Source organism: Pteronotus mesoamericanus, unplaced genomic scaffold (genome assembly GCF_021234165.1).
Source record: "Pteronotus mesoamericanus isolate MK-2021 breed Mesoamerican mustached bat unplaced genomic scaffold, CSHL_Meso_final contig_657, whole genome shotgun sequence".
Taxonomy (NCBI): Eukaryota; Metazoa; Chordata; class Mammalia; order Chiroptera; family Mormoopidae; genus Pteronotus; species Pteronotus mesoamericanus.
The window spans coordinates 6,262,488-6,529,653 of record NW_026555229.1 but is presented as its reverse complement, the minus strand read 5'-3'; the positions used below and the strand labels follow the sequence as shown (position 1 = coordinate 6,529,653).

The window sequence follows — 267,166 nt, the reverse complement described above, 5'->3', positions numbered from 1 at the left end:
CAGATACGTGATTCCTCATCATTTAAGACAATTTGCTTCCCAGCCTTCTCATCCTCGTTGCTTCCTCCCTATCCCCAAAGGTGAACACATTGAGTGTTCTGTAATGAATGTTTAGGGATACATCATTTCTATTGCTCAAATAAATTCATTTTTAAGTAATTAATTCAAATGGATTATTCCTGCTTTAGGAGCCCATGATTAATGAGTTAGCTTCCTGCTCATTGCAAGCAGTCAGACCTAATTCAAAGGCTTTTTTCTGTTTCTTCATTTAGAACAATGTCTTCTCTCTCTCTCTCTCTCTCTCAAAAGGTTCAAAGTAATAGGTAGATTTTCTCAGAATTAGGGCTCAATGATAATTAAGTCTCAGACTGAACTTCCATCTAGCCTTGTATAAAGAACAAGGTTAATTTCTTCCTTCCAATTTTTTTGTTATAATTCTGTATTCTGCGTTTAAAAAAAAATCCCCACCTGAGGACGTGTTTTTTTAATTGATTTTGGAGAGGGGAAGTGAAAGAGAGAGAGAGAGAGAGAAACATCGATGTGATAGAGAAACATCAACATTTGCCTCCCATACCTGGGGGATGACACACCAACCCTGAGCCACCTGGCCAGGGCAATTTTTACTTTTAATAACTGCATTATAGCCCACCAAACTGGCATAGCTTATTTTTAAAAAGATTTTATTTATTTATTTTTAGTGAGAGGGGAAGGGAGGGAGAAAGAGAGGGAGAGAAACATGGATCAACAGTTACCTTTTGCATGCCCCCAACCAGGGGCCTGGCCTGTCAGCTGAGGCATGTGCCCCGACCAGGAAATAAACCTGCAACCTTTCTGTCTCCAGGCCGGTGCTCAGTCCACTGAGCCACATCAGCCAGGGCAAAAAAAATATTTAGCTTTTAAGGAGTCCCATCCATCATTTCAGTTCATGCTCTGGAGCCCAGGGGAAACACTAAGGAAACCAGGAAATTACGTCTACGACCCAAAGACTGGAGAGAACTATACACAGCATATAATCAAATACAGACTGTTAGTTCTGTAGCCATAAAAAAAAAGGAGAGAGGGAGAGCTGGCTAGTGTGTTCCAGGGTAGCTTCCTGGAGGAAGCAGGATTTGAGCAGGTCAGAGGGAGATTTAGGGTTTGAATGAACCATCGGTAGGGGAGTGAACAGCATGAGCAAGCAAAAGTGGTAAGAGAAATTTAAGAACACAGAAAGACCGGCCCTTCTGGAATGGGGAATGTCAGATAAGAAGGAAAAGCCCCTGGAGGTCGGAACCTTGGGTTTCCCTCTCTTTCCCAGGAGGTGCCTGATTTTCCCCAATCAACCCCCACGAGCACCCTGGAGAGACGCAAACACGTTTCTGGGCTACCACCAGGGGGCAGTATGACCCAACAGCTTGGAGCTTCTTGATTCATTTAACTTTTTTTTTAAGGTCTTATTTTGTGCCAGAGGCTGAGCTAGGAACTTAAAAGTACCTATCCACCCACCTAAGAGTCTAACGTTTGTGGAGGGCTTTGCATGAAGGTTGCAATGCACTTTTCCCTCGGTGATCTCTTTTAATATTAACCGCAACCCTGTATGGTCTCCGTTTGTTAGTCTTACTACCACGGAGGAACTGACGTTGAGGGTTTTAGGTGAATCCCTGAAGTTCAAATGGACTATGAGAGAATCTTAATTGAACCCAGGGCTACACTCGCCATTCCGTGCCCTCCACTACAACCTACAGAAGAACATTAGCACAATAATGAGTTATGTTAATAATTGTTTAAAGCCAATGGCAGAATTTCAGTTTGAGAAGATGAAAAAGGCCTAGAGATGGACGTTGGTTGTGGCTGCACAGCCATGTGAATGTGCTTCATGTGGCTGAACTGTATGCTTAAAAATGGTTAAAATGGTAAATTCTGTTATGTTTGTGCTACCACAATTTAAAAATGATAACTACTACTTGAAGGATAAAAGGCAGAATCGGATTAGAATATTTCTGCATTAGCTGTCAAACAATAATTTAAAATGAGTGTTCTTCTAATTAATAGTCATTGATGGCTACTGTATTTTTCTGTGTATAATATACACCCGTGTTTTTGGCCCAAACTTTCAGGGAAAAAAATCTTTTCTTTTAATTTTTTAATTAAATTTTTTATTGATATATATTTAGAAACAAAACCGATTATCATATTCCAGGGTATTATTTTGCATACAGATATCATTATTGCTTTCTAGAGGTAACACTTTTAATGCATAAGCATAAATAAAAAAATCAAAAACATGTATATAGATACAGAATTAGTACTACCCATGTATAACATGCATCCTTATTTTTCCCTTAAAAATTTGGGCAAAAAGCACACATTACACACAGCAAAATATGGGTAATAGTTTTATTTAGTTTGATGACAATGACAAGTAAAGAATGTATATTTAATTGAAATGCCATAATAATTGGGATATTAGAATATCTTCAAAATAAGTGCCAGCTTACAGAGATCAGAAGACACTGTTTTAAGGGTGTTAGCAAGCATGTTCACTTTTTAAAAAGTATATAGGAAAATTAAAAACAGCTTTCATAAAATGAAAAAATACAACATAAAAATGGCAACTACTATATAACATTCATTAATAAGAGTAGTTAATGTTCGATATTAGTAGTCATCTTTTAAAGGCACTTATGAAGTTATTAATCATTTAGTTTAATTCTCAAAACCACCAATTAAGTACTGTTATTCCCATTTAACAGATAATTTCATCACTTGGTCTGTCCTTATTACCACTTACCCCGCCCCCCCAACAACTCTAGTATAGGCTGTGATAAGCACCTTACTGATGCTTCCTTGACCAGCCTGCGAAGTGTGATGTTGCGGAAAGACCATGGTCTTTGGATCTGACTGACCTAAAACTTCCTGGCCATGGAGCTGATACGGGCTCTGCTGCTTTACCAGCTGAATGTTTTTGGGATATTTACTTAATCTCTCTGTGCCTCAGTTTTTTCATTTGTAAAATAAAAGATAATAATAGTACCTACTTCATAGGGATGTTGGATTGAGCAAATAAAATAATGTAAATAAAATGTTTAGTATAGTGCTGCAACATAGTAAGTACTTGAAAGTGATGGCTGTTATTATTTGCACATAATAGAATGCTCAGAAAATAATAAATAAATGGATCAGTGTGTCTTAAGAGTACTTGAATTAGCTCCTGGCTCCCCTGGGAGCTTTGGAGGAAGGAGTCACACAGCAGAGGGTATTTGGCCCAATCAGCTTAGCTCATGGAATGATAGGACTGGATAAAGTTCTTTGAGTCCAGCTCTATCATTTTACAGAGAAGTTGAAACCCAAGAAAGGGAGTAGGTCATCCGTTCCTGCCAATCAACCAGGAAGTTACCCTGAGAAGCCATCTGGTGTAGTGAAAGCCTTTTCCTGGGGGTGGAGTGTGGGTGGCAGTGAGTCAGGCCTGGGTGGCCTTAGATCTGTTCTGAGAGGTGCTCACCCCTGCCCTTTTTTTGAGGAGTGGCCAAAAGGATCACAAAACTGGAAACTTAACAGTTTACCCTAGCCTCTTGGGTGGGGAGTAAGGAGAGGCGAGGGAGGAGCCCTGAGCATCCAGCCCTAGCACACCTTTGATTAATATTTATTCCCTTTCCTTTCTTGGCCTGGAAACCAAGGGGAAGTGAAGCAACAGCTTATGAGGCAAGATCCCAGAGACTCAGAGAAACTTGTTCCTGTGAAAGATGACTCATCATATGCCTCAGAACCACAGGGAGTGTTCCCCAACTTGGATTCTGCATAGGCCCATGCCACTTGGTGGGCCACTGTGGCTGATACCCTGGCAGCGCCCAGCTAATGAGGGTGGACTAGTATCAGGGTCCTTGTGGTTTGATCTCCTAATAATGCACTTCCCCCTGAAGAGACCCCTTCCTCATGGCTTGCCTGGATGTAGTGACCCTTCTTCACTCCAGACTCTTGACAATACTACCTCCAGACAGGCTTTCTAAAACAGATGTCACCAGGGCACTCCGAGAGAGTACTTCACTGCCTATACACCAAGCTCCAGACTCCTTAGCACAACGTGGTCCTGACCAAAACTTCTGCCTCATCCCAAAGCCTTCTCCTTTTTCCCATTGTGTGCCCTGTGCTCTAGCTCAGAACTTCTCAGTATGGTTTATGGACCACCTTCTTTGGAATCATTGACGACACTTGTTTTAAAATGCAGATTCTTGAACCTACTAAATCAGTTGCTCCTGGGGCATGGAATCTGCATTTTATTGATACTGAGGCTGAATCTTGTGTCAACAACTATTTAAAAACCACTACTCTGCTGCCCTCACTGGTGTGGCCCAGTGGACTGGGCGTTGTGCTGCAAATTGAAAGGTCTCTGGTTTGATTCCTAGTCAGGGCACATGCCTGGGTTGTGGGCCAGGTCCCCAGTTGAGGGTATGTGAGAAGCAACCAATCTGTTTCTTTTGCACATCGCCATTTCTCCCCTTCTCCCTCCCTCCCCCGCTCTCTAAAAATAAATAAATAAAATCTTAAAAACTACTGCTCTGACAAACCAGATGATTAAGTTTCCTGACTGTCTCAGAGCGCTCAGTGACCTTTCTCATGCTGTTCTCCTTTCTAGAATGCCCTTCCCACATTTCCCAATACTGTAAGGTTCATCGCACGTATTAGCTCCTGTGTGCTGCTTCCCTCAAATTTAGGTTCCTTTTTTTGTGTGCACACAATCTCACTGCACTGTCTACCTGCCTCTGCTCTACAACTTTCCTATTGTGTCAGGATTGATTCCTGTACTTGTTAGTAAGCTCAGTAAAAGCCATAGGTAACTCCTTTTTGAATCCCCTGGACCTAGCAAAGTACATGGCAAAAAGAAGGCATGTTTGCTGAATGACTGAAAGACCAGGCCTCAGTCTAACTCAGAAACATAGATTTCATACGTTTTGTAGCTGACAGAGCCAGGATTTATAGCAGGTTTTGCTTCACAGTTTCAGTCTGTTAACTTGGTCTAAATGTTTGGTCTACCCTTGAAGAAGCTATGGATTTATATTTTGGCAATTGGTATTTAGATTAGCCATGAGTTAAGATTTAGAAATGTTATATCAAATCCCAAAATGTGGCTCTGTTAGGAGCTGCTTTTTCTTCTTCTCTTTGAGTGCAGAACCACCAGACCTTTTTTGTCCACCTCATATCTGTTCTTGAGGATCATCCATCTCATAATCCTTGGTCTTTTAACCCTAGTGACATAACTGCCATCTCAGCCAGACACACCCTGAACCTTGTTATGACTAATTCAGCTGGAAATTCCAACAAATCAGTCTCTGGCTAGAATTTCCTTGCCTTCAGCCTGTCTACTTCCACACCCAGTTCCCCTGCCCTCTGACATCATGGCTCCCTGGAACTCTTTTCTAAGCCCCAGGCCTTGAGCTGCCTCCTTTCTTCTTCCTCTTCCACAGGAAGATGCCCCGCCTCCTCTCTGGGTCAGTCCCTCACCTGGGAACTAGACTCCGTCTCTCCTAAACCCTGGGCACCATCGGAGGATTAAAAACCCTCTGCACCATCGCTGTCACCGTTTCCTATATCTTCAGTCTTTCCTCTGGCTTTACCTACCCCACACAAACACTGTCAGATTCCTCTCCCCTTTATGGCTACCTTCCTCTATCTATTAGCCAATTAAGGTTCTGGGACTAATGGATGTCAAGTCCTTCGGCCATTTTCGAATCAGATTGTTTGTCTTTTTGTTGTCAACTTGTAGGAGTTCTTTCTATATTCTAGATAGCAAATCTTTATCGGAAATATGATTTGCAAATATTTTCTGCTATTTTGTAGGTTGCCCTTTTATTCTGTTAATAGTGTACTGCCATGCACAAAAGTTTTTAATTTTTATGTAGTCCATTCTATCTTTTCTATTGTTTGTGCTTTTGGTGTCCTGTCTTTCAATAAGCTTTCAAACCCAAAAATTTATATCCTTTCACCCTCTGGTTTTAATCTTCTGATGGTTTCTTTTTCAAATTCCTTAATGACCTAGTCTCTGTACTTCTTCAATCTCACCTTTTGCTCATAACTCCACCCAAATGCACTTATCAAGTCCTGCATTACTGCATAGCTTGAGCATTCACCCTGTTCTCTGACATCACCATGTCTTTACACTTGCTAGCCCCATTTCCTTACCCTCTTTGCTTTTCACTAAATGCTCTTCCATTCATCTCTCTCTCTCTCTTTTAAAGAGAGAGAGAGAGACATCGATGTGTGAGAGCTACATCAATTGGTTGCCTCTCACTCACCCCACACTGGGAACCTGGCCCGCAACCCAGGCATGTGCCGTCACCTGGAATCAAGCTGGCAACCCTTGATCCACTGAGCCACACCAGCCAGGGCTCATTCATTTCTTAAGACTTCTTTGAGTACCTTTTCCTCTGGGAAGATTTCTTTGACTTTTCCTAGTGTTAGATGCCTTCCTTGGTCTTCCGTTTTTAGTTTTACAATAACACTTATTAGACTGTGTTTTAATTATTTCCTGTTTCCTGTCCCTCCAAATAGACTATGGATTCCATAAAGGCAGGGACCCTGTCCCTATCTTGTCATCTGCATGCTGCTCAAACTTGGTTCAACAGCTGAACTGGGATCTCTGACACTGTTTAGTTGCTTTGACCTTGAGCAAACTAGTTAAATTCTGTGGATCTCAGTTTTCTCATGTGATTATTGTGATGACTAATTGAGATTAGGTTTTTAGAGTGCTTGGTACTTACTTTAGCCCAAAGTAAATGCTTAATAAAAATTAACTGTTATTATCATCAACTGGTTGAGTTGGTATCTCAAACTCTAATCACTTGTATAATTTTGGACAAAATTCTTAAACTCCCAGGGCCTCAGGTTTTCCTTCTGTAAAATGAGGTGTTTTTCTTGGATCATCTATAATAGTGGTTCTCAAACTAGGCTGCACATAGCAAGCATCTAAGGAGCTTTAAAAATTCTGGTATCTATCAGAGAACATTTTGATGTTTGCCATATGGGAGGTGAATTGGGGAGATGGGTGAAAAAGAGGAAGTTATTAAGATGTACAAATTGCCAGTTATAAAAAGCCATGAGGATATAAAGTACAGCATAGGTAATATAGTCGATAGTACTGTAATAGCTATGTATGGTGTTAGATGGGTACTACTAGACACTGGTGTGATCACTTCATAAATTATATAAATGTCTAATCACTATGTTATACCCCTAAAATTAATATAAAATCAACTGTAATTGGAAAAATTTTAAAAATACTGATATCTAGGTCCATCCCCCAAGATTAGGCATGAGGTATAGCTGGGCATGGGTATTTTTTAAAAGCTCCCTTGGTGATTCTAATGTTCTGCCAGAATTGAGAACCACTGTTCTAAAGTTTCTTCCAGATATAACACACTGGAAAGTTGAGCTGCCAGGATTCCCTGGAGGCTGGGGAATGGAATGTCTCCCATCATTCTTCATTGTCATCTTTTGTTAGTTTAGCAGGAAGCATTATCAAAGAGACTCACTAAGCTAGGATTTCAAGAGCATTTGTAGATTCCTGAATATTTAATACTTATAAGCGCCCTCCATCCTGGAGAGACCTGGAGGACCCAAGAAATAGAAAATATTGTCTCTTCCCTACCCCCACTGCTCTAACCCAAGGCCTAGGAATCTATCCTGGAATGTTATGCTGTGGACTGCTGGTCAGGCTAAAGAGACGGTGGAGGTATTACTGGTAGAAACTGGGTCCTTATGGTGTCACAAGAAAAGAATTTCGGGGACCATGAATGGGAGGGTGAGGTATGGTGGTAAGATTTATTGAAGCTGGAGCAAACACAAAGGACTGTCCCTGGTTCAGCTCTGTCCCACTGTGGAAGGAGTCCAGCCTTGCCTTCATCAAGCCCGGAAGAAAGGCCAGTGTCCATAAATTCTGTTCCATTGGTTTAGTCCATGCCAAAGCTTAGTCCATTTCAGCCTCTGTTCCCAGCTGCGCTTCGGTTGGTACTGCATCACTGTAGCCCAAGCTCATGCCTAGAGCCTATGCTCGGAGCTGGTGCTTGGAGTCCACATAGCTGCTGGGCCCTCATGGCATCTATGGAGAGAGAATGCACAAGCATGAGTGCACAAATGAACACATGTTACTGAGTGAGTGGGCCAGTGAGCAAGAGAGAGCTTGCCTTTGTTAGGCCAATTATATGATCTCAGGCTTGGAAAGGAGTCTTTCCAGGCAGTCTTTCAAACTAACAAATCAATTTTCCACTCCTTCATGGGTTTGTGCTGAGCCCTCCCCTTAAACGATTCATTTCCTACATCTTTTGTGGTTCTGTGTCCCTTACCCAATCTGATCCTTTTCCCAGGCTAGGTATTTCTCCTTTGTGGTTACCATCTTGGCTCCCGCTGCACCTCATGTCAGATGCACCTTCTACTGTGCATGTGCTTACCTGCCCAGCTCCATCATGGCTTGTACTGTGCATCTATCCAGCAGAGGAATTGTCCCCCCCACCCCATCTCCCTCAATTATCTGGTACGAGGCCAGCAGTTCCCCAGGAAGATTCTCCCTGTCTACTCAAGGATTACTCAAGGATTGCCTGTGGATTAATTTCTGAGGGCAGAGGACGTGGCAGTCTCCTAAGGAGTCTGTTGATGCTGTAACTTCTTAGTGAAGCAGGTTCAATGTCCTGTTCAGCTTCCTAGTAAATTTGACCTAATATCTATTTCTTTTTGCTCCTTTCCTTTATTAATAACTAGCTAACTACCTATGCTAACAGAGGAAAGAATCCTTGGTATAAACTTCTTAGGGAAACTTGGGACTAGGAGAAAGTAGTGGCTGAGAGTTACAAATAATCATTTATTTATAGTACTTTAACACCAAATTCACAGCCATTACTTATTTGATTCCCATATCAGCCTTGAGAAGTACAGATCAGGTACTTGCCTCCATTTTGCAGAGGAGAAAAACAAGCCACTGAATGGTTAAGGACCAAACCAAAAACTACACCAGGGGTTAGCAGCAGGGTCAGCACAATAGCCGCTGTGTCCTGACTCCCCCTCCTGGCCTCTCTCACAGTGTCTGGAAAGGAAAACTCTACAAACTATGTTTGAGATAATAGAAAACATATATGCATATGTTGGTTGCCCTCCCTGGTTCCTGGCACAGAGCTCCATAACCCTTGTAATTCCTAGGTGATAGGAGTATCTTTTGTTCCAATGAGGTGGCTCCTGGTGTGCTCCTGGATGAGGGCTTGTTACAGGAAAGATCAAGCCATGATTAGAAGTTTGGAAATTTCAATCCTGCCCTTCATTTCCTTAAGCAGGGAGAAGGGCTGGAAATAGAGTTAATGATCATCTCTACATGATAAAGCCCCCCCCAAATCCAAAAAATGTGGAGTTCAGGGAGCTTCCAGATTGTTGGACGCATCGCATCCACATATTGGAAGGGAGAAGCACCTTCCTCCATGGGGACAGAAGACCCTGGGCTCAGGGCGCCCCCACACCTTGCCTTGTATAACACAGTGATTACTCTTCAGCTGGCCATTCATCCCTATCCTTTAACACACTGGCAAACATGTGTCCCTGAGTTCTGTGAGCTGTTCTAGCAAATAATTGAATCCAAGGAGGGAAGGTCACGGGAACCTCCAATTTGTAGCCAAATTGGACCGAAGTTTTGGGTAACCTGGGGACCTACTTCTTGTGATTGGCATCTGAGGTGAGGGGCATTCCTGTGGGACTGAGCCTTTAACCTGGGGGTTCTGACGCTATCTCTAGGTAGGTAGTGTCAGAATTGAATTAAATTGTAAGATGCCTCACAGGTATCACAGAGAATTGCTTGATGTGGGGAGCCTACCCCCCAATATATGGTGTCAGATTGTTGTGAGCGTGGCAGTGGTGTGAGAGTAAAGAAAGACAGGAGGAGGACTGGAAAGTTTTTGTAAAACCTCCAGGTAGCTCAGAGTCCTTGTGTCCTTAATATTGGAGCCAAGGTCCTAAATGACCCCATCAGATGCAACGGGGAGCAACTGAAATGATTCCTCCCAATTCCCCTGCGGTCTCTCCACCTCTGAACATAGCAGTAGTCTCTGAGATCATTAACAAATGCCTTCCGTTTTGCCAGGTGTGGGGTGTTTAGTACTAGCGTTGAGGCTTGGACATCCAGAGAGGTGTTGAGTTGTTGTATCTAGTGTGTCCAGGAACACTCAGAGGGCCATACAGCATAATGTTAACTGAATGCTGGGTCATACATGAAATGGAAAAACCAGAAAAGGGTGTGATTTTTTACTAAGCTCAATTTAATGTAAAGCCCTGTCCTTTATTCTGAGAATATGTCCTTACTTTTCTGGTGTTAAAATTGCCTTTCATGAAATGCTAATGACAGTAGATGGTAGTTTATTTTAACATCCTGAATGGCATGGTTAAAAGATGACCACCCTACGTGAATCCCCAGGATTACTTTTGAAATGTTACTGATCCAAGGAATCCCAAGAATACTCATCATTTTGGAGAGCCATGTGACCCCAACTCCTGAGGGGTATGGGAGACCACAGAGAGAGCGTAACTTTGAGAATGGTGGTAAAACATCAAATAGTAAAAGAATTAAAATGCCTGTAGTTGGGCCTTGCCACCCATAAATTCATGTAGAAAAAAACAATGCTATTGCTGCTTGGGTTTTATTTAATAAACATTTATATAGTGCTTACTATATGCCCAGCCCTGTCTCAAATGCTGTAAAAATATGATCTCATTTAATCTTCATCAAGCCTACAAGGTAGCTGCTATTACCTTCACCTTCATTTTAAAGATGAGGAAACTAAGACATGAGCGTATTTGAGAGACTTACCCAAGGTCACAGCTGGTTAGCAGCAGGACCTGAAGTTGAAGCCAGGGAGCCTGGCTCTGGAGTCCCTGCTCTTAATCCCTACACCATGCTGTCTGGTTAGAAGGAATTTAAGACTTTCGTAGCATGTAATGATCTATTTTCAGCCTCTGATGCCATAGACAGAAGCTGCCTATGAACTAAGCTGCCTGATCTGTATTGAGCTGCTGTCAATGATCTCTTCTGAGCCCTTCCCACCACACTGCTGGGAGAGTCAGAGTAGGCAGCTGGCCCTTGGCAGAGCCTGCAAAGCAACAGCGGCAAAAGCAATGAACTTTGGATAAGGTCAGCAAGCCCTTGTAGCATGGAACCTGAGTCTGTGTAAAGGCCTTCTGAGAGGTCCTGTAGAGCCTACGTTGGTAGTTTTCAAACATTTTTTTAAAGCAACCTAACCCTTTTTCAAACATAGGCATGGGCGGTTAATGCACACACACACACGCGCGCCTATGTGGGATCCCTTCTTAAAACAGCTACAACTGGAGGTGTGTTGAAGCAGAAGTGAGATCCAGCTGACCTTACCCTCATTTCTCATGCACTAATGAGGAACACAATTTGAAAACCATTGCTCCAGACCAGGGTTTCCTGGAGCATGTCCTACAAAATACTAGTCTCATAAGATACTTAATAGGAAAAAAAAAAGCTTCCTTTTTTCATACATTTGGTCAAATACATTTGGCAAAGTCTGGATGTTCTATGTTTGCTTTGAGATTTACAGTTACTTATTAGCAGATGAGGAGTCAGGAGTCCTGGAAGGGGGTGATAGCACTCTTAATCCACAATTTCCCTTAAAAACATGGATGAATTATGTTGTACTCACACGACGTAATACTATAGAGCAATGCAAACAGACAAACGATTGCCACATATGGAGGCATCTTTCAAATATAATGTTAGGTGAAAGAAGCCTGTCACAACTGCATGCGTATAGTATGAATCCATTTACATAAAGTTCAAAAACAGGCAAAAAATACACACATATGGGTTTATAAGTCAGGGGAATCATTGTCCATGGGAAGTGAAGCAGGGGAGTATGAGGTGAATTTTAAACTTTCTGATGGTATTTTATACCTGGATTTGAGTGGTGATCACATGTTGTGTTCACTCTGTGAAAATGATGTGTGCATTTTTCTGCATATATACACATATGTTATCCTTCCTCTAAGAAAAAAATGGGAAAACAAACAAAGCACACCAACATTGAAGGGACCAAAAAATAAAGATACATGAATTTGGCTCTTCAAAATATAATCTGTCCTTTAAAAAAACTTTTTTTAAGATTCTGCAGATTTTCTGAACCAGTTTACCTGGTTCAAAGACAAGGCTCCTGGAATTATGGAGGTCAGAAGTCTGAAATGGGTTTCCGTGGGTTAAAAACCCTGTGTCACAGGGTTGTGTGCCCGTGTTCCTTCTGGAGGCTCTAGGGGAGAGAATCCATGTTCTTGCCTTTTCCAGCTTCTGGAGTCTGCAGGTGTTCTTCGGCTCATGGCCCCTTCCATCCTAATAGCTGGCAATGATCATCCAGACTTTCTCATAGATCGATACTCACACTGATTCTTGTCCTTCCCTCTTTTACATCTAAAGACCCTTGTGTTGCATTGGAATCATCTGGAAAGTCCAGAATACCCTCCCCATATAAGGCCAACTGATTCACAAACGTCATCCATCTGCTACCTTGATTCTCTTGGCCTTGTCACTGTAACACAGTCCCAGGTTCCAGGGATTAGGCCGTTATTCTGTTTACTATACCTGCTAAGGAATTAGATGCAGATCCTTGTACTTAACCTAGTCTCTCTCCTGTTATTGTGGAATTTCTTTCAGATAGTATCTATCTGACCAAAAAATTAGTTGAAAAGGACTCTTTTTGGGTTTGCTGCAAGTAAAAGTAATACACTGAACATATCTATCACTCAAATGAGAGAAGATTTATCTATTTTTAACTCAATAGGACACTTATTACAAGAGTTCCGTAGGTGCCAGGTCAGGAAGGACCCCAGTTTGCGGTAGGCTTGGAAAACTGGCTGGGTCTCGGGGACTGCACCCTGTTCGCATCAAGGAAGTGCAGTCGCCGAGGGCTAGTACCTGAGATCTGAAGTGGAGCCAAGAATGGGGATTAAGAAACTGGCATTCTGAACGTGAGGTGACGTAGGAGTTTATAGTCCCTGATTCAGTTGCCATGAATCAGTTTCTTTGTTTGCGTCAATTGTAGTTTCTGCAGTATCAGAAGGCTATTGTTCACAGTGGAACCTTGGGCTAGCAAACAAGGAAGAGACCCAAAATGTCAGTTGTTGCCTGGGCAGCAGGCAGCAGGAGGTGGTTCAGATTGGCTGCTGCCATGGCAACATTGATTACTGTCACAAGCAGGCGTGAGGTAGGTAGTTAGCACCATCAGAAAACACATGGACCACCTGCATCAGAATTAGATGGGAAGTTTGTTTAAATTTCAAATTTTCAGGCCACATGGCCAGAGACTGGGATAGGCTCTGGAATTTGCCTTTTATATAGCTCCCCAGGCAACTTTTATTCCTGGTACACTTTGAGAACCACTGATTGAAGAAAATAATACATTACTGTTACAAATCCCTATGCAAACCCCTGCTGTATATCCTTGGGTGAGGCCACACCCCTGTGGTCTGAGAAACAGGGCCACTTTCGTGCTTGCAAAGGCCCAATCTCAAAAAGACAAGGTGGATGTTCAGTATCATTGGGAAGGACTAGGGTGGGGCCCAAGCAGGGGTCAGCATGAACCAGGCCTGGAGAGGATGGCTAAGATGCAGGACGAAGCCTCTGATACTATTGAGAGGTATTATTCTCTCTCTAGGAAGGCACACTGCACAAAGCACACCACCAAAGATCCAGGCTTCCTGCTGTTTGTTTATGAGGATCATGGCCGTCCGTCATGAGTTACTGTTGCTGATGAGAGTGTATTCTTATCCCTTACACGAATTAAGAACGAGTGCATTACTGGACGTGTGAAATTCAAAGTGTGGTTTTTGTATTTCTTTAGCACATACTTGTAACTCCAATTCTGGGCAGATTCTGGTTTGCTGGTTGTGAAAACTCTTGACTGCCTACGTAGGATCCCCTCCTCCCTGTCAAAAATCCCCGTTTTGCTCAGATATCCTCTCGATCCCCCAGTGACAAAATATGATTAATCAGTGTATGTTCCTTCCTTGGCAATGCTTATTGGTCCAGAGGTTCTGCCTGTGTCCTAATTCATTCCAGTTGTGTCGAAGGGGAGGACTTAGAGTTGGTGGCAGAGGAGAGGTGTCTCAGTCTTTTGTTGACATGAGCAGGGAAACTTGTAGTCACTCTACAAGCACGAGTGGAAACTGCTTTAGGGCGAAGGCCACCCTGCAGGAGGCAGGGCAGAAAGGCAAGACGTGTTTCTTATAGCAGTGTTAATTATGGAGTCAGATACCCTGGAGTCTGCCATACCTCTGGGTTTCCTTTTTGTTTAAGCCTGTTTTAACTCCTTTTCCTGTTACTTATGGTCATACATTTCCTAGTGTCTACAGTCACTGGTTTGCTTTGCATATTCTGATTTATGCATTTTATATGTAAAATGTAAAAAAGTGCAAAAGAGAAGAGACGAGACTGTGGGCTGTAAACTGAGCTGTACTTACCAAAGAACTGGCTTTTTGAATAGATAAGTAAATGCCTTCTCTCATTCTACCTTAGTATGCCTTAGTTTTTGGTGTGGGTGCTGCTTAACCCATATGTGTGAAAAGTGGGCTGTACTTCTCTGTCAGGGGGACTGTCTGTTCTGGTGTCACAGTGAAGAAGTGTTCCATTTTAAGGCCAATAACATCACTTGTTTAGATGGACATTTAGAGACCAAGGCTGGAACGGTTGGTGATGTATCAGATATACCTGGAAACAAATTGTGCTAGTGCCTTACTCAGATTCTGCTCCAAGAGACTGCTGTTGACTTCACAAGGCAGAGCACAGGGATATAAAAATGACAGCCCTGGCGTGCGTCCTGTTTATATTTAAAAATCACAATAATAATAATTTAATCAAACTTACAGTGTTGTAAAAGGCATTAAAATAAAACCCACTCACAATTTCACCACACATTCATTTAGTTATTAATTTATTTAAAAATATGTGTTGAATCCTTAACGTACCGGACCCTGGGCTAGGTGCTGTATCCCCTCTCAGTGGACAAGGCAGACACTGTCCCTCTCCTCCTAGTGCTTACAGCCTCGTGAGAAGGCAAACATTGAAGACATGGCCACACAAATACTTATTTAATGGCAGCTGTGTAAGTAGAGGGACGGGAAGGGAAGGAAGAGGGCAGCGTGAAAGTCAATATGGGGCTAGAGGGCTTAGGGAAGGCCTCTGTGAGTAACATTTGAGCAAGGCCCACAGGAAGAATAAAGTTCAAAAGAGGAAAAAAATGAACTTTTCAGGCAAAGGAAACAGTGCATGCAGGGGCACAGAGACCAGAAATGGTCCTATTTATGTATTTTATTCCCGTTTTTAAAAGGTTTTTGAATTTTTTTACTGTGATAAAATATACATAACATAAAATTTGCCATTTTAACCATTTTTCAAGTGTACAATTTAGTGGCACAACATTCACCTTGTTGTGCAACCACCCCCACTCTCCGTTTTCAAAACTTTTTCATCACCCCAAGCAGAAACTCTGTACCCATTAGGCAATAACTCCTCATCCTTCTCTCCCCCCTGCTTCTGGCAGCCTCTAATCCACTTTCTGTCTCTATGAATTTGCCTGATCTAGATATTTCATGTAAGTGGAATCATATATTTGTCCTTTTGTGTCTGGCTTATTTTACTTAGCATAATGTTTTTGAGGCTCATCCATGTATCAGGTATGTAGCAAGTACCAGAACTTCTTATTTTTATGAGTGAATAAGATTTCATTGTCTGCGTGTATGTGTGTATTTTGTTTATCCTTCATGTGTCGATGAATGTTTGGGTTGCTGCCACCTTTTTTTGTGAGTAATACTACTATGATGGCATACAACATGGCATCTGTCTGAGTCTGTGTTCTCAGTAATTTTGGGTATATTACACAGAAGTGGAATTGCTGGATCATATGGTGACTCTCTGTTTAGCTTTTAAAAAAATATTTAGTTTTAGAGAGAGGAGAAGGGAAGGAGAAAGAGAGGGAAACATCGATATGTGAGAGAAACATTGGCTGGTTGCCTCTCACACGCACCTAACTGGGGATCTGGCCCACAACCCAGGCATGTGCCTTGACTGGGAATCAAACCCATGATATTTTGGTTTGCAGGCCGGTGCTCCATCTACTGAGCCACACACCAGCTGAGGCTGTGTTTAGCTTTTTGAGGAACCACCAAACTGTTTTCTACAGAGGCTACACTTTTTGACATTTCCACCAGCAATGCAGTGTGGGTCCAATTGCTCTACATCCTTGCCAACACTTCTTTTGTTGTTGTAATTATAGCTATCCTAGCGGGTAGGAAGTAGTATCTCTAAGTATTTGATTCCGACTCTACTGTCTCTTCAGGAATCCATCTCTCCTGAAACTCTGAACCTCTTTGGGGTTATTAATCTGACATACCTTCATGTTTTACCCATGTCTGATTTCTGAAATAGATGTTCAGCCACTCTGGAGTAAAGTGTAGCAGGGGGATCAATTGGGATCTCCAGTGTCTTTCACCTGGTGGGTGTTCCATAAATAAAACAATTCTAGTAAATGTTGCAGATTTCATCTCTCTCACGTTGTAAAACCTCAGTGGAAGTTTCTAGCAGGCACCTACGAAATTTTTGCTTCATTCAAATGAATTAACTTTCATGACCATATGAGGCAATCGATTGGTTGGTTACATTCCATTCATTTAAAATGCAGACCCGATCCCTGCTCCTCCTCTGCATTAAGCCCTCAGTTACTCTCCCTGGCACTTAAGGTAAGGCTCCAGATCATTTATATGGACAACGGCGCCCTGTGGGGTGAGGTCTATCTGCCTTCTTCCAGGACCATTTTTGGTCACTTTCTCCCTTTCTCTCTAGGCTTCTGAATCCTCCATAGATACACAAGGCTCATCCCTACTTTAGGGCCTTTGTACCTTCTGGTCCCCATTTCAGGAATTCCCCACTCCTCCAGGCAAACCCCTTTCTCACTTTTTACTTAAGCCCCACTCATCCTTCAGGTTTTGGCTGAAATGTTACTTCTTCAGGGAGATGTCTCCTGACCCTCTCCCTATCCCAGAACCTAACTCTCATAGCACCTTTTACTTTTCCTGAATAGCACTCACCCAAATTGTAATAAAAGAATTGCTTGTTTATTTATTTAAAGCCCATCTTCCCAAGCAGTCAGAACCCTCCAGGAGGGCAGAAATTCATATCTCTGTTGATCAGTGTTAGGCACATGGCAGGAGCTCAATGTGTATTTTTGAAGAGACATTGGTGATCCTAGGTATATTATGTATATCTCTTCTCTCAGGATGGATTAGGTATTTCTTATCTAGACTAAGTTGCACAGTGTCTGTACTGGCACTTATCACAGTGAGGGCTGACCCTATGCTATTAGAGAAAGAAGGCTAAAAAGAGGAGAACTCTGAGCTGATTGGAAGGAACTAAGTAAGACCAAATACTTTCTGGCAGAAAGGTTTTTGGGCAGCAGGAGGCTGTTTCTAGGCCCCAGGCCAGGGTGTTGAGCAATGTTTGCATTTCTATGAGAGCTTCTGCCAAGAAGCAGAAAACTGATGAGTGACCTGTAAGTGTAGCTCACATTCTGGGTGACTCAGAGTTTATGGTATTCGGGGGAAAATAGTGTTGAATAGAGGAAGACAGCCATGCGGGTGCTTGGGCAGGAAGTTTGGTGAGAGGTCTTCTTGAAGGCCACAGTAGGATGGCTTCCCTTGCCAAGCACTACCCAGGCCCTTCAGGCAGTGTTAAGTTACAGACCCCGGGCAAGCTGCTTGTGGCTCCTCATTGCTTCCGCAGGGTCCCCAGCCCTCTTTTAGCGGGTTGTTTCATAGCAACTATGGCTTGTTTTACTTCTTCAAAGTCATGAAGCCAAATGGCCTATCCTTTTGCTTTCTTTTGCACTTTCAAAAATTAATTTTTGGTTACAAAAGCAATACATAAATACATTTATCCTCTAAAACAGCGGTTCCCAACCTTTTTGGCACCAGGGACCGGTTTCCTGAAAGGGGTGCGTGTCTGGGTTAGACGTGGAGCGGGGGTTGGGTGGAGGGAACCAGGAGGCGGAGCTCAGGTGAGCTTCCTGCCATGTTCAAGCATGCGCATTCCAGTCCACTCTCCTTGGCTACCAGGTTATGCCAATGTTGTGCAAACCGTTTTTGGTATATTAACTATGGCTGGACTTTTTCTGGACAGACCTCATAAGCAACATAGACAATCTTGGAAATTATGGAAAAACATAAATAAAAACCACCTCAAGTCTTGTCACTGAAAGAAAATCCCTATTAGCATAACACAGTCTCTTTCTGGTCTTTCGTGTGTGTGCATGTACATATTTTTGCCCAGTTGAGATCACATTGTGTACACACACACATATAATTTGCTCAGTGCCATGGTCTTTAGACACAAACTCTGACCTTTTCCAAATGCACTTTGGTTGTGGTGGTTTTAGACTAATTTCCAACTCCTATTCCTTTTTTCCACATATCCTGAAAAATCTAGTAGGTGGGAGGTCCAAGGTCTGTCCTCAGCTGACCTGTACTGAAGTTGGCTCAGAAACACAAGAGGGTAGTAATGCTCCAGCAGAGCACCTAATAAAAAATACTGGTTTTAGTTGACTGCAAGCTCAGTTAGTCAATAGCAGGTGCCAAGAACTTTATTGTGTGAATGCAAAGCAGTAAGTCCTACAAAGAGAAAGTTACAGTCTTTCCTCAATCTGATGGTGCCATGCACTTTTGGTTGTTTTGGGTGACATATGCTAAAAGAGCCACAATCAGACTGACTAGGTGCATGAGGAGTATGAGGGTAAAAACCTATAAAACCCAGTCAAAGGAGGAACAGTGGAAGGAATGGGAGATACTGGTTTGGAGTAGGTCAAGAGAGAGATTAGATCTGTTTTTTTCTCTGAGGTTCCAAATGATATGACTTGGGTCAGAGGGTGGACGTTTCAGAAACACTTTCAAACTGGTCAGAACTGCTGGGATCAAGGGATGCATTGCTCTGGAAAGAGTGGGCTTTGCGTCTTCTTGCAGAAGCAAATTGGTGGTGGTTGGTGGGGACGTCCATAAACATTTCTTGAGTGCTATGTGCCAGGATTGTGCTGAGGACCTTCCATTATCCTTTTTGTTGATAATTTTTAAAAATTCTCAGTTACAGTTTACATGCAATATTGTCTTAGTTTCAGGTGTAGAGCATAGTGATTAGACATTTATATAACTTATGATCACCCTAATATGTCTACTACCCATCTTACACTGTACATAGTTATTAAAATATAGACTATATTCCCTATTCTGTACTTTTTTTCCCTATCCTGTTTTTATAACTGCCAATTTGTCCTTCTTAATCCCTTCCCCTTTTTCACCTATTTCTCCCCTACCTCTCTCCTATCTGTCAAGCATCAAAGTCTTTGTATCTATGAGTTTGTTTCTGTTTTTTTTGCTAGTTTATTTTTTTTTAGATTCCACGAATAAGTGAAATCATATGGCATTTATCTTTCTCTGTCTGACTTATTTCACTTAGCATAATACCCTCTAGGCCCAACCCTATCGTCACAAATTTCATTTTTTTTAATGGTTGAGTAATATTCCTTGTATGTATATGTACCACATCTTTATCCTTTTGTCTCTTCATAGACACTTAGGTTGCTTCCATATCTCACAATGAACATAGTGGTGCATATGTCTTTTCAAGTTAGCGTTCTGTGTTTTTTTGGATCAGTACCCAGAAGTGGAATTTCTGGGTCATGTGGTAATTCTATTTTTAATTTTTTTAGGAATTTCCATACCGTTTTCCATAGTGGATGCATCAATTTACAATCTCATCAACAGTGCATGAGGGTTCCCTTTTCTCCACATCCTCACCAGCACTTCTTGCTTGTTTTATTTTTATTTATTTTCCCATCACCATTTATCCTCCCCATACTCTCTTCCACCTCCACCCACCCGCTTCCCCGCCAAATTTGCCACACTGTTGTTTGTTGACTTATTGATGATAGCCATCCTGACATTCTGGCAGGTGTGAGGTGATTCCTCATTATGGTTTTAATTTGCATTTCCCTGATGATTAGTGGTGTTGTACCTGTATGGTCAATTAATCTGAGAAAGAAGGCAAGAATGTACCATGGGGTAAAGACAGTCTCTTCAATACAGGGTGTTGGGAAAACAGGACAAATGGAAAAGAATGAAACCAGACAACTTTTTTATACCGTAAACAAGAATAAACTCAAAACGGATTGGCTTAAATGTTAACACCTGAAACCATAAAATTCCTGGAAGAAAACAGAAGCAGTAAACTCTCTGATATTGCTGTTAGTAACTTATTTATTTATTTTTTTTGGATATGTCTCTTTGGGCAAGAGAAACAAAAGAAAAACTAAACAAATGGGACTACAATTGAACTAAAGAGTTTTTGCACAGCAAAGGAAATCATCGGCAAAGTGAAAAGACAACCTACTGAAAGAAGATATCACAACGATACATCCAATAAGGGATTAGTATTCAAAATATATAAAGAACTCATACAACTTCAACACCAAAACAACAACAACAACACACACACCCCACCCCGAAAAAAAACAACCCCAAACAATGCGATTACAAAAATGAGCAGAGGACCTGAACAGACATTTCTCCAAAGAGAACATACAGATGGCCAACAGACACGTGAAAAGATGCTCAACTTCCCTCTGTTATTTCATTCCGCCAACACCCTATGATGCATTGTTATCTATGCCTGTATTGCAGATGAGAGAATGCTGGGTATTGTGAGGTCAGGTAACTCTCCCAGTGTGCCAAACAATTTGTTAAGCGGTGGAACTTCTATTACAATTTTGACACTCCAAAGTGGGTACTTCTGGTCATCAGTGGGATTCAGGCCTGATATGGGGCTTTGGACTCGAGGGACCTTGAAGTCTGCCGGACTAGAAGATTCTGTGACTGGGAAAAATGATGTGCCCTCCCCCCACTAAAGGAAAGGCTCAGAGAGTACGCCGAGAGGCAGCAGAAACGGGCGAGGTAGTCTGGCGCCCTCCCGAGGGACCCCCGGCGAAGGCCAAGGGATATAGACATAAAGGACATGTAAGGGTTGTCAGTGTGCGTCACCCCATAGCTGGGTAACTACGGCTGTGCTCTTGTTTGAGGAACCGCAGACCCGATAGAGGAACCGAGCCACAGGTCCGCATCGCCGCTTCCCTCGGGCCGCGCCTCTAGGGAGCGTCGCTGCAGCCTGGTTCTGCGGCGGAGCCGGGTGTCGGAACAGCGCGCCGGTCCCTGGTTGGCGCGAGCTGGGGGCGGGGCCGAGACGGCGAGTGTGAGGAGGGTGCGCGCTGAGGCGGCTGCGGCAGTTGCGCGCTAGGATTGCTGCCGTGCGGTGGGGACGGTGAGTACGGCGACTTCGGCTGGCGGGAGGGGAAGGAGGGGTCTAGCGAGCGAGCCTGAGAGGAAGGAGGGTGCGAGGCCGTGCGCGCTACTCGAGGCGGGGGCCGCCCCCTACCCCTATTCCCTGCACCCCTCAGGCCCCTCTCTCACGCCCGGCGGGCCCCGCGACTCTGCACCCGCGTCTTCGCACGCCCTGCAGCCCCGGGTCGCCCCTGCCTCTGGGCAGCCCCTTCCTGCTTGCCGCGGCGACGCCCCTAGCCTCACGTCACGCTCGCGCCATTGTTTCTCCGCTCGGCTGGCTCGGACCCGCCTTCGCTCTGGTTCGCGGCCCTCCGCCGCCTCGAAACCAACCTCTCTGCGTTCTTTCCTCCTCCCACCCCCAGCATTTTTCTCACGGTGGTGGCAGCCCCCATCCTGCCTCAGGGAAACGCCCCTTTACTCAGGTCTGCCTATTTTTTCTGAGTGACGCCGGCTCTTCTCTCGTCCGCGCCCGAGGCCAGCTTTTCCGCCCATCTTAACCAACTTCCCACCGTGGCGCGTTCCGGGTCGACCCGGGAAGCTAGCGGCCGCTGTGGTAGGATGCAAGGCTGACGGTGTTTTGTAAGAACCACAAGAAGTTGATAGCCCGCACGCCAGTTTTGTCGTTGCAGCACTTCCTGGAAAGCTCACATCGAATGGCAGGCCGCCATAAAAACATTTCCAAATGGTTCCCAAGTCAGGAGTCAGCTGTTCAGTGGCGGTCTGTTCCTCTCCCTTTCCTGGGACCCCTGAAACCAGAGAGCCGGGAGTGAGCTGCAGATTTGAGGCCTCAGCCATTAGGTGTAAGCACGTTTTGGGGGTTTGACTCCAGTAGGCCTCAAGCTTTTAGAAGCAGTAGGTAGAGCTGGTATCAAGTTTATATTTTTCTCCGTGCTTTCGTCTTTTGGGCCGTTGTGTTTGAGAGTTGTAAAATAACAGTGCTCCGCAATGACTAGTCACCGTGTCGGGGGAGGGGGCGGGGTGTGTGTGTGTGTGTGTGTGTGTGTGTGTGTGTGTGTTTCTTGGTGCGGACAGGTTTTTTTCATGATTATCTGTACACTTTTCATTTTGTCTCTCGAGGCAGCGAATGCAAACGCTGCTGTCTGTAATGTGAAAGAGTATTGAAACAGTGCCAATTACGTGGCGACTTAATGTTGTTCAGGTCTTTTAAATATTTACCACGACACTTCAACCATAATTAGATTTCTCCTGATGAAGACATCCAGGCCTGAAGAGGTTTAGTTAAAGAAGACAGAGCTAGTTAGCAATTAAAATCAACTCCGCATGCTGGGCTGGTGGTAACACACGCAGGCTTTATCTCTGAAATGCATTTCTATTGCAATATAAGCCACTACATTTCAGCAGTAGAGGGTTCTGTGTTACCCTCAGTAATCCAGAATTTAGATTTTAGAATTTAGTAATCAACTAATCTGCAAAGTAAGAGGGCTGAAGGAGATGTTCTGCAAGGTTTCATTCAGTTCTAAAATTTGATTCTATTGTATGAAAATTTACAATCAGCTGCAAGTTCCCAAAAATTTATAATTGTAGAAAGATTTATATAGATAGAATTCACTTACAGTACCTGGCAGCCTACTGTAGTGACATCAGGTGTATATGCCTAAGGAAAGCCAAATTACAGTGGAATGTTAAGAGGAGGGATAATTTATTCATCTGCCTCTGTTATTTCTACTGTTTCATGGGGGAAAGAAAGCACACAGAATATATTTTTTTAATGTGTCTTTTTGTTGCTTAACTCTCTTACCAAAAAGCTTAATTCAGTGAAATACTAAAAAAACCAACTTTATCACATTTGTAATTATGCTCTTTTCCAGTTGAGATCCAGTGTCCTAGCCCCCCACTCCTTATCTCCCCAGCTTCACAGCCACTGAAAAGCTAAATTTATTTTGAAATATGAAATTCCAAACCTACAGAAAATAGCGTAACGACTGTCTAATTATAGACCATCATATTTAGTTCGTGTGTTCCCCCTCATTTTCTAATTGTGCTCTCTTTTCATTATACAGGGTCTGGCACAAATAACACCCCCTTTTTAATTACATACCCTTTTATTAGAAAATCATAAGTATGTAATTCTGTAATGTAATAATATCACTCAGGCACACCATGTGACCTTTTAAAGGTGAAATGTTCAAATTACTGGCCATCTCATGCAAAACATTCGCTTTACCCTACCAACCACACTCAAACAAGCCTTCTGCCAGACTCTGTATTTTTTGAAGGGATAAAATTACAGATATAGTTGTGGCCTGTGTGAATCTTTGCTGTCCTATTCCACTCTCTTGCCCTCTCCCACCGGTAAACACTCATAGAATTCAGTAATTATTATTCCCATAATGTGTATGTATCCACAGAAGTGCATATATTCTTATTTAATATATATGTGATTCTTCAACTTTTTTGTTCAACACTTAAAAAATTTATTAAACTTATTGGGGTGACATTAGTTAATAAGATCATATAGGTTTCAAGTGTACCTTTCTGTGACACGAGATCTGTATATTCTACTGTGTGCCTGCCCACCACCTAAAGTCAAACCATCTTCTGTCGCCATATATTGGGTCCATTCCACCCCCCCCCAACCCCTTCCCTTTGGCAACTACCCTGTCTGTGTCCACAAGTTTCAGTTTTATACCCCACATATGAGTGAAATCATACGGTTCTTAGCTTTTTCTGACTGATTTATTTCATTTAGCGTAATATTCTTAAGGGGCATCCATGTTGTCGCAAATGGCAGTATTTTGTCTTTTATGGGTAGTATTACATTGTGTATAGGTACCACATCTTCCTTATCCAATCCTCTATCAAACATTTGGGTTGTGTCCATGTCGTGGCCACAGTGAATAATTCTGCAATGAACCTAGGGGGTGTATATATTTTTGTGAATGTATATTTTCGAGTTATTTGGGTAGATACCCAGGAGAGACATTGCTGGGTCATATGGTAACTCTTCTTTCTTTTTTGAGGAATCTCAGACTGTTTTCCACAGTGACTGTACCAGTCTACATTCCCACCAGCAGTGAATGAGTGTTCCCTTTTCTCCATAGTCTCTTCAAACTTAATACTTATCTTGTTGATAATAACAACATTGTTTTTTGATATATATCCATGTTGATAGATGTATCTTTATGGATGTTCAGGTATTTCTGATTTTTTTGCTGTTAATGCTGTAATACACATTCTTGGATGTGTCATCTTGTTTACATGTGAGAGAGAATTCTAAACCTAGGGAATTCTTAGGTATAGGGTAAAAGGATCTTCAACTTTATTACATAATGCCAAATTATTTTCCAAAGTACTAAATACAAAATTTCCAGGATAGTAGGTTGTGGGAGTTCCCATTTTTTAAAAAAGATTATTTTTTGAGAGAGGGGAAGGGAAGGAGAGAAACATCGATGTGAGAGAGAAACATTAATTGATTGCCTCTTGAACCTGCCCTTGTCTGACCAGGGACTGAACCCGAAACCCAGGCATGTGCCCTGACCGAGAATTGAACTGGAGACCTTTTGCTTTGTGGGATGACACCCAACCAGCTGAACTATACCAGTCAAGGCATAAGAGTTCCCGTTTTGCTATATCTTTACAAACATTGATATTGTCAGACTTTTAATTTTTAGAGCAAAATTAAATTTCATTTTAATTTGCTTTTCCCTGATTATAAGTGACATTAAACTTCTTTACATTCATATATTGTAAAGTTTCTTTTTCTGCAAATTGTTATTTATATCTTTCATTCTCTTTTCTGCTGTCTTGTTTGCTTTTCTGTCTTTGGTTTGTAGCTCTCTCTTTTTTTAAACATTGCAGTTTTGTGTGCTTTTGTTTTTTAAGATTTTAATTTTAGTCAGGGGAAAGGAGAGAAAGGGAAACATCAGTGTGTGGTTGCCTCTCACGCGCCCCCTACTGGGGACCTGGCCTGCAGCCCAGGCATGTGCCCTGACTGGAAAGTGAACTGGTGACCCTTTGGTTCAGCTCTCAATCCGCAGAGCCACCCCAGCCAGGGCTGTAGCTCTGTTTATACTTTATATTGATCCTCTCTCAGTTGTGGTGTTGCAGATATCTTCTCACTGTATAGTTCCTCTTTACTTTCTGTTGTGCAGAGGTTTTACATTTTAAAAAATATTTTATTTATTTTTTAGAGAGAGGGTAAGGAAGGGAGAAAGAGGGGGAGACAAACCTCTTTATGTGAGAGAAACACCTATCGGTTGACTCTCACACTCCCGCCACTGGGGACCTGGCCTGTAACCCAGGCATGTGCCCTTACTGGGAATCAAACCAGTGACCTTTTGGGTCACAGGCTGGTGCTCAATCCACTGAGCCACACCAGCCAGGGCAGGTGTTAAATTTTTACTTCTGCTTTTTATTTGAAAACTTTTAGTCCTGCAGAAATAAGAATTCATAGTTGAATATCCTAAGAACAATGATGTACTACAGACTGCAGTACAATTACCACATTTAACATGAATAATAATTTAGCATTGTTATCTAATATCCAGTGTATATTGAAAATTTCTCAGTGGTCCCCATAATGACCTTAATTAGCGTCTAGCGTCCCTGGTCCAGGATCTAGTCATCGATCATGAATTGCATTTAGTTGCCATGTCCCTTTAGTTACTTTCAATGCACAAAAAGTCTCCAACTTTTTGTTTACATAATATGACTATATTTGAAGACTACAGGCTAGTTGTTTTGTAGAATGTCCCTCAATTTGGATTTGTCTGGTCATTTCCTCATTCTCCCCCCCCCCAACCCCCGCCCCGGACATTTTCATTTGCTTTTTTAGTGAGAGAGAGAAACACTGGTGCGAGAAAGGCAACAATTGGTTGCCTTCCTACGCACCCAGAGTGGGATCTGCACTGGGACCAGGGGTAACCCGCGCCCTGATGGTCCTGCAAACTAGGCATGTGCCCTGACCTGAAATCGAACCTGCAAACTTTTGCTTGTGGGATGACACTCCAACCAGTGAGCCACACTGGCCAGGACTCCTCAGGGTTTGATTCAGATGAAGTGTTCTGGCAGGAATAAGCTTTACGTTTTAACAGTCATATTTGTCCCCCTTTACAGTTTGTGCTACAAAGCCTTCCCTACCTTGGTGTCATAAGGCTGTTAGTCTCTATTTTCTTCTAAAAGATAAATGGTTTTGTTTTACATATGTAGGTTTATATATGGTGTTATTATTTCTTAGCCTACCTTTAATATGGTGTTCATTTAACATTTGTGTTATACATCCTTTTTCTGTCATTGTTTTTGTCCTAAAATTATTCTCTATAAATTCATAAGGACAGGACAGCTTATGTTAGGTTCTAAATTTGGGCCAGAACAGTAGAAAGTAAACATTTAGACTTATCTATTACAGTCTAAATGTTTTACATTACAGATTTCCATTACTTTACAGTTTTTTTCCCTAAAGCAATTTGCTTGTGAGGATGACTATTACACATATTTTTCTAGTTATCCGGGGAAAACATTTGGCAAACTTTTTAAACTAGTCACATTGAGATCTAGGTAGACACGTGTATCTCAAGTTTATGTCTTAGAGCTGCTAAGTAAGCTGGCTAAAAGTATATAGGTTGAAACAGCTCAAACACTCTGTGTCAAAATTGTAAGAATTTTGTCCTGGCCTGGTGGCTCAGTTGGTTGGCTTATCATCCCCCACACCAAAAGGCTGAGGTTTTGATCCCTCTTTGGGGTATGTATGGGAGGCAATCTGTTGATGTTTTTGTTTCACATCCATGTTTGTCTGTCTCTCTCTCTCTCAGAAGTCATTGAGGATGTTCTCAGGTGAAGATTTGAAAAAATTGTAAGAATTTTAGGGTATATCTATGAGTTTAACTGGTATCATGTTATAAATAAGACCGAGTTGTAACTTGGAGAGTAAACATTCACAAGTCTGAAGTCAGTAAATGCCATACTTTTAGCCTTAACTTATTTACTTCTGTAGTAGATTTTATGAGATAATTTTATGTGGAACTAAGAGTTTTTAGGGGGAAAAATTCTGCCTACAGGTAATAGATTAGATTTAAGATATTTAGATAGACATGAAAAAAAAATGTGTGAAATTGTATAGCCCTTGACATCTAATGAAGTACTCTGAAGTTTTGACTCTGGAAATAGAAAGCTGCTGTAACATTCCTTCAGACATCGAGTTCTGCATTGTGCAGATGCTGCAGGTATTAAACACCATGGGTTTTTGCATTGTAAATAATTTATTAAGGACTGTGTGTCAGCCACCATTCTTAGCACCTCACAGTTACTAATGTACTAAATCTAACCATTTTGGAGTGGAAGAAACTAGAGCTCATTAGTGCTGGAGCCAGGTTTGAACCCACACATTGTGGGTCTAGAATCTGCACACTTCACCACAAGTATAATTCTATTACCTCTGTCAAATTATGTAACTTGCCTATGCTGTTTCCTACTTTGTATAATGAAGGTAGTACCTAATTCGTACTGTTGCTGTGAGAATATGTGTAGTGCTTAGAGTAAGACATTAAAAAGAGTGACCATTCTATAATAAATGTTAGCTTTTATTATGTTAGCATTATTAAGGCACTGAACACATGCATATCTCTGAGTTTTTACCAAATAGATGGACTAAGCCATTTATATACAAAAAGGTGGAAATACAGTGGTGATTATTTCTGCCTTTCTGATTTTTCTCTCTTTATTTTGTAAGAGGAAAGATAACAGCTAAAATTGGAATGGTGAGTAGGAGCTTATTTGAAACTCATAAAAAATGAGTTAAAAAAATAATAAAGCAGAATTTTTTTACCTACTTATTTTAAAAAAAATTCCTCACCCAAGGATATGTTTATTCATTTTGGGATGGGAGAGGGAGGGGGGTAGAGAGAGAGGTGGGGGAGGGAAAGGAGAAGGAAGAGGGGAGACAGGACCAAGGGTCGGGGGGAGACAGACAGACATCAATCAGTTGCCTCCTGTAAACACCTCACAGTCTAGGTATGTGCCCTGATTAGGGGACTCAAACCTGCAACCGTTTTTGGTGTACAGGATGATGCTCCAACCAACTGAGCCACCTGGCCAGGGCTTTACATACTTTTTAAAAGAATATTCAAGAATCATTACTAAAGACACAAAGTATGTATTGGCTGATTATAGAAACTGGCGCTGTTACCTTTATGCTTTTGAAAGACCTTAGTTATTTATAGCTATGTTTTGAAAAAATAGATGGCATACTATATATCCTCAAGCCCAGTCTTCTAAAATGTTTTCTTTACACGCTCTCTTACTCCTTTGTGTCAGTAAGCATTCACTGAAGGTCTGGTATTGCTCAAAACATTCAGTCAGATGCAGCCTTAATATTGCTGATACAGAATAAGTAGCATTCTGTGTGGTATGGCAGAGATAATGGAATTCTAGGAATAACAGCAGAAGAATATTTAGGAGAACATAACAAGTTCAGGTCTTTTTTGTATAATTTTGAAACTTTAGGAACATAGAAATAAACTTACATATTCTATTTACAGTTTCACATTAGAAATTGGAATATGTTGTTGCTTGAATAAGAAAAGCAAATTGTCAAGGCAACAGGTACTGCATCTCAGTTGACAAGATCTCTTCTCAGTTTTATTTTCCATCAGCGAACAAGGGACTTTTGTCCTGAGGCCTCATGTCCTAACATTAGCAACATAGTGCATTAATCAAGCCAAGAATCTTAAGCATTTCTGAACCAAGAGTAAGATTTCATAAAGATTCATTTAGAGCATTAAAAGGAACTTGTACGATATTCTTGCATTTTCAGGTTTACATAGAATTAGCTTCTGAAAGGCAAAGAGCTCAAGTTTAAAGGTTTAAGAGTTCATTTATTTCTGCCTGTGTGTATCAGACTGTTCAAGGAACTGGAGATTTAGAAGCAAACTCAGTAAATCTCACCCTCAGGGAGCTTCCATTTTAGAGAAAGGGATTGACAGGACACAAACTGTCAAATATGTTTATGTCTGGAGGTATTAATGTGCAAAAAAGAAAAAGCAAGGTAAGAAAATAGCAAGTGATATGTGTAGATAGTTAAGTGCAGTTCTATTTGAATTTGTTAGCTGTCTGCATCACTTGGTATGCAAACTGAAGTTGGCCTTTGATGGGAATGTAGTACAATCTGGGACAAATGATGCAAAGAACTCTGAATGAGAATACCGAAATGAAAAATGAACTAAACCTCTTTGTCATGAACTATTTAAAACTACTACTTGCTCATGTGTCAAGGACTAAGGTTATCAAGGGCTGTGTGTAAAATGTGCCTACTTAGTATGATACCAGGTATGCAGATGGAGGATATAGCTTTAATTTTTCTTCTGTAAAGTATTTTAATATGTGTAATATACAATTAAGATTGTATTTACGAGGACTAAAGTAAATTTCAGGTTGGTGAGAAGTTTGAAGAAACCATACAACATTATCCTTTCCATTTAAGTTTTGGAGCAGTGCTCTGTGTTCTTAGAATGAGAATGGTTGATTATAAAACTTATAAACACCAAGCTTTATATATATTTTTTAAAGATTTTATTTATTTTTAGGGGGGGAGGGAGAAAGAGAGGGAGAGGAACTTCAATGTGCGGTTGCCTTTCATGTGCCGCCCCCCGCCCGCCCCGCCCCCCCCAGCCCAGGCACATGCCCTGACTGGAATCGAACCAAGGAACCTTCGGTTAGCAGGCCGGCACTCAGTCCACTGATCCATGCCAGCCAGGGCCCAAGGTTTATATTTGAAACACAAAATAAATTACAATGAAGTTTAGTAAAACACTGAGTGTTCATATTTACTTACTGTTATCATCACTTTATTATCTATATGGACAGACTTACTGAATTGAATTGAAAAATGAATGTTTGGTAGGACCTCCCCATCACCAAAGGGATTGAGAAAATCAGATCAGTAGTCTTCCAGGGTGAAGAAAACATAACTTTTCTATTTTCAGCTTATTCTTTAAAAATTTATGTTTAATAATGTGCATACTATATTGGAGGTACATACTCAAAAGTTTGCTCAACAGGATGTTACTGAAAAATATTTATCTAAAACACAGTGTCATGATTATGCCAAAATATATTCTGTCTAAGTTATAGAGCAGGGGATATTTCACAATACTAATTAAATATGTTTGGGTCACTAAAAAAAGAAAAAGAAAAATGAATATATGATTCAAACTGCCATGTGTGTTCAACACTTTGCCAAATAGACCTTTGCTACAAGTGAATTATTGACATGTCCAGAAACAGACATTTAAAGTGGCTTTGTTGACATGTCCAGAAACAGACATTTAAAGTGGCTTTGCTAACCAGGCTGCAGGTTGGTAACCAGGATTACCCTAGTTTCAGTTACTCTTTGCTTCCTGTTTTCAGCAGTTGCCTGGAGCTGTTGGAGCAGCTGGTTTCCCTTTGAGGGTGAGGGTGATGTTACTGGTGAAGGGAACTGTGTATTTCTTGCCCATGAATTATTTTTAAAGTATGAGACTACGATATTTTAAATGCTTAAAGAATTCATTTTGGTTGTTCCTCTCGTACTTTGCATGCTGAATATTTTATATTGAAATAGAATTATGTAACTGTACCACTGTTTGATAGGAATTACAATTTTAGACCTGTTTATTTAGTATTAGTTGTTGCTGTACCCTATTGAAAAAACTACTCTTCAACTTGACACTGTGAACAGGTGACAAATGAAATAAGTGTTTACCTACTTTTTGGAACATATTTTTTGGGGGGGGGCCAGGTGATAAAGAATCATTATCTTTAATTTTATTGTCACTATGCAATATAGTTAAGCATTAGGTAGACTATCTCTGGATAGAGTTCAAAAGTCTGTCATAGTAATGCTGAGATGTATTAGATAATATCATAGGAAAACTGTAATATGAAGAACTGTTTGAAGATAATGTTTTAACAAAATCTCACCCTTTACCTTCACATAACTGTATAGACTTCATGGCAGATTTTATTATTACTACTATTTTTTCTTCAAACACATTTGTTTTCCTTTTTCTGCCACCACTTTCCCCTGCCCCATCCACCTAAAAATAGAGGGCCTCCCACCCTCTGTTTTTAAAATTGTATTTATTATTTATTTTTAGAAAGAGGGGAAGGAAGGGAGAACGAGAGGAAGAGAAACATTGATGTGCGAGAGAAACATACATTGGTTGCCTCTCACACACCCCCAACAGGGGACTGGGCCCACAACCCAGGCATGTGCCCTGACTGGTAACCAGCAATCTTTCTGTTCGCAGGCAGAGCCACACAACAGCCAGAGCAACTTCGTGACAGATTTTACCTCATGTTAGGATAAGATGGTTATTATGTTTATATTTTCAGTTGAATAAAGTTTTGTGTGACCTTTGCTGAAACTATAGGTTGAATTTTTAAAATAAGATGTATTTTGTTTAATCCATGAGTAACCCAAGAAAGTGCTTTGCTTTTTTTCAAGTAATTTGAAGGAAAAAAAATATATGGAGAAAATCATTTCTTAGTGTAATTATTAGCTCTAATGTGTTAGGAAAGAGAAAAATATCCTAACATTTAAAAAATATTTCTAAAAAATTTTTAAAAGATTTTATTTATTTATTTTTAGAGAGATGGGAAGGGAGGGAGAAAGAAAGGGAGAGAAACATCTCTGTGTAAGAGAAACATTGATCAGTTGCCTCTCACACTCCCCCATCTCGGCACCTGTCCTGCAACCTAGACATGTACCCTGACCGGGAATCAAACTGGTGACTCTTCAGTTCGCAGGCTGTCACTCAGCCCACTGAGCCACACCAGCCACAGCTGACTTTAAAAAAATTGTTTTATTGAGGTATAAATACATGCAACAATCTGCACATGTTTAGAGTGTACAGTAAGTTTTGTCTTACGTATACACCTGTGAAACAATCACAGTAATCAGTATAATGAACATATTACCACCCCCTTTCCCCGCCCCAAAGTGTCCTTGGACCTCTTCCCATTCTCACTCTTCCACCTAGGCAACCACTGACCTGTTTTCTGTTACTATAGATTAGTTTGCATTTTCTAGAATTTTATGTAAATGGAATCATATAGTATGTACTCTTTTTTTGTCTGACTGCTTTCACTCAGCATAATTTTGATATTTATTTAGGTTGTATACCAGTAGTTCATTCCTTTTTATTGCATAGTAGTATTCTATTGTATGAATTACCACAACTTATCCATTAACTTGTTCATAGACATTTGGGTTGTTGGCAGTTTCTGGCTATTACAAAACTGCTAATGATATTTTGTGTACAAATCTTTGTATAAATATATGCTTTCATTATCTTGGATAATTACTTAGGAATAGAAAGGTTGAGATGTAGATATATGAGATCTGTCCAACCATTTTTTTAAAAGATTTTTATTTATTTTTAGGCAGAGGGGAAGGGAGGGAGAAAGAGAGGGAGAGAAGCATCGATTGGCTGCCTCTCACACGCCCCCATCTCAGGAAGGCCCACAACCCAGACATGTGCCCCGAGCAGGAATCCAATTGGTGACCTTTCCATTCGCAGGTGGGCACGCAACCCACTGATCCACACCAGCTAGGGCCAGCCTTTTTAATTTTAAACATTCTAATAGGCATGTAAGTGGAATCTCATTGTTGTAATTTGCATTGCCTTAGTTATAAATTATTTTGAGCGGCATTCCATATCCTTATTTGCTATCTAAATATCTTTTTTGATGAAGCATTTGTTGAACTCTTTTGTCTATGTTTTAATAATTGGATGTTTGTCTTACTGTATTGCATTTTGAGAGCACTTTATATATTCTGGATATAAGTTCTTTTATCAGATGTGTGATTTGTAAATATTTTCCTTCAGCTTCTCTCCTCTTTCTTATGGGAGAGACAGAAAACATTTTAATGGAAAGACAACATGAAAATACAATTTTGTTTTGTTTCCTTCCTAAGGGAATAAAATATTTTAAATATTTTATATCAGTCATATTTATATAGATCATAATAGACAAAACAGATTAACATGACTTGTAATGCCAATCTCGTGGTAAGTTTATTTATTGCTTTATTTTATGTATCATTTCCTCACTTTTACTCAGGCCTCTGAACAAATACTACCTCCTCATAGAGGCTTTCCAAGGTTTTCCTATTTACAATATGACCATTATTCTTTATTTCCTCATCTTATTATTTGACTTATACCATAAACCACTTATTACTAAATGACACAATATTATACATTCAATATTTGGTTACCCTCTGGCTCCTCCATTAAAGTGTAAGCTCCATGAGACTGAGAACTTGTCTCCTTTGGTGTAGCTTGTCTTTTGCTTCTCTTAATAGTGTCTTTTGAAGAGCAGAAGTTTTAGATTTTGATGAAGTCTAATTTATCAACTTTTTAAAAATTAATTATATTTTTGGTGTTGCACTAGGAATTTTGACTAACTCAGAGCTCAAAGATTTTTTTCCTGTATTAGGTCTGTGATCCATTTTGAATTAACTTTTGTATTTGCTGAGATGCGCCTGATTGTACTGGCTAGAATAGATCCTCCAGTACAATACTGAGTAGAAGTAGTAAGAGTGTACATCTCTTTTTTCCTGAACTTAGTGCGGGGAACATTGTAAGTTTGTGGTAGATGTGCTTTATTGTGCTAAGGAAGTTCCCTTTTTTCCTAGTTTGCTGAGAATTCTTATCAGGGAAGCATGTTGTATTTTGTTTCATAATTTTTCTTTGTCTACTGAGATGATCATGCAGTTTTTCTCATTTAGTCTGTTACTGTAGTGCATTACATTGACTGGTTTAGAATTTTAAATCATCCCCGTATTCTTGGGATTGACTCCACTTGGTCATGATATATTTTATTCTTTTAATATATTCTTGGATTTGATTTTTATCTCTTTGTGGTCAGTAATAATGTCCCTGCTTTCATCTGATTCTAGTTATTTGCCTAATTGTTTATTTCCTAGTCAATCTATTTAAGGTTTGTCAATGCTGGTCAGTTCAAATAACAGACTTTTGTTTTCATTGATTCTATTTTTAATTCTCTTTCTGCTTTATTATTTGTCATCTTTATTATTAACTTTCTTCTGCTGGGTTTGGGTTTAGTTTGCTCATTTTTTTTAAATTTAATTTTATTTTTTTGCTATTCTAGTTCCTCAATGTGTAAAGCTTAGGTTATTGATTTGAAATTTTTTTCAATGAAGGCATTTTACAGCTATAAATTTTCCTGTGGGTACTGCCTTCACTGCATCTCGTTAGTTTTGGTATGTTGTATTTCTGTTTTAATTTGTCTTTAACTTTTCTAGTTTTTATTGTGATTTCTTTTTTGACCCATTAAAGAGTGTTAAACTCCACATATGTGTCAGTTTTATAGTTTTCCTTATGTTACTCATTTCTAGCTTCATTCCATTGTGGAGGAGAACTTTGTATAGGTCAGTTTTTTGAACATTTATTGTTTAAAGACTTGCTTTTTGGTTGAACACAGTGTTATCCTGTATAATATTCCGTGTGTACTTGAGAAGAATGTGTATTCTGTTATTGAGTGGAGCAGTCTATTAGTGTCAGGTTTAGTAAGTTTATGGTGTTCAGGCCCTCTATATCCTTATCAGTGTTCACTCTTCAATGTTCTAGACATTATTGGAAGTGAAATATTGAAGTCTCCAACTATTATGGTAGAATTATTTATGTCAGTATCTGCTTTATACATTTTGGGGTTCTGTAGTGGGGTGCATATATGTTTACAATTGCTATGTATTCTTTGCAAATTCACCCTTTTGTCAATATATGATGCATTCTCTTGTCTCATAAAATTTTGGACTTAAGAGTCAGTTTTGTCTGAGAGTAATATAACCACCTTAGCTCTATTTGATGATTATTTGCATCCTTCCAATTTCACTTTCAGTTTGTGTCTTTGCATCTAAAATGAGCCTCTTATGTACAGTATTTATAGCTAGAGTATTTTTTTTAGTTATTTCAGTCAACTGCCTTTTTTTAAAAAAATTGATGGGAGTATTTAAACCACTTACATTCAAAGTAATCACTGATAAGGAAGTCTTTATTTTTGCCATTTTGCTGTTTGTTTACTGTATGACTTTTTTTTTCTTTGGTCTCTCATAAGGCGGTTCCACTTTTAATTTTTTAAAAAAGATCATATATTTTTAGAGAGAGGGGAAGGTAGGGAGAAAGAGAGAAAGAAAAACATTGATGGGTTGCCTCTTGCATGTCCCCAACCAGGAACCTGGCCTGCAACCCAGGCATGTGCCGTTAGTGGGAATCAAACCAGCAACCTTTTGGTTTGCGGGACGATGCCCACCCTGTTGAGCCACACCAGTCAGGGCTTAATTTTTTGAGGTAACTCTGTACTGCTTTCCACAGTGGCTGCACCAATCTGCATTCCCACCAACAGTGCAGAAAGGTTCCCCTTTCTCCCCATCCTCCCCAGCAATTGCTCTTTGTTATTTATTGATGATAGTCATTCTGACAGGTGTGAGGTGATAATCTCATTGTGGTTTTAATTTGCATTTTTCTGATGATTAGTGATGTTTAGCATTTTTTCCTGTCTGCTGGCCATCTGTATGTCCTCTTTGGAGAAACATCTATTTCAGTTCTTTGGCCCATTTTTTAATTGGATTGTTTGATTTTTTTTTTTTTTTGGTGTTGTTTTACAAGTTTTTCAAATAAAACTTGGGTTTTACCTCCTTATCAAATGTATCATTGGCAAATATGTTCTATCATTCAGTAGGTTATCTTTTAATTTTGTTGGCGAATATGTTCATTTAGTAGGTAATCTTTTAATTTTGTTAATGGTTTCCTTTCCTATGCAAAAACTTTTTGGTTTTATGTAGTCCCATTTGTGTATTTTTTGTTTTGTTTCCCTTGCCTGGGGAGATGTATCAGAAAACATACTGCCATAAGCAATGTCTGAGATTTTACTGCCTGTCAAAATAATTTTTTTAAAAAGATTTTTATTTATTTATTTTTAGAGAGAGGGCAAGGGAGGCAGAGAGAGAGGGAGAGAAACATTGATATGCAAGAGAAGCATTGTTGCCTCTGGCACGCTCCCAGCTGGGGACCTGGTCTGCAATCCAGGCATGTGCTCTGAATGGGAATCAACCAGCAACCTTTGATTTTGCAGGATGATACCCAACCCACTGAGGTACACCAGACAAGGCTCAAAGTAATTTCTAATATCTCCTTTGATTTATTATTTGACCAGTGGTATATATAGAAGTGTGTTGTTTAATTTTCAGATACTTTGGGATTTTCCACATTTCTTTCTATTATAATTTAATTTCATTGTGGCCAGTGGACATAATTGATAAGATTTGACTTTTAAAAAAATTTGTTGAGATTTGTTATGGCTCAAAATATGATTTGGCAGGGGGTGGTAAATGTTCTTTGTGCACTTGAATATATATTCTGTAGTTGTTGGGTAGACTATTTTGTAAATGTTAATTGGGTCAAGTTTGATGATAGTTTTCAAGTCTTTTCTACCCTTAATTGATATTCTCTCTACTTATTTTGTTAGTTTTGAGAGATTATTGAAATCTCCAGCTATAATTGTGGACTTGTAACTTTTCCTTGTAGTTCTGTCAGTTTTTGCTTTGTGAATTTTGAAGCCCTGCTATTAGATGTGTGTAAGCATTGTTAGTATGTGTTCTTGATAAGTTGACCTGTTTAACATTAAGAAATGAGCCTCCTTACCCCTGGTAATATTCTGAAGTATACTTTGACTAATATCGATATAACCATTCCAGCTTTTTGATTGGAGTGCATAGGTATTTTAAACTTAATGTGGTTTTTAAAATATGGTTGAGTAAAATTACTTTACCTTGCTATTTTTCCCTGTTTATCCTATTCTTTATTTCCTTTTCCTCTTTTTATCTCTTATTTTGGGGATTCTTTTTTCTTTCCAGTTTATTTTTTTGTTGTTGCCTTATTAGCTGTATAGTTTGGTGTTATTTTTTTTTTTATTGTTTTATGGTATATGATATGCATCTTTACCTTGTTGCAGTCAGCTTTCAAGTGACATATTGTTTCATGTATAGTATAAAAATCTTACAATACTGTATTTCTGTTTTGCAGCTACATACTTTTGGTCTATTGCTGTCATGCCTTTTACTTCTACGTGTTTTATAAACCTCATGGTACATGGTTATTACTTTTGTTCCAAGCAGTTATCTTTTAAAAAGACTAAGTAGGAAAAAATTTCTAATATTTGTTCATTCCTTTATGTATATTGATTTCCATCTGGTATTATTTTATTCTTACCAGAGGGACTTCCCTTAAAACTTCTTTTTGTTTACTATTGAGGATTTCTTTCAGCTTTTGGATGTCTGAAAAAGTCTTTATTTTAATTCCTGAAAGGTATTTTTGCCAGGTAAAGAATTCTAAGTGGACAGTTTTTTTTTCTTTTAGTATTTTAAATATGTTTGTCTACTTTCCTCTGGTTTCACTGCCTCAAATGAGAAATAATGCTTTTTTATTCCCTATGTAATGTGTCTTTCTGGCTTCTATTTAAGTTGGAAATTCAGATTTTATTTAATTTTTCTTGAGTATTTGATTATTTTCTCCTTTAAACAATGTTTTTAATTTTTCAGTTACACTTGATAGTCAATATTATATTAGCTTTAGATGTATAGCATAGTTGGTTAGGCATTACATAATTTTCAGAGTGATCACCTCAGTAAGTCTTCTTGCACCCGCCTGACATCATGGATATTTATTACAATATTATTCACTATAATCCCTAATCTGTACTTTACATCCCCATAACTATTTTGTAACTGTGTGCCAATTTGTACTTCTTAATCCCCTCACATTTTTCACCCAGCCTTTCAACCACCCTCCCATCTGGCAACCATCAGTTTGCTCTCTGCATCTGTGAGTTTGCTTCTGTCTTGCTTGTTTATTGTTTTTTAGATTCCACATATAAGTGAAATAATATAGTATTTGTCATTCTCTATGTGACCTGTTTTACTTAGCACAATACCTTTGGTCCATCCATGTTGTCACAAATGGTAAGATTTCATTCTTTTTTTTTATGGCCAAGTAATATTCCATTACACACACACACACACCCCCACACACGTCCACATATGTACTATTTACTTATCCATTTGTTTTTTTCATTGTAACATTGAATCCATTTACATTTAAAGTAATTGATAGTTGTGTAGTTATTGCCATTTGATTGTTTTCTGATTGTTTTTGTAGTTCTTTTCTATTCCTTATTACTGCCCTCTTCTCTTGTATGTTGATAACTTTCTGTAGTGTTGTAGTTGGATTTATTTCTCTTTATTGTATATCTCTTGTACATATTTGCTTCGTGGGTATTATGTGCTTTATATAAACCGGGCAATGTTTAGAGCAGTCCGTTGTAAGTTGATGGTTGCTTAAGCTCAAGTACATTTTACTTTATTAATTTTTTAAAGATTTTATTCATTTTTAAGAGTGGGGAAGGAAGGGAGAAAGAAAGGGAGAGAAATACCGATGTGTGAGAAATTTATTTATTTTTTAGAGAGGGGAAGGGAGGGAGAAAGAAATATTGATGTGCTATAGAAACATTAATTGGTTTCGTCTTAGACTCCCCAATACGGGAACCAGGCCCCCAACCTAGACATGTGCCCCAACTGGGAATTGAACTGGCAAGCCACTGAGCAATGCTAGTCAGGGCTGGTACACATTTTAAAATCATTGCCATTTTTACACCGCCTTTTACTTTTATGTTTTTTTCATTATTATTATTTTTTATTTTTTTATCCTCATTGGAGGACATGATTTCAGAGAGAGGGGAACAGAAGGAGAGAAACACCAATATGAGAGAGAAACACCGATCACTTGCCTCTCATTTACACCCTGGCTGGGGACTGAACCTGCAACTGAGGCATGTACCCTGACTGGGAATCAAACCTGCAGCCTTCCAGCTTATGGGATGATGCTCCAACCCACTGAGCCATACTGGCCAGGGCAATTTTTGTCATTTTTTTTTTTCCCTTCGTGTGTGTGTGTGTGTGTGTGTGTGTGTATCCCTTAATTTTTGTTGTAAATTATACATGATTTTCCTACTTTGGGCTTTTAGCTTTTTGTACTAGTTTTGGTTCTAAAATAGTTGTACTTCTTTTGTTGATCCACTGCTTTTATTATGTGTTTGCCTATATCTGTGAGATTTTTTTTTTTAACTATATTTTCTTACTCATAGTATTGATTTTTTTTCTTTCTCTTAAAGAAGTTCCTTAACATTTTTGGTAATACTGGTTTGGTGGTAATCAGCTCCTTCAGCTTTTTCTTGTCTGGGAAGCTCTCTGTCTCTAAATGATAGCCTTGCTGTGTAGAGTAATGTTGATTGTAGGTCCTTGCTTGTCATCACTTCTGTGCCAATCCCTTCAGGCCTGTGATGTTTCTGTTGAGAAATCAGCTAACAGTTTTATGGGAGCTCCCTTGTAGGTAAATGCTTTTCTCTTGCTGCTTTTAAGATTCTCGCTTTGTCTTTAACTTTTGGCATTTAAATGATGTGTCTTGATGTAGCCTTTTGGGGTTCATCTTGTTTGGGACTGCACTTTCTAGAGTTGTATGTCCTTTGCTAGGTTAGGGAAGTTTTCAGTCATTGTTTCTTCAAATAGTTATTTAATTCCGTGCTGTCTTCTTCTGGTACCCATTGTTATGGTTGATGTCCCAGAGGTCCCTTAAACTATCCTCATTTTTTGGATTCTTTTTCTCTTTTTGCTATTATGATTGGGTGTTCTTTGCTACCCTGTCTTCCAAATCACTGATGGGATTCTTTGCTGCTGCTGCTTATCTGCTATTGAGTCTATGTAATGTATTCTTCATTTCAGTTATTGTATTCTCCGTTTCTGACTAGTTCTTTTTATTTTTTATCTCCTTTTTTATGTTTTTTATCTTTTTGTTGAGCTGCTTCCTGAGATAATCTGCTCTTCTCCTAACTTCATTGAGCAGCTTTATGACCTGTTTTTGAACTCTGCATCTGGTGGATTGCTTGTCTCTATTATGTTTAGTTGTTTTTCTGGAGATTTGTCCTGTTCTTTCATATGGGACATGTTTCTTTGTCTCCTCATTTTGGCAGCCTCCTTGTGTTTGTTTCTATGTATTAGATAATTTGCTTTATCTCCCAATCTTGGCAGAGTGACCCTAGGTAGTAGTTGTCCTGTGGGGCTCATGGTGCGGTTTCCCTGTTGATCTAACCTGGATGCTCCAGAGGTGTCTCTTGTGTGAGTTGTTTTTACCCTCCTATTGCAATTGAATCTTGGTTGCTGTTGGCACATCAGTGGGTGGGATTGACCCTCAGGCTGACTGGCTGTAAGGACTGGCCCTGACAGCAGCGGAGAAGCTGTTGTGCAGGGTCTGACCTCATGGAGTGGGATTTGATTTAGCAGGACTCTGGTGCCTACCAAAATCCACCCCTTTGGGTGTTTTTGCAGCGGTAATTTAATGGGAACTCTCTGTGGTCTGAAGTTGGCTACCAGGTGTGGTGGTTCTGGGGTCTCTTGGGAGGGGCTGTGGTGTAGGTCAGGATCAGCCACTGCCTGTGTCCAGCCCAGGGGCACCTAGTTGTAGTTGAAAAGTGAGCTATGGTTGGTAGATGGCTGTGCTGGGCTTGGAGGCTACTTGGAGTGGTTATGCTTTGAATTGAGTCTGGCCGCCACTAGTGCAGGAGGACTACTTTGCAAGAAATACAAGGCACACAGACCAACTGCTGCTTGTTTGTGGTTTGTGGACATTGGACGGATTCTACTCTGTAGTGCAGGCCCGGGCTGGTTGCTTGTGTGGATTAGCTTCTCAGTGGTTCAGTCAGGGCATGCGAATTGTTTGGGCTGGGTCTCAGAATCACCAGGGTGGGGAGAGAGCCCTGTTAGCCAGGTTAATGGAGACTCAGATTTGGTGTCCACTTGGGTCTTGAGGCTTTGTTTGGGAGGGCTCAACAAAGGAACAATGATGGCACTTGCTGGCATTTTAGTCTGGGAGAGGGTTGTCCCTTCAGGGCAGAGAGTTGTTCCTGCAGCCCTTGCCTTGAAATCAGACAATTTAGCTCTTCTCCATATGTCTCTAGCACTGTTCCTACTTGGTGCTTAGAGTGAGTGTTTGTAAGTAAATCTGTGCTCTTGCCTTTTAAGATGACATCTGGGTCTGCAGCTGCCCTCCATCTCCCCAGGACTGAGTCCCTGTTGATTTTCACAGACAGCTATTGTGGGGACTCCTCTCCCTGTATGGGGCTGGGACCTGCAAAGTCAAGATATCCCTTCTGATTCACCCCCGCATGTGGATGTGGAACCAGCCCATTTGGCATCTCAAGCCCTCCTACCAGTGTTGAGGTGGCTTCTTCTTTATGTCCTTAGTTATAGGAGTTCTGTTCAGCGAGGCCGGTGGTTCTCATGGGTGATTGTTCTAATCTTGTTGTCATTTTGATGTGGTTGTGGGAGGAGGCAAGCATAGCATTCACCTACTATGCCATCTTGATTAGAAGTCCCTGACTTCTTCCTCCTTTGTAAGAATTTACCTTTCCTATGATTTTTTTAAAACAAAATTTACTTGGGTAACATTGATTAATAATATTATGGAAATTTCAGGTGTACAGTTTTTTAATGACATCTGTATACTCTATTGTGTGTCCAGCTGCTTTTTAATGCTTTCTCTTTATCACTCTTTTTAAGGAATTTGAATTTTGAGTGTGTTGGGAGAAAGCCCCAAAAGTCTAAATTCAGGATCAGTTAAAAAGAGCTGACATGTAGCCTTATTCAAATTCATAAGAGCTTTAAAAGGAGAAATTTACTGTATTTTGCTGTGTATAATGCACCCATATTTTTTGCCCAAACTTTCAGGGAAAAGAATCTTTTGTTTTAATCTTTTAATTCAATTATTTATTTTTTTGTATTTAGGTACTTGTTTTTTGTATTATAACGGAATTTTAGCAATTATTTTTGAACAATACAAGAAATTTTATGTAACAAATAATTACAAACTACAAGAGCAGTAGATACAAGGTATGTGAGGTACTATCCATGTATAATGTGCATACTTATTTTTCCCTCAAAAATTTGGGCAAAACAGTGCACATACACAGCAAAATATGGTACATACAAGGGCAGAGTGGCTGCTTGCACCCAATAGTGGCTGGCTGGGAAGAAATCCACTCCCCTCTCGGGCAAGGGTCTTTTTTTTTTTTTTAATAGGGGGTTAATAGTAAAACCATATAGTGAGTAGTCACGTAGACCACTAGAATGAATAGTGCATTTCTAAGTTAATAAGTAACATTAGGCAGTTATCCACACTCTATACATTCATTAACCTCTTTCCTGGGGGGCATGATGTTCGGTTGGCATTCCTGCTTTCTGGGTAGTCAGCCAAGCCTGAGTCTACAGAGAGTTAAACAGTCCCAGAGGTCAAATGGAATCCAACATCCCATGCGCCTTTACTGCTGGAGCCATATTGTATGTCTCACTTACCCTACAATGTGCCTTGGTGTAATTCTCTTGTTTCTTGTGCTGGAGTTTGCTGAGTTTTCTTGGACCTGTGGATTTATAGTTTTCATTAGATTTGGTTATTTTTTACCCACTATTTCTTTAAATTTTTTTTGTCTTCTTTTCTCTTCCTTTATGGCCTCCAATTACATGTATATTAAGCTGCTTAAAACCATTGTATCGCTTACCGATGATCTGTTAATTTCTTTTAATCTTTTTTCTATTTTAGTTTCAATAGTTTCTATTGCTTTGCTTTCAAGTTCACTGATCTCTAATGTTTAATCTGCCCTTGATTCTATCTAAAGTATTTTTCTTCAGATATTGTGTTTATCATTTCTAGATGTTGGAATTGGGTCTCTTTTTTTTTATTTTTCATGTTTGTACTTAACATTTTCAGTCTTCATATTATTTGAATTAATATTTTATGTTATTCAATTATAATAACTGAGTATTCTATCATTTGTGTCACATATGGGTTTATTTCTCATTGTGGATCACATTTTCTCTTTCTTTGAATGCTGCCAATTTTATAAATTTTACCTTCTTGGATCCTAAATATTTTTGTGTTTATGCGAATCTTCTTGAGCTGTTTTCTGTCATGGTAAGTTACTTGGAAGCAGTTTGATCCTTTTGGGTCTTTTAACCTTTGATAGGCAGGACTAGAACAGTGTTTTAGTCTAGATAATTTTGCCCTACTATAGTTTCAAAACCATTCCAACTACTTAATACTGTATAAATAGTTCTTGGGTGATTGGACAGAAACTATACCAAGCCTGTGTGAGCTTCAGAGATTGTTCCCTTTAAACCTTTGGCTGGTTTTCCTTCAGGCCTCAGTTGGTTTCCTTACCACATGTGTACTAATCAATATGCAAATAAGATTAGAGAGTTTACCCTTTGCAGATCTTCTAATTTTTATTTGTTTTATTTTTTTAAAGGCTCTATTCTTAGAGAGGAGAGAGAGGGAGGAAGGGAGAGGAACATTGATGTGAGAGAAACATTGACTGGTTGCCTCTTATGTGCTCTCAACTGGGGACCAGCCAGTAACCCTGACCAGTAATCGAACCAACGAGCTTTTAGTTCATAGGCTGACGCTCAGTCTACTGAGCCACACCACCTAGAGCAGATCTCCTGTTTTTTAAAAACAAAAAGTAAGAGGTCTACTTCTGTGATACTGTTGGAGATTTTTGAAAATTTGAATGTGCCTAAGGCGTTAACAATAAATAACCAAATTTTATTTTCTGTGCATTATTTTATTTACTATAATTTCTGTAGAACTCAGGTTAGAGTCTTCCTTTAATGGCATGATTATTATGGGATCTCATTATTTGTCATAGAATACAAATTTCACTTCTGAGTCTTATTTAAACTTCTGTAAGAGAATAGTCCTGGTTCACTCTCCCACCCACACCATAAATGAAAAAAAATCATTAAACTGCTGACTTCCGGCCAAGATGGAGGCATAGGTAGATACACTTTGCCTCCTCGTACAACCAGAAGAAGGACAACAGCAAATATAAAAATAAAACCCAATCAGAACTGCCAGAAAATGGAACTGTATGGAAGTCTGACACCCCAAGAGTTAAAGAAGAAACATTCATCCAGACTGGTAGAAGGGGCAGGGACAGGCAGCTGGGGCGAAGAGGACGCAAGGCAAGGTAGTGGCTGAAGGACCAGGCTAGGCAGTGGGCCAGGGTTCCAGCGCGGGGAAAGGAAGGCCTCAAACCCTCTGGCTGTAAAAATCTGTGGGGGACGTGGCAGCAGGAGAAGCTCATTGCCACGAGAAAAGTTCGTTGGAGAGACCCATAGGGTCCTAGAACGTACACAAACCCACCCACCCAGGAATCGGCACCAAAAGGGCCCAATCTGCTTGTGGGTAGCGGGACAAGTGACTGAAAGCTGGCCAAGAGCCGAGCAAGCAGCATTCATTGTTCCCTCTGACCCCTCCCCCCACACGCAGCACCACAATGTAGCGACATGGGTTGCCCAGCCCTGACAAAAACCTAAGGCTCTGCCCCTTCCAATGTAACAGGTGTGCCGAGACAAAGAAATATGGCCCAAATGAAAGAACAGATCAAAACTCCCCCCAAAACACAATAAGCGATTAAGAGATAGCCAACCTATCAGATCCAGAGTTCAAAACACTGGTAATCGGGATGCTCACAGAAATGGTTGAGTATGGTTGCAAAATGGAGGAAAAAGTGAAGGCTATGCAAAGTGAAATAAAAATACACAGGGAACCAACAGGGAAGGAAACCGGGACTCAAATCAACGATTCGGAGCAGAAGGAAGAGATAAACATTCAATCAGAACAGAATGAAGAAACAAGAATTCAAAAAGGTGAGAAGAGGCTTAGGATCCTCCAGGACAACTTTAAACGTTCCAACATCTGAATCACAGGGTTGCCAGAAGGAGAGGAGGAAGAGCAAGAAATTGAAAACTTCTTTGAAAAAATGATGAAGGAGACTGTCCCCAATCTGGCCAAGGAAACAGACTTCCAGGAAGTCCAGGAGGCTCAGGGAGTCCCAAAGAAGTTGGACCCAAGGAAGCACACACCAAGACACGGCATAACTACATTACCCAAGATTAAAGATAAGGAGAGAATCTTAAAAACAGCAAGAGAAAAGCAGACAGTCACCTACAAAGGAGTTCCCACAAGACTATCAGTTGATTTCTCAAAAGAAATCTTGCAGGCAAGAAGGGGCTGGCAAGAAGTATTCAAAGTTATGAAAGGCAAGGACCTGCACCCAAGATTACTCTATCCAGCAAAACTGTCATTTAGAATGGAAGGGCAGAAAAAGTGCTTCCCAGATAAGGTCAAGTTAAAGGAGTTCATCATCACCACGCCCTTATTATATGAAATAATAAAGGGACTTCTCTAAGAAGAAGATCAAAAACTATGAACTGTAAAGTGACAGACTCACAACAATCAATAACTGAACCTAAAAACAAAAACAAAAACATAAACTAAGCAAACAACTAGAACAGGAATAGAATCGCAGCAATGGAGATCACATGGAGGATTAATAGTGGGGAGAGGTGTGGTGAGAATGGGGAAAGAGGTACAGCGAATAAGAAACATAAATGGTAGGTACAAAATAGACAGCAGGAGGTTGAGAATAGTATAGGAAATGGAGAAGCCAAAGAACTTATATGTGTGACCCATGGATATGAACTAAGGTAGGGTGGTAATGCTGGTGGGTAAGATGTAAGTGGAAGGGAATAAAAGGGAGAAAAAAAATGGGACAATTATAATAGCATAATCAATAAAATAAATCATTGAAGTTCAGTTGTAACACTCTGCTTTAAAAAGTTCTCCTTTTTTGGTTGACAGAATAGTCTAGATTTGCTACATGAATTTTTTTTTAAATAAAAGACCTTCAGTGTATTTAGATTAATTTTTAATAATCTAGCAAATAACTTCTCAAGGTAATTTTATTGTTGAATGAGATTTCACCTAGGCTCTTTTGTAAGTACCAGTGCTTTTATTCTGTAAACACTGTTTGGAAAATCTGAATCACTTACAAAATACTACAGTATATGAGTATATCCAAAAGAATTGAAAACTGATATTCAAGCAAATACATTATATATACATGCTCATAGCAGCTCTATTTATAATAGCCAAAAAGATGGAAATAGTCCAAATGTCCATTAACAGAAGAATGGATAAACAAATTGTGGTATATATAGAAGAATATTTATTCAGTCATAAAAAGGAATGAAATTGAGACATAGTACAATGTGGATGACACTTGAAAATATATAAAGTGGAAGAAGGTTGATACAAAAGGTTACATGTTGTTTGATTCTATTTATGTGAAATTTCCAGAATAGATAAATCCATAGAGGCAGAATCCAGAATGGTGGTTGCCAGGGGCTGGGGGTTAGGGGAAATTAGAAGAAACTTCTTAATAGGTAAGGGGTTTTACTTTGTAGTGATGGAACTATTTTGGAAGTTGATAGAGGTGGTAGTTGCAAAACATAATATACTAAATGCCCGTGACTTACTTTCAAATAATTAATTTTCTTATAAGAATTTTGCCTCAATAAATTATTTCAAAAGCTACAAAGGTGGTTTATTTAAAAATTGACTTAATGTCATAAATGGTTAGCATTTTCAAAATTGGAAAAAAATTAGATTGTAGATGTTTTTACATCCATTGGTATTTTAACTTTTCTCAATTATAGGTAACATTCAATAGTCTGTTAGTTTCAGGTGTATTGCATTGTGGTTAGACATTTGTAACTTACAGAGTGATTCTCCTGGATAAGCTAGTGTCCACCTGGCACCATATATAGTTATTACAATATTATTGACTGTATATTCCCTGTGTCATACTTTACATCCTCATAACTGTTTTATAATTGTTCATTTGTCCTGCTTAATCCCTTCCTCATTTTCAGCTGCTCCCTAACCCTCCTTCCATCTGGCAACTTGGTATCTATGAGTCTGTTTTGACACACATTGGTACTTTAATAAAATGTTTTGAATTTTTATCTTTAAAAGGATATTTTTCATCCTTATTTAAAACTATTTACAGATGAAAATCTAAAAAAATAGAAATGAAACCTAGAACAGTGTCTAGTGTTAAAAGTATTTAAGGTAGACATTTAGCTGCTCATCTCATTTAGATGTTTGCTAATGAGATAAAATGTTTTAGTTTATTTCTTCTAGTCCATAATCTTTTATACCAGGAAAAATAATTTTTATATAAAAATACAAAAGTATGATAAAATTAAAAATCAACACAATTCATTACTTACCACTGATTGAGCTTATATGTTGATCAGGATTTAAAAATTGTTTATACATTTTGAAACATGTTAACTGAAAATTATATATTTCCATAAATCTGTAGTCTCAGTCCCTTTTCTAGAATTTAGGATTATAGTTATGTTTTATAATTTTGAAATGATGTATATGATCTTTCTGGATAGAAATTATATGAAACAATTTCCTAAATTTCTATAGTTTAGATGTGTCAGTATATTTTTTAGTATATTTACCACATTCAGTATTTAAATAGATAATTATATCAGGCATTTGCAAGTTAGTGTTTTTCTAATTTTTCAAAAAGTCAATTATTAACATACAGGTACCAGTATTAAGCTATTAAATTACAGTAGTGATTTTCTTTTCTAGATTTCAGCATACAATTAAAATGACAACCTCCTGGAGTGATCGGTTACAGAATGCAGCAGATCTGCCTGCTAACATGGATAAACAGGCCCTGAAAAAATATCGGCGAGAAGCCTATCATCGGTAAGTAATTTGTATTCAAAAACAACTATATAAAGTGAGCACATACTATTGTCATTTTACAGATGATGAAATTAATGTACAGACAAGTTAGGTAATTTAGATTATATAGCAAGTTTATGGTTCAAATCTAGTCCAGAGTCTACCAGAGGTATCCTTAATAGCAGAGAGTCTTCAGCTGCTAGCTAGAAAATCACACCCTAATAAGAATGAAATTCTTATGCCTTAAACTTATGAGTAAGGAGAATAACAATTTGGGGTGACGCCTGAATCCTCACTGCTAATGTGAGACAGATTTTTGAGCAGGTAAAGGTTGCCCCTAAGGTGACTCGCCTACTTTGCGGGATGCCTGGGAGTTGCCATCTGCCCGTCCCCTTATGCTTAAAAAGCAGACAGGAAAGGAAAAAAAAAAAAAAGAATGAAATTCTTAATTGACATTTACCACAAACTAATTATAATTTTTAAGTAGATTTTTACAATTGTGTCTGCTAGCTACTGTGTGTTAGATTGAGTGTGGGTAATTCTGGGTATTAGTGGTGTTTTCTTATATTAAGACTTTAAACATTTTCCCAAATTATTTTTCCTTTAGATGTTGAAAATATATTTTTGATTTATTTACCACTTTTAATAGATTCAATTAAATAGCTGCTTCTACCTAAATCTTAACTAGCTTAGATACTTGGAAGTAGGTACTGCATTTAAGAATCATTTGTTTTTAGATAGAAATTACAAGTTTATACTTTCTGTGAAATTATAGGGTAGAAAGATCTGGGTCCTACTAGAACTACGTCTGCTTCCCATTTTAAGGAAACCAGGAATAAGTAGAAATGCTTGGTGTATTGGTAGTGCTAAAAAGTTGTATGAGAACTCCAGGAAGTCTGCAACAACTCATGATTACTTAATCTGTTTTGGGGCTAGACTCAGGGATGTCCGGCCTTTTGGTGTCTCTGCGCCACACTCAAAGAAGAAGAGTTGTCTTGGGCCACACATAAGATACATTGCAACACGTAATCACAAAAAAATCTCATAGTATTTTAAGGAAATTTTGCAATTTTGTGTTGGGCTGCATTCACAGCCATCCTGGACTGCATGCGGCCCTTGGGCCACAGGTTGGACACCCCTGGGAGGAAAGAGGAAATACTATTTTTAAAATCTTGCTAGAAAGATGTCTAATGTATTATACAGGTGACTTAAAATAATTCTGACCAAAAAATAATTCTGATTCTGTTCTTTGGTGCGTACAAAGCTACGTCAGAATTAGGTAACGTTTTAGTATTTCAGAAGAATTAATATTTTGAAGAGAGTAATTATTTGTTATCAAATGATTGTGAAAGTTAATTATTGTATTAATAGTTGGCATTTAAAGTAGATTGGTGACATTTACTTGATGGTAGGTCATTTACTATGTGGCTTTTTAAAAATTTTACTTACCAAACTATTAATGTTTACATTATAAAAAATGTAATATAAGAACAAATATTGCAAGTACTACTTACACTGCATAATAATCTTTGAAAACTTACGTCAAGAGATAGTTCAAGATGAAAAATTAAAAACCAACTTGCAAAAGTAGAAAGCTTTGTATTTAAATCAATTAATTTGCGATATATAAAAATTTTTATCACTTTTCATGGTAACCTTCCTACTAACCTGTGTCACATTCTTGGGAGGATGCAAATGGTAAACTCTGAACCTCCCAAAATGAGCTGATTTTTGTACTCTTGAATTTAGAACATGTGTATTTTTTTTTTCCAAATTTCAAATAATCTTTTCTGCTTTTCTCTTTTGCTTGTTATGTTCTTTGGGAATGCTCATAACTTCTACATTCTTGATTTGGTTTGGTTAAAGGGATTTTATGTTTTCTTACCATTCAAAACAATCTCAAGTATTTGCTGAATGGGTTGAACAACAGCTTCATGTAGTGGAAGTCATCATTTTTCATCAGCTTCATCCAACGAATATTTATACTTCACATACTCCTGGAGCTCAAGAATGTGACCTAAATTAAACATGTGTGTTGACAGCAAATCTCTGTCTTGACAAGGTAGAAGCTCCAGACGATCCTGCTATCGGCAGTGTACTCCTTTATTTTCTTTTATGGCTCCCAGTTTTCTGTTTTATTCACTTAATGGTGCAGATACACCAAGAGAAAGAAAAATAAGCTGTATTTATCCTAGTAGTATGCTTCAAGGAACCAGAAGATTTAATTTATATTGAGTTTTTGTACATAATTTTAATCAAGATCTAGGAAATGCACACAACTGATTTAACCTACTTTAAAAATGTAAATGTGTAAGTCAGATATAAATACACTAGATTATAACACTGTCTCTGAAATTAGTTCTAAACAATGTAAGAGAAGTAAACAACTGGAGTCAGAGTAAGAAGAGTTGGGTTCAAGTTAAGATATTTTAATCCTGGGGAGGCCATTTTGCCACTCTGAGTGGTGGTTTCTTCATCTGTAAACAGTTGGGATTAAATAGAAAGATCTCTAAGGTTTCTTCCAACTTTAAAAACTCTTTGCTCAATAAATGTTTCTTGCTTTGAACTTAGTAATTGCTTACTTGGGAGCTTATGATATGTTAGAGTCTTTTTAAATTTTTATTTATTGATTGTAGAGAGAGGCAAAGAGAGAGGAAGAGAGAGAGAGAGAGAGAGATTTGTTATTCCACTTAGTTATACATTCATTGGTTAGTTCTTGTATGTCCCTGGACTGGGGAGTTGACCTGCAACCTTGGCATATTAGGATGATGCTCTAACCAACTGAGCTAGCTTGCCAGGGCACATGTTAGAGTCTTTAATCAACTCATCTGCAAGGATTTACTGAACTAACTCCTAGTCACTGGCCCAGCAGGTCATGATTTCAACCCTCATGACAATTCTCTAGGGTATGTTTATTCAAAGGAAGTAGGGTATTTCATAACAAATTGATCTAATGCTATCAAATAGAAACATCTGCTGACTATAGCATTTCTAGATGTTTATGCTGCTGTTTTTCCTTAAACTCTGAAAAGGTAGAAACATTTCAGGTTCCCATCAAAGTGAAGACTCAAAATCAGTCAGTGGTGCCAATGATTCTCTGCAATGTGTGAGACATGTTGTTGGATATGCATGGGAATTAAAGTGTAAAATAGTATTCATAAGTGTCTATATAAATAAAACATATAACATGCATTTGGAACAGATTTATATGGATAGAGGTGTTTTATACTTTCTGTTTAATTATTTGCTTTGTCTTTATGCTACAAGGTATACATTTGGTTATGATGTAACATTAGTGGAAAAAAGGGTTAGAATTATGCAATGAAGAGAGATCATCTGGTAAACATCAGGTGTTCTAATTGTTTTTAATGTCATAGCCTGAGTGTACTTCTGACTCATTTGGAATGATATTTCCTGGAAGGTTTTAGACAGGTTCAACACCCAACATTCTTCATATAGTTAATGCAGTCTGAAAAAAATAGAAACAGCATCTTCTTGGGTTTGAATTTTTAGGTCATTGAAAACTTTTCTTTTTTTATAGTAGTAAAGTATACACAGCATAAAATTTACCATCTTCACCATTTTTAAGTGATTGGATCACCAATCACTTAAAATGTACATCCACATTGTGCATCCTTGTAACTTTTTTCATTTTGTAAAATTGGAACTTTATACCTATAAAACAATAACTCCCCTTTCTCCCCTCCTTCTGCCCCTGGCAGACACCCACCATTAGACTTTGTCTTTATGCTTTTGATCATTCAAAGTACTTCATATAAGTGGAATCATACAGTGTTTGTTTTTTTTGTGACTGGCTTATTTCACTGACTTATTTTATTGTTCTCAAGTTTCATTCTTTGTAGCATATTACAAAATTTCATTTTAATATAAAAATGGGTTTTTGAACTCTTAGGTATTTGCTTTTGTTAATTAAAAATTTTAAATAGAAACCACTTACAAGACATTTATTTGAATTTTCTAGTTAAGTCAATTTGTAGAGTATTCTGTTTCCAGGGCTTTTTATTAAAGACATTTATTGGAGATAATAATTTATCACTGGCTCATTTAGGTAGACTCTTACAAACATTTATCATAAACTATACATTGTATGTGATGCCTTAGAATTCACTTTTAGAAGCTAAATATTTTGAGTTAAGTAAATAAACATCTAACTTCCAGCTTTTTTCTTGCTTAATATTAGTTTTCTAAATTTCAATATAGAAAGTTTGGTCATGTGTCATAATTAAGAAACTAGCCTTCAAAATGTATGACTGTCTTCCATTTTCTTATTATGGTTGTTGAGTCTTCTAGGCTGGTTACTCATCAGGCCAAACCCTTCATTGAAATATGTTTTGCTATATGGTCAGAGGATAGGCTGAGCTACTCAGATCTTACAGTGGCTTGAATAGGAGAGATTAGACCTCTTAAACAGTTCCTTGTTTAACACCTACATTCTAACAGTGATCAGTACAGATCAGAATTTTTATCTACCAAATCCAAGAATGGAACAATTTCATTTTTCATCTGCTTTCCACGTTAACTGTGTCCACGATGCTGAAGTCAGGTATTTGGTTTTACCCTTTTAAAGTTTCGATGATTCCCATATAGAAGAATTTCTATAAGTGAGTTTGCTCTTTCTTTGTGAAAACAGTTTATGAATTCAGAAGTGGGTTTTTAAAATGATGTTGAACTGAAATTTGATAGTAATTTGGCTTGTGAATTTTTGCTTTATTAGTCTTTTGCCTTATTTTAAAAGAAATTGCAATCACTTTATATTTAAGGTTCTTTGTATATTTAAGAAACAAGGCTCCTGTATATTTATTTATCTGAAATCATTTTTAATTGAAATTTAGGTCTCCAAAGCCATGCCATCTTTATCTACACCTGTTGATCTATAGTTTCTTCTCCAATAAAAATAAATTATTGTATATGCTTAAGGAATAGAAAGGAATTTGTATAGTAGTATAAAAATTATTTTGTAGAACCTGTAGCTTGACACACTAGTAGAACTAGAAATATTGATGATTTTTTTTTCTTCTTTATTTTTTCCAAATACATTTGTCTCTGCCTACCCCCCATCACAATGATTTTTTTAACCTCAAATTAAAAGCAGGCATTAGGTTTTATGCAGACAGGGACTGCTAGTTTGATTAATTTTATTTTTCTCTTAACCACTTACAGATGTCACATGAATATCATTTAGCTTTTTAGTTGTGTTATTCACCAAGTTTAATTAACCTATTTTTTAGTATGAGTACAAATATTCAAATGGGTAAGTTGTTAAAATTTCAATAGACATTTTATAAATTCAGAATCACACAGGAAATATAGGTTCTCAGGAAAGCCAAAGAGCCATCTCTCTCTCTCTCTCTCTCTCTCTCTCTCTCTCTCTCTCTCTCTCTCTCACACACACACACACACACACACACACACACTTTAATTTATTTTTACAGAGAAGAGAAAGGAGGGAGAGAAACATCCATTGGTTGCCTCTTACACACCCCCAACTGGGGACCTGACCCGCAAACTAGGCATGTCCTTTGACTGGGAATCAAACCCGCAGCCTTTCAGTTTGTGAGACAACACCCAACCCACTGAGCCACACTCGTCAGGGCAGGAGGCTTGTTTCTTAAATGATGTACAGATGGCATGTATTTTGTCAGAATAAGAGAGAGGTAGAGTATTAGAACTCTGTTAAAAATTTTTTGTTAGTATAGTATTCTGATGTTTTGATTAGTATTTCATATATTTTTATTTTTTATATATTTTATTGATTATGCTATTACAGTTGTCACATTTTTTTCTTCCCTTTATTCCCCTCCTTCCACCAGCATTGCCCCCTACCTCCTCACCCCCTTAGTTCATGTCCATGGGTCGTACATATAAGTTCTCAGGCTTCTCTATTTCCTATGCTATCCTTAACCTCTCCCTATTTTGTACCTACTATTTATGCTTCTTATTCCCTGTACCTTTTTCCCCATTCTCCCCTTTCCCCCTTTCCTCTGATCTCCATTTCTGCGATTCTATTCCTGTTCTAGTTGTTTGCTTAGTTTATGTTTTTGTTTTTGTTTTTAGGTTCAGTTATTGATTGTTGTGAGTCTGTCACTTTACAGTTCATAGTTTTTGATCTTCTTCTTAGAGAAGTCCCTTTATTATTTCATATAATAAGGGCGTGGTGATGATGAACTCCTTTAACTTGACCTTATCTGGGAAGCACTTTTTCTGCCCTTCCATTCTAAATGACAGTTTTGCTGGATAGAGTAATCTTGGGTGCAGGTCCTTGCCTTTCATAACTTTGAATACTTCTTGCCAGCCCCTTCTTGCCTGCAAGATTTCTTTTGAGAAATCAACTGATAGTCTTGTGGGAACTCCTTTGTAGGTGACTGTCTGCTTTTCTCTTGCTGTTTTTAAGATTCTCTCCTTATCTTTAATCTTGGGTAATGTAGTTATGCCGTGTCTTGGTGTGTGCTTCCTTGGGTCCAACTTCTTTGGGACTCCCTGAGCCTCCTGGACTTCCTGGAAGTCTGTTTCCTTGGCCAGATTGGGGACAGTCTCCTTCATCATTTTTTCAAAGAAGTTTTCAATTTCTTGCTCTTCCTCCTCTCCTTCTGGCAACCCTGTGATTCAGATGTTGGAACGTTTAAAGTTGTCCTGGAGGATCCTAAGCCTCTTCTCACCTTTTTGAATTCTTGTTTCTTCATTCTGTTCTGATTGAATGTTTATCTCTTCCTTCTGCTCCGAATCGTTGATTTGAGTCCCGGTTTCCTTCCCTGTTGGTTCCCTGTGTATTTTTATTTCCCTTTGCATAGCCTTCACTTTTTCCTCCATTTTGCAACCATACTCAACCATTTCTGTGAGCATCCCGATTACCAGTGTTTTGAACTCTGGATCTGATAGGTTGGCTATCTCTTAATCGCTTATTGTGTTTTTGGGGGAGTTTTGATCTGTTCTTTCATTTGGGCCATATTTCTTTGTCTCGGCACACCTGTTACGTTGGAAGGGGCAGAGCCTTAGGTTTTTGTCAGGGCTGGGCAACCCATGTCGCTACATTGTGGTGCTGCGTGTGGGGGAGGGGTCAGAGGGAACAATGAATGCTGCTTGCTCGGCTCTTGGCCAGCTTTCAGTCACTTGTCCCGCTACCCACAAGCAGATTGGGCCCTTTTGGTGCCGATTCCTGGGTGGGTGGGTTTGTGTACGTTCTAGGACCCTATGGGTCTCTCCAACGAACTTTTCTCGTGGCAATGAGCTTCTCCTGCTGCCACGTCCCCCACAGATTTTTACAGCCAGAGGGTTTGAGGCCTTCCTTTCCCCGCGCTGGAACCCTGGCCCACTGCCTAGCCTGGTCCTTCAGCCACTACCTTGCCTTGCGTCCTCTTCACCCCAGCTGCCTGTCCCTGCCCCTTCTACCAGTCTGGATGAATGTTTCTTCTTTAACTCTTGGGGTGTCAGACTTCCATACAGTTCCATTTTCTGGCAGTTCTGATTGGGTTTTATTTTTATATTTGCTGTTGTCCTTCTTCTGGTTGTACGAGGAGGCAAAGTGTATCTACCTATGCCTCCATCTTTGCTGGAAGCCACTCAGTGTTTCATATTTCTAGGGCAGTGATTTTCAACCTCTTTCATCTCTTGGCACATATAAACTAATTACTAAAATTTTGTAGCACACCAAAAAGTATATATTTTTGCTGATCTGACAAAAAAAATAGGTATAATTTTTATTTAGTCACATCGGATGGCTATTGTTGCATTTGCAGTTGTCATTTTTTTGACAGTCTAAGGGAAAAGCAGTCTGGCATTGCATGTTCTAAAAATTCTTGCAGCATGCTGGTTGAAAATCACTATTCTAGGGAGTGACAAGATGAGGATTCAATGACCAGTAAGTTTTTTTTAGGCTGTTTATTTCATCCAGAACATCTATGGAATACTATATAGTAATAAAAAGAAATGAACTATTGATACAGAAAGGCTTGATATATCTCAAGAAAATTATATTGAATTATAAATCCAATCTCAAAAGGTTATATACTGTATGATTTCATGTTATAACATTCTTGAAATGACAAAATTTCAAGAAGATTGAGAACAGAGTTGTGATTGCCAGTGATGAGGGATTGCACCACTTTATAGAATACAGATTCTCTAAACTTTGTTGTTCAAAAGAAGATACTGGATTCTAAAAAATTATGAATTTGTTTCTGTCACCATTCCCTCTATATTTTTTTCCAAAAAACAGTATACCTAGAAGTAAAATGAAAAGGAAGAGCAGTGATGGCGGTAGGGGTGGTGGCAGCAGTGGTGGCAGTAAGGAAGAAAGAGAGTAAAAGATAACTGGTCTTTGATTTAATGAAATCCTATAATAAACAGGCTGAGGAAATGTTCTTCATAGTTGGATGGCATATCTCACCTTCAGGGACTCTTGTGTATGGCTTCTTTTATTCATACTAATACCTGAGTGATAGATATATTCATTCATGTTTTTGTGTGTATCAGTGATTTGGTTTTTCAGTTACTCTGTGGCATTCCATTGTATCAGTCTACCACAGTTTTATTGCTCTTCTGTTGATGAACCTTTGGGCTTTTTATAAGTTTTAGCTATTAAGTATAAAGCTATTACAGACTGAGAAAATATTTGTAGATTCCACATCTGGTAAAGGACTTGTATCTAGAATTTATAAAGAACTTCTAAAATTTAACAATATGAAAACAACTCAATGAAGAAATAAACAAAAGACTGACATGTTACTACAGAGGACATATGTGTGGCATAAAAGCACATGTTTAATGTCATTAGCCATTAGGGAATGCAAATTAAAACCACAGTGTATATTCCTATATCATGGCTATAGTAGAAGAAATACTGACAATACCAAGTGTTACCACTTGAAGCAACTAAAACTCTTTTACATTTCTGGTAAAAGGCAAAATAGTATAGCCACTCTGTGGAACAGTTTGGTAGTTTCTTATAATGTTAGAGACATTTACCATATGACTTAGAAGTCTTGCTCCTAGATATGTACTCTAGAGAAATGAAAACGTATGGTTGCACAAAAAACAGGACTTGAATAATGTTTATAGTATTTTTACTTAAAATTGCCTCAAGTTAGAAATGACCCAAATATTCTTCAATAGTGAATACATAAACAAGATATAGTACCTCTATACAATGAAACATAACCCAGGCAAAAGTAACTGTTGAGATACACAGCAACTTGGATGACTTTCAAAGACATAATGCTGATTTAGAGAAGCCAGTCTCAAAGGGTTTCATGCTGTATGATTCTACTTATATGACATTCACAAAGACAAACTTATGGTAATGGAGAACAAATCAGTGGGTCCTATGAGTTATCAGAGTAGGGGAAATGTGACTATGAAAGGAGAGTAGTATAGTTTTTTGGGGGGATGGAACTGTTCTGATTCCTGATTGTGGTAGTGAATAAATTAATCTGTAAGTGTGTTTAAATCCATAATCATGTACACCCCAAGGTTTAGTTTTCCTTTAAAATAAAAATAGTGCTGCCATAAACATTTTTGAACATATTTTTTTGGTGGATATATGTACTCAATTTTCTTGGTTTCTACCTAAGAGTATAATTGCTGGGCCTTAGAGTAAGCATGTTTAGCTTTAGTATTGTAGATACTGCAAAATCGTTTTCCAGGTGGTTGCTCTGATTTGCAGTTCTGTCTGCAATGTATTAAAGCAATATAATACTTTAATATTAGTATCTTTTGAATTACATGTTTAGTTTAAAAGTTATTCTGGTGAATACATAATGGCTTTTAATTTTGATTTTAATTTGTATTTTTCTGATGAATAATTAGGTTGAACACCTCTTTATATATTAACTAACCATACATATTTTAAATTTTATTTTATTGTTTATGCTATTATAGTTGTCCCTAAATTTTCCCTCTTTGTTTCATTCCACCCAGCCCCTCTCTCTAAACTCCCTCAGACCATTCCCACACTATTATCCATGTTCATGAGTCCTACATATATGTTCTTTGGCTATTCTGTTCCCTATGCTGTACTTTACATTCCCATGGCTATTTTGTAACTACCAATTTGTACTTCTTAATATCTTCACCATTTTCACCCATCCCCTTGACCACCCACCCCCCTCTTTGGCAACCATCAAAACATTCTCTCTGTCTCTGATTCTGTTTCTGTCCTGCTTGTTTATATTGTTTTGTTTTTTTTAGATTCAATTGATGATAGATACATATGTATTGACATTTTATTGTTCATGTTTTTTATCTTTTTTTTAAAGATTTTATTTATTTATTTCTAGAGAGGGTAAGGGAGGGAGAAAGAGACAGAGAGAAATATCAATATGTGGCTGCTGCTTGCACTCCCCTTACTGGGGACCTGGACCCCAGCCTGACCGAGACAAGTGTTCTAGACTGGGAATCATACCAGCAACCTTTTGGTCACAGGCCCGCACTCAATCCACTGAGCCACACCAGCCAAGGCTATCTTCTTCATAAAGAAGACTCTTTAACATTTCATATAATACTGGTTTGGTGACGATGAACTCCTTTAACTTTCTTGTGTCCAGAAAGTTCTTTATCTGTCCTCTCATTCTAAATGATAGTTTTGCTGGGTAAAGTAACCTTGGTTGTAGGTCCTTGCTTTTCATCTCTTTGAATGTTTTGCAGATCCCTTCTAGCCTGCAAAGTTTCTTTTGAGAAATCAGCTGACAGTGTTATGGGGGCTCCTTTGTAGATAACTAACTGCTTTTCTGTTGCTGCTTTTCAGACTCTCTTTGCATTTAACCTTTGGCATTTTAATTATGATGTGTCTTGGAGTGGGCCTCTTGGGGTCCATTTTGTTTGAAACTCTCTGTGCTTCCTGGACTTGCATGTCTATTTCCTCTACCAAATTAGAAAATTTTTCTTTCATTATTTTTTCAAAAGGATTTCAAATTTCATGTTCTTTCTCTTCTCCTTCTGGCACTCCTATGAAGCAAACATTGGTATACCTAAGGTTGTCAAGAGGCTGTTTTCACTATCCTCATTTTTTTGGATTCTTTTGTCTTCTTGTTCTGATGGGCTGTTCTTTTGCTTCCTTATATTCCAGACTGCTGATATAATTCTCGGCGTTATCTATTCTGTTGTTGATGCCCTGTAAATTGTTATTTATTTCAATTAGTGTATCCTTCGTTTTTGCATGGATCTATTTTATGCTGTTAAGTCCTCACTAAGTTCCTTGAGCATCCTTATAATCAGAGTCTTGAACTCTGCATCTGATAGATTGTTTATCCTCATTTTGTTTAGTTCTTTTTCTGGAGATTTGGTCTGTCCTTTTATTTGAGCTATGTTTCTTTGCCTCCTCATTTTGTCAGCCTCCCTGTGTTTTTTATGTATTAGGTAGAGCTACTGAGTCTCCCAGGCTTGATAGAATGGCTCAATATAGTAGGTATTCTGTAGGGTCCAGTGGCACAGCATGCCCTATTACTCAGGTTGGATACTCAAGGTGCGCTCACTGTGTGGGCTGTATATACCCTCCTCTTGTAGTTGAGCGTTGATTGCTGTTGGTTCATCCAGCGTCGGCCACTGCCTGTGTTCTGTCCAGAGTCACATAGCATTAGCTGCAAAAGGGTCTGCAGGTGGCTGGTACTTGTGCTGGGCTTGGAGGTGCCCAGGAGAGGCCAGGCTGTGAGCCAAGGCCTTCTGCTACTAGTGCTGGGCCTTGGGCAACTTAATGAGAGGTACAGGGCTTGCTGAAATCAGATGCTGCTTGTTTGAGAGAATTTAGAAAAATCTGAAGCATGGGTGGTCCTGAAAGTTGGATGGAGCAAGGCCTCAGGGAATCACCAGGGTGGGGAAGACAGTGTGAGGCAGGTTGATGGAGTGTCAGATACTGCGCCTGCCTGCTGTTTCTGTGGGGGAGGATCTCAGAAAAGGAACAGTGGCCCCTGCCAGCCCATCTGTCTGGAAGAAAGCTGCCCCCTGCTCTTGCCCTGATGCTGGACAATTCATTTCCTCCCGCTATGTCTCAGATGCTTTTCAGTCTGCTGCCCTGGCACTGGAGTTCCAAGGGAATGAGTCATAGTAGGTCTGTTTGCTGGCCCTATAAGAAGAACTGCATGGAACTCCAGAAGTTTCTGTCTTCCACAGCCTCAATCCCCACTGGTGTTTGAAGCCAGAAGTTACGGAGATTTTGGCACTGGAACCTGGGGCTGGGGGACCTGGTGTGGGATCGGGACCACTCACTCCTGAGATATCCCTACCAATTTTTATCCACCACACATGCATGTAGGGCCAGCCTGTTCAGTGTTTCTGCCCCTCCTACCACTCTCAATGTAGTTTCTTTAATTCCATAGTTGTAGGTTTACCATTCTGTTCAATTTCTGATGGTCCTGAATGATGGTTGTTAGATAGTTTAGTTGTAATTTTGATGTGGTTGTGTGAGGAGGCGAGCCATGTTTGCCTATGCTGCCAACTTTACTGGAAGTCTAACTAGGCATTTAGATATTTTCTTCTGTGATTTTCCAGTTGGGTTGTCTTTTTTTAAAAATTGATTTGTCTGTCTTTATATATGTTCTTTTATTTTTGAATTTTATTTTGTTTTTAAATCCTCCCCTGAGGATATGTTTATTGATTTTAGAGGGAGGGAGAGAGAGACACACACATCGATGTGAGAAACATTGGCCGGTTGCCTCCTGTATGCACCTAGACCAGGCATTGAACCTACAGCCTATTTGGTGTATAGGATAATGTGCCAACCGATTGATCCACCCAGCCATTGCTTTTGTAAAAAACATTTTTAGTCCTGGCTGGTGTGGCTCAGTGGATTGAGTGCTGGCCTGCGAACCAAAGGGTAGTCCCTTTGATTCCCAGTCAGGGCACATGCCTGCTTTCCAGGCCAGATCTCCAGTAGAGGGCGCATGAGAGGCAAATGCACATTGATGTTTCTCTTTTCCTTCCTGCCTTCCCCTCTCTCTAAAAATAAATAAATAAAATATTTAAAAAAATTTTTTATAGCAATGTAATCTACTTAACATAAAATATACTAAAAACCATTTAGTGGTGTTTTGTATATTGACAGAGTTGTATATCTAATTCCAGAATATTTTCATCACCTGCTGAAGAAACTCCAAACCCACTAGCAATCACTCTCCATTCTCTTCCTCCCAATCCCTGGCAACCACTAATTTACCTTCTGCCTTTATGGAATTGCCTGTTCTGGACATTAACATAGTGTGTATTTTTGTATCTGGCTTCTGTCACTTAGCATAATGTTTTCAAGGTTCATCTATATTTTTAATCTTACTTCCAATTGTTCCCTTTTCTTTTCTTTTTTTTTCTTTTTTTTCTTTTTTTGGCTGCTCCCATTCCATGTGAAAACCCTGGCTCCCAATAACATCAACATAATTACTCATTTGCTCAATCTGATAATACATCTAATATAGTTTCAGAATTGATTGATCCATACCATGACAAACCTAAAAAATTTCATGATTTGTTTGTAATATTTATATTCTTTTATCCTGTGCTACCAATGACTAAAGGTATATAGTCAAATACTGTTGTTTTAGGTGCTTGGTTTAGTTAATTCTTGTTATTTTTCTATACAGTATTGTTAGGGTATTCATATGCAGCGTGATTATGTTCATTTGATTGCATTCAGCTAAGTGTTTTTTTTCCCATTCTTATTGACTTAATTGTTTAACATAATATATAACATTATTCCATAATAAAGTTATATAGCACTATTATTATATATTATATGTATTAGTAATTTGCTTTCATAGCATTATTTTGATAGCATTATTATTATATACTATGCTGTTTTGATACCATTATTATTTGATACATGTATTGGTAATTTGCTTTAAGAAGTCAAAACCATGCACAAGGTGTATGAGGTATATGACTCACTCATATTTCCCCCAGAATTGGTAGATGATAAACTTTGGATTTCTCTTTATTTATCTTGCTTTGGATTTGGGGGTTCTTGATTCTGTGCTCATCTTTAATTGGTTTTGTAAATTCTCAGTCATTATCTTTCATATATTTTTCCTGCTCTATTCTCTTCTTTCCTTCTGAACTCTTAACAAGCATATGTTAGGCTTAGTACTGTGTCATCTCTTTTCTTGTTCTTTCTTTTGTATTTTCCATCTTTTTTCTCTCTACCTAAATTTTAAAAGGTTTTTCCTGACCTACTACCAAGTCACTAATTCTCTTTTTAGTTGGTTCTGACCTGAATCTATTCATCACATCTTTAATTTTGGTTTTTTAGAATTTTTTAGTTTCAGAATTCCATTTGGAAGTCTTTTTTTCAAGTATATTGTGTCTCTTTTTATAGTTTGCGTATATTAAACATGTGCTTTTTTTTTTGTTTAATTTTTATGAGGGTTTATTGGAGCCAAATATATGACATGCTGGAAAGCAAGATCTCAAATGCCCCAAATATTTAATTTTTTGAAATGTCAGGAATTTCTTTATTATTACTTATTAAGTACTAGCTTAATATAGCAGACAATTTCAGATCATACCTTTGACAACTCATTCTTCTCTTTTGCATACAAATTCTTGATAGTTTTTCAAGTAAAGACTTTTTTCTTTCTTCTGTATAAAATTTTATGAAATACAGAGAAGTAACTGTATACATCTGTGAAATGCTGCCCTCAGCTATGGAAACTGTCTGCCTGGCTCCCTTTACTGTCCAGGTCCTGAAAGACTCTTGTTCATGAATGGTCTCTTCACGGAGCAAGTCTTCCACTTGCTGGGTTTATTGTTCTGAGTGAGGGTCAAAAACTTCCTCATAGTCTCAGTCTAGTCTTGCCTTAGCTGTTGTAAATAGATCCTCATTATTTCACCTCCCTGTTTGTTTGCTGGTTTGGCATAAATTGTATTAAGTGGATAATCAGGCTCTCCAGGAATGGTAAAATTAGGGATACCCAAGATATGCACTTCTCCCTTACTTTGGCTTTTGGAATTGCATTTTTGGAGCTTCTTTAGACACTCAATGTAGTTATATATATCAGGATCCTATCAGCTTCATTCTTAATTTCATAGTGAAGAAGATATTGGCCTTGAAGTAATAGGTGGCTTCTTTTACAATATCTGTATTTTTTATTTTCCTAGGAGTGGGTCCTTTGAATTGACTTTTGATATGCAACAGTGCTAGGTTTCCAAGGAGGCTGGTGTCAGAGTCCATGAGAGAAAAGTGGTAAACAGGCATCTTGGTAGTTTCTTTGAGTTTCAGTTCGTATGACAAGAATAGGGTTAGACTATGGCACTTCGGGTGTGGTGGCTCAGGCATGTGTGGTAGGCAGATCTAAATATTAGTTAATGAGCTTTGGTTTAAGAATCAAAAGACATGAAATACATTTCTCGCTGTATTTTCAGCCACCTCCTTTTCAAAGCTTTTAAAAAGAGAACTTTATTGTTACTACATTCATTGGGAAGTTAAACCATTTCTGAATATAACTACCATAGCCCCAAGAAGTGGAGAGTAATTCAAGAAGCGGAGAGAAATACAGTCATTGATCCCAAATTTTAATTTTTAAAAAAGTGTTTAAGGAGAATCAAGATGGCGGAGGAGTGAGTGGAAGTCACACTGACCTCCTCCCAGGACCAATCTGGAATTACAATTAAATTGTGGAGAAATCACCTGGAACAAACAACTGAACAATAGTGAGGGAGGAGCCTTATAACCTCAGACAGAAAAACTAGCTTTAGCACAACCTACCTGGTAAGGAGTGTAGTAGAGACTTGAGAAGGAGGGCAGGGTGCCCACAGGCGGCAGCACCAGGATATTGAAACGGCCAGTTGGATGGATCCCCCTGAGAAGAGTGGGGTCTAAACCATAAGTGGGAATCTCCAGTCCACAGCACCAGAGCCCAAAAAGTATACCGATAACAGCCAGTTGTGAAAAGTGGCAGGGTTGCTCTCTGCCAGAGACAGGTGGCTGAAGATGCAAAGAGCCATTTAAGGGGCCAACACATAAATTTTTATCTGCAGCCGCTTACTCTGGGTTTCAGCAAAGGATGGGGCAAAGTGGGCTAGAGACGACTGAGGAGAGACTGGGGAAGGAGGCTTTGAGGAGAGAACGGAGAGAGTAGCTGGCAGGGTCCAGTGCTGACTCATTTCCCATGCGGCAGCAGCCATCTGGCTCAGGCGACCACACCCTTGAGCAGCAGCAGCAGCAGCAGTGTGAGAGGACCCAATAACCCCACCCCCAGGAGGGACTCTGCCCTGCCCTGTGGTGTGTCTAAGCTGGCCTACAGAGTGTAGAGTGACTAGATTAACAGCAGAAGGAGACAGCCACAGACAGTAGAATCCTGGAAGTCTAAAACAGATTGCCCAGGGTCACACAGGGTTAACATTTGACATCATCAGAGGCAGATCCAGAGAGGAAAAAAAACAACGGTCTCCTATCATAGAAGTTAACACCACAAAGTCAGGAAATCAAGACAGATCAATTTAAGAAGCAGAAGCAAAAGAGAAGAGTCTCAAAAAATAATGAGAAGACAAAGAGACACCCCCTAGTTGAAGGGAAAGGAGGAATCCTCACAAAGAGAACTAAGTGAAATAGAGTCAAGTAAACTATCAGATACTGAGTTCAAAATAATGGTTCTAAGGAAGCTCAATGAGCTCAGTGAGCTCAGAGAAAACTACAAAAAACTTCAGGGAAACTACAAGGAACTTACTGTAAACTATATTGGCATGAAAAAGGACATAGAAATTATCAATAAGAGACGAGAAAATGAAGAATACAATTTCTGAATTGAAGAACACAGTAGAAGGTATCAAAAGCAGGCGAGATGAAGCAGAGGATTGAATCAGCGAGCTGGAGGATTAGGTAGAAAAAAAGTTCCCAGAAAGAGCAAAAAAATGAAAGAAGACTCAAAAAGAATGAAGAGGTGTTGAGGGAAATGTAGGACAACCTAAAATGTAATAATATCTACATAATAGGGATACCAGAAGAAGAAAAGGAGGAGCAAGGGATAGAGAACCTGTTTGAAAAAATAATGATGGAAAACTTCCCTAATTGGAGGAGAGGAAAAGTCACGCAAGTCTAGGAAGCACAGAGGAATCAAATGAGTCCCACTCCGAGACACGTCATAATTAAAATGGCAAATATCAAAGACAAAGACAGAATTCTAAAGGCAGCAAGGGAGAAAGAGGTAGTAACATATAAGGGAACCCCTATACGGCTAGCAGCTGACTTCTCAACAGAAACACTACAAGCCAGAAGGGAATGGCAAGAAATACTCCAAGTCATGAAAAGCAAAGGCCTGCAACCAAGACTGCTCTACCCAGCAAAGCTCTCAATTAAAATGGAAGGCGAAATAAGGAGTTTCCCAGACAAAAGAAGGCTAAAAGAATACCCCTCCACCAAACCAGCATTGCAAAATATGCTAAAGGGACTGCTTGAAGAAGATGAAGAAAAAGAGCCTTCAAATGCCCAGTTCCTTTCACAGTCACCAATACTTGATATTACCAGTATTTTTAATACTTAATCTGATTGTGACAATAATGTGTTATTTTAATTGTTATTTTATTATTTGTTGAAACTAAACCTATTTTTGTATGTTTCTTGCCTATTTCTATTATTTTTAAAAAGCTTTAAATGACTTTGGTATTCTTTATCCATTTTTTTGGATAAAGAGTTTGTAGAATCCCCAAATGTTTGTAGAATCCCCCTCCCAAGAAAAAAAACAAAACTATTAACCCTTTTACAGATGTGTTACAAATACTTTCTTATTCTATTACTTGTCCTTTAACTGTTTTTATATGTATATTACTATATAGTCTTAAATGTTTAATATGGTCATATTGTCAATATCTTACTTTATAGCTTCTGAGTTTGAATATCTTACTTCAGGGTAGGAAAAATATTATTTTGTATTTTCTCCTAAAACTCTTTAGATTTTGCATATTGATTTTTAACTCACCTGAATATTTTTTGTATAATGTGTGAAATAAGGCTATGTATTTGTTTTATTTCAAGTAATAGTGGTCCATGCACCTTCTTTGTTGAATAAGCCTTATCTTCCCCATTGATTTGAAATACCAATTTAATCATATATTACATTGTTAGATATATACATTTGTTTCTACAATGCTCATTTTATTTCATTGGCCTTCTTGATTATTTCTGTGCTGGTGTCATGATGTTTTTATTGCTGAGACTTTATAATAGATTTAAATTTTTTACTATTTTATAATGGATCTTGGCATTTTAAACAAACAAACAAATAAAATCTACTTTAAAAAAAAAAGAAAGAAAGAAAGAAGGAACTCCTGCCTTTTGCAACAACATGGATGGAACTGGAGAATATTATGCTAAGTGAAATAAGCCCGTCTGTGAAAGACTAATAACCATATGATCTCACCTATAAGTGGAATCTATTCAACAAAATAAACTAACGAACAAAATAATCCACAGGCAAGGAAACATGGAGCAGACTGAAAGTGACCAGAGGGGATGGGGAAGGAGGACAATGGTGGAAAGAAGGAGAAGGAACTAGACAAAGAACATGAATGAAGGACATGGACAACAGAGTGGGAATTGACTGTGGGAGAGGGGGATGGGGTGGGATGGGTGGAGGAGGGCAAAGGGGGAAAAACTGAGACAACTGTAATAGAATAAACATGATTTAAAAATTATTTAACTTTATTAGGTAGTATATGAGTGAACTTTTATTGTATAACATTCAGGAATACAGAAATATATAAAGTTGAATGTGAAAGTTCTCCTTCATTTTCCCTTTGACCTCCCCATTCTTTCTCTTAGGGTAAACACCATCAGTAGTTTGAAGATCATTCTTAGTCTCTTTTTAGTACATTTAAACATACAAGCATATGTGCACACTTTAATATGAACCTCCTAATCATTTCTACATTTTAATCTTTTCATTCCTGATAGTACTGCTAGTCCAGGCTCTGGTTATCACTGTCCTTGGTTACCACAATAACCCCCGTTAGGTCTCCCTGCCTTTAGCTGTGTCCTCTTCAAAACCTTATATTTTTAAAGATTTTATTTATTTATTTTTAGAGAGGAAGGGAGGGAGAAAGAGAGGGAAAGAAACATCAGTGTGTTGTTGCCTCTCTCATGACCCCAACTGGGGACCTGGTGTGTAGCCCAGGCATGTGCCCTGACTGGGAATCAAACCAGCGACCTTTTGGTTCTCAGGCCGGCACTCAGTCCACTGAGCCACACCAGCCAGAGCCAAATCTATTTTTAAATCAGGTTATAACCCTGCTTAAAACCTTCAGTGCCATTTCATCCAGGATGCTATAGGATACAATTTAAGCCCCTTAACATAGCATATAAGCCTGTAAGACTAATTCTTTCCTTTCTGCTTTCATCTTGATCAGCTTCCTTCCTCAAACTCTGTATTCCCTCAATGCTGAACTTTAGTTTTTTTCCCACATGTTGTAATGTCTGTGTCACTTGGCTTTTTAAAAAAATCCTCAGTCAAGGATATGTTTTGATTTTAGAAAGAAAGAGAAGGAGGGGTAGAGAGAGAGACAGGCAGGCAGAGACAAAGAGAGAAACATCAGTGGAGAGAGAGAAACGTTAATCAGTTGCCTCCCGTATGTGCCCAGACTGGGGATTGAATCTGCAACCTAGGTATGTGCCTTGACTGGGAATCGAACCCGCTGCCTTTTGGTGTATGGGACAACGCTCCGACCAGCTGGCCAGGGCTGTGTCACTTTGCTTTATGTCCATAGTTTCTCTTCTCTTGAAATGTTCTCCATTCCTTCCTTTCCTCTTAGACTGGTTAGCATGTACAAATCCTTTTACTGTGGTGATTAAGAGCCTGGACCCTAGGGTTAGCATTTTGGATTATTACATTTAATTTCTTTAGAATCACAGTATTTAACTTCTGTAAACTTTTGTCATATATGAAATTGGAATAATTTCTACCTCAGAGTTATTTGAGGATTAAATGAGATAATAGATATATAAAGTACTAGCACATTGTCAGTTTAAAAAGAAAAAAAAAACAACTTGGCATCTTGTCTTTCAGTAAGACTCAACCAAGAAACTATAGATGTACCTCTCTATTGTGCACACCTCTAGTACCATAATTACTTACTGTGTTTAAACTGTTTGTGAATGGGCCTCTTTGATCAGACTTCGAACTCCTTAAAATCAAGGACTGCTATGTTTGTCTTTGTACTACTGGTACCAGGCACATAGAGAGATTTATTAAATTTTTTAAAAATATATTTATTTAGCTTTAGAGAGAGGAGAGAAGGAAAGTAGAAAGAGAGAGAGGGAAACATTGATGTAAGAGAGTAACATCAATTCGTTGCCCCCAACTGGGGACCTGGCCTGTAACCCAGGTATGTGCTCTGATTTGGAATCGAACCAGCAACCTTTCACTTTGTGGGATAATGCAACCCACTGAGCTACACCAGTCAAGGAAAGATTTAGTAAATATTTCTTGAACATATGAACAGAGTTTGAAAGAGCTATTCATTTTCAGACAATGCATTATCTTTTGCACAGGAATTTCTTATCAATATATGTATGTATCCTCTGTTCAGTTGAGAATTTTTGCCTTCCTTTCTTTTTGCAAATAATAAAGTCTTAAAATAGTAATTACATGTATGTATTTTCATCACATTTAGCTGTGATGCACAAGGTAAAAATCAACCTATTTCATATGCTTGTATTATAGAATTTGGTTTAAAGATTGTCAGTGAAAGGCCTTCATATTTATGGACTATATGAGTATTGGATTTTTAAAAAGTATTTTCCAAGAGCTATATTGATAAGGTAATGTTTGACGGTCCAATTACTTTCCCTGTACCCCCACCCTCTAAGTTACAATAGTTCTTTGAGTGCTTACATATGACAGACAACAACCCTACCAAATGTTATATATGTTCTATAGATAAACAGTCTCAGGCTTATGTTAAGTAATATATTCACGCTCCCAAAGCCAAAATGTAGAGGAGCTGGGATTTAGCTATAGTTGTTCAGTGCTCATTCTCTTTCCATTACACATACTGTTTTTCCAAATAAACTGAAAATAATTTTAGTTTGAGTTCTTAGGGTTTTTTTTTCTTTATTCCTCATCCAAGGATATGTTTATTGATTTTAGAGAGGGGTGGGGTGAGAGAGAGAGAGAGACAGACAGACAGACAGACATTGATGGGTTGCCTCTTGTACCAACCCTGATGGGGCATTGGAAGCCGCAACCTAGGTATGTGCCCTGACCTGGAATGAAACTTGCAGCCTTTTGGTATGAGATGATGCTCCAACCAAATGAACCACCTGGGCAGGGCAAGTTTATAGTTTTTAATAGTGCTTTTAGTTTCTTGATGACTAAACATTTTAATAACTCATGGAAACCTTTATGGTAAGATATTTAGGTAATATTTAAAGAGGTAAAGTTTTGCCCTGACCAGAATGGCTCAATTGGCTGGGTATCATTTTGTAAAGCAAAAGGTCTCTGGTTCGATTCCCAGTCAGGTCACGTGCCTGGGTTGTGGGTTTGGTCCTCTGTCGGGATATGTACAACGGGTCACCAATCAGAGTTTCTCTCTCACATTGATGTTTCTCTCCCTCTCTTTCTCCCTCCCTTCCTCTTCTCTAAAAATAAATAAAATCCTTTAAAAAAACACATAAAGGTTTTTTTAAATTTCAAGTTTTAATTCAAGTAGTATTTCTTTAAGGTATGTACATTTTATTTTTAATTTGAACCACCACTAGGAGGATTTATTTGTCATCTCAGTGTTCTTAGACTTTAGCACACTTGTTTATTCCTTTCCCTGTTACATAATCCCTGTGCATTATATTGGTCCGGTGGCAGGAATGTTGCAGATGTTTTTCTTTCAAACCTCAATTTGCTCTGAGGTTTAGGATTAACCTTTAGAATGTCCTGGATTTATGCCCCATGTGCCAAAGATCTGTAGATTTCTTTTTTACATGAGCAGAAATTTTCAGGCGATTGAGTAACAGATGTTTTCCTTAAAAGCAGTTAATGATCAGAAAACAAAGACCAATGTGGAAATACTTTAGGTTCCTCCTGTAATATGATCTGCACATATTTTCTTTTCTTGTAGTTCAATTCATATTGGAAGGGGGGAAATAACTGATAATTAAAACATTATATATCCTGTTGATTGTTTTTCCCCCCAGAGTAAACTGAAAATGATTTGGACTGACTACGGCCACTCCATCCAGTGAAACTCACATTGTTTGCGTACTGTTGGCAGGTCTCACTAGGGGGTAAATTTGCTTTTTCTGTGTGTTTGCCAGTAGTGATTCCAGTCTTTTTACCGGAACTTGCCACTTGGATTTTCTCCTTCCTAAACTGGCCAGTCTTAAACAGTTCAGACCATTAGTTATTTTTCATGCTCTCCAATTTGTTTTCTGTTATTCTTAGGTTTTAAAGTATTTAATAAGCTGAGGATATTGGTCACTGAGATATTGCCTGGTTAGGGTTCGGCATTGTGCCCGAGTTTGTTGGGCCTTGCATGGCCTGAGTTCTCTGTGCTTGAACAAATGAGCTACAGTTCTCAAGAGATCAGTGAAGCTTGTTTGTTGATCCTGTATTCCCATCCAGAGGAAGTAGATCTTTGAGAATGTCTAAGGAAGGGTAAGTGAGTTTATTATTCTTTTTCCCCTCATTTTTCTCAACAAAGAGGTGTTCCTAGTCCTCTGAGTAAATTGGAAGATTAATAAGCAGTGCTACCAGTCAGAGTGGAGGTAGAGGGAGAGATTGACAGAAATTTAGCTGAAAGCTTACATTGTTAGTATTTTACAGGCAATTTACTGTAAAGTTACTATTGCTATTTTGAAAAACAGCATTGAGGATGGATAATCTTAATAGGAATTTAGTGAGTTTAAACATCCTGTTTACTCTGTGGTAAAATCATTTGTTTTTTTGGTAGAAAGTATTTATGAAGATTGGAAGCAGTCAGTGGTGTCTTACCAAAGAGTTTTACAAAGAAATGAGTGAAGTTAAAAAATTCAAAGGCATTTTAAAATAAATTACACCTTTAGAAAATGGGGGGGGGGGGGGGGGGAGAAAGGAAATGGTATGAAAGCTCCAGTGAAAACAGCCTGGGATTTTGTTTCCTTCTGGCCATGGTAGGCAAAAAATAAATATTTTTGAATCTACTGTTCCTCTTTACTTCGTAAAATAGTTCTGTTACTATTATTACTTTTTACTGTTTTAATATCTTTCATGCTTCAGAATTGGAATTGTTACTGATTTTCTTTTGGAATAGATGACATGTAAGTTAATATCTGCATACTGTTGATTATCTCATTTTTAGCCTTCAAGCATAACTAGACCTCTAGACCTTTAGAGGCATTTCTTGTGATTAAATAAGACATAGATCACTCCAAAACAGTCTTTAAAAATTCAGTAAATTTTTGATTTTGTTGGAGCTCTTAATATTTTCTCATTATTTGTTCTGTTAAAAATTTTGAAGTAGTTTCAGAGCATTACGCTGATAATTTATTTTAATCTAATTATATATTAATTATGAGCAAAATAAAATTGACCTGCTTTACTGCTTTTTTTAAACCTAATTATTGGATTAAAAAAAAACTGGTACAAATCTGCAGTTGTTAAACAATTTTTATGATAAATGTTATGGATGCTGGTATATTTGTTAGTCTTGTAAATGGCTGTTTACAAAGCTAGTTTATAGATTTAAGAACTATTTCTAGGTGCATTCAAAATTCTTGGGAAGTAATTAGTACTAATTTTTCCCCTATAGTAAAGCATATGTTAGAATTGGAGATACAACCCCCCTCCTAGAAGGACACTGTAAGGGCTGATATATTCTTTTAGGTTTATTTCTAGGGGTCCCTAGGGCAATTCCTTTGCTATCTGAATAGGTAATGAACCAAGTGCATTTGAAATGCATGGATCATATAAATGAAATGAGTTGGCTTCTATTAGCCTTTGTTATCTTTAGAAATAAGTGGATACATTTTGTATCTTGGGATGAAAAGAATTCTTATATTTATAAATTCTGCATATATGATATTTTGACATGTAATACAGTCTGTCACTTGATGCCTATGAAATATTTCCCTAATATTGATAGGAAAAGATTGTTAAAAGAGTTAAGTCACCAAAAATTATACTTGAGCCTTATTTAAATGTATGGTAATTGAGACAGTGTGGTATTAGTATAAGGATAGACTTACGTAGATTATGAAACCTAATAGGGAGTTTGTAGATCCACACATACTGATTTTCAGCAAGGAGGCCAAAGTAATTTCATAGAGAAACAATATAAACCTTGAACCATATAAAAATAATGCTTAATGGAGTATAGACTTCAATATAAAAGTTAAAAGTAATGTGTAGGCAGAAATCTTTGTGCCTTTGAATTAGGTAAAAATTTATTGGATAAAACACATAAAAACATGAAAGACAAAATTGATAAATTGGGCTTGATTAAAAATTAAAAGTAAACTGGTTTTTGAAGAACACTATTAATAAAACTGGGAGAAAATATTCTTAATACATATATACCTAATAAAAGACTTATATTAAAAATATATTAAGAATTTTTACAATACAACAATAAAGCAAACAACCCTGTTTAAAAATGGGCAAAAGATTTGAATAGATACCTCAGATGCAGAAAAGGTATGGCCAATGAGCACTTGAAATGATGCTCTACATCATTAATCACTAGGGAAACATATATTTAAACCTCAGTGAGATAACCACTGCACTTGCTAGAGTGACTAAATTAACTAACTAGAACAGGGATTTTCAGCCTTTTTCATCTCGTGGCACACATAAATTAATTACTAAAATTCTGCAGCACACCAAAAACCATATTTTTTTCCAATCTGACAAAAAATAGGTATAATTTTGATTCAGTCACACTGGACGTCTATTGTGTTGGCTGTTGTAATTTTTAAATTTGACAGTCTAAGGGAAAAGAGGTCAGTGCCTCTGACTAAATAGTATTGCATGTTTTAAAAATTCTTGTGGCACACTGGTTGAAAATGCTGAACTAGAATGATTAAAATGAAAACCACTGATCACGTGGAGCAACTGGAACTCTCATGCATTGCTGATGAGAATGCAAAATAGAAAACAGTTTTTAAAAGTTTTACCTTAAGACCTAGCAATTTCATTTTTAGGTATTTATCCAAGAGAAATGAAAGCATGTGTCTATACAGGTTTGTCCATGACTGTTCGTTGCAGCATTATTTATAATAGTCAATTATTTATAGTAGACAATCCAAAATACCCATTAACTGAATGGATAAACAAATTGTAGTATATCCATACAGTGGAATACCACTTAGGTATAAACGAACTAATTGTGGTACATGTAACAACAGGAATGAATCTCAGAAATACTGTGCTAAAAAAGGTGCAAACATCAACTACAATGCTATTTGATTTCATTTATAAGAAACCTGTAGGGAACTTCTGGTCAAGATGGCAGTGTAGGCAGACATGGCTCGCCTCTTTGCACAACCACATCACAATTACAGCTAAAATACAGAACCACCATCACTCAGAGCCATCAATAATCGAGTTGAATGGAAGTCTGACAACAACGGAATTAAAGAAACCACAGCCATCCAGATTGATAGGAGGGGTTCAGACTCAGAACAGGCTGGTCTCTCACCCATGGGTGGTGGATAAAAATGTGGAAGGGATTTCTAAGGAGTGAGGAGTCCCAGCCCTACACCAGTCCCTCCAACACAGGGTTCCAGTTCAAGGAAGATAAGTCCCTACAACCTCTGGCTGCAAAAACCAGCAGGGTTGAGTTGGTAGAAGAAACTGCTGGAGCCCCAAGCAGTTTCTTAAAGAACCCACACATGGAATCACCTATTCAGGCTTACTCCCTCTGAATTCCAGCACCAGGGTAGCAGCTTGAAAGGCACCAGTGGCATAAAAGGAGGAACTGTATTGTCTGGCATCAAAGTGAGAAGAGGTCATTGTCCCTATGTTAAACCCTCCCCGCACAGAGCTGGCAAGCTGGTGTCCTATCTGAGACTCCCATCAACCTGGCTAACACTGTTTGACCTGCCTTGGAGATCTCCAGAGATTCTGCCCCACCCAATTTACAGGCCCACCCGAGCTCCTTTTCCCTGTGAATAGCTAGTCTTGGCTCATACTTCACAACTTCCTAAATCCTCTCAAAGAAGCAGCAGTTCACCTCAGTGAGTCCCAGGCCCAGCACTAGCAGCAGCCATCTTAGATTGCTTTATAGCTCAGGCAAGGTGGCCCTGGGCAAAACACAAGTGGGGGCTGACCTTGACCTGCACCATCCAAGAAACCACAGGGCTAGCACACTCAGTGGACAGGTACAGACCATGTAGGAGCACCATCACCCTGCCCCTGCACGGCTGATTCTCCATGGGGGGTAGAAGTTGGTAGTCAGTGGCCACAGCCAGTTCTTGCAGCTGACTGCCTGGGTAAATCCCTTCCATACGTCTACCAACAGCAGCCAAGGCTCAACTTCAAGAGGAGGGTGTACTTAGCCCACACAAAGAGTGCACCTCAAGTACCCAGCTTGGGTGATAGGGGAGGCTGTGCCACTGGATCGTACAGGACACCTACTACATTAGGCCACACTACCAAGACAGAGAGTCAAAGCAGCTCTACCTAATACATAGAAACAAACACAGGGAGGCAGTCAAAGTGAGGAGGCAGAGAAACATGGCTCAAATGAAAGGATAGAGCAAAAATCCAGAAAAAGAATTAAACAAAGTGGAGATAAGCAATCTATCAGATGCAGAATTTGAACCACTGGTTATAAGGATGCTCAGGGAACTTAGTGAGGACCTTAACAGCATAAAACAGATCCAGTCAGAAACAAAGGATACACTAATTGAAATAAGAACAATTTACAGGGAAACAACAGTAGAGTGGCTGAAGCCAAGAATCAAATCAATGATTTGGAACATAAGGAAGCAAAAAACAACAAATCAGAGTAACAAGAAGAAAAAATAATCCAAAAAAAAAAATGAGGTTAGTATAAGTAGCTTCTGGGGCAACTTCAAGAGATCCAACATTCATATCATAGGGGTTCCAGAAGGAAAAGAGAAAGAACAAGAAATTGGAAATCTATTTGAAAAAATAATGAAAGAAAATGTCTCTGATTTGATTAATGAAATAGACATGCAAGTCCAGGAAGCACAGAGTCTCAAACAAGATGGACCCAAAGAGGCCCACTCCAAGACACATCATAACTAAAATGCCAGAGGTTACAGATAAAGAGAGAATCTTAAAAGCAGCAAGAGAAAAGAAATTAGTTACTTACAGGGGAGTTCTCATAAGACAGTCAGCTGATTTCTCAAACTTTGTAGGCTAGAAGGGATGTGCAAAACATTCAAAGAGATGAAAAGCAAGGACCTACAATCAAGGTTATTCTACCCAGCAAACCTATCATTTAGACTCGGAGGACAGATAAAGAACTTTCCAGACAAGAAAAAACTAAAGGAGTTCTTCATCACTAAACCATTATGATATGAAATGTAAAAGGGACTTATTTAAGAAAAAGATCAAAACTGAACAATAAAATGTCAATAGATACATATCTACCAACAGTTGAATCTAAAAAACAAACTAAGCAAACAAGAACAGAGACAGAATAATGGATATGGAGAGCATTTTGATGGTTGCGAGATGGAAGGTGGGGGAGTGTAGAGGAGTGGGCGAAAAGGTGACGAGATTAAGAAGTACAAATAGGTAGTTACAGAATAGCCGTGGGGATGTAAAGTACAGTGTAGGAAATGGAGTAGCCAAAAAACTTATAGGCATGACCCATGGGTCTGAGCAATCATGTGGGGATTGCCTGAGGGTGTGGGGTGTGCTTGGTGGAGGGGAGTAAAGAGGGAAGAATTGGGACAACTGCAATAGCATAATCAATTAAATATAATTTTTAAAAAAGCACAGGCTGATATTATTGTGGCATAAATGTGTTGTTCTTGATGTTCCTTAGAGAAAATATTAAATCAGTTTAATAAGCAGTTACTGACTGGGATTTATGAAAACAAACACTAATGCTACTAAAATACTTGCTTTTATAATCTAGTCAAAATTTCTTGCCATGTCTACATATCCATAGTATTTGAACTTCCAATTTTTAGGACTCCATGTCATAAATTAGAAAGTTCTTACCTGTATTTTTTAGATCTAAGCATATTTTTTACTGAAGGATAGAGACACAAAGGCAGACTATCTTGCCATTGAGTTTTTAAAATAACAGCTTAATTGAGATATACTTTACGTACCACTCAATTCACCTTTTTTTAAAGTGTACATTTTAGTGGTTTTAATATATTTAGAACATTTTGATTACCCCCCAAAATGCCCCATTTCCTCCTCTTCAAAACCTCTGGCAACCACTAACATAGTAATTTTTTATTAAAAACATTTTTAGTGTAAGATTAATTTTTAGCAAATACTGTGTTTGCTTTTTACAAGGCCCTGTGCTAGGTATTGAATTAGATCTTTTTGAAATCTTTGGATGTTCTAAATGAAAGTTACTGTGGGCACATATGTTTCTATCTCTTTTTTACTTTTTTTCCTAAATTAGTTTTCTGATTTTTGTTTCTCATCATTTTTCTATTTTCTTTCAGGAAAACCTCTAATTTATTCTCTGGGCCAGTGATTTTCAACCTTTTTCATCTCATGGTCTGCATAAAATAATTACTAAAATTCTGTAGCACATCAAAAAATGTATTTTTTGTTGATCTGACCAAAAAAACCGGTAAAATTTTGATTCATTCACACTGGATGGCTATTGTTGTATTGGATGTTGTAATTTTTTAATTTGACAGTCTAAGGGAAAAGAGGTCAGTGCCTCTGACTAAATAGGTATTAAATGTTTTGAAAATTCTTGAGGCAAACATTGAAAGTTGCTGCTCTTGGCTGATCTATATTTTTTATAATTTTGTATACTTTAATAATAACTTTCATTCTCTTAAAATAGCTTTATGATCACTGATACTTTGTTCTAATGAATGGAAAAGGGAAGCATTAAGCCAGTTTTGTGCAGTGCAGGGCCTCAAAGTTTATAATACAGTAAAGAATATAACTACATACATATTTAATGTATGACAAAATGTAGTAAATGCCAAAATAAAGGATTTTGCATATTCAGACCTCTTACATAGATCACTACTTTGTAGAATTTAATTGTTGGTGAAATATCTTTAATTAAATAGAAAAGTAATCTGAAACCCAGAGACATCACTATCACATAGTTCTGTGGCACAGCCAGAGCAGTTTTTTGAAGAAATCACTTGAGATTGCTGGGTTTTGAAAAATAAGAACTGAGAAAGACATTTCAGGCATAAGGAATAGCATAAACAAAGCGTCAGTGTACCTTTAGGAAATAGCATGTAGTTCATTTTGAATATTAGAGCAAAAGGTGCATGATGTGGAGATTGTGAGATAAAACTGATTTTGGAAAGATGGTGAAAGGCTTTGAAGTCCTTAAAGATATAAAAGTTTGTAACTTATTAGTAGGATACGTACCGAGAGATGCCTGGTGTTTATTAAGTAGGAGAGCAGCATGAATGGAACTGTGCTTTAGGACAGCGGTTCTCAAACTATGGTGGAAGACCAGATTTTAAAAAAAAATTCCAATTTGTTTCAAATAAGTACACTTATAAAATGTAATAACAATGAAATACTAGAAAATGAAGAGACAAAATGTACATCTACATTTTTTGTTACACATTTAACAAACAAAATTTTTTGGTCAAATTGTTAAAAAGTTTTTAAATACTTGCAGTTTTTATATGTATGAGGTCATGGATTAGTAACAGCTGTTCACAGACCAGGGTTGGCCAGTGGACCATGCTTGGAATATTGCTACTTCAAAGCAACTAATTTGGCATTCAGAATAATGGGGAGATGATTGCTAAATAGTGAGTTAATGAGGATTTGGACAGGTTGTTAGCAGTGTGAATTGAATGAAAGATACAGATTCCAGACACATTTGGAAATTTAAACAATGTCATGTGAGATGATTGAGATGATGTGGATTTAAAGGGTGAGGAAAGAATAAAAAGATATTAACTAGATTTCAGGTTTAAGTGGGAAAATTAGAGTCCCAATAGCAGAAATAGGAACTAGTTTGGGGAGAAAATGCTAAATTAAGGTTTCAACAAAAATTTACATTATAACATTTTTATTCTGTCAAGGTAAACACAAGCAAAAAGAGATACATTTTGCACTCTGAAAAAATCACTTGTAACTTTTTCTTTTCTTTGATTGTAACAAACTTTGAGTATATAATTAATTACACAAACCCATAACCAAAACATGCCCAAGAAAATTTTATACTTGTATCCCTAGTCTCATTTGTTGTTGCAGTAACTGCTGTTGGGCGATTGGCCAGGAAATTGTGACTCCTAGGCAGTTGGAGGAGTTAGGGATACGGTTCACCATTGCCAAAGAAATTCTATTCCAAATGGATTTGTGTGGAGCAACAGTGATATCCAATGACAAGTTAAATTAGACACAGAGGTGTTTTCTCCAACACTGTCCCAGAAGATACATGCTGTTGAGGGTCTGGTTCAGACTATAAAAAGTCCTTGAAGTTAGGTTTAAATCATAAAAAAGAAATCATACCAGGGACTTGAAGAAGAATTTTGTTATGTGACTTCAAGAACTAGTTGACTCAGATAGTTTCACACTTTGCAAAACGGCTACCAGTGACAGATGAGGTAATACTGCTTTGAATTATCAGTTAAATCTCAAAACCATTGAGTTTGCTATTTACAGAATTTCAAATTTAGTAATTTGCATGTTCATGGTCCTTAGATGTAAGAATATTAGATCCCTCTTAATGCACATTATATTAACAGTCTCATTTTTATGGTTAATATTTATGTTTGTTCGTATAGAATTTCTCCAGATTTCATGTCTTACTACAGTGGGATATGGTAGTGAAAGCTATTACATTTGTCTTTATGTTGAAATCTGTGCCTGGTTTCATAGTGTTCCTCTGTCTGTCTCTTAAAGATTGTTTCTCTTGTTAATGCTTAAAGCTGTATCTTGCAAATGACTTAGTGTGTTTGGAGGAATTTCTGGCTGTTAATTGTGTTTTAAGGTTGGATGCTTTAGTTCAGTCATGCTTCTTAGGGTGACAACGTTGTATTTTACACAGCAAGCTTTGGAAAGTTATATTCAAAAATATATTCAGGCTGTTAAAGATAGAAGGTGGAGTATGTTTCACTGGTTAAAAATTTAGAAAAGTGACATAAGGAAATGGGCATTGGCAAAGGTACAGTCAAGATCCTAGAATCAGTAGAAATTTTTGGATTCCCCAAGGCAGGTATCTTTTTGTTTTAAATGTGTGGTGGGACAGTGAACCAGTCTTTAGTACTCAATACTTTCTTTTGTTACAACAGGATTAGTTTCCCTTGAAGACTGTATCCTGGAGACATGCATGGTATTTCTGGCTCAAGGCTATTTCTCTGCTGAAGTCAGTGCATACTTTCAGCATTTGGATGTTTATTATATTTGTAAATTTTAACATTAACAGTATTATTGCAGTTACCTGCCATATAGTTGTTTCATTTTGTCATTACAGCTTTTCTTGTGCACTTCAGATATTTGCACATGAATTAGATTGAATTCCCTATTGCACCTTCCTCCCATGTTTTGAGGCATAAATTAGGGAAAGAACAGGAGAGATGAGAATATAGGTGAGGTTTTTTCTTTTGGTTTCATAATAGAAATGAATTAGAAGGGGAGATAGGAATGATTGTTTCTGTTTTAAGTTCAGAAATTGCTTTTGTGGGTAGGGGTTCTTATTTGAATGAAAATGAAAAGATAAAGGATATTAGGTAAGAGATCATCATAGGAAAATGTCTTATTTCCTAATTTAGGTATTGAGAAAGTCTTTCCTTGCTTTAACTACTCCGTGAAGGACAGCTTGTAGAATATTTGTCCCAAAATGTTACCTGCTTTGCAGGCATTTAACAAATGCATTGATTGAATAAAGTGACTAGTCAAGAGGAAAGAGTATGATTTTTAGATATTTAGGAGTGATTGTTTTTATAAAAAACAACAGATTTTTGTTACTGATATACAGGTAGTTTCTTTCTACCTTCAGCACTGATTGATATTAGCCAAATCTCTTTTCCATGATTTTCACCATTCCAGAAACCAGCTCACAGCATTCTTCTACCAGAAACAAAGCTGTTTATTTTATTATGTGGTCCTACATATCTGTCCCAGATTGTATCACAAGGAAGAAAAATCTTCCCAGTCATTCCTGCCTGAATTCCCACAGAATATTTTAGGCACGTCAGCTGTTTGGGCTCTGAGCAAGGATTTGATCCAGTTGGCCCTCTAGCCTGAATTGAAAGTGTATTTGAAAAGCCTAGGCTTCAGTGGTAACATTGTTTCCAGAGTTAGAAACATTACTTTGTTTCTTTTACCCCTATTGTGACTGCAAAAAGATTTATGTAACTGGGAGAAATGATAATAAAGTAGACATATATTTAGAGTAGTGGTATGCTTAAGAAAGGTTTGGGTGGGTGTCATGTATTTTCTAGTTTCCTGTATTTTTCAACTATCTGTTACTCTAGCAATTTTCAAGCCATGGGCCACAAGTATTTTTAAAACCTGCAATACCTGACTATTTAGTCAGGAGCACTTACCTCTTTTCCCTGAGATTGTCAAATTAAAAAATGGCCACAGCCAACACAATAGCTGTCTGGTGTGATTCAGTCAGAATTATAACTTTTTTTTTTGTCAGATTGGCAAAAAAATATATTTACTGATGTGCTGCCAAATTTTAGTAATTATTTTATGGATACCATGAGATGAAAAGGTAAAAATCACTGTGTTACTTTCTTTTTTTCCTTTCCTCCACCTTTAACCTAAGACAAAGTAAATATTGATTTTCCAGAAGACTAGGTTTTTTGGGGGAAAGAAAATATAAATATTTTATATAACATCTCTCTCAGGAATTAAGAGTTTTATAGAGCTAATCTAGTGTGCATAGTAAACTGTGAAATAAGTAATGATTTTTATATTTTTCAGAAAAGTTCTGAATTCAAGGGCCAACTGGTTTTAAGTTCTTCATTCAAGTACTTTTAAGTTAATGTTTGATTGTCTGCATTTAAAATTGGTGCATACATTTTAAAATGAGAGGAAATATTTTCTATTAAAATTTAAAATAGTAATATATGTGTTGGTGACAAGTTAAAAATAAAGTCAATACCTAGATCAGCAGTTTCTAAACTCTCGAGTATTTCATCAGTTAAAATGGGTAACATTCATTCCTGTACGTATTTACTTAAAATTTATACTACCATCTTTATTTGTAGTAGAAAACATATGCAAATTAGACATTTTAAAATGATGCAATAAATATAAGTAGAAGATCTAATACTTACTTTTTGTACCCCAGTAGAGTCTTCTGCATCCCCTGGTATAGTTAACTCTTCTTTGGACACCATTGACCTAGACATTAATGGGGGAGACCAGCCCAGACATCTTTATTTTAACAGGTTTCCTAGGTGATTTAAAGCATTCTCATTTCTCACAGTCACTTAAGGAATAAAGCAAAAAAAAAAAAGATTTGTTAGTAAGCATAAATCATTCAGTGATTTTGGCTACAAAGCTAGGGTTCAGTGGAAAGGGTATACTTATTTTCAGAAATGATTGAAATTTACCTCTAACACTATCATGATGATGATATACAGTACTATTATATTTATAGTTTTCTCTGTCGTCATAGGGACCTTTATGAAATTTGAATCATTATTTCATTTCTTCAGATTCTGATAATTTGTTCTTGCCTGCAGGATAATGTCCATTCTCTGATAGTATGAAAAATCTTCATGATTTTGACACCTGTTAACCTTTTTAGCCTCATAGGTTTTTAAAAAATGTATATTTTACTGATTATGCTATTACAGTTGTCCCGATTTTTCTTTTGCTCCCCCCTCCACCCAGTACCCCCATTCCCTCCAGCAATCCCTTCCCTTACTTCATACCCATGGATCATGCATATAAGTTCTTTGGCTACTCCATTTCCTATACATTTCTTAATATCCCCCTGTCTATTTTGTACCTAATTCCTGTACCTTTCCCCCCATACTCTCCCGTCCCACTTCCAGCTGATGACCCTCCAAATGATCTCCATATCTATGATTCTGTTCCTGTTCTGCTTGTTTGCTTAGTTTGTTTTTTAGATTCAGTTGTTGATGCTTGTGAGTTTGTTGCCATTTTAATGTTCATAGTTTGGATCTTCTTTTTCTTAAATATGTCCCTTTAACATTTCATATAATAGTGGCTTGGTGATGATGAACTTCTTTAGTTTTACCTTGTCTGGGAAGCACTTTATCTGTCCTTCACTTGCTTTGCTGGATAGAGTAATCTAGGTTGTAGGTCCTTGTTTTTCATGACTTTGAATACTTCTTGCCAGCCCCTTCTAGCCTGTAAAGTATCTTTTGAGAAATCAGTTTACAGTGCTATGGGAACTCCTTTGTATGAAACTCTCTGCTTTTCTCTTATTGCTTTAAAGATTCTCTTTTTAACCTTTGGCATTTTAATTATAATGTGTCTTGGTGTGGCCCTCTTTGGGTCCAACTTGTTTGGGACTTTGTGTGCTACCTGGTCGTGTGTGTATTTCCTTCATCAAATTAGATACATTTTCTTTAATTATTTTTTCAAATAAGTTTTCAATTTCTTGCTCTTCCTCTTCTCCTTCTGACACCCCTATGATTTTGATGTTGGTACATTTGGAGATATACCAGAGGCTCCTTATTCTATTCTTTTTCTTGAATTCTTTTTCTTCTTACTGTTCTAATTAACTGCTTTTTTGTTCATTATGTTCCAAATCATTGATTTGAATCTGGGCTTCATCTCCTCCACTGTTGGTCCCCTGTGGATTTTTCTTTATTTCACTTAATGCAATCTTTGTTTCTGCCTTGGTCTCTTTTATGCTGCTGCAGTTCCCAATAATTTCTTTTAGTATCTTGATAACCAGTGTTTTGAACTCTGCATCTGATAGGTTGCTATTAGTCATGTCGTTTAGTTCTTTTCCTGAAGTTTTGTTCTATTCTTTCATTTAGGCCATATTTCTTTGTCTCCTCAATTGGGCAGCCTCCCTGTTTGTTTCTGTGTATGAGAAGAGCTGCTTGGACTCCCTTGTCTTTATAGTGTGGCCTATTGTAGGAAAGGCACCTGTAAATTGTGTGGGGGCAGAGTCTTAGGTAGTTGCCAGAGCAGGGCAACTGGTTTCATAGCTTTGTGCCTTTTTGTGGGGGAGGGCTCAGAGTGGGGACAGTGCCGCTGCCTGGCCTCTGGAGATTGCCAGAGAGGAAGCTGTCTCCCTGGCACTTAACCCCCTTGCTTGTCATTTCAGTCTCCTCCCTTTACCCCATATGCCACTTGTGCCCTTCCAGCTGTTGCCCTCGTGCTCAGTCTCTGGGTGGGGGGTGGGTCTGTGTGAGTCCTAAGTCCTTTGTGGGCCCTTTAAGAGAGGTCTCTTGAGAATCCTGCAGTTTCTTCCATTGCCCCTACCCCCGCAGGTTTTTGCTGCCAGAAGTTATGGGAACTTATCTTCCTGGTGCTGGAACCCTGGGCTGTGTGGTCTGGTCTGGGGCTGGGATCACTCGCTCCCAAGGTATCCCTCCCGACTTTTATCCACCACACAGGAATGTGGGACCACCTGTTCCGCTGCCTCTCTGCGTCTCTTAGCATCTCTGCCCCTCCTACCCATCCGGGTGAATGTGGCTTCTTTAAATCCTTAATTGTCAGATTTCTATACAGCTCAATTTTCTGATGAATCTGGATGAAATTTGTTTTGTAGTCTAGTTGTAATTTTCTCTGAAGTTGTGCGCGGAGGTGAATTGTGTTTACTTACATCTGTATCTTGGCTAGAAGTCCTGTACGTAGTTTTTATTGCCCCTTTCCTCCACCCCTCTTCGTCTAGAAAACCTTCTTTTGCAAAAACAAAACCAAAGGAAACTCCTCAGTTTCAGCCACAATAAATATACAGTTCACTCTAGATCTTGCCCTTGCTTGGCTATTCTGCCTGGATTGCCTTTGTTGCTTTGTTTTACTGAAAAACTTCTAGTCATTGTTTAAGATTAAGCTCAGACATCTCTTCTGGTCTTTAAAGAACTGGTGCTCTCGCCTCCATAATATTTTGTAGCATTTACTGAATTGCTATAATTATTTGCTTTAAGTCCCTCTCTTGCTAGGCGGAGTTTCTCAAGGGTAGAGATTCGAAGTTAAAACAGTTTAAGTGCCATGAGGGCAGGTACTCACTGCCATAGCATAGTTCCTGACATTTAGTAGGCACTCAATAAGTATTTTTTAAAACTATTTTATTTATTTTTAGAGAGAGGGGAAAGGAGAAAGAAAGAGAGGGAGAGAAACATTGACATGCTAGAGAAACATCAATTGGTTGTGGTTGCCTCTTGCACACCCCCAACTGGTGACTTGGTCTGCAACCCAGGAATGTGACTGGGAATCAAATTGGCGACCTTTTGGTCCCCAGGTGCTGGCTCAGTCCTCTGAGCCACGCCAACCATGGCTCAATAAATATTAATATTTGTGGAATGAATCTATATTTTTGTCTTTAGTATGTGGCACCTGGTAGGTTTATATGAACCTTTGTTTATTAAATAAATTACATATGGATGAGTGAATGAACTATAAAATCTCAGAAATAAACTTATTTAATGGGATTATATTTAGAAAAAGAGAGCTAATTCTCTGAAGTTTTGACTACATGGCATTGTTAATACCAAAACACAAGAAAATCCACATATTTTCATATAATACCTGATTTTACTGAAGGTATGCAAAAGACTTGAATAATTTTATTATGACTTTTCATATTAGTATTTCAATGAGAATCTATAGAAAGACAGCCAAATAATTCTATTAAACTTAATAATTTTTTTTTTCTTTCAGTGTTAATTGAGATATTTTTTACTCCTTTCTTCAGGGTGTTTGTGAACCGAAGTTTAGCCATGGAGAAAATAAAGTGTTTTGGTTTCGATATGGATTATACACTGGCTGGTGAGTAGCACTTTTTGATTGCTTAAGATTGCTTTGGATATATTATATTATAGTGGGTCTGCAGTAGGCAATTCAGTAAATACTTGTTGATTTAATTGTATATTAGCTGCCAGAGGGTATTATTATCAAGCTGTTTCTGTTAAGAGTTGAGAGTATTGAAATTATCAGATATCTCTGACATTTAGTTTGTACAGATAGGTAGAACAGGTGCTAAATTACTGAATTGTAGAGAACCTGGTAAGAAACGATATGGTGAAATTGTATATTTGTGTATATTTGGGCACTTTTAGCTTTTAAGTTCTTCAAGGATGGAATTTTGTATCTCTCACTCTACCACAAGGTAAACTTTCATCAGTTAATTTTAATGTTATCTTTAAGACAAATGGAAAATGTGCTCAGTTTTCATTGAAATGATTGCACACATACTATATAAAGACTTTTTAAAAACTAGAGCTATTAGCTTTGTTCTGTTTCAGATAGACCTTAAACACTAGCACTGTGCTGTTTTTTCCTTTCTATGTCTGAGATATATTTGAGATCATCAATGTATTAGTCAATAGTTGAAACATATTTTCAGAACTTACAAAGTTTTTGTTAAAATACTTGCAGTCTGGTACAAATACTAATGAAAATGTTACTTAATTTAAGAAGTAGTAGGGATGACGGACCGAGTTGAGCTCATGTACATAAATATGTGCATGCATGTGTGTACAGCTGTGACACTCAGAAAAGAATCAGAAATTTTCTCTTAAAACATTGTCTTTAGGTATACAAAAACCTTTACATTATATAAATGTACTTAAGGTAATAACTCTTATATAACAAAGTTAGAAAACTGACTTCTGTCTGAAACCTCAATTTGTTGTTCAATTTAGGGTACAAATATAAATAATATTAATGTACAAAATATTTACAGTTTATAGGTAGTTGTCACAGATGTGGCCATAATATTTGCCAAACAAGTTATGTATTAAAAATATACACTGAGCCCTGGCTGGTATAGTTCAGTTGGTTGGAATGTTGTCCTGTAACCAGAAGGTTAATGGGGTCAAAAAGTGACAGACTTTCCCCACTTTGGTTATTAAGATATTCTTATTGAAATAGTTCAATAAGTATTTATTGAAAACCTGTAATGTGCCCAACACATTTTATTAATGAGCATTAAGATAACTATATATATTCTCACAGAATAATGAAAAAAAAAGAATTCTCTTATTTAATGAAAAAGTCACTGAATCATAGTCTCTAAACTTGAAAAATAGCTCATGATTTGTTTTCATTTGCTTTTTTTTTTGTTTTTTGTACCCCACTTCATATTTTAATGATTACTCTTAGTAGACTGTAATAGGCTTTACTTATATATAGGAGTGATTATTAACATTATCAAGTGCATATTATAAGCCACACTCTGTTATAAGTGTTTTACACAGATTATTTCATTTAATGCATGGATTATTTCATTGGATATTTAATACTTATAAAAACCCTATGAGGAAGATACTATTATCATCTCCATTTTACAGAAGACACTTAATAAAGACATTAAGGCCTTTGTTCAAGGACTTAACTGTGATATAGTTGGAATAAGATTCAAACCTAAGCACATGTATATATAATAAGTTTAAATTATCATTTGAATAGTGACAATTTATAGTGAGGTATAATTCCAAAGTAATAAGCTCACCCCGCCCCACCAAACAAATAAACAAACCAGGACAAAGCAGTTTGAAATAGTCATCTTGAGGGAGACTATGTATTATTCCAGCAAGTCCATGTTGGGTAAAAAACATTGTTACTCTTCCTTTGGTATTGCTTCTACTTCATCCAGCACATAAAAGACAAATATATTGACTATACACTCACCTGTTTTCTAGACTGTTATTCATTGAATTTGTCTGTGAATAACTTGGCTATTTAAAAAACAAATTATATCTTTGAAATGCTGCTAAGGACTTTACATCATAAAAACATGCCACGAAGACAAGACTAAAATAAGTGGTGATGGTGGTGGTGGTTGTTTGCTTGTTTGTTTTTTAGCACTTTGGAGTAATTGGGATTCATATCCCTGGAATAAATGTAATGGACTCACAGGGTAAATTCTTTGCAAGGGTCTGTTTCCTCTCTGAAGCATTCTCTGAGACATAGTCTTCTCTGTACAATCTTGGGTACATTATTCCTCAGTGCAATTTATGTCATATGCAGCTTGTTTACTTGCATATAAGGACAAAGCCTTTCTTTTTCACATTTATAGTCTATGTGCTACCTAAAGCCTGGCATATAGTAGGTGCCCAGTAAATATTTATTGAATGAATGGTTTGGGTGCATAAATTTTATTATATCAGTTTAAGAATCAGTCATGGTACTTTACCCAGTATACACTAATTTTTCAATGATATACTTTTAAATATGAATTATTTATAAAATTTTAATAAACATTTTTGAGGAATAAGTTACATGCAGTGAAACACATGAATTTTGAACATATAAATAATGAGTTTGACAAAATGTATGTACCTCTGTTGTCACCACCACAATCAAGGTATGTTCCCATCACTCAAAAAAGTGCCCTCATTGCCTCTTTGAGGTCAGTTCTCTCTCCTGTCCCCTTTGCCCCAGGGCTTTTGTTACTATAAATTAATTTTGCTTTTTCCAGAATTTCATATTAATGGAATCATATACTATATACTCTTATTTCTGGCTTCTTTTGTCTAGCACAATGTTTTAGTGATTCATTCTTCTTGTTGTGTCTGTCAGAAGTAGGGTTTTGTTTTGTTTTTTTTTTAACCTCTAACATTTTAAAACTTTTTATTTTGAAATAATTTTTAGGTCTACCGAAGAGTTGTAAAAATAATAGAGTTTGCCTTTACCCTAATGGTAATATCTTGTTTGATCATAGTACAATTATAAAAATTAAGAAATAGACTGAAGTGTTTGTTGTGCATGGTTGGGAAGAATACCACAGAAATTATGTGCCCTTCTAAAGAGCCATACCAGGGTGCGTAATTTTGATAGGTCATATTACTAGTAATATTAACCTGTCAATATTATGAAATTGCCCTCTTTCTCTTTAAATTTTCCTTTTTGTTTTTTGTTTTTTGGCCAGGGAGCCAAATTGTTTGAGTATACCACAATTCGTTTATCTGTTGATGGACATTTAGGTTGTTTCCAGTTTGGGGCTATTACAAATTGAGCTGTTGGTATATGGGTCTTTTTGTGGATGTTTATTTTTCTTCTTCTGGGTAAACCCAGAGGAGTGAAATTGCTAGGTTATAGCCCTGGCTGGTGTGGCTCAGTGGGTTGAATGCTGGCCTGCAAACTGAAAGGTTGCCAGTTGACCAGTTCCATTCCCAGTCAGGGCACATACATCCCTGGGTTGCAGGCTAGGTCCCCAGTTGGGGGCATGCGAGAGGCAATTGATGTTTCTCTTGCACATTAAAAATAAAATCTTTTTTAAAAAAAAAAATTGCTAAATTATATGTTTACCTTATAGGAAACTTGACAAATGATTTTTCAAAGTAGTAACATTTTAAATTCTTAATCAGCAAGCATGAAAATTCTAGTTGCTCCACTCTTCACTAACACTTGATATTATCAGAATTTTGAATTTACCCATTCTCGTGAATGTACAGTGTTACCTCATTGTGATTTTTACTTCGTATTTCCCTGATGACTAGTGGCATTGTAATCTCCATATGCTTATTAGCAATTATATTTCTTTTGTGAAGTGCCTGTTCAAGTGTCCATTTTTTATTTGGGTTGTTTTTATTTTTATTGTTGAATTGTAGTTCTTTATTTATCCTGGTCATCTGCAAATTATTTACTTTTTCCTTTCCAATCTATATATCTTTATATCTTAGTTTATTAAAACAAATTTTTGGCATACTGTACTGATTAAATCTTAGTACCATGTTGAATGAAGACAGTTGTTGAGAATGACTTTTTTGCCATGTTCTTGATCCTAAAGAGGGAATGTTCAGCTTTTCCACTATTAAGTATGCTGTTGTAGGGTTTTTGTGGATGCTTTTTATCAGATTGAGGCAGTTCCCTTTTAATCTTAGTTTTTTAGTAGTTTATTTTTAACATGAGTAAGTGCTTAATTTCATCAAATGCTTTTCTCCCTCTGTTGATGATCTTTTTGAGTCTGTTAAAGGGTGAATTACATATTTGATAGAATTAACTAGTGAAGCCACCTAAGCCATGAGTTATTTATGTGGGAAGGTGTTAAATTTATACATTCAACTTTTAAACACAGATCTATGGCTAGCCAGAGTTTCTTCTTTTTCTTGTATCTGTTTTGACAATTTATATTCATTTCATCTAAATTTTAAATTTATTGGCATAAAGTTGATCATAACAATCTTTTATTATAAGATCTGTAGTAATGTTCTCTTTCTCATTCCTGATAGGATACTTTGTGTCTTTAAAAAAAATTTCCTTTATTAGTCTAGCTAGAAATTTATCAATTTTATTAATTCCCCCTACCAAAGAACCTTTTATTTCAGCAAATGCATGAGAATGAGGGAGATATAAATTTAAAGTAAGTGTGAAGTTACAACCTGTTTTCATGATAATTATTGATTACAAAAAAGGAGTTACTTATAAAATGAATATAATAAAGTAGTATCCAAATACTCCTAGCCCAATTATCTTTTATTTGGTTTATATTTTCTATTAGGACCTAGGCAGTAACCATTTTTGTTTTATTACAATTTTTAAGTTTATGATTGGTTTGCTTCTGTGTTCTGTTAGCACCATTAATATTATTTCTAATGTTGTTAACCTACTGTCTTTCTTGTTTCAAGTGTTTATGGAAAACACCAATTTTCACCCTGGCTGGGTGGCTAAGTTGGTTGGAGCGTTGTCCCGTACACCGAAAGGTTGTCGGTTTGATTCCCAGTCAGGGTACATACCTACACTGCGGGTTTCATCCCCAGTTGGGGTGCATGTGAGAAGCAAATGATTGATGATGTTTCACTCTCACTTTGATGTTTATCTCCCTCCCTCCCCTCCTTTCTCTCTAAAATCAATTAATATGTCCATGATGAGGATTTTTTTTTTTAAAGAAAAGAAAATGCCAGTTTTCTGAGCAGGATGAAATGTGGCACAATCCACTCCTTTCATATTTTTTTTCCCCTTGTATATTTTTACTTTAGAATTTGGGGATTCAGAGAAGAAATGATTTCTTAATTTTTTTTCAATATTAGCTCGCTATATATTATATGCTTTATAAGTAGTGGCTGTTAACAATAAATAGCTACCTTCCTTGTATACTGTTATTCCTAACACAGAGAAGACATCCCATAAGCATAGGATTTCTTTTATTAGGAGAAGAAATAACCAATACATGTTAATTTATCTGAAATGAAATGAATTGGCTATTCTGGCATACAGAATTTTAAGTGATACAGAGTTGCCATAGATAGATATAGTTTTCAGAGTGACACTGTAGTGAAATTGACAGTGAACCTAGTACTGATGCATCTCGTGTGTGGTTAGGACATCACATCTCAAATGGCAGTCATGTTTTGAATTGAACATTTATTGAGGGAGGGTGGTTATGGGCTTAAGGGCTTACCTTATAATACTGAAAACTGCCTAACTTTGTTTTGAGAAAACACCTACATAGGGCTTCTCAAAGTTTTCTTTCCTTGTTTTCACATGTGAGAAATTATATGACTTTAAAGGAAGGTGTGGGGGGTGGGATCTAACTTTGGAGATGTAAGCTGTTTTCATAAGGAAACAGTTCTGTTTTTGGTATTCTAGAAAATGGCCAAAGAACACCTCCTGGGGGGTGGACAGGCGCGTGCGCGCATGTGTGTGTTATGATTTGATTTGGTTTTCATTACTCATTTTTTAAAATAGTTCATATCAATATGTAAGAAAATTTGCTTTGGATGATCTCAATATTTTTGAGAATATTGCTCTCTATGTCAAATATTGGGGTTGATAGAATTAGTGGCGAGTAATCATTTAAAGCTTTGATTTGTCACTAATAAATAAGAAGGTGAGGCCAGCATACATACATGGACTCTTAAGAATTTTAAGCTGTATATTTAATAATACTGGAGTTGTAATTTTTCAAAAGTAAACTATATAGACCTCTGGTAGAATGAAGTTGGGAAGGGGAATTCTTTGTTTTAGTTTGGTAAAAGAAATTGATGGCCTTACTTGTTTTCTTTTTTTAATTTTTATGATTTTTAGTTACAGTGTTAAGTAACAAAATCCATTCTGATAGGAACCTCATTATTTCATCTCATCTGAATGCCACTGAGTACTTTAAACAGTTTTTCAGAAACAATACCTTTATCATCAGCTATCTTTGTAATTAAAGTGAGCTACGCATAGTTTATTTAGCAGATTTCTATGTAAGATTGACATTTTTAAATAATATTTAAAAACCTTGTCTATTAACATAATTAATTTTTCCTGAACCTAAATCACTTTTAATCCTGAAATCTGCCTAGAGGAGTAATGCCAGTACTGGTATTTAGCTCCTTATCTCTGTAATACTGTAGATTAACACTTTATTTTTCTAATGAGATCAGGTGCATTGATTATGCCTTAACTAGTTTGTCTACTAAATATAGCTGAGTTTATTTATGAAAGTCAATGTCCAGAATCTAGGTAATACTGAGTATTGTATAGGAGCTTTGCCCCTGACCAACCGGTGCACTGTGTTTTATAGAAGTACTTTTTATAATTAAAAGTATTTTAAAAGTATTTTTTAAGTGCTTTTTTAAAAAAGGCCTATTTATAATTCCTCTCTTACCCCAGATTACTTCGCAACATTCTTTGCACATGTTTATTAGTGTCAACAAAAGAAATTCCAAACGTAAAGAAAGGTTAAAAAAGTTTATTTGAGCCAGGGTTGAGGGCCAGACCCAGAAGCAAAATCTCAGAGGTTTGAGAAAATGCTCCAGGAAATGGCAGTTTTGCAGATTATTTTAAACATTAGAATCAAAGGAGGAAGAGGTAAGGGAGGTTCATGAAATCCATTGGTGTCATATTAAGGAGGTGGGGAAAAAGTAAAGCGGGAGATATCTAGGATTTGATAAAAAAATAAAATAGATACTTACTTTACATTGGCGGGTGCAGGATAGTTAACGTTTAACATACATGGTTTACAGAGATAGGCAGGCAAATGAGAACAGTGAGGAATGTTGGGCCCTTTCCTCCCAGTATGAGGATATGCTGGCTCTTGGCCCACCAGCATCTCAGTCTTAGTTTCTTTATTTAATCCAAAAAGGGGGGTCATAAAGTACTGCTATAAGGTTTAAATGAAATAGTGTATATAAAATGATAATGCAGTGAAAGTTGTCTTGCTCTGACTGGTGATATCAAAGTATTAATATACTGAACTTGAACTGTAAGGAAAAATCTAAGGAATAAGGAGAATAATAGCAATATTAAACTCATTCACACTCCTGTTTATTGTAGAAAAACCTGGAATGCTAGCTAGAAAGATGGCAGTGGAGTGAATAATCATTTGTTTTTAAGTACTGCAAACTTTCATGAATCAATAGAAAGTTAAAAGTTATTATCTGAGTAGCTTTTTAATGGGAAGGTATTTGGCATATGATTATGTTTCCATAGAAATTAAGCAGTGTTTCCAGCGAAGGGTTAGTTCTTAGCAGGATCATTCTGAAGGAATAGATTTCTAAGAAAAGGTCATTATTTAAATGAAAAATTTTTCCTTTATGATAAAGGTATCACTGATATCCTTCTAATAAGTGCATGGGGAATTGTTTTTTGTTTTTTTTGAAACACTCAAGAACTCTTTTCAGTGTAAAGAAGTAGTTGACCTTTGTGTTTCCATGAAAGACTTAAACATGCAGTAATGCAGTAATGCAGTAAGTTCTATGGCGATGTAGAATTTTTAAATTTTCAGAAGTGTTTACCCCAAGCAAGAGTAGGGCAACAGTTCTAGGGGGCGGGGGTGGGGGGAGGACGTTCGTTGATATTTACTTAATGCTCTTCACAAATACAGAGTTACTATTGGTTTAGGATTATGAAAGTGCACTATTATTTTTATCCTTTAGGAAATCATCTTGATTTTTCTTTTTTCACTTGAGATGTCTACATACTGTTTTTTTTTCCTCTTGGGCTCAACGATCTAAGAAGAGGTACATTCCAACCTTTGCCAGCTCCAACACATTTAGGTCCTGAGCCATGTGGATAAGCAATTACTTATTTATTTCTGTTACCATTTCAGGAGGAAGAGAACAAACACTTACTAAGCATGTACTATTATGTACTAAGAAATGTTTCAGTACTTTATATACAGTGTACCTTTTAATCGTCACTATAGCCCATTAAGGTATGGATTACTTGCTCCATGTTATAAATAAGGCCACCAAGTCAAGAAGTAAAATGACTTGTATATAGCTAGCAATGGACTTTAGACTTGTAGTTAGAATTTAAGCATAGGTTGGTTTCAATTTCTCATGCCACTCCCACTTACCAGAAGAACTGGAATTATCAATTAATAAAAGATGAGTAATCAATAAAAGAAAAAAAGCTCATTTAAAAATAATCTTTTTCTTTTTCCAAAAAGGGAATCTTCCCTAGGGTAAAATGCATCTTTCTCTTGAATTTGAATATAATTCTTAAATATGGTTTCACACAATTTTTCTTTTGCTTAATTTTTAGAAATAATCTGAAAGGGATGAAAACTCAAGAGTACTGTGTAATTACTCTACTTTAAGTGTTGTTAGAATTCTAAAATTGTGGGGAGTTGTTTTCAATTAAAAAAACTTTGGTAGATTCCAAGGTGGCTACAGAATACATGGAAGCTACCCTAACATTCTGGCCCCAAACCGGAATCACAGCTAAATTTATAGAGCAATCACCTTGAATAATCAACTGAAGTCTAGCTGAACTGAAATAATATAACCAAGTATTTACAGAAGAAGGCACACAGAGACTGATAAGAAGGGCAGAGACCCAGGTGTGGCAGTGACCAGAGGAATATGGTGGCTACAAAACTCCCTTCCCCCTGGAGCATGAGGTCTCAGCCCCATACAGGGATCCTAACCCCAGAACAACAGAGATGGGAAGAGGAGCCCGCATAGCATCTATGAAAATGAATGGGGAATCAGTATGCTTGGGATACCCAGACACCATCTTCTCAGGGACAAGCCCTCCTGTTTTTCCGGAACCAGCCTGGGAAGTACACTGCCCAGTCTCTGACTTCCTGGTGAGACCACTCTAATATACTCGGGTCCTGCAGAGGGGTTTGCTGGCTGCAGCCAGCAATGACCGTTGGGGCCCTCTTTTTCTGAGAAGGCTCTTGGTGGAGACCTAGAGAGTGACTAAACTGTACGGCTTTGGAAAGAGGGCCAATGTCATCCACCTTCAGCACACAGCTGGCACCCTTCCCACACCTGTTGAATCACTTGGCCAGCCCTGTCCTGCTGAGCGGTCGAGCAGGTGACCAGAGTGCCATGCAGAGCTGGGACTTTCGACAGTGTCTCCAGGGGAGGCTTTTGCCTAGGAACCAGATGGGTAGGGAGTTGGGGTGTGTGCTTACATCGAGGTGGGGGGAAGATCACTTCTATCTCCACAGTGAACTCATCCCATGCTCGAGAAGGGGAAGAAGTGCCCACTTACATCCTGCAGGCTGTGGGGACCACACTCAATGGGAGACTTTTTGGATCAGCCCTGCAAGTCCTGGATACCCCGCCCCACTTGTCTCAGTTCCTGAGCGGGATGAGAGAGAGGCTCAGAGTGGGGGCATTCAGAGGGTAATACCCTCAGAAGCTATTGTCTGGAACTGGGATGAAGTACTTGGCCCACTTCTTGGGGCTGGACTGGCATCACCCCCAGTGGGAGACTCTTTTGATCTGTCCTTGAGAGCCTGGGACAGAAGGGACAGCTGGCTGCACACATCCTGAACCTGCAGCAAGCCCCTTCAGGGGAAACTAGAATTGGAGACTTTTGCAGAGACTGAGTGCTTTGGCTCTGAAGTAGGGGCCACTTTCCCCTCATCGAGTGCTTGACTGTGTGATCACCAAGTACGGGGCCCACTAGCCCTATTCTCTTGACTGTGGTTGCCGTGCCCTAGTGAGTTCACAGCCTGTGTAAAAGGGGCTGTGGTTTGTGCCCAGCCTGGGCCCATTCTAGTCTTTTTTTGGAAGGCTCTGGGGGAAAACTAGGCAACCTCAGGTGAAATGTGGAGGCAGATTTCAGGGAGCCCTGTTCCTTTTACAGATCTACTCCCAGCTCTGATACGCAGATTGGGTCCCCCCACACACACCCAGGCCAAGTAAATGCAACCACAAACAGGAAACAGCGTAGTAGCTATAGACAGGTAGTCCAAGGCTGGTACAAGTAGCCCAGTGTCAGACCATCTTACACTGACCTGTGCTTGAACGTTGCCCAGGTGAACTCTGAACCAGCACAGCCAGTGGTGGACTTCAGACCATACCAGAGTGTGACCCAACTAGCCACACAAGCGGCACACCCGAAGTGGGATTGTGGCAGGCAGCAGATCCTGCTGGTAACAATTCGCCTGAGGGAACAATGCCTACACAGCAGCTCATATGTGGTGATCAAGGTTTACCCTTATAGTCAGCCAGTCTGAAGGGTTAACTCCACCCATGGAAGGGCCAAGAGTAATCAAGACTCAACTACAACACGGAGGTGCCCATAACCTACAGGAACTATTCCTGGAGCATGGAACTCAGGTGATAGGGAAGATTGTACACTGATCCCAACGAGACACATTCATCATAAAGCCATCACAACAGGTTTTGGAGTCATAACAGATCTACCTAATACACAGAGACAAAATGGATAGAAATATGCCTAAAATGAAAGAACAAGAGAAATACCCAGAAAGAGAGATTAAGTGGAAGCAACCAAAATACCAGATGCAGTCTTTCAAACAGTGGTTATAAGGATGCTCAAGGATTTTAGGGGAAGAATGGATGATCTCATTGAGAACTTAAAGAGATAGTAAGGAATCAACAGCAAGTTAGATGAAGCAGAGGATCCAGTCAGCAATTTAGTAGAACAAGATAACAGTAAGCACCCAAACAGAATATCAAAAGGTAAAGAGAATTTTACAAAATGAGGCAAGTCTGCGGCCCTCTGGAACAACATCAAGTGGAACAATATCAGCATCATAGGGATACCAGAGGGAGAAGAGAGTGAGCAAGGGATAGAGAACCTGTTTGAAGAAAAAATTACTGAAAACTAATCTAACCTGGTGAAGGAAATGGTCACACAAATTCAGGAAACATGGAGAGTCCCTCCCCAAGATACATCATAATTAAAATGGCAAAGATTAAAGACAGAGAAGCGTAAAGGCAATGAGAGAGACAGTTCCCTATAAGGGAGTTCCCATAGGCTGTCAGCTGATTTCTCAACAGGAACATTTTAGTCCAGAGGGGATTGGCATGAAATATTCACAGTGATGAAAAGCCAGGGCCTGCAGCCAAGACTACTCTATTCAGCAAGGCTATCCTTTAAAATTGAAGGTGAAATAAAGAGCTTCCTAGACAAAAAAAAAAAAGGGGGGGGGGAGTGTGGGGAGGCTAAGGGAATTCATTACCACCAAATCAGTATTGTAAGAAATGTTCAAGGGCCTACTTTAAGAAGAAGAAATAAAGAGAGAAGAACATAATGTAAAGAGTGAAATGGCAAATAAGTACCTATCAGCAATAACCTTAAATGTAAATGGATTAAATGCTCCAATCAAAAGACAGGGTAGGTGAATGGATAAGAAAACATCACCCTTACATATCCTGTCTACAAAAGACCTACTTCAGAACAAAAGTTACACACAGACTGAAGGTGAAGGGATGGAAAAAAAATATTCTGTGCAAATGGAAACAAAAAACATCTTGGGTAGCAATAGTTATATCTCACAAAATAGACTTCAAAACAAAAGCCATAAGAAGAGACAAAGAAGGTCGCTACTTAATTCTAACTGGATCCATCCAACAAGAGGATATAGTAATCCTTGTAAACATATATGCACCCAACATAGGAGAACCTAAGCATTTAAAGAAAATCTTGGTGGATGTTAAAGAAGAGATTGACAGCAATACAGTCATAGTAGGGGATTTTAACACCCTGCTGTCATCAGTGGGTAGGTGTTCCAGACAAAAAGCATCAGTGACCTTAAATGACATACTGAATCAGATTGATTTCATTGATAAGCACAATATAGATTCTTCATAAGTCCACATGGAATATTAAAGATAGACCACATGTTAGGATACAAAATAAGTCTTAACAAATTCACAAGATTGAAATATCCAGCATCTTCTCTGACCACAATGGTATGACACTGGAAATCAACTATAACAAACTAAAAAACATTCAAACACATGGAGGCAAAATAGCGTGTTATTAAGCAACAAATGGATTAGCAATGAGATCAGGAAGAAATTAAAAATTACCTGGAAACAAGTGAAAATGAATACATGACAACTCAAAATCTGTGGAACACAGTGAAAGTAATCTTGAGAGAGAAGTATATAACATTACATGTAGGCCTACCACAAGAAGCAAGAAACTTCTCAAATAAACAATCTAACCTTGTACCTAAGAGAACTAGAAAAAGAACAACAAAGCCCAGAGCAAGTAGAAGTAAGGACACAGTAAAGATCAGAGTGGAAATAAACAACATAGAAACTAAAAAAAAAAACAAACAAAAAAAAAACAAACTAAAGACAAATGAAATGAAGAGCTGGTTCTTTGAAAAGATAAACAGTATTGATGAACCTTTAACCAGATCCATCAAGAAAAAAAGAGAGGACCCAAATAAATGAAATCACGAATGAAAGAAGTGAGGTAACGACAGACATCACAGAAATACAAAGGATTGTAAGAAAATACTATAAACAACTATATGCCAACAAATTGGACAGCCTGAGCAAAATGGACAAATTCCTAGAAACATACAGTCTGCTAAAACTGAATCTGGAAGAATCAGAAAACCTGAATAGACCAATTACAACTAATGACATTGAAGCAGTAATTTAAAAAAAGAAAGAAAGAAAGAAAGAAAGAAAACTCCCTTTTAAAAAAAAACAACATGGACCAGATGGCTTCACAAGTGAATTTTACCAAACATTCAAAGAAGAAACAATATGTATCCTTGTCAAACTATTCCAGAAAAATTCAAAAGAAGGGAAGATCTCTAGGTTCTTTTTATGAGGCCAGCATCCTAATTCCAAAACCAGATATAAACACTACAAAGAAAGAAAATTAGGCCAATATCTCTGATGGATATAGATGATAAAATCCTCAACAAAATATTAGCAAACTGGATTCAGCAATATTTTAAAAAGATCATACACCATGATCAAGTGGGATTTTTTCCAGAGATGCAAGGTTGGTACAGTATTTGCAAATCAATAAATGTGATACGTCACATAAACAAAATGAAGGATAAAAATCACACGATCATATCAACGGATGCAGAAAAAGCATTTGATAAAATTCACCAATTTATGATAAAAACTCTCAGCAAGTTCGAATACAGGGATCATACATCAACATCATAAAGGCCATATATGACAAACCTACAGCTAACATTTACTCAGTGGGCAAAAATTAAAAGCATTTTCCTTAAGATCAGGAAAAAGACAGGGATGTCCGCTCTCATCTCTGTTGTTCAATACACTAGCCACAGTGATCAGACAAGAAGCGGGAAAAAAAGGCACCCAAATTGAAAAGGAGGAGGTAAAACTGTCATTATTCACAGATGACATAATATTGTACTTGGAAAACCCTAAAGACTCCACCAAAAACCTACTACATCTAATAAATGGCTAATTTTATCTCACATCATCACAAGAAGAATGAGTACAATACAATAAGATATTTAGAGCAAGCCCATATGTACATAACTTTTATTACAGTATATTATATAATAATTGTTCTGTTTTATTATTGCTATAAATCTTTTAAAGTGCCTATTTTATATATTAAGTTTATCATGGGTATGTATAGGGAAAAAAAAGTAGTACTTAGAGGGTTTAGTATTGTCCATGGTTTCAGGCATCCACTGGGGGTCTTGAAACTATTATAGATTACTCCAATTTTGTTCTATTGTTACTGGAATTGATGCACTCATTGGACATATAAATGAACATTTTTTTCATGGTGTAATTTTCTTGGGCAATAGGCCAGGGCACTCAGATCATGTTTCGAAATGTCAGCTATTATATATCCTCATCAAACTTACTGGCATTGGAGTCATATAAAGGGGTGAGGAAAAACAGTCTAAAGTAAGGAATATTATACAGTGTTGATGTCCTATCATTGAAGACATCTCAAACAAGATAGAACATCCCTTTTCATCTTTTTAAAAAATTACGATAAAAAGAGCACATAAAATTTATTATTTGAACTATTTTAAGTGTATAATTGAATGACATGAAGTACATCCACAGTCTTATGCAACCCTCACCATTATCCATTATAGAACTTTTCATTATCCAAACAGAAACTCTGTACCCATTAAGCAATAACTTCCCATCCCGCTTCTTCTCAGCCTCTAGTAACCTCTAATTTACTTTCTGTCTCTGAATTTGCTTATTTTACATATTTAATTAGTTGGAATCATATAACAGTTGTCCTTTTGTGCCTGGCTTATATCTCCTAACATACTGTTTTCAGGTTCTGTCCATGTGAGAGGCATCAGAATTTCATTCCTTTTTAAGGCTGAATAATATTTTACTGTATGTACATACCACATTTTGTTTTCCATCTGCTATCAGTGGACACTTGGGCTACTTCCTTCTTTGGCTATTGTGAATACTGCTGCTATGACATTGGTACACAAGTGTCTGAGTCCCAGCTTTCAGCTCTTCTGGGTATATACCCAGGAATGCAATTGCTGGATCATATGGTATTTAGCTTTTTGAGGAACTGTCTAACTGTTTTCCAAAGTGACTTCACCATTTTATATTCCTACTAGCAAATACATAAGGGTTCCTACTTCTCCACATCTTGACAATGCTTATTTTCAGTTTTTTGTTGTTTTGATAGTAGACATCCTAATGAGTATGGGGTGGTATATCATTGTGCTTTTGATTTACATTTCCCTAATGTTTAATAAATTGATGTTGAGCATCTTTCATGTGCTTACTAGCTATTTGTATATATAATTTGGACAAAGGTCTGTTTAAGTCCTTGGTTCTTTTTTTTTTTTAAATCCTCACCTGAGGATATTTTTTCATTGCTTAAAGAGGGAGGAAGGGAGAGAGAGAAACATCGATGCGAGAAAGAAGCATCAGTTGGTTGCCCCCCGTCCGCATGTGGACCAGGACTACATGCACTAGGACCAGGGATCGGATCTGCAATCTAGGTATGTGCCCTGACCAGAGATCGAACCCACAACCTTTCGGTTATGTAACAAAGTTCAACCGACTGACCCACACCAGCCAGGGTCCTTTGTTCATTTTTCAATTGGGTTTTTTGGTTTGTTGTGTTGTAGGAGCCCTATCAATATTCTGGATATTAATCTTTATCAAGTATATGATTTGCACATTTACTCTGAAAGTAATTTTGAAAGAAGAATCTCGAATATGTTTTGAGTAATCATTCCATTATTGGAATAAGTATATATTGCCTCAGGAAGTATTTATTTTGAATTGGAGAAGGCTCATTTGGATAAGTTCAGTTATGTTTGTTTTTAAAAGGCATTACTTGGGGAGGGGAAGGGAAAATAAAAGGCATTATTTTATGTTATAGCTTGTATAACATAGTTTTATTTTTTTTATTTCACAATTTTTTTCGTTTCTCATATTTTTGAGGTAGTGTGTCTTTTAGAAAGATAATTTATTTTGGAATAAATGTAGTGATCCTAAGGTAAAAAAAGAAATCTTTATTAATGTTTCCTTAACTGAACTAGGCTATTTTTTAAAAAGTAGGCTATTTTTCATGGCATTCTCCCCTCACCCCCAGTTTAGAAATTTTCTCTCATGTTTGCACTGTTATATTTTCTTTGGCTCCCACCTTATGTGTTATTTTGATTTCCTGCAAGTATTCATACATGATAACACTAAGCCAGTACTGTCGTTCCAAAAGATCAGTGCCTTTGGTAGAATTGATTTTCTCATCAAGACTATAAAATTGACAGCCTGAGTATATTTAAAATATTTCTGAGCAATCCTTAATTTGGAAGTCTTTTATTATAACTTCTTGCTTATAAAAGACTGTTCTAGTATTGCATTGGCCTCTAAATGGGAAGGCTATTTAAGCAACAAAGTGTCACTTGAACTACTTGATACATAAAATTCTTTATGTGCATGTATGTGATACTTGTGTACACTTGCGCTATTTAAATATTTTCTGAAAGATGATAGTTTAAAAATATCTTGATGTGATAAACGTTATTAAATTGGGGGAGGATAAATTAGGGAGGATAGATGAAACAAGAATCCAAAATAATGATAATTGTTAAAGCTTGGGTGATGGGTTTAAAGCAGCTCATTTAATACTCTGTCTACTTTTGTGTATGATTTTTAAAATATTAATAAAATAAAATTAAAAATCAGATGGAGAAAGCTGACAAAATGCCAACAAAGTAATTTTTTTTAAAGGCATTTAAATTCAAAGGTCTCTTAGTCTTTTCATTTCCATTTGAGATAGTCTTTATTTTGGCTATTCTTACTGTTTTTTCTTAACACAAGTATTTCTTACACTACTCCCCTCAGGAGAGTGAGGTACTATTTCTGCAGCCAAGCATGCTTTTGAGGTAGTCTCTCTATGTTAGGTAAGAATTTATAAATGAATGATATTCCAATGTGTTATATTGGAGATAAAAGTTCTTTGTATTAATTAAGATAAATACCCTCAAGACTATTATTTTTGGATATATATTTCATATATAACTTTAAGGCAGCCCCATTTTATATATGTTAAGTCTATACTTAGTTCCCAAGCTTTGATTCCTCTTGTGCCATTTCTGTATTGCAGTTAACAGTTTTCACTAATTCTAAATTTATGTCTCTGAATTGCAATAATATGTGGTTTCTTCCTAGAACATTAGGAAATTTAAAAGATTACTTAATAAAACCCAACTCTGTCTCCTCCATTTCATGGTGAGTGAAAGAATTACCTGTGTTTATGATCTCTACTTTTCATTGCCAGTCATAAAAGCATCCAAGTGTAAGATACTTTTTATGAATGTCATGGAAAAATCATGATTACAGAAGAAATACACAGCTTTAACATGGAAAATGAAAACATTTAAATTGTTAAAGATTTTGCTTACCTTGGTTCAGTCATCAATTCAAATGGAGACTGTAGCAAGGAAATCAAGAGAAAACTGAGGCTTAGAAGGGCATCAATGGAAGATAAGGAAAGTGCATCAAGAGCAAAGATGTCATTACAGACCAAAGCTAGGATCCTATTCCGTTATAGACATACCTTGTTTTATTGTGCTTTACTTTATTGTGCTCCACAGATCAGTTGACATTTTTACAAATTAAAGACAAGACCTTTCACAATAAAAAGATTATGATTCTCTTTATCGTGATGCTTGCTTTATTGCAGTGATCTGAAACCAAACCAAATCCGCAGTACCTCTGAGGTATTCCTGTATAACGTATGGAGGCAGAAGTTAGTGTGAGGAAAAAAGTGATTCATTTGAAATATGTTGTTGGAGAAGAGCTCTATGGCTAACCTGGGCTGCCAGAAAGATGGACAAGTGGGTTGCTGGAGGCAAAAATTGACAAAGCTGAAACTGTCCTACTTTGTGCGTATTATGAGAAGGCAGAGTTCTTTGGAAAAGACAATAATGCTGGGAAAAATAGAAGGCAGCAGGAAGAGGAAGACCAAACATGAGATAGATTGACTCCATAAAAGAAACCATAGGCAGGAGTCTACAGAGCTGAGCAGGGCTGTTGAGTTTTGGGCATTGTAGACATCACTTGTTCATAGAGTTGCCAGGAGTTGGAGCAGATTCATTGGCATGTAACACGCTAATTTGTTCTATCAGTAAAATTACTAAATGAATGATTTTTAAAATACCATGGGCTGTTTTCAAGAGATAAACTTGTTTTCAAAATAGTCCTAATGTAATAGCTACCTTTGATTATCTTTTTTGTGCTTACATGTTCCCTGAATGTTTGCTTTATCAAGGGGATGATGGCCATCGAGAAAAGGACAAATGGTAATGAAATCAAGCTGTGTAGCAAAGATTTTAGTTAAACCTTATGTATAAAACCTGCTGGGTGATGGAACTCTAATAACTGTTCCTTGGCAGACTATAAGGTAACTGCTATTTGTTCAATGTTTGGGAACATTTATTTGGTTTGACAGTCACACGAAGGAATCAAATTCAGATAATTACAGCTGTTAGGGCATTGTGGTAGGGAACCAAATTAAGTGATTGCATAAAGGTTTCTTTATTTCCTTTTTGTTATCCACTGCCTCCATTTTCCCTGGAGATGAATAGAATAACATTAGTGGTTATTGAAGGATGGATTTATTTTCACCTGGATTTCCAATTCATTATGTACCTAAATGAATTGTACCATTATTTCACTTCTTTAAGACTCCTTGAAGAGGACAGTCAAAACATTTCAATTAGCTGGGAGAACTTAAACATGGAAATATTTGATCTAAAGTATATACTAGAGGTATGAACTCAGACCACAAACCATAGTTTGGCTAAAATAGGGTTTGTTAGTTTTTAAAATTGAGTCAGTAGTTAAAAATTGGGAGATTACAAGTCAAAATCTAGGCTGACTGCCATCACACAATTGACAACATACGGCTCTCATTCCCACAGGGAAGTCAGCTACAGCTGGGTAGTTACTTCTCTCTGACCCTGATATAGGTGTTTGGAACATATTTTCTGAATCTGAATCTCAGAAAGTTTGGTAAACTTTATAATACCTTCAGATACTGGTTACAGAAGTGTCTGTATGCGCCTGAATAAATCATACATTGTTTCAAGAAAACTCCCTAAGCTGGGGTAATTGACCCCTTTTTCTATCCCTCTATATTTCCTTAGTCACATTATGTTACTGATCTTCTAAAGTTTATTATAAATATCTAATTATATATCTCTGTAGTGCAGTATGAGCTCCTTCAGGCCAAGGACCATGAGTTACTTTGGTTTTTGTTCTCAGCATCTAGTACAGTTGTCCCTTGGTATCTGCAGGGGATCGGTTCCAAGAACTTCATCCTTGGATACCAAAATCCAAGGATGCTCAAGTCCTTTATATAAAATGGCCTAGTGTTTGCATATAACCTATATTTGCATATAGGCTACATCAGGGTATGCCTACACATCACTTCATTCTGTGTATTCAGTGTAGTGCTGTCTTTGTGGCAAATTCAAGTTTTGCTTTTTGGGACTTTCTGGACTGGAATCTCCGCCGCCCCCTCCCCCCCGACTTTTTTATCTGTGGTCTTTTGAATCTGGAGGTACAAAATCCATGGATATGGAGGACCAACTGTACCAGGTACAGAGTAGGCATCCAAATATTTGTTACATTTTGCTAACTTTAGTCTTTTGAATGTGATAAGCTGTTCTTATTTTACAGGAAAAATATTACATATTAACTATATTAATTTTATTATTACAATAAGCTCCTTTGGTTCAAGAGCATTTTTAAAGTTATTTCACTAATTTTCAGTTTTCTTATTTTAAATAGAAAAAGATAATCTGTATACAAGTTCCTAGTAAGTGTGCAGGTTCTTGAGAATAATTTGAGTTAGGCAGTCTTTTCCATTTTATTTTAAAATATACATTCTTCTGATATTCTTAGTGATTTTTAAACAAATCTTAATTACCATTTAATTTTGCTTGTAGTAAATTCTAATTGACAGTCTTTCAAACTCTACTTGTTTACTTACATATCTAGCCATTTGGGAGTTATTTTTAAAATTTTTATAATACTAAAAATATTGTATGGTAGCTAGCTTTTGTATTTTATGTAAATTAAAATTGAGATAGTTTTTTAGAAATTTTCAACATTTTTTAAATCCTCATCTGAGGATGCATTTAATGATTTGAGAAAGAGAGAGAAACAGCAATGTGAGAGAGAAAGGTCAATTAGTTGCCTCCTGTACATGCCCCAGGCATTGAACCTGCAGTTTTTTTGGTGCACAGGATGAAGCTTCAACCAACTGGGCCACCTGGCCAGGGCTCAACATCCTTTTTTAGATCATTTGTTATCTTGGGTTAGTTATAAAATTTTTTATTTTGTCTGTTATTGTGTTAGGGTGTTTAAATAATTTTGAAAAGTAGAGAAAGTCCTCTAGTATCTATTTATATGAGAATTGGAAAGGTTTTATTTTAAATTTCCTTAATTAAAATTTTCTAGTTACAGTCTTAAGAGAACCAACATTATATAGCCTAAATAACTAGAGAGTGTTGATGTTGATCACATTTATAGCATAAAAGCAAATAACTATTCTTGGGTGATTAGGTTGGATTTTGTTTTTCTTAGTAGTTAGTTGATGGTGGTTTCTTCTGGTTGTAATGTTTTAGGACTTTTAGACATTATATTTAGTAATGTCTGCTCTTTTATTTAGTAGTATCTCCCTTTCACAAAAAATCCAGAGGTTGGACGAGTCTAACCGTAAGTTTAGCCTAAACGTGTATAGGGAAAATGTCTTTCTATAAAGCTAAAATGATACATATCTTAAAAGTGTCAGTATCTTTAAGGGTTCTTCATGTATCTGTGAGTCAGTTATTTTACTAGACTGCGTGGTTTCTTTAACATTATGAAAGTAGAATAATATGACTCCATTTACCAAGGGTAAATATCCACAGTCAAAATTAAAAATTTTACCTTCTATTCCACATTTAGACATCTAGGTAGATTTTTAGCATCATGAAGTTGGTTCTTGTCTGTACCATGACGACAAATTTAGGTGTTGGAAGGGTAGAAAAAGAGGTAGGTAGGTATAAGTAGACTTAGTTTAAATTGGTACTTAAAAGCGAGATGAGACTGCTCTGATTTATTCTTGTAATCTTTATTTAGTCTGTTTCAGTTTTAAACACTTTACCAGCTGCATTAAGTTTCTACCATGTTAACCTGAAATATGCTATAGAAAATAAACTAAGACAAAATAAATTAATTTTTCTGTTTTTCCTTTTGACTTAACATTTCAGGATTAGGTTTGGCTTGTATTCCAGACGTAGGGTACCAGAAAAGTAAATAATGCACAATACTTAGGCTTATTTTCAATACCTTTGTTTTGTTATGGCCAATTAGATGAATTTTAGCGATGGTCTCAGGCTTCTAAAATAGGAGGGAGCAGTAGTAACTCCTATAAATACCAGTTTCCAAATGGTATCTCTCCGTTCCAGCCCATCACAACAGTTTTAAAACCTGTTTTTGTTTTTGTTTTGTTTTGTTTTGTTGCTTTATTTTGTTTTTTTAACAGGAGAGCCAGTGTAACTCCTTCAAGACTGGAGTGACACACTCTGCATCTGCGTCTGCCGCATGTGAGTTCTCATTTTGGCAGCAGCACTCTGCTAGGCTGGAACCTCTGTAGAGGTTTGCCCCTTTTTTCCCCCCCTAAAATCTGTAAACTACTACCACAGTGTGTCTTGGTGGCAAAAAGTGCATGAGAATTCCAGATTTCCCCGCAGAAAGTTTTTGGCTCATTTCAAAGGCACTGTCTCCTCTAACCTAAATTTTATCTTGTATGGACAGCACCTACTCAAACAGAGCTTGCAACTTTCATCCCCACACCATGCAGTGGCTGTCTTTTGAAGAACTGTTTTTTTTTTCCTTGCAAATGATGATGGAGTAAAGAATACCTTAAAATGCTCTCAAGTAGCTTTAGCTTTCAAAGCTTTGGTTGTTCTCTTTATAGGCTAGTTACGTAACTTGAGAACACCATGTGCTGCCCTAGTGGCTGAAGCAGTCCTCTTTTTTGGACTCTGGCCCTTGAAATAAATTTTTCCTTTGTCTTTGGATATTGGGTAAGTTAGGATAGGCCTGAGGACTTTGTCGAGGAAGAAATAAGCAGTACATGTGTGAGTCTATGCATACTCTGAAGCTACTGGCTCTATTTTGGGGAGACAGTTGTAAAAGTTGAGCTTGAGACTATGCATCATTTGCTGGCCAGTTATGTGAGAGAAATTGAAATTAGAGCCTTCACAGCTGTGGGGAGTCATAGTACTCTATAGTCAGAGGTAATATGTATGGTTCCCCAGATATGTCAAGGCTGGCCTACTTGTTTATAAAAGGAACTTTATTTTTTTCTATTTATTTACTTATTGTTCAAGGAATGGTGGTACTTTGTAGGCTTCAAGAAATAGTTATTTTTGCCACCAGGTCAGAACAAATTGTGATTATTCCCCAGGAGACATTTAGAACAAAACCTCTTAAACTCATGCTCTGTGCAGCTGCAATTCTGCTTCTCCAGCCCTGGTTGTATAAGTTCCCTGGCAGAATGTTTAATGACTTGGGAGTTCATGTTACTGAAATGATTATCTGGGAAGCTTATGAGAAAATGTCAATAGCTTGTAGTTCTTACTGATTAATATAGAGCTTAGTGAAATAGATAGTGTTTTCAAAGTGGAACTTGGACTCTCTTTGCTAAGTCCATTACCATCTGTGACTAGAGCAATTTACTTGGACTAGTAAAAAATTGGAGGGCTACTAGTGCATTTCAACACCCAAGCTTAAGTTTGATGGGCTGTGTCATCTAGAAATTCATTTTTAACAGCAGTAGTGTAGTGTACCCCACTGCAGAGAGCTTTGGATGAGATTTAGGGGGACCTAATTTTGGCTTCAGCTGATGCTTTCACTTGCTATATAACTTCAGGTCAGCAAATAGGAAAATACATCGTATTTTTTGGGAAGCACCCTAAACTCATTGAGAGAAAGGAAATTTAAAATATTTATTTATTTAGGTGGAATTTTTAGAAAGTCACCTCAATTCTGCCCTGGAATAAACACAATGTGGCAAGTATATAGGGTTTTTTCTGCCATTTTAGGGTTTGTTCTGGCAAAATGGGGATTTGAGATTTTATTAACACCTCCACCTGTACTTTTTTTCACTAAAAATCCTGAATAAATTAATTTGGGTTTCAATCCAAACTGTCTCATAGATACAGGTTTTAATCTCTATTACTCCATCAGATGCTCTGTAATTCCCTAACTAGGAAAAGTGGCTCCTTTAGGGGTGAGCCTACATAGGGGTGATTAAGGTTTATTTTTTTGTCTCCCATTCTTAAGGCATATCCAGCAAATCATCCTTCAGAAAAATTAATAATTGAAAACACTTCATATGGGCCAAATCATATAAAAATCAGTGGACTATCCAAATTGGTTAGCTATACTGTAATTTTGTTTCATTAACTATTATTTGAAATAAGTGGGGCTTTGTAGATTGAGAAGTAATTTTTGTTTTATGGAAATTTTGTTGAAATGTTATTTACTTTCAGTTGGGGTGGAAGCACTGGGTAGGGTGTGAGAAATACTATTTTATATTCTCAAACTAATTCAAATTGACATCAGTGGATACCATGCTTTCCTGCTTTTATGATAATATACCCGCTCTTACCCTGTTACTGTGTATGAATATTTAACACTTCCTTTGCCACAGTGTATAACATCTGGATTTAAGAACTCCATACTTGAAGCTTCAAAAAAATTGTTTTGGCGGGGGTGGGGGGGAGGATGGGGCTGGAACTGAGGGGAGGAAAAAAATATAGCCAGTTTCGAAAATGTTATCTGGGGTTAGCATTGGCATTAAGTTATTAATATCCACGAGACAACAAAAGAAATGACAGCTTTTGGGGGCATTGTTCTGGTGAGACTCAGCATCTCCTGAAGGACCCTAAAAATTCTAGGTTTTTTAAATATGACGAAGTGTTTATTAAAGGACTTTGAACGTCCCCCTTGTTTTTTTAAAATTTCAATTTAATTTAAAAAATTAGATAAATACATTAATGTGTTACAAGTACAAAAGAAGGTACACAGGTCTTCCTTCCGCCTTGTCTCTTGGCCATTTATCTGCCTTTGGTAGAGGCAGCTGTTTTTATGGTTTCTTTTATGTATTGTCAGAAAAATTGTACAGGATTGCTTTTGGAAAGGGAATGTTGAATTGTACTCATTAAAACATTAGCATTAACTTGGATAGGCAGACTAATTGCAGTGAAAAAAACAATTAGCTTGAGCCATAGGCTATATGTTAATCATAGATAGAACTAAACTAAAGTAGTGGTAATAGTTGCATTATTATGAGACTAGAAGAATAGAATGGATTTGTTTTTGGCCTCATTTGGCCTTTAGCAAAATAGCAGGTCTGCCCCACCACCCTCAGCCGCTCCCCCCCCCCCCCCATATGCCTTACCCACTTCTAGAGACTGATGGAAGGATGCTTAGCTAAATATCTCTTTTGGAAGAAATCTAATTAAAGGGGCAACATTTTCTTCATGCTGAACTGCAATGATGATTCTAAAATTTTTTTCATTATAGAAAATTTCAGACATGTACTGTATAGAGAAACCCTCATATTCCAAAATCCATTTTATTTCACGTGTGAAAAATAGTATGCTTCTTTGGCAGATAAGGAGATTATATTTTATGCATACACTTGCACATCCTAATCCTTCTGTAATTATGTCTAATAAAATGAATCATAATTCTTTAACGTCTCACTTCCAGTTCACATTCCAGTTTCCCTAATTATCTCAGACATTTCTTTTTATGGTTGATTTTGCAGTAATAACTTGTAAAATGTAATTTTGATAACTATAATATTGGTAGGGCTGATAAGAAAACAAGTTAATCCTGACAAACAGAATTATGCTTATTGAAGAAGGAATATAAAGCCACTACCAAGCCAAATAGGAATTCCAAAAATAGACTGGGTTTTTAAAAAGCTCATCCTGAAGGATTTGTACACCAGTTATACACACTTGTGACACTTTCAACATATGTAAACCTCTGTATCTAGTTTTGTATTTTACTTACATTCCCATGGTTAATATCATAGCTGTGCATATTAGTTTTCTTCCTTCCCTTTAGACTGTGGGCATGAAAGAATAAAAAGAAGGAAAAAGTGTTTGGATTAGGTTCCTTAAGAGTGAAGCATATATCTGAAATATATGCTGCTCCTACTATAATATGACCGGTTCTTAAAGACTAACAGTTGAGTTCTGTGATTATTTGGGGCAGTACAAAACATGGACTTGGGGCAAAAAGAAGAAAAATGGCAGATTTAGGAAGAGGGGGAACTAGGAAAGAATAGAAATTCACTGATTTGCCTTCTATTTGAATTGGCTATTGTTTTAATAAGAACCTCTTCTTTGTGCAGTGTACAAGTCCCCGGAGTATGAGTCCCTTGGTTTTGAGCTTACTGTGGAGAGATTAGTTTCTATTGGCTATCCTCAGGAGCTGCTCAGCTTTGATTATGATTCTACATTCCCTACCAGGTAATTTTTCAAGAATTTTTTTTCTTTTTTAGATTAAGGACCCTCTGTCTGCAAAGTAATAATTCCAAATGCATCCTTGACCACCCCCCACCCCGCAAAGGGGGCGGGTGTGTGTGTGTGTGTGTGTGTGTGTGTGTGTCTCTCTCTCTCTCTCTCTCTCTCTCTCTGGTTGGTGTTGATTCTAAAATTGCCAAGGACTTTTTATGTATACCATATCTTTTGTGTTCTTGAATTAAGTTTAGTTTATTGTTATTGAAGATCAAGATCCATTTATGGAAAAGAAAAGGGATTAAATTGATGGGCAGTAATTAATCACAGATGCTCCTGCCTTTGGTTGTTGGAGAGCAGTTACATGTTTAGCTAATACACTTAAGTTGATAATCAGGAGCCTCTTGACAGTGTGCATTAATGGATTTGATAGGAAAGATTTAAGGTTCAGAAAGATGGTGTTTATTTGAGATGTCACCATCATGTATGTCCCATATATAACATCTAATAGAGGAAAATAAAAGTCAGCTCAGTTGTCCAAAGAAATTAAGAGTGTTTTAGAATGGAACCAGCTGTATTAAGAGGAATTATAGATTGCATTTTGTTTCATTAAGCTCTTATTCCTTACAGAAAACAGTTGTCATTATTTGTCTAGAGTAAATATCTTTTAGTTGCTCTGGGATTCGTCTTTAAGATTTCATTCACTCACTTTAACCTCAGGTTATGATTTGGAACATACTTGAGTTGCCAGAAAGCTTGAAGATGAGTTTGGTTCACGGTGATTGAGTAATATAAGATTATTGCCTGTATTACTTTGCATTATTCATAATGTTTTCATTTTCACATAGGGGACTTGTCTTTGACACATTATATGGAAATCTTTTGAAAGTTGATGCCTATGGAAACCTCTTGGTCTGTGCACATGGATTTAACTTCATAAGGGGGTGAGTACAAAGAAAGCTTTTAGCCTCTTTCTAGTGTTTTTTTTTTAGCCAGACAATATGAAGATGACAATGTTTCCCTGGATTTAATATACTGTCCTATATTTTTAATTATTAAAGAGTTCTTTAACGTAAGGACACTTAATTATGTATTACGCAGTTAAGACCCAAACTGACTCATTAAATATAGTTAGCAGTTACATTTTGTTTAAAATACGTGGTTTCTGCCTAGATCTGTGTTGCAGTTGGTTGGGTGTTGTCGTGGAGAGTGAAAGTTCACAAGTTCGATTCCCGGTCAGGGCACATGCCTGGGTTGTGGCTCTGTCCCTGGTTGGGGTGTGAGAGGCAACTGATCAGTGTTTCTCCCCCTCTCTTTCTCACTCCCTTCGTCTCTAAAAATAAATAAATAAAATCTTTTAAAAAAAATGGGTGTTTTCTAATGATACAGCATCCAACAAAACTAATCTTGAAACTGTAGGTGCTTTGCCTTATTTGAAATTCTAAGATTTCATATTCTCCTTCTTAATGCACTTCTCAGGTAGCTGCTTAGAAGAGGTATGTACATAAAAGTGCTTTGAAAAATTTAAAACTACAACAGTGTAAATTACTAAGATTTTTAACAGTTAATAATATTTTTTAAACAATCTAATGAATAGCTTCAGATTTTTGATTATGTTGTTAAATTTTTTTAAAACATAGGATTAAAAATGAACACAGGGCGATCATATTTAAAGCAATAAGGGTAAGCTTTATTTTCATAATTGGAATATTTCCACTATTTTTACTCATTTGGGCTTTCCACCCTAGTAACAGCAGATAAAATTTAGTGTCTACTGTTTTTTGGTGAAACATCCCAATTTTCTCTTTAAAAATCACAATTTTGCAATTTGACAACTTTTATAATTGTGGCTTTAGAGTTATGCAACTTCTCCACTGTCATACTACCTAATTTACCACTGGCACTGTATTAGGGTCAGAGCTCTTAAAACCAAAATAGGTTATGTGTCAGTCTCTCATGTAACTTTGCTGTGTATTATTCTCAATGGCAAAGTAGTAAAAACTGCACAGTCTACGTCAAAATTGTTAAAGAGACAATGCCTTTTTGCTAAATTCATTTGTGATAAGAGGCACAAATTAATTGAAACTGTCCTAGAGTTTTCTTTAAAACTGAGATCACATTAAAGCCCTACTTAGAATTGAAATATCTTATGCAAGACTCTTTAGCTGGTATAACATAGGCTCAAAGATTTCCAAGTGTATGTAGTGAGAAAAGTGTGAAGTAAATACCCCATCGTGACACATCTGGACAGGCCTTTCTTTCGCTGTTATATTTGTTTTTCTTTCACTGTACCTCTCATGAGGGGTTTGTTCAAAATCCATAAATTATCAGTTGCAGGACTTAGAATGTAAAGTGATTACAAATAGTACTGGCAACCTAAGCTATTTTACATAAGGATATTGTCACTGTAATTCAGAGTCTCAATGAAGATGAACCAACACTCTATTTATTAATGTCTGAACATTCTATTTATTAATATGTTATGGAAGGAGGGGTAGTCAAAGAAGAAAAGGAACAGAAGCAGTTCTATAAATTAGTACTACTGTTAGATTTACTCACTCAGATCCACAGACCTTTCCTTCCCCAGCTAAAGCCAGTAATGTTTCCAAATAGTTCCTTTGGAAATACATTTAGTAGTGTTTCAAAAATAAGTCATTTATGAGTAAATGCAGAATCATTCAAAACATTCTACCAGCACTTAGCACTGTACAGTCTTTAGAGTCAAAAGGAAAAGTCCATGGAGAAGAAGAGACTGAGGATGGAAGATGAAGGGGAGATAGTTACTGAAATATATGGTAGACAAGACTGAAGGGAAGGTAGGGCTCCAGCAGGTAGCGCCTTACATACCTTCCCAATGAGTTGAGGGCTCTTTTTTGGACAATTGTAAAGCTTTTAAAGTTTTAGAATTGGATAATATTGAGATCAAATCTTTATTCTTGGGTTGCAGAAAGTTAGCAGAAGTCTAGCATTCCTTCTTTTATGATAACATTACCTCTCCCAAAGCATGATTTGACACTTAATTTAAACAAAATGTAATTGTTAACTATATTTATAAGTCAGCTTGGTTTCTAATTGCCTAATAACTGTTAACTATCCCTCTATAAAGGAATTACTCTTTAATGATGGTGGGACTAGGAAAGTATATCGAAAGAGACAATGTCATCTTACTAAGCCTGACTGAAGAAAGCATGTCATTACTATTCCTTTTCACCTAATTTTCATTATAGAAAATCTTGAAAGGCTAGAAGATGAGATATTCTACAAAGTTATTCTTTATTGGAACATTATTTCAGAAGGGTTACGAGGATAGGAAACAATGTGATTTTTATATTCCTAACTAGAATTTATGCCATTTATAGTTAACAAACTCAACCAGGAATTGACCTAGGTTACTCTTTAAATTTGCTGTTCTTTATTTAGATTATTTCCATACATTCACCATGAGAATTGTGCATTTTTATATTTTAGTTTTTCTCCCTTTCAGTTTCTCTGTAATATTTTTATTAATACTGTCCCTTTCCCCTTCTTGCAGTGTCTCATTTCACTCTCCATGATTCTCATGCATCTCTAACAACTTCTGTTTCACTGGCTTTTTTTTCAGACCCTAAATGTTCTCCATGGATATGTCCTCAGTCTTCTCTTTCTTTGTACACTTAAGTGGTCTCCTCTATTCTAACAGTCTTGATGACTTCACATACTACCTGTGCATAGATGTTCTCTCTTAAGTCTGAATCGCTGTTTTAAATTCTTGACCTATGTTTCTAAATGCCTGTAAAAATCTGTTTACTTTGAGCTTAATGTATCTAAAATAACACTCCTTTTACTTATGAAAGTTCTTACCCAGTTTTATATTTCTGTTAATGGAACAACCACCCTCTGAGAGACACCTTAATATAAACATCATTATCATTCTTTCTCTCTCTTTCTTTTACTTTTTTACTGAACATCACTATCTTTGATTTTTATATCCCTCATCTGCTAAATTCAATCAGATGCCTGATCTTGTCCATTTTACTTCGATGATCTCCCCTGAATACATTCTTCCCGTTAATTTCCTTTGCCACCATGCTAGAGTAGGCCCCTGCTGCTCTCAATCTAGACTGCTGTGATAACCACGTAACTGATTTTGTAGTCTTTTGTCTCTGTGTCACTTAGCTTTTGCTGCATAATAAATTACTTCAGAACTTAGTAGCTTAAACAATGATCATTTTATTTAGCTTAAAATTTTGAGAGTCAGCCAGACAATTCCAGGGTTCCTCAGTTGATCTGGAATGGCCTTATATCTGGCAGTTGGCAGCCTTTCAGCTAGGGTGCCTCATTTCTGCATGTAGCCTTTTCCTTCCAGCAGGTTAGCACACTCTCATTCACACAGTAATCTCAGAGTTCCAAGCACAGCAAGAGCAGACAACCCAAACGTACAAGTTTTTGGAGTCTCTTTTTAGATCCTATTTATTGCTGTTCAAGCCTGTATTCAACGATGCAGTTTCATAATCAGAGGAACCAAAGTCCTATTACAAAGAGATAGGAAGAATTTACAGCTATTTTTGCAATATATCACATCTGTTTTTTCCATTTTACCCTAAAACTTCAACTGATTTAATGTTTTTACAATTCAACTCTGCTGGTTTTATCCCTCTGCTTAAACATTGTCAGTGACACTCTCTTGCTCTTGGGCAAAGTATGAGAACGATGGCATGATCTGCCTCAGTTTATCTTCAGTTTCATTTTTCTCTGTTCCCCTTTCTCTACTCATGTTGGACTAGTGTCAGAACTGGTCTGCCCTGCCTTTAAGGATCAACTTACACACCACCACTTTCATGAATCCTCCCTGGATTTTTCTGTCCTCACTCACACATTTACTTTTCTTAACCCTGTTGAAATGGTCTCCCCTTCTTCGGTTTTGTTGTAGCTCTTTGCACCTTTCTTTTGTAGTTACGGTTTTTTTAACCTTGTTACAATTGTCCCTTACCAGACTGAAAACTTTTTAAGGGCTGGAACTGGAGCTTGCTTATCTTCATGTGTAATATTTGGAAATGTGCTTTGCATTTAGCTATCAGAATATTTGAATGAATTTTTGAGTGATGACTATTTATCACAGTTATTATAGTTTTCTGAGTATCAGTTAATTTTTTTCTTTCAGACCAGAAACTAGAGAGCAGTATCCAAATAAATTTATCCAACGAGATGACACTGAAAGATTTTACATTCTGAATACACTATTCAACCTACCAGGTAGACTCATTCTATGCTTCTATATGCTGATGCTTTCTCCTCTTCCTAAGATTATTTGCCTTTGCTCAAGGGAGATAAATTTGAATTATTTCACTTAGAGCTTATGAATATCTATTCTTCATTTTTCAGAGACCTACCTGTTGGCCTGCCTAGTAGATTTTTTTACTAATTGTCCCAGATATACCAGGTATGTATACTAGAATTTTTTTTCAATAGATTTTTTTAAAATTAATGTACAGGGTTTTAGAGAACTGGCCATTGTAGGTCTTTTCTGCTTTTCTGAAGTGAATTTAGTGCTAGTGAGAGATGCCTCATTGCCAGCCTGAGAGAGATGGGACAGCACCAGCAGCTCCATGCAGGCTCTCAGCTCCCACTCGGCCCCTCTCCTTGCCAGTGTGCTGCAGCCATGTTTGGAAGGGACCACTTCTGATTGGCTTCTCGTGGGAATGAAGACGGCCAGCAGAGGTGCTAATTGTGACAACTGAGTGGGAGGTTTGTGTGATGATTTTCTGTCCAGACAGAATTACACTAAAACCCCCCTACTCATTTCACAGCAGCTACCCAGGAGCCATTCGAGGACAGTAATTTAGTTTCATTCCCAGGCCCACCCAGCAAGATTTGATGGAAGGGTAAATGCCATTTGTCTTCCCTGAAGTAAAATTTTGCTTCTCGAACAAGTTATCCTCTCCTGTTTAGGGAATTACATAACCACTACTGAAAGTTCAGCCGTATGTGCCAGAATTTGCTAATTTTCTATCCTGTTTAGGTCTTACCCACTTCAAGGCACTGAATTTGGTAGAGCACTAAGTCACTGAGCTAAATAGAAAATAGGCAATACCTTTGTATTCAGAGACATCAGAAAAGTCATGAAGAGAACTTAAGTTACCAATTTTAACTTTAAATGTTTCTTTGATGGGAACCTGTTTCTTAAAAGTGATGAATAAAGGAACGTGATATTTTTGGAACTGGCCTTTTAGCTTCCATTCAGTATATTCTGTCACTTTGCATTTGTTCATAGTTACTGTATTCCTTTGAACACTATAGTCATCTCTGGTGGTCAAAATGAATTTTCATTAGAGAGTAATTATTTTCCTAATTAGCCAGCACCTTTATCTATGTGATAATGGAAACTTTGGGTCCCTGGGCAAAGTATGATATTTTATTTACCCTTCTCTGGATTCCCTGTCATGTTCTTTTCCACTTTCTGTAGTTGTGAAACAGGATTTAAAGATGGGGACCTCTTCATGTCTTACCGGAGTATGTTCCAGGATGTAAGGGATGCTGTTGACTGGGTTCATTACAAGGTACGTAAGAGCTGCTTCTTTACCTGTTCACTCATTGGCATATGTTTTATATGGTCTTACACTAACTTCCCAAGTGCAAATAGAGCAGTTTTTCTTCTTAAAAAACAAACAAAAAACATGGATTTGCTCCCTAATGACAGCTCTGTATAATATTTTTGTTCTTTGTCCTCCTTTCAGAGGTAATGATTATCTTTCCTCAATGATGGTGCTTGCTTTCTAGATTGTATTTCAGTTTGTATTTTCCAAACATACTTAGAAGAGATTTTAGTGTTAATATTATAGTTGCTGTATCCTATGGAGGTAATTATGGTCCATTTTTTTTCAAATACCTCCCACTTGGCTGATATCATTATCAAATATTATATTTACATTTACTATAAATTGTACTAAGTAAAATATGAGATGCCTTTTGATTTCTAGTTTAAAATAAGAATAGTTTTATATTTTAAATATATTTTGGAGGCAGAGTTACAGCAAATCACATATGCCACTTTATTCTGGTTTTCTCCAGTGTATCTATTTTTTCATTTTGGTAAATACTTAAATGTACCTGGGTTGTTAGTAGACACAGTTTGTCTTATAAATTGTTAAAAACTGGTTTTGTTCTTATTTCCTTTTTTTCTTCCCCTAGGGCTCCCTTAAGGAAAAGACAGTTGAAAATCTTGAGAAGTATGTTGTCAAAGATGTAAGTTATAAGGGGAAATCTACATGATAGCTTATTTTACCTGGTTGGAAAATTAATACAGTAACAAGCCTATTTATAACAAAATGCACAAGGGAAGGTATTTCTTTGTCTTGGCATAATGTATGCCAAGTATAACTACCAAGAGTTTTCAGCCAGGTCTTAGCAGTTTTTCCTGTTTGTTAATAGTCAAGAAGACCTAATATTCCACTTGTCCTCACAGCTCTAATTATAACAGCAGCGAGAGTGGTCACTGTGTGCACATCAACGTGCTGAGTGCACAGTGTGCACGTGCACTGTCCCACTTAACCTGTTGCATCACCCTGGATTAGGTTTTGTTACCTCTGCTTTATAGATGAATGAACGGAGGAATAAAGGGAGTAAATAACTTGACCAAATTCATACATTTAGTAGGTAGTAACCCAAATCATAACCATGTTAGATTTTCTAAAAAATATATACTTATATGTAACTTACTTAAATTGTTCTTAACCTATTTACAGGAAATAATAAGGAAAGTTTTAAAATATCATTAAAAGACATTAGTGGAAAACCTAATAAAATTCAGAAAAATCTGTAGTTTAGTTAATAGTATTGTGTCAATATTAATTTCTTAGTTTTGGCAACTGTGCTATGGTTATGTAAGACATTAATGTTAAGGGATGCTGGATGAAGAATATATGGGAACCCTCCTTACTATTTTCACAACTTTTAAGACTGAAATTATTTCAAAGTAAAAAGTAAACATACACACACTTCTTCCTTTTCTTATAGAAGAAAAATAACATAATGCAGTATTTTCTCAAAGTATATTGGTAAAGATTACTTACTGTTTTCAGTCTTTGTACATCCTGTTTCTCCTCCACTCTCACCCCAGTCCTTGTTGTTTCAAAAAGAACACTGAGGGGTTTAGGAGAGTTCCAGGGGAATTTAAGTAAAGGAACCTATTTACTGTGAGAGAAGGAAAAATCTGTTTTTCTCCCTGGTTATATGAGAGTTAGAATTTCATTATGTATCTGCAGCTGGATCTGGGCATTTCTAGACTGTATCCTGCATATGTCATTTCAATTCTGCAAGGTGTTTTTTAAAAATGAAAGTCTATACAGTGAAGCTGTATCTGATACTCTCCATGGAGAGGATTTTGCCGGTGATGTTTAAAATCAGCTCCTTCTGATCTCTAACGCATATAATTCACATAATAAGATTTACAAGGTAAATTAGACTCTTTCCTGAGGCAGATGTGAGGAGGGTAGAGATATGCTTTTATAAGCATATACTCATTTATATGTATCATTTATACATATGTATTATTTTATGTATAAAGTTTATATATTATATATACCATGTATATTACATATGTTAATACTTAATTTATGCATAGTGATAATGTGATCTTCTAAATGCAAAAATCTATAACGATCCAACCAACCCTTAAAGGACATTCCCTGTTCTTATTTCAGTGGATAAAAGTCCAGTATATGATTATTCCACAGTAAATGAATATGTATTTGTGTTTTGGTGTTTCACTCATCATTATATTACATTTCAGGGAAAACTGCCTTTGCTTCTGAGCCGGATGAAGGAAGTAGGGAAAGTATTTCTTGCCACCAACAGTGACTATAAATATACAGATGTAAGTGCTGAATATTCACATTTCTTTATACAGAGGAATTATTTTGGACTAAAGAACTGTGAGGATAACAAGGAAGATAATAGTATGTTAAGGATAGTTTTTACCATTTCATATTGAAAGCAGTGAAAAGAGCAAAAATATATAGCATAAGGGCTAGATCAGAGTGATTGTCAAATTTTTCTAAATATTTGACTGTATTCACTGATTGCAAATAACTACTTGAACATTTTAATTTGGGGGTTATTTAAAACATTTGTGCTGATTAAAATGGCTTCTGTGTCTCTCTGGCACATCATTTATAAAACTTGAGTCACTCCTTTCATTGCACATGCTTTCCCTCCCTGCTGTTGGGAGCCAGACATCAATAGATGGTGCAAAGATGTTCTGATTCTTAGCCCTCAAAATTTACTATCGCTTAATGCAAATTTTTTTTGCCATGATCAAAGCATGTAGAAAAGCTGATTTAACTCCTTAACCTCATCTTACTTGCTAAGACAGTAACAAATTCATAGCACTAGTAAGAAACTCAGTACTTCCCAGTCCTCTTTATGTAAAGTCTTTTAAATCTGGGGATTTGGAATAAGCAGTTTTACAAAGCCAATGGTTCATTGGCTTGGTTAGTCTACTAATGGTAGTAAGAAGACCAAGGTATGTTATTTCCACGTGAGTCATTTGTTTTCTCTATGCTCTTATCTCGAAAGACCCTTGCCTCCAAAAATGTGTTCAGGTGCACTAGGAGCATTAGGTAGGGATATATGGATGAATCTGTACAAAAATATCTCCTAGAAAAAATCCATGTCCTACTGAGAACGTCAGAAGCTTTTGTATGTTTGTTATGGTGAAGCATAATTTCTGGCTTTCACGGCAATGATTTCATAAACTTTAGAGAAAATGAGAATGTGATGAATCCTATATTAAAAAGGATGTGTCTTATGAAAAGCATGTGTGTGATTTTTTCTTTAGTAGTGTTTTATATCTTGTGTAGAAGTAGTATATGAACCTTAATGTTGGATTTTTTTTCCCCCCCCAGAAAATTATGACTTACCTGTTTGATTTCCCACATGGCCCCAAGGTACTCTATGTAAATTACTAGACCATTGCTTTAGTGATAATGAATGCATTTAATCAGCCTGGAATAGTGATGTTAAGGAATTGGTCAGGACACATTCAGGAATCTTGATAAACATGAGAAATAAATGTCAGTGCTGTTATAATTTAAAGTCGTAAGCAACCTGAAAACTTAGTAGACAGAAATAAAAGAGATGTTCATGTGGCATTTAGTAGGATGAGATCAGAATAATTTTATGCCCAAGAATTTCTATGCAGAGTCACTAAGTTTGCAGTTTTCAGGTTGAGGAAGATAACTAATTAAAAGAAACAGAGAAAATGTGTATATTCTTGACCACTTCCAGATTCTGCTATAGTTATTGATGAGTTTTGTACTAAGGGAACAGTTAACCTTGATATTTAGCAGAGACGTCTTTATTCTTGCAGTCTGGCAGCACTTAGATTTAAGGAATATTCACTGCAGTTTAATCACATACTTGTGGGATTTTAATGCTAGGCTTTTTTGAATGAGTAAAATTCCTATTTTGAGATCATCCAAAAGCACAGCATGCATTGCTCTTCAACTTGACCTTAAAAGGTTAATGTCGTGGTTCACTTTCAGGATGATAGTAACATTAATGGGTAAAACTTTTACATCAGTGCTGTGGTTAGCCTGCAGTAAGAGCCAAAGGCCAGGTGTGCCTAGAGCCATAGTCTGAGGTCATAACCAGTAAAATTCCCTGATAGTTCTGTGTCAGTTTGTATGCCTCAGTTCTGATGGTTAGGTCTCTCTTAATTTGTCTCTCGGATGTTGATCTGGATCTCTCGTTAGCCCTGAGCTCTTGCAGCCCATTTCAGTGCGAGCACACTTTCTTTCATATATTAAATTTCTGTGAAATGAGTAGTAGATGAAATGATTTAAAATGTACTAGAGATTAGATAGTTATGTTTTTAATAAAATAGTGGGCTCTTCTGATTTTACTTAGTATTTCTACATTTCTTGCATTTGAGTGAGATTAAATATTAGTGCCTTAAGGTTAGGAGTGATTTTTCAGCTTTTGCTTTTCTCCTTCATCAGCCTGGGAGCTCCCACCGACCGTGGCAGTCGTACTTTGACCTGATCTTGGTGGATGCACGCAAACCACTCTTCTTTGGAGAAGGCACAGTACTACGTCAGGTGGATACTGTAAGTTGAGAGGATGACCTGTCTGCTAGCACATTGTCCTTCATGTTTGCCCTTCCGCCACTCATACTCTCCCTAAGAAAACATGTATTTTTAACTACTTAGCTGTATCTCTCTCTTTTGAAATTGTTCTAAGACTTTTGGTCTTAATTGAAATAGCCAAATAATTCAAAAATATAATTCAGGAGTGCCTTTCGTTTGGTGTCCTAGCCAAGTAGAATTTTGGGTAGAGATTGTGATAGAATGATAAAGTGTTACAAAGTCCACATTCTCTTCTCACAGAAAACCGGCAAGCTGAAAATTGGCACCTACACAGGCCCCTTACAGCATGGTATTGTCTACTCAGGAGGTGAGTTGCAGGTTTGCCGTCAGTGTCTTTGCTCAGACCTCACCATGAAAGCATGGGTGTCCTTCTAGCGTAGGGGCACATCTACCACTTAGTGTTCTAAAGATATCACCTACTGAATGCAAATACTTCAGTTGTCTACCAGTGCCACAGGAGCAGGGAGAATGGGCTTGAGAAGTTGATAGTATGGCTTAGTGAATCTGATTTTGACTAAAAGGATCTGTTGCCCGCTGCCCTGCCCCCCCGGGGCCCCCCCCCCCCCCGCTACCTTTCTTGGACCTATTTGAGGCTTTTTCTCAATGTCCTGGAATCATTTGGGGTGGTTCTCAAGGAGCCCCTATGGGTACAGATTTTTTGTTGGCATGAGAAACCATTGAACAAAGCCAACTTAATGGCACATTTGTGATGAGAAACAGTGGCAGTACTTCTGTGGGCTATAATTGTCACTGAAGCTGAGACATGCAATTTGGTTGCTCTTGGATTTCGTGACCAAGAGCTCTGGTCATCACATTGGAGCAGAAGGTTTTGTCTTAAAGGCAGTAAAAAGAATGATGATAAAAAGACAGTTGAGGGTCTTTGTATTTAAGAAAAGTGAGCCCTTTTCTAGTGTGTTTCTCATATAAGTGTAAGAATAAAATTAATCAGCACAGTATTTACTGGCTATGGTGTTGGGAATGCTGATTTTTGTAATATGGGGACATTTTCATTTTCTCATTGTTTATTCTGTTGTTTCAGGGTCATCTGATACAATATGTGATCTGTTGGGAGCCAAGGGCAAGGACATTTTGTATATTGGAGATCACATTTTTGGGGACATTCTAAAATCAAAGAAACGTCAAGGGTGGCGAACTTTCTTGGTGATTCCTGAACTTGCACAGGAGCTTCATGTCTGGACTGATAAGAGTTGTAAGGAGGCATTACTTACTTTATAAATCTTTGACGTAGCTAGTTTCTATAAATGACCAGCTGTGAATCAGTCTTCTTTGATGAACCATTACTTTGTATGTAGGGGTCAGAGGTGGTCAAAAGATGGTCCCAAATATTTCCATACCTCTTTCCCAGATAACCAGATAATTCACAAAAGTCCAGAATTTGAGGAAATATGAGGGGTTACCTTGTGCAGCTTTTTTCTCGAGTCTCTAAGTACAAAACGTTACTCCCTGAGTTCTATTACTGTAGCAGCTAACCTGTGAACGCCATTCTCCTCTATAGTCCCGTTTCTCTGCCATGCTAATTCCAGCCTCTCTGCTACCAGCTCGTATCTGTGCTTCTGGGGCATTGATGGCTCTCAGTGTTGATCACCTCCTGCTTTTTTCCAGGAGAGAATGGGGCCAAATTCCATTCTCCAAACTGAATTACTCTGTGGATACCAAAACATGAGCTGTGGATTTAGTTATGTAAAGATGTTTGACACAGATGTTCTTTGACCAGCCCTAGCTAGGCCTCACTCAGTGTGGTGAAAGGTAATGCCTGCCTGTCTTCAGGCAAGTTACCAAGTCACCCTTTGCCTCAGTTTCCTCAAATGTGAAAATGAGGATAACAGTACCTACCTCATAAAGCTGATGAGACTTAACTGAGGTCATGTGTGTATAAAGAAGATAGAAGTAACAACCCCTCTCAACCATGGCTCCTCTAACCCACAGAACAGAGAAAATGATTAAATGACTCTCTGTTCTCCCAAAGATGGCAGATAAAGAAAATTTGTTAAACATAATGATTACATTAAGGCTTAATTCTCTTTGGGAAACCCAAGTGGAGGAAAGCACACAACTGATGCTGGCTGTTGGTACTGTTTGTGCTTATCAGTGGAGTTTTCTTTCTAGCCTTTCACCCACATTTTCAACTTTCCACCTATGAAGTTTTAGGAATCTAGTTGATTTGGCTCTGTTTCCTAGACTTGTAACTCTGGACAAGTCACCTCATTTTGTGTTATTTGCTTTGCTCACACCTAAGATGCAATGTGAATTGGCACTTTCTAAGCATAGAAGGAAGCATCTGGTTGGAAGCAGAGTTGTAGTCAGTGATGTTTCAATGGGAAGAAGGCAGTTAAAAAGGAAATTATGGTGTTCGGTTGCCACCAGGTTGCAGGCAGGGCATCCGTGGGTTTTCCCGAAGGGGTCAAGGAAGTTATTTTCTGCATTCACCTATGGCTTTTTCAGTCATATCTGCAACCTTTTAATATAGTTTTAGCAGTAGTTTAAAACTGGGTGCTTTTTGATTTAAAATATTTTCTTCTTCTTCCAAACCTTAACTAGCACTTTTTGAAGAACTTCAGAGCTTGGATATTTTCTTGGCTGAACTCTACAAGTAAGTTTTTTTCTTTATTCTAAAGTTTTACTCCCTAAAACTCATCTGCCTTTTTCAGAGTTACCTCGGTATGAGAGAGGTCATTTCTAGAGATTTTCACTGGATTGTTTTTCTCCAGGCACCTTGACAGCAGTAGCAATGAGCGCCCAGACATTAGCTCCATCCAGAGACGTATTAAGGTATCCAAATGGGATTTGGGAGAAAACTTGCAAAATAAAATTGAAGTGATTTTCATATTTCTGATTTTGTATTGGGACTGGCACATAGCCAGTGCTCAATAATTTTTGTTTTTTAATGAGCTGACATTCACTCTTGTTCTTTCTTTTAGAAAGTAACTCATGACATGGACATGTGCTATGGGATGATGGGAAGCCTGTTTCGCAGTGGCTCCCGGCAAACCCTCTTTGCCAGTCAGGTGATGCGTTATGCTGATCTCTATGCAGCGTCTTTCATCAATCTGCTGTATTACCCATTCAGCTACCTCTTCAGAGCTGCCCATGTCTTGGTGAGTTCATACACCTTTAAGCTACTCTTTGTAGTTAAGATACTCTTAAGTCTGAGATCTGCAACCAGATTTGTGGGGTGGCACAAGAGGATTTGGATTTATCCTTAAATGATGGGCAAAGCCCAAGGGTAGATTGCAAAAGGAGTCTTTGAAAAAGTATGATCAAGACAGAATGTTACAGGGTATAACTTTCCTTTGAAATCTACCAACACAGGCTGTTTGAATGGTAGACTTTCCTCTTTTGTTAGCACTAAATGAGAGAAATATGGTGTTTCATATTCCTATGATTTAGGACTGTTTTTGCTGTGACAGGAAACAAGGATCTCTTCTTTCCTATCTAACCCAGTTTCAGGCTATAGTAAATGATCTGGGCACAGTTTTGAGGGCTAAGGAGAGGGAGCTTTAGGGAGTTCCAGGAAGACACTGCAGTATCCATACTGGTTAGGCCTCAGGTCTATGATAGACCTCTGTGCGTGGCCACCTAAAGAGGGAGAGGATGGTAGCTATGGTGACAGGGGAGTCGGAGGCGTCCCAGCTCTGTGAGTGTAGTCGCCACCGCTTTCTTGGAACTTGAGTGACCAGAGTCAAGGAGCATTTTAAAGTTTTGCTGGAAAGTAGAAACATGAGACTAAAGATCTTTTAAAAGAACCAAAGCCTCAAGAATTAGTAAGCTGTGTGGGCTGGACTGCTGCTGAGAATTATATTCATGTAATGATGATCACCAGACAGTGAAGTGGAACTTGTTTTTAACCAGTGAAACAAGTCATAGTAAAACTTCCTGTTGATATTTGCCCAATAGATATTCACTGGTTTCCAAAAAGCCTAGGCACAGAGAAACAAACTGAAGCGGAAAGCTTTGTCCTACAAGTTCTGACGGTGAATTTCATCTGATTTCTACCAAAGAGTGGGAAAAAGTGTAGCAGCTCCCTGTGGAGTACTTTCAGAAAGATGGATTATGAAGCAACAGTGTTACAGTTGGAGAGGATGGACAAGTAAAAAATTGTCAAGACTGGAATACTAAGATCAACTTTAGCTCATTGAGGAATACATTCCCATGTATTCACTAGTTGTGGGGCTAATTCAGAAAAGGTTCCTTACACAGGAGGGAGGCAGCTGATCATTAGACCTCTCCAACCAAATGCTAGTTTTACAGCGGAAAGCTCATGATGGTATTACTTTAAAAGTAGATTGGAACTCAGTCAACGATTTAATTTTATCTGCTGGTGAAGACTAAAAGGTATGGGATAGTTACGGCTGCCCTCTATATAATTCACAACCTCATGAGCATCCTGTTACCTACGGGCTCCAGGTGGGGAAGTATCTGCTGTTGGGTCGTTTCATACTTTATGCTTGTGTGATAAAACTGGGTGGTCATATGTTTTAGAAAAGCCCAACACTGGCAGCATATTTAACACTGCCTGGTCAGTTGGCTGCACTCAGATTGCTGGAGCCTGCGGAAATGGACATGCTTCTTTTGCACACAAGCTGGAACCACCTTGGGAGTGGAAAATTTTTTAAGTATCACTAATCAAAAGAAAGACGGTGCAGGTTTGTAATGTTCTTAATGATGCAGTGGATTTACTGCAATTCTGTGATAGAATCAAAGCATTTTGAACTATTTAAAAAATGAGGGAGAGAAGTTAGGATTTGGGAAATAACCATTTTGCTCCACCTGCTTTCTGAACCTCTTTGTTCTAGATGCCTCATGAATCAACGGTGGAACACACACACGTAGATATCAATGAGGTGGAATCCCCGCTTGCCACCCGGAACCGCACTTCAGTAGATTTTAAAGATACTGACTACAAGCGGCACCAGTTGACACGGTCGATTAGTGAGATTAAACCCCCCAACCTCTTTCCACTGGCTCCCCAGGAAATCACACACTGCCATGATGAAGATGATGATGAAGAGGAGGAGGAGGAGGAGGAAGAATAAGGAAGAAAACCGAAACTCTGAGCACCCATTAAACAAGTTCTGGCAGGACTCGCAGGAGCAGACCATGTCCCTGTTTGGGTTCTAGTGGGAGGGGGGCACTCCATCAACGTTATATCTGAAAAGTTTCTGAAGACCTTAAGATATTCTAATCATAGGGAGATACTTGGTTTAGTTTTGTGTGTCTGCACTCTTTACAGATGGTTGAAAATTGGAATCTGTATTGGAAAAAAGTAACAGTGAAGCTGGGCTGAACTGCCTGCAGGTGGTTCAGCTGTGGCTTGTGACCCTGTTTCATCACCAGTATGGTGAAGGGTCTCAGAGTGGAACGAGGATGGAGAGGTGATCCAAAAATGCTGTTATGTTACAAATTGTGCTCTTACTACAAAATCCATCTTTTCAGTGCATTACATAGTATTGTATATCACTGGAGAAATATATTGTTTCCATTATCAGATGTAGTCTTCTGTAAAGGTTCCTTTTACAAGCTTTTGAGTGTTCTCAGTGACTCTGGTGAGGCTGTTGTCCATCAGTGGCTTTGCAAAAGTGTTCTCTACTTGCTGTATGGCTGAGCTGGAATGGACTGCAGAGATTCCATTTTGGGGCAAAAGTCTTCATCTGTTTCTACACTCCTGTGATAACCAAAAATGCTTCCTCCCCCTGCCCCACCCACCCGCCCCCAAAACAGTCTTTTTCTCATCTGGGATAAATCTAGAGAGAGAATTTAGCCGAAAGAGGACAAAGGAGCAAGCCACAAAGAAGGAAACGTCTTATATTACAGCGTAACGGAGTAAAGTTCATTAGTGGGGGCTGTCTCGTGCGGCCCGTGCCGCCCCATTCCGGCCCTCGCTGTCCTCTGGAGCCAAACGCTGCAGTTCATTGTCAAGCAGGGGAGATGGGAAGCGGGCTCTGTAAGCCCTAACCGTACTAAAGCAGAGGGCACAATCAGTGTGACTAAATTCACTTCAGAATCCCACGTGAAATCACTTCTTGTTGTTTTGAACAAGAATGGATCATTAATGTATACTTTAGGGGGCATACCTGCCTCCCAGTACAGTGAGTGTTGTTACATTTTTAACTGTGGTGTAGACCCTTTAATCTTCATCTATTTCTTTTATTCTTGTTACTGGTCAACATGGGAGGGTAGATTAGCTGCTGTAGCATTCAATAAAGTATAATATTTCTAATACTGACTTTGATCCCTTCTGTAGCACAGCTGTAATAACTGTTGGATTTAGGTTTAGCTTAGTGACATCAATCTGACATTCTCGTCTCAAAAGAAATACAGTCTGGCATGACTAATGGTTAAATTATAGCACTTAAATAGGCCTTGATTTTTTTTTTATAGAAAGTTTTTTGGTACAGGACTGTAAGACTTTTTTTTTTCCTTTTTAAAAATTCACTTTATAGGTAGGAAACTAATTTAGCCAAGGCCATATGACCTCACCACTTTTGGCATCTATGGCTTTACACTGAGTCACGTCAACAGTCAGATACTGCCTTGCTTTAAATTTTAGAAAATGCGTTTATGGTTACCCCAGTTATTAATTATTCTCAAGGTAGAGATGTTGCCCAGGTTGACATGGTCTTAAATTTTCTCAAAGCCAAAAAATTTCTAAATGAATTAGAACTACAGAGCTAACTTACAATAGTAAATTTACATACCTCCCCTTTTTCAGCAAGTAATTTACCACACTTTTTGTATTGTCCACGTAAGAGCTATGTAGTAGTCTCTTTTTATTTGGGTGTCTCTCTGGCAGTGGGTGCAAAGACTGAGGAGTGAAAAGCACGCCTGGAATAAGACAACTTCCTCTGCTCGTTACAGCCTTCTCCGGGGTCACCGAAATACATTTCAGAGAGCTCAGATTCCATAAGAGTCTGAGACCCCAAGCAGAGTGTTGCTTCTCTGTCAGTGCTGTTGGGAGAGGGTGCTGGGGAGTGGGTGGTCCACGGGCAAGCATCCAGGGCAGCTGCCGTTGGGTGGGTTAAAACAGGAGTGTGCGCGTCTCTGTTGCCAGTAGTTAAAAGGAAGCAGAACTTAAAACGTGTAATTCCCCCTACCTTAAAAAAAAAACAACAAAAACTTGAGGCATTTTATTTAGACTGCAAGAAAACAGGTCTCCCACCTCTTTTCAGAAATTCTTTCCTGGGTATTTGGAAAACACTTGGTGTTCAGGCTTTGTAAAAGTACCAGGTGCCTCTTTTGGGGTACTAGACTGAGCTCCCATCTTAGGGTGTGCACAGGTGAGCAGGGACCCTGGCATCCCCCGCAGCTGGTCGGAGGCGCCGCAGAGCCCAGCCCCCTGGGTTCCCTATGCAAGACTCGCCTCATACATTCTTCTCCAGAGACGGCCATTTACAGCTCAGATGGTGTATTTCAGAAAAGTCACCTTTGACCTTAGATTGCCTCCTACCATGTGCTTTGCTCTGCTGAGACCTAAAGAAAGAAAGCAAGTCCTTCAAGCTACCCTTTTCTAAGATGCTTTTAGGAGAAGTGGTTTTAAAGCTAGAATAACTCAGAGCTACAAATCCTTTAGTCATGCTGGTATTGTTTTTAAGCAACCACTTTAAAGCCGCTTGTGGTGACATGTCAGATTTAAAAGTACTTTGTCCATGTTTAGATATTTCTAAATCAGATTTATTTACTTAAGAAATACTTTGTCAACAAGTTTAAAGCCTTGCTTTTTTTTTCCAAGGCTGCTAAGAGCATTTAAAAATACTCTGCTTATTCACCACAAATAGCCTGAGACAAACAACTGCATATCTAAGTCTGCATTAAGGGTAGGAGCCTTGCCCACATTCCATGTTATGGAAACTATTTAATCTTTCTTTGATGGTGGGAAAAATGGTAACTATGACCTAACTATTGCCATATAGTTAAGGGCCCAATTCCTCACTTGGTTGAGTAGTTTATGTCTCAATACTTAGGTTTCTCATGACATTCTTTTTTGGTGACTAGAGCACAGAGCTCTTAAAGTTTTTCCTCAAATGGAACAGTTTCCTATTATATGCAACTTTAGGAGACTCTGAGAATGAAATCTGTACTATGGAGCTACCTGAGCAGTCTTGAAAATAGAAAAAAATATAGTGCACTAACCGCAACAAGCAGACCACGCACACACATGCACAGCAACCAGGAAGCAGAGCCAGGTGGCTCACAGGTCCCACCGCCTCCCGCCCTGCCACTGACGGGAGCGGCATGTCACGCTGTCCTCACTGCTGACTGTGCAGAAAGAGCAGAAAGCAAGTCAGAAAAAGGCACTTGTTTACAGAACAAACAAGGCAACCTTTCTACCTCACCTGGCAATCTCAGCCATTTTCCCCTGTCCTCAGATACGGAATCTTCGTTCCAAGGCCATGACCATCTGACTTGTGTCAACAGAGGTATGTCATTTCAAGAATAAAATATACCCAGTAGTTTAAGCCCCTCTAAAGAACTTTAACACAAAAAGTACTCCCAATTAAACACACATTTCATTTCAAGCTTGCGGATTCTGGTACTGAAAGTCTAATCTGTATTTTCCTATTTAAAACAAAATGACTAGTTTTTGACCTGGTCTGTTTATGCTTCTTACCACAAAATAAGATAGCTTTGCTCCATTTTATTACTAGAAAAAAAGGTGAATTAGATTACTTCATGAACCAAATTAGGTTCAAGTATGTCCGCAAATGTTTGCTCTCCCTTTGAGCTCTCCTCTCCCCAAAGGCATGTCTAGCCAGGGCTATAGACGAGGCCTGAAGAGTCTGGGCCAAGATAAACCTCACCACACACAGTGGAGCCCAAGCAGCCAAGTGCACGTTCTTCCCATGAAAGCTAGCAACAGTCTTGTCAAGTCTCCCGAGTTCCTCAGATGCTGGGAAAGAGGATTTGCCAAGCAAACCCTCCCAACAAAAAAAATGTTCAATGTCCAGTCTTTGAGAGGTAACCTTTGACTTGTGGGTGTGGGTATTCTGAAGCAAGTAACTTCATTTTAGTGCCTGTTGCCCTCAAATCAGTTATGTAGCAGAACTGTAGTAGGGAAGCTAGCTCAATCTAGCAAGTCCTGTCTTGTGTTGGCCTTCTGTTTGAGCGCTAGCACCCTATCAGGAAGGCACTTTAACAAAGAATTCTGGCAACTGCATCTCCCTTTGTGTCCTCAGGCCTTACAGGCATCCACCAGGAGAGAGAGCATGCCCCAGAATGTCAGAGAAAGGGCCCTACAAGCAATCTTTTGTTCGGAGGCTTCTTGAAAATAAGAGCACAGATGTGAGGATCTTGGAGGGACAGGGATGAAAGTTACACAAAGAAAGCAAAAGGTTACTTGGCTATCTAATTCAATTTTCTAGCTTCCATAAGGAATCATCTCTACTAAGATGAATTAGCTTCAGAAAGTATCAAGTAAGTTTTCAGAAATCAACTCCAAGCTATGAAAAGGTCATTCAGTTTGTACCACTCACTTTCTCTACGAGAACATCCGGGCACTATCTGTTCTCAGAAGTGCTGAGCTAAGACGCCGTGGGGAGTACAATTTGTTAAATGAAATAGAAACCCCAGAGCTTTTTTCACAGTGAAGCTTAGCATTGAACCAACACATGGGTACTCCATGGACACAGAAAACTTAGGCAAATCTCATCTGACAGTAGCAAACTTCACGTCTGTTTTCCTTGGAGAATTTCCTGATTTGAGTTCAGGACACCTCTAACAAAGTAAAGAAAGAAAACTACACAGCCAACTGGGTGTGGATATGCGGAGGCATTCCTTCCCTCGGCCCCGCCTGCTTTCTGCTCTGCTTCTAAGGAAAGCAGACAGGTTCCCAAGGAGGTTACATTTCACTGAAATACAGATCTGCCTTTTACTTTCAAAAAACTGGGGATGATGATTGGGGAGTGGGATGGTGGTTAAGTCAGGCAGTGTCTCAAGCCAATCTTGTTAGCAGTTCTTCACTTAAAAAAAGACTGAGTGGAAGAAAAGTTCTCCAAAAAGATGTGAGCTAGGAGTGGATCGCAGAAGGGCTGTGGACCTAGACCGGAAGATCTTTAGGCTCTAGTGACATGAGGGAGGAGGGCAAAAAGGAATAGAAGGCTTGGAAAGAAGTGATGGAAGAGGATGTGGACCACACCCCGGATTAGCAGGGAACGTGGGGCACCCGCTGAATCCTGCAGAGCGTCAGAACGTGACTCACCACACTTACGCCTGGTGTTCTTAACTCGGGGTGAACCCTCTATGCCTGCTGCATCCTTTCTCCTCCCTAGGCATCGTGTAGCATTTTCATCTTCAAGAACCAACTGAGAGGCTTGCATGAGGCCTTCGGTCTTGCCTAGAAAAAAACAGCTTAGATATTTGCCCAGCTGAACTGTGTTATTAGTGACTGAGCAGCAAATTGCAGGGGCAAATTTGGATACCCTCAGTGTCCTTAGCTAGAATAAACTGATGGGGGGCAGGTTACGATCCTTGCAAAGGATCACCCACCTGGAGTTGGCTATAACAGGCTGTAAGTTGGAGGCACAGCGCTAGCACCCACTTAACACTTGACTTTGTGGTATATGTCCAAAAGGAATGCTCTGCTTTGTGACCATGCTGACAACCAGTCTCCAACTTTCCCAGCAATAAAGCCAAGCAATTGGGCAGCAGACCGAGGCTGGTGTTGCATAGATGAAAGGGGAAAGAGGGAACACACGTTTGCTAGAAGGGTGAACAGAAAATCATTTATCTAAATAGAAATGAACAAAAAAACCTTTTAAAACAATCACAAAATTTACAAATAAATTGGTACAAAATAAATAGGAGCGATTGTAAATCTACAACATCATTTGAATTATAAAATGCATTCATTATGACAATCAGCTTGTGAAACCTATACATGTCACTTGTGCTTTAGGTTTATGTACACAGCTCTGAATACTGTGTTCAGAAAACTTCACTGCTGAAAAGCATGAAATGTACACTATGATACAGTGAGTAAAGGCTAAGGAGGATGGAAATCAGACACAAAGCAGGGTCTTATTTGAGGGCCAAGGCAATGTTGGCATTGGGCCTCAAAACTGAGAAAAGGCATATTAGAAGCCCAGAGTGGGCAGGCAGCTTCCATGGTCCGGAGAAATGGATTCTATAATCCAAGGGCGGGAGTTAAGAGGCCATGACTGTCATAGGGCTGGGCCACTGACCTGGCGTGGGAGGACGGGAGGCGGCTCTGGTCTCACAGCCACACTGCACCACTACCTAGAGAACAGACCAGTCACCAGGAAGCCACCTCTAAAGTATTTCACGGAGGTACTTGGGAAGCCCTGCTGCAGCTAAGAGACCCGCCTCCATCCTCGTCCCAAACACTTGCCATCAGAATAGAAGTGGTCCCAACAAAAGGGGCCGGGGATGCTAGGACCAATGTAAGAGCAGCAACCTGTTCAAGACAAAAACAAAAAGTTGGTGCCTTCTCACCCACGTTAAGGGACAACAGAACCCTGGGCTCCATGGATGAGGGGCTCCAGGACAGATCTCATCTTAGTCACAGACGATGTACTAACAGTAGAGGCATATGTACATAATAAATAATAATATAAAATAAAGCATATACATTTGTAGATTTAAAGGACTCCAGAAATAAGAAAGGTCAATGGACTGATGCACTCGACCTTCACAGTAGACCTCAGACACGGGAGCAATGAATCAGAAGCTAGGCTGGGGCTCTCTGGGGAGTGAGAGCCGAGGCCTTGCTCTTCCCCACTCCTTTCTGCTCTGGAAGCCTGAGACCAGCTGTTTATATCCAAGGGGCCTGGGCCTCCAACAAAAGGGCTCCCAAGCCCCAGCAGGTCTATTTTATAGGTCTCTCCAGGTTGCATCTGAAGAGGAGTCTGGCCCCAGAAGAATCACTTTCTGAGGGAATCCATGCCAGTCAGATGTGGGCAGGCAAATGCCAGAAGATACCCTGCCAAGTGAGGCAAGACAGTACTCCCAGTCGTTCTTCCAATTTGTTCATGTTTAATACTCCCCTGGGTATTAAAACTCGAAAACATGTATTCACTCAAGTCTTATAGGGTGGGTCAGCTCTGTGTGTATAGGAACCTTGGCATACACACTCCTAGAACTTTCCTCCCTTGCCACTAGAACCCTCGTATCCATGCTGCTTTAAGAACAGCCTGGTATTTCCCATAAAAAGATATTTAAGACAATTCTAGTGCGATGATGTCAGTGGCTGTACCGAGGGAAAGCTTACTTACTTGAGCTGACCCAACCACAAAGATCTAAGAAGCAAAGAAGGTCCCCAGGCCAAGACGGTGGGAGGAAAGCTGCTCCAAGCTCTGCAGTTGCCATGGACCACCATCTCCTCCCTCCTGTCCTCAGGGCTGACCAGAAGGAAAAGGAGCGAGAAGGCATTCCCTGCAGAAGGAACGCCTGTAAGTCCCAGAGGATGAAGGCTCACGGTCACAGCCTCGAGGGGTGTTAACATCAGCAGGCTGGGCCTGGGTGCACCACGCACCCGCAAACGAGACAAATGAACCTCAGCTGAGAATTCTCTAAACTATCCTCTCTCTCCTGGCAGCCTACTTGCATACGAAAGAAATGTGACGAGAGAGATTTGCAAATGGCCCTGAGGTATAAAAATTCACTGAGTAGGTTGCTCACTGATCAATTTGCATTGGAAATGTTTCTGAATCCCCAAGTCACCTTCATACTGAACTCCCTCAGTACCTCCTAAGTTCTGGGTTACCCTATAGCTCACCCAGACACCCTTGCTGGACAAAAGCACCACTAGCCCAGCACACAGAATGGGATGACGCTTCACCCAAGACCAGAGCCTGTGTCCTCCATGGGGAAGCAAGCGCCGCAGGATGCCTCTGCACCCTGCACCGCCAGCGCAGCCCTGGCGCTCTCGACGAGAGGCCCCCAGCTCTGAGATCGAAGCTGAGGGGCTGTTCCCTCCGCCCATGCCACCGGGGAGCACAGGCCATGTAGCATGCACCCAGCCAACCCACCCTCGTGGCCTCCTGAAATCCCAGGGAACAAGGCGAGCATTTTCCCATGCCAGCCTAAGTGTCCTCTGCCAGCGGTCACCCCTGGAGGAACCTTGGTCCGCTGGCCCAGGGAAAGCAGAGTGCACCACAGCTCCCTGGCTGGTTTTTAGGAGATGACAGGGTTGGGTTTTGTTTTTGCTTCTAACCAACCAGGACACAGGATCAATGAGCCACGGCCTACTTAGGTCTGCTTCTCGACCTGAGAGAATTTAAGGGCAGGTTCACAGTCCCTGCTTAGTCCAAATACCTGTTGCTTCATTGTCTAGGGAAAAAATGCAATTCTACTTGTATCTACCACTATTCTCCAGACTTGAAACAGCTGGTCCTTCAGTTGTACAGTCCTGGGGATAGCACAGGTAAATATATTCACAGTAAATGTTTCATATTATTAGTGTGGAATTCTGCATTCAACAGTTGCACACAAGTTCCTTGAAATAACAGTAGAAAATGGCAAGACGCCCGATGCCCCACACCCTCCGACTAGGGGAAGCCAACTGCGTTGGCATGGGTACGGAGCGACTTCGGGAATGGGGCAAGGAAGGAGGGGAGAACAGAATTAAACAGGGTACCCTTTCAAATTCAAACTCTGTAAGAATCAAGGCCAAGGCTTAAGCCAGTATATTAGCACCCAATATCCAGGAACAAATCTTAAGGATTTGCTTTCCTAAAAGTTTAAATACATGATTTTGGACTTGCCTCATGAATACAAAACAGAAATACAGGGGGAGAACCTCCAAGGCAGTAGGGGAAAAGCCACTTTCATTTATAAAGAGAAGCAGACAGTCCTGGGAACATGTGGATACTAGGAACCCAGTTCCAGGTGGAGCCTTTGGATACCAGAGCGACTGCTCAGGAACAGGAAGAGGTTCCACAGCAGGGACCACAGAAGCGAGAGCGGCGGGGGAGGGGGGGGGGGGGCCTTGGAGTGACAACAGGGGCTCCAGCAGAATTCAGGGCCCTAGGACCTGCATCTGCCACACAGCCCCCTCCCCTCGACACTTACAAAGCTGGCAGCCCCGGGAGAGGACCATCGATGGTGATGCTCAAGATTGGCCACTGCACATGGAGATCTAACTATTTGATGGTCTCTCTCTGCCTGACTCCCTTATAGACAGGAATTGCATAGACCTTCTAAGCCAAAATCATTCTGTTGCTCGGAGAAGCAGTGAGCCAGCGTTTCTCCTTTAGCCTGAAATTAGTTTCTTGAAGGGAAGCAGGGTCTGGAAAAGAAGCCTGGTCCCTCAGACACTGTTACTTGAAGAGTCCTGAGCATTCCCCAAAGCAGATGTAACTACAGCCACAAGTTAGCCTTCATTCCTCTAGGGACCAGACAGGAATTATTTTGTATATTCCCTGTTGTTCTAAAAGTGTGAATAGTCAAAGGTAAAGAGTGGTTTGTAGAAAAATATAAACTTGGGAGGCCAAACTTTAGTCCTCTGGGAGCCCCAATGCAAAGCCACCCCTGCTAGTTCCTTTATAGGGAGGACAGAAAGCCACCGCACTGGGTACTAAGAAGCGATGTTTCTCCCTGACGTCAAGGAGGCAGGGCCCGGACTTGCACTTGAGCTTTAGGACTCAGGAAAGGAGGAGCGAGGCTCTGAAAAAGGCCCGACACATTAACTGATTCCAGAGGCTCCTTCCAGGACAAGGCACCCTGAGACGGACTGCGTGGAGCAGCAGATCGACTGGGAGAAGCTGACGGGCCAAGACCCCGAAGGCCGGAGGAGCCGGGGCTCAGCAGGCCAGCCTCCACCGGGGCGCAGGGAGGGCACGTGCTGACTGCCGAGAGCACGCCGAGAGCGCGCCGAGAGCGCGCCGAGAGCGCGCCGTGGCTGTCAGGGGAGAAGCCCCTGCCCCAGCAAGGCCTAGACTCCACTTCAGGGAATGCTCGTTTCTGCACACCCTACAGATAGTCCCAGTTCCTGCCATGTTGGGGGTGTGCTCAGCTAGCTGTAGGTTAAGAAATTGAGATTTAAGTTTAGATAAACCTGTGTATAAAAAGACACCTCCCCCCCAACTGGTGCAGGGTTCCACTAACGACAAGCTCCATGCTGGGGCCCCATGCCATGGGGCAGGTTGGGTGCCAGCAACAGGCCACTCCGCCCCTTTAGGGACACCCCTGAGACCCTCTCCCATGAAGGGAGGCCAGTACTTCCCTCAGGAGGGGCACAGACCACTCTGAGGAACCCCCAAGCAGGACGCTGCAGGACAACCAGAGGAGAGACTCGCCAAGTGTGCGTATGGCACTGGAGCCACCAAACTGCCTTCAGAAGGCGAGCCAGAAGGTTGCTGGCTACTCCCCAAGCATAGCTCCCGCCCCGCAGAACCAGCCTGGGGTGCACATGCCTACCTTGAGGAGGGAGGACACTGCTGCCTAGCCCCAGGGCTTCCCTTTGTTGCCTGGGACCCCACGGAGACAGTGCTATCTATCTCCTTGGCTAGCGACTGGCCGCAGCGTGGACTGACAGCGCTGCACAAACACTGTGGTCGGTGTGAATTCACTTCAGTGCACGGATGTTGCCAATAAAATGCACACGTCCCTTGGGCTAACACTTAAAACACAGATAAGATAGCCAAGAATTCAGACGTGAATTTCTCTACACATGATGAATCTGGTATTAAAATAATGCGGAGACACACATGAAATGGCCACAATACACATTTGGTTTCTGAATCCCTGTTTGGGGCCAAACTGACCCTGGCTCTATAGGCAGCCTCTCTGGCTTCGGCCGCCTCTGAGGCACAGAGGTCCTCGGGCAGAGGACACAGCCACCACCGGGCCCCATGGGCCCAGGGACACTGGAGGAGGGACAGCTGGCTCCCTGGAAAGAGGGGCAGGGGCTGGCAGTCCCCGAAGTTCCCTCCTTGAAACATATGGGTTTAGGAAAAACTTCTCAGCATGGAGCACGGAGCACAGGTGGAAGGCCCAGCTCCTTTTCTGACAAGGACACACATCCCGGTGGGAAGCGGGAGCTTGAACTCCACACCACGTGTTTACTCAAAAGCCCCGCGGAGGATTTCCATTTGGCATCTGTGTAGCAGCATCTCGGGTGAACAAGAGCGGGTGGGGAGGAGAGCAGCGCGCGCTGCGAGCTGGGGTGGGGAGGAGGCCTGGCCGCGCCCGAGGTCCCCGGCTGCAGCGGTGTCGGGGTGAAGCCACCTTGCCTCTTGCCAATGATAAACCATGGGTTTAAAATTCATTAACATTCATTTTGGTGATAAAAATTCCTTAAGAGTGGGAGCACAATCACATTCCAAGCAAATTTAAACCTTTCCGAGGGGAAGGGACACAGTTAAACACTGACTTAAAACAACACTGAGCTCAGAGCGGCGACTGACTGCAGGTCCCTGTAGAGGCTCCTCCCCACAACGTCACAGGCGTGGCAGGTCGGCATCAGCGCGGTCTTCATTCATCCTTCAGGTTCGACAGCGACACCCACTGGGGCACAGAGGAAGGGGGCCCCTCGCTGGGAGGGCCCACGGAAGGCAATTGGAGGGGCAAGTTCATATCCTAGTGGGGTCACATCATCACTGTAGAGTTCAGCCTGGACAACTTAAAACTCTGCAAAAGACACTTTTTAAAAACATGATCTCTTGGGGAAAAAAAATAAATTCCAACAATTTTCAACTTCATGCAAATCAAGGAAAGAGGATAGTGAATAATAAAAAGGTACAGCTGAAAAAATAAACATGATTCTATTTGGGCGGAAGAAGTTCATCTCCAAAATCGCGAAGGCCACACCCTAGCTGTCGATCTTCAGCTCTAGTTTCCATTCCTACTCTCACCGACCTCCTCTGCTGCTTCCAGGAAGGGGACAAAGTCTTTGGTCTCAGGATGTTGCAGGATGCAGCATGGCACACAAGCTCACACTAATGGGGTTCACTGTCTCACAGAGGCGGCCTGGCCGTGGGGGCGGGAGGGGCAAGGGCCGGTGGGGTGCCCTAGATGGCGCCCTCGTTGTGTAGGCTGTGGTTAGCCTTGGTGTGCGTCACACAGTTCTGTTCATTAAGCAGGTTAGCTGTCTCGTCTGGCAACCCATCGTGCAGCTCCGTAAGAGTCAATTCAATTTTAGTGTTTTCACTGTCTGAAGACTGAGGCGTTTTGTCCATCCGGGATGCCATCAAGGCATTTTGGTATTGCTGTCTTGAGATCTGGGGCCAGAAGGTGGTACAGAACACAAACCAAGAGAATGTTTAGTTTTAGGTTCTCTCGTCTGGATAGCGCATCACCTGTTAACCCCCCGAAAGTCCTCTAGTAGTTTCTCCAGGAGAAAGTCATCCTTGAGAACCAACTGAGCCACCTTTTAAAGTTCCGGTTGACTCTGGTAAATAAGTCAGTTTTTACTGACATGAGCCATTTCCAAATTTTGTCTCAAAATTTCACAGACTAGAAAATGGAGCTAGGCTTCCATCAGCTAAAGCTGGCTCGTTCTCCAAAAGACCTCTACTTCAGGCTAAGAAAAGAACCCTGTCACCAGGGCAGAAGGCAAGCGGAGGGCTCTTCCCACCCCACCCTGGCCAGTCTTCCGAGGCTCTGACCTCTGCCCTTCCAGGGCCAGGCAGAGTCCCCGGAGCCCCAGCTCCTGAAGACTCGCTGAAAAAAGTTGATTCCTTTTCTTGTGATCTCCAGCTCTCATTCCCTGAAAAAGCCACCTCTGACTTGGCAGCTCATTTGATAGAGACAAGGAGATCAATGTTTTTCCCCACCTGAGTCTTGGGCACAGGAGCTGGAGGCAGGGCACCCGCAAAATGACAAAAAGAAGCTCAGTGGAGGGGCCGGGGAGCCACATGGCTGGCTGTGGGTTTGACCTGGAACTGCCAGGTCCAGCCAAGCGGCTCACTCTGCTCTTACCTTAACAAACTGGAGATCAGAAAGGGCGCGCACTGAGTAATCAGGGATGTAGACTTGAAGGAATGAAGAATTGAGCTGATTATTGCTGCTCCCCAGCGTCGGGGTGATTGCGTCAATCCGGTCACTTCGACTGAGAGAGTCTGAGTGATTCAAGCCGCATGGGCGAGGCGGTGACTTGTTTTCACCTGAAAACGGAGGGGAAAAAAATAAAAAACCCACCCACCTTCTAAGTGAAGCAGCTGTCACCAATAAAGGCAGCTTTTTATTTTCCAAATAATAAAAAAGTAGTAACTAATAAATGGGTTCCATCCACTTATGCCAGCCGCCTCAGCCATACAGCCCGCCGCCACACGGGCCCCCTGCGAGAGCTCCCTGGCCGCCCAGGCCACGGGTCCCCTTCCCCCCACGGCGCAGCCCCATTCACCCGAGCTGGCGCAGCCCTGCCCGGCCTCCGTGGCACAGGCCCTGTGGCCGCGCACCTCTGGCACCTCTGTCAGGAGCGTCGCCAAGACCGGGGGAAGTGCGGCCCAAGCACAGAAGCTACTTGAGACAAACATAGGCTGTGGGAAGGCGGCACTTCCTTACTTTGCCAGAAGCAAAAGCAAAAGACTCTGGAGGGTGTCCATAAATCAGTACGTGTTTTAAAAGGATCAAAATAGTTCTATCTGCTCCTACCCAACCTCCCACCCAAGCTCATTATCTTGGCCTCTGACTCCAATAAACCCCCGTCATGCAGCTCAAGGATGTCTCAATGCCAGGAGACACCAAATCCTTAAAAGGAAATTCAGGTGAGTCTAAGTGATGCTGCTCTTAAAGGCAAGTTCACCATAGTGTCTAACATAAATTTTCTTCAAAATAAGAGCCCCCCACCTGCCCCTCACAGAGCCTTTTCCGTTTTTGGTTTTCCAATCAAATCTATTCCACAACTATTAACCAGGTGCCCACACTGGACAGGTCCTGAATTGCATCATGTCACAGGATTGGACCAATTCTCCATGCAAAAGGGTCCCTGACAGACTCCCACGGAGGAGCTGGCCCGCAGCTGGCCCCACACTTCAACAACTGGAAAATCACCATGCCCATCAAAAACTGCCTCTCTAATTTCAAATGACATCTCTCCTTTACTCTTTGGAGCTGAGTGACTCATTCCTCGCTACTTGAAATGGCCCTTAAAAGTTCAAAGACAGTATGTTCTCCTTACATCTTTTCGTCTCCAAGTTAAATATATCAACGGTTCTTCACGTCACCCTTCACTGAGATTTCATTCATAAATGTCCCTTGTAAAACACGGCACCCAGAACAAACCATGGTAAATACTCAAGGAACATCAAATGAAGACCCCACTTTCTGCTAAAATTTCCACATCACAACTTTCCCCACAATTTTCACGTCATGAACCAATTTTCCATTGTTAGGTCAAAATTAAACTCAAGAGCAGCAGTCCCTCTTGCTGCTTCCACTTATCTTCTGAGAGAACAGGGCACATTAATAATTTATCATGGTTTCTGTTTAGCAGAATGGAACTTTGATCGGATGTTCCAACTTTGCAAAGCCTCGGATTCCTGTAAAAGGCAGATGATAATAATACCACCCACCTCATGTAGTCTGAAGAAGATTCAAAATGAGGTAATGTATAGAGTGCTTAGCATAGCATTTGACACCCATTAAATACCCGATAAACAAGCATGGTTAACATCATCATATTCTTTCCTGCTCACTTCCTGTCAGACCCCTCCGCCATGGGCCTACCCTCATGAGCAAGCCTTCCCATACTTGGCATAGCTTCACCCAGGCTGACAGACCCAATGGTTCTTTGAAACAAGAGATGCCACTGCATCACCGGGCCTTAGTCCCAAATCACATCACCATTTCTACAGATACTTTCAAAATGGTGCCCATGCCTGTGTGTTACAATTTAAAGGTTACAAAAATGGAACATTCAGAGGGCACTTTGCTTACAGATCAGACCCTGTGTGTTCACAGGTAGACATCGCAGGCCTGATGCCTTATTGAGTCTCCTGTTACTTCCTCCTGAGGAGGATTACAGGGCCTTTCCTCTGGTCTTCCAATGCATCTAGACTCCCAGTCAGCCTCCTCTCAACCCACCGCCTCTGGCTCTGTGAGAAGGGCCCTCTCCGCTGCCAGGGATCCAGTGCCCGGCCCTGCAGCCCATCTGGAAAGGCCAACTCCCTTTGCAGGACCCTTTCTGCAGCTCAACAGGCTTCCAGAGTGATCAGCCTCTCGTCAACAGGCGACGCAACGTAAACGTATGTATGCTCACTCGAAGGAGAATAAAGACTTTAGATGGCCTCTCCCCAGTTCAGGATGTGTTTGTTGCCAAATTTATGTGCCAAAATTTTGGATGATTATCAAAACAACTTCCAATTTGATTTCCTCTTTATGCCTTCTCAGAATTGCTTCCTTTCTGCTTTTTGTCTTGGCATTTTTTAATTCATTCTACCTAGGAATCCTGTCTTTTTGCTAATGAGCTAAGAAAGGTACATTCAAGAAACATTCCCCGCCTATTCCCTTGGAACTACAAGGCACCATTTAGAAGAGCTGAAAATCACTGATATAATTCAACCCCCATTTACTACGTATCATATTATGGTAATACCAGCTTCCCCGAAGGCCTGGACCTGCAAAATGTGTTTTTGTGTTACTGCATCAGATGGAGTAGGCAGAGCTAAGAAATCTCTTAAGTTTTATGAGAAACATAAAAAACAAATGACATTTCCATGAGTTTCATCCAAGTCACTCTACTTCAGCTTCTGTCGCATTTTAAACAGGTGGCAGGTGCCAGCAAATAAAATGGGGAGGAGAAAAAACATACGCATAAATATACTATGTGCACACATGTATGTTTGTGTTTGTATAGTCTGCCAACTGGTTTGATTCAAATAGCCTTAGGAATGATATCTTACCCCCAAACACCCCAAGCTTTTTAAAGCAAAGATTTGAGAGAACATTAGTTTCTAAGACAAGTATTGCTTCCTGTACCAAATATCAGCATTTTAGAGTTTTGCTGAAACTGGTTTATGAAACACAATTTTCTACAGTCAGATATTTAAAATTTAAGTTGTATGGAACAAAACAAATACAGAAAAGTTGTACTATCAAATAGGAAACCCAGCAACTTTAATTAAAGAAAGATTAAACCTTTGCTTTTGTTTTTAGGAGCTGGACATACTAGCCAGGCACAACGGACTCCCCTGCAGGGCAGTAGCCGGCAGCTTGTTAGGAATGTGCACAGTGTGATTTCAAAGCAAAGAGAGGGAGACAGGAGAAGCGGGGGGGGGGGGGGGGGGGCGGGGGGGGGCACCTGCCTGACAGAGGCAGAAATGCGCGTACCCCGTTCCCATGGATGCTGGAAGGACCAAAGAGACAGCAGCGCTGGGGGCTTCCCAAGAGAAGCCCCCAGTCCTTCCGGCTTCCCGCTGTGTGGGTTCTGGAGAAGCATCCTCAGGTTTTGAGGTCCTCGGGGCCTCAGCCTCCACACGCCGTGACTTTGCTGAGGTCAGAGAAAGAACCAAAAGCTGCCGCCTTTTGCTGCCCCGAAAACCCAAGGTCAGTGGTGTCTGGGGGACAGGCAGGGAACACGGACGGTCCAGGTCCGAAGCACTCTCCCTTCCCAGGGTTCATCGCTGTTCATGTTCCAAGATTTCCTGCCAGTATCCCAAGCCCTTTCTGCACCTGCTGCAGGCTTATACTCGCTCACTAGGACGGCACAGAAATGTGGAGTTCTGGAGCTTACAGGGAAACCAAGGGAGGCTTTGCGGGGGTCTGGGGGGACAATCAGAAGAATTATGAAAAGGAAACATGCAGAATTACCTGAAGAACCTGCTGCTAACAACTCTGTTCTGCTGACAACAAAGGTACGAGACAGGGACAAAGGAACTGAAAAATGGAGAAAAACAGGGTGAGACCATATTGAAAGGCGAGAAAGATCTCTGTAATAAGGGGACAGAAATGGATACCAGTCCTACCAATATAAGCCATCAATTCCAGAAGCCAAAAAGCCTACATAATGTTATGTAAACAAAACAAAACAAAACAAAACAGCATACTGCTTTCCAGGAGGAGGAATGTGGGGAGGCTGAAATCCTAGTCACATGCTTCTTTACAAACCTAGAAATCTCTTAAGCTGTTAATACCCAATTGGGTTATAGCTCATAACATGCTCTTCTGAAGGACTTAAATCACAACTAGCCATGCAAAAGGGGAGCTCAATTAACCAGCGGGCCCCAGAGCAGGACCCAAGCCGCTGTGCCGGCTCTCATTCACAGCTCTGCCTACAGCAGCCCTATCTGCAGTGAGCAATTAGTCATTCCATTCATTTACATCCTTAATCAGTCTGAGTGTAAATTCCATTCATTTACATCTGTAATTAGTCTGATTGTAACATTGACCTGATGCTTTGAATGGCTTTGGAATACTCTGAAATGTGAAAGTGTTAGAGGCAAGTAAATAAACGTCATACACAGATTTCCTGGGAACAGCCAGAACAAAGGCGTACTCCTCGCTGCCACCTCAGACAGGGAGCTGCAGCCCCAGCTGACTGAAACGTCCAGCCACACTGCCCTGCTGGGCAGCGTCCTATTTTCTATTTTCTGGGCAGGTTTGTTTGTTTTTTTTACTTTATATTTAACTTTTTTATTATATTTTTTCCATTCACATTTAGTCACTTTATACCCCCTTACATCCACCCCCCTCTGAAATCACCACACTGTTGTCCATGTCCATGAGTCCTTTTCCATTTTTGTTCAATCCGTCCACCCTCTGTTACCCTGGCCCATGGCTGTCCTCCTGCATCTATGAGTCTGTCTCTATTTTACTTGTTAGTTCAATTTATTCATTAGATTGCACATATGACTGAAATCATATGGTATTTGTCTTTCTCTGACTGGCTTACTTCACTTAGCTTAACATTCTCCAGGTCCACCCATACTGTAGCAAAGGGTAAAATTTTCTTCTTTTTAATGGCCGAATAGTATTCCATTGTGTAAATGTGCCATAGTTGTTTAACCACTTAGTTGTTTTTTTTTTAAAGAAATTATTTAACAGAGAGAGATCAATTTGTTGTTCCCCTTATTTATGCATTCATTAGTTGATCCTTGTGTGTGCCCTGATCGGGGACTGAACCTACAACCTTGGCATAGCAGAATGATGCCATAACCAACTGAGCTACCTGGTCAGGGCAGGTTTGTTTTTTTTAAATTGAGGTATAACTGACATATAACTGGGCAAATCTTGATTACAGATTACTGTAGGCTTTTTCTATGCAAAATCAAAATTAATAGGAATATTATCTTGAGATTAACTGTATTAATTGCATCTCTCAATGAACATACAAAATCCCAAATCTGAATTGTAAAGTCCAGTAAAATACTGGACTTCACAGTAAGATGCTGTTAATGAAATTTCTTTCCTTTCTGGCATTTCCAAACTGGGGAGACAGCCTCCTCCCCCCGCTGCACCCCCGGTTTTCTGCATAGATGACCGGCTCCTCAGTTCCTTTCTGAAGGGGACCTACCCCCACCTAATCCACAGTTCAGTATGAACTGGGCCAATATGGGCTTCGAGAACCAGTAATCAATAAAAATGTACAATTTACTCTTCCAGCTTTCTTTCCAGCTTTATTAATCTGATTCTGCTTTCCTGGGCTAATTTGAGGTTGCTTCCCCAAAATAGTCACAATCTTAACACCTGTTATACCAACATTTCCTCTTTAGCATTAAAGGTTACAAAGTACTTGAGTACATTCTATTCTTTTAATCACATGAGATATTGTTATTATATCCTTTTAATAATGAGGAAGCCAAGGGCCTCTCTCAAAGGCAGACAACCATATATGATGGAACCGAGGCTGTGGCTCAGGGCTTCCTGGCCTGGGTATGAATCTCCCTGTCTCCTCACAAGCAGTGAAAACAGAAGATCACCTTCAAGTTTACAGCTGATGCCGACTAGTTAAGTGGGGTTAGATAGGGTTATGTTCACACTGGGTGGTAGTCAGCAGTTGGCATTGGGGACACTGGCCATGTGACTCAAAAACCTTCCCAGGGAGCATATGAAGGTGCATCTGGGGCAGGGGAGGTTTGGAAACGTGAGGGTTCTTGACATCTCCCTGGTTTTCTAACTGTAACGCCTTGGTGACTGAGACATCATTTGGCACAGGAAGTGAGGACCAGCATCACACAGACAGACTTGTCTGGAGGTATCTGTCCCCTTTTGAGATTGATTTTTAGAAGTGACAGGATTTTTTTTTAGGATGGGTTATTTTTAAGTTTGAGGTCTGCAAAAGCTGTTTCCTAGCCCGGTCTGTCATTTGTCCACAAGGTGGCACTACAGGCCCTGTGTTTACCTGCCTGCCCTGGTCTAGCCTGCATAAGGTAGAATGCACACACACACACACACACACACACACACACACACACCCCCACCCACACCCCACACACTCCCCCCCCACACCCCCCTGGCAAGCAAGCAATGCCAGGAGGGACTATTCAGGTCCCATCCCAGAGGCAAGCCAGGTAGGTGTCTGTACCCACATTCCTACCAGGACAGACACCGCTTCCTGGCATTCAGAGCCCTTAGTTAACACCCACAGCACAGCCACCCCCAGCTGGCTGACTCAGTGGCCAGCTCTCTAGATAGGAAGAGCTTGATATAGGCCATATATATATATATATATATATATATATATAAAAACAAACTACCTCATTCATTCTCAGGAAAATGGAAATTTAAAACCCTTCAGTATAGTTAACATTTAAATGACAACACCAAGTGGAGGGTGCAGAGCCGCAGCAACTCTCCTCAGTGCAGGCACGTGTGTGGACTGCTGCAGCCACGTGGGAAAACTGATGGACAGAAGCTTCTGAATGAAACTGAAGATGCCCTCACTCCCTGGGACCCCGCAACCCCGCTCCTAAACATCGGCCGGACAGACAAGCACACACGCCCACCAAAAGACAGGTGCAAGAGGGTTTACAGCCACGAACCCACAGTAGCCCCAAACAGGAAGCCACCCCAACGCCCCTCAGCAATGAAAGGCATAAACGCATCGCCGCACACTCGCACCATGGAACACTCCACAGCAATGGGAAGACACGGAGTAGAAGCGCCCCTGAAATACAGACGAAAGTGACAAAGACAACACTGAGGGAGAGAAGCCAGAGCCAAGGTAATACACCCCGAGTAATTCCATTAGTGTAAAGTTCAAGAACAGTGGAGACAGTGGCTAGTGCTGGGGGACAGTGGCTCACAGGGTGGTGGCAGAGGGCCCCGTGGGGTCGCGATGTCCTGTCTCTGATTAGGGGGCTGGTTTACACGGGCGTGCTCAGTTTGTGAAAATTTACATAAGTATAGATACTTGTGATTTGTGCAGGTTTTTTGTATACATGAGTGACTTCAGGAAAAAGTTCAAGAGGTAAATGCAGGGCCACCTGGCAGGCAGAGAAAGGAAGGCGACGCAGAAAGGCACTACTCCCCGCAACAGGGCCAGGACCTCGGAGGCTGACGCAAACTCACCTGGGGAGGCTGTGAGGGCCATCACGCCGTAGTATGAAAAAGCACTGGCTTCAAACTTCATACCTTCTTTCCCAGCTTCTACTTCCACTTTCCCCTGTAAGAAGAAAAGGGGGGCATCTTCAGTCCAAGCACGCGGACCTACGCGCAAACCCCGGGCAGGACTGTGTCCTTCCTTAGATGTTCTCTAAATTCCCTTCCTGACAATCCCAAGGAAGGGAGGCCTCTGACAACCTTTCCCACTTAGAGGAGAGGATGCATGCACCTTAAATATGAAAACTAGACTTGGCTAGGGGCGCAGAGGTGACAGTTACAGTGTGATGTTTAATTTCTCTAGGCCACTGACTATTTCCCCGCATCCTCAGTTTGTGGATTCTTCAGGAGCCCTCCCAGTGATAAAAAGATCATGTCTTGCTTCTTCAGTGGGACAAACACTGAGAAGATGCCCAGTGACAGTCACCCAAGCTGTCCTGGAGGACCCCGAGCTGCAGCAGTCAGGGCCAAGGGTCAGCAGGATTTGTGGCCATGGACGGAGATCACTAAACTGGCTCCCAGGGATGGAGCTCTTGTCTTACTACCCCCGTCCCCTAACTGAGCTGACGATTTGCAGGCCAAGCCCTTGCCATCCAGACTTCCCAGAGGCACTGGGACACTGCAGTACTTTTTCCTCACTGTCTTGGAAAAGCGCCTTAAGAAAGTCGTCTTCCATCAGGACAAAACATCTCCTAAGGTTTTTCCTTTTCTCCCCTCTCCCTAACAGCTTGCCTACAACTTCTCCTTCACTCTTATCAGTTCCCCGGGACACAATGACTATGCCTTCCTTACTCGTCCCTATAGCTTTAGGGTCCATCACAGTCCCTTCACAGGAGATACTCAGTGTGTTTTTCTGGGCTGCTGCTATACCCTAATAAGTGAGCTGCACTGCTAGATTTCCAAGCCAAGGGTCAGAATGGCTCTCATTGCCTCTCAGTGAGCAGGTACCTTTACGGTGCATCCTTCATGAAGGGCAAACAAAATTTAAGCTACCAGCCCTGGCTAGTGTGGCTCAGTTGGTTGGGCGTTAGCCTGTGAAGTGAAAGGTTTCGGGTTCGATTACCAGTCAGGGCACATGCCTGGGCTGCGGGTTCAGTCCCAGTCAGCGTGTGTACAAGAGGCGATGAATCAATGTTTCTCTCACACATTGATGCTTCTCTCCCTTTCTCCCTCCCTTCCCCTCTCTCTAAAAATAAATAAAATCGTCAAAAAAACTTAAGCTACCTGAAGAGGACCTGTGCTAACAATTCACAGTGCTTTGATTGTTTCATTTCATGCTCACAGCTCTATGATGCAGACACAATTATCCCCCTCTTACAAATCAGGAGTGGGAAGCTCAGAAAGATTAAGTAACCAAAGAACAAGCTCTTATACACCATGCCATCACTAAAGCAAACTGTTATTTTGATCACTCCCGGTTATTCTATGCTAAATTCCCAAATAGGGAAGACTTCTCTCAAATCACTTTAGAAAACTATCTGTTGTCTTTCTTTTAGGTTTTCCTTCACTCAATGGGTATATTAGTTTGACCAATCCCCAACCACTTTCTTTTGCTATTAGAAAGGAATTGAAAACTTCACCCATAATTAAAATCAACCTGCAAATAGGTGCTGAACACCCAGCCATACGGGGAGCCACACGGGGGTGCTGTGGGAAGACTCTCCGTGCCCTCAAAGAGTTTACCATCCAGTAGGGAGGTAAGAGCACATGAAAATCAACGATACAAAGCAGTCAAGTTCTACAGGAGGAAAAAGGCAATACGAATAAAAAGAATTGAGAGGGGAAAAATTACTTTCTCTTCTTATAGCAAGACAATTTTATACAGGAAGGAACTATCTAAGGAGCCGTAGGATTTGACTGAGCCAAGAGAAGGGAACAGAGTGAAGGAAGGTCAGCGTGGATGAGAGCAGACGGCCGGCTCACTGCGTCTGCTCGGGAAGACGGGGCAGACGGGTTTGGAAAAGCAGTTTGGAGAGCAGATTCAGCTGTGACGCTCCTGGGGCGAGAGGCTAATGAGGTCAGGCTCTTGGACAGGGGAATACGGTTTCAGGGAGATAAAGTCTAGACTTACACTGGAGCGGCAACCACAGGATTGGAAAAAGATCATGGATAAGGAATCAACATAATTTGGTGAAACCACCAAAGGATAAGGGAGAGAAGGGGATGGGGATCCCACAGCCACAGCAGAAGCTCGCTCTAAGAGGGGAGAACGGGACACCCTGCGCGGAGGCGGAAGAGCTGGGAGCAGGGCACCGTGGTGGGGCCAGCAGGAGAGGACAGATAGCCTTTAAGAACGAGGCCTTCAGAAGAGTCCATTTAAAAGGCTGAAATGAAGAATGAAGGTCGGGAGAAAGGTCGGGCCTGGGGCTGGAGATGAGAGAGTACGAAGCGGGAAGCCAAAAGGACCAAAAGGACCGGGCTGCGTGCGGCCATGACCAAGGGCAGGGGGAGAAACGGAAACTCCTACGGGACCCAAGGACAAAACAGACACCAGGGGAACCGGACAGCTGTGTTAGCACGGAAACTAGGAGAGGGGAGAACCTCCCAAATCGAAGGAGGGTCAGGGTCCTGCAGGGGTGTCGCGGCCGGCCTGCAGGAATAGTGCCCGGAAGAGGCCAGAGAGCGGAGGGGCAGGGAGAGCCGGCGTCTGCAAGGAGAGGCACGGCAGCAGGTGAGGAGGGCGGCCTGGGGCTCCAGCGACGGCTGTTCAGGGTCAGGAATCCGGGGCACACAGAAGGCGGCGGGGGAGGGTGTGTGGAAGGAAGAGGTGGTGTCTGCAGGAGCCACAGTCAAAGGCTGGCAGAAAAGAGCGAGAAGCAGGGCCGAGTGGCTGCCCTGGAGGAGGGAGGCAGGGCCCCCTAAGAGAGCAGGGGAAGGAGAGGTGGTGGCTGCAGGACCACTGCATTAACTTGAGTTCCTATGCAGGAAACCGGGAGCAAGGAGCAAATGCAACAGAGCCCCATGGTGGCTTCCATCCACATGGGGTTCCAGCTGACCTGGATCATGTGTTTTACAAGTTACAGGACCTTTTGTGTTCTGTGTCCCTGCAAACAGGCATCAGTTCACATTTATTTTTCCTATAATCAAGTGTCAGAGCCAGGAGGGCAACAGTAACTCCCCCAAAGAGGCTGCATAGCACCTGCTGGCCTCCGTCCTGGGCACACAGCTCCCGGGACGCACCCACGACTCCCATGCTTTGAAGCTCTGCCGGGGAACCTCAAAGGACGGAGACGCTGCCGTGTGCTGAAATGCCTGGGGAGTTAAAAAGCAAACAACAACAACAACAAAACAAACCGATGTCTGGCTGCTTCTCCCTGGCATCCTGGTTAAACTAGCGTGGGGCGCAGCCAGGCAGCCGGCAGCTCAGGTGACTCTAGCAGGCAGCAAAGCGTGGGAGTCACTGCCGTAAGGCAGTTTGTGAATGATGGCCCAGCTCTGGAACCTCTGTGCGCCCTGTCTCTCGAGAAATGCCCCCAAAGTCATGGTGGCTGCAATCCCGCTAATTAAACAGGGACGCTGCACAGGGATTCAAAGCCCCAGCCTAGACTGCGGCCGCTTCAGTGGGCGGCTCCTCGGCAGGCACCCAGGCCGGGGAGCGCCAACCTCCTTCCTTCTGGAGTCTAGGACAGTGAGTTTCAGCCTTTTTCTTCTCAGGGCACACATAAACTAACTACTAAAATCTGCAGCACACACAGGTAGATCTATCGATATATCTTTTGCCAATCAGACAAAAATATAGGTATAACTTTGATTCATTCATTCACATCAGATGGCTATCGTTGTGTTGGCTGTTGTCATTTTGTTATTGGACAAGCTCAGGGAAAAAGAGGTCAGTGGCCTTGACTAAGTGGTCAGGTATCACGCGTTTTAGAAATTCTGTGGCAGGCCTGGGGAAAACTGCTGGTCTAGAGCCACCAAGGTCCAGGACAGACACAGCAGGTCAGTGGTTCCTAGATCTCTGCATTCCAAGAACTAGGAAAATGTGCCTCCATCCTCAATACTGGAGACACAGAGGGTCACCAAATTTTTAGTTCATAAAACCTATTTTAAAAAACAGAGCTATCTGCTGTTATCATCGCTTCCTAAAAAAGCAGACATTTCAATCCCAAAATACACAATTTCAGAATAACTGTCAGGTTTTTAAACTGAATACATACAGTTTTATGAAGAATTCACTGCAACTGTCTTCATTTTTCTCATTTTGCCTCAAACTAGTAAAAAGTTTAAGTATCAGCCTTTAGGAACCACTGCACTAGACTAATTTTACTTTGCTTATAAAACTGCAATAGATTAAAGGATTCCTGAAGTTCTTTTCTCAGCTATGACACTCTAAGATTCTACAGTTCCCAAACTGCTCAGCCCTATATCATGTCCCCAGGAGCGAAGCTTTTCTGGCAGGTGAGATTTAGAAGCATCCAGCAAACACATCTTTTATTCACATATGAGAGTCGATGGCTCCAAAAGTGACCACTTCCAGATAAATCTGCCAGTCTATAAAGTAGGGGCCACTTCAAGAGGAGATGGCTTGTCTGGCTCAAAATCAATCAGGTATCTTCTCAGATAATAACTTTTTCCATATGAGGAAAACACTACATATCAATTTTCCTTTTGAGCTATACACAAGTTTACCCTAACAAGTCACAAAAGAAATCAGGACAGGAAAGACGGACTCTGAAAGGGAGCTAGGGCGTCATGTTGGCAACCTGACCAAAGAGGAAGGCGGCCGCCCTGTCCCAGGCAGAGCTGACTTCCCGAATGAAACTGCCTTCAAAGAGAGACCTACCTTCCTCTTGGGGAAGGTACTGGGTAGGTAACTCTTCTCAAAGTTTCTGAGTATCCACAAGGTACTCCCAGCTCGGGTGTACCTGCCTCAGCGGGGAAGCCCGCGCTATCCTGGTTGGTACAGACCACATCAAGGGACCAGGATTCACGGAGACCAAAGATGTCATCAGATACCACCCACCAAGCATCTACTTGGCCTCCTGCGCATTCTTGAGTCCTTTTGTTTTTAAATTACCACCATGAAGCACTCAGTGGTGCTTGACAACTGAAAGGAGGTAATTAAATGCCAGGGGCGCAAACACCAGGTCGTGTTCACCAGCCCTGGCCAGCAGTCCCAGTTAGAGCGGAGGCACGCCCCAGAGACGTCTGTCTGTCCGTGGCCTCGGGGGACGGGTGCTCAGACATCCCCTACCGATCTTTTTCAATTTGGAGCTTGCAGATGTAGTCCTGGGACTCTGCAAGTTCGCTTCATAAATGTTAAATTAAAAAAAAAAAAAAAACGTTGCCGTGGTGTTCCCGTTCGCGCTGCCACACCAAGAGGCTGCTACTGGACGCACCATGGCTAACGATGCCTCGCTCCGCACTCAGCTGGGAGCTGGTTAGAGCTGTGGCATCTCAGACTCCACCCCAGACCGTGCTGAACCACACCTGGCATTTACCAGGAGCCCAAGTGATTCCAACATTTAATAAAGTGTGAGAAGCACTGGGATGAAGAGAAGGGAACAGAGGAAAACTAAACACATAATAATTCAGTTATACCCAGTGGAAGCCCGATTACAGCATGACACTGTACAAACATTCAAAAGAGCCCCCACGGAGCGAAGGGCTGAAGGGTACAGTCATCACTAGGCACACAGACACCCAGGTGAGCCGGACCCAAAAAGAGCCTGCACTAGAGCTCCCTGCCTCTGGGACCACCGGGGCTGTCCTACCAGCCAAATGCCATCTACACATTTAGTATATAATAGTAACTGCAAATTTGTTTTGGTTTATAGTTGTAGTTAAGAGTTCTAAACAAAAGGAATTTATGCCAAGTTTTATGTTTACACATATTTAAGTAGAATTTTTAAAATTGGGTCCACCGCCCAGCCTATGTGGCTCAGTTGGTTGGAGCATCGCCCCATAAACCAAAAGGTCACAGGTTCAATTCCCAGTCAGGGCACATGCCTAGGTTGCAGGTTCGGTCCCTGGTTGAGGAACATATGAGAGAGAGGCAACTGATCGATGCTTCTTTCTCACATGGATGTTTCTCTCCCCTCTCCTTCCTCTTTCTCTAAAATCAATAAGCATGTCCTCAGGTAAGGATAAAATTAAAAAATTGGGTCAACATTGGGTATACAAGTAGTCTTTTTTTTTTTTTTTAAATGGGTGTTATTTGTACTTGACTCAAGATTAAGCATCCATTATTCACTGGGACACAGACCCTGCAAAACTTAAAAATCTGTGAGGAGCTTTGGTACTGAAGCCTTAAATCCCTCTCCCGTAGCAAGTGCAATGGTATTCAGTACTGTCAAGGGCTGTGTAAGTTCTAAGATGCTTCCTGTCACCTCCATAAAAGAACAGATTTCACTCCATAGGGAAAAATCCCTTTTGAGTCCACGCCAGAAGTCTTGAAAAAGAGTATGGATGGGGCACTTGAACAACAACAAAAAAATCTGAGGTGTGAAATCAACAAGAAAAATGAACACCACAGGAAAGAATGTGTTCTGTTCTCTTGGTTATATAATTGGCAAAGAAAAAAACCTATTCCTTTTGTTTCCTATTATTCCTATACTTATTAAAGTCAATCTGGTTATGTGCTACGGAATAGTAATTGTATTTCTTATTTGCTTATTTAGACATTTTTCTCCTGAACTATCATTTAAACACCCCCACAAATCCTTTTTATCCAGCACTTCTACTATTTATAAAACTCCCACATCATCATCAGTTCAACAGTTCGGTAAACGTGTCACATGCATATAAATATACACATGACATAGTTATTCCAACAGGTACATATACATAAATGTCTTGTCAAAAATATCTTCCTATTAAAAGATTTACTTGTAAATGGACATGGGATTATGAAGTCCTCTTCCATAAAATTTGTTTTTTAAATCCATCAGCCAAAACATGGCTTTCTAATATACATTCAGAGCATTACTGAATCCCAACTTCATAAATTCTAACTATATAAAAATCGACAGCTGAAATCCTCACCGTTTCTAATATTACTGCTGAAATTCACAATGCCAATCCTTAAAACTGTCTTAACCATTTTAAAATTGATTTGAGAGAGGAAGGAAGAAAATGCGGGGGAGAGGGGAGAAAAAGAAAGACAGGCAGACAGACACATCAACTTGACGTTCCACTAGTTTTGTGCTCATTTGCTGACTCTTGTATGTGCCCTGGCTGGAGTTGGAGCTCGCAACCTTGGTGTTTTGGGACAATACTCTAACCAACTCAGCTGCCCAGCCAGGGCCTAAATAACCATTTTTAAATGTAATTCAAAGTTTCCCTAGCTTTAAGGAATACTCATATCTAGGTTTTTTGAAAAACAAATATTTTATTCTCTCACTGCAGTAAATAAATTCCCTGCAGCCCCCTCAGAGCTGTGAGCTAGTCCATCTCCTGTAAAGGAAAAACACAGCCCTGGAGAACTGGCTCAGGAGCTGGAACGTCGTCCAGTTCCCCAAAAGCTCATGGTTCGATTCCCTTGGAGCCCATGTGGGAGGCAACCAGTCGCTGTTCCCCTCTCTCCCCCTTTCTCTAAAATCAATAAACATATCCTTGGGTGAGGATTAAACACACACACACACACACACACTATTTAGGGTTGAATGAAACTAAGGTTAGAAGAATTTGGTATTGAATTAGAAAACCCCAACAACAGAGCTCCAAGAAAGACTGTATGAAAGTGGCATATAACCAGCTAATCATGGATTTTTCTTTGGTTCCTCACTTCTGCTTCCAGATCCTGCAATATTGTCCAAACTCGGGCACGAGCACAAACATGAACACGGCACTTTCTAGAGCTTCTGATGCCTACGTGTCTGATAAAGAGTTACTTTCAATTAAAAAGAATTTGCTTAATTCATTTGGATAATTGGGACCCTGCTGGACTCATGTAAATTTGAGGGCATACCAAGTATTGTACTAATCACACTCTTATAATGATACCCCCAATTAATATCTTGGAAGTAACCAAGAAACCGGGGAATATCAAAGGGGCTAGTATTCTTGTATTGAAATAAACTCAAGATTTCCTTTCTATAAAGTAAGTCTTCAATAAAGAGGTACATGAAGTGAGTAAGACCAGCACTGTGTTCATTGTAATGTTCATCTCGGTCACCATGCCAACCAAGGACGGTGCTCTATTAAGTCAAACTGCGGTATTACAGGGCCTCCTGTTAACTTGAGCACCAAGGCCCCATGGAGGGTTCAGCTGGATCGACCTTCCCACCTACACAGTGGGTTATGTTACAGTGAGAAGGAATCAAGTCACCATTGCCCTGAGAGGCTCTGATTATGACGTTCGTTCCTCCGTAAAACAGCCTGGTTAGTAACCAGGAATAAAAACAATAATAAACGGAATACTTTGATGGTGTTAAGAGAGGAGATAGAGTAAGACATCTCTAGGACAAAATCCTAATGAGGGGGTGGGAAAATAAAAGAAGAGGACCTAAGGGACTCAAGACATTTAAATTTCAAATGCCCAGCCAAGATTTAGACATATATAGGTAACTCCCCCAACGTCTTTGAAAAATACTAACAATTGAATTCACCATTCTTCATTGGATTCAGGGCCTCTGCACTCACTAAGTGCCCTTCAGTTTTGGAAATTAAAGTAACTAATGACATTGCTTTATATTAGAATTAGTTTACAGATACGAAAACAGGGAGATGAAATTCTCCCACTTACATGGCTGCCCTGGAGGCCAAATATGTAAACCCTGGCACTGTTCACCTACACCTCATCTCCTCCGAACTGAAGGACGGGTGCTCAATGAGATCAAACTACTGAGTAATTCTTCTGACCTGCAAAATGAGAACGAAGTAGTCTACAGGTTTGTTGCGCTGGTAGAGGTAGTATTCTGGGGCTTTCTTGTTCTTCTCATCAAACTTCAGCTCCTGGATGACGTTGGGGTGCTTTAGCAGCCTGAGGAGGATCTTCTCTGACATCTGGGATGGGCTAAATGCTTCTACTTCTATAGATATAAACACAACTTGATATTACACTTCAAATGGGTGGGAAAAAATTATATTAGTGATTAAGGTGTTTAGATAATAAGAATACTTGGAATCAAAGTGATACAATATGAACTAACGAGACTTCCGTCTGGTGATCCACTCGGAGCAGATTACCTGGGAGAAATTAGAGAACGCTGAATTTTCGCATGTTTCTTTAAAATTCTTCCTTTTCAACCTGTCATTGGTTTCAGTTCCACAAAAACACCCTAATTTTCTGACTGATACACATGAAAATCAACCAGAAACAGACTCCCTGACTGCAAAGAAGCCCTTCAACAGCCACAATAGTCTGACTGTCCAACAACAGCCAAAGGAAGAAGCCAGGTCAGGAAGCATCCGGGTGGGGGTTAGTACCAGGCGCACGACACGGTGCCCCCGCATCTCATTTTCCCATTCAAATGCCCCAGGAAGGTCTGGGAAAAGGACCACGGAGAGACTCGGAGTAAAAGCAAGGCACGTGCACACATCGACATGCACTCCAGCTTGCTAATTTAAACAAAAAAGTTATGTTGATCTATACTTACAGAGACATCAATTTTATTTAAAAGAAAAACCAAAATTACCAACTGAAGGGTGCCGCTACACTGAAACGGGACTGTATGGTGTCTCAGAGGCAGAGGAGGGAAACATTCAGTTTTAAACTGTGGTTCTTAAATGATGAAGAACATTTGTCAGAATCAGAGGAAGAATAAACAAGTTAGAGATAAGTTTATAAGTTTAAAGTTTTTTAAAAATCATGTTAGATCTGAAAAGTATAAATTCTGTATTAGCTTCTGTGCTTTTCTGTAATAAAATAAGATAGTACATTGTAGAAATTTGGAAAACACTGAAAAAGTTCAAGAGGACAATAGAAAATTACCTATAAACCAATCACTTGTAACCATTCTGAGCAACTGGTGGGCATTTCTTTCCGGTATCTTGCCTAGGCATGTGTGCCTGTGTATGAGTGTATATGCACGAAAACACAACTATAATCTTCCTGTACACAGTTTTATATCCTGTTTTTTTCTCACTTTAAATTATGGGTATTTTCCCATGTTGTAAATATTACATTGCATTTCCATGATATGAAAACATGATCTTAAAGAATGCGTAACGTCTCATCATGTAGCTGCTGTCAGCCTTCTTTTCAAACTAGTTTAAGTACAATGCACGCAGTTGAAAGGCATTGGCTGCCCATCTTGGACAGACGTCTTTGACAGGTCACTGGGTACTTTCAGATTTTCTCATCCTTCCCCTGGGCCAACAGAGCTCACCCTTCGCCTAGACAGCCACTGGGGATGTGAGAAGGGTTAGTCCGTCTCTTAAGTCCATTCAACCTTGACCTCTCTGGAGCGGTCAGTGCCGGCTGGGTAGGTAGTTTTAATAATGTGCACACTTGCCTCCTGGAATGGGCCCAAGTTAACGATCTGATTTGAAGAGGCCATCAAGAAATCCATGTTCAAGTTCTTAGAATTTCTGATTTCATTAAAACCATAAAAGATAAAGATTTAGTTCTGAAAATCTATTCTTCTTCTTTGCAAATCATATCACCTGTGTTATCACTGCTATCCAACTGTTCTTCCAAGGCAAGCTGGAGAGAGAATTTACTCAACTGTCCAACACACAGGGAGGTGGTGTCTGGTTCGCACCGTCAGCCTACTCCACCAGCTGCTCTCCCCGGGCTTAGCTGGAAGCAGGCGGCCTGGCCTACCGTTCACATGCAGTGTGGCACTAACATTCATCCTTACCTTTCAGACCAATTTTAAGTTACTGGTCCACCCCTGGTAAATGTCTCAGAGAGTTCATGCCGACACTGAACATAGGAGAGGAGAGAATTTAAAAAGAACAAAACAAAACAAAAAACAAAACACAAAAGCGGCATTACTTTTCACCCCATTTCCCAGTTTCCACCCCAGCCCAACCCAGTCAGTGGTGGGTGAGAAACACACTCCAGGGTTGGGAGAGATTTCAAACTGTGATAAGCTGCACTTGCCTGTTGCCAGGAAACGGTGCATGGCCAAGAGAAGCTGTGGTGATATTTTAACCTTCATCTCGCTGTCTGTCTGCTTAAAGGCAGAAAAATCTTGTTTTCTTTCGCGATGGGCCACTTTCTTTTTCGTTCTGTTATCCGCTGAGGAAAGAATAAGAAAAAAGTAAGGAAATGCATTCCATTAGAGCAGGGCTCTTTCAGAATGAATATTACAAAATATACTGGAACGGCTGGGCTCTCCAGATTGTGGGCACTCTACCTACAAACACCGCATGGAACGAAGGAAGAGAGGATCCTCATCAAACCAGTGCTGCAGAGGCGTAACACAATCCAAAGTAAGTTACAGGCAACCTGATGAGTAGCAACTCTAAATATACTTCAGGAAGACCTCTAGAGCCCTTACAAGTACATTGTCGGGCAGCCCTGGACAGAAACCCTCCCCTCACAGAACCTATACGACCACACGGCAACAGAGGAGTCAGCCCGAGTGCACAGCGTCCTGCTACTCAATGTCACCGCACTGCAGTCAAGAACAATCGCTGTGCTACAGAAGACACAAGGAGAGCGAGTGCCTGCCTTCAAGAGGCTCCTAGCCTGTGCTAAAAGAAAAAACAAATACACAAGCAAAATCTCTTAAGAAACAAACAAAAACACTTTCACAGAACAGCACTTTAATAGTAACATTTGTTCGCTTCATTTCCACCCCAGACCACGGGATCCTCAAGGTCAAGCAACTTTGAAGAAAGTGATCCGGAACAGAGGTCAGCAAACTTCCTCGGTAAAGGACTAGAAAGCAAGTATTTCAGGCTCTGAAGACCGTGTGGTCTCTGCTGCAACTTTTCCACTCAGTTGTTTAGCGGAAGCAGCCATAAGTGAATGAGAATGGTTGTGTTCCAATAAAACTTTATCACAGATGCGAAATTTGAATCCCATAATATTTTCACATGTCACGAAGTAATTATTCTTTTGATTGTTCCCAACAATTTAAAAATTCTTAGCTTGTGAGCCGTACAAAAACAGCTAGCAGGCACTCTAAGGCTGCAGTTTGCCAACCTCTGATCTAGAAGGTCTAAGGCTAAACCTTTTTTCAAGTATTTTTCTAGTTTATCCTGGATCAGAAAAATGATCCAGGATAAACTAGGTTAAAGACAAGGCTCCAAATGCTTGCTCCTTTTCCCAAGAGTGGAAAGTCTGCACTACCATTTCATGCCCAGGGCGAAACAGATTGCTTAGTAGGCTTTTCCTGGAAGATGATCACAATTTATAATTTCTTCTATCTCAAATTCTTTTGAGAATCAGATAGTATAAATCTACACAAAATTTTTAAATGATTTCTAACAACAAAAGCCATCATTTCTGATCACCTATCTAAATCAAGAATGTACTTGAAACCTGCCTGACTGGTGTGGCTCAGTGGGTTGGGCATCTGCCCACAAACCAAGAGGTCGCTGGTTCAATTCCAGGTCAGGGCACATGCCTGGGTTGCAGGCCAGGTCCTGGTTGGGGGCTTGTGAGAGGCAACTGATCAATGTTTCTCTTGCACATTGATGTTTCTCTCCCCTTCTTTCTCCCTCCCTTCTCCTCTCTCTAAAAATAAATAAATAAAATCTTTTCTTTTTAAATGAATATACATGAAACCACAAGCTCAGCATTTCATATCAGTAAGTTACATTAGGCAACATTTCTGTATGAAATCAATCTAAGGTTTGAAAGAAGTTAACTGAAATACAAACATTCAAGATATCATAAATGTCTAAATTATCTTTCTTACGATGAATACTGTCCCTGGGGAAACACATAAATATACACAGATGCACTTGGTATTAAACAGTCACTGTGAGGAACAATGAAAAGAATGTCGACACTCACAATATTCTCCATTATGAGACCTAACTATTCTCCAAGTGTCAAAAGTATAAGTCACATGGAAACCGGTGGTTTTTATGAACACTACACAGATGTGAGGAAAAAAAGAAGATAACTTTCTGAAGCAGGTCATTGGCTAATATAAAATTTATTCTTTTAAGGGCACAGAGAAGACTTCCTCAATTTGAAAATAAGGGACAGCCCCTCCTAGTGGAACTGAATAAAATCACTCTGCTTTGAGCACGGAGGCCTTTGTCCTGAGCGCCGCAGGCCTTTCAACAACCCATTTCCTACCTCCAAGTCAGGTTTCAAAAGACAAATGGGACAAACAGAGCTGAATGTTCTTTCTCTGTCCCATCTTTGAGACCCCAGACATCTCGAGCCTTGGCCCATCTTTGGCATTATCAAACCTTGAAAGAGTCTTACTTTGCTAAGGGTGAGGTAGGTTACGGCAGATCGAGGTTCCACAGTCCAATGACCCAGGTGCAGACTTAAACAGGGCCGGATTCAGGGCCAACGCTCAGCCCAGAAGCTAGCCTGCCCCCGGGCAAAGGTGTGGGGACTCTCCTTCCCCTCCCCTGGATCCAAGTCTTTCCTCACCCCACCTCTGAAGAAGGCAGAGAAGCAGAGAAAAGGGAAAAACACATTTTTAAAGATTTTATTTATTTACTTTTAGAGAGAAGGGAAGGGAGAAAGTGGGTGAGAAAAACATCAATGTGCCTCTCTCACATTCCCCAACTGGGGACTAGGCCCAGGCATGTGCCCCAACCAGGAATCGAACCAGCAACCTTTCAGTTTATAGGCCGGCGCTCAATTCACTGGGCCACACCAGCCAGGGCAGAAAAACGCATTTTTATTGTGTATCCCATCCTGTCCTGCCTCCTACACCCCCACCTCACCACCACTGACCCAGCAAAACAACACTTAGAAACCTCACCTCTACCCTGATCCATGGGAGCAAGAAACTTTAAACAGTTGTTATCCATTGATTTAACAAATCCCCCTCACTTTTTAAGTACTTGAATTATGACCGTAAGTAGAAACAGAAATTTATCTGAAAATGATTTACCTAATTGTGCAAAATGCAGTTTTCTGGTGAGGCCAAGCAGTGCCCACCAATGGTTGGAAAAGGTTGGCTTTTCAAAACACACAGACAGTGCCAGTTGATATCACAGGATCTGCCCCACGTCCCCCTCTGGCGAAGGGACTGGCCTATACCGATCGGTTGCACACAGCCTACATAGGGTGCATAATTAGAAACAGAGGCGCACGACACCTGGAGAGATGTCAGATGACTCACAAACAACACGACCACAAAAGCAAATCAAAGGCTTGGAGAAATTACACTCAGGCAACGCTACTCACTGTATAAATCTGTTTCATCTAGAATCTCAGATTTGATGATTTCTTCAATCACATCTTCTAAGGTGACAATTCCCAGAACTTCATAAAACGGGTCCCCCTCTCCTTCATTGTTTACTCGCTGCACAATAGCCAGGTGAGATTTACCTTTAAAGAAAAGAAAACAAAGGTCAAGAGGTAATTTTTTGAATTTCCTGAATAAAGTCTTAGGGGTGATTATGGAAAAAACAGCAGCATCAAACACAGATACCAGATTACCAAAGTCTGCATTTCAGCACTGAAAAACCGTGCGGCGCTCCCACAGACGGAAAAGCTTCGCGAGCCCTCCAAAGCCAGACCAGTTACGCCAGAGGCGGATCCCCTTCTCCACACACTGCGCTGCCCCCACGCCACCCTCTGTTTGCAATGGAATGGGTCTCCAGTAATGTCAGCTGTTCCCGTGTGACCTTTTAGCGACTGCCACTTTACTTTAGGAGAGCAGTTCTCAAAGTGCGGTCCGGGGACCCCGAGGGACACACAAGACCTTTTTATAGAAGCCAGCCTGTTGGTATCTGAACCAATGGCGCCAAGGAGCCCGAGCCCAGGTCAGGACAGCGGGGCAACCGCACTGGCGGTCGCTGCACTCCCCACCAGCACATCCAGTAAACAAGGGGAGGGAGAGTCTGCTTCTCTTAAGAATGTCTTGAATGAAGCAGTAACATTTTTAATTTCATTAAATCTTGACGCCCAAGTACCTGTCTTGGAATATTCTACGTGACAACGTGGGAAGGGCCGTAAGACACTTGCGCGGCATCACGGGAGCGTGGCGGTGTCGGGAGGAAAAGTACACGCGCCATCGTTTCCGCCTACTTTTTTCACTCAACATCTGTTTACTTGAATAGCTACCAGGCAAACCACGGTATTTAGACTGACTTGATAAGGCATTTTTCTAAAAACGAAGAAAAGGAGCCTGTTGCATTAAAGGAACACAGCAGCGGCGGTGGCTGCCGCAAGACGTCACGGGCAATGTGCACCTTCCCCACATGATTATTTAGGTAATGTTCTCGGGTTTCTCCACTGTGAAGTTACTCATTTTTCCCTTTCCCTGGTTTTATTCCTGGGAAGCAAGTCACTAGGTCTAGCCCACCCTCAGGGTGGGTGAGAGGTGGGAATTAAACTCTACTTCCTGGAATGGGTTACCATCTAAAAATATTATTCAGAATTCTTTTTAAGAAAGAATTCAAACCAAAGGATTTTAATGTAACTGCGCCCAAAGTCCACTGGGGTAGTTTCAGATTCTACATTGCAACAAACCTTTAAAAGAATAACAATAAATTTAAAAAAACACAAACAAAAAACCTTTAAACTATCACTTATGGAGTTTTGGTTTAATATCAAAAGAGAATATCTACAATTATCCAAAAAGACCATTAAAATAGATGTCCCCCCTTTTGCAAATATGTAACTGTGTGGGGCCACGTTTTCTTTACACAGTGCAACTAAAACAGTCTGCTGCACAGACTAAAGGCAGAAAAGAATCCAACAGCCTTCCACTTAGCTAAATAATAAACACATTTGCAAAAAAACAGGTAAAATAACACTTCTTAATATTTTTGTTTTGGGGAAAAGTGATTTTTAAGTTAAATGTTATTTATGTTAATCTGAAATGGATTTATTATTGCCCTTTCCAAATGATGTCCTGGCTGATGTGGCTCAGTTGGTTAAGAGTAGTCCAGCAAACCAGAAGGTTGTGGTTTCAATCCCCAGTCAGGGCACATGCCTGGGTTACAGGTTCAGTCTCAGTGGGGGCACGTGCAAGGGGCAACTGATCAATGTTTCTCTCTCACACTGACGTTTCTCTCCCTTTCTCCCTCCCTTCTCCTCTCTCTAAAATCAGTAAGTTATATCCTCAAGTAAGGCTTAAAAATAAATACAAAATGAATTAATAGGCCCTGGCTGAGCAACTCGGTCAGAGAATCATCCCTGTACACCAAGGTCATGGGTTCGATCGCCAGCCAAGGTGCACATAAGAAACAACCGATGAATGCATAAATAAGTGGAACAAAAAACTGATGTTTCTCTCTCTTTCTGGAAAAAAAAAGAAGAAGAAGAAGAAGAAGAAAAGAAAGTAAGTAAATGTAAATTTCTCAGGTTTAATTTCAAACACCATAAACACCAAAAGGTAACGCACAGGGAAGAATATGCGCTTTAAGTCGAATGTTGCTGGATTTGAACTCCATCGTTGCCAGGTAATTAGCCATTACTGGCTGTGTGTTCGTGTGCAAACTACGTAACTTTTCTAAGCTTCAGTCTCCTCACCTCCAAAACCAGACTCACAGCAATTAATGCCCACAGGATTGTTGTGAACATCAGAGATATAATATTGGTATCTAGAACAAAGACACTGCCTGGGACCCATGGGGTGATCAATAAGTGGTAACTCCTATTAATTTATTCATATTCTTCCTCAATTATAAGGCACCATCAATTGATTACCAGCTTAGTCAAAGAAAAGAACACTACATTAAATATACACTGTGATTAAAAGGTGCACTTCAATTTCAGAAAGATCTTTTAAATTATTAAACGCATCTCACACCAATATTGGTGTTCCCAGTACAAGGTATGTGAGGCAACTGAAATACATCCTTAAAGTAAGCCAAGTAGACATGGTATAGAAATGTCGAGGTCAGTTAATGTGTGTGTGTGTGTGTGTGTGTGTGTGTGTGTGTATTTTATTTATTTATTTATTTATTTTTAAATCACAGGATCGTTTTGGGGGGCAGGTAGAGTGGGGGAGGCAGCCCTTTAAATAAAGTTTACTTAAAACTGCAAGTTGACCCAGTTCACTCGATCACAACCAAACTAACATATTCCCTGAAGGCCAGGTTTGATCAAGTTCCCAGTGCTTGCTCAATTGCCTTTGGTTCTGTAGGTTTGTTGGCCCTTCCCTGCTTTGGCTCCGACCCCTTTAGAAGCAACAATGTCTGGAAGCCTGGAAGGTTAGATTGTTAGACAATTAGGCATCCTAACAATTTTCATCCTTAGCATGCTCATGCTGAAAGAATGAAAATATTTTCAGCAAATGAGACTAAGAGCAAAACTTATCAGCCATAGATATAAACACCGGATCACCGGGTCAAGTCGATTCTACTCTCGTCATTTCAGTCTGGTCAGTTTCTCACATCTGCTTTCCCAAGAACCCAAACATAAGCAGTTAAAAATTCTTGGTCAATGCTGTCTGTCGAAAGTTAAATTCTTTTGCTATTCCCAGCTTGTGATCATTTAAAAGGAATTTTCCAAAGCAAGGTCTAATATTAGACTCAAATGAAGTTTCCATTCCACTGAGGCGCTATTCTCACCAAAGTAACTACCGCATAATCAGATTGTCTTGGAGCAATTCGTTTAAATGCACATGGACATACTTGAAATACCAGCTCAATAGCACCAACAGATTTGACTGGAAAGGGCCTTACTCTAGGAGAAATTGTTCATGTGAGCTTGGCTTCTTAGACTAAAAATTAAATTTTCTTCGGGGCTCCTTTTCACACCCCCACCTCCAACGCTGAGACTTCTGCATCTGTCCCAGAGCCACATTCTTTTAATTTTGCATTCCTGGTGAGAAGCCCTGTTTTCTGAACCCTCTTCCTGGTAAACAGTACAAAAAAAAAAACAACACACACACACACAAAAAAACACCCCCCCAAAAAAAGACAACTCTCTTCGCTTTTGAAGACTGGCAATACAATGCACCTACCCTACACTTAATCATTCACTGCAGGGAGTTCCGTCCTCAGCCTCAGTGGAGTAATCAAAAGGAATATGCAAACAAGTCCTCAATAGAGAAATTTTTAAAACTCAAATAGCATCCTTCTTAACCTGAGCACTGGAGGGATTAAGTCAGGATTGAACGCAGAAAAGCAATTTTGGGGAAACTAACAAGAAACTAGCTAAAAGCTAAAAAGGTTTATTAACTGGTAGATTCTTAACTTCCAAAGAAAAGAATGAAAATAGAGCAGTCAGTAGAATATGCAATTATAGACATTATATCACATAAACTTTTAAACATACGTAAATTAAGCAAACTTGATAAACTGTAGAACAAAACAAAGCAGATACTGCTGTCACAATTAGGGTCCCGAGAGAGCCTTCCTGGCGAGCTGTAGGGGTTCTTGCAGTACGTCCTGCACTGCGAACTGCCTTAGGAGTGGAGGAAAACGAGACCCCAGAGGGAATCAAAGCCAGTCTGTTTTCAGAGGATAGGGCTGTATGGATACATCTCCATTCCAGTTTAGAATCATAAGCAAGTTAATATGAAATGATAACCTAGATGGATCATTTTTCTATAACTGCTATGTGCTTAAGGCAGGGCCCTTGCACAGATGAAATTAGAAGAACATGTCTTCATTGTGAGATGAACTACAGTAACCAAAATTATCTATAACCAGTAAATTTGGGATCAAATTTCTGCCTCTGGCTGCTGCCATTGCTCCCCAAAGCAAAGTTTATTTGTATCTCTTCTCCGACATTTGCATCGTTTAACCTTACCACAATGCGAAGCTCAAATTCCGAATGACAGATACCATTTGTACGTTGATGGATTCATCTCCTGGATAGTCGTTCAGGCTGACAAAGGGCACTCGCAACTGCCTGCGGAAAATATGGACTCATTTTGATCTTACAAGTTTGATGTCAATGAAGTGAAAAGGAACAGCAAGTGGACTGATAATAGCCAAGGAAGAAAGCCAAGGAGGTAGATGAGATAGAAGAGACTTAGGAAGAACTTGACACAGCTGTGCTAATAAAAAGTGAGGCAGCGCAGTAGTCAGAAGGGCCTAATAACGTGAGCACAAGGCAGAGTCTGTGGGGCCTTGAAATGCCAAACAGCAGAAAGAAAACAAACAGAAGATTCACTAATGAGAAACTGAAGCGAAACGTTTTATGGTCACCATTACTCCAGGGGCGCCATTAGCAGAGAGTGCAAGGCTTAATGGCCCCCTGAAGCAGATGATGCTGGGCCCTCGCCAGGCAGGGCTGGGGCAGGTGAGGCACTTGATACGCCTTTGTTTTTAAAGGGCTCCTAGTTTATCTGACACAAATTATAATAATTCAGTAAGTAAGAATCAGTTGAGTTAATAAGAAGGAAGTAATAATAAAAGAAAATGCTCTATATGTCAGAATTTAGGTCTCACATAACTAAAAACAAAATGGGATGGAGGATATATAGTTTTTGGTTTACTCTTGACTTTCCCCATTACCATAGTTCCCTGAGACCCTCCGCCTCCCAGCAACCATCACACTGCTGTCCATGGGAAGGATATATTTTGATGGCTGTACTTAAGATCTCCCAAGGAAACCAGTCAAGGAAGTCAGGCACTTTAAATAGAGTTAGATTTAGTCTGATTTACAAAAAATAAACAAACTGATCAAGTCAGACAAGGTATATGAATATAATTTATAATCCATAAAATACAATGCTATGTAATGTGAATGCAAAAGGGAATGAAAAGGGCTGGTGTGGCCCAGTGGACTGAGTGCCGGCCTGTGAACCGAAAGCTCGCTGGTTTGATTCCCAGTCAGGCCACATGCCTGGGTTGCAGGTTCAGTCCCCAGGCAGGGTGCGTGCAAGAAGTAACATCGATGATTCTGTTCCTCTTTCTCACTCCCTTCCCCTCCCCCTAAAAAATTAGTAAATAAAAAGATAATTTTTAAAAGAAAAAGAAAAAGGGGCCACATACCAAACCTGACAAGCTATAACGGGGTAGGGAAGTTCGGGGACATGACAAGGTTGCTGACAAGCTCAGTGACCAAAAGTAACCACACAGGGCAGCCTGGTCATAGACTCCTAACTGGGCAGGCCGCGGTGCAGAGTCCCACCTCCCACCTCTACCTTCAATAGCCAAGGTCAGTTTTTCCCTCAAGTGAGCATTGCCCACTGTTCTTATGCATCTAGGATAACGCACCTTTGAAACATCAGAGTAATTTTTTTCCCTAGACCCCTCAAAGGCACAACTGCAGGCGTCAGAGCAGGAGACCACGGAACCCCTCGTTGTTCTCTTGCTCCCCACATACATCTCTATGTGCTGCGTTAATTATTACCTATCCTTATCCACCAGTGTAAAAGAAGTGCTTTTCTATTCTGCTTTTTATTGAGTTCTAGAGATTTCCCCACTTGTAGCTTTCTCCTGCCTCCTAAATCTACCACTGATGGATTTCAAGTAATCCTCACAACGAATCCTCCCTTGATTCCAACGTATAACATAAACTGCAAAGCTGCCCATTCTCTGGAGCATTTTCTTAATCCATTGACATTTTGCTTCTGGACACGTCCTCAAATTTTGGCTCAAATAAACCTTACACAACTTTTGCATGGGCTGGACATTCACTGAACTCTAGACACGCAAATTCATTCATTCACTCAAATACTTACCAGACGCCTACTCTGTAACAGGCCCACACCTCAGGGAGCAAAACACAGCGCTGGCTCACAAGGAACATTCTAGCGGGGGAGACATATACTAGGGAAACACAATAAAAAGTGTGTCACACTGTAAAGTGTGCTGTGCAAAACAAAAAGGCAGGGGCAGAATTACATTTAATAATAAAGTGACATTTGAGCAAAGAAGAAGGACACTGAGGAGCTCGGTGCAGCAGACAAGGGGCTGGGAAAAGTCAGGAAAAGCAAGATGGCCAGTGCAGCTGGAAGGGCGGGGGGTCGGGGGGAGGGGGCAAGGACAGTGTGCGGATCATGGGACCATTAAAAAGATGCTGGCTTTCCTTCCGAGGTGGGAGGGCGCTGGGAGAAGGCTGAGCAGAAGAGGGGCCCGGTCTGTATCAAGTTTTAAAGGGCCGCTTGGGCTGCAGTGGAGAGAAAAGGCCGGGCAGCTGGTGGGAGGAGGGTGGCAGCGGGGACGGCTGGAGAGGCAGGGAACAGGGACATCCCACTGCTATTGCAGTCACCCTTGTGACAGGTGACAGGTGACAGTGGCTGGGACTAGAGGTGAGAGTGGGGGTGAGGGGAAGTGCTGAGATTCTGGGTGTACAGTCAGAGCCGGCAGGTGTGGCCGAAGGAGTGAATGTGGGGCAGGAGAGAGAGGGGAGCGGAGGCTGACGCTGAGGTTTTTGCCCTGAGCAATAGGAAGGACAGAGTTGCCATCTACCAAGGAGGACTGTGGAAGGTTTCTGTTTAGAAGGGAAAAAAATCAGCTCAGTTTTAGACAGGTTAAGTGTGTGACGCCGAACAGACATCTTTGTGGAAATGTCAAATAGGCGTCATACACCTAAATCCGGGATCCAAGAGAGTGAGAGAAATGGGGGTTCCAGGTGAAAACTGCCAGGAGCCAGGGAGCTCACCTCAGGGGCGGGTGCACAGAGAAGGAGCCCCGGCACCGGGCCTGGGACAGGCCAGTGTCTCACAGCTCACGAAGTTGAGCCACAACCAAAAAGGAGATGGAGCAGGGGTAGTCGGTGGGACAAGGAGGGCATAAAGGAGAAGGGAGCTTTGGAAGCCAAGCCAGGGGTGGGTGGCACACAAACAAATCAAAACCTGCACGGTTTCAAGAAGTCAGAAGTGTTTCAAATGTAGCCAAAAGGTCACGACAGATGATTCTGATAGCAGAAGATGCTCCGGGTAAGAAAGGTCGGAGAAGAAGAATTTATCATCATTGAAGTGCCACGTCCAAGCTCCTGCCCCTCCGGTTCCTACTACAGCTCTCCCTGCTTCTACAGGGAGACACAAGCCAGCCTGCTCCCACCTGGCAGCTTCGCCCAGGAAGCAAAGGCCTGGGTCACAGGGACAGAGTTTGGCTTGTCCTCTCAGAACCACACCTCCCGTTTTGAGTTCCCACTTCTGAAAGTGATAGCAGTAGATTTCCAGTCACCCATGCTTCCAACTCTGAACTCTTTGTTGCTTCTTTCCCTCATTTCTCTCCACAGCTTTTCCTTCCTTTTTAATAAAGAATGAAGGCATACCTACATACACACACAGTAAAGTACATGTGGGAAACCACCACCCAGAAGGACTACAGAACAATGGACGAACAATGGACCACAAGGAGAATGAGCAGGAGGCTGGGGAGGGAGCCAGGAACAGGGAAGAAGGAACAGAGTGGTAAGAGACGCGGCTGAGGAGGTGAAGCAGACTGCAGGCTCTGAAGGCAAAGGCAGGCCTTCCTGTGGCCTCTCCAATAGCATCTCCTCTCCCCAACCCATCTGCTTGTTGAGAGAAGGTCCCTAAAGGACAGGCAGGCCACAAGCTGATCAGCAACATATCTCATGATGACTGAGTGGCAACACAACCTCAGAACAAGGGAAGCAATTCTCCTACTATATCTAACCATGTCTGAAATAGTGTGTTCAGGTCTGTATTTTATAAGAGGCAAACTGAGGAGACAGGACCCTCTAAGACAAACAGAAACTATGTCACATAAAGAACAAATAAGACAGACAGACCTCTGCTAATAAGAGGAACCTGGACAGGATGAGACATGACAGTACCCTTCAAATCTCTGAAGTGAAAAGCAACCATTTGGTTCCTCGGCCTCCTCACGCAGCAACGTCTTACCTGCACACCTGCACCTTAGTGCAGGTTAATGGTCTCCCCGATTCAACCATAAACTCCTTGATGACTGCTCTGCATCCCCCGCCCCACCAAGCCTGGCACATTGAACACTCCAGTCTCTTCCCTCCTCCTTGACACACAAAGGTATAACTCACTAAACCACAACACATTCAAAATCACACTAAAACTCACTAAACCACAACACACTCAAAATCGAAAGTGCTCATTTCCTATCAACAACTGAATTAAGGAAAAAACTTCTTAAAGGCCATCAGAATCCAGTGCCCGACCACACCACCCTTCCCTCCTTCAGTCTCTATATGCCTCTCACGTTTTCACTGTCCAGCCAATCACATGACTTGATTTTCTCCGATCATAATCTCCGTGGTTTTTACCCATCCCCGCAGAACAGGTAGGAAGGAGCCGCTCTCCTCAGGGGGAAGGTCAGGAATCACGGCGGTCACTCACCGCCCAAACCCAGCCTGCTGGGCCGCCTGCCGCTGCCACACCTGGGTGCTGGGGGTGCCTAGGTCTCCACACACACGTTCCTCTTACTAGCAGATAGGCCCTTTCCCTACCCATTTTCCCCTCTCAACAGCTGCAAAATCAAAAGAAAAATAAATCCTAAATTATAAGCCACATTATACAAACACACAAAGCCATTTTCTCACAGATTTTTGTAATGGATACATGGGTGAGTTCTTATACATCCACGCCTGAAGGTCTTCTGATTAATATGGTGATAGATCTAGTACTACAATGTGAGTACGATGGTTACATCTGCTTAAGGAGAAGCAATACAATGTAATTCAGGGAGCTGTCACCTTACTATTTCTGTGCTGTTTAAAAGCTAAAATGAAAACAACAAACTACATGGGTTTTTTTAAGCACTTGTTTTACCTTACCATCCCCATCAGAGCTAAGTGCATTTTTTCCAATTGAATTTTCCCACCATAAAATAGACCAGAAAAATGTAACACAGATCTTAAAATAGTCCTATATAAACAATACAGGAGTATATATATAGAAGCACTTGCTGTATATAGAAATTACTGGTTTTGAGTGGTGATAACAGTTGCTATTCTGGGAGACAAAAGCCCCTTTTTACCAAAAGGTTTACTACTTCCAAAAATTGCAATGGCCAGTCAGTGGCTGCCCCCAGCCTCCCTAACGGGACAGCACCTCCCCCCCAGGCCCGAGGGAGTCAGCTCAGCCGTCCACGACCTCACCCCCGAGTGAGGCCGTGTCCGCCTAGAGGTTTCCTGGGGTGGATGGCGGGATCGTGGCTTCCTAAACAATTAATTTTTCTGTAAGGGTAGGGTTTTTTTGGATATAGATAATATTTCTTAACAGGACCATTTCCATGATAGAACACTGAATTTATCTACTAATTTAGTAGATTGTGATAGTTTTCAGGGAATGGGCCTGCGGTTCCTTAGCCACACACACTCTGAAATTAAGGAGGCAGCCATTCACTGAGACACTCAGCCTCTAAAGGACTTTTTTTTTCCTAGGAGAAGTAAAGCAGAGAGATGCCTTCCCCGAAGGTGACTGACTTGCAGCGTCCCGGGCGTGGGGGCACGGAGCCCTCAGGAGGCTGAGCCTGCAGGCCAGGCTGCCCAGGGCCCTGCACCCGGGCTGCACCTGCAGGCAACCGCTCTCACTGTCTCAAGCCTTATTCTATTTCCTATAAACACCTGCCTCTTAACATTTAACTGAGTTTGTTTCCACCTTCCCATTCTTCCCACCTCCAACCTTGACATTCTTAACTGAAGTTTCTTATTCTATATCCCTAAAATAGAAATATCTGAAAAATGTAGGAAAGAAATATTTTCCGACAATTAATATTGAAAAGAATTATGTTTGTGGATATCTTTAAAATATTATTCTACTGACTTCCGGCAAAGATGGAAGCGTAGGTAGACAAGCTTCGACTCCTCGCACAACCATACGAAGGATCACAACTAGCCTCAAAACACACAGCTGCCAGAAAACTGAACTGTGTGGAAGTCCAACAGCCAAAGATTTAAAGAAGAAACATTCATCCAGGTGGGTAGGAGGGGTGGAGAGGGGCAACCGGGAGGGAAAGGACGCAGTGCGGCAGGAGTGGTGAGGCTGAGGCAGAGGCAGAGGCAGAGGCAGAGGCAGTGGCCTGCGGAACAGGCGGTCCCACACTCACATGTGATTGATAAAAAGGGACAGGTTGATAGGAGGGACACCTGGGAAGCGAGCAATCCCATCCCCAGGCCACACTGCATAGCCCACGGTTCCAGCACCAGGAAAATAAAGCCTCATAACTTCTGGCTGTAAAAACCGGTGCGGGTTATGGGGGCAGAAGAAACTGCCGGCCTCTCAGAAGAGTCCATTTAAAGGACTTGCACAGTCTTAGCAAGTACCCAAACTCACCCACTCTGAGATTCAGCACCAGGGCAGCAGCTACAAGGGCACTAGTCACATAGAGGAAGTGGGGGAAGTGACTGGAAATGGGGCAAGAGCCAAGCTAGTGGCATTGTCCCCTCTCCAATCCCTCCCCTACAAACAGTGCCACAAAATGGTGAAGCAGGTTGCCCCACCCTGGCAAACACGTAAGGCTCTGCCCCTTACAACGTAGCAGGTGCACTGACACAGGGAGTCAAAGCAGCTCTACCTCATACGCAGAAATAAACACAAGGAGGCTGCCAAATTGAGGAGACAAAAAAATATGGCCCAAATGAAAGAACAGATCAAAACTCCAGAATAAGAACTAAGCAACAAGGAGATGGCCATCCTATCAGATTCAGAGTTCAAAACACTGGTGATTGGGATGCTCAGAGAACTCATTGAGTACAACAAATGCATAAGGGGAGAAATGAAGGCTACACTAAGCGAAATAAAGAAAAATCCCCATACAGGGAACCAACAGTGAAGGGAAGGAAGCCAGGGTTCAAATCAATGATTTCGAACATAAGGAAGAAATAAACAGTCAACCAGTACAGAATGAAGAAACAAGAATTCAAAACAAAACAAAACAACCCAAGGAAAGAGTAAGAAGCCTCCAGGACATCTCCAAATGTGCCAACATCTGATTCATAGGGGTCTCAGAAGGAGACATCTGATTCATAGGGGTGCCAGAAGGAGAAGAGGAAGAGCAAGAAATTGAAGACTTATTTGAAAGAATAATAAAAGGAAAATTTCCTAATTTGGTGAAGGAAACAGACATACAAGTCCAGAAAGCACAGAGAGTCCCAAACAAGCTGGACCCAAAGAGAACCACATCAAGACACATCATAATTAAAATGCCAGAGGTTAAAGGTAAAAAGAATCTTAAAAGCAGCAAAAAAGAAAAGCAGGCAGTTACCTACAAAGGAGCTCCTAAAAGACTGTCAGCTGATTTCTCAAAAGAAACTTTGCAGGCAAGAAGGGACTGGCAAGAATTATTAAAGTGATGAAAACCAAGATTACTCTCTACAACAAAGTTATCATTTAGAATGAAAGGGCAGATAAAGTGCTTCCTAGACAAGGTAAAGCGAAAGGAGTTCATCATCCCAAGCCATTATTATATGAAATGTTACAGGGGCTTATTTAAGGAAAAGATCAAAACTATGAACAGTAAAATGACAACAAACCCATAACTATCAACAACTGAATCTAAAACAAAAACAAACTAAGAAAACTAGAACAGGAACAGAATCATAGAAATGGAGATCACATGGAGGGTTATCAGTGGGGAGGAGTAAGGGGGAGAAAGAGGGTAAAGGTACAGAGAGTGAGAAGCATAATTGGTAGGTACAAAATAGACAGAGGGATGTTAGGAATAGTGTAGGAAATGGAGAAGCCAAAAAACTTATATGCACGACCCATGGACATGAACTAAGGCGGGGTGATTGCTAGAGGAAAGGAGGGTACCAGGTGGAGAGGGGCAAAGGGGAAAACACATTGGGACAACTGTAATAACATAATCAATGAAATATACTTTAACATTTTATTTTTTATTTTATTATTGTTGACTAGTTAAATTTCACTTTTCCATAAAAATCTCTCATGAATAAGATCAGAAATAACCCACACTGATAGAATCCAATCCATGCGGTGTGACAGCTACCATCTGTGGGGGTTCGGGGACCATACGGCCGCCTTCAAGGGCGTCAACATGCACATGTTAGAGAAGTTCCTGAAATACATTAACTCTGCAGATGTATTTCATTAACCTGCTTGGCTCACTGTAGGCACACAAATATTTACTGATTGAGTGAATCCACAAATTTACCTAAATCCTTTGAACATATTTTATTTTCAATCTATACACTTTTCTGGGCTAAAAGGATATTTCATTTGTCCTAAAACTATCTCCTCCACATTAGAGGTTCCCTCTGGACTTACATTTTATATCTTGTCTGGCATTATTTTTCAGGTTATAACCACTATCTTCTGTCAGTTATCATTATTGCAAAGTGAAAACACCATCTTTTTACTATAGCATGCCCAGTATTTCACCTGGAAATTTAACCTTAGGTTTTAAAAAACATTTTTCTATTAAATACTACACTCATCTGTCAACTACAATTTTCCCTTCAGGTATACTTTCTTCCCGTCAATATTGAGCATGTATTTACACTCAGCACAGTGCTAGTACATAGAGGTCTACCTCCTCAAGAAAACATGTTTAAAAAAAAAAAAAGATGAATTAGAAAATCATTATATTATGAAAGGATTCTTTGCTTTACAAACTGTATTTTTTTAAATTAGAATGTTTGTTTTGAGACAATTGCACATTCTTATACGGTAGTAAGAAATAACAGAAAGATCTGTTGTATTTTCACCCAAGATCCCATGTACTTTCCAGCGGTAACATCCTCTAACACCACAGCACAACAATACGACCAGGATGTCGGCACTGATACTGTGGTCAGAGCGCCACACTTCCACCGCCGCAAGGGTTCTGACGTTGCCCTTCTACAGCCGTGCATACTTCCCCTCCCACCCCCAAAACAGATCATTTTAATAGCTTCTCTGGTGAAATAAGTGCTTAGTTTTCTATTGACAGTGGCTCTCAGTTTTAGCTTTTGAGTGCAAACAAATACATAAAAGTTCACTGAATGGCAATCAGTAAGAAAACATTTTTCAGTTAGCCAAAACTTCTTTTTACAAGCAAGTGTGAAAACTCAAGAATGGGGGCTCAAGCCTGACAAGGCTAGTGAACCAGGCTTCCCTGGCTGAGGCATGCGCAGCAGGTTGTATGAACTGCAGGCTCATGAGGGACTGAGTTTGGGGAGCAGCAGCGACACCTCTGCGGCAGAACTACTTCCCAGGCAGCATCTCTGGCTTCTCAAGTGTGATGGATTTGTTGATGTGTCAACTTAGGTAGGTTGTATAATAGCCCTGTAATTAACTACTAACCTAGATGCTACTGCAAAGGGAGTTTGCAGGTGTCAAGTCCCTAATGGGTTCGTTTTAAGTAAGGACATCCTGGGTGGGGCTGACTTAATCAGCAGGAAGGCCTTAGAAGCAGGGTGCATGCAGGCTTGCTCTTGTTTGTTGAATTTATTGGGTGACATTAGTTAATAAAATTACATAGGTTTCAGGTGTACCATTCTATAATACATCATCAGTATATTGTATTGTGTGTTAACCACCCCAAGTCAAGTCTCCTCCCACCTCTGAGGACGAGAATTTGCACCTGATCATTGCAGACCATGTCAGTGGGTTCCGGCCTGTTTACGGTTGGCCTTCCTGATGGCCTGCCCTACTGATGATGGACTTCCTTAGATTACAATTACATACATAAGCCTGTCCCCTATAGTGAATCCCTTAATGAGCGGTGTGTGTGTATCTGTCTTCCACTGGTCTTGCTTTTGAAGCAGGACTGACAGACTCAAAACGCACAACACAGAGGGATTTAGAAAGCCCATACCAAAAGGAAATTAGGATTAGATTACGTTTTCATGTCCCGAACACAAGACAATGAATGACTGTCTACGGAGACAAGCTAGTATGCGTGGGCTGTGTCAGAAAGACCCACTCAATGAACTTCCTTGTAGAAATAACAAGTAAAGTAATCATTTAGAACAACAACAACAACAAAAATTAACCTAGACTAAACTGTGGCTGGACTTAAAAAGACAAGAAGCCAAATTATTTATTTCAAGGCATCCAGGGGCCCTACCCCATTCAAGGCGGCCCGGGGGCCAACAGGCGGTGCATGGGCTCCCATTCCCACACCACCGTCAGCTTGTTCTCTGCCTGCTGCTGCTTCAGTCTTGCTCTCAGATACCTCCACCCAAAGCCCCGCTGAGTCAATTCACAGACGATTCCAATCATTATGTGACTTGTCCCATCATATGATTTGTGAGAAAATCTTGTGAATCAACAGAACAGAAACTGAAGAGTTTTTTTCCATTATTCCTCTCTCCTGGAGTATTTAAAGACTTGAGTTTTCCCATCTTTTGGGGAAATATTTTCTCATAAATAGTGAGGCATGCCGGGCATGTCCACTTCATCTTTTTTGGTGGTCTGTGACTCTCACTGTACACTCGTTGGAATGTTTTCCTAGTAAATGATCAGCAATGGAAAACATGGCTAAGACAAAAGATGGCTTTCAGGCTGAGATGATGGGAACCTTCTCATCTTTCCCAAGAGACAGGTAGTTCTTCTATAGAACTGTGGGGTTTATTATAGAACTGTGGGGTTTATTTTAGAACCAATGAGTCTATTTCTGTCTTTCCTTCAGACTTGTAGCCTTTGTAAGGATGGAAACTGACTATACCAGTGAGGTAATAGTCCAACAGATTAGTAATAGTCCAGCATATCCAATAACAATTTAAATACAAAAATATCCTTCTGCCACTAAGGCTAAAGATTAGTGTTTTAATTTTGATTTGCTTGTCTCTTCCTGTGCCTTAGTTTTCAGACCAATAATGATTTATCTTATAATATTTTTGTTTTCCAGTCCAAAGCTCTTCATTTCAACTAAATTAATTTTTCAGATGATTTCTATAACATAAGTAGACAAGATTGGTATTTACACAAAGTCATACATAAAAAATTTGGTCCTCTGGTGATATCCACAGCGTACAAAAACCACGTCTAAGTCTTGAGGACGTGGTCAAACCACACCAGACACGTGCTTTAGGAGCAAGCACTTTAAGGGGAAGGGCGGAGTCGTCAGTTCCTTTGAAACTTGCTTAAAGGGGAAACTGAGGACTGGTTTTGTTAAAAGTAGAAAGACCTTATCCTCTCTTCTCACTCAAATCTCTTTTCACAAAGTCCTTCCTGATGATGCCCTCAAGATGCAGTGAGCACGTGGAATTGCTATTATATATTATACAGTTAATAATTATATACCATTATATAATTACTAATCATATGATACAAGGGAAAAGGGCTATCAAAATTACCCAGTCACTGAGTCCTGGAATTTGGAGGGAAAGTTAAAACCCATCTAGTTCAAATTCCTATCCAATGTATTTTTTACAATTTTATTGTTGTTCAGTTACAGTTGTCCCGATTTCCCCCCGTTGCTTTCCCGTGCCTGGTCCCCTCCAAGCCCCACTCCCACAGTCCTAGCCAATGTGTTCATCTCACTCGTAATTTTTCTGCAAACAATAAACTTGAGAAAAATGAAGGGGGCATAAATATTTTGAGGTTTTCCTCACTGTCCTGAGATAAAAGTCCTAGCACTCTGTTCTTCTGTTTCCTGTCTGTAGAAACCTTAAACACGTCATTGTCCTTACAGAGGAGAAAAGATGTAATCGGATGACTTTAAAAGCCAAACATTCTCTATTACAAATTCCTTCATAACTCCTGCTCCCCTGCCCATTTTCTTTCTTTCCCCTAGTCTCTCTTAAAAACATGTAGGAAATAGAAGAGAGAAGTTTTTCTAGTTCTATGACCAAAAAAAAAACAAAAAAAAAAACACTACCTCAATGTCCGTCAATAGAAGCCTGGTTAAATAAATTCTAATGTAGCCATAAAATGAAATATTATGCTGCTTTTAAAAAGAATAAAAAAAATCTACATATTCTTCTTACACGTTTTTTTGAAATTTTCATGAAGTTATCCAAATAAATTAAGAAAAAACTGAATAATAAACATAATGATTCCTTTTGTATAACTGTATCTACATAGGAAAATTGTGCAAATAGTGTACAGTAGTAGCATGCTGACCACATAAGTTTGTGTCATAAGGAGTAATTCTGACAGCCTATTTTGTATGATGCACATCAGTAAGGAAAAAAGAATGTAAACTTATTACTGTATACACTGCATTACTGTATACAACCCTAACAGGAGAGAATGTTTATTTTGACTAAGAATGAATGAGAGTAGACTCTGTCAAGGTTAGATATCTCTTGAGCGCCACCTCAAAATCCACTAGGCCCCAGGCTCACTCCTTCCACTTCCACAGTGCCCAGCCCCACACAGCCTTAGCCTGGGTTTGCGCCCAAGCAAGTGCAAGCCGACGGCCAGCTCCAGGCACAGCTCAGTGTGCTTCTCACTGTGTCTTGCGACTTCTCCTGAAACCTGCCCTATGGTTTCGCGAATGCGATCCAGGGATGGGGGGGGGATCCACGCCCGTGGGAGGGTCCGGCCCCCTTCTGTACCCAGCAGACCGCTGAGCGCACCGTAAGGCTCCTAAAAAGGCCCTACGTAGGGTGCAGCACCTGCTGCCTGTAGCTGTAGCTTGAGCTGTATCCAACTGCTATCACATCCTGGAATTTTCTTTCCCTCCTTCCCATTTCTCTTCCCTTGTCCTGACTCTGAACTCCTGCTCCCTGGGGTCCTATTCCAAATAAACTTCCTTACATGTCAGCCTTTGTATCAGGCTGCCCTGAATATTCAGGCTAAGACAGAATCAGGTAAGTGTGAAGTTTTCCTGCCGATCAGTTTCTAGCTTCACGTATTTCATCTTCTTCCATTTCCATAATTCTAGTGCCAGATATGCTACACCGATTCCTACCTGTCTCAACACGATGCTGGTGCTGCGCCTTTGTGTCACAACAATGGGTGAGTGGCACACAGGCAGGGGTGTTTCTCAATGGCACTCCCACACTGGGTGGCCAGCAATAACTATATATTGAAGTGACTGCAAACCCAAACTAACTGTATCCCCAGCTCAGCTTCCCCACAGCTGGATCCCCAAAGTTGCCTGGGACCACTTCAGGCAAGAAAAGTGAGAAAGAGCCATTCAAAGTGGCAAGAGAATAATTCTGACCAAGTGTACAAAATACCTGGATTTTGCAAATTTTATAAAAACAAAACTATGTAAACACATTTGCGATGGCCCTTGCCAAGGCCCATGCACACGAAGCACTTAAGCTTACTTAGCTTTATGGCAAATCTGCTTTACACTACCTACTCATCAGTAGCCGTAACAAAAGCAAACATTAACACACAGACTGGAAAGTCTCAAATCTATACCCGACTACCATTCCCACTCCAATCATTTTTCCTAAACTTCAGATACAAAAATATCCCAACTGCCTACTTGGTCCTCTTCACTTGTCGGATGCGCATCTCAAGGCATCCAAAGCTGAATCAATCACCTTTACCAAACCTGTTCCGCCCCTTCTGCTGCTCTTGCTGACTAATGGCATCAGCATATATATCAAACACGAAGGTGTGAGCGTCATCCTAGATTCCTCCTTTTCCTCTAGTTTCACCCTGCTGTGTCAAATTGGTTACCGAATGCTGTGTTAAGTTCCAAATTTAAGACTCCTCCTACATATCCCCTGAATCTCTTCCATATTCTCCATCCCCACGGCAAGCTCACCTTTGTTCCAAGTCCTCATTATTTCAAACTGCAACAACCTTCTGCCTTTCTAACTTGAATGTAATCTCTTCAAAGTCATCTAACGGATGCCATAGCAATCTTTCCAAAAAGCAAATCTGACCACATTATTCCCTTGCTTAAAGTTCTGTAATGGCTTTCCATCACACTGAGGACAGTTTAAACTCTTCGGTAAGGCTTACGATGCCCATCACGGTGTGATCCGCAGATCCTCCTCCAGCTCCGTGTCCCACTTCTTTGCTGACTCCGCGCCAGACCACATTTTCGGCTATATTCACCATATGTATACTATTTCAGAGTCTCCTCTGCCAAGAACGTCTTCCTCCCCTTGGCTTCTTTACTCTTATTCTTCCTCAAAGATGCAATTCAAGTAACCCCTCGCTCCGGAAGTCTTCCGGGCCTCACCTATGCTGGCTGGGCCTGGGTATCCTGTGTTCCCACACAGCCTTCACTAGCTCCGCTGCAGCATCTATTATTCTGTGTCATAAGGTTCTCTCTCCTCTACTACACTGTGAGATTCTTAAAGGCAAGAGTTCTCTTTCACAGCTAAAGCTCCAGAAGCTAGCACAGTGCCTGGTATACAATATTCTCAAAAAATGCTGAATAAATGGCACAAATTAATCATAAGAAAATAGGAAGGGGGATAAAGATTAAGAAAAATGATATTATCTTTGCAGTTCTTGCCACAATAGATTGTTTTTCTTCCTGGGACACAATGCAATAAATGAGACCAATCAGCAACTCCCAGTTGTCTGTAATTTTAGCATCCATTTCCCAGAACAGGGACCAATTGTTACCTCAGCTAAGGCCTTGTACATAAAAGACTCTTATTTCCTATTTAATTTAATTGTACTGATTTTATTATTTTAAGTCCTATTGGCACCAAATTCTAGAAAAATTACAATAGAGTTTGTCCCCAGATGAAGCCAGCTTAGAAAAAAAGTAGAAATCAAACTCTGTGCTCCTTCCTGTTGAATTTAAGATTATTTTCAAAGAATTTTCATTGTCTTCTTAAATATACAACACAAATTCAGCCTGAAAACCAAGACTCAGATATTCAAATATGATGGCTTTTCAAGTTAAAAAAAAGATAAGCATTGCAATTACTGAATGAATGAATGTTCTTTGAAAAGAACTCAACATTTATTTGCTTATCATGTAAAGATCTTCAGAATATACCATCCTTGTACCACCCTCAGTAAAAGTGACATGCCTTAAGCTTTTGGAAAAAGGTACTTCAACTGTCTAATCAGACCATCACCTTGGTTCCTGGCCTAACATTCAGAAGATCTAGGTCATCCTTGGTCACTGATCTCTCACCAAAAGTCACAATTTTTAGAGTTTAAATATACGCGACAGGACCCTAGAGCATACTGTCAGTGCGTAAGGGCTTGAACTAAAATTAGACAGATGTGGGTTCTGATCTCTCAGTTCTGCTACATACGAGCTGTGTAACTGAGAACAAGTCAGTTCCCCTCTCTCGGTCTCTCTCACTTTAGTCATCTGTAAAACAGAGATAAATCCTTAGTTTACTAGGAAAAAATATGAATGAAAAAATGTAGAATTTAACACAGTGCCCAGCACATAGTTAAATAATCAATAAATGATAATGACTATATTTTTAATGAACTCTGCCCTGGTTCTGGAAGTTAAAAATCATCTCAAATGTATGTGTACAACACCTTTCGACAGCTACAGAAACAGGATCTTGGGATCATTAGGATTATTCAGCTACAAGTAGCACCTTTTCAACTACAGATTATAGGTGTCTATCAAAGAGCGTAATTTTTTACAGCCTGTGCATTCAATCCTGTGTCGGTTTGTTCGAAAGTCCTTCACACTGAAGCACCTCTATGAACGGTCCATTCTGTTCTCAGAGTTGTAACTGTGCGGCGGGGGATCAGCCGGGTTCCGGAGTCGTCCCCCTACCCCTCTCACCTCTAGAAGTGGTTGCTCCCGCCTATGGATGGGGCAGTGGGGAGGGCGGCCCATGAAGGAAGCTTGCACAGCCACTGCCTTTGTCATGTTTCCTCTGTGAAGAAACAGAAGACTTCAGTTCCTGGGGTTGGTTAGGCTCTAGAATAGAGAATTAAGGAACTACGTTGTATTCTTCTAGGACTCTCATCTCTCTTTGTGCATAGTGTCATTGCAGCAATACTGTTACCCTTTTTTTTTTTTCATCTTTGTCAAGAAAATGGAATGATAATAAACATAGGTAGCTTGCAATGCACAATAGATAGAAGGAAGTTGGCACAGAGCAGAGAAAGAGTCAAAGACTGTGGGAATGAGAAGAAAAACCAGAGAAACAATAAATGATATGCAATAATCATACAAGCCCTGACATCTGCAAAGATATTGTGAAGGTCACTTTAAGATTAGAATTCACGTGAGGTCAATATGGTCTCCTCTGGTCATGGATTCAGTCAACAAATATTTTTATTGAGCACTCACTATATGCTAGGTACTGCACTGAACACTAAGATTCCAACAAAAACCCAGAGAAATAAGACCAGCCTTTACTGTCAAGGAACTGGGAGTCTCGTGGGGAAGACAAGTAAGATGCGATATGATAGGCTGTCGTTTCAGTGACCTCCATGTAACAGCAGGCTAATGCCCTGACACACTCCATTCTCCCTGTAAAAACACTGAGTTCCCCAGCACACCCCTTGCTTTACCTAGTCCTCTGCATACTCCCAAAGTTTAACTGGAGTGTTTGCTAAGAATTGTGTTGGTTTTTAAATCCTCACCCATGGACAAGCTTATTGATTTTAGAGAGAGGGGGAAGGAGGGAGGAAGAGGAGAGAAACATCAACGTGAAAGAGAAACATTGATTGGTTGCCTCTTACATGTACTCCAACTGGGACTGAACCCACAACTCAGGCATGTGCTCTGACCAGGAATTGAACCCGTGACCTCCAGGCATGTGCTCTGACCAGGAATTGAACCCATGACCTCCTAGTTTACAGGACGACATTCCAACCAACTGAGCCCCACCGGCCAGAGCAGAATTGGTTATTTTTGTTCTCAAACCTATTTATGATATCTTTCCTCGATGCTGCAATTAATATAATTTAAATATTATAAAAACTGATGAGAATAAAAACAGAGTTGTTGTTTCTATGATAAATTCTCTGGAAAGAATCAGTAAAAGAAAATTGTTTAAAAAAAAAAACAAACCCTCTGCGCCAGGTAGCTCAGTTGGTTAGAGTGTCATCCTGATACATCAAAGGTGCGAGTTCAATTCCTGGTCAGGACGCATACAAGGAAAAACTATTGAATGCATAAATTTCTCTCTCAAATCAATCAAGTAATCAATAAATAAAAAAATCTATGTATCTACCATCCAGTTTAAAAAATAAAACATTATAAATACATGAATAGTTGAGCTCCATTAATACCCAACCCACTCCACTGAGAAAATATCAAGTTTAAAGAAAACCCAAAGGAGAGACAAGCGTTTGATTCACCTTTTTTTTTTTTTTTTTAGAAAATAAAAGTATTTTACAAAGTACTGAAAAAGAGAAAAAAGTCCAACATTACTGGGAGATGGGGCTGTAGCTGGAGAAGACAAAAGGATGGCAGGAGCAAACACAGGGGCGCGGGCAGGAGGAAGCACAGGCTGCGGGCGCTCACCAGGACAGCACGAGGAGGGGGCTGCAGTGAGAGCAAAGGATGCTGGGAACTGGGGCTGATGGCCTGCCTTCCCTGCCGGGCACAGGATGACACAGTGACCACATATGAAGCCTGGCGGAGGGATCGGGGTCTAACAGGTACACATCCAATAGCTTCACAAAGTTTGGACCACATAGTTCGGCATGGCAGCATATAAATATAAATCAAGGCGAAACTAGTTAGTGGCTCAAAACATAACAGATAGATGGAAAATCTTTTCTGTTAGAGCACTACACTTTAAGGATCTGATATAGTTAAACACCATGACCCATTAAAAATAGATCTTTTAGAAGTTTGTCACTATAGAGCAGTATCAGTAATCCAACAGATTTGATATATGATATGTAATTGAATCTCTAATATATCTACTAGTATATTAGATTCTATATATAATAAAATCTAATACTACTTTGCCACCAAAGCTACCAGCTCCATGGAGAAGATACCTAGGTTGCAGGTTCAATCCCATCAGGGCACTTATGGGCGACTGATGTTTCTCACATCAATATTTCCTTCCTTCCTTCCTTCCCTCCCTCCTTCCTTCTACTCTCTCTCCCTCCCTTTCTCTCTCCTTCTCTCTTTCCTCCCTTTGTCTCTCTCCCTCCCTCCCTCTTTCTCCCCCCTCCCCCTCCTCTCCCTCATATCAATAAACAGATCCTTGGGTGGGGATTTTAAAAAGGGGGGGACTCTTATAAGCAATATGATACATGTGGTAAAGAGGGCAAGTAGAGGTTAAAATCCAGCAAGGTTTGTGAACCTTGAGCTTGCACCTGGGCCTTTCTGTAATTCGCCTGCCTAGAGGGCAGCTTTCCCCGAATTCACACATGCTGCTTGTGCTAGAAATGGTCCTGGGTACAGGAGGATAGTGTACCTGAATTTCCAATAATACTTATCTAAACTGTTCTATATCAACACAGATTAATTTATATGATTACTAGACAAAGTTTAATCACTGCAAATCACACAGTAAAGATGCAGTCTGGGTAGGGTCTGCAGAATCTTGTCACCTCTAAAGTAGGCATGAGACTATGGTCAAAAATTGGGTGAGTACAGCAAACAGAAGGAAGCACAGGCACAGACAGCCCCGGTACTAGACGGGGGTTTAGGCCACTACAACGAGCCTGGGCAGTTACTGACCCAGTCCCGTTCCTACAACCCACAACCCTGTAACAGGTCTGAAATGGCACTTCTTTCCATCTGTTTCGGAAAAATGAATTTACAAGCCCTAAATAAAATAGTAGTGATGAATGTCATGCTTATGGTAATTTTTATAACATTATGCTCATTAGTGTATGCTTTTAAAAAAATGTTTAAAATCCTTAAGAGACCATCCAACTTAATTAGTCTTACTTTAAAGATTTATTTGACGTATTTATTAGGAGAAGTTTGAAGTACTTGAAGAAATCAGAGATATTAAATCTGTAAGACCAGTCTGAAATGTTTAAGGAATTCTAATCAGGTTTAAAAACAGTATTAATATAAGAATTCCATCTTTTGAATTTAAAAGCATTTGAGCATCAATAAAAGAATTAGCAAGTAAGTAAATTTTAGTGGATTTATTATAGTTAAGTTTTGAAAAAAAGTAGGTTTTAAAAGTCATAATTTTACAAATTAACTCTGACCAAAGAATGAGTAACTCAGGGTCTGTCTGGTGCTAGCGGAACCAGATAGCCTGGTCCCTTGCTGGAACCAGGTCGAGTTCTGGACCTGCCATCCCGCATCTGGAATTCCTGTACCTTAGTGTCTTCATCTATAAAATGAAGTAATAGTACCTGCATCAAAGCCCTTGTGAGGACTGAGTTCATGCACATAAAGCACTTAAACAGTAACAAAGCAAGCAAATTGTTAAGTGCTCTATAAATGTTACTACAATTATCGTTATCATTAACTGATATCACCCGATAAGACTATGAATACCTTGAGGACAAGAACAGCATCTTACCTGTCTCTATATTCCCCACATTTGGCACTTTGCCTGGCACCCAACACGTATTCAGTAAATATTGCCTCAACTTAATGGACTAGTCTAAAATTCTAGCACTTAGGTCGTGGGTTGTAAGCTGCAATACATAAAGGAAACCAACATGATAAATGGCAGGAGCAAAGATAAAAGGGCTAATAAAAATAAGACCCTCAAATTTTATACAGGCAAAAATATTGTTTCTTGGAATGGTTTTTACTTACTCTGTGTTTCTCAAGATCCAAACTGTACTAAGGGAATTTTGATTGGGATTAGATAGTGATACTTGATCAAAATCTAGACCTTATACCTAGAATTAGAGATTCGATACAGAATTTGAATTTCCCCTCAATAAATTTAACCTAACACAGTTTACTGCCGAATTAATTACTTTAACTTTTTCCAACCACCAAAACTTGTTTCTGAATTAAAGAATAATACAGTCTTAACCCATTCAATACAAGGGCGCCCTTTTTATTTTCCACTGCTCTTGGATTTTCCAGCAGTGTGGTCTCATTTGGGTTAATCACCAGTACCCTAGATGGAAAATTTCCCTGGTAGCTTGTTCCATTCAGAGCCATTTAGAAAGCACTGCTTGCGTCAGACTCTGTTTTCTGCTTGGATAAAGGGGGCTGTTACTTTAAACCCCAATTTTTTTTGGCGTCCCACCGTCACACTTCACCGAGTGCACCCCGCGCTTGCCTCCTACTAACGACCTTTCAGAGCGAAAGGCTTTATCTAACTCACCAAGTTAGGAGATTTACCTTCCTGTAGAGTACAGCTCAAGTCTACACAGCCTATACATTCTATCACCAGACATCACATGACTGCAGTAATGGTAATAAACATTCACAATTATTGTGGGCCTGTGTATGCCAGGCACTGTATTGTTTATCTTATTTAATTACCCAAAAGGAGACTATTATTCCATTTTATAAATCACAAAACTGAAACCTAAACAAGCTACCAGGCATTCCCTGGGTTTCTATCCTCCCTCCGAAGGACTCCAGCAGCTTAGTCAAAAGTTTTCTCTTACATAGGTCCTATGTTTATAATGTCCTCATTTTATAAATTAAGAAATTGAAAAATCAAAGATTATATAGACAAGAAGTACAGTGGAACCTTGGTTCTCGAACTAATTTGTTCAGAAAACTGTTCAAGAAGTGATTTGTTCGAAAATCAAATATCCTTTGTCACCTGAGAGGCATGTGACTGATCATATAAGTATCAGCATGAAAGTATTGTCAGGTCAAGAATCAAGAACCAAAGTTTTGTTCAACAACCAAGACATTTTTTCCATGAACAACTTGGTCAAGAACCGAATTACTGGAAAACTGACACATTCAAGAACAGAGGTCTGACATACAAACTAGAATTCAGGTTGGTCCATATTGTTGATTACTTTGCTATGCTATCTACATAGGATTTCCTTCAACTCTCAGCTAAGGAATGAAAAAACCTGCCTGAAAAGACTACTTACTTTGTATTGTACTTGTCTTGTGTTTGAAGATAGGGAAAGGAAAGAATGGAAAGGCTATGGTAACCCTTCCCTCCAAAGGTTCTGAAGCTCTCATCTACAAAAACAGACTACACCAAACTGGCTAGAGGCACCGTGAAATATCATTGAGTACTAAATCCTTTCTAGAACATTCTCTCATGTTTTCGAAACTTCGGTAAACTGCTTGGCTTACAAGTAAATAAATTCAACCTTTTTATTTTATTTTATTTTATTTTTTTGCAATTCAACTGAAAGAAAATTTTTAATTCTACCCAAGGATATAGTTACTGATTTTATAGAAAGATGGGGGTGAGAGAGAGAGAGGGAGATAGATATCAGTGTGAGACAGAAACAATGATTGGCCCCAACCAGGGATCAAACCAGCAACCTAGTATGTGTCCTGACCAGGGATCGAACCCACAACCTTTTGATGTATGGAACAACACTTCATTCACTTAGCCACCTGGCCAGGGCTTGATTGAAGATATTTTTTTAAATAGATGTATCAAGTCATTGGTCTTTTTTCTCAAAACCCAATTACAACAGGTTATTCTACAGGATATATCATACAGTGCTCTTCCCAGCTCAGTTTTGATTGAGGACCTGGCACTCATTTATATTTAGAGGTTCTCACTCTGTAACTCTTCCTGATAGAAAGTATTTTCAAAATTCGACTTAGTATATACCCATATACTCATAAATTCTAAAAAATTCTAACACATGTTCATCAAAAAGTTAGTGTGGCACATTCACATTTTTCATGATTTTATCAAATGTAGTTTTCACATTCTACCCTCATTCATTGTCACTTGTTTTTCCAAATGGGACTACTTATAACTTAGCCTATGTCATCCTCAACTGTTTTAGTTATCCTTTCCAACGCAATCATGTTTTTTCTTGGATTACCGCATCCAAAGCTTAGACCAACTCTTCAAATGCAACAATATAAGGTATTAAATTAATACACGACTGGGATGGTGCCTCTGTTAGGTTCCAGATTCCTCCTTAACAACGCCCAGTATTTTACCCACCAAATGCACTGCACCATTATATTTAGAATATGGCTTATAATAAATCTTAACTTTTATTCCTCTGACAAAAAGTATATATACTTTAGACTTTGTCAACAGTTTGATCACTTATGCAGCACATAAAAAATTCGTAAATGTCATCAATGATACTTAGGAAATTATAAGATCAAATCTCTCATATGTTAGTGGAAGTGTTAAGTACTTTAACTTCATTGGAGGGCAATCTGGCCAAATCTACTAAATTTGCAAACCCAAATATGCCTTGATTCAGCAAGTCTACTTTCTAGGAGTTTATCCTATAGGTAAACTTAAACAAGTGTAAAATGGTGTATGAAAAAAATAAATTTGTTTTATCATTTAATAGTAATGAAAAGTTTGGAAGCAACTTAAATGTTCATTAAGAGGAGATTGGTTAAATCAATTATGATACACCCATACAATAAATATAATAAAATATGCAGTCATAAAAAAAGACAATGTTCTTTTATGTACCAATATGAAACTATCTCTAAGATACATTGAGAAAAGCAAAACACAAAAATATGCATACATTTATAACATGCTATCATATGTAAAAAGAGAAAAATGAACACACATTTTATTTATGTAGTATTTCTAGACAGATACAAAAAAATTAATTATCATTGGCTGCAAAAACTAACAAACAAAAAACCAAACTTGATTCCCTCCAGGGAGAGAGTACTGGTAGTAGGGGGAAATTTTTCACTATATTTTTGTACTTTAATAGTTTTATATGCTGCAAGTGTATTGCCTATGCAAGAGGAAAAGAAAAAGCAAAACAATGACCATTGCTTTTTTAATGTTTTAAAACATTTTTTACCTAACAATCACACTTTGTAGGCTTTTCATTTTACTCTCACACTGTTTCTCATAATATATCTTTAGCTTAAAAAATAGCTTATTTTACTTTGCCAGTGGTCATGGAATGCTTTAATTAAGCAAAGATGAGATACTTATTGACATACACCTTTCATAAATATGTGCCAATATCAACTAGGTGTCTCCCCATGCCAAGCGTTGTGCTGGATGTTAGACGTAAAAAGATACACAATCTCTACTTAAACCTATGTCACTAATATTACTTTTTTCCCCAAAATAAAGTTTTCCCTGATTACGAAAAAGGTAATGTAAGCTCATTGCTTTAAAAATAGAGAATGGAAAACATAAGAAAATAAAAATCATCTTTAATCCCACCATCAAGAGACATTAATATTTCATGTTTGTCTTTCCAAAGTTTTTTTCACATATATGTTAAAAAACAAAAAAAGGGAGTCAGATTATATATACTAATTGGCAATGAATATTTTATACTTGAAACTATATTAACACTTTCCTATTATTAAATACAGTATTGAAATGTTTTCAATTTTTTAAGTTTATTTTTTATTATTTTTTTCATTACCATTTATCCTCCCTTTACGCTCTTCTACCTCCCCCAGCCCCCAAAATAACCGCACTGTTGTCTGTGTCCATGAGTCCTTTTTCTTTTAAATCGAAGTAATATATACGTAATTAAACATACCCCTACTTTATCTCTTCTAAAATACTTCAACATTTTTACCGGTATTCTTTTGTAATTATTTGCTTCCAAGATTTCTACCATTCTTTGTAAAAAAATGTTGTTAAGATTCTAATAAGATAACCTTTTTAGTGGCATTCAATGAAATCCTTGAATTTTATGTCTCTGAAATTTAAAAATGTCTTCAGTCTACCCTGTTTGCATGTGACAACCACAATCCAGACTGGTACAGGTATGCTGTATTGATAACGCAGTCAGTACCTTAAGATGAATGGCCATAAACAGGGTAAACTTCCAAAATGGTAAGCAGCTGTACTTAGTGTTTCTTGATTTATCCCTTTTAGACACTGTCTATGGCCTTCAACTCACTACAGACCATTTTCATCACTTCCCATCTCCAGTTCTCCCTTCTCCCAACATGGGTTTTATCAATAGCTGCACATTCCTTATTGGTTACCTTCATAACTGTAATATAATTACACCTTTATTTTCTCTTCTATCACTTACAGACAATCTCCTTTGACTTACCACTTTTAAGTAAGTCACTTAACTTTTCTATTTAGCTTTCTTCCCCTCCTCTCCCCTCATCTTCTATAATCTAAATCTACTCTCATACAATAGAGTAAACATCATGTCTAATGGTTCATTGTATAGATACACCATAATTTACCTCTATTGAATGGATATACATTGTTCCCAGTTTTTCACTCTAAAAAGCAATGCTGCAATAAACATTCTTATAAACAAAATCTGGCCAGACAATACCCAGCCATACACTATGAAAAATAGGGACATTTATTGAAGAAGATACAAGATATAAGAAACACCGTACATAGGACAATGATGCCTCAGTCCCCTTCAAAGTAGGCTCCGTGAGACCTCACACAGTTCTCCCTGTCGCCGTCAGCTGCTCCGTCGTATTTTCCTGAGTCTCATCAGTAGTCTGAAATTTCTTCCCTTTCAAAGGTGATTTTAGTTTTGAGAAAAGCCAGAAGCCTCAGAGTGCCAAATCTGGGCTGTAGGGGGGCTGAGTCACCTGGGTGATTTGATGTTTTACCAGAAAACTCTGCATGAGACGAGAAGCATGAGTGGGCACATTGTCATGACGAAGCTGCCAATCACCAGTTGCCCATACCTGCGGCCTTCTGAACTATCCGAATAGTTTTCCCAGAGGAACATTCAAGCTTAAAGCAAAATTTGTCGTGAATTCGTTGCTCTACTCAGTCATTTTGAATGTGAAGATCACGAAATACACATGCTCGTTCAACAGTATCAACTGCCCCCCCTGACTAGTTCAGTGAAGTCGTCATTGTTCCCACATGCACATTCCGCTCCGCTCTCCTTGGCTGCCAGGTTACATCGATGTTGCGCAAACTGTTCTTGTTATATTAACAATGGCTGGACTTTTTCCGGACAGACCTCAGCATATACCATGTAAACTTATCCAGTTTTTTAAGATAAGTTCTTAGAGGTGGAACTTTTGGGTGAAAGGTACCTTGTCAAGGCCAAACTATCTTGCAGAAAAGATTTACCAGTATGAAAATATATGGATTACTTTTAAAGACTAGCTTTAAAAATTGATTAGAAAAACAGTCATCCCTGAACTTTCATGTTTTCTTTTAGTCTACTTTTTCCCCCAACATTGAGTTTTATTGAAAAGTCTGGTTCTCATTAAGTGTCACATAGCAAAATGTATTATTCATTTACATATGTATGCATTTGAATAATTTCTCTATTACATTCTGAAAACAAAAAGACATAGAAATTAAAATATATGAGTATATTTATATATATTCATAAAGTGGTGCTTTTGACAGTTTATTTAGAAAAGCTACTAAACTCTGCTTTAAAAAAAACATAACTCACAACTATTTTCTGATTTAAGGTATTGTACAACATGATTATTAATGCCTAAAATCAGTCTCTGTAGAAAGCTTCTAAATGAATCACATACATCTCTAAATTTCAAAATTGATCAGTCAACTAATTAAAACACATACACACACCCTAATGAAACCATGCACCCCTTTTGAGCTTAAGAACACACAGATTTTCCCCTAAGGCTATTTTCTCTCTAAATATTGTCTCTAAAATCTAATTACTGAGCAATACTTCTCTGGTTCAATCCCAATTTTTAAAAGTCTACTCAAGTGTCATATACCAACATGAAATTTCTCTTAAGAAATATTTTTTTTAGTGGTCATATTTGTAAGAACTTGCAAAATGTTCCCATAGTTGAGTGCATCACATTTTCTCAACAGAGAGGCATTTAGCTGATATTACACACTGTACTGGAATTATATATGGAAATTTGAAAAATCTAATTTTTCTTATGCTTGTGAATAGGCATTTCAGAGGCCATGTTTACGGTAATACAATGTAAGCATCTGAAAATTTGTTAAGAATTTCTCTCTATTTTAACTTCTGTTTAATGTGCCCAATTAAAAGCCAGGCTACACACGGCGGTGACAGCAGAGCCGGCTCCGCGAGCACGAGGCGGCTGCAGAGAGCCCCACGCTCAGGAGGGCCCGCGCTCGGCTCAGTGCTCTTTTGTCATCGTGTGGAAATTCATAACAATTTCTGAGCAAGGTGCCCCACATTTTCATTCTGCTGTGGGCCTCACAAATTATACAGCTAAGCCGGGGTGACAGAGAGGCCTCCCAATAATTGGAAGCTCAGAGAAATAAGGTTTCTCCCTAGAATTAAATACAAAAACTAGTTTTTATTTAAAAAAAAAAAAAATCACCCAGCATTTATCTAGCACAGGAAATTATAAATACGTAATTGAAAAGATACGGAACACATAAAACTCTACTAAGTGGGATTGTAGGAGCAATCTCAGAGAAACAGAGCAATAATTTCATTATTATTTTACTGAAGAGAAATTTGATTATATCCAGCTTTATGAATATAGCGGGCAGAGCAATCCCTTACAAAGGAATGAGGGAAAAAACAAAGAGGTTAAATTATGCACATCCAACCATGAGAATGTCTCCACCACTCATATATCCCTATCATTGAGCATTCACTGGGTTATCAGAGCTTAAGGCCTCAAGAATTAAAATCAAGTACAGTCATGAACCACTGAACAACAGGGATACGTTCTGAGAGAGGCATCATTAGGCAATTTTGTCACTGTGCAAGCGCGGTAGAGTGCACTTACACAAAACTAGATGGCACAATTGACCACACTACATACCTAGGCTATGTGGTATTGCCTATTGCTCATAGACTACAAGCCTGTACAACCCATTACTGTACAAAACACACGAGATTAAATCGAGCAAAGAGAAAATAATGCAATCAAGAGACATGGTAAACACGAGATGTATGAGGTTGCTACCGGCTTGACATGGCATTCTGTGCTACAGCAAACTTTTCTTCTTATAAGCATAAAGATGCTCTAATGTAATGGTAAAAAGTATAACCTAGTAAATACATAAACCAGTAACACACTTATTATCTATCATCCACTATGTACAGTATATAATTGTAATGTGCTAAACTTTTATATGAATGGCAGCGCAGTAGATCTATTTACACAATATCACCATAACATGTGAGTAATGCATTGCACTATGACCTTATGATGTCTACCACGTCGCTAGGTGACAGGAATTTTTCAGCTCCATTATAATCTTATGGGACCACTACTGTATATGCAGTCTGTTGTTATTATTTAAATAAAAAAGCCATAAGACAAGTTTCAATACATTTCAAAGGATTAAAATCTTGGAGTATTTTTCTTGGATCACAGAAACTAGAAAATCCCAAATACAGTTCTGAATTAACTATAAGAAGAAATCACATGGAAATTAGGAAATATTTGAAGTTAATATTAAAAATAATACATAAAAACATAAAATTCAGCTAAAGCTGTGCTTTAAAGGAAAATGTACAGTCCTAAAAGAGGCTGAAAATCAATAATTCAAGTACCTATCTCAGGAAATTAGGTTTAAAAAAGAGTAATCAAACCCAACCAAACTATAAGGAAATAGATTAGAGAAAAAAAATAACAAAATAGCCCTGGCCAGTGTGGCTCAATTGGTTGGAGCGTCATCCCGTACACTGAAGGACCACAGGTTCAATCCCTAATCAGGACACATGCCTAGGTAGCAGGTTCAACCCCTAATCGGGGCACATAAGGGAGACAATTGATCAATGTCTCTGTCTCTCTCTCTCTCTTCCCCCTACCTTCCTCCCTCTCTCTCCTTCAGGATAATAAAATAAACCTTTTTAAAAAATGAAATAGAAAACATTCAATAGAAAGAGTCAATAAAACCAAAGTTGGCTCTTTGTCAAGACAATGTAATTGATAGGCACTTGGCAAGACAAATCAAGAAAAAGAAAAAAGAAAAAAAAGCCCCAATTGCCAATACTAGGAAAGAAAAGGGGCCATAACCACAGGTCTTGCAGATATTAAGAAGATACTTAAGAATATGTTTTGAACAATTTAAGTATACATTTCAAAATATTTTCAAAAATACATTTAAAAATTTAAGTGAAACAGATAAATCCCTAGTAAAACACCAGAGCTAATTAAGAAATTGCATAGTCCTCTATGAAATATATTGAATCCATAACTGAAAATATTCCCTCAAAGACAACTCTAGGCCCAGTTTGCTTCACCAGTGAACTGGTTCAAACATTTAGAAAGGAAATAATAACTATCTTACATAAACTTTTTTGAAGACAGAAAAAGTAGAATACTTCTCAATTCACTTTATGAGGCCAGTATAAAAGCTGAAAAAGACATAACAAGGACTATCGCATACCAGTCTCCCTCAACAGAGATGTGATAATTTTTTAAATATCATCTAACACATCCAATGATACATGTAAAAGATAATACATCCCAAATTCCAAGAAGAGAAAGTTGGTTTAATATTTAAAAATCAATTAATGTAATTTATCATATTAACCATATGTAGGAGAAAAGACATATATAATCTACATCAATAAAAGAGAGACAGTATTTAACAAAATTCAACAGCTAGCCATGAATTGAGAGAGGGGGAAAAAACTCTTAAAAAATTTAGAATTAGACGTAATCTTTTTTTAGCCCCAGCTGGTGTGGCTCAGTGGATTGAGTGCCGCCAGCCTGCAAATCAAAGGGTTCCTGGTTCAATTCCCAGTCAGAGTACATGCCTGGGTTACAGGCCAGGTCCCCAGTAGAGGGCACTTGCAAGGCAACCACACATTGATGTTTCCCTCTTTCTCACTCTCTTCCCCTCTCTAAAAATAAATAAAACCTTTAAAAATATATATATTTTTTAACCTGAGGAAGGGTATCTACCCAAAATCTAAAGGAAACATCATACTTAATGATGAAACTGAAAACTATCGCCCTGAAATGGGAAAAATACAAGGATACTTACCACCACTTTTATTCAACATTATAATGAAGATTCTAAATAGTACATTCAGACATGTAAATGAAATAAGAATATATGGTTTGAAAAGAAAGAAAACTGTGGTTATTTATCATATACAGGCAAAAAAAAAATCCACAAGATTCTATGTATAAACAAAGAAAACCACTAAATGAATTTACCAATATGCTTGATAATATACAAAAATCAATTGTACTTCTATATATCAGGCACCAAAAATTATTAAATAGAAAATATAAAAATAAAGCCATTAACAAATGACATATGTATGTACTTAAGAATAAAATAACAAAATAAAACCTCTCTACAGAAAACTACAAGTGTGATCGAAAGAAATTAAAGACCACTTGTAGTTTATTATGGAGGGTGATATACCATGTTCAGAGACTTACTGTAAAGATATCAATTCTTCCTCAAATTGATCTATAGAGTCAATGCAATCTTAGTCAAAATTAGAGCAGATAATTCCATATTTGCATATGGAAACTGATACTAATTATAAAATTTAGATGAAAATATAAAGGTTCAAGAACAGCAGAGATAATCTTGAAGAAATACAGAGTTTGAGGGCTATGTTAACAGATATAAAGTCTTACATAAAACTAAAGTAATTAAGAATGCGGTACTGGCCCAGATAGAAAAACTGTTCAATGCAACAGAAACAGACTTACATATATAATGCAGGAATCTCATACACTGCTGGAAGAAATATAAACCGACACAATTACTTTGAACACTGTTGGGCATTACACTAAAACTGAACAGAAGTATACCCGATGACCTTGTTACTCAGAGTGTGGTCCACAGCCAGTACAGATGACATCCCCTGAGTTTGTCAAAAATGCAGACTCTCAGGCCCATCCCAGATCAAGTGAAGTAGGATCTGCATCTGAACAAGCCCTCCATCCAGGCGACTCATGTGCACATTACTGTGTGGGAAGACTGCCCCAGGACCTAGCAATTTCACCCACGGTATACACCCATCAAAGTGCATCCCACTGTCCACCAAAGAATACGCTCAAGAATATTAATACCAACATTATTAGTAATAACTTAAACCAGAAAACTACCCAGATGCTACACAGAATAAATTGTGGAATAATCACAAAATGGAGCACAACTCAACAATGAGAAGGAACACTGTACAACTGCAACTCACAAATATAACATGGTATAAAAGAATAAAAGAATACATCTTGTATGTTTTCATTTACATAAAGTACAAAAGCAGAGAAAACTATAACAGATAAGGAGAGAATCTTAAAAGCAGCAAGAGAAAAGGAGACAGTTCACTACAAAGGAGTTCCCATAAGACTGTCAGGTGATATCTCAAAAGAAACCATCCAGGCAAGAAGGGGCTGGCAAGAAGTATTCAAAGTCGTGAAAGAAAGGACCTACACCCAAGATTACTCTATCCAGCAAAGCTATCATTTAGAATGGAAGGTCAGATAAAGTGCTTCCCAGAAAAGGTAAAGTTAAAGGAGTTCCTCATTACCAAACCCTTACATGAAATGTTAAAAGGACTTAGCTAAGAAAAAGAAGATCAAAATTTGAACAATAAAATGACAACAAATACAACTATCAACACTGAACCTAAAAAACAAACAAACAAACAAAAAACAAACTAAGCAAACAACCAGAACAGGAACAGAATCACAGAAATGGAGATCACATGGAAGGTTATCAGCAGGGAGGGGGGAAAATGGAGGAAAAGGTACAGGGAATAAGAAGCATAAACAGTAGGTACAAAATAGACAGGGGGAGGTTAAGAATAGTACAAGAAATGGAGAAGCCAAAGAACTTTTATGTACAGCCCATGGACAGAAACTGAGGGGAGGGCACGGGGGCGGGGGGAATGCTCGTTGCGGGGGGCGGTGCAGGGCAGAAGGGAATAAAGGGGAGGAAAAAATGGGAGAACTGTAGTAGCATAATAAATAAAATATATCCTAATAAAATAAAAGAATGTCCTAAAAGGAAATATATCAAAATCTTAAAAATACTTATCTGTGGGAGATGAGATTTATAATGCTTATTTTCTTTTGTTTACTCTTCTGAGTTTCTCATTCTGATTTTATACCACTAAGGACAGTAATTTTAAAAATTATTTTACAAGTTTTTGTGGAGGAAAACTGGGAGGTTATTCCTAGTGGTAACCTCCCAAGGATTTCAGGGAAACTTCTGAGTAACACAGGAAACCATTAGAAAACTAAGGAAATTCTTCTTGTAACTGACTAAACACATTTTAATCCTAAAAGCTAATATATGGCTTCTTTATACACAAAGCAAACTAAAACAAAATTTGTTCTATAAATTACCACAATATTTTCCAGTTTTCAAAAAAAACTTTAAAAGAGAATATGAACCCGGCTAGCTTACGTAGAGAAAATGAAATTACACAGACTTCAAGGCCTGAAGTTGAACTCTTTAGCGTTTGGGGGGGGGGGGGGAATTACCCAGAAACACGTATTACTCTTCTATTAAGTTATAGATATCTTTTTCACTTCAATATTTTTATCTTTACCTTATCCCCCCTTTTAGAAACAGCTATGAGATATAATTCACATACCATGTATTTCATTCACTTATAGACTGCAATAGTTTTCAGTGTATTCACATAGTTGCACAACCATCACCACTATCTAATTTTAAAACTTCATCACCTCAAAAAGAAGCCCATACCAATGAGCAGTCACCCCAATTTCTCTCAACCCCTTACCCCCACCGTCAGGCAAGCACTAATCTTCTGTCTCTATAGATTTGCCTGTTTGAGACTTTCAACAGTTTTTGTCTGCAGAGCACAAGTTTGACTTCTGCTGTTGAATTTATTCCCGAGTATTTTGGTTCTATTATAAATGAAACTGTTTTCTTAATTTGATTGTCGGATTGTTCACTGAAAATGTATAAAATACAAGTGACTCCCTTGTGCTGCGCTGCCATCTGATGAACTTATTTATTAACTCTGAAGTTCTATAGTGGATTACTTAGGATTTTCTATATACAAGAGCAAGTCATCTGCGGATATAGTTTTACTTCTTCCTCTCCAATCTGGGTGCCTACTTTATACCTTTTTTAAAGGACTATTTATTATTCATTCCATTATAATCATATTGATGTTAAAGGCTATCCTGTCTAGAAGGCAGGCAGTATTTTTCAATTTTCTTGAATTTGTTCACTTTAGTTAGCATATATACATGAGGGTTAACCTTATTTTCTGCATAACACAATATACATGTTATTTTCTGTAACAAAAGAGTAGCCTGAAAATAATACATTATAGTTAATACATACATGAAGTTACATTTGATAGCCAAAGAAAAGAGTGGAAAGTACTTATCTTTAAAAGTATTGAGTGGCTTGTCAATTATGCATATTGATGTGGTTAGCCAGGCCATTCTAATTTCCTTTGCTACAGCACTAAATAAAGCCCTTAGGGGCTTCCTTGCTCTGGATGTAAAACTACGCTGCAAATGTAAGCAGCAAGCATTCACTGAGCACCCACCCCACTGCCTGAAATCACATCTGCACCATGAGTAAGAAAGCCACACATGTGGCTTCAGTAGAAGGAACAGTTTCTGCTTTTACTAAGCAGGATACAAGTACCTATGAAAATGTTTTCATAAGAGCCATCTAGGTGGTTACAATTTAATGTGGCATTAAACTAGAATTTACAAACTCTTCCTAACTTAATCACAGATATCTGAAAACAGGGGAAGAAACCTGAATTCTGACACAAGGCTATAAATACAGTTTGTGGAGTATCTAGTGCAAGTCATTTTAAACATGATTTCTGTATTCTCAAGAAGGTACTTGTTTTAAACAATCATGAAGTCTAGAGTTAATGTCGCTTGCTTTTTAGCATTTTTTTTTTAGTTGCTACACATTACGATACATTGAAGTCATTTTTAAAGAAGGAAATGACCTATAAAAGCCTGTTAGAAATCTAATAGGACTGCCAAGAAAACAAAAGTATTGCTCATGTTTAATATTGTAGCTTTCTATATCTCTGGATGAAATATATTTCATTGATTTAATTTTGTTTCTAATTGCAGAGAAACTTCATATAGGACCACAGAATGATACTTTTAATGTAAATTATTTTGGTCTTTCTCCTGAACTGCCTTTGCATAAAAAAATTGTATCTCACAAATATTTAACAGACTTAATTTAAATATAGTTGGCCTATAGCATGGGAGATTTACATTTAAACTTAGTGGATTACTTAGGGTTTTCCCTATGCAAAAGCATGTCATCCACAAGTGGAGATCATTTTACTTCTTTTCAAATCTGGGTGCCTACCTTATCCCCACCTTTGTTAAAATTTTATTTATTTTTGAGAGAAGGGAAAGGAGAGGAGAGAAACATCAATGAGTGATGTGTGAGAGAAACATCAATTGGTCTTCCTTGCGCCCCCTACTGGGGACCTGGCCCACAACCCAGGCATATGCCCTGATTGGGAATTGAACTGGCAACCTTTTGGTTTGTGGGACAATGCTCAACCCACTGAGCCACGCCAGTCAGGGCTCTCCTTTTATTTTTATGGGCTATATATTATTCATTCAACTTTAATCATATTATGGTTTTAATATTCAACATTAATATAAATTTAAACCCAAAAAGCTAGGCTTCACATGTGTTTTCCCATTATATTTAATTTATTCATTGGAATTTGAAACAGATTTTCACATACACTCAATATCTAGGTTATAAGCAGGTCATATTCCTAAAAAATGTTTCTAAATCAAGAAAAATTTCCCACAAAAATAATGTTATAAGTTGTGATAAGATTTTTCATAAAAATTTGCTTATTAAGTTGCTCAAATATAATATTTAAAATACAATATTGAGGCCCTGGCTGGGTACCTCTGTTGGTCAGAGCATCGTCCTGATATGCCAAAGTTACAGGTTTGATCTCCAGTCAAGGCACATACAAGCAGGAACCAGTGAATGCATTAATGGATGGAACAACAAACTGATGTTTCTGTCTCTCTCTCTCTCTCTCTCTCTCTCTGTCTCTCTCTCTCTCCCCCTCTTCCTAAAATCAATTAAAAATTCTTTTTTCTACAGATACAGTCAGTATTGACTCAGCAGTATATAGAGTCAAACTTTTCTGGGTTATCCTAGTAACTTAGGCATTAATTGCAATAACACAAAACATTATTTTTAATATTAACTATGGGGAAAAAGCAAAAAAAGTTGGAATTTTAGGAACACAACTTTTCCTCTTTACCCCTTCAGCTATAGCTATGACCTTGTGGAGCAAAAAATTAACAAAACTGAAGAATGCCCTTAAGCACATTGTGGTCGGGTTCATGCAAGATGTTCAGGATCCACAGGCTTTTTGTATTTCAGAGTGCCCACATTATATTTTTCCAAACAGTACTTCAAATTTAAACACTAAATCTCAGTTTTATCCTCTATTTGAGGATATAGAATACACCGATGAATTTATTGTATATGGTCACATACACTAAGTACATTCGCTATCATGAATATAGCCATTCTCCTTACTTAGAAGAAGACAACTGCATGCCTAACAACCTACATTTCCAAATGTTCAGCGAGGTTTTTCACTGACAAAATTGACTTTTATTCATTCTGTTCTTCAAATATTAGGCTTCAAGAACAAACAGACGTCCTCCACCGGCATTAAGGAACTTGGACTTGCCTCGGAAATAACAGCTGCGGGGAAGACACGGGGCAGCGGCCCTTAAACGAAGGGCCCGTTCTCCAGGCCGGGAGGGACACCGCGCCCCCTGCGCCTGTGCGGGCGCGGTGCGGCCCGGCGGCCCGCAGGGCACTTCCACCGCCACCCTCTTCACCAAATGCTCAACCTCTGTTCTCTACTGCCCTCAAATCTATTCACTGCTTGTCCTGAATGGATTGTTTGATCATTCTGTTTATACTTTACGATGTGTTGTTTTCATGAGTGGGTTCTGGAACTAGAAAACAGCCCAGGAACAAGGACTCACCTGGGGGTATCAATCAAAATTTACATGTTTCAATACCAAGACAAAAGTGTTACTTTTCACGTAGACTAGAAATCCAGCTTAGTGCTGTTTATCTCTTTTGTAATGAAGTGATATGGCGTCTACTTTCTTCTTGGGTCTGGGCTGACTCCACTGACTCACTAGCAACAGAAACAACGGAGAAGAAAGGATGCAATTTCTGAGACTAGGTCAGAAGAACCCTAGCAGCTTCCTCTTGCCCTCTAGGGAGGCCTGGAGCACCTCTGGACACTCCATCTCCAAAGGCCCCCTGTCCAGACTCCCCCTCTCCAAACACAGCCACTAGGCTCTGAGGATTCAAGTTAGGCCACAGGTAGGTGCTCAAGTCACAGCCTCAGGTGAGCCCAGCCTTCAAATCACTTCCGCCCAGTCACCAGACACCTGCGTGAGGTCTCCAGGAGATTCCAGCCCCCAGCTCCCTCAGTCATCAAGCCATACTGCTTGACTTCGGAGTATAAACAAGCCTTACTGCTGCACCCCGTTTGAAATCCACAGAATCTGTGGGTGTGATAAAATAAATGTTTTTAAACCACTGACTTTTGGAGTAGTTTGTTACACAGCAATCAACAGCCATAACACAGTCCCCATAGCTAACTTTGAGTTCCAGTAAAAGAAACAGAAAGGAGTAAACTATCACAGTAGTATTTGGAAAGAACATGTGCCTTCAAATTAAAATGGCCTATCCATGGCCAACATGACAACTTTTAAAAGATCTATGTCACAACATATCATTGTAATCTTTCAAAATACTGACTATAAAACCAGTCTCCTACAATAGATCAAAAATTAGAATAAGATTGGCCTCCTCTTCATTAAGACTGGACACTAGTAGGGAATAAAGAGATCCATAAAGATTCTGAGGGAAGATTCTTTTCAACCTAAAATTCCATGCCCAACCCAATTAGCCATCCCATGTAAAGGCTGAATAAAAGGACTCAGAGTACAGTTTCTTCACATTCTTCCATAAGATAGCCCTTAAGGATATGTTCCATCAAGATCAGGATGTCAAGAAAGGAGAGGATATGGAATTCAACAACCAACCTAATCTAGGAAAGCAACAATGGGAATTCACAGGATGATAGCTATAAAAAAGGCCAGGAGAGTTATCAATCCAATTTGGAGGAACAATGCGCTCCAGAGAGGGGAAGGAGAACAGAACTCAGTGCAGTATATTATGTAACAGAGGTTCTGAAAATAATTCAGAATATAATAAAGGTAAACATCTCAAAGAAAAAGAAAAGCAATTAGAAAACAATGCTACGCACGAACAAAATGTAATCAAGGCACAGTACTAGGATGTGAAGCGAATATTGATAGTCATAATAATGTAAACGATTTGCACTTTTAGATTCATTCTACCTGCGTACAAATCGAAGAAGCCCATCACACCGCAGAATGGACCCTCACTAGCTTTGCTACTATAAAAAGTCCTTCTACCTTTTATGTTAAAAAGGAAGATGTCAGGATTTGGGAGTGAAGGGGAGAGGAAAAAAGTGTAGGCACCACAACACGAACTACTGAAAACAGACAATAGGGTTAAAAAAAAAAAAAAATCAATAAAACCAAATGTTGATTCTTTGAAAAGGTCAATAAAATTGATAAATCTCTGACAAGGCTAACAAAAAAAATAATACCAGGAATGAAAAGGGGACTTCATTACAGACATTCTACAGACAGTTAAGACATTAAAAGGATAAGACAACACTCCAAACAATTCTACACACAGGAAATAGACCAATTCCTCAAAACTCCAAACTATCGAAACTCATCCGAGATAAATAGATAACCTGAACAGTTAACAAAATTTATCATAAATAAAAGCCTTCTGAGGGAAAAAAAAAATCTGCAGATCCTAATGATTTCACTGGTGAATTCTATTATATTACACATTTTTTAAAAATAACACCAATTATATACGATCACTACAGAAAAGAGAAAGGTGTGTGTCCCAAGTCATACTATGAGACCAGCATTAATCTGATACCAAAGCCAGACAAAAAAACTCTAAGAAAACTATAGACTAGTGTCCCTTGTAAACTTCTATGCAAAACTCAACAAAACATTAACAAATGTCCAGCCAAACCAGACCAACAACCCATTCTAGCCATGGAAAAAGTGTAAGACACACCATCCTCATAGCAAACTTTATACTGCACGACTTTCTCAACACATGCAAATAGTAAACATAACTAACAGAAATCCAAATACTACGGTAGGCTCAAAGAGGACTATGCACTGTCTACTCATTTAGTCAACATTTCCTGAACAGCAGGTTCTATAAGCCAGTTACAAAAACCAGTAAGATGAGGACCATGTCCCAGAAGAACCTACAAGCTGGAGAGAAGATGCAGATACACAGGATATACTGTGAGTTACCAAGGCCTTTTCCAGAAAGGCAGAATGTGCAAGGTAGATAATATACTACCTTTTGATACTGGTAGAACCATCCATTTGCCAGTATCAAAAATCCCTCTGGGACATGTACCTGGTGAGGCTGTAATCATGACCCCTATTTTCTAGATCAGGAACCTGAAGCTTGGAGACATTAACTTGATTTGCTCCAGATAGATGCCAGACCTGAAAAATGATAGCGCTGAGGTTCAGATCCGGGACTGACACCAAAGGAAGCCCTTGCTTTTAACTGCTGTGGTAATGACGCGGCAGGAATAGGCAAGGAATCACTGGCCTAGTCCCAAGCAAGCAGACAGCGAGTGCGCCGCTTAAGTGCCCAGCGCTCCCCTGGACACGTGCTCCCCTGGACACTACTCCCCCTCGCATTCATAAGCATTCCGAACAAAAAGGAATCGGAGCCTATTCCTCAAACAAGGCTGCCCCCCACTAAGGAGCAAAGTCTGGCAAATATCTTTACATGGAGAGCAAGAATGCCAAGGTATCTGATTCCTGCCCTCAGAAAGCTTAGTCTAGTTTATACCCAACTAGAATAACGCTCAGATTGTCCATAAAAATGCAGCGGGCTCAGGAATGGAGTGTGTCCACAGCACATACACATCAATGAGTGTCAGTGATAGGGATGCTGGTTGTGTAAATGCAATACACAGGGAGGGAAAAGCTGTAGGTTCTCAAAAAAAAAAAAAACAAAACAAAACAAAACACAAAACTCCTAGTAGTTCTACTCTACTTATTAACAATAAAATAGTTCATATAAGTAAACTAAATGTACCTTTACCCTATCTATGAAGAAAAATATAAAAGATTTACTGAATAAGAAGTTAATAGCCAACGCTTTAAGGGTTAATGGTTAAATTACTAAGAACTCTTTCTAAGTAGCCTCCAGCACTTAGAAGTATCCATTCACATGCAGGAGCTCAGGTAATTACAAATCCTGTAAGGGTCACAATAGGTAGTATGTTGTGGTTCAAGTTTTTAAGGTATATATGCAAATGGAAATGAAACATTCCTTGAAAAATACTCTGCATTTACAATTTTAAGTTAGTTTAGACTGGCATTCCCTCGACCCCCTCAAATATTTCAAGTTTGTATGGCTTTATTAGACATGAGGGAATTTAAGAAATAAATAATCAAAATTCTAAGAGCTAAGCAACCAAATACGAAAAAGTGGAAAAACAGCATAATAGAGAAAAATTACATGGCACAGGTCAAATCCTGAAATCATATACCACAATTTAAAGAGAAAGTGAGGAAGTAACCCCCCAAAAAATAATGAAAATATATATCCATTTTGGTTTAATCAATGTCTTCCATTAATTATTTCCATCCTGTTTCAGTTAGGAAAGATTTCATGAGGAGGACAAAGAAAAGGGGACATACTCTTTCAAAATTAAAAATTTCCCAGAACCACAATGGAAAATATAAAAACTGAGTCTCAGTCTTGGAGACATTTCTTCCTCTCCAACAATAATGAAAGTTTTCCATTTAGTTGGAAGGCGGGATAAAGCAAAAAAAGGTAAATTTCTCAAACATCTTTTAAGTTTTACATCTTCAAATAACCATTCAAGGCATTACACATTAAGGAAGGGACAAACACTCTTCCCCTCACACCCCGCAAATCAAAAAGGAGGGAAGAAGCCCTGGCTGGTGTGGCTCAGCTGGTTGGAGTGTCATTTCACAAACTTAAAGGTCACAGGTTCGATTCCTGGTCAGGGGACAAGTGTGGGTTCTGGGTTCAATGTCCATTCAGGGCATGTACAAGAGGCAACTGATGGATGTCTCTCTCTCTCACATCAATGTTTCTCTCTCTCTTTCTCTCCCTCCCTCCCCCCCCCTAAAATTAATAAGTATATCCTCAGGAAAGGTTTTATAAAAAAGAAAAAGGAGGGAGGGAGAAGAAAAGTATCAAAATGACACTACAGATCGCATTATCATAACTGGTATAAAGGGCCGGTGGGGTGCGTGAGTCCTAGATTAGGAATTAGGATCGTTCTGTCCTCGCCTTTCACTGGCATTGAGCCCTGTCTACTTGAAAGCTTAATCGACGTGAAATGTAAGGGGTTGTTCAACTGTTATTAAATGATACTGTTCATACAATCATGAATTATCTTTAATGTACCAGGAACCCTACAGTTTAACAAATGAGTAAAGAGGACACTTTAAAAACCTCAAAGTATCTTTGTTTCATTTCTTAGTGCAGTTAATCGTGACTCACTTCAATTATGAACCCACATAAAGCAAATATTTTTCCTCCCCAACATACAAGGCAAAACTAAATAAAATAAAACTTATCTGCTGAGGTAGCCACTAAATAAATAAATAAATAAATAAATAAGCAAGCATGAAAACAAAAAGAGCACAGCTAAATTTTTAGAAAAGACAAGTTATATTCTGAGTAATGAGTAATTTTCCTTAGGATCATTCAAGATGGCTGAAAAGATAACATAAGGTTCTTCTGCTCCTCCTGACATTTTGCCAGGCCTTTGGCAACAACAGTTTGCTTATCTATAGAGTCAGAAGTTACTCAGTGAAAGGGGAACTGTTAAAATTAATGTTTAATAATAAAACGCAATATTCGGAATTAAAATTAGACTTGTCTAGTATATACAAAAGCCAAGAGAACAAGAAAAAACTTGAACTACACAACAGAAACAGTATCTTTATCATAAAAGCCAACGTAGTCTATCAACCAGGGTCACTACTATAGGATATGTCTTATTGTAAATCCTATACCCAAGATCTCCGCATATTTTTAGGAGTCAAAATCATCTCCTTTGAAAGGACTCATTCACAGGTGACTCCTAGAGCAACTAAAGAGGAAAAGTTGATCACACAAGTCATTCAAGCCTCACTTCCTAGAGAATGATCTCATTGGTCAAACCACCACTGTGGGTTCAATGCTAGATTCAAGAATCTTCTCTCTGGTTATGAATGGAATGATTACTTTTCCTACTGCTATTTATAGGTTTAGATAACAATTGCTGAAAAAATATGGGGAGAATTTTACGAAGAGAATTTCAACTCATTCAAGCAACGTTGGTCAAGTTAGCAAATAATGAGTTGAATTCACTGGATGTTCTAGGTAGGCTGCAGAATCTAAATATTCCCTGAAATTCCATGAAATTGTGTGCACTCTTCTGGGGAAAAGATTCATACTTTCATGGAACTCTCAGGAAAATATGTAAATAAAACCTTTTAAAGAACTGTAGACCTAGAGGATTCCCTTGGCCAAATGAAAGCACTCTCACAGTATGTGTGCCATTAACTCCCATGCAGTCTAAAAGCACTTCTATCACTATCATAAGGGTTTCAGGGTCCTGCCTTGTCTAAAACCTTTTCAGTTTTCTAACTCAGTTTAAGAAATGTGGTGCACACATGGGTTCCTAACAATAGGTCTCCAAAATTATCTACTGCCAGGGGTCAGGCCTCCACACTGAGGCCTCCTAGAGAAGCCAGTGGACTCTGACCTCTGACCTCTCATTCTCTCAAGGGCCTCAATATCCTCTAATTTAAGGAAAGTAATGATGATAATTCTGGTCCCTAACATTTCATACAGTGGTTGGAAGTGACAAAGAAGCTAGTGTTCACAACATACTGGGTAATCTTGTTGCCTCCTTCAGCACAGTGATACAGGAACACTGTCAATGCCTTGTCCCACAAAACAAACTTTAAAAGAAATTAAAACCACCTAGCATCTCCTTACAGGAGTCTTTTTATGGAAACGTAACACAACTCAGGGCACTAGTCCGTAGAAATGCTCTTTGAACGTCACATCCCGTGAAATCCCACCTCTCAAGGAAACAGCCAAGGTTTCTTCCCCCTCTTTCACCCCAACCAATCTGCCTCCTTATCTCTGCAGCCTTTTTCCTCCTAGAATAAAAAGTTCACCTCACTACTTTCTCCACCCTCCTCTCTGGTTCATTCGTCACAAACTAGGGCTGGTACCATTTCCCTGGGTAGAAGGAAAGAGAAAAGGAAGATACTACTATAAGCTACTAATTTTACATTTTTGCTTTTCACCTTGTCACATGTATAATATGGCAATGACCTTTGTAAACTTCTAAAGCATTATATAACTACGGTAAGGTGAACAATCACTGTCAATTAACTCACGAATTCTAATGACGAATGCCCTTCCTTTGAAACTCTCCTTATCGCTGATATAAAAAATTTTGCACCAAATAAACTCAAATCAAGTTTTCATCACATTACTCACACGTTTCAGGACTTAGGAGATCCTTATCATTTATGTGACAATAAATCTTGTAGTTTGGAGAGTTTCACGACTCTCCAACCACTACCCCCCTTTCTCAGTGTCTCTCTCTCTCTCTCTCATCCATGACCCCCCCACACACAACCCTCTTCCTAGCTGTATCTGCAGCTCAGCCTTTCCCCCTTCAGTCACACTTGCCTTACTCAGTCCCATCTGTGTGTGCTCATGCTCAAGACTGCCACTGTCATCCCCAGAAGAATCTCTTTTCTATTTCCAGCATGTGTTATACACGAGATGTTGGGATTGCTTGCCTTCCTCAAGGGAAGGTCCGTGACTTAACTTTGCATCTCTAGCACCTGGCCCAGGCCGGCACTCAAGGATTGTTGCGTAGTGAATAAATGCTGTTTAGCCACCTGTGAGACACCAATTCCTACTCAACACTCTTTCCAACCCTTGGGTCCCGATTCGCGTTGTCTCAGAAGCCTTCTCCGATTAACCTACTCTACTCCACTCCCTCCGCTACAGCTGTTACCACGTCAGCTCTCCTTCCTTCAGTGGATATCCACCGTGTCTCTATCACAAGCCAAGCACTGCTCTTGGAACTTGGAATAAAGCAAAGAACTAAACAGATTAAAAAAAAAAATCCCTGCCCTCACGGGGCATACCTTCTAACAGAGAAGTGGCGTGCACTGGACATCTTATGTTCAACTTCATTTTAATTCACTTGTTTTGATTCAAGCGGCTGCTCAAGTTCCTATGGCAGATTATCTGCAAAGACAGCTATTAACGATTCCTCCTCCCTCTGTAGGCATATGACTGGTCCTCCCATCATGAGGTAGAGTCTGCTTCCTCTCTCCTTGACCCTGAGTTGGCCCAGTGACTCGTTTTGATCAATAAAATCTGCAGAAGTGACTGCTGTGCCAGTTCTGGGCCCAGGCCCTCAGAAGCCTGACAGCCTCTACTCTCTGGGACACCAGGTAAAAAAGTCCAGGCTATCCTGCTAAATGGAAGGCCAGGTGGAGAGAAAGGCCCTGAAAACAAGTGACTGTGTGACAAGAGAGGCCACAGGCGCTGACAGCACAAAGGCCTCAGCCATGCAAATGAGGCCACCTTAGACCTTCCAGCCCCTTCTGGCCACCAGATGAATACATGAGTGAGCCCAACAAGCACCAACGGGTGCAGAGACAGTCATCCTTGATAAAGTCCTTAACTACAGTGTCATAACCAATAAAATGGCAGTTGTTTTAAGCCACTAAATTTTGGGGTGGTTGGTTAGGCAGCACAAGACGACTGAGACGCTACCTTAAAGAGACTATGCCCTTTACTAAAGTCAGAGATGGCATCCTCTACAGGTTTATAACCCTCATTATGTCCATTATGGTTAAGCAAAAATTAAACACCCAGTCAATATTTGATGAGTATTTATAAAACTAAATGGGGGACAGGATTCTGGGAAGAAGGCAAAGTAGGCAACACCAGGAATCTATCTCCTCATCTAGACAACAACTGCACTGGCAGAAACTGTCAGATTTCACTATTTTGGAGCTCTGAAGTCTGTGGAAGGCCTACAGCTTCCAAGGCAAGACCTGGATGGTAAAGTGTGATTAATGTCAGTCAATTTCAGCTCTTAGCACAGTTGCAGTGGCCAGCGCCCCGTCCCAGCCCCCTGGTAGGCAGCTGTGCGCGTGTCCTTAGAGCAGCGGCACACACCTTGTGGGAGCTAGAATGGGCACAAAGGACCCTGTCCTCCTACTATCTCTGCCCTGCCTGCTTTTTTTTTTTTTTTAATCCTCATCCAAAGATATGTTTATTGATTCTAGAGAGAGAAGAAAGAAGGGAGGGGATGGGGAGGGAGGGACAGAGAGAGAGAGAAAGAAAAACATTGATGTGAGAGAGAAACATTGATCAGTTGCCAAACCTGCAACCTAGATATGTGCCCTGACCAGGGATCGAACCCACCACCTTTTGGCATATGGGATGATACCCCAACCAACTGAGCTATTAATAAAAGGTTCAATACAGCAAGAAGATATAAGAATTACAAATATTTAAACACCTACTGACAGACCAAAACATATGAACCAAGAAATGACACATTAAAGGGTAAAACAGACGATTCTACAAGAATAGTTGGAGATTTCAATATTCCACTCACAATAATGAATAGAACCAAAAGAATTTACAATAAATCAACTGGTTCTAACAGACATATATGGAAAACTCTACCCAACAATAACAGAATACACTTTTTTTTTAGTACACAAGAAACATTTTCCAGGACAGACTGTAGGCCACCAGTTAAGTCTCAATATATTTTAAAATATACACAAAATTTCTTTTCTGACCACAATGGGATGAATTTAGAAATCAAAACAAAAATTGGAGTATTCACGAAATTGTGGAAATTAACACACTTTTAACCAATAGATAAAAGAAAAAAAATCACAAGAAAAGTTAGAAAATACTTAGAGACAGATGAATATGAAAACAGAACACACCAAAACTTTCAGATATAGTTAAAGTAGTGTTTAGGGGGGAAATTTATAGCTATAAACTCTTACATTAAAAAGAAAGATATCAAATAAACAACCTAATTTTACAACTTAAGAAACTATAAAAGAAAAACTACTCCCAAAGCTAGCAGAAGGAAGGAAACAATAAGTTTGGAGTATAAATAAATGAAAACAAAAAAAGTCAGAAAAAAATTTAAAAAAATCAATGAAACCAAGAGTTGGTTCTTCAAAAAGATCAATAAAATTGACAACCCTTTAGCTAGATGGACTAAGAAAAAGGGAGAAAAGACTCAAATTACTAAAATCAGTGAAAGTAGGGATGTTACTACCCATTCTACAGAAATAAAAAGGATTATCTATAGTAGAGTATTATGAGGAGTTGTACACTAAAAAAGTGGATAACCTAGATGAAATGGACAAGGTCCTAGAAAACACAAAATGTACCAAGACTAATTCATGAAGAAATTAAAAAAAAAACACACACACAAAAAAACTAAAGAGTCCTATAACTAATAAGAAGATTAAATCAGTACTCAGAAAAGCCCCGGACCTGATGGCTTCACTGATGAATTTAACCAAACATTTAAAGAACTAACACCAGTCCTCAAACTTTTCCAAAAATACTGAAGGAGGCAACACTTTCTAACTCATTCTGTGAAGGCAACATTACCCTAATACCAAAGCCAGCTAAGGATACTAGGAGAAAAGAAAACTATAGACCAATATACTTTATAAACATCGATGCAAAAATCCTCAACAATATACTAGCAGACAGCAATATATTAAGAGAACTAAACACCATGACCTAGTAGTATTTATTTCTGAAATGTATGGATGGTTCAACACATAAAAATCAAAGACTGTAACACGACATACATCAACAAAATGAAGGGGGAAAAAACCATATGATAATCTCAACTGATATAGAAAAAGCATTTGACAAAATTCAACACCCTTTCATAATAAGAACACTCAACAAACTAGGAACAGAAGGAAAGTACCACAACATAATAAAAGCCACATGTGAAAAACCCACAGCAAATATCACATTCAATAGTGCAAGACCAAAAGGATTTCCCTGAAGTCAGAAACAAGACAAGGATATTCACTTTCAGCACTTCTATTCAACCCAGTACTGGAAGCTCTACCCAGAGCAATTAGGCTAGAAAAAGAAGTAAGGCATCCAAATTGGAAGGAAGAAGTAGAATTATCTGTTTATAAACAATATAATTTTATATGTAGAAAACCCTGAAGATTTCACAAATGTACTTTTAGAACAATTCAGTAAAGTAGCAGGATACAAAGCCAACACATAAAAATCAGTTACATTTCTATACACAATAAATAATCTGGAAAAAAATTACAAAAACAATTCCATTCGCAATCACATCAAAAGGATAAAATACTTAGGAATTAACCAAGGAGGAGAAAGCCTTGTATAATGAAAATTATTAAACATTGCTGAAAGAAATTAAAGAAGACGTAAACGGAAACATATCTCGTATTCATGAATTAGAAGACAATACTGTTAAAATGTCCATACTGCCCAAAGCGATCTACAAATTCAATGCAATCCCAATGATGATTTCTGCAGAAATAGAAAAATTCACCCTAAAATTCATATAGAAATTTGAGGGACACTAGATAGCCAAAACAATGTTTAAGATTTATTTATTTTTAAAGAGAGAAGATAGGGAGAGAGAGAGAGAAACATCAATGTGTGGGGGAAACATTGATCAGTTGCCTCTCGTATGCACCCCAACCAGGGCCAGGCAGCAGCCCAGGCATGTGCCCTGACCAGGAATCAAAACTTTTGCTTTGAGGGACAGTGCCCAACCAACTAAGTCACACTGGTCAGGGATTGTCAAAACAATCTTGAAAATAAAAAGAACAAAACTGGAGGACTCACACTTTCTGATTTCAAAGTTTACTCTAAAGCTATAGTAATCAAAACAGTGTGATATCAGCACACAGGCAAACATATAGACCAATGGAATATACTAAAAGTACAGAAATAAACCCCAGCATAAATGGCCAAATGATTTTTGACAATCATACAATCATTCAGTGGGAAAAGGGACCATTTTTTCAACAAATGGTCCTGGGAAAACCGGATATCCACATGGAAAAGAATGAAACTGAACCCTTACCTAATACCATATACAAAAATTAACTCAAAATAGAACAAAGATCTAAATAAGCCCTAAAAGAATAAAACTCTTAGGTAAAAATTTAGACAACAGCTTCACAACATTGGATTTAGCAATGATTTCTTGGATGTGACAACAAAAATACAAGAAACAAAGAAAAAAACAGACACATGGGACTTCGTGAGAATTAAAGATTTTATGCATGAAAAAACACTTACCAACAGAGTGAAAAGGCAACCCACAGAATGGGAGAAAATATTTGCAAATCATATGTAATAAGGGATATAAAAGACTTCTAAAATGCAAACAACAAACAATATGATCTAAAAACGGGCAAAGGAGTTACATAGACATTTCTCCAAAATTATACAGATGGCCAGTCGGTACATGAAAAGATGCTCCACATCACTAATCATTAGGGAAATGCAACTCAAAACTACAATGAGATACCACCTCACACCCATCAGGATAATGACTATCAAAAAAAAACAGAACAGTGAGTGTTGACAAGTATGTGGAGAAACTGGAAACTTTGGACACTGCTGGTAAGAGTGTAAAATGGCATAGCCACTGTGGAAAACAGTGATAATTCTCCAAAAATTAAAAATAGAACCACCATATGATTCAACAATTCCACTTCTGGGTATGTACCCCAAAGAACTGAGAGAGTCTCAGAGACAGTAGTATACCCAGTTTTATCACAGCATTATGCACAATAGCTAAGACATGGAAACAACCCTAGTGTCCACAGACTGATAAATAGGTAAGCAAAAATGTGGTACACACATACAATGTCCTATTATTCCATCATGCAAAGGAAGGAAATTGTGCAAAGTGCTGCAACGTAGGTGAATCTTGAGGACATTATGCTAAGTTAAGTCGGTCAGTCACCAAAAGACAAATACTGTACAGTTCCACTTATGAGATACTGAGAGTAGTCAAAAGTCATGAAGAGGAAAGTACAATGGCGGTTGCCAGAAATGACGGTGGGGAGATGGGGAATTATTTATTGGGTATGAGGAGTTTCAATTTTACAAGATGAAAAGAATTATGAAGGTAAATGGTGTTCGTGGTTCCACAACAATGTGGATGTATTTAACACCATTGAACTGCACCTAAGAACGCGTAAAATGTTAAATTTTATGTTATCTATATTTTAAGACAAGATTTTTTTCAACAACAAATTAAATGAGAAATTTGTAATCATGGAAGACCTGGAGTATTCTATTTTTTAGAGCAGCGGACTCAAATCACTTTTGACTGTGTATTATATCAGTTAAATGTCGAGCACACTTCCCGATATATTTGTACTTATTTATATAATACAAATATTACTAAATTAATATATTGCGTATATCTTGAAAAGTCTACAAAAATAATTAAGAATATAAATATAAATATACATTTATGTTTGAATATACGTTAAGTCCTACTGCGTCCCACTGACAGTGCCTACAGCTTATCTTGGGGACAACTGCTTTAGAGCACATAGTTTTCTATGTTATTCTCTCATTCCTTTCTCCTTCAAACTCTCTCCCCTTGGCCTTTGTACCCTAAACTATTCTGGTTTTCTTCCTCCAAATGTTTTCCTTCAGCAATTCCATTCCCTGCTTCCACCTTTTAAATATGGGCTTCTACACCTGACCTTCTACTACTCTTTTGGGTAAACCCTCCCTTGGCAATCTCATCTTGCTCACCGGCCAATACCAGAAGTCTCAGCTTGTTCTCTTTCTGTGCATTAGTTTACAACCACTGCACATTTACACCTAAATCAAAAATCTCACCCTTTCTACCTATACTTCAATGCCCACACAAAATCCCTAAAATTGCTTATCTGGTTTCTGTTGAATCATCCCTAATGTAATTTCACACACCTGGGGGACAGTACAGACCATTTTAAACAGCTCTACTTACTGGACACTCTACTTACATTTAAGCTGGCATTGACTTCCTGTTATTTCCATGTGGGCGCTAGTTTCTGACTTCTGAGGTCTCACAGAATGCCCAATCCCCACCCACCCTCAAATCTAAATCAAATGCACTATCTTTGTAATGAGTTTCAGTGGCAAGACATGATGACTTGCCCCAAGTAAAACAGGGTGGGTAAACATTAGCACTAGTTCGAGCCCTACAAACCAAAAAAACAGGCACTGACCAATATCCAGGGATAAGGCACAGTTTAGATAAAGAGATGGCACCACAGATACGTAAAAATATGGGTCTCCAAGCTGATGTATAATACACCAAAGTCTGAGCATGCCACCATCACCATTTGGGAGGTCTCTTATATTGGCAAGGCATGTTCGTTCTCTGTTTAGAGAATGAAGAAATCCCTCTGTGCTTTTACACAATCCTTTTTTCCAGGATTGGAAAAAGCAGGAATCCAATCCTGCTTTTACGACTGTCTCAGGATGAGCTGTGTTTGTGTTGTGTTGTTTTTTGTTTTTTTAAAGATTTTATTCACTTATTTTTTTAGAGGGGGAAAAGAGGGAGCGAAACATCAATGTGCGGTTGCTTCTCACGTGCCCGCTACTGGGAATCTGGCCTGCAACCCGGGCATGTGCCCTGACTGGGAATCAAACCAGAGACCTTTTGGTTCTCAGGTTGGCGCTCAATCCACTGAGCCACACCAGCCAGGGCTTGACAAGCTGTTCTTAACTAATTACATTGTAACTAAAAGAGCTACTTATCCCACCAACTTAATCTGGTAATGTAAACACAAAACAGAAGTATATTCTGTTGTAGAATAAGTCACAAAATGCTTACTTAAGATCTAGGAGCTTCTGGGTCATGATGTTGGAGTTGATGGCTAGAAGGAATGTGACTATTAGCAGCCAGTAAGAACCCAAGGGAGAATCTGTAGGGGTGCAGGGTGATAGGTCAGGCAAAAATACCCAGGGAATATACCAGAGAACTCAAATGAGATTGGTCTCCTGGCTTGTTTAGGGCCATTCCCTGGGAAGCAAGGGACCACAGGGACTTCCCATATCTAGCCCTGATGATGAGAAACTTGGTAGGTGAAAAAGCTTTGAGAGTTCTCAATGACATTTTAAGACTTGTGGCTGTATCAGACAAAATATTAAGATACAGAAGAGGATTAGAGAGAATCAAGATGGCAGAGGAGTGAGTGGAAGTCACACTGACCTCCTCCCAGGACCAACCTGGAATTACAACTAGGTTATGGAGAAATCACCAGGAACAAATAACTGAAAAATAGTGAGAGAGGAGCCTTATAACCTCGGACAGACAGAAGAATCAGCTTTAGCACAACCTAACTGGTAAGGAGTGCAGTAGAGCCTCGAGAAGGTAGACAGGGCGCCCACGGGCAGCCGTACCAGATGGATACTGAAACGGCCAGTTGGATCCCCCTGAGAAGAACGGGGTCTAAACCGTAAGCAGGGATCTCTGGCCTACAGCACTAGAGACCAAAAAGTACACAGATAACAGCCAGCTGCGAAAAGCAGCAGGGTTGCTCTCTGCCAGAGACAGGCGGCTGGAGATGCAAAGAGCTGTTTAATTAGCCAACACATAAATTTTTATTTGCAGCCATCTACCCTGGACTTCAGCAAGGGCAGGGGCAGAGTTGGCTAGAGACACCTGAGGAGAGAATGGGGAAGGACGCTTTGGGGAAGAGAACTGAGAGATTAGCCAGCAGGATCCCGATGATGTCTCACCCCCATTGCATGTGGCAGCAGTCATCTGATTCAGGCAGATCATGCCCCTGAACAGCAACAGTGTGAGAAGACACAATAGCCCCACCCCAGGAGGGACTCTGCCCTGGCCCAGTAGTACTAAAGCCTGACTGCTGAGTACAGAATGGCAGCCACAGATAGTAGATCCCTGGCTAAAGGGGGTGCAGAGTGGTCTAGAGACACTTGAGGAGAGACTGGAGACAGAGGCTTTGGGGAGAGGACAGAGAGAGTAGTTGGTGGGATCCTGGTGCTGACTCCTCCCCCATAGAGCAGCAGCCATCTGGCTTAGGCAGACCACTCCCTTGAGCAGCAGCAGCATGAGAGGATGCAATAACCCCGCCCCCATGAAGGAATCTGTCCTGCCCTGTGGTGTGCAGAGGTGTGGTGTGTGGTGTGCCGGCCTGCTGAGTGCAGAGTGACTAGATTAACAGCTGAAGAAGACAGCCACAGACAGTAGATTCCTGAAAATCTCAAACGGACTGCCTAAGGTCAGACAAGGTCAACATCTGACATTATCAGAGGCGGATCCAGGGGAAAAACAAACAAACAAACAAACAAACAAAAACAGTGGTCTCCTACCACAAAAGATCATGCCACAAAGTCAGGAAATCAAGACAGATCAATTTAAGAAGCAGAAGGAAAAAAGAAGAGTCTCACAAATAACGCGAAGACAAAGAAACACCCCCCAGTTGAAGGGAAAGGAGGAATCCCCATAAAGAGAACTAAATCAAATAGTTAACTAATAGATATTGAGTTCAAAACAATGGTTCTAAGGAAGCTCGATTAGCTCAGTGAGCTCAAAGAGAATTACAAAAAACTAGAGGGAAACTATAAGAAACTTACTGTAAACTATATCAGCATGAAAAAGGACATAGGAACTATCAGTAAGAGACAAGAGGAAATGAAGAATACAATTTCTGAATTGAAGAACACAGTAGAAGGAATCAAAAGCAGGCTAGATGAAGCAAATGATTGAATGAGTGAGCTGGAGGAAAAGGTAGAAAAAAGCTCCCAGAAAGAGCAAGAAAATGAAAAAAGACTCAGAAAGAATGAAGAGGTGTTGAGGGAAATGCAGGACAACCTGAAACGTAATAATATCCGTATAATAGGGATACCAGAAGGAGAAGAGGAGGAAGAGATGGAGAACATGTTTGAAAAAGTCAAGATGGAAAACTTCCCTAATTGGAGGAGAGGTCACACAAGTCCCAGAAGCACAGAGGGTGCCATTCAAGAGGAACCCAATGAGTCCCACTCTGAGACACGTCATCATTAAAATGGCAAATATCAAAGACAGAGAATCCTAAAGGCAGCAAGGGAGAAACAGGTAGTAACATAAAAGTGTGCCACGGTATGGCTAGCAGCTGACTTCTCAACAGAAACACTACAAGCCAGAAGGGAATGGCAAGAAATGTTCTAAGTCATGAGAAGCGAAGGCCTGCAACCAAGACTGCTCTACTCAGTGAGGCTCTCAATTAAAATGGAAGGCGAAATCAGGAGTTTCCCAGACAAAAGGTGGCTAAAAGAATACACCTCCACCAAACCAGCATTGCAAAATATGCTAAAGTGACTGCTTCCTTTAAGACGATGAAGAAAAAGAGCCTATGAATACCCAGTTCCTCTCAGTCACCAATACTTGATATTACCAATATTTTTAATACCTATTAACCTGATTGTGACAATGATGTGCTATTTTAATCATTACTTTATTATTTGTTGAAACTAAATCTGTTTTTGTATATCTCTTGCCTGTTTCTGTTATTTTTAAAACTCTTTAAATGACTTTTTGGTATTCTTTTTCCATTTTTTGATTAAATGTTTGTAGAATTTTTTCCATAAAAAAAACTATTAACCTTTTTTAGACGTATTGCAAGTACTTTCCTATTCTATTACCTGTCCTTTAACTTTTTTATATGTATATTACTATATAGTCTTAAATGTTTAATACAGTCGTATTGTCAATATTTTACTTTACAGCTTCTGGGTTTGAATATTTTACTTCAGGGTAAGAAGAATATCTTGTATTTTCTCCTAAAACTCCTTAGATTTTACATACTGATTTTTAACTCACCTGAATATTTGTTGTATAATGTGTGAAATAGGCCTATATATTTGTTTTATTTCAAGTAATAGTGGTCCACGCACCTTATTTGTTGAATAAACCTTATTTTCCCCATTGATTTGAAATATCAATTGAATCATATATTACATTTTTAGACAGATATATATGTTTGTTTCTAGAATGCTCATTTTATTTCATTGATCTACTTGATTATTTCTGTGCTGGTGTCATGTTGTTTTAGTTGCTGAGACTTTATAATGTATTTAAATTTTTTAATATTTTATCATGGATTTTGACATTTAAAAATAAATAAAATCAATCTGCATTTAAAAGAAGAAAGAAAGAAAGAAGGAACTCCTGCCTTTTGCAACAACATGGATGGAACTGGAGAATATTATGCTAAGTGAAATAAGCCAGCCAGTGAAAGACAAATACCATATGATCTCACCTTGAAGTGTAATCTATTCAACAAAATAAATTAACGAACAAAATATATCACAGGCAAGAAAACATGGAGCAGAATGAAGGTGACCAGAGGGGATGGAGAAGGAGGACAATGGTGGAAAGAAGGAGAAGGACTAGACAAAGAACATGTATGAATGACCCATGGACATGGACATCGAGTGGGAATTGACTGTGGGAGACGGGGATGGGGTGGGATGGGTGAAGGAGGGCAAAGGGGGAAAATTGAGACAACTGTAATAAACATGATTTAAAAATAAATTTTAAAAAGAGTGTTACTAATTAAGTTAAACATGAGGGTGAGGCGAGGAAAAACATGTCTCAGAAAGAAAATCAACTATTTGAATTCTTAAAAAAAAACAACAACAACAACAAACACCTCAATAGACAAAACAATCCAGGGTAATTTAGAATCCTTAAAGTCTACCAAGGTTTCCAACATTAAGCAGAAATTTTGTCCAATTGCCATAGAAAGAAAAGACTCTCCCTTTTGTATTTCCCTTTCATGTTAGAAAATATTAGCAATAATGGTCTTTTCTGTTCTTAACATGGACTGCTATTCAAAAAACAATGATAAATATAATTGTGCAATAATCTTGTTATATTCTGGGTTGGACTGTCAAAGAAATATCTTGTTCTAGAGAGAGTATTTTCCTAATCTTTTACAGATACTTTTTAAAAATCAGTAAACTCCAAAATTTTTTTTCCTGCACAACCTTGTACACAAAAGATAGAGACTTGGAGCCATTGCCACAGCTTAAAAGACTGGAATTCCCTTAATGGCTATTGGGAACTATAATAATAGAAATTATTTGTACTAATGTTCCTATGCTTCTGGTAATATGTTATACTTTCTAAAGCCATCCCACTCTTCACTTTCTTAAATTGGCCAACTTAGCCTTGGCTATTCTACTAATTGTAAAACCAAAAAGTTTTTAACCTCTCTGGCCTTCACTCTTTATCCATAAAATACATTGATTTATTCACTCATTCAACAAATATTTACTGAGCAACTACTGCTAGTCAATGGCAGCCTCATAAAATTTACAATCCAAATGATGTATGAAATGAAAAAGCTAGACTTAAGATGTTATTGTCCTTTTAAGATCTAAAATCCCATAATTACATTAACAATGCACGTATATTTACTATTTCATTGGGACATCAAAAAAAACACACTTGTCATTAATGAGAAATATAAATATTTAGACCATACCTGAGCAAGATCTGTTTCAATCCCGGGAGCAGATTTCTAGCCCTATCACAGTTCCTGTCCTAATGATTAAAGTCAGTATCTGTGTTGAACAAACAATGGGTCACAAAAATATAAGTCTCTTTCCAAATTATGAAAAGGCTGAAATCACTGAATAGAACTAAACATCATAGATTGGATGGCTATTTAGATCTAAGTAAACTCATGTTTGAGTAATAGTTTTTACCAGTTTTTGAGTTCATTTGTAGAAGGCTTTCTGTGACTTAGATTAATTTAATGTTAATTTTTCATACATTCAAAAGTTCATACTGTAGTATAGTTACTCAATGCTATATCAATCACTAATCTGTACTGCAACTCAGCCAATGGATGAGCTTAAAAACCCCTTCTCCTAGCACCCGTCTGAAATATACAAAAGTACTGACGTCTAATTCAGAAATCAACGAAAAACATTTATATGCCAGGAGGAACACTCGTTTCCAGTTGCTTACAAGTTCCAGAGTCACAGTTAATACACTGATAAAAACTATGACTTGATTCTGAAAGCCCTAAAGCTACAAAGAACTAACCACTAATCAAAGCTCGTCTTGAATGCACAGGGGAATGCAGCTAGTCCCAACAAATGGTCCACAGGGGAGCCAGCTTCCCTCTCCTGCAAACTGGTAATGATTTTCCTCTCCTTGCTGCCAAATCTTTGAAGAAAGAACACACTTTACACAGAGAGAGTCCATAAAAAGAACACTAAAAATACTTCATACTCCTGAAATTTAATTATATTCATTTATCTGACATTCATTGTGTAGGCCCCAGGCTAACAGTCTGATAGAGGCGGTCCCTGTCTCTAATGAAGGTTAAGCTGTAATGGGATAGGCCAATATCAAATAAATTACAACAAGTGTGATAAATACTGGGAAAGAATAATAAGAGCGTTAACAGACTTTGAGAACCTCAGAAGGCAAAAAATACATGCCTGAGAAAGTGACATCTAAAGACACATCTGAAGACATTAACAATTTTTCTGAACATTTGCAGAAAATTTCTGTTGGTCACTAAATAAGTTGATCATAGTTCCAAAAGAGGATGTTTTTTAATATTCAGCTGGTATATTTAAAATACAAGAAAAGCACTTCAAGTCTGTGTTAGGTGCCCACCTGGTACTTTACTTTGCCTGTGATAACATGTATCACACAGCTTTGGAATCGGCTGGTTTTCAAACCTCCTACCAGGAGTGTCCAACCTATAGCGTGCGGGCCACATGTGGCCCAGAATGGCTATGAATGTGGCCCAGTACAATATCGTAAATTACTTAAAACATTGAGACTTTTTTGTGATTATGCTTCGCAATGTATTTAACATGTGGCCCAAGACAACTGTTCTTCTAGTGTGGGCCAGAGATGCCAAAAGGCTGGACACCCCTGCTAGACTGTAGCTTCAAGACAGGGACTACATTTGTGTATTTGGACCCCCGTTGGTGAGGTCCAAGGTAAGGGTTAATAAATGTGAGTTGACTGAATAAATAGGAGCCCCTTTTCCTTTCATTGCACTACTTTTGTCTTGGCACTTCTGAGATGTTGCTGGAGACCTCATTGTACAACTTGTCTTGGCTATTAAAACTTAACCTCTGCAGGCTGGTAACTGATCAAGTTGGCTTTTGGGTACAGGAAGGCTCATATCATTCCCTCCTTAATAGACTGAATTTTTTTTTAAAAAAAAAAGATATTAGCCTCTGAAAGTAATTTTATGAAGAGCTATTCTCATCTGACTGTAGGGCAGAAAGCATCCAATAGCTACTTTGACAAGCTTTTATTAGTTATTCTCTCATAATGTTTGTATTTCATCTGGGAATAGTTTGTTTTTCCAAACTGGAGTTCTGATGGTTTGGTAACTTTCTGAGTCCTTAAATTCTCTGAAAATATGTATTATAATAATCTTTTAAAATTTATGCAAGCATACCCTGGATCTTCTGGATGACCATATTGTCACTGCGCCCTGGGTTCATTTCCGGGTCAGTACCAGAGTATATTGCCTAACTGTTGTGTGCTAATGAGAAAAGGTCCTAATGGCTATAAAGACACACTGTACAAATGAAGATTTTTACAACTGTTTGAGGTGAGGAAAGTGGCAGGAAGGAATATGTGTTGTAGGAGTTGATACCGTACTCACATTGTGAATAGCGGTTTAGTTTTTATAGCAGGATGACATTTCCTATCTAAGTTGATGTCATTAATTTGAGTATTTGCATATTTTATATTTAATTTGTAAAAATTTTAATATCTTCATAATTAACACCAGGAATATTTTCTTGTAAAAAATAAAATACATTCACACTTGAGAAACAGTCTCCCTAAATTCACAGGAATCAATCTCTATTAGTGACCTGTGAGGCCTGAGTTACAGGCCATTGGTGAGAGACATCTTTTGGACCAGGAGGCTCTGTCCTTTTCCAGTTATAATATGTAGATGTAGAAAGACGAGAACCAAGACAAAGTGAAATTTGGCTTCAGACATTGTTTAAAGATGTTCTAGAGCCAAGTTCTAGAGCCAAGATAATCGAGTGTAGAGTCAGAAGTATCATGACAGGGTCAGGAAACAAAAGGACCAAGTAAGAGACCCTGAACTTGAGAGCCGTGCTGTCCAAATAGTAAGTACTAGGAATTTGCCAAGAGCTGCAATTCTGCATTACTCCTTACTACATTCTCCTTTCACCAATCCTAAGATTTTTATCTACTGTGCTTTTCTCTTTTTAAACACATTATCCGTCTAAAGATTTTTGCAAATGTGAAGGAAAATGAGCACAAGCACGCATCTTCTAGTTTATTTGGGACTCGGATTGCTTCTAGGTCTTTCAGCTTTCTAAACACTTCAATCTATTCAATGACCTTACGTTCACCAAATGCATTCACTAGTCATTCTCTTCCAAATTTCTCTCCTTTCCTCTTAAGAAAATCAAGACTTCTCAATTGAAAGGAACCAGTGAGATTCTTTCTAGAGAAGGGAGCAGAATTTCACTGCTGCTGAAAGTGGCTCAGGGTGTCACTGGAGGGCTTTACCACAAGGAGACTCTTCTCCCCTACGGTGTGAACATATTTCAAACTGCTGACTTCATTGTAATTATGATCCCCAAAGCCCTGGCCGCATTCCAGAGAGGCCAATTATAATCCACCTAAGTTCTCTCATAATTTTATTTGGCTACACTTCTATTACTCCATTACCCTAAACTACTGCTTAGCATTTATACCAAATGCTAAAAGGCCATATACCAAAGAATTTTACGATCCAGAGTCCTTTTGAGATAGATCATTTAGTGTCATGATTTGTAGACTGTTCCAGAGAAGTGCTTCCCAGGTCCTGCCAACGGAGACGCTTAAATGTGAACATACTAAAGAATTCATTAATTCAGTTTATGAAGACCTTGGCATAAAGCTCCTCCTGCCTTCTCAGCATGTGTGTACTTGCAGGTTTTTATAATCGTGGCAATGATGAGAAGAGGCTGTGATTCTGGGGAGAGCCATTTATTTATTTGTTTATTTCCAGCCCACACAATCCACTCAGGTAAACCTCCTCAGGAAGGCTCGCTGTCCCCACTCTGCTCAGTCCAATGTCGAGGAAGGCGCATCTGCTAGCTCATGCTGTTGAAAGGCCTTACTGTCAGCTGCAATAATAAACTCAATAATTGTCATGTCATGATAATTAAAATTTGAGTGCCAATTTAAACTCTGGACGGTTATTGCCATTTCAATTTATAATGAGGAAAAGTGATCAGTTGTTAGTGACTCAATTTAAACACCCCCCCAACATGACTGCCAAATGACTGGTCACCCAATGCCTGCATTCCTCTAGCAACAGGAGGTTCACTAAATTCTACTCGATTGTTAAGACAGCTTTCACTGTAAATTATTCCTTAGGTTGAGCTGTCTTCCTGTGGCTTCTCCTCATTGGCCTTTCTTCTATTCTCTGGAACCACAAGACACAAATCCTCTTTCTTTGCAAATATTTAATTGCAGCCTCTCCCATACCCCAACTTCTCCAATCTCAAAACCAAGTATTCTTTTTTAATCATTCTTTCATATATGACTTCAAGTTCTTTCACCAACCTGTGTACTATACCTCTGAACATGTTTCAGAATCTGTCCCAGAACTAACCTTTCTATGGTTGTATCCACCCTTGCACAGAATAAAATACACTCCCATCTCATCTAATTTTTTTTTTTTTAATAATGCACCTGGGATTGGACTTTTTTTTTTGCCACATCTCACTACTGACTTACACTCAGCTGCCTACAATGCCCAGAAGTGCTACTCTAAGTCACGTATCCTTCAATATCATCCTGTGCTTACTTATGCGTTGGTTTTATGGACCAAAGTAGTTAAACTACACCTCCTTATAACCACGCCATCATCTTAGTTTGACAAAAACATGACTGAATTCCAATTTGGACATGTACACATCCTCTGTATCTTAGATCTACTGTATTTGTGTTTTTTCTCTCTCCTTCCACATCAAAGTAAAAACCTGATCAGGTTATATAGCTGCAGGTTCACACATTCTAACCCACACATCCCTTCCAAACCCTCCATCCCCCCCCAAAAAAAGCATTGCAAACACCTTCACCTGGAATTCAGTGCTCTTCCAAAACCACAATCAGCAATAGGAAAAGGCAAGAAAGAATATTACCTAGTTTCTTCAGTGTTTTTCTTTTTTTACCATTTTTTAAAAGATTTTATTTATTTTTAGAGAGGGGGAGGGAGGGAGAAAAAGAGGGCAAGAAACTTCAATGTGTGGTTGCCCCTCAAGCGCCCCCTTACTGGGGACCTGGCCTGCAACCCAGGCATGTGCCCTGACCGGGAATGGAACTGGTAACCCTTCGGTTCGCAGGCTGGCACTCAATCCACTGAGCCACACCAGCCAGGGCCCTTCAATGTCTTTCTTAAAATTGCAGAGTTCCTAAAAAAGTTTCCCTGCTTTTTTTTAATAGTTATCTTTCACCTGCAGTAATAATCAGCAGCAACTGCATGAATTTCATGGATGACAAAGCCGAGCTGTAAAGGATAGACAGGAGTTAAACAGGCAGAAATGAGGGGAGGCGGTACAGAGCAATTCCAGGTAAAGATTCAGTAAACAAATACAGAGAATGAAAACAAATGGTATACAAGATCTGTCCAGAAGGTATCCAGTCATATAATATGAAAAAGGTATTTACTGAAGATGTAAGATACAAGAAAAATGACGCCTCAGTCCCCTTCAAAGCAGGCACCTTGACCTCACACAGTTCTCCCAAGCGCCATCAGCTACCCCGCCATATTTTCCTGGATCTCATCTGAAATCTCTTCCCTCTCAAAGGTGATTTTAGTTTTGGGAAAAGCCAGGAGTCACAGGGCACCAAATCTGAGGTGTACGGGGGCTGGGCCACCTGGGTGATTTGCTGTTTTGCCAAAAAACTTTGCACGAGACCTGATGCATGAGCGGGCCTGCTGTCATGAGGAAGCTGCCAATGACCAGTTGCCCGTAGCTGTGGCCTTCTGAGTCATCTGCATAGTTTCCACAGAGGAATGCTCAAGCTTGACGCAAAATTTGATGCAGATTATTTGCTCTACTGGCTCAGTCATTTTGAATGTGACAGCCACACAGTACACATACTCACTCAACAGCATCTACCACTCCCTGCCCCCGACTAACTAGTTCAGTGAAGTCATCATGGTTCATGCATTCATGCATGCGCATTCCAGTCCACTCTCCTTGGCTGCCAGGTTACCTCAATGTCATGACAACCGTTCTTGTTATATTAACAATGGCTGGACTTTCCCCAGACAGACCTTGTATAGGAAAGATAGTTAGCTTAGTGACTGAAAGTTGGGGAATGTGAGGAAGAGTAAAAGAAAGTTAGGGAGATAGACTAGTATTTGATTAAAAAGGTCTAATATGCCATGCTAAAAAGTCTAGACTTTGTTACCGGTGATTGCTATTAAAAACATATTTCATAAAGTAGTGATTTAGTCAGAACCACAGTGTGAGAAAATTAATCTGACATCAGTGTATAAAACTAGAGGTGAAGAAACACTAGAGAGGAGACCACTTGGGAACATGAAAACCAATATAGAAAAAAAAAAACAAAACAACAAAACCCTGTACTTATATGCTATAGATACGAAAGTGAAAAGATAGAAAAGTATCCATATTTCACTGAATCTGAGATGATTTTAAGATGCAATATTACTTTATATACAACTAAGAAATTTTAAAATAGTGCCAAAAAGATTATGACATGTTATCATCCCAAGTCACAGATATTAAAATGTGAAAAAAAAATGCATTTTACAATCAATGAAATATAGTCTATAGTTTTGGGTTTGTTTAAACAATTAGCTCAAGTTCAAAAAACTTGATTATTTTCAGAATACAACAGATAGCAGTTTTTCTCCTTATCAAGTCCATGAAATCCCTCCCTACTAATTCCCCAGACCTGTTATAGGAATTCAATCAATGTACATGAAAATGACCAACAAGTACCACTCTCTTCATTGTCTCAAAGAAAAAAAAAATCTGCCTTACATACTGTGATTTTTAACCAGAGTTTCACAGCTGAATCATGACGAGAGCTTCTTCCTCTCCCTTCAAAACAAAATAGAATTGAACCCCACATCTGATCTAGCTAGTAAGGATATCGTAGGTGGAAATCACCACAAATGCAATGAAAAATTTCCCTAAATTATTTCGATGAATCTCTAATTAGGAACCACTAAATTAAGAGACAGTTAAGTTAAAAATATGAAAGTTTAGAAACCCTTTCTAAGTACAACTCCAAACCCAAAAGCTGTAAATAAATGCTTGGCAGATTTGACAACAGAAAAAATATAAAACTTCTGTAAGAAAATTCCACCATAAGTAATATTGTGAGAAAATATTTGCAGATTCTAAGTTAATGTCTGTAATATATAAAGACCTCCTATCAATGAGAAGATTCAAATGACCGAAATGAAAAATAATCAAAGCAACAGGCAACTCATAAAAACACAAATGGCTAAAAAATATGATAAAATGTTGTTTCACTGAAGAAGTACAAATTATAACAATGTTAAAGATAAATAATAACCAATGTTGGTAAGGCTAAATGAAGTTTTTTATGCAAGCAAGACCCTAATAATTCATCAATAGTTAATTAAATTATGGTAGAATCATATAAAATGCTATGCTGTGGCTAAATAATTTACTGCAAACCTATGTATATGCACACGGAAAAATGTCTACCACATACTGTGCCAAGTTAAAAAAAAAATAACTAATTTTAGAATAATATGTAAACCATAATTTTATTTTTATAAAAACCACAAAACCCAACTGGGTATGTTTGTATTTGTACAGAAAAAAAGCTCTAAAAGTAAACAGACCAAATTCTTAACAGTGATAATCAATAAAAGTATGATGAGGGTGGTGGTCGACGGAGACCTTACTGGTAATTTACTTTATATATTTCTCTATTGTTTTAATTTTTACAGTGAACAATTTTTTTTAACTTCTCAATTAAAAAATACTGGTTGTGCATTATTTTCCAAACTTAGTACAAATAATTAACATGACACCTTCATCTACAAAAGTTTTGTTCCCTTCCCCCTTTGTTTCCCGGGAGTCTTTCCTTCTAACTAGGGCCACCAGCCAGCAAAGAGCTCACTAGCAAATGAGTCGTTCAATGTTTCAGTCACTTCCTTTCCAGGGTGACAGTCTGTGAATGGACTTGGGTTTTTCAGTAACGAACTGGAAAACCCACACTAGAAATGAACCAAAGCCCAGGTCAGTAGCAAAGTCTTTTCTGAGGCTGGGCAACACATGAAACAGGTGAGAGGAGTTAGAACGTTAGTTGGCAGACATTTTCTGTAAAGACCTAATAAAATATTTCAGGCTTTACAGGCCACACGCTGTCAACGCTACTCAACTCTTGCCATTATAGCACCAAGGCAACCATAGATAGTATGCAGTAGAACAGGCTTGGTATGTTCCAATCAATATTTGAAACTGAAATCTGAATTTCATATCATTTTCCACATCTCACAAAATAGTATTGCTTTTCAACCATTTAAAAATGAAAAAAAATCTTTACTTTGCAGGCATACAAAAGCAGGTGGGAGGCCACAGGCAGTTTGCCTTAGAGGATGATTTATAAATCTCTAAGAATAAAAACAAGCAAACAAGGAGTCTCCAGTAAAATACTGTATGGATTCTTTACATACAAAAATTCTTTCAAAGCTTTAAAAATATGTACTTATTCAACCGCAATACCAACTGTCACTCTTGTAAGAGAAGCTTGCTCTCAACCAGCTGACAGAACTTAGGATATTAAAAGGGATCCCTGGTCATTATAGAAATGCAAATTAAAACCACAATAAAGTATCACTACAGTCCCATTACAGTGATTATACTGTGGAAGACTGGTGATACCAAGTGTTGAAAATGTGGAAAAGCCGGAACCCTCAAACATTGCTGGTTTTTAAAATGGGAAAATCACTTCAGAGAACAGCTTAGTAGTTTCTTAAGTTAAACATATGCTTACTATACGATACAGCAATTTCACTCCTAGGTATCCATCCAAGAAAAATGAAAATATATGTCCACACAAAGACACTTATGCAAACGGCGTTAGGAGTGTTATTCATAAGAGCCCCGAACGTGGAAACAATAAAATGTCTATCATCTAGTAACTAAACACTGGTTTATCCATACGAGAGACTATATCAACCAGTAAAAGGAACTACCGACACATGCAACAACATGGCTGAACCTCAAAAATATGCTAAGTGAAGGAAGCCAGATGCAAAAGACTAAATTATATAATATTCTTCATCCAACTCTAATGTGTGGGTTTGCCCTGCACACACACCAAGCAATTCACTGACACTGTTACCATCAGTATTTAGCTAGGTATTGAGAAAGGGAGCAAAGAGGACTAGACATTGAGCTGTCTCCCTCCTCCTCGCCCAGCCCGTGTGGAACTCACCCGTTCCTGCACTCTCTCACCCAGGGGCACGCAATCATGTGGACATAGCAGCTACCAAGGCCTGGAGCAGATGGCGGGGGCTCCGAAAGAACTAAGCTTTCTCTCTCTCTCACCCAGGGTGACCAACACTTGCCCCATGCACTTCTGTCCTCTCTCCATAGCCACGCGGCCTCAGCAGACACGTGCCTCCGGCCATGAGCACTGGCGCTCAGGCTGCAGGAGGGAGCCTGGACACCGCAGCAGGGCCACGGCCTGCAGCTGGAGACACACGCTACGCCAGCCGGATGCTGGACTGCACTTCAATACGGAGCAGGAACTCCGGACACTGGCTGCTGTGCTGGCCCCACTGAAGACAAGATTGGACTTTTCCCACAGCGAGACGGACGGAGATGGAACATTGGGAAGTCAGGAGGGGAGCCCCCTTAATTTTACATCATCAATAAACCACACCACGGAGCCACCTCCTCCCGTGCAGGTCTCAGGAAATTCTTCTCCTCGTGATACGTCAAGAACTTGTTTTCCACGGAAAACACCACGAGCTGGGCGTTCCTACACTTCACCTCAATTCTCAGTTTACCTATCCAGAAAGAGCATCAACAAAGTCAGAGCTCAGTCCCACAAGACTGCCTCCCCACTTCAGGTGCCAGTGGCAAGCCCAGGTTGCTAACTGTGCTTCTGACCAACTGACCATAAATCAAGAGATTCCCACCACCCCCTCCCTTGCGTTCCACTAATTTTCCTTAGCAGCTCATGGAACTCAGGAAAGCAGTTTACTTACTAGATTACCGGTTTCTTACAAACGATATAAACGAAGAGATACAAAGTGTGAGGTTCCGAACAAAGGAGTTTCTGTCCCCGTGGAGTTTGGGGCCTGGCATGGTGGCACACGGATCCATCCTGGCTCACCAAGGTGGGGGGCCCTCCGAAACCTTCCTTTTGGGTTTTATAGATGCTTCACCACCTGAGCACAATTGACTAAACCATTGGCAGCTGGAGACAGAACTCAATCTCCAACCCCTGTCTTCTCCCAACAGTGAGGGGGGTGGGGACTGAAAGTACCAGCGCTCCAATCATACCTTCGTTCCCCCTGAGTCAGCCCCCATCCTTAAGTGCTTCCTAGAAGTCACGTGTCAACACACTCAGGTGTGGTTGAAAGGGTTTGTTATAAATATCAAGACACCTTTATCACTCTTATAATTTAGAGTATGCAAAGGGTTTTAGGAGCTTAGGGCCAGAGATGTAGATAAAGACCAAATATATATTTCTTATTATATATCACATTATATGATTCCATTTATATGAAGTTTCTAGAAAAGGCAGATCTACAGAGACAGAAAGCAAATAAGTAGTTGCCTGGGGCTGGAGGCAACTTTGCGGGGTGGGGGGGAACAAATGTTCTTAAACTAGATTAGGGTGGCAGATGTACAACTCTACTAATTTACTTTAAGAATCATTGACTTGTACACTTACAATGGGTGGGATTTATGGTATGTAAATTCTATCTCAATAAACTTTTAAAAGGGGGAGGGAGGCGCCGATAGCCCACCGGACCTACGAGGAAGCAGCTCGCTGCTCCCTGCAGGCGCCGGCACCTCCCCAGCTCAGCGCCTGTGCTCCGGGCGCCCAGAAACCTCCTCGCCCAAGCACCTCCCCTGGAAACTGCTCCATCCTGACTCAGTCCCAAGGTTGCTTCCTCCTTTCACCCTCCCACCACTTTGTGCCCAACATTTTTTATCTTGGCCTCCTTTACGCCTAACCTCCTAATTCTGTGACAAATTCCTTGAAGAAAAAAACGGTGTCATTCATCTATCTATTCTCCATACAGGCTACATAAACCAGGCACTCGGTGAATATTTATAATGTTGAATTACAATAGCCCCGCTGTCTAAACAAGAGCTGATTCTACATTAGCATGAAGAGTGGCAAAAACCTAAACCTTAAAACTCATACCTCCTTCAGCAAACCATTATTGAAATCCCTTCCAATTTTTCAGAAAACATCTGTAGTTTATTCATTCCAGGTTTTTCCAATTTAATCAAGCAAATACAGAAATCACAAACCACATTTCGATGCTGAGCACAAGCAAACTTTTGACAACCGAGTATGAAATCTGCAAGTCAAAAAGACGGTGGAACTTAATGAGACCTAAGAAAATACAGCTTCATATACCTTAAACAAAACCAAATTTCAACCAGCATAAAATTCCCAAACTAGAAATAATATCATCTCTAAAAGCCCTTCTGGCAAAATCGTAGTTAAGAAGGAGAACCTCAGCTGTGGTAAAGGCTACCTGTTATCTAAGTCTTCGGGCTGGTCACTCTTGCTAAAACGGAACACAGACAACAGAGAGACCTTGAAGCTTAGAAATATTCCAGCAACTCAACAACTTCTCAAATTTTAGATTTCAGGATTTTTATTTTGTAAGTGATTTCTAAAAATATTTTGCTCTTATTTTCAGAGAAGGTAAGACAATGCAATTTCTTTTTGAAATTACAACTTGCGGGAGATGGAATTTAACTCCCCCCAAAATGATTCACTGAGCTAGAGAACATAAAAACCAAACACCGATAAGGATAAAAAAGCTGACTCCAAACTTTAGAATAAACAAGCTTTTAAACAGCAAAGCAGACACTATGGGGGTTTAAAAGCCATCTACTGGTAATCTCCAATGAAGAAATCAGAGATGTTAGTAAGTTCAGTTTTGAGTGAAAGAGCAAGTATTAATTATTAGAACAGGACAGAGAGGTTACACACCACTGGGACGGAGTCATACAACTTGCTACTGGTCTTTTGACTCAGACCTGCAAATAATTAGACAACTACATTAAACATCTGTGATTTTATTAAATAAATAAAGACCATCCCAATTTGAGACTAAGAGGTTCATCTTCAAGAGTGGAAAAAAAAGAATATTGAGAGAATTTTTAATTTTTTATCCTTTAATGGCTGATTCTCAAACAAGCCCAGACACGGTGGAGAGGAACCTCATTTTTTGAGAGCTATGTGTGAGGTGCTTTATTATGTATAACATCTCATTTAATCCCCACTAGGATCCTCCAAGGGATTTTCAAGATGAGAAGACTAAGGAACAGAAAGGCAAAGTAAAACTTAACAAGGCCCAGGGCTAGCAAAGAATAGAGCCAAATTTATGATTTTCCTACTTTATCACACCACCTCCCTAGGCTAAGTAGTTTGTCCAGTGAACTAGGTCTAACTGCCAGTTAATTAATTACAAAACACCTGACGCCAAAACTACTCTCCCGATTCCTGCATTAAGAGCATCTAAGTAGCCCAATTAAGTGTTTCTATAAGTAGCCTTTAATATTGCTTTATTTTATGCATAAAGTTAAATTTCATCACGGTTGCTAGACTGCAAACTCCTTGAAGATAGGCTCAATAGGTATTTGCAGAATAGTTTTTAAAAACCATTAATCCACTCTGAAGTTCATTACTTGCCTAAAGGATTGGTATCCAAATATTTGTCTTTCACATATCCTAAAGTAAAATAAAGCACATAAACAATGGTCCATTTGTTCAATTGTTAAAAGAACTAAAGAATATGATTCTATGGCCAGAAATAATAATTGCTTTCTTTGAATGTTCACATGCTTTGTATCTGTCTCTTTGAGCACTTATCATCTTATATGTGTATTAAAATTATTTCTGGGTATGCTTTATCTTCTCTACCAGACTTTAAGCAACTTTAATATGCCCACAGCATCTAGTGCAGCAGATGGTGAATGCTTAAATGAAAAAAATTACTTCTCCTTTTTTTCTACAATTCTGTCATGTAGATGCTCAGAATCAATGTAGTTAATAAAAAAAAGAAAAAATCTACAATAATAATGAAATTCTCCAGGAACAATCAGCCCTGAATCAAAGTTGATTTCTGTCATCAGGTTCTAATTAAGAACGGCAGATAAAGCAGATGGAGAACAGCTTTAATCTTCATGCTAAGTTGATCCTACTCTGGTGAAAACACAGAAAAATTGTTTGGACAAGCCAACTGAACAAACATGATATTGGATGTCTAAAGGAAAGTCATTCTTAAAGAGTCTTCTTTCCACTAGATGGCTATCTGAACTTTAACCAAGAGCGCCGGTCGGAGGGGGAGGGGTCACTCATGTTACCGTGCCTTCCTGCTGGGCCGGGGAAGGGGATGGTGGTAATGGGGGGGGGGGGGGATATCAAAAACGGGGAGGTGGGGTTTTTTTCTATTTTAAAAAGGCTTCCCTTTTTGGAACTCCTTAGTTAGTCCTCTTCCCATATTACTTGCTCATATCACTTACTAAGCAATGTAGAAGTATTTTCATAGGAGTGATACAGTTGTGCCAAAGTTCTCATCAAAGAAATTTAGAGTTCACTTAAACTGATTTGCCATTTGACGCCTGATGCAAGCTCCCAGAACTTTGTTCTTGCCCCTCTAAATGTGGAAATTTACCTACATGATCTACGGTGTCCAGCACAAATAACGCCCCTTTTTTATTACAAAATCATAAGCATGTAATTCTGTAACAAAGCAATATCACACTCAAGCACACCATATGACATTTTAGGCAAAATGTTCAAATTAAAACTATAAATTATTATACCCATATTAGTACCCTACCAACCACACTCAAGCAGGCGTTACTTCTGCCGGACCTTGTATTTCTCTTTTTTAATGGCTCCAAGATGAAAGTAAACATTAGTTATTATATGCTACCAAATAATTTTTCCATTAAGCAAAATGTATTATGATCCATTTGATAAAAAGCCCCATCATCTGAAGTAAACCACCTATGACCACTTGTTCAAAATTATTATTTTATATTAATGTTTATTCACTTCTTTCTGATTATAGAATAAAAGCTCATGAAAAACATTTGGGAAACTCCAAAAACACATTTTTCTTTTTTGTTTCTCTCTAGGATTTAAAAAAATTCCTAGGCAACTATACTGATTATAAAATTGGTGTAATACTTGTACTACATAATATACATCATACAGTGAAAATTTCCCCACGATTAATTATCCTCTGAATCACATCATATTAATAGCTCTATAGTATTTCTTCATTTGGATATGTCTTGTTGGACATTTAAACTATTTCCAGTGTTTCTCTGGTATAATATCTGGGCAAATGTTGGTGCTTACTTCTATGCCCGAGTTGGGCCACATCCTCAGGAAGGATGACTAAAAGAATAACCACAAGGCTCCCCCCAAAAACGTCGACAAGAAAGGGCTTCAATTCCCCTTTGAAACTGCCCATCTCCCTACTCCCAGGGCCAACGCTAAATTTTACCATTAAAAACATTTTTTTTTTACTAATTAGGCAGAAACTTGTATTTTGCTGTTTTAATATGCATTTCTTTTATTACAAAGGTGGGATTTTACTTCACTTTTAAAAATTTAAGTGACTTATTTCAAGTTAGAAATTTGTTTTCATTAATATGATTAGACAGCCTTCTTTTATACTTTGTACAATTTTCAACTTGCTCTAAAAGACTTTACTCTGCAATACCATAGATTTGGCCATTCTTAGATTAACTACTGCAAAGAAAGAGTAATATCTTTAAAACAAAAGTTTTATATACACTAAATTAATTTTTAAATTCTACCATTGAACTTTATATAATTAGCCCTGACCAGTGTGGCTCGGTTGGGTTTCATCTCACAAAGCAAAAGGTCACCGGTTCAATTCCCGGACAGGGCACATGCCTGGGATCTGGGTTCAGTCCCTGGTTGGGGTGCATACAAGAGGCAGCTGATCGATATTTCTCTCTCCCTCTCTTCTCTCCTTTCCATCCCCCTCTCTAAAAATGAATAAATAAAATCTTCTAAAAAAAACTTTACAATTAAAATGCTACATTGGTTATAATGAATGAAATCTAGGAGCTAGAAACAATGTATTGGGTTGGCCAAAAAGTTCATGTGGTTTTTTTTCCATACGATGGCTCTAGTAGCGCTTAGTTGTCTTTAACTTCATTAGAAACAATTTTACAGGAAAAACATTTCATAAATGTTTCCTTTGTAATAACGTAAATATTTCTTTTTATAAGACACGCTCAAAACGAGTTATTAGAGAAACTGCCTTAGCATTGCAAAAAATATAGTTAATCTTTGAGTATAAACAAATACTTTGTTTTCGTATTCTCAGCTATTTATAATGAGATGAGAGAAATGTGTGGCTTATCATGCACATTTAAATATCAGTTAAAACAACAGAATCAAATTGCTCAATGATGTATTACCAGAGTGTGGTATTGCCTGTTTTAGGTTACACTGTTTGATGGAGAAATGACAATATGAAGGTAAGAATCATGCTAACAGTCATGCTTTTTTTGGAGAATGAGGCACTGGCATTTTTCCACTTATAATCAGACAGCATCAAATATTCCAGATACAGATTCCAGATACAGACTGCAGCTTCCTGAATTACAAATGCACCACCATTTACTCTTCTACAAAAAGCTCGAGAATGCCTCTTGAAGAGAAATAATGTATTGGGTTGGACAAAAAGTCTGTTACGTTTTTCTGTATGATGGCTCTAGTAGTGCTCAGTTGTCTTTAACTTCATTCAAAACAGTTTTGTTAGACTGTATTTTGATAGCTGTCATATCAGCATTCATTTTTTAACAAACACCAAAACTGGTGAATTTTTGAGTACCCATGTTAATATTGAAAATGGAAAAAGATATGCAACATTTTCGGTGTATTATGCTTTATTTCAAGAAAGGTAAAAACACAATTGAAACACACAAAAAAGATTTGTACAGTGGATGGAGAAGGTGTCCAAAGTGGTTTGCAAAGTTTCTTGGTACTACTGACATTTTGGCTAAAGAATTCTTTGCTGTGGGGCTGCCTTATGCATTGGAAGATGTTTAGCAGCACCCCCGGCCTCTACCCACTAGAAGCCAATAGCGGGAGATAGCCAACATACTCGAAATATCCAAATCAATAAAGTTATTTGTGAAAATGAAAAATGTCTTTTATTTTACAGAAAAAACATAGTGAACTTTTTGGCCAACCCAATATTTGGTTCACTTTTCACGTGCAGTTAACATTGGTATTCAGAGACCCAGCCCTCCCAAAGAAACCAAAATTTATTTATTAAAAATTGTATTTATTCTTACATGTTTACAGTTCAGTCACCTTCGAAGTACTTTCCATTTGATGCAATACACCTATCGAGATGGTTTTCTCCATTGCTCAAAACAGTTTTTGAACATGTTGATTCTGATGCCCTTTTTGGTGCTTCTGCTGTTTTTTGTTTCACCTCTTCCACATCAGCAAAACATTTCCTTTTGAGGACTTTTCTCATCCAGGAAACAAACAAACAAAAAAAAAGTCGCTTGGGGAAAGATTGGGTGAATAGGGAGGGCAAGGCACGAGGGTCATGTCGTTTTTGATCAAACACTGCTGAACACTCAGGGAGGTGTGGGCAGGTGCACTCGTAAATCACCCATCAATGTGGGCAAACACATTGAAAGAGTTTTAAAAAAAATTCACTGAAGCTGAATGTGGTCTCTTACAACAACGCCAGCTGGTACACTGATGCAGATGGGTTCCTAGAACACTCACCTAGCGGGGGAAGCTTGCACATACAAGGGGCCCACCCTTCTGAAAATAATTCTGGTGTTTTAGGGGTCCCACTTGTAAATGTGGCACTTTATTGTTGTAAAATAAAATGACCTCATTCAAAACTTCCAAAACCAGGATAATAGACTCTGCCTCTGAACACACAAAAGGGGTTTTATAAAGTGCCAATCTGAAATAGCTATCCGAGCCAAAGCACAAAGTCCAAGTTGTACAAACCAAACACAAATTTCTGTAAGTGAGAACGAGTCAACTCAGACTCAATAGTTTATCCAGGAAATGGGAATGGTTTTAAGACAAGGCCAAGACAAAATCATCCAACTTCAAATTATATTTATTTTAATTCCTTTGCTTTGCATACAATGTTGCTTTTTTAAACTAGCTGTACAGAAGAGTCCCAAATTATTCAACAAAGGAACAAAAAATGAAAAGCAGACCTTCTAGAATATCACACAATTCAATATTTCAACTTTTTCAACCAGAGCAACTACTATTTGGTGTTGTATTCTACATTGTGGGAGATGTGAGGGGATTTATTACAAAGAAGCAAAAAGAAAGGCCAAAGTGAGCGGTCCACCAGTCTAACAGAGTCCAATGCCAGAATAATCCCTACATGGCACTTTAAGCTGTAACAGAATTAAACAGAAATTAGTCATGTCTTTAAAAGGTGGTTTTCTTCCATTTGCGTTTAATTCCAAGGACAAAAGTCAGAAACTTAGACCTGTATGAAATTGTGACCTAAAAAAAAAGAGCTGTCTTTAATGAGGGGAAAAGTCACAAACCCTAGAAACAATAATTTGTTGACTTCCTAATATAAAAACAGGGAGAATAGATCCTTGAGAAATGTTAATGGAAACATGATTACCTAGTGCCTAAAGTTTAAATCACACATCCTAGACTCCAAAACTTTCACTTTTAGGCCAGTTTACCTTTCGGCCTAATTCCCAACTACTCTCTCTCCCTTGCCTTTCTTTTACACTCATCTCTCAACAGGAAATGGCCTCTCAGACCCCTAATCTCTACCAGGACCCCTAATCTCTACCAGCAGAAAGTCTGCTCAGTTTTTCAAGGTCCTCCTCAAAAGCCAACTTCTCCCTGAAATTTCTCGCCTCCAAGTGGTTCTTAACAGCATTCCTCTATCTATCTCAAGCACCAGCTTATCCCGTGGCTATTGGTGCTTTCTCCTCCACTGAGACACTGCTGCAACATCCTGCACCAAGGAGGGGACCAAGACTTCCTCATCTTTGCAATGTCCACATAAGCCTGGCAGCTTTGCACATGGCAAACAGTCAGCTCAATAAATACTTTTTAACAGATGTAATAGGAGGCTTTAAAATTTGATCTGTATGAGGGTCCCTCACTGTCTTATAGTTACTGATTTATGAACTCACAAAAACATAATTGTTAAGAAACAAACAATTTTACATAGAGAGTGGTACAAGCCTACCCCATACCAAGAAATGTAAGAGGTACACCCTTTCGTGGGAATTCTGGAATACTGATGAGTTTTTATGCCCCATTTAGCAATATACCTTCACCCATTATGCTACCTAGTGAAGAAGAGACATAAGCGAACCTGAGGAGCCAAACAACAGGCTGCCTTTGACAAAGCAGAAATACTGGTCAAACGGATTAAATCTCTAAGAATCTCACGGCGGAGGGAGGGGGGCTGCCATTTGAATGAGATGCTTCAGTAACCCCGGAAGGCATGGGTTGGCATCACGGCAAAAACCACAGAAGGAGTGCCCCTGGGATTTTGGTCCCAACTATGGAAGGAGGCGGAGATCAGATACACCCTGAGAGAACAGCAGTTATTGGCAGTGAAAACAGTGCTTCTGCAGGTGGCACCTCTTAGTAAGGAACAGCCAGTCACAGCAGGAACCTCCCTTCCCATGAAGGGGAAGATCAACAGCATGTTCCACCACCCAGACTCGCCATGGCTCCGACTCCTGCACTTGCTGGCATGCCTGTCTGTAACAGGGGAGTGCCCTGTCACACAGTCCTCTGTTTCACGGATGCAGCGACTATTAGGCCCCGTGGGACAGAGAGACCTCCAAATGCTCCTGCCTTTACCCTTGTGTCAGCCTCTGCGACCCGCAAAGGAGGAGCAGGGGCCGCCCCGGCTGGTGCGTGGTGCACCCATGCTCTGGCGGGGGCAGTCTGTCTCCGTGGACTGCAGTTGCCAGTCGGCCATCCACTGACGCAAATGGAAACAAGGGCAAATCACAGCAGCCGTGGGCTGACTTAAGAGCAGACTGATTGATACTCACACATGAACCTTGGCCGCTGACCCGAAGTGCTGACAGCTGGACCATGCTAAAAGGACTGACTCTGCTTGGACAATGGAAGGTCAAGTGATTACGAACATGCCTTTACAGTGGCAAGAGATGTGGAAAGGCAGGCGGGCTCACCCACAAGACCCCCGGCGGATCTCTCACTGTAGTCCATGTTCCTGCCCGTAAGGCATCTACGCCTGCAGGTGATCAGGAAGCAGACGCTTCGGCAAAAATATGTGCTTTAATAACTGACCCGTCAGTAGACACTGCAGATAGGTTACATTGGAAAAGTGGGCGCCACAGCACCCAGGCAAGATGGCACAGAGTCGAATAGGAGGTGCTGGAGCTGAAGTTAAGGGCAGTGGCTCTGGAGTCAGCAAAGGCCCCCAACAGCAAGGGACTGGCAAACTAATAAGGGGACCACGCAGGCATACCCCCTTCCCTTGGGCAAGGGCTCCAAATATGCTCTGCTGTGTGTCGACAGCCCCTCTGGTTTAACTCTGCCAGCCCATGTTGGCGGGCCAATCAGGCTGCTACCATAAAGGGACTAAAAAATTAAGTACTGTACAGGCTGGGGCAAAAGTAGGCTTACAGTTGTGGATACACAAAACAGTTTATTCTTGTATTGTTATTTACTAATTAGTGTTATTTTCCATATGAACAACTGTAAACCTATTTCCCCCCACCCTGCATATGGGTACCCCTAGAGAATAGATAGTAGTTTGAGGTGGGGCACATTTCAAAGGACGTGATGTATTATATAAAAATGGAGAAAAGAATCCAGTATTAAGTGGAAGTCCACTTCCCCTACAACCCACAAGCAGCTGGGCTGATGGAAAAAATAGTGTCCTTAAGCAACAGATAGAACTGCTAACTGAAACCTACCTTGGTTGGGTAGACAAAGGTGCTTTCCCAAGCGTTACTACATTTAAGTGTCGAACCTGTGGGGCCTATTACCCCACAGGCCAGAGCAGGAACTCAGACTGAGGCACTCAATAGAGTAAAGGTGAGGAAAACAAAGAACACAGCAATAGTCCAGGCCCTTGCCATGGGCCAATGAGCTATGACAATAAGGGCACCAAGCCCTACTGTCGCTGGAGCAAGGACCATTTACTGGAATCTGCAATGGGATGATGTACCAGAATGGGCCAGTCATCTCATGTCCCTGGCGGGGGAGGAAGTGCTCAGTCAGGGGTGGGACTGTCATCCTAATGCAGCTGGTGCCTACAGAGACGTACTATTATGTGGACTGGACACACATCATTGGAAGAAGGGTGAATATAGGGGTCCTGGTCTGGCATATCCCTCTCCCATGTACCCCCTCATGCCAGAATGCGCCGCCTCCGGGGCCAACATGTATGGTCTACACAGCCTGACCAGATTTCCAAAGCCATGGCTCCATTAACACTCAGAGGTCAGGCTGTGGGAATACACCCACAGAAGGAGAAGAAACTCCCAATTCAAGACCTCACTAAATATCTTCCTTTCTGACCTTATACTTCTGCCGTTCCAGTTACAGGGGGTAACTGGACCACCATCCAAGCTGAATGTTGTGGGGTTTTTTACACCAGATGAATCTGCTAGTATTTCCTCTTTGTTAGCACACACAAAAAGCTAAAGTAAAGACCCTAAGTGACCTAATACCAAGTCTAGGCTACCTATTAGCATACTGGTTCAGGTCCTGGAGAGCATGGTGGGAAAAAAAAAATTGTTACTAATACTTGGATTGCCTCTTTTGTCTTTTTTCCTTGCATTTTCTATATTGTTGCTGTGGACTGCCTGGCTATCAGACCAGCTACCTCCCTACCCGTGAAGACCCTTGGTGACCACGCAGGGCACCTTACAGAAGAGGGGGGATGTGAGACTGTAAGAGCCAGTCACAAGGGCTGGGGTATGGAGGAAAGGCTATTCCACGGCCTGACCGTGGCCTGACCGCGGTCTGAACGCTGCCAGGTTTTCCAGTTAGATCTTGGCCAGAACAGAGACCGCTTCCCGGAAATCCCGTCGCTTCCCGGAAATCCCGTCGGAGACACTATGATGGGCCCCTCCCCTTTACCCCGCAGAGTGCCGGTTTGTGCTCGTTCCTGGAACAGGCCATTGCCCAGCCCTGGGCAAGCATATAAGGCCTTTCCCCTGATCTGGGGTGAGTCAGGCCTCAACACCCCTATGCATCCTGGCCTGTCCTATATAACCCCTTGGCAACTGCCTCGTGGCACGGAGGACATCCACGGCGCCTCCCCACTGTCCAAGATGAACCTGGTATGTAAGTTCCCTTAATGAACTCGATATAATGATACAGTTGTCAGCCACTTCCTATGGTCTCTTGGCTCTGGAAAATTTTACAAAATGAGCTTGTTCTCAATCAAAGGATTGGGATGAACTGTATTCCCTCATCAGAAGGTAGCAGTGATTAAAATGGCATCTAGCAAGCCTGACAAAGCGACACTCATGGTCAGATACACGTCTGTGGCCTAAATTTAAATTTAATACGCAGGAGCTGAATATTTTAGTTGGAGTGGTGTCAGAGGATAACTAAATTCTCCAAACGGAAGGTTCTGCTCCTAAAAAGATGGAGTACCATAAGAGAGAACAGGATTGAGGTCAAACGCCTAACTTCAAGTCCCAGGTCTACTTCTGCTTACCAATCGCATGATCATTGACTCTTTGGGCCTCCATCTCACTTACCCGTAAGCTGCCCCTCTCTGAGAATCACTGAGGAGGAGTTTGGTCAAGTCCTGTCACTTCCAGCACCGTCGGAATCAGTCCGCTGTCTCCGTCCCAGCCACCGCTCTGTAGGCCCGGCAGGCATCGCTCGCCTGGCTCCTGCAATAGTCCCCAAATGCCAGCCTCTCCTCACCCTCTCTCATGTCTCTCCAACAGGTTTCCATACAGAAGACAGGGGTGTTTTTCAAAGTGCATCTCTAATCATGTCTGACTCACACAACCCCGATATTCCCAACATACAGTACTGGCCTCAGAGGAAACGGCTCGCCACAGGTTGACCGGTTTAGTGCCTGCTTCCTTGTCCGGCTGCATTTTGTGCCGTGCCCAGCCCACCGACACACACAAACTCTCCGTGTTCCGGCCCCACTCATCTGCTTTCAGTTCCTTGAGTGTACGGTGTTACCTCCCACCTTATCACATCTCCCTGCAATGTTCTCTTTTCCACACCCAAACTTCCCCTCGTTGACACCCACGCATCTGTCAAATCTGAAGTCACTCAAAAGTCACTTCCTTCCCTCACCTCCTACCTGCCGATATCCTCTCACAGCGCAAAGCACGTTTGCTCCAGAGCACATCCCATGATGGAGAGATCATCTGTGTGATTATCTGATTCATGTCTATCGCGTATGTCACCCCAACCGTCAGCTCCAAGAGGGTAGGGACAGTCTTACTCGACAAAGCGATGCAGTGTATGTCTCAAACAAGAGATGATCTTCTGAGACTTGGTAATAGAAAATTATGAGACAGGTATGTTTACGTGGGTTTTTTCAGTGTTTGTCTACATTCCTTCTTTGTAAGTATTTCCAAATATTTTTAAAATCCTAGCCTGTATCTCAAATCATCACCATGTGAAACACCGAAAGACTAAAACATTTTTCTAAAGCACAGAAACAAAGGCATTCCACATCAAAAGTGCTTGCCTGCCTGAACTTATTCACAGCTTAAGAACACTGTGAAACATGGCCATTAAATATAAAACTGAACCTTTTATAGGTTTATTGTAAACCCCCGGAAACTGTAAAAGGATTAGAGCACCTGTGAGGCAGTAAGAAAATGATTAAGATGTAAGCCAGGGAAGGGATCACAAAGCATACGACTGGGGAATTTGTGGCAGCGAGGTTAGTAACTATAAACTTGTTCAGAGCAAGCCAGTATTTATAAGGAAAATAATCAGTTCTTTAATGGTTCGCACTTCCTACCTTACCAATATTTACTGTGAGCAAAAAAGGCCTGGCATTTCGTGAATAGTTATTCCACATATAAGCAGAAATATATTTTAAAGGAAAAAATGGAAATTGATATATTAAAAATGCATGTATTTAGTTCTTTCTCAGGACACAATATTGTTTTCTCCAACTGGGCTTCTTATGGTGGTATGTTGCAGAGTTTTCTCCTTATTTGAAAAGTAAAAAGCTGGAAAATAAGTGCCCTATTGAAGTCCCCACGCTTTTCTCAATGGTCTTAAAGTCCTATCCCGGATGTAAATCAAAGTAGTTAAGTAGTTCTTTCAGGCTGCAAAAAAACACACTAAAAATTCGGAATTGAAGCAATAGTGCATCATGGGTTTTCAATTATTAATGTACTTCCCCTGAGGCTTAACCTATCTCATCTAGGAGTGAGGAGTTGGGGCTCAGGCGGGTTGCACAAGCAGTGGCGGACAGACCTTTAAAGAAAACTATTTTCGTTGAAATGACAGTCACCACAGGTGCTTTAAAAAGTCCCCCATGGTAGAATTTCCCCAATAAGAGGCTTTTTTGACAATATAGATGCTCAATTAATATGAATAAAGCTATCCCAGGAACCCCTAAAAGGAAAATGGAAAAGATTGGACAGCAATCAATCTGTACAAAGAACAACCTATGTGTACACTATAAATAGGGCAAAGAACCCTAAAAGCCCGTCAAATCAAGAGCTCAACTTTTCTGGTTCTATGTCTTTCCCAAGATTGTTCCCTCCAACTAATGAAATGCTCTGACCCTTCCCTCAGCCTCTGGCCTCCTTGGAGGCTGCCCTAAGAACAAATCCATCCTCTCACTGCTGAAGCACTTCATAATATTCCCTATTGTACCAATTTACTATATTTTTTTATAACTATAGTCAGGACATTTCCCCTATGCTACTTAAGGACCTACATAACCTATAAAATAGCTTTCTGTTTTCTACACTGCCTTGCACATTATACAACAAATATTTATGGAAACTGTCAGAACTAGAGGGGCATAGAGAGAGGTCTGAGGGAGTCGCAACCATGTCTTTATGGTAAAGCAATCAATGACCACAGAGTTGAAATGGCTTCAGTGGTAAAGCAAACATTGATTGAGTATTCTAAGGAGCACACCCAGAGATGAACTAAACAAAATTCCTGACCTCAATGAGCTCACAGTCCGATAGAGGAGAGTATAATAATAAACAACCAAAAGAAAAAAAAAATCCCCCGTGGTGATATGATGTATGAACAGGGTACTATAGCAACAAAAGAGGGTGCCTAACTCAGCCTGAAGGTAGACAGGTAAAGACCTCTGCAGACTGCAACTCAGCGCACACAACAGTCAAGAAGATAAGGGAAATAGGAAAAAGGCTCCATGACATTGGTCTTAGAAATGATTTTTTGGAATTGACACAAAAAAGGACAGGCAACAAAAGCGAAAAATAAGAACAACATCCAACTAAAAAGTTTCTGCACAGTAATCAACAAAATGAAAAGTCAACCTACAGAATGGAAAAAAAAAATCTGCAAATTATACATCTGATAGGGGGTTAATATCTAAAATATATAAAGAATTCATATATAACCCAAGAGAAAAAAAAATAACTTGATTTTTAAAATGAGCAAAGGGCCTGAATAAACATTTTCCATAAAACAAAAACATACAAATGGCCAGCAGATGTATGAAAGGATGCTCCATATCATTAATCATCATGGAAATGCAAGTTAAAACCATAATGAGGTATCACCGCACACCTGTTGGGACAGCTATTCTCAAAGAGTCAAGGCCCTGGCCAGGTATCTCAGTTAGAGGGTCATCCTGAGATGTCACAGTTGCAGATTTGACGCCCGGCCAGGGCACATGCAAGGGTCAACCAGTGAATGCAGAAGGAAGTGGAATAACAAATTGGTGTTTCTCCGCCGCCCCGCCCCGCCCCGCCCACTCTCTCCCCACTCCCTTTGTGAAATAAATAAATAAATATTTTTTTTAAAGTTGAACGTTAACAAGTGTTGGTGAGGATGTAGAGAAAAGAGAACCCTTCTGCACTGTTAGTGAGAATGTAAATTTGGTACAGCTGCTATGGAAAACAGTATGGAAGTTCCTCAAAAAAATTAAAAATAGAACTACTATATGATCCAGCCTTCTCATTTCTGGGTATATATCCAAAGGAAATAAAATCACTATCTCAAAGAGATATCTACACTCCCATGTTCATTGTACCATTATTTACAGCAGCCAAAATATGGAAAACAAACTAAGTGTCCATCAACAGATAAATAAAACACCATATATACATATACATACAATGGAATATTATTATTTAGCCTTAAAAAATAAGGGAATCCTGCTATTTGCAAAAACATGGATGAACCCAGAGGTTCATGTAAGTGAAACAAGCCAGCCACAGAAAGACAAAGATTGCATGATCTCACTTATTTGTGTAATCTTTAAAAAAAAAATTGTGGAACTCATGTTACAGAAAGTAAACTGGTAGTTACCAGAGGCTGGGGATGGGAGAAAAGGAGAGATGTTAATCAAAGGGTACAAACTTTCAGTTATGAGTAAGTTCTGAGGACCTACCGTACAGCATGGCGACTTTTGTTTGGTTAATAATAATGTACTGTATATTGAAATCTACTAAGAGTACATCACAAGTGTTCTCATCATACACATATACAAAAAAGGTAACTATGGCAGGTGATGAATATGTTAATCTGACTCGTTAATCTTTCATGAGATACACATATATCAAATCATCACGTTGTATACCTTAAACATACAATTTTTATTTGTCAAAATAATCGATAAAAATCTAATTAAAAAAATAAATTAGCCCTGGCTGGTGTGGCTCAGTGGATTGAGTGCCAGCCTGAGGTGAGAACCAAAAGGTTGCCAGTTCGACTCCCCGTAGGGGCACATGCCTAGGTTGCAAGCTAGGTCCCTGGTTGGTTAGGGGCGTGCAAGAGGCAAGCAATCAGTGTATCTCTCACACATTAATGCTTCTCTCCCTCTCTTTCTTCCTCCCTTCCCCTCTCTCTAAAAGTAAATAAAATCTTTAAAAAAAAATTTAAAAAGGGAAGGAAAAATTTAACAAGCCAAAGCACATAGGAAGACTGAGAGGCGCGAGGGCACAGAGCTCTATGTCAGCATGACTAGAGTTTGAAGGGTGTAGGAGGGGCAGGCTAGGAGTAGAGGCTGCTTTGCCTCTTCAATAAATGAATAAAGGAATGCACGCAAAAGAAAAAGCTAATACATGCTTTATTGCTACTGGCAAAAAAATGTATACTTTATTTGAGGTAATACATACTTGTTTTGTGTTTTGTATTATTGGTCCAGGGTCAATAACTGGTGGCTGGAAATAGCCCTGGAATAAGAACCAGGAAACCCAAGTTCTAGTCCTGTGTCACTAACTACACAACTGCTCTTAGGCAAAAACATTCAACGCTCATCTAGAAAATAAGATGTTTGAATTATTTCCACTACTATCTCTTCCTATCTCAAACATCTATTTTCATGCTAGAATGGAGAAAGGAACAGATTACTATAGACAAAGATGGGCAAAGGAGATCTTGCTGAATGATACTTTTTAAAAGGAGATGACAAAACCTTTGAATAAAAGTTTGTGGGGACCCAGGAAATAGATAGATATACCTATTTATAGATATATAGATAAAGATATAGATACACACACAATCTCAAAATATTACTCTATGGATTAGTAACTCATTAATTATTAAGAAAGGAAATTTTTACAATGTAGTATTCTTGATTTTTTTAAAAAAGATTTAACCTTGATTAAGTGATGTCTGCTTAATTTAGAATATACAGAAAAGTATAAGATAAATATAAAAACCCTCCCATTTATTATTATTATCATTTTGGGATATTTCCCATCAGTCTTTTTTATAGTTTTAAAAATACAGTTGCGATCATGTTGCTCAAAAAATTAAAAACAGAATAACCACATGATCCAGCAATTCCGCTCCTGTATATACACCCCAAAGAACTGAAAGCAGGGACTTGGACAGATTATTTGTATACCCACGTTTACAACTGCATTATTCACAACACTCAAAAGGTGGACAGTAACCCGTGTCCATCAATGAATGAATGGATAAAAAAATACTATATCCATACAATGGAATATTATTCAGCCCCAAAAAGGAAAATTCTAACACACGTTATAACATGATGAACCTGATGAACCTTGAGGCCATTATGTTAAGAGAAATATGCCAATCACAAAAGGCAAATAAATACTGTATGATTCCACTCATATGAGGTACCTGGTATAGTCAAGTTCAAAGAGAAAGCAGACTGGTGGTGGTCAGAGCCTGGGAGGAGGAGGGGGTGGGGAGTTGTTTAAATTGGTGAAGAGCGTCAGTTTTGTAAGACGAAAAGAGTCCTGGAGGTTGATTTGCAGACCAATGTGAGTGTACTTCACATTGCCAAACTGCATACTTACAATGGTTAAGATGACAAATTTTACGTTATGTGTATTCATTACAAGTTTTAAAAAGTACAAGTTAATCTTTTTTAATATATTGAGATGATCACCTCTGTGTTCTAAGTTTTCCCTGCATTTTTCATTAATTCCTCATATCAGATTCCTGGAAGTAGAGCTAATAGGTAAAAAGATACGCAAAAAGCATAAAGTTCTTCGGCATACCACCAAATTACTTTCTAGGAAGATTTATACCAATTAACACAACATCAATGTTATAAAAGAGTACGTGTCTCACTCCATGCTTTCAATCATTCAACAATATTTACTGAGCACCTATGTGCCAGGCCCTCCTGTGGCCCTAGGAACACAAAAGGGAACTAGACAGACAAAAGTCCTCACCTTCATGGAGCCTATGTTCTGCTGGGAGAGGTAGGCCAAAAAATTTTTAAAACAAAACTTTAAGAAAACAAAAGATATTGTATATATAGTGAAAGAAGACAAAAATAAAGAAGGGAAAGCAAATCAGTTAGAGCAGAGGTACTGAAATTGTAGTTAGGAAGGCTATAGACAGCTGCACTAAGCTGGTGAAATCTGAGTAAAGATGCAAAGGAAGGGAGAGAGTCATAAAGCTGTCTGGGCAAAGGACAGTCCAAAGAGAGGGAACAGCAACTACAAATGCCCTAAAGCAGGAACAGGTGTAAAGAACCTGCAGTGTTCTAGAAACAGCCAGGAAACCAGCAGGCTGAAGCTGGCGGGGTCAGAGCAAAAGCAGCAGGCGAGGCAATCTGAGGAGGAGTCCACATCTCATGGGGCCTTGCTGATTGGATATTGCCATTTTTTTCTTTTCTTTTTCATTTAATTTTATGATGGTAAAAATAATATGTGATCTAGCCTCTTAAATTTTTAAGTGTACAATGTTAACTATCGGTACAATATTGTACAGCGGGCATCTAGAAGTTATTCCTATTGCTTTTATCATTATTTTCTATCCTGGCTATTTTGATAGGTTAAAAAAAGACAATGTATTAGTGGGCTCGGGCTGCTATTAACAAAATATCATAGACAGATGGCATGAACAACAGACATTTATTTCTCCCAGTTCTAGATGCTGGGAAGTCCAAGACCAAGGTGCTAAACCATTCCAGTTCCTGGTGGGAGCCCCTTTCCTAGCTTGAAGAGAGCTGTTTTCTCACTGCTTTATCACATGGCAGAGAGAGGGTGATCTCTCTCTTCTTCTTCTGATAAAGCCACTAATCCACAACATAAGGGCCCCACCCTCAGGAGCTCATCTGACCTTAACTGCCTCCTAACGGCCCCATCTCCAAATACTATCACACTGAGGGTTATGGCTCAACATATGAATTTGGTGGGTGACACAGTTCAGTATATAGAAGATAATATCTCATTTTAATTATAGAAGGCTTTTGAGAAACTGTTAAAAGTTATTTTTTAATAGTCTTTTAAAAAAGATTTTACTTCTTTTTAGAGAGAGAGAGAGGGAGAGAAACATGGATGTGAGAGAGCAACATTGATTGGTTGCCTCTCACACACGCCCCAACAGGAACTGGGCCGCAACCTAGGCATGTGACCAGACCTGAAATTGAACCTGCGATCTTTAGCTTTGCTGTCGACACTCAACCCACTGAGCCACACTGGTCAGGACAAGATGAAAGTTATTTTTAAGCAAGATCAACTTGGCAGAGGTATACCTGATGAATAGACAAAATAAGAGAAACCATCTTGGAAGTTTTATAATAATGAAGTTAGATAGATTCATTCATTCAAAATACATTTACAGAGCACCTAAAACATAGTAGGCACTGAACAAGTCACAAATAAAAGGGAGAAGTAGCTGGAGTAGTAGCAGTGGGAATGGAGAGAAAACAAAAATGTGTAGAGTCATTTTCAAAATATGTCAATTAAATTTGATAATAAAATACAGGATGAAAAAGAAATAAATTCATATGTATCACAAGTTGCCTGAGAGTAGTAAATACATTTACTTCATCTTTGCATTCTACACAGTTTACTATGATGCTTAATAAATGCTTACAGATTAAAGGTGAGTAAAGGAAAGTTTTCTAAAGATGGAAAAAGACTATGGAAGGAAGAAACAGAGACAAAATATTGGGGAATACTCAATTAGAAATGGAAAAAAGAAATCAGAAACCTAAAAATAAAAAGGAAGAAGGAAGGACTCAGAAAAACAGGAGGGGAATCAAGACTGTGCTGTACCCAGAGAAGAGGGGTTCCCGCCTTCATGCCAAAAGCAGCAATAGAGTCAAGAAAGCTAGGAAGGATGACAACCCACGTGCGGATTTGGCAGAAATGGAAGTCACTGGTTGTGACAAATTTGAAGCCAGGTGTAGAGCACCACAGAGGAAGCTGAGGGCAAGAAAATGGAAGTATGTCAGTCACTACCTATTCCTTAAGAAACCTTGCAGTAAACGGAGAAAGGGAAAACAGAGGTTCGCTGAGACACAGAACTCTACCAGAAATGCCTACATTACCCTCCGAATGCGCAGTGAGGGGAAGCAAGTCTTAAGAAAGTATTAATACTTACAGCAGTCAAACCAGCTGGGAAGCTCAAACAACCATGTGGGTTGAATCAATACAGGAAAGATTCCATCTATACCACGTAGGGATAGGCAGCATATCTACACATTTGATACTAATCGGTGGTTTGGTAAGTGGCCTTAAGAGGTCACAGAGAAAACAGTAATTGCTGTAGTAACTGCCAGATTTTATTGTAACTACTGTGTGTTAAACCAGCTTAAGTGAATTAGGTTCTTTTTTTTTCTGTTTTAGTCTCACTATGAGACTTACAGACTCTCTTCCAACATCCGGAGGTGTTAGGCTATCCATTCATATTTAAGAGGCTTATGCTGAAATGCTGGCAGAAGTTCTGCTTCAGGTGATGATGAGCTTCACTGGAGAGCAGCCACGCCAAAATCTCCACACTGCTTTAAATATCAAGGATCTGAGTAAATAACAAGTTCACTTGGCTAACACACACGGGACAATTTAAGAGCAATACTGTTTGTAATTAAAGCAAACATCAATTTCTCTTCCTAAAATGCTTATTTGTCTTGGGAAGTTAGATAAAGAAGTAGAGGCAAAGTCCAGTATTGTTATTCTACATCCTTTAAAAACAGGCTTTAGAAATGATGCCTAAATGACAGTTAAATTATCCTATAAATAAATATAAAGTTTCTGTTTATATTCAGGATAAAAAGAATAGAAAACCACATCTTTTTATCTGAGATAAATGATGTATACAAGATGTGTAATTTTATAGGAATATAATCAAAACTAACAAATACCTGATCTTCACCAAAGTTAAATGTTTTTTGTTGTTGTTTTTTAGCAAAATGTATCTGACTGCCTGGAAACTACCAAGCTTCAACCATGAGTGCTTCCAAAACATTCTTCTCTCTCCTTAAAATAATCATCACTAAATTTATAGTGATGGTTTCTATAGATAAAAGGAAGCATCCGACGTCCGCAACCAAATAAGAGGTATTTTAGGATTACAGCTTTATGCTGAAAGCACAAATGTAGTTGAAACTCAGCTACTTTACCAATCTTTTATTTAGTTAGGACAATCAAGTAAGTATCAAACAGCTTCACTCCAGGTAGTCCAGATAAATATCTAAACAAACCGGATTTTGTCACCTAATATCATGTTTTGAAAACAAATGCAACTCAAAAACCTAAATTCCTTTTCTTCACATACAAAATTAATTTTATTAAGCTGTTGTACACACACATGTGTTGTACACACATATTTTATGGGCTTTAAAATGCTATTCATATTTTACCCCAAACACTAAGGATTCTTTCTGATGATGGAAATAAAATGTCATAAATGACAGCATGGATGCATTATGACAGAAATATTCCATATTTCCTAAGAAAAAAATGAAGTTCACCTAAATACAGTAAATTTCACTTAAATACCTAAATCAATGGCTCAAGTTACAAAATCTACACTTTTAATATCATTTTAATCAGTCCCCCTCCAAACATTACAAAGTACATAGTTTAAAAAAAAAACCTCAAAGGAATATAGAAAAACATATCTCCTCCCCTAAAACTCACCATCAAGAGGCGGTCATTATTAGTTAACATTTTGGTAAATATTCTAGTTTTTGCAGGTAAATGTATGTATCCAGGAACAAGGAAATAAAACTTTTAAAGAAAAAACCCTGAGCAGATGGCCCACACAGTGTTATACTATTTTACCTGACTGCCTGGCTGCCAGCAGAATCTCACCCCCCAACACAACCAACCCCATGCCCCGAAAGTATAATCACTGAAGCAAGAAAAATATCTCTGCTTAGCAATCAACTCTATAAAGATCAAATTATTCTCTACCACACCTTAAGTCAAATAGGAACTAAAGGAAATTGAAGGAATTGAAGTAAATGAGAGAGCACGTTGTCTTGTTCCAGCTGTTTTTAACGTTACATCTTAAAACCTGCTCAAATATTTCCATCTCTTGCATGTTTCTCAGGACTCCCTAAGCCCCACACGCTATTCTGCAGAGGCTCCAGGTTGAGTCAGCACATTCTATTATTGCAGATGGTTAAATGGAAAAACTGAGGCTTTGCACAATCCCATAAAGATCAGATGATGCCCTCAGTTTGTCTTTGCTAGTTTGGGAAAACATTCTCCCTCTCAGATTACCAGCCCTCCACACTCCCCTGCGCGCGCCCATACACACATGTGCGCACACACGCACAAATGTTGCATTTTATCTCTTCTGGCTATCTGGTACCCCAAAATCTCAAGAAGTGTACTGATGAAATGCACAGTGACTAAAAGCCAAGGTATTTTTCTAGTCTCTATAAAAAATGACCCAAAGAAAACCCTTGGTAAAGTGACCTGGAAAAGAAAGGCACTACAAAACCATTTAGATATTAGGCAAACAGTCTTTTCTGTGCTCCTCTCCTAGCCCACATCCTAAATCTGATAGTCACTCTAAATATTAGATAGAAACCGATCATTAACTTGTAAATTCCCAAACTGCAACCAGCTATATTTTTGGTCTCTTTGGCATGTTTCATACAACCTATTTCTTTTTTCCCTATATCTGCTCTGAGATAGAATTTACTCTTTTCTACCAAATTTCCCAAAGGATGACACCGTCAATAACCAATAGTGAGTGCTCCATTCCATATGAAAGCGGCAATTAAAAATGCCTACAATTTCAGCCCTGGCTGGTGCAGCTCACTGTATTCAGTGCCAGCATGTGAACCGAAAGGTTACCAGCTCGGTTTCCAGTCCTGGCACATGCCCGGGTTGCAGTCCAGGTCCCCAGCTGGGGGCGTGTGAGAGTCAACCAATGTATCTCACATACATTGATGTTTCTTTTCCTCTTTCACCCTCTCTAAAAGTAAATAAATAAAAATCTTTTTTAAAAAGTGGCAAGTAAAAATGCCTACCATTTTAAAAACATGTATTTATTTATTTTTAGAGGGGGAGGGAGGGAGAAAGAGAGGGAGAGAAACATCTATATGAGAGAGAAACGTCAATCAGTTGCCTCTGGTACACACCCTTACAGGACAGACCTGCTACCCACGCATGTGCCCTGATGGGGAATCAACCAGGGACCTTGAGCTTTGCGAGACCATGCCCAACCAACTGAGCCACATCAGTCAGGGCAACAATACCTACATTATTTAAAAGAAAAATCAGGCCCACTAAAACAAGTGAAACAAACATAAAATACCCTCCAAAAAACTCACATTTTTAAAAAACACTTTCCTATTTTAAGAACCATTTATTACATAATAAATGAGTTCGACAAGGTTGCAGGAAATATCAATATACAAAAATCAATTACATTTTTATATACTAGCAATGAAAAATCTGAAAATGAAATCAACAATTCCATTTAAAATAGCATCAAAAAGAATTTATTTCTATTTTGTTTAACAAAAAGACTGCAACTACATTGAACACTAATAAATACTGTTCAAGTAAATTGAAGAAGACCTAAATAAATGGAAAGATATCCCATATTCATGGATGAAAGATTTTTATATTGTTAACATTGCAATACTCCCCACATTGATCTACAGATTCAGCACAATCTCTATCAAAATTTCAAATGCCTTTTTTGCAGAAACAGACAAGAACATCCATGAAAAATTCATATGGAAATACAAGGGATCCTGACAACCAAAACTATCATGAAAAGAAACAAAACAGGAGAATTCATACTTCCCAATTCAAAACTTCCTACAAAGCTATAAGAACCAAAACAGAGTGGTACTGACATAGACATAGATCAGTAGAACAGAATTTAGAGTCCAGAAATAAACCTTCATGTTCATGGTCAATTGCCTGTGACAAGGACGCTAACACAATTCAATGAGAAAAGAACAGTCTTTTCAATGAATGGTGCTGAACAATTTGATATCCACACACACAAAAAAATGAAGACCGCTACCTCACGCCATATATAAAAATTAGCTCAAAATGGATTAAATGCCGGGATCTAAGAGCTAGAACTATTAAAATCTTAGAGGAAAACTTAGGCATAAATCTTTGTGACCTTGGATTAGGAAATAGTTTCTTAGATATGACAATAAAAACAACAGAACAAAAGAAAAAAAAGAGATAAACTGAACTTCATCAAAATTAAAAACTTTTCTGCCTCAAAGGTTATTACCAAGAAAATAAAAAGGCAACTCACAGAATAGGAGAAAATGCAATTCGTGTATATGATAAGGGACTACTATCCAGAATGCACAAAGAACTTACAATTCAGTAATAAAAAGACAAATAGCCCAATTTAAAAATGGGCAAAGGATCTAAACAGAATTTTCTCAAATATATACAAATGGCCAATAAGCACATGAACAGATACTCAACATCATGACCCATTAGGGAAATGTAAATCAAAACCACAATGAGATACCACTTCATACCTACTAGAGTAGCTATAATTTTTTTAAAAAGGAACAATGACAAGTGTTGGTGAGGATATGGAGAAATGGGAACCATCATACTTTGTTGGTGGGAATGTAAAATGGTGCAGCCGCTTTGGAAAAGAATTTGGTAGTTTCTCAAAGAGTTAAGAATAGAGTTACCATATTACCCAGCAATTCTACTCCTAGGTATCTACCCAAGAGTCTTGAAAACATATGTCTACACAAAAACATATACACCAATATTCATAGCAGTATTATTTATAATGGCCAAAAAGTATAAACAGCCTAAATGTTCAACTGGTGAATAAATAAACAAAATGTGGTATACCATAAAGCAAAATATTATTTGACCATAAAAAGGAATGAAGTACTAATCCATGCTACAAAATGGATGAACCTAAAAAACATTACACTAAGTTAAACATGCTAGACACAGAACGCCACATTGTGTAAGATTTCACTTACATGAAATGTCCAAAACAGGCAAATCCATAGAGACAGAAGGTAGATTAACGTTTTCTAGGGACTGCAGAGTGGGGAATGGAGGGTGACTGCTAATAGATAGGGGTTTCTTTTTGGAGTAATAAAAATGTACTGGAAGTAGACACAGTGTTGGTTGCACAACTTTGTGAATACACTGAAAACCACCAAGATGTACACTTAAGGATGAACTTTATGATATGCCAATTATATCTCAATTCTTAAACATTTTTTTAAACACCATTTGTTTCACCCTGGCTGTGGATTGTGTGGTTCAGTGGACTGAGCACTGGTCTGCTGTTGCATGTCAGGGCACATGTCAGGGTTGCAGGCCAGGTCCCCAGTAGGGGGCAATTGAGAGGCAACCACACATCGATGTTTCTCTCCGTCTCTTTCTTCCCCCGTCCTGTCTAAAAATAAATAAGTCAAGTCTTAAAAAAAAAAAATTTGTTTCAGTAATAAAATGTTCCTAAGGTGAAATGATTTAGTATGTGTTCCCTAAATATGAATAAAGATTAGTTTTCCCAAGATTGAGACTCATAATGTTCTCAGATTTGCATTTTTTCCAGGTAAGTTATTGTAGAAAGTTAACAAAGTGATTTTTGCAAAGACTGGCTATGATCATCCTATCCTAACACGTCAACTATTTTCACTTTTTCCAAGTTCCCCTTCAGTACACATACATGTCTATTTTTCCCTATCTATAATTCATGCAAAATAATCTGCATAAATTTCCCATATTGCTACATGGCCTTCAAAATTATCATTAAATGGCTGTAACTAGTTGACATTTGTCATTTTCTTAACTCTTCCCCCTCAATGCCCTACCTTGAAGTGTTAGATATTTCTTCCCAATTTTTCACTATATAAGTGTTGCAATATACATGCAACATCAAAACCCAACACAACTCTTTTCTTTCCTTGAATTATATCTCTGAATTAAGATTTTCAGGGGGAAAAAACCACTAAACCAAAGGACATTTTATTACTCCTGGTTGCCTTCCAAAAGAATTACAAATTTACATTGCTATATGCAACAAAAAAAAAACTTGTTATATTAGACATCACCGTTTTCCATGTTTTTGATGTAATCAGTATTAAAAGATTTTTATCAGAGTAATTTGAGATCTTCCTTTAGTCTTCAAACTTTAGTTATTCAAGAGCATGAGCTTGCTCTATTTCTCTTAAACTTCATTGTCATTTTCAGTCACTTACAGCTAAGGAGAATGAAGAATTCTTTAAAACTCAGTATTCTTACTCTAAGACAGGTAGAACATATAATCAATTGTTCTGTTTTCCTTAAAAATAGATGTGATTACGACCATCTTATCAAGTAACAGCAACTGCTAAAAAAGTAACAGCCTAGATTTCAATCACAATAAAAAAAAGACAAACAATCATTAGCCACTTTTAAGAGTTCAAGTCCATAATGACTATGAGCACACCTGGCCCAAGGTGTCTCTCTTGATTAGTAATCTAGAGAAGGACCAAGAACAATGAAGAGCCTATAAAATTATCATGATAAAAATAACAGTTAACTGAGACTAAGTGTCAGGTACTATTAGAAGTATTTTTACATCCATTATCACATTAACTCAAACTAAGTATCCTATAAGTTAGAAAATATACCATTTTACTAGGGGGAAAAACTGAAGCTTGAAGAGCCTAAGTTACTGATCCAAAGTAGATCCAGGAAAGGGACATTTTTCTTAATCTTTGCATTAACAGGTGGTCTCCTCCCAAGACGTGAATTCAAAATGAGAAACACTCCCACCTAGGTGTGACAGAAAGGGGCATAAAAAGTATGAGGAAATGAGGATGTCCCTATCATTGCAGCAGTATTTATGATCGATGATAGCGCTTATGTAAAACAGGGGGACAACTGGCTCTCCCAGTATCTGCACCATCCAACCCCTAAGCCAGCCTAATAATCGTATCATCTACAGAGGGCTTGTTAGTAGTCCCTTAGGCTCTGCCTCCCAAAGCCTGCCACCCCTATAATTCCTCTCATAGCCATTCTGGAGTTGCCAGGGTATGTGATGATGATAGAGAACATTTCTACGGCTTCTCCTTTTCTGTGCTGGTAGGATTGGGGGTTCTTGTTTGCACGTTCTGAGAAGATGAAAAGACAATGCTCAATTAAGTTGTATTCAGGCCAAGTGGCCAATTTCCATGAATTTGGTTTAACAAATATTCCTCATATGCCAAGCAAATCTTACAGAAATTGATTTACTACCAATAAAAGATACGCATTTTTTAAAGACAAATACTATATGATCTCACCTATAAAAGGAACCTAATGAACAAAATAAACAAACAAGCAAAATAGTACCAGAGGCATGGAAACAAGGAACAGACTGACAGTAACCAGAGAGGAGAGGGGGATAAGGGTGGAAAGAAGGGGAAGGGCCTGGGCAAGGAACATGCACAAATGACCCATGGACACGGACAATAGGGTGGGGAATGACTGTGGGAGCGGGGGGGGGGGGGGCGGTGCGCGGGGTGAAGGTGGGCAAAGGGAAAAAAAATTGGGATAACTCTAATAGAATAACAATAAAATATTTAATTAAAAAATACGCATTTAGAAGAAAGGGTCCTATAGAAATATGCTACTTTATATGTAACTAAACATCCAATTCAAGTCCAGAGGTTTGTTCTTAAAAGTTTAAGTAATTCAATAGCAAATGAAACCATAAATTATGCTGGCTCAGTCTATTTTGTGGGTTTGCCTGGTTAATAATATTTCAAATTGTGTTTAAATTTGCTAATACTAATTAAAATTAACTGGCCCCTCCGAGTAGTTTTGAATGTTTCAGAATTTAAATAACTGAGGCCCTCTGTGGAAGGGAGCAGGCAGTGTGTAATCCCCATAAAAACCAAGAGAAAAAGCAGAACAAGGTATTTTCTTGTTTCGTCCAGACCTCACTAAGTCGGAGCTGGTATGCAGCTGCGGTGTCTCCAGACCTAGAAGGCCATGCTCAGGCTTCTGTGGTCCTGTTAACACAAATAACCTCCAGAAATCAGACATGATTCTCTGAAAGAGCTTAGGTTGCATTACCCAAAAACCTGGAAAAAAGGCACATAGCTACATGAGTGGGACACATGCTTCAAGTGTTTTGATGAATATTTCAATGGAAATTTTCAACTTGCATGTGAACAGGAATTAAAAGAGTTGAAGAACTTGCACCCCGTAGTCCCACATCCAACCTTCATTACTCTCACAGAAGAAACAACCACAAATAAAACACAATCCAGGGATAGTTAGCTCAAAAGAAATACCTAACATTTAACTACCTAAGCCTTTGAGAAATCTAGATATTTCCTAACATACCCTTCTAGTCTGATCTCAGCAGAGTAAAAATCTCAATGAAAGTAAGCGAAAGTAAAACAAGCTCACACATTGACTTATTTTCTCCATAACCAAATGACTGTCAAAGATGTCTTGGATCCAGGATATCAAAAATACTGACATCAAAAATCACTAGAAAATCAATGGCAAACCTGAATATTTGTTTTTTCAATGGCACAGATCATTTCAGTGATGCAGGTACCCTCATCTTGGGACCAAAAGCTGCATGTTGGAGGGGAATGAACTCTGGTCTAAAGTCAGGGACATGGCTTCCAGTCCTGTTGATGCTACCAGCTAGAGATGGCCCTAAGCAAGTCATATAACATTCTCCCCTTCTCAGAGTTTACTTTCCTTATTTAAGACGTTGACTAGACCAATGTTTCCTAAACTCACCTAATCATAAGAATTACTTCAGGGTAACTTAACAATCTGGAATACAAGCCCTCTTCCCCAGAGGTTCTGGAATGTTCAGGAGGTCCCTGAGTGAGGCCTAGGACCTTATACTTAGTAAGTGATCCTAGTGAGGTGGCCAGTCCCACCCTGTTTTCTTGGGCGGGCATCATTGGGTCTATGCCTGGGCTATGCAGACACGATGGATCCAAGTTTGAAATATGGCAACTTTGAAAAATATTACCAGGTGACTAAAATCAATCAAAAACACCCAGAAAATTGCCCTGGCCAGTGTGTGGCTCAGGTGGTGGGGGTGTCATCCAGTGCACCGAAAAGTCACAGGTTTGATCCCCGGGCAGGGCATATACCTGGATTGCAGGTTTGATCTCAAGTCCAGTCAGGGCATGTACTGCAGGTAACCAATCAATGTTTCTCTCTCACAGCAGTGTTTCTCTCTCTCAAATCAATAAATGTGTCCTCCGGCAAGGATTAGGGAGAAAAAATCCAGAAAATTATCAAGTCTGTGAAAGTGGTAGCAGCAACAAAATAATGCCCGAACTGAGAGGAAGATGAAACCAGATCAAGTGTATGGAACAAGATTTTTGGCTCTGTATGAAAAGGCCTGAAGACAACAAGCAATACTCCTTATCGCTGCGTCCTCTGATAGAGGGCTTTGTGGTGCTACCCATTCCTTGGTTGCTAAACAGATGAAAAGTGAGGTGGCTATGCTCACAGCAGCCGGGAGAGAAGCTTTAGATTGTTGGAACTGGTCATAAAATTAGGGTTGTATTTCCTAAGACTCATTCTGACCAGTTTCTGGTGACATTCAAAGAAGTGGGAAGAAAACCCCCTACTTCTGGAGATGCATCAGTCATTGCCCTGGAATTATTAAATTCTGGATATGAATCTGATGAAGAATCTATTCTCTTTAATGGATTCAGGTCTGTCATCTTCTACAAAACAGAAGCAAAGCCTATCTTTTCCCTTAATGCCATTCATTGCAGGTGCTGAGAGCATGAGTATCTAGGACAATATGGAGGCTGACGTGCCGCAGAATTATCTGGAATACAGCCTGGCTAGCACCATCGACTACTCTGTAAAGGAATCCACTACAAGTGAGCAACGTGCCAGGGTGACAGCCATGGACAATGGGAGCAAGAATGAATGCACCCATTGAATGAACGATCAGCAAATTGACTCTGACTTTGAAGCGCCCTCCCAGCTGTCTTCATAAGGAGTTGACTGAAACTTCCCCAGCGCTGCAGCTTTGGATTAGTGAAAACCAAGTTTCATCCTCAGACAAGACGTAAAGAATGAACATTCAGCCAGCTGACTTTGTTTTTCTCTTACTGCAGTCCTGTACAGAAGAAATTAGTGGTGCATTGTTTAAGTTATTAATGACAGCAAGATATTTGTAAGTTCTCTCACAATAAACAACTTACAATAAGAAAAAAAGTGACCTAAGTAATTCTTATCATCTGGTAAATTTTGCAAACACTGCACTAGGTGATCCTTGAGCTGCCTGTTCTTTCAGGTTTGATTCTGTACTACCTGGATATTTTACAAAGATGTTCTAAAAATATGCACAATTATAATACTTAACATGTGTTATGGGGCAAATTAATAAACATACAAGATCATAGAAACAAATACACCCACTCCCCAGCCCCCGACACCATTCATACCTTTAAATATCGTCCCAGATACTAGGCAAGTGGGACACTTTATTTGGTGGGGGAAAAAAGGTTTTTAAATTAAACTCTCAGCACATTAATATGGAAAGACTTGTGTTATAGGAAGAGAATTACATATCTAATATTTTAAGTGAAAACTATACACTGCATTCTTCCCTTAAAGAACAACATTATCTGGCTCTCTCCTCCTACCGCCCAAGACGCTGAGGGGAAAGAAGGCTAAGGGGAAGCAGGTGGCGCCAGCCCCTGCTGCCATGAAGAAGCAGGCCAAGAAGGTAGTAAACCCCCCGTTTGGAAAAAGGCCCAAGAACTTTGACATTGGACAGGACATCCAGCCCAAAAGGGGACCTCACCCACTTTGTCAAATGGCCCCACTATATTCAGCTGCAGCAGCAAAGGGCTATTTTCTATAAATGTCTGTATAAGTGCCTCCTGCCATTGACCAGGTCACCCAGGCCTTGGACCCCAAACAGCTACGCAACTGCTCAAGCTGGCCTACAAGGACAGACCAGGGACAAAGCAAGAGAAGCAGCAGAGAGTGCTGGCCCGGGCTGAGAAAAAGGCTGGCGGCAATGGGGATGTCCCCACCAAGAGGCCACCTGTCCTTCGAGCAGGGGTTAACACGTCCCCACCTGGTGGAGAACAAGAAGTCCCAGCTGGTAGCCACCGCACACAATGTGGATCCCGTCGAGCGGGCTGCCCTCCTGCCGGCCCCGCGGGCCCGTGCGGGCCTGGGGGCTCCCCACCACATCGCCAAGGGAAAGCCAGGCTGGGCCGTCTGGTCCACGGGACGACCTGCACCGCCGCCTCCTTCGCTCAGGTTGACTCGGAAGGCCAAGGGGCTCCGGCCCAGCTGGTGGGAGCCCTCCGGACCAATTACAACGACAGATGTGATGCGATCCGCCGCCACCGGGGCGGCAATGTCCTGGGTCCCAAGTCAGTGGCTCACATCGCCAAGCTGGAAAAGGCCAAGGCTAAGGAACTGGCCACCAAGCTGGGCTGAGCGTACACTGTGGAGAACTGTGTACTTAAAAGTAATAAAAATGCTCCTTCAGCCAGGAAAAAGAAGAACAACGAACACCATTATCTGGTGATTCTACCTGTTCCTAGGTAAGAAAAAGGTAGAAAACAGTCTGGCTAAGTTCCTAGCCACTATAAAACAGCATGCTCTGTAATACTGGAATGCAATTGTTACAAAGCCAAAAGTAAACAACACAAAACAAAAGAATGGTAACTGGTTACTCATGCTTCAGATTCACCCTTGTAGACAACTAGGTGGCTAAGAGTCCCCAGTCTTTTGTTAGTAAGGTTTTATCAGGTAAAGGAAAGCCTCCAGAATACTTTCTGCACACAAAGGTAGCAACCTTTAATTCAGTCTTTCCTTTTACTACACTATTTTTGCTATGGACCATTTTTCCAAAATTCTCATAATCTTCTAGTAGGATTTACTTTTATTCTCTTATTTAGATTTATAAGTAACAAAACTAACAAAGAAAAAAGAGAAAGCCTGATTGCATGGAGCACAAGACGGACGAAGCTACAAAGGATGCTCGTTAGAGACCGATTATTGTACAGGTGGCTCCCAAAAAAATCAAGATTAAAACACAAAACTGAGTTTGAGTCACCCTTGCAACACAAACAGGTAAGACACTAAGAGTACTACTACGTGACTGCATACTTTAGCTATTAGAAAAACAGTACAGAGTAGCCCGCTAAAGCAACACACACTGGCACACTAGGTTAGTATAAAACTTGTTCAAAATGAATCTGGATGCTTAACGTGTAAATCCTGGAAATATAATTCATTAGATTTAGGATCACACAGGCCAAAAAGTGATATGCTTTAATGACAAAAGTGGGGACACCAACTGTGATGTACAACATCAGAGAAGCACTGAGTTGAAAGTCAGATATATGCTTATATGCATTTATGGGTCCATTGCCCAACAAGCTCTGAGGCAATGTTATGACCAAACCTCACACTCGATTAAGATAGAAATGTAAAATCAGGATCCAGGGGGCCAGCATAATAGTGTGCTTAAAAATACAAGCTTGGCTACCACACAGACCTGAGTTAAAATCCCCAATCAACAAATTACTGTGTGACCTTGAACTAATCATTTAACCAAACCTCGATTCCCTCATTTGTAAAATGAAGATAATGCTTCACTCAGCTATTATGAAATTTAAGCAAGATGATTTCATGTAAAGCTTTCAGCCCTGTACCTGGCACAGAGATAAGTAAACAACAATAAGCTAACTCTAAAATTAGCATGATTACTGTCTTCCAACCTCAAGTAAAACTAAGTTTCCTGGTAGCCAGACAAAAGGTGTAATCATTAGAAAAAAGACATTCACATATACTTACATAAAGGTAGTTTTTCATTTCTTTACACATTATAGGAACTGTCCCCCTTCTTAGAACAACTATATACAGGAAAGGCTTCAATGCAGGCCTTCTTAATTAGGACGCGTAATTTTTAATGAGGTCTGGATTTGAGGAGTTAATAGTTGGTATTGTTAGGAGAAAGAGGGAAAGAGAGGAACAAAAAGCCTTCAAACCAACCCACACACCACTGTTCAACAGAGAAAAACAACAGTTGACTGTTCACATTGTTTCATAACTGAAATAGAAAATGAAGGAGAAAAAAAATCAGGTGAAATATTTTAACTCATACAGAAGAAAGAACACACACAGTTATTAGTAAGGTTAAAGTGACCAAACTCGTCAAAAAAAAAAAAACAAGAAAAGGAAGGTGAAAAGTCAATTATTCCCATAGCTTAAGAAACACCCACATACTCTATTCTTTTAAGATCATGGTTCAAATTTCCCATTTGCAACTGTCTTTGCCCACTCTTCCAAAAATGCCACTAGCTTGACTGTACCCTTAACTTGTACTATCTCCTTAATCAAGTACATTATTCTGCTTAAGGACAAAAATAAAATCTTATGCATTATCATTTTCCAGAATACATGAGAAAATTGCCTAATTCAATTATTTAATGAAGGCATTTCAAAAAATACGTTGAGAGGTAATGGGGGGGATGGAATTCCTCATAAAAATAAATCAGTCATAGATAAATTGTTCAAGGGCAACCAAAAACAAATTTCAAAACTGTAAATTCTGAAATTTTGAGTTAGGAGCAGGGTTAAGGAGTTGGAAGGTACAGAAAAAAATTCTCAAAACAAAAAGTGAATTAAAGGCTCCTGCAGGGAGTACACACTGCTCTCAATCCATCAGTAGATGTGCAAAAATTCTGAACAATAAAAAAAGGAGAATAAATTATCTGTATCAATACTGGGAAATTTAGCAACAGAGGGAAAAATAAAGTAATCCATAGGCATTTTCAAGCATTTAAAGATATCTTTCTGTATTACAGGTATTACTGCAAAATCAAAGAAGAGACTGGTTAGATGGTCTAATTAACAAGTTAGCAGTAAAAGAATAATGACAGGCCAAAAGAAGCTCTGTCACCTAGAGATAATGGACATTTTCTTTCTACTGTTTAAAAACCCAGAAGAGTCCCTGGTGGAGTAGCTCAGTTAACTAGTTAGACTGTCACGGGATCTGCCAAGGTTGCAAGTTCGGTCCCTTGTCAGGGCACGGACAAGAATCAACAAATGAATGCATAAATAATTGGAACAACCAATCCAAGTCTCTCTCTCTCTCTCTGTCTCTGTCTCTCCACTCCCCCACTCCCACTCACCCCTCCCCTTTCTCTCTCTCAAATCAATAAATAAAAATTAAAACAAACAAAGAGAATCCAGAAGAATCTCCTTCTGCTTTTAAATGCAAATTACCAATCTCAGAAGCACATTCAGCCCTATTCCTTTACCTGAAAATTACTGCAATGTGATCTTGTTCCAGAGAGGACCCCATTCAGACAGGAAAATGGAATTAGGACAACCACACATTCTGTAAGTATGTTGAGACCATCATATCCGTGAGCTGTCACCCTTACACATGGTCTTGAACCACTACCTGTGATCAAAATTCTCTTCGAAGAATGAAAGCTTAGTTTTGAGGCCTATGGGGTCTTTAGAGTTTATATGAACAAATAACAACACAAGCTATTTACTGGAAACTTTTTTAAGGCAGAATTTCAGTAATAATAGTATGAGTTATTATTCCATTGTACATTACATGGTAAGACAAATAAAAAATACACCACAATGCAAGAAAGGTGAGCACCTCAGATTCTGCACTTCTCTTCCTTGTTAAAATTCCCCGGAACAGTGAATGCTGATGTGGAGACATATTGCAATTTAATGTACCCGGTGATCAAGGTTAAAAGGAACACTTTTACACCAGGAAAGCTCGAGGAGTAAGTAATCTGTAATAGAGGGATTTGTCCCACTATTAGAGGTTCAAGTTTTCTGCTAAAACCACACTTGGTTTGGGAAATTTTATTTGTTGTCAGGTAAGTATAAACAAATAGCGAAGAACATTGGACAAGATATAGACTCATAAAAGGATAACTTACCTCTAGTCTTTTCAAGTTATATATTAATAAATAACTTTAGTGTTTAAAAAAGCCCTTTCTTCTCGCTAAGGCAAGTCCCATCCAAATGAGTGAATTTTTTTGGTCATCCCCTATCACCAAAGGCAGACCTGTCTTCCTCCACAGGTCACCTGACAACTAGGAACACAAACTATTGAAAATGCACTTCCAATCTCTGAAACATCAGTGAATGTGTGAGGAGAAGGAAAGGGATTGTATTGGGTTTAGAAAAGCTACTTGAATGTTTTCCAAATGCCTGCAATTAGTACGTGTCAACCAAACGGCAGAGCACGGCATTAGCTGCCCCCTCCTTACATCTACCCACTCAGAACTTGGGCAATGGATGCAGCAGGGCACTCCAGACCAAAGAGCTAGGAGAGTATTCTGCACCGAAAATAGGAAGCCTGCATTTTTGATATGGTAAAAAGCAAGTGATGGCAGTCTTGTGCTTTTAAAGAACCTAGAAGCACTTACTGGTTCAGCCCATCCCCAAATCCAAGCCACCCTTTCAACTTTGCAATTAAAAGAGAGGAGAAATTCCGGTCAACTCGCCTTGGGGGGTTGGTCTGAGGACTGAGGACTCAAGCAGGGAGGAAGATGGAGAGAGAAAGAGCAAGCCAATGAAAGATACCAAAATCTCCCACCTTTCTTAAATTCTTCCAGCATAGCGTCCAACTTGGTGTCATTGAAAACAAAGTGTAAGGGGTGGTTATAAAATTTAGTGATGGTTTTCAGGGGAGTACAGTCATCTGGATCCACGAATGCCAAGTCTTTGACAAATAGGAGGTCCACGATGTTGGAGCGCTCCCCCTCAAACACTGGAATGCGAGTGTAGCCGCTCTCCATGATCTCCGACATAGTGTTGAAGTCCAGAATGGCTTCACCGGTGATCATGAAGCAGTCCCGGAGGGGAGTCATCACGTCCTCCACCGTCTTGGTGCGGAGCTCCAGCGCCCCTTGGATGATGTTCAGCTCCTCCTTAACCAAGTCGTTGTAGGGGTCTGTGACCCGAAGCATCTCCAGCAGTTTTTCCCGGTTATAGACTGTGCCTATCTCCTGGCCCAGGACGCAGTCCAGCAGCTTGCTCACTGGGTAAGAAGCGGGGAAGGTCATCATCATGAAAAACTTAGTGAGGAAGATGGTGTTGGCCCCTACAGCCAGGCCGTGCCGGGAGCAGATAGCCTGGGGCACGATCTCCCCGAAGATGACGATGCCGATAGTGGAGACCACCACGGCCACGAGGCCTGAGCCGGCGATGTCGTCGAGCAGGATGGTGAGTGTGGTGTTGACCAGCACGTTGCCCAGCAGCAGCGAGCACAGCAGGTAGTTGCCCTGCCTGCGCACGGGCTCGATGCGCTTGGCATAATTCTTCTCCTTCTCGGTGCCGCAGTTCTGCACGATGCGCAGCTCCATCGGGTCCAGGGCCATGAGCCCCAGGTTGAGGCCGCTAAACATGCCGGACAAGCACAGGAGCAGCGAAATAAAGATCACCTGCAGCCAGAAGGGCAGCAGGAACTTCTTCTCCTCGCCCACAATCATTTTGGTGTCCTCGCCATCGTGGTAAATCCAGGTGGTCTCAGCCCATGGGGCCGGCGGGAGCCCGGCCACCCCGGAGCCGCCCTTGCCCCCGACGGTGCCACCCGCGGACCCCGGGCCGCCAGCGCCCAGGGCTGGCGTGGACAGCGATGTGCACAGGTAATAGGACTTGCTCTTCTCCATCTTGCGCAACGGTTTGATCTCGATCTCAATGATGCCCGATGTACGGCGGTTGAGAATGATATGGGGCAAGATGATGATATCTGATGTGCGCATGCCGCAGAGCTGGGGGCCGCTGTCCGGCTCTGGGGGCGCGGGGCCCCCCAGCCCGCGCTCTCCGGGGCTGTGACGCCGCCGCTCGTGCTCAGTGAAGGCGATGCGGGTCCACGTCTCGTTGTTGATGTTCTGCCCGTACACCCGCAGCTTGACCCGAGTCCGCTCGCTCACCCGCAGCGCCCCCCCTTCCATGAACGACACGTCGTTCGTGTCCTCCAGCCTCAACCCGATGATCACCGTCTCCTCGCTCTCGCCCGACGCGGCGCAGCGTCCAGCGCCGCAGCAGCAGCTCAGCAGCAGCAGCGGCAGCAGCCTTTCCGCCGCCGCCTGCAGGACCCCCCGGCCGCGGGCGCTGAGGCTGCGGTGCGCCGCCATCTTCCAAGTGGGCAGTGCGGCAGATGCCTGCCCGCCCGCCATCTTTACTTCGGGTTCACAAGCGCCACAGCCAATCATAGGGTGGCTGCTCCAGCTGCGGCTTCATCCTTCCCAGCCGGCGGCGCGAGTGCAGACACCGGCCCCTGAACGAGATTGCAATTAAGTGTCCGCACCCAGTGCTCAGCAGTCCGCCTCCCTGACTGACACTGACTCGGCCTGGGCCAGCTAAGGAACCTGGAGGATCGCTGTTGGGGGGAGAGGGAGGGGAAAGCACCAGCCGCTGCCGCGAGAGGCAGGCAGAGCAGCCAGTCACGAGCAGGCGGCCGACCTCCCAGCCAGGGGGCTGGAATGGGGGCGTGGTCGTGAGCGGAGCCGCGAGCCAATGGCAAGGTAAGTGGGTGGGGATATGAGGGCCACGATCCTCCCCAGCACGCCAAGTTTCCAACTGAAAGGCGCGTGACTCTTGTGTATGTGCGAGGGAAGGAGGTGTGGCCAGCGGGGGCCCAAGAGCCAGTCACAGATGAGAGCTGTGCGAAAGGGGGCGGGGTCCCCCGTTCGGAGGCCAATGAAAAGGGGCGGTCCGCGGGGTCGCGGTTTCCTGAGGAGCCTCGGTAGTGGAATCCAGGACTTAGTTTTGCCAGATTGAACTATTGTCCTGCGGCGCGAGGACAGCTCCTCGCAGCACCGCGTTGACAGCTCCCTAGTGCTCCGTGGGGATGAAGAAGGGACTGCGCCTTATTGCCCCAGAAGCCCGAGAAGCCCACTAGGCACAGCCTAAGATGTACATTAGCGTAAAATGAAGCCGGTGCACCAGCCGCAGCCCCCGTCTTGTAGTCCTGGCCCTGGCACCGCACCAACCCGCTCTCCTAGCCTTATGCGTCTCCCCAAGGGACGCGCGTTCTGCAGCTTGCGGTCAGGTGTCGCCACCTGCCGGCCGCCTGGGCGCTCTGCAACGCTTTCCAGGTGAGCCCCAAGCCCCGAACGGCGTAGGGGACGTGGAGTTAGAGTTGAGCAATTTCCCCATCTTCCAAATCGTAAGAGTCTACTCATATTCTTGCTGAAAGTATACATTTCATGGACCCCGTTTCA

The 267,166-nt window shown here is 39.7% G+C and overlaps 2 protein-coding genes, 1 non-coding gene and 2 pseudogenes across 10 annotated transcripts; 3 read left to right on the top strand and 2 right to left on the bottom strand.

Moving 5' to 3' along the window:
* Positions 1-21,287: 21,287 nt before the first annotated feature.
* NT5C2 (5'-nucleotidase, cytosolic II) lies at positions 21,288-127,254 on the top strand. Of its 5 annotated transcripts, none has more exons than XM_054581448.1 (18): positions 21,288-21,364; positions 47,964-48,083; positions 84,969-85,042; positions 110,303-110,420; positions 111,257-111,352; positions 115,549-115,640; positions 115,770-115,827; positions 116,851-116,944; positions 117,576-117,629; positions 119,176-119,259; positions 120,290-120,331; positions 121,385-121,492; positions 121,772-121,838; positions 122,571-122,741; positions 124,091-124,142; positions 124,261-124,321; positions 124,471-124,647; positions 126,523-127,254. In XM_054581448.1, exons 2-18 carry the CDS (start codon positions 47,983-47,985, stop codon positions 126,583-126,585), a joined length of 1,512 nt encoding a protein of 503 aa, XP_054437423.1. In that variant the 5' UTR covers positions 21,288-21,364; positions 47,964-47,982; the 3' UTR covers positions 126,586-127,254. The 5 variants fall into 5 exon arrangements, with proteins under 5 accessions (XP_054437423.1, XP_054437420.1, XP_054437421.1 ...); XM_054581445.1 differs by having other exon boundaries at positions 126,346-127,254; XM_054581446.1 differs by lacking the exon at positions 21,288-21,364 and adding an exon at positions 22,008-22,184 and having other exon boundaries at positions 126,346-127,254.
* Positions 48,301-48,450, top strand: LOC129077365 (U12 minor spliceosomal RNA). The gene has a single exon (XR_008529826.1). It is a non-coding gene; the product is annotated as a U12 minor spliceosomal RNA (small nuclear RNA).
* On the bottom strand, positions 62,727-63,252 carry LOC129077155 (actin-related protein 2/3 complex subunit 3-like; annotated as a pseudogene).
* Positions 127,255-138,244: 10,990 nt separating the features above from the next.
* Positions 138,245-266,346, bottom strand: CNNM2 (cyclin and CBS domain divalent metal cation transport mediator 2). Of its 4 annotated transcripts, XM_054581438.1 has the most exons (8): positions 264,535-266,342; positions 161,202-161,345; positions 157,974-158,111; positions 155,786-155,955; positions 146,954-147,047; positions 143,255-143,320; positions 139,424-139,608; positions 138,245-138,723 (listed from the first exon to the last, which is right to left on the bottom strand). In XM_054581438.1, exons 1-8 carry the CDS (start codon positions 266,153-266,155, stop codon positions 138,514-138,516), a joined length of 2,628 nt encoding a protein of 875 aa, XP_054437413.1. In that variant the 5' UTR covers positions 266,156-266,342; the 3' UTR covers positions 138,245-138,513. The 4 variants fall into 4 exon arrangements, with proteins under 4 accessions (XP_054437413.1, XP_054437414.1, XP_054437415.1 ...); XM_054581439.1 differs by lacking the exon at positions 143,255-143,320 and having other exon boundaries at positions 264,535-266,341; XM_054581440.1 differs by lacking the exons at positions 138,245-138,723; positions 139,424-139,608; positions 143,255-143,320; ... (2 more) ...; positions 157,974-158,111; positions 161,202-161,345 and adding an exon at positions 165,786-165,827 and having other exon boundaries at positions 264,535-266,346.
* LOC129077022 (ATP synthase subunit gamma, mitochondrial-like) lies at positions 238,245-258,870 on the top strand (annotated as a pseudogene).
* Positions 266,347-267,166: the final 820 nt, after the last annotated feature.

Excerpts from the sequence above, each read along its gene's own strand:
- NT5C2 (XM_054581445.1), top strand. The coding sequence starts at position 47,983 with ATGACAACCTCCTGGAGTGATCGGTTACAGAATGCAGCAGATCTGCCT. Across the intron at positions 48,084-84,968 it reads CGGCGAGAAGCCTATCATCG|GGTGTTTGTGAACCGAAGTT; the intron begins GTAAGTAATTTG and ends TCCTTTCTTCAG. Across the intron at positions 115,641-115,769 it reads TACACTATTCAACCTACCAG|AGACCTACCTGTTGGCCTGC; the intron begins GTAGACTCATTC and ends TTCATTTTTCAG.
- CNNM2 (XM_054581438.1), bottom strand. The coding sequence starts at position 266,155 with ATGATTGGCTGTGGCGCTTGTGAACCCGAAGTAAAGATGGCGGGCGGG. Across the intron at positions 143,321-146,953 it reads GGCCCTCACAGCCTCCCCAG|TTCCTTTGTCCCTGTCTCGT; the intron begins GTGAGTTTGCGT and ends TCCATTTTTCAG. Across the intron at positions 138,724-139,423 it reads CTGATCTCCAGTTTGTTAAG|ATCTCAAGACAGCAATACCA; the intron begins GTAAGAGCAGAG and ends TTCTGGCCCCAG.